We start from the raw sequence: 283890 nt of genomic DNA, 5'->3' as shown, positions 1-283890 counted from the left end.
GCCTTAGATTCCCTTCTCTCTACAGATGCGGTCTGACCCACTGAGTTCCTCCACCGCTTTAGAGGGAATGGACAGACATTTTGTGTGGGGACCCTTCTTCAGACTGATTGGAGAGGGGGGGGGAGGAAGCTGGAAAAGAGAGATGGGGGCTGGACAAAGCCTGGCAGGTGATCGATGGACACAAAATGCTGGAGTAACTCAGCGGGACAGGCAGCATCTCGAGAGAAGGAATGGGTGACGTTTCTGGTTGAGACCATTCAGAAGTGATAGTGGCTTTAGGTGAGGGAAACACAAGAAACTGCAGATGCTGGAATCATGCAGAGGACACTATTTAGTTAGATGCACAGAATCTCTTGGCCAGAGTGGGGGAATCGAGGACCAGAGGACATAGGTTCAAGGCAAAGAGGAAAAGATTTAATAGGAATCTGAGGGGTAACTTTTTCACACAAAGGGTGGTGGGTATATGGAATGAGCTGCCAGGGGAGGTAGTTGAGGCTGGGACGAACCCAACATTTAAGAAACAGTTATAGACAGGTAGATGGATAGGAAAGTTTGGAGGGATATGGACCAAATGCGGGCAGGTGAGACAAATATAGCTGGGATATGTTGGACAGTGTGGGCAAGGTGGGCCGAAGGCCAGTTTCCACGTTGTATCACTTTGACTCTAACACAAAGTGCTGCAGTAACTCGGCGGGATCAGCAGCATCTGTGGAGAACATGGATAGGTAACGTTTCAGAGTGCTGGAGTAATTCAGCGGGACAGGCAGCATCTCTGGAGAGAAGGAATGGTAACGTTTTGGGTCGAGACTGAAGAGGGTCCCGAACCGAAACGTTACCCATTCCAGCATTTTGTGTCTACCTATCCACGGAGCGCTGTGCCAGCAGGCTGGACGAGCGGGCAAAGGCCTTGCCACACCAGTCCAGAACCAGCATCTAACCTGTCCAATCCCTTAATAATTTTATATGTTTCTGCAACATCCCCTCTCATCCTAAATTCCAATGAATACAAGACCAGTCAATATCATATGTCAGTCCCACCATCCCAGGAATTAATCTGGTGAACCTACGCTGCACTGCCTCAATAGCAAGAATGTCCTACCTAAAATTAGAACAAAACTGCACACAATTGTATTGATTGTATTTATGAATGTATTTTTTAACAGCGACCCGCTAGCCTAATACGGAGCAAGGGCCGTTCCGAACGGGACAAACCAATATAGCCCATAGTACGGGATGACCCGGCTAATATGGACAGTTGGTAACCTTATTCCCAATATTGGGGGAGTCCAGAACCAGGGGTCACAGTTTAAGAATAAGGGGTCAGTCATTTAGGAATGAAATGAGGAAAAACGTCTTCACCCAGAGAGTTGTGAATCTGTGGAATTCTCTGCCGTAGAAGGCAGTGGAGGCCAATTCACTGGATGTTTCCAAAGGGTTTGATTTAGCTTTTAGGGCTAACGGAATCAAGGGATATGGGGAGAAAGCAGGAACGGGGGTATTGACTGTGGATGTACAATAAGATCAGCCATGGGCGTGGCTGTGTTCTGCAGCTGCGGCTCACCGGCAGTCTCTCCGTTTTTTGTGTGTGTTTTTTTTGTCATTGTTGATGTTAAATGTACGTTTTGTTTTATTTTTAATTCTGTGTATGTAGGGGGGTGGTGGGGGGATTGGGGGAAACCTTTTTTTAAATCTCCTCCTCAACGGAGATGCGACCTTTACCGTGTCGTATCTCCGTTCGCGCAACGGCCTAACATCGTGGAGTCGGCGGCCTCCAGCTGGGATCGACCTTGAAGACTCCGGTCGCAGGGCCTGGACTTACCAGCTCGGAGGCTTCGGCCGTGGGCCCTGCAGACCGCAACATCGGGAGTTCGCAGGTCCCTGGCTGGCGACCGGCTTTTGGGAGCTCCAGCCGTAGCAGCTTCGACCGCCCCGAAGCACGAGGCACGATCAACCTGCCCGCAGGCCCTTCATCGCCCTGCGTGGCCTGGCCGCGGCACTTTACATCGCCCGGTGGGGGCTCAGGACTCTCATCGCCCTGCGTGGCTCGGCCGCGGCATTTTCCATCGCCCGGTGGGGGCTCAGGACTTTCTTCGGCCTGCTCGGCTCGACCCTGGGACTTTCCATCGCCCGGTGGGGGCTTCAAGGGGTTGGGAGCCTCGATCGCCTCGTGGCGCCACGGGAGAAGAACGAGGAGGAGATAAGACTTTGCCTTCCATCACAGTGAGGGTATGCCTAGAGCAATCACTGTGATGGCTGTTTTGTGTAAAAAATTGTATCTGTGTGTCTTGTGTTCTTTAATGTCTACTGCTGGACCCTGACGTGAGAGGACGCTGGCGTTGATTATTCGCCGCTTTTCCGTCAGGATAGTTTGTCTGTTTGTCTGTTTGTTTCTATGTTAATTGTATTTGTAAAGCGCTTTGTGCATGTGTTAAGGCGCTATATAAAATAAATATATTATTATTATATTGAATGGCGGTGCTGGTTCGAAGGTCCGAATGTCTGACTCCTGCACCTGTTTCTCCTAAGTAAAAGCTTTTCACTCCACGTCACCGTCTATATCTCTCGTTTCCCTTTCTAGCGACTCTCAGTGTGAGGGAGGGTCTCAACCCGAAATGTCGCCCATTGCTTCTCTCCAGAGATGCTGCCTTTCCCTCTGCAGCTTCTGGGGGCCCGGGGGCGGGACGTGGCCCCTTGGCCGGCCGCGCCCAGGCAAATATTGCTAAGGAGGGATGGGCGGCTCCGATTGGCGGAGGGCGCTGTCTGACCGAGGGGTGGGGCTGCGGCTAGATCCATAGGCCGCGTTCACCTGCGCCGTGGGGGGGCACGCGGTTCTGATTGGTCGGACGCCAGGGGCGGTACCAGGCGCTTTGTGACGTGGCAGGCGGGACACGCTGCCATTGGACGCAGGCGGTGCCCGTCAGTGGGGAGGAGGTGGGGCTTGATCCCATTGGCCGATGGCGCTGCCCGTCAGTGAGGAGGGGCGTTACCTGGCCTCAAGTGGGAAACAGCCACTGCCTTCGCGTCCTTTCCCCCACACCTTCCTTCCTTCCCGACGACGCTCTTGCGGCCGCCGACCAGTGGAGCCGGAGCCCGAGGCGTGCGGTGGGGGTGGAGATGTGAGGGAGTAAGGGAGGGAGGGAAGGAGGTCTGGACGCTCTGGTCCTCCGACTGCAGCGCCGCCTTGCGGTGGGAGGTCGCGGTTCAGCGCCTCTGGCCCTTCGATTGCAGCGACCGCTGTCGGGAGGGAGGTAAGGAGAGATGGTGAGGAGGCAAGGGGGGGGAAGTGGTGAAGGGGGATGAGGGCGGTGGAAGTGAGTGAGAGGGGGGTAGTGGGGGGCACACGGACCTGGCAGCGCCGAGCATCCGGGCACCGCGTCGAGCCGCCCACACGTCCGCCAGCCAGCCGCCCAGTACCATGACAGGGGGCGGTGACGTCATGACGCCATACGTGTGGATGACGTCACGGCACAGGGCGGCAGGGGCTACTGCGGCACCGGCGGGTGCACAGCGTGAGAGTCACTTAACCTGCTCCGACTGCGGCAAGGACTTCACACGCTACAAGTTTTCGTCTTTTTTGTTATTTGTTAGTGTGTTTTAAAGTTTACGTTAATGTTATCGTGTTTGTTTTATGAGGGGTTTGGGGGATATGTTTGTTCAATGTCTCACCTTCCCGGAGATTCAATTGTTTTCCGGATCGTATTTCCGGTGGCTCTGCGGCCTAACATCATGGAGCTGGTGGCCTTGCTCGAGACTGACTTGGAGCCCCACTGTGGGGCCATGGACTTTCTATTGGAGCCTGTGATCCCTTGCCTGGGATCCATGCTACAACTGCGCCCTGTAGATTTCCACACTGAGGGGCTCAGTCTCGGGTAGAGACTGATGTTGGGAAGCTCCAAGTCGCAGGAGGTTCGACTAGCCCCGACCCAGGATCCGATCTCCCGGCGCAGAGCGCTGAGATCCCCCAATGCGAGAACTTGATCTCCCCTACGCAAAGGGCCAGATCACCAACTACAAGAACCAAGATCGCCCCGTCAAGTAGGATGGGAGGATAATGCGGGAGCTTGATCGCCCCGTTGCGAAGGGCTGCGGGAACCAAGGTGGCCCGAAAAACGGAAGGATCAAGTGCCCCGACCGATGGAGGACAAAGAAGGGAAGAAATTGAACTTTTTTTTTGTCTTCCATCACAGCGAGGAATGTGGAGGAATCAATCTGGAGGATGTTTATGTTAAAATGTATTTTGTGTGTCTTGTTTTTTATTGGTATGACTATATGTACGTATGTAGGTTAATTTGACTGGGTAAATGTAAAAAATTGTCCCTAGTGTGTGTAGGATAGTGTTGATGTGCGGGGATCGCTAGGCGGAGCGGACTTGGTGGGCCGAAAAGGCCTGTTTCCGCGCTGTATATATATGATATGATATGGCAAATCAAATTCCTCGTATGTTGCAAAACATACTTGGCTAATAAAGTATGATTATTATTAATATGATGATTAGGCCATTCGACCTATTGAGTCCGCTCCACCATTCAATCATGACTGATCTATCTTTCCCTTCCCCAAACCGAGCTCAGCCTTCCTCCCGCGCATCCTAGCCCCGACGGGTCGAGTGCCGCCGCCATTCCTGCATAAACAACTGGAGAAAAAACACAGAAGAAACCTCGTCCAACCCCCCGAAGCCCCTGACCTACCTTTGAATCAAGCCTTCACAATTGTGCACGATCAGTTAGCATTTTTCTTTTTTTTAATATATACAGATGCGCCTTGACTTACGATGCTTCGACTTACGATATTTCGACTTTACGATGGTGCAAAAGCGATATACATTCGGCACGGTAGAGTTGCTGCCTTACAGCGAATGCAGAGCCAGAGACCCAGGCTCGAACCCGACTACGGGTGCTGTCCGTACGGAGTCTGCACGTTCTCCCCATGACCTCCGTGGGTTTTCTCCGAAATCTTCAGTTTCCTCGCACACTCCAAAAACGTACAGGTTTGTAGGTTAATTGGCTTAGTAAATGTAAAAAGAATTGTCCCTAGTAGGTGTTAATAATAATAATAATAATGCATTACATTTATATAGCGCTTTTCTAAACACTCAAAGACGCTTTACAGGGTTTACTAAAACAGAAAAGAAAATAAATAGATAAATAAGTAAACGAACAGAAAAGGAAAAAGAAGGTGAGGTGACGGTCAGTGGTTGAAGGCAGTGCTGAACAGGTGAGACTTCAGTGATGTTTTGAATGTGGTGAGTGAGGAGGAGTCTCTGACGGTTTGGGGTAGTGAGTTCCAGAGTGTGGGAGCAGCGATGGAGAAAGCCCTGTCCCCCCAGGATCTGGATGGGGGGACGGGACAGGAGGTTAGCAGCAGCAGAGCGGAGGGTACGGGTTGGAGTGTGTCTGTGGAGGTCAGTCAGGTAGGATGGGGCCAGGTTATGGAGGGCTTTGTAGGTCATGAGGAGGATTTTGTACTGGATTCTCTGGGGGATGGGGAGCCAGTGGAGCTTGTAAAGGACGGGGGTGATATGGTCACGGATCGGGGAGTGGGTGCGGGGATCGTTGGTTGGCGCGGACCCGGTGGGCCAAAAGGGCCTGTTTCCGTGCTGCATCTCTAAACTAAACATTCAGTAGAAACCGTAGTGTTGTGGCAACTTCAGTCCTTACAATAAAGTCCTCTCCGCTTGAAGTAGTGATACAAACAGATTTGTATTTATCCAAGCTTTTCTCTCGTCATGGGTTTGGTAAGAACTGTATCTCTCGCCATAGCTTCTCTGCGTCTGACACATCCCATCTCTGCATTCCCAGACTACCCAGTTCTGGCTCCTCCCAGTATGTTATGCCCATATATGTATTCATCTCATGACAACCCCCTAGTGTCCAAGAATGATACAGCAAGATACAAAATAATATAATATGCTAAGACAACTAATAAACACAAATGGCTCCTACACATAGGCTGGGTGGCTCTGATGCTTGGTAGGTTAGGTGTATTAAATGAATTTTCGACTTACGATATTTTCGATTTACGATGGGTTTATCGGAATGTAACCCCCTCCTAAGTCGAGGAGCATCTATATATAGAAGAAAGCTCATCACGGGATAACAGTGATTATTTGGGAGCCCATCTACATTTTTCTCTTGCTCAAAAAAAGACATTTATTTCATTGGAATACAACGTGGCTCCAACGGGTTAACGAGCAAAAGTCCTTGTTTAAGCGGTGACTCCAGATTAATCCCGACGCCTTTCAGCGGTGACTCCGGATTAATCCCGATAGAGGAATGACGAAAAGATGGCGCTCGGGGAGAGGCTGACAATGACTGGTCAGCTCTGACTTTGCATCCCATCCCAAGAATGGACACGGCATTGTCGACAGGGCCAAGGAGGGCTGATATTAGGAACACTTCTCCATCCGGTTCCCACCACGGATGGCTAACCAGCTGAGTTCTACTGGCACTTTGGAGGGGAATAGACAGGCGACATGTCGGGTCGGGACCCTTCTTTGGACTGATGGAGTCGGGGGAGAATGGGGGCTGGACAAAGCCTGGCAAGTGACGCGGGACATACAATGCTGCAGTAACTCAGCGGGACAGGCAGCATCTCCATAGAGAAGGTGACATTTCGGGTAGAGACTGAAGAGGGTCTCGATTCTAAATGTTACCCATTCCGTGTCTACCTAAACAGTGCCTATCCATGGTGCGGTGTGCCAGCAGGCTGGATGAGCGGGCAAAGGCCTTGCCACACAGTGATTTAGATTTAGAGATACAGCGCGGAACAGGCCCTTTGAGTGTGGGAGGAAACCGAAGATCTCGGAGAAAACCCACACAGGTCACGGGGAGAACGTACAACTCCGTACAGACAGCGCCCGTAGTCAGGATCGAACCCGAGTCTCCGGCGCTGCATTCGCTGTAAGGCAACGACTCTACCGCTGCACCACCGTGCCGCTGTGAAGGGGCGCTCGCAGGTGTGGACCCGCCGGTGCTCCAGCAGGTGGTCCAGGCGGGTGAAGCCCTTACCACAGGACGGGCAGGGGAAGGGATGTCACCGGTGTGGGTACGCCAGTGCTGCCACAGGCTGGACATGCGGGTGAAACCCTTGCCACTCGGCGCACACAAAGGGTCTCTCTCCGGTGTGTATCCGTTAGAGCTCCCACAGCCCCCGTGCGCTTTAGACATTAGTGATTCAGTGCGGAAACAGGCTGTTCGGCCCACCAAATCCTCGCCGACCAGTGATCCCCGCACACTAACATTATTCTACACTCACTGGGGACAATTTCCATTAGTACCAAGCCAATTAACCTATAACCCGCATGTCTTTGGAGTGTGGGAGTTAACCCGAGCACCTGTACAAAACCCATGCAGGTCACGCGGAGAACGTGCAAACTACATACAGACAGCAACTGTAGTCAGGATGGAACCTGGGTCTCTGGCGCCGTGAGGCAGCAAATCTACCGCTGCACGACTGGGTGTTTAAGTGGCCTTTAGATAGGCACATGGATATACGGGGAATGGAGAGATATGGATCATTCTTGAAATGCTTGCCGCGGTGGGAAGAGCCGCTCACAGGTGTGGGCCCGCCGGTGCTGCCGCAGCCCCCGCGAGCTGTCAAACGCCTCACCGCAATACTGGCAGTCGTAGGGCTGGCCACTGGTGTGCAGGCGCTGGTGAGACAGAGTGTGGGAGGCCACGGCAAAGCTCTCTCCACTGGGGATGGGACAGTCGCCGGCGTGGACCCGCTGGTGCCTCAGCAGGTTGGAGGAGTAAGTGTAGCCCTTGCCACATTGGGCACAGGTGAAGGGGCGCTCGCCGGTGTGGGTGTGCTGGTGCACCAGCAGGTTTTTGGAACATGTGAAGCCCTTGCCACAGTCGCTGCAGGTGTATGGCCGCTGGTGCTTCAGCAGGTTGGAGGAGTGGGCAAAGGCCTTGCCACACTGGGCACAGGTGTATGGCCTCTCCCCAGTGTGCTGCCGTTGGTGCACTTTCAGTTCCGCCGATGACTTGAAGCCTTTGCCGCAGTCGGAGCAGGCGAAGGGCCGCTCACCGCTGTGCACGCGCTGGTGCGTCCGCACCCCCGACGACTGGGTAAAGCTCTTGCCGCAGGTGGAGCAAACAAAGGGCTTCTCGCCCGTGTGCACCCGCCGGTGGATCTTCAGGTCATTCATCCTCTTGAAGCACTTGCTGCAGTCGGAGCAGCCAAAGGGCCTCTCGTCGGAGTGCACGCGGTTGTGCCGCAGCAGGGTCCTGTAGCAGATGAAGCTCTTGCCGCACTCCGAGCAGTCGAAGGGTCGTTCTCCCGTGTGTACCCGCTGGTGGATCTCCAACAGGCACGGATGCTGCCAGGCCTTGCCACATACGTCGCACACATAACGCTTCTTCTTTTTGTGCCCCGTCATGTGGCCCTCCACCGAAGCTCAGCCCGCACACCGAGCAGATGCGGGGTGGGGGGGGGGCTCACCGGCACCCTGGCCGCCCTCAATGGCCGCTCGCGTCCCCGTCTCTCCGTCCACAGCAACGGCTCCTAACCCCTGCAGAAGGGGAACACAGAGGGTCAACAAGCTGGCAAACAGGACATTACTAACATGTGAACATTAGTGCTTGAAGAGGGGGTGAGGGGGAAGTGAGCGGGGGGAGAAGGGGGTAGTGAGGGGGGAGAAAAGGGAGGGGGGGAAGGGGGAGAAAGGGGAGGGGGTGGTATTGTTTCCAACTTCCTCCTTCTAAATACGGGACAAGGTGACGTCATCGCCCCGCGCCCTCAACCAGCGGCCACGTGCTCCTGCTCCACCAATGGCGGGTCTTTGGGCCGACACTATCCGGAACAGGTAGGCACAGATTTTAACCAGTATCTGCAGGGTTTTTTTCCCGTCAACGGCCGAGCCCACAGCGCCCCCCCCCGGCCCAATACAGGACAAGGGCGGTCCCTTCTGGAGGTGAGGAGGAAAGTGGGGGTCGAAGGGTTTGGTGTTCGAGGGTGAGGGAGTGGGGAAAGAGGGGGGAGGTGGAGTGGCGGAGGGAGGGAAGGGTGAGGGTTGTGGGGATGTGTGAGGGTGGAGGACCGCACGGACCTGGGGGCGCCGAGCATCCGGGCATCCCGCCGAACTGCCGCTTCCGGGGCCGGGTGCGCGGCCGTGCCGTAGCGACCGGTGCAGTGCGGTTTAGGCGGCGGCGATTGACGGAGGGCGCTGTCTGTCTGAGGGGCGGCGCTGCGGCTCGACCTATAAGACGCGCTCACCTGTGCAGGGAGGCGGGGACGCGGCTTTGATTGGTCGGACGCCGGGAAGGGGCGGTATCTCATCCTTTGTGACATCGGAGGCGGGGCGCACTTCGATTGGCCGCTGGCACTGCCCGTCAGTGGGGGTGGACCTGGTGTCGGTCACGTGACACCTCCGCTCGCATAGCGCCGGAATCGGGGGGAGGGGGGGGGTCGGGAGCGAAGAGGTGGCGAGGAGGGAGGGGGAGGGTGACGTCGAGCCGTCTCCCCGGCAGCTGCTCGAAGGTGATGTGTATTCCCCCCCCCCCCAGCACTTTGTGCCCATCTTCGGCAGACTCAAGGAACTGCAGATGCTTTTCATGCACAAAAAGATACAGAGTGCTGGAGTAACACGGGTCAGGCAGCATCTCTGGTCAACGTGGATAGGCGACGTTTCAGGTCTGCAGAAGGGTCATGACCCAAAAAACGTCCCCTATCCGTGTTCTCCACAGATGCTGCCCGACCCGCTGAGTGACTCCAGCAATCCGTGACCTTCTTCCCATGATGCATGCCGCCAGCGCCCCCATGTCACTTCCCCCTCCCCCACTTCTCCCCACTCCCTCATCCTCCCCCCTTATACTCCCTCCTCTCCCACCCTCCCCTGACCCCTTACGCCCCCTTCAAGCACTAGTGATGTTCATGTGTTAGTAATGTCCTGTTTGCCAGCTTGTTGACTCTCTGTTCCCCTCCTGCAGGGTTTAGGAGCCGTTGCTGTGGATGGAGAGACAGGGTCGTGAGTGGCCAGGGTGCAGGTGAGCCCCCCCCCCCCCCCTCCGGTGTGCGGGCTTCGCTTCGCTGGAGGACCACATGACGGGACACGTCAAAGAGAAGCGTTATGTGTGCGACATGTGTGGCAAAGCCTGGCAGCAGCCAGGCCTGCTGGAGATCCACCTGCGGACGCACACTGGAGAACGCCCCTTTGACTGCTCAGAATGCGGCAAGAATTTCACCTGCTACAGGGCCCTGCTGCGGCACAACCGCGTACACACGGGGGAGAAGCCCTTTGGCTGCTCCACCTGCAGCAAGAGCTTTGCCCGCTCGTCGGGGCTGCGGATGCATCAGCGGGTGCACAGCACTGAGCGGCCCTTCACCTGCTCCGACTGCGGCAGAGGGTTCAAGGCGTCATCGGAGTTGAAGGTGCACCGGCGCCTGCACACCGGGGAGCGGCCCTACACGTGCAGCGACTGCGGCAAGGGCTTCACCCGTTCCAGCAACCTTCTGGAGCACCGGCACACCCACACCGGCGAGCGCCCCTTCACCTGCGCCCAGTGCGGCAAGGGCTTCCACCAGTCCTCCACGCTGCGGGAGCACCAACGCACCCACACTGGCGAGCGCCCTTTCACCTGCATCCAGTGTGGCAAGGACTTCACCAGCTCCTCCAACCTGCTGAGGCACCAGCGGGTGCACGCCGGCGTCCCATCCCCAGCCCAGTGAGTGGCGAGCGCTTTGCCGTGGCCTCCCACGGCCTGTCTCACCAGCGCGTGCACACCAGTGGCCAGCCCTACGATTGCCAGTACTGCGGTGAGGCGTTTGACAGCTCACAGGGTGAGTGATCCATATCCCTCCATTCCATGTATATCCATGTGCATGTCTAAAAGCTTCTTAAATGCCCAGTGGCTCAGCGGTAGAGTAGCTGCCTCACGGCGCCAGAGATCCGGGTTCCATCTTGACTACGGGTGCTGTCTTTATAGAGTTTGCACGTTCTCCCCGTGATCTGCGTGGGTTTTCTCCGGGTGTTCTGGTTTCCTTCCACACTCCAAAGATATGCAGGTTTGTAGGCTAATTGGCTTGGTATAAATGTAAATTGTCCCCAGTGTGTGTAGGATAGTGTTAGTGTGCGGAGATCGCTGGTCTGCGTGGACCCGGTGGGCCGAAGTGCCTGTTTCCGCGCTGTATCACTAAAGTCTAAAACGTACAGGGGTTGCGGGAGCGCCAGCGGATACACACCGGAGAGAGACCCTTTTTGTGCGCCAAGTGTGGCAAGGGTTTCACCCGCATGTCCAGCCTGTGGCAGCACCAGCATACCCACAGCGGTAAACGTCCCTTCCCCTGCCCGTCCTGTGGTAAGGGCTTCACCCGCCTGGACCATCTGCTAGGCTTTGTCCAGCCCCCATCTCTTTGATCCAGCTTTCTCCCCCGACTCCATCAGTCCAAAGAAGGGTCCCGACCCGACACATCGCCTGTCCATTGCCCTCCAACGTGCCGGTAGAACTCAGCAGGTCAGCCAAGTGTTCCTAATAACAGCCCTCCTTGGCCCTGTTGACAATGCGGTGTCCATTGTTGGGATGGGATGCAAGGTCTGAGGAAGGAGTGAGGACGTTGACAACCCTAATTGACAGAGGGGTTCAAGCACAGTCAACTGGGAGAATTTGGAGTGTAGTAGCTCTGGCACAATGGTGTTAAATGCAGACCTAAAGTCTACAAACAAAATCCTTGCATAGTCCCCTTGCGGTCTAGGTGCTGGAGGATGAAGTGCAGGCCGAGGTTGATTGCATCATCCACCGATCTATTCGCCTGGTAAACGGTAGAGGGTCCAGCAGGGGGTTTGTGATGTTTTACAGCTGGGCCAGCTCAATTCTTTCAAAAGTCTTCATGACTACAGAGGTCTGTGCGACAGGCCTGTAGTCATTAAGACCAGTAATCCTTGTCTTTTTGGATACAGGGACAATAGTGGAGACTTTGAAGCAGGCAGGGACAGTACAGGTTTGCAGGGATGGGTTGAAAATGTCTGTGTAGACCAGTGCCAGTTGCTCGGCACAGAGCTTAAGGGTGGAGGGGGAAACATGGTCTGGTCCTGGAGATTTCCGGCATTTAGTAATGTCCTGTTTGCCAGCTTGTTGACCCTCTGTGTTCCCTTCCTGCAGGGTTTAGGAGCCGTTGCTGTGGATGGAGAGACGGGGATGTGAGCGGCCATTGAGGGCGGCCAGGGTGCCGGTGAGCCCCCTCATCTGCTCGGTGTGCGGGCCGAACTTTGGTAGAGGACCACATGACGGGGCTCAAAAAGGAAAAGCATTATAAGTGCGACGTGTGTGGCAAGGCCTGGCAGCACCCGTGCCTGCTGGAGACCCACCGGCGGGTGCGCACGGGAGAACTGTACCGACTGCATCCAGACCTTCAAGACGACACGGGACCTGAAGATCCACCGGCGGGCGCACACAGGCGAGAAGCCCTTTGGCTGTTCCACCTGCGGCAAGAGCTTTGCCCAGTTGTTGTGGCTACAACGGCACCGTCAGGTGCACACGGGCGAGAAGCCCTTTGGTTGCTCCACCTGCCACAAGAGATTTGCCCAGTCATCGGGGCTGAGGCGGCACCAGCTGGTGCACAGCAGTGAACGGCCCTTCACCTGCTCCGACTGCGGCAAAGACTTCAAGCTGTCGTCAGAACTGAAAGTGCACCGACGCCTGCACACCGGGGAGCGGCGCTACACCTGCAGTGACTGCGGTAAGGGCTTCAGCCCCCCACGAGCGCCATCTCTTTGTCATTCCTCTGTCTTCTACTCGCTGGCGAAAGGATTAATCCGGAAACACTGCTTCCTGTCCCCTGGCCGTTCCCCCTCAACTCCAAACGGTGGCATCTCGCTCTCCGCCCTTGGAGGGCCACAAGACTCTGACGTCGGTAAACAAGGACTTTTGCTCGTTAACCCTTTGAAGCCAAGTTGTATTCTAATGAAATGTCTTTTTTTTAAGCAAAAAAAACTGTAGATAGGCCCCCAAATACTCAGTGTTATCCCGTGATAAGCTTTCTTCTATATATAGATGCTCCTCGACTTACGATGGGGTTACGTTCCGGTAATCCCATCGTAAATCAAAAATATCGTATGTCGAAAATGCATTTAATACACCAAACCTACTAAACATCATAGCCATCCAATCTATGGTTTCTACTGAATGTTTAGTTTAGTTTAGTTTAGAGATACAGCGCAAAAACAGGCCCTTTTGGCCCACCAGCGATCAGCCCGCACATTAACACTATCCTATATGCACTAGGGTCAATTTTTAATTTACCAAGCCAATTAACCTACAATTAACCTACCTGTACTTCTTTGGAGGGAGGAAACCGAAGATCTCGGAGAAAACCCACGCAAGTCACGGGGAGAACGTGCAAACTCCGTACAGACAGCACCCGTAGTCGGGATTGAACCCCAGTCTCCAGCGCTGCATTCGCTGTAAGGCAACAACTCTACCGTGCCGAATGTGTATCGCTTTTGCACCATCGTAATGTTGAAATATAGTAAGTCGAAGCATCGTAAGTCAAGGAGCATCTATTTATATTAAAAAAAATTAAAATGCTAACTGATCGTACACAATTGTGAAGGCTTGATTTCAAAGGCAGGGCAGGGGCATTCCCTGAGGGGTTCGGGATGTTGGAAGAGGTTTCTTCTGTGTTTTTCCCCTCAGTTGTCTGGGGAGGAATGGCGGCAGCATTCGGCCCGTCAGGGCTAGGATGTGCAAAAGGCTGAGCTTGGATTGAGGCTTGGAAGGCTGAGCTTGCCTCCCCTGTCCCAACCCGCATCCAGTCCAACACGGGGGGGGGGGTGCCTGCAAACTCCACACGGACTGCATTGGTGGTCACCCTGGCTGGAGACAGGCCCTTTGGCCCCTCTCGTCCGTGCTACTCTGGGCTTTGTGCAACACAATCTTGCACTGTTCTGCACTGGATATTGCATTTGTCACCGTATGTACACTGTTTGCTCTGGTGGCTGCGTGTGAACGGGCGATTTCATCGCCTCCCGGTCGGTGTGCAGGACAACAAACTAATGAAGCATCTGGAGCGCAGTTCTCCTGGGTCGCTGCAGGCTGAAGCATCAAACTACTACCCTGTTGAGCCCCGTCAGTCCCACAGCACAGAAACACACAGCCATGCCTATCGAAGCTAGTCCCACATGCCCGCATCTGGGCCGAACCCTCTGCCTTTCCCACCCATGCCTTTAGAAAGATGAGGAGGAATTTCTTTAGTCGGAGGGCGGTGAATCTGTGGAATTCATTGCCACAGACAGCGGTGGATCCAAGTCATCGGGTATTTAGATTTTAGAGCTGCTGCGCGGAAACAGACCCTTCGGCCCACCTAGTCCTTGCCAACCAGTGATCACTCGCGCCATCCTACACACATTAGGGACGATTTCAGAATTTTGCAGATTAACCTACAAACCAGCACATCTTTGTAGTGTGGGAGGAAACTAGAGCACCCGGAGAAAAAATCAGTCATGATTGAATGGTGGAGCAGATTCGATGGGCCGCACAGCCTAATCATAATAATAATAATCATAATCATACTTTATTAGCCAAGTATGTGTTGCAACATATGAGGAATTTGATTTGCCATACAGTCATACCAATAAAAAGCAACAAGATACATTTTAACATAAACATTCACCAGTGACTCCTTCACATTCCTCACTGTGATGGAAGGCAAAAAAAAAGTTCAATCTCTTCCCTTCTTTCTGCTCCCACTGCCGGGGCACTTGATCCTTCCGTTGTTGGGGCAATCTTGGCTCCCGTAGCTGCCGGTCGGGGCCTCCGCGTCGGGGCGATCAAGCTCCCGCATCGGGGGATCTGAGTTCCCTGCGCTTGCCGATCGGACCCCGGGTCGGGGCTCGTCGAACCTCCTGCGGCTTGGAGCTTCCCGGCATTAGTATCTACCCGGGACTGCGAGCTCCTCAGGTTGCTGTTGGAGCTTTGATCCCAGGCAAGCGATCGCAGGCTCCGACGGTAAGTTCATGGCGCCACGGTGGGGCTCCAAGTCAGTCCCAATCAAGGCCACCAACTCCATGATGTTAGGCCGCAGAGCGACCGGCAATATGATCCGGAAAACAATCATATCTCCGGCAAGGTAAGAGATTGAAAAAACGTTTCCCCCGACAGCACATAAAACAAACCAGAGAACATTAAGACAAATTTTTAGAAAAGCACAACAAAAATAACAAAAAAGACGAAAAGTTGCGGCGGGTGAAGCCTTTGCCGCAGTCGGAGCAGGTGAAGGGCCTCTCACCGCTGTGCACCCACCGGTGCCACTGTAGTCCCGACGACCGGGCACAGCCCTTGCCGCAGGTGGTGCAGCCAAAGGGGATTTCCTGTCCGTGTGCAACCGCTAGTGCTGCCTCAGCCCCGACGAATTCAAAAAGCTCTTGCCGCAGTCGGAGTGGTCGAAGGGCCGTTCTCCCGTGTGCGCCCGCCGGTGAACCACCAGCAGGCACAGCTGATGCCAGGCTTTGCCACACGTCGCACTCATAACGTTTCTCCTTGTTGTGCCCCGTCACTCACCGTGTTGGGGAAGGGACGGTCGCAACCGTGCACCTGCTGGTGCTTCAGCAGGTTGGAGGACTGGGTGAAGCCCTTGCCGCATTGGGCGCAGGTGACCAGTGCTCGCCGTTGTGGATGCGCTGGTGCTTCCGCACACTGTAGGAGCGGGTGAAGCCCTTGCCGCACTTGGCGCAGGTGTAGGGGCGTTCGCCGGTGTGGGTGCGCTGGTGCTCCAGCAGCTTGGAGGAGCAGGTGAAGCCTTTGCCGCAGTCACAGGTGAAGGGCCGCTCAGTGCTGTGAAATCGTTGGTGCTGCTTCAGCCCCGACAACTGGGCAAAGGTCTTGCCGCAGGTGGAGCAGCCAAAGGGCTTCTCGCCCGTGTGCACCTGCCGGTGGATCGTCAGTTCCTTCGTTGTCTTGAAGCGCTTGCTGCAGTCGGGGCAGCCAAAGGGCCTCTCGTCGGAGTGCACGCGGTTGTGCCGCAGCAGGGACTTGTAGCAGGTGAAGTTCTTGCCGCACTCCGAGCAGTCAAAGGGGCGTTCTCCCGTGTGCTCCCGCCGGTGGATCTCCAGCAGGCACGGGTACAGCAAGGCCTTGCCACACACGTCGCACTCATAACGTTTCTCCTTGTTGCGCCCTGTCATGAGGTCCTCCACCGAAGCTCAGCCCACACACCGAGCAGATGGAGGGGGGGCTCACCGGCACCCTGGCCGCCCTCGTCCCCGTCTCTCCGTCCACAGCAATGGCTCCTAAACCCTGCAGGAGGGGAACACAGAGGGTCAACACGCTGGCAAACAGGACATTACTAACACGTGAACATCACATCTGCTGGAAGGGGGTGGGGAGGGCAGGGGGGTGGGGGGAGGGGGAGTAGAGTGGGGGGAGGAGGGTGTGAAGGGGGAGTGACGGGGGAGGAGGGGGTGAGGGGGAGGGTGAGGGGGTGGAGTGAGGGGGGAGAGGACGCGGTGAGGTGGGGGACGAACTCCCCCAACATCGGGAACATTTTCCATTCCTTTCATAATTTTATATGTTTCTATAAGGTCCACTCTCATCCTTCTAAATTCCAGCGAATACAAGCCCAGAGCTTGTATTCTGCAGTTGTACAGGGCCCTAGTGAGACCTCACCTGGAGTACTGTGTGCAATTTTGGTTTCCAAATTTGAGGAAGGATATTCTTGCTATTGAGGGCGTGCAACGTAGGTTTACTAGGTTAATTCCCGGAATGGCGGGACTGTCATATGTTGAAAGACTGGAGCGACTAGGCTTGTATACACTGGAATTTAGAAGGATGAGAGGAGATCTTATCGAAAAGTATAAGATTATTAAGGGGTTGGACACGTTAGAGGCAGGAAACATGTTCCCAATGTTGGGGGAGTCCAGAACAAGGGGCCACAGTTTAGGAATAAGGGGTAGGCCATTTAGAACTGAGATGAGGAAAAACGTTTTCAGTCAGAGTTGTGAATCTGTGGAATTCTCTGCCTCAGAAGGCAGTGGAGGCCTATTCTCTGAAAGCATTCAAGAGAGAGCTAGATAGAGATCTTAAGGATAGCGGAGTCAGAGGGTATGGGGAGAAGGCAGGAACGGGGTACTGATTGAGAATGATCAGCCATGATCACATTGAATGGCGGTGCTGGCTCGAAGGGCCGAATGGCCTCCTCCTGCACCTATTATCTAACATGATTGCAAAAACTCTGGCAGTTATGCTGTCTGGGCCACAGGCTTTAGAAGGGGTTTGGGAGTGGGGGAAGGTGTAGGGGAAGGGGGGAGGGTGGTGGGAGATGGGATGTGTGAGGGGGGGGCGCACCGACCTGGGGGCGCCAAGCATCCGGGTACGGCGCCGGGTTCCCGCTTCTGGGCCCGCGGGGTGGGGGGGGGGGGGCGCCGTCGCGCCGTGGCGATCGGTGCAAGTCCGGGATGGGCGACTGCGATTGGCACAGGGCGCTGTCTGTCCGAGGGGCAGGGCTGCGGCTAGACCTATAGGACGCGCTCAACTGCGCTGAGAGGCGGGGACACGGCTCTGATTGGTCGGACGCTGGGAAGGAGCGGTACCTAGTCCTTTGTGAGTTCGACGGCGGGCAGGCGGGTACTGCTCCCATTGGTCGCTGGCGCTGCCCGTCAGTGGGGGGGACGGGACGAGACGAGGCCTCCGCTCGCTCAGCGCCGGGAGCTCAGGTGGGGAACAGCCGCCGCGTCCCATCCCTCCTCCCTTCCCGAGGGCGATCCTGCGGCCGGCGACCGGAGCAGTGGTATGTGAGTGAATGAGGGATGGAAGGAGGTCTGGGCACCCTCTGGTCCTCCGTCGGCAGCGCCCCCTGGCGGCGGGAGACCGCAGTGCAGCGTCTCTGGTCGGCCGACCGCAGCGTCCCCTGGCTGCGGGAGAGTTGAATTTAATTTATTAAAATGTGTGCCGAGGTGCAGTGAATTTTTTGTTGCATGCTAACCAGTCATTGGAAAGGCAACACACGATAACAATCGATCCGTCCGCAGTATATGAATACGGGATAAAGAGAATTACGCTGAGTAGAAGACGTGTGTGACTCCAGCGTGGAGACAAGGTTTCTCCCTGTACAAGGTCATAAGAGACAGGAGCAGAATTATGCCATTCGGCCCATCAAGATTATTCCGCCATTCAATCATGGACAATCTATCCCTCCTAACCCCATTTTCCTGCCTTCTCCCCATAATCCCTGACACCTGTATCTCGCTTCATGGAATGGTAATGAGACACATTTAGGGGAAAGGGGAGGTGCAATGAGACCTGGGTGTGCTTGTACATCAGTCACTGAAAGTAAGCATGCAGGTACAGCGGGCAGTGAAGAAAGCTAATGGCATGTTGGCCTTCCATTGCGAGAAGATTTGAGTTTAGGAGCAAGGAGGTCCTACTGCAGTTGTACAGGGCCCTGGTGAGACTGCACTTGGAATATTGTGTGCAATTTTGGTCTCCGAATTTGAGGAAGGACATTCTTGCTATTGAGGGAGTGCAGCGCAGGTTCATCAGGTTAATTCCCGGGATGGCGGGACTGACATGAAAGAATGGGTCGACTTGGCTTCGCTAGAATTTAGAAGGATGAAAGGATTTTGAAAGGATTGAACAGGGTAGATGCAAGAAAAATGTTCCCGATGTTGGGGGAGTCCAGAACCAGGGGTCACAGTTTAAGAATAGGGTCTGCCATTTAGGACTGAGATGAGGAAAAACATCACCCAGAGAGTTGTGAATCTGTGGAATTCTCTGCCACAGAAGGCAGTGGAGGCCTATTCACTGGACGTTTTCAAGAGAGAGTTAGATTTAGCCCGAAGGACTAATAGAATCAAGGAATATGGGGAGAAAGCAGGAACAGGGTACTGATTGTGGATGATCAGCCATGATCGTATTGAATGGCGGTGCTAACACGTGAACATCACTAGTGCTTGAAGGGGGGTGGGAGGGCAGAGGGGTGAGAATGGGGGGAGGGGGAGGGGAGCTGGGGGGTAAGGGGAGGGGAGTGGGGATAGGAGGGGGTGAAGGCAGGAGTGAGGGGAGGGAAGCGGGGGGGGGAGGGGGCACTGCGTCGAGCCGCACGTGCGCCAGCCAGCCGATCTGCGCCGTGACGTATTTTTTTATCAGCGCTTTGTGCCCATCTTTGGCAGACAGAAGGAATTGCAGATACTGGGTCATGCACAAAAAGTGCCGGAGTAACATAGCAGGTCAGGCAGCATCTCTGGTCAATGTGGATAGGCCACGTTTCAGGTCTGCAGAAGGGTTGTGATCCAAAAAAAGTCCCCTATCCGTGTTCTCCAAAGACGCTGCCCGACCCGCTGAGTGACTCCAACACTCTGTGATCTTCTTCCCATGATGCATGCCACCCCACACATGACTTCCCCCCTCCCCCACTTCCCCCCATCTCCCCCTCACCCCCACACGCCTGACTCCCCACTCCCTCATGCCCTCCTCACTTACCCCCTCATCCCCCCCACTCCTTTACCCTCTCCTTCAAGCACTGGTGATATGGTTCATATGTGAGTAATGTCCTGTTTGCCAGTTTGTTGACCCTCTGTGTTCCCCTCCTGCAGGGTTTAGGAGCCGTTGCTGTGGACAGAGAGACGGGGACGTGAGCGGCCATTGAGGGCGGCCAGGGTGCCAGTGAGTTCGCCCTCCCCATCTGCTCGGTGTGCGGCCTGAGCTTCGGTGGAGGACCTCATGACGGGGCCCAACAAGGAGAAGCGTTATAAGTGTGACGTGTGTGGCAAGGCCTGGCAGCACCTGTACATGCTGGAGACCCACCAGCGTTTGCACACGGGAGAACGCCCCTTCGACTGCTCTGACTGCGGCAAGAGCTTCAAAACGTCGCATTACCTGAATATCCACCGGAGGGTGCACACGGGCGAGAAGCCCTTCACCTGCTCCACCTGCGGCAAGAGCTTTGCCCAGTTTTCAGGGCTGTGGCAGCACCGGCAGGTGCACAGCGGTGAGCGGCCCTTCACCTGCTCTGACTGCGGCAAGGGCTTCAAGTCGGCGGCGACGCTGTTGATACACCAGCGCCTGCACACCGGGGAGCGGCCATTCACCTGCAGCGACTGCGGCAAGGGCTTCACCTGCTCCAGCCACCTGCATGAGCACCAGCACACCCACACCGGGGAGCGCCCCTTCACCTGCGCCCAGTGCGGCAAGGGCTACACCCGCTATGCCTCCCTGCTGCAGCACCAACGTGTGCACTCCAGCGAGAGGCCCTTCGGCTGCTCCGACTGCGGCAAGAGCTTTGCCTGGTTGTCAGGGCTGAAGCAGCACCAGCGGGTGCACAGCGATGAACGGCCCTTCACCTGCTCCGACTGCGGCAAGGGCTTCAAGTCGATGCCGGAGTTGAAGGTGCACCGGCGCCTGCACACTGGGGAGCGGCCGTACACCTGCAGCGACTGCGGCAAGGGCTTCATCCACTACAACAGCCTACTAAATCACCGGCACACCCACACCGGCGAGCGACCCTTCACCTGCGCCCAGTGTGGCAAGACCTTCACCTGCTCCTCCAAGCTGCTGAGCCACCAGCGGGTGCACGCTGGCGACCGTCCCTTCACCTGCTCCGACTGCGGCAAGGGCTTTAAGTGGTCGCGGGACCTGTTGATGCACCAGCGTATGCACACCGGGGAGCGGCCGTATACCTGCAGCGTCTGCGGCAAGGGCTTCACCCGCTCCTACAACCTGCTGGAGCACCGGCGCACCCACACCAGCGAGCGCCCCTTCTCCTGCGCCCAGTGCGGCAAGGGCTTCACCTGCTCCACGAGGCTGCTAAGCCACCAGCGGGTGCACGCCGACGACCGTCCCATCCCCAGCCCGGTGAGTAGCGAGCACTTTGCCGTGGCCTCCCACGCCCTGTCTCACCAGCCCGTGCACACCAGTGGCCAGCCCTACGACTGCCAGTACTGCGGTGAGGCGTTTGACAGCTCGCGGGGGCTGCGGCAGCACCGGCGGGCCCATGCTGCCGAGCGGCTCGTCCCACCGCAGCAAGTGTTTCAAGAGTGATTCATTTCCTCCATATCCATGTGCCTGTCTAAAAGCCTCTCAAACACCCAGTGGCGCAGCGGTAAAGTTGCTGCCTCACGGCGCCAGAGACCCGGGTTCCATCCTGACTACGGGTGCTGTCTGTACGGAGTTTGCACGTTCTCCCCATGGCATGCGTGGGTTTTCTCCGGGTACTCCGGTTTCCTCCCACACTCCAAAGACGTGCAGGTTTGTAGGTTAATTGGCTTGGAAAAATGTAAATTGTCCCCAGTGTGTGTAGGACAGTGTTAGTGTGCGGGGATCATTGGTCGGTGTGGACTCGGTGGGCCGAAGGGCCTGTTTCTGCGCTGTATCACTAAAATCTAAAGCGTACGGGGCTGCGGGAGCATCAGCGGATACACACCGAAGAGAGGCCCTTTGTGTGCGCTGAGTGTGGCAAGGGTTTCACCCGCATGTCCAGCCTGTGGCTGCACCGGCGTACCCACAGCGGTGAGCGTCCCTTCCCCTGCCCGTCCTGTGGTAAGGGCTTCACCCGCCTGGACCACCTGCTAGAGCACCAGCGGGTGCTCTCCGGCGAGTGCCCCTTCACCTGCTCGCTCTGTGGCAAGGCCTTTGCCCGCTCCTCCAGCCTGCTGGCACACCACGCTGTGGATAGGCGCTGTGTTGGTAGACACAAAATGCTGGAAGCAATGGGTAACGTTACGGGTGGAGACCCTCATCAGTCTTGACCGGAAACCTCACCCATTCCTTAACTCCAGAGATGCTGCCTGTCCCGCTGAGTTATTCCAACATTTTGTGTCCACCTATCACTTGCCAGGCTTTGTCCAGCCCCCATCTCTTTTTTCCAGCTTTCTCCCCCGACTCCATCAGTCCAATGAAGGGTCCTCACCCAACAAGTCGCCTGTCCATTCCCTTCCAAAGTGCCGGTAGAACTCAGCAGGTCAGCCATCCGTGGTGGGAAAAAGATGGAGAAGTGTTCCCAATATCAGCCCTCCTTGGCCTTATCGGCAATGCGGTGTCCATTCTTGTGATGGGATGTAAGGTCCGAGCTGACCAGTCATCGACAGCCTCCCCCCTCAAGTGCCATCTCTTCGTCATTCCTCTGTCTTCTTCTCGCTGGCAAAAGGCGTCAGGATTAATCCAGAGTCACCGCTTCCCGTCCCCCGGCCGTTCCCCCTCAACTCCGAATGGTGGCATCTGCTCTCCGCCCTTGGACGGCCGCAAGACTCCGGCGGCGATAAACAAGGACTTTTGCTCGTTAACCACTTGGAGCCAAGTTGTATTCCAATGAAATAAATGTCTTTTTTTACACAAAAAAAATGTAGATAGGCCCCCAAATAATCAGTGTTATCCTGTGATAAGCTTTCTTCTATATACAGATGCTCCTCAACTTACGATGGGGTGATGTTGTGATAAACCCATCGTAAATTGAAAGTATCATAAGTTGAAAATGCATTTAATACACCTAACCTACCAAACATCAGAGCCACTAACCTACGTTTTCTACTGAATGTTTAGTTTAGAGATGCAGATACTGTCTTGGGGGAACAGTATGTGTGATGAAACCATTAAAATGCATTAAAATCTCAATACAATACAATACAATATATCTTTATTGTCATTGTACAGGGGTAGAACGAGATTGGGAATGCGCCTTCCATACAATGCAATAAATTAATTAGCTAATTAGTATACATTTCTACAACCCAGTGAAACAAAATTAGAAAGAGCTTAAAACAGTATAAAGTTCAAGTAGGTCTGTGCCGGTTCACTGTGCGATGTGACCATCCGGCTCAGCAGGACTGGTTCATAGCAGCTATGGCCCTGGGGATGAAGCTGTTCCTGAGTCTGGAGGTGAGGGTGTAGAAGGCCTTGTAGCGTTTGCCCGATGGTAGAATCTATCAATTCAGATTTTTGTTATTTTTCTTTTAAAATGTTTCTGCAAGTTTCTGCCTACTAAAATGGCATCATGACACACTATAGTTTTTAGGGTCGATTGCTCTACCGTATATCAATGACATTCCAAATGCAGTTTCGTCCAGAGTTCGACTCTTCGCAGATGATGCCATAATTTATAGAGAGATTAAAACACCAGAAGACAGCTTGTCCTTACAGAAGGATCTGGATGCCCTCTGTGAGTGGGGGAAACACCTGGCAGATGTCATTCAATACAACCAAATGTCACACCATGCATGTCTCACACAAGACTAAACCACTTTTATTGGAATACAACATGGGTAGCCATACATTGCTTGCTGTCGACCTACACCCATATCTAGGAGTCGAATTAATCAAAGATTTAAATTAGGCGGCGCATATTAGTCAAGTAACTTACAAAGCAAATAGAACTCTCGGCCTTCTTAAAAGAAATTTCCACGCATGTAATACATCCGTCAAAGAGAACGCCTACAAGTCTTTGGTCAGGCCCAAACTGGAGTATTGTGGAGCTGTATGGGATCCTTTCAAGAACAACAACAAGATCACCCTGGAGAAAGTCAAGTCAAGTTTATTTGTCACATACACATACACGATGTGCAGTGAAATGAAAGTGGCAATGCCTGCGGATTGTGCACAAAAAAGAATTACAGTTACAGCATATAAATAAAGTTAATATAGAGAAGACAAAATTTAGTCCCTGGAGTTATAAAAGTTAACAGTCCTGATGGCCTGTGGGAAGAAACTCCGTCTCATCCTCTCCGTTTTCACAGCGTGACAGCGGAGGCGTTTGCCTGACCGTAGCATCTGGAACAGTCCGTTGCTGGGGTGGCAGGGGTCCCTCATGATCTTGCTTGCTCTGGATCTGCACCTCCTGATGTATAGTTGCTGCAGGGGGACGAGTGTAGTTCCCATGGTGCGTTCTGCCGAATGCACTACTCTCTGCAGGGCCATCCTGTCCTGGCTGTTCCCAAACCAGACTGTAATGTTGCCGGACAATCGCTATTGTTGGCTGCAACCTTCCCCCCATTAACGAACTGTGCACTGCAAGGGCCAGGAAGCGAGCGGGCAAGATCATCTGACCTCTCTCACCCTGGCCACAAACTCTTTGAAGCACTTCCCTCTGGAAGGCGCCTCCGGAATGACAAAGAAGCCACAGCCAGACATAAAAACAGCTTTTTTTCCGCGAGTAGTAGCTCTACTCAATAACCAAAAGTCTGGAGTCTCTTTTTGCTCTGGTTTATTTCACTCACATGTTTAAACCACAAGGTATTCTTAATGTTTTATGCTTTATTCTTAATTCTTTACTGTATGTTTGTGTTGTTACTTGCGAGCAGAGCACCAAGGCACATTCCTTGTTTGTTTACATACTTGGCCAATACACTTATTCATTATATTGTTACGTTTACCAAGGTATGGTGAAAAGCTTTTTTGTTGCATGCTAATCAGTCAGGAGAATGTGGTTGAGAGGGAAAGATAGATCAGTCATGATTGAATGGTGGAGCAGACTCCATGGGCCGAATGGCCAACTCACGATCATAATCATACTTTATTAGGCAAGTATGTTTTGCAACATATTTAGAATTTGATTTGCCATACAGCTATACCAATAAAAAGCAACAAGACACACAAAATACATTTTAACATAAACATCCACCACAGTGATTCCCCCACATTCCTCAGTGATGGAAGACAAAAAAAAAGTTAAATTTCTTCCTTTCTTTGTCCTCCCGCTGTTGGGGCACTTGAACCTTCCGTTGTCGGGGCGATCTTGGCTCCCTTAGCTGGCAGTCAGGCCCTCTGCGTCGGGGGATCTCAGCTCCCTGCGCCGGGCGATCGGACCCTGGGTCGAACCTCCTGCTACTTGAAGCTTCCCGACATCAGTCTCTACCCGAGACTGCGAGCTCCTCGGTGTTGAAATCCACAGGCTGGAATTGGAGCGTCGATCCCAGGCATGGTAAGTCCACGGCCCCACGGTGAGGCTCCAAGTCACTCAAGCAAGGCCACGAGAATGAAGGGATACGGATCACTCTTGAAACACTTGCTGCGGTGGGAAGAGCCGCTCGCCGGCGTGGGCCCGCCGGTGCTGCCGCAGCCCCCGCGAGCTGTCAAACGCCTCACCGCAGTACTGGCAGTCATAGGGCTGGCCACTGGTGTGCATGCGCTGGTGAGACAGGGCGCGGGAGGCCACAGCAAAGCACTCGCCACTCACCGGGCTGGGGATGGGACGGTCGCCGGCGTGCACACGCTGGTGCCTCAGCAGGTTGGAGGAGTGGGCGAAGTCCTTGCCGCACTGGGCGCAGGTGAAGGGGCGCACACTGGTGTGGGTGCGCTGGTGTTCCAGCAGGTTTTTGGAGTGGGTGAAGCCCTTGCCGCAGTCGCTGCAGGTGTAAGGGCGCTCACAGGTGTGCAGGCGCCGGTGTATGTTCAACTCCGGCATCGATTTGAAGGCCTTGCTGCAGTTGGAGCAGGTGAAGGGACGGTCGCTGTCGTGCACCCGCTGGTGCTCCAACAGCTTGGAGGAGCAGGTGAAGCCCTTGCCACACTGGGTGCAGGTGAATGGACGCTCCCCGGTGTGGGTGTGGCGGTGCTCCAGCAGCTTGGAAGAGCGGGTGAAGCCCTTGCCGCACTGGGCGCAGGTGAATGGGCGCTCCCCGGTGTGGGTGTGGCGGTGCTCCAGCAGGCTGTAGGCGTGGGTGAATGCCTTGCCGCAGTCACTGCAGGTGTACGGCCGCTCCCCGGTGTGCAGGCGCCGGTGCACCTTCAGTTCCGGTGATGACTTGAAGCCTTTGCCGCAGTCTGAGCAGGTGAAGGGCCGCTCACCGCTGTGCACCCGCTGGTGCGCCCGCAGCCCCGACGACTGGGCAAATCTCTTGCCGCAGGTGGAACAGCCAAAGGGCCTCTCGCCCGTGTGCACCCGCCGATGATCCCTCAGCGCCGACAACTGGGCAAAGCACTTGCCGCAGGTGGAGCAGGTGAAGGGCCTCTCGCCCGTGTGCACCCGCCGGTGGTTCTTCAAGTCATTTGTCGTCTTGAAGCACTTGCTGCAGTCGGAGCAGCCAAAGGGCCTCTCGTCGGAGTGCACAAGGTTGTGCCGTAGCAGGGTCTCGTAGCGAGTGAAGTTCTTGCCACACTCCGAGCAGTCGAAGGGGCGTTCTCCCGTGTGCGCCCGCCGGTGGATCTTCAGCAGGCACGGGTGCTGCCAGGCCTTGCCACACTCGCCGCACACATAGCGCTTCTCCCTGTTGAGCCCCATCATGTGTTCCTGCACCGAAGCTCAGCCGCACACCAAGCAGATGAGGGAGGGCTCACTGGCCCCCTGGCCGCCTACAATGGCCGCTCGTCCCCATCTCTCCGTCCATGGCAACAGCTCCTAAACCCTGCAGGAGAGGAGCACAGAGGGTCAACAAGCTGGCAAACAGGACATTATTAACACGTGAACATCACTAGTGCTTGAAGGGGGAGGTAAGGGGTGGAAGTGGGTGAGGGGATCAGGGGGGGTGGGGGAAGGAGCGGGTGAAGGGGAGAGTAAGGGAGTAGGGAGGGGAAAAGTGAGGGGTCAGGGTGAGGGGGGAAGTGGGAGAGGGGGGAAGTGGGGGAGGGGGCGCCGAGCATCCGGGCACCGCACCGAGCCTCCCTCCTGCTCCGACTTCACCCGCTATGACTTTTTGTCTTTTTTGTTATTTTTAGTGTGTTTTTTAAAGTTCGTGTTAATGTTCTCTGGTTTCTTTTATGTAGGGAGTGGGGTTGAGGGAATCTTTTTTTCAATCACTTACCTTGTCAGAGATGTGATTGTTTTCTGGATCGTATCTCCGGTCGCACTGTGGCCTAACATCATGGGGCTAGTGGCCCTGCTCGAGACTGACTTGGAGCCCCACCGTGGTGCTGTGGACTTACCATCGGACCCTGCGATCCCTTGCCTGGGATCGACGCTCCAACTGCGGCCTGTGGATTTCAACACCGAGGAGCTCGCAGTCTCAGGTTGACTGATGTAGGAGGCTCGCATTCTGGGGGAGAGACTGATGTCGGGAAGCTCCAAGTCGCAGGAGGTTCGACCAGCCCAGACCCGGGGTCCGATCGCCCGGCGCAGGGAGCTGAGATCTACCCTGTCCATTTCCTGCATCTACCATGTCCAATCCTTTCATAATTTTATATGTTTCTATAAGGTCCCCTCTCATCCTTCTAAATTCCAGCGAATACAAGCCCAGTCGACCCATTCTTTCATCATATGTCAGTCCCGCCATCCCGGGAATTAACCTGGTGAACCAATGCTGCACTCCCTCAAGAGCAAGAATGTTCTTCCTCAAATTAGGAGACCAAAACTGCACACACTATTCCAAGTGCAGTCTCACCAGGGCCCTGTACAACTGCAGTAGGACCTCCTTGCTCCTAAACTCAAATCCTCTCGCAATGAAGGCCAACATGCCATTAGCTTTCTTAACTGCCTGCTGAACCTGCATGCTTACTTTCAGTGACTGATGTACAAGCACAACCAGGATTTGTTGCACCTCCCCTTCTCCTAATATTGGCTCATTACCGTTCCGTGAACCAAGATAGGGGTGCAGGGGTTATGAGAAGGCAGGAGAATGGGGTTAGGAGGGAGAGATAGATCATCCATGATTGAATGGCGGAGTAGACTTGATGGACTGAATGGCCTAATTCAACTCAATAGTCAATAGTCGTTTATTTGTCACATACACATAAATGTGTAGTGAAATGAAACATTACCCGCAGTTGAACAATAAGACCAATAAGAATAATCAATAAAAATGCAATAACACATATAATCACAAACTAACACCAAACAAAAAGAAACATCCATCACAGTGAGTCTCCTCCAGTCCCCCCTCACTGTGATGGAAGGCCAGAATGTCTTTTCTCTTCCCCTGCCGTCTTCTCCCGCAATCAGGCTGTTGGAGTTGCCACGTTAGGGTTAGGGTTAGCTCCTGTCACTTATGTCCTTATACAGGGACAAACCTTGTCTCCGCGCTGGAGTCACACAGGTCTTGCACTCAGCGTAATTCCCTTTATCCCGTATCCGTACACTGCGGACGGATCGATTGTAATCGTGCGTTGCCTTTCTGCTGATGGTTCGCATGTACCTCAGACGTGTACCTCAGACGTGTACCTCAGCCTCCCGCCGCCAGGGGCGCTGCAGTCGAAGGACCAGAAGACGCCCAGCCTTCTTCCCATCTTCATTCACATCACATGCCACTCCTCGGGTCTGCGACCGCAGGATCGCCCTCGGGAAGGGAGGAGGGGGACGGGGAAAGGACGCAGGGCCAAACGACGTCGGCAGTTGTTCCCCACCTGAGCTCCCGGCGCTGAGCGAGCGGAGGCCTCGTCCCGCTTCACGTGACTGGCGAACAGGTGCCGCCCATCCCCGCTGACGGGCAGCGCCAACGGCCAATGGGATCGAGTCCCGCCTACAACGTCATATAGGATGAGGTTCCGCCCCCTTTCTGCGGCTGACCAATCATATCCCCGTCCCCCGGCGCAGGTAAGTGTATCCTATAGGTCGAGCCGCAGCCCCGCTCCTCAGACAGACTGCGCCTCCGCCAATCGGAGCCGCCTATCCCGCCCGACAACGATTGGCGCAGCCGGCCAATCAGGGGCCACGTCCCGCTCCCGGCCCCCCAGATGCTCGGGACCCCCAGGTGCCCGGATGCTCGGCGGCCCCTGGTCGATGCCTCCCCCCTTCTCCCAATTGCCTCCTCACCACCTCTCCCCTCCCATCTTTCCTTCCCCCCACTTCCACTGACTCCATCCCCCTTCCCAACCCCCCCTTCCCTCCTCACCGCTCCCTTCCTCCCCCCCTCCCTCACCCCTCTCACTCTCCCCTTCAAGCACTAGTGATGTTCATGTGTTGGTAATGTCCTGTTTGCCAACTCGTTGACGCTCTGTGTTCCCCTCCTGCAGGGTTTAGGAGCCGTTGCTGTGGACGAACACCCCCCATCTGCTGAGTGCGCGGGCTGAGCTTCGGTGCAGGACCACATGATGGGCCCCGACAAGGAGAAGCGTTATAAGTGCGACATGTGTGGCAAGGCCTGGCAGCACCCCTGCCTGCTGGAGACCCACCGGCGGGCGCACACGGGAGAACGCCCCTTTGACTGCTCCGACTGCAGCAAGACCTTCAAGACGGCGTGGGACCTGAAGATCCACCGGCGGGCGCACACGGGCGAGAAGCCCTTCACCTGCTCCACCTGCGGCAAGAGCTTCGCACAGTTGTTGGGGATACAGCGGCACCAGCAGGTGCACACGGGCGAGAAGCCCTTTGGCTGCTCCACCTGCGGCAAGAGCTTTGCCCGGTTGTCGGTGCTGAGGCGGCACCAGCGGGTGCACAGCGATGAGCGGCCCTTCACCTGCTCCGACTGCGGCAAGGGCTTCAAGTCGATGCCAGAGCAGCTGATGCACGGGCTGGTACACATCGGGGAGCGCCCCAACACCTGCAGCGACTGCGGCAAGGGCTTCACCCAGTCCTCCAGCCTGCTGGCACACCGGCACACCCACACCGGTGAGCTTCCCTTCAACTGCGCCCAGTGTGGCAAAGGCTTCACTCTGTCCTCAAAGCTGCTGAGGCACCAGCGCACCCATACCGGCGAGCGCCCCTTCACCTGCACCCAGTGCGGCAAGAGCTTCACCCGCTCCGACAGCCTGCTGCAGCATCAGCGTATCCACACCGGCAAGCTCCCCTGCATCTGCGCCCAGTGCGGCAGGGGCTTCACCCAGTCCGCCAACCTGCTGAGGCACCAACGGGTGCACGCCGGCGACCGGGCCATCCCCAGCCCAGTGAGTGGCGAGCACTTTGCCGTGTCCTCCCACGCCCTGTCTCACCAGCTCGTGCACACCAGTGGGCAGCCCTATGATTGCCAGTACTGCGGTGAGACGTTTGACAGCTCGCGGGGACTGCGGCAGCACCGGCGGGCCCACACCGCCGAGTGGCTCTTCCCACCACGGCAAGAGTTTCAAGAGTGATCCATATCCCTCCATTCCCTGTATATCCATGTACCTGTCTTAAAGCCTCCTAAACACCCAGTGGCGCAGCGGTAGAGTTGCTGCCTCACAGTGCCAGAGACCCAGGTTCCATCCTGACTGCGGGTGCTGTCTGTATGGAGTTTGCACGTTCTCCCCGTGACCTGTGTGGGTCTTCGCTGGGTGCTCCGGTTTCCTCCCAAACATCAAAGACGTGCAGGTTAGTAGCCTAATTGGCTTGGTATAAATGTAAATTGTTCCCGATGTGTGTAGGATAGTGTTAGTGTGCGGGAATCGCTAGTCGGCACAGGCTCGGTGGGGCCAAAGGGCCTGTTTCGTGCTGTATCACTAAAGTCTAAAGTGCACGGTAGGTGGGAGCATCAGCAGATGCACACCGTGTGCACTGAGTGTGGCAAGGGTTTCACCCGCATGTCCAGCCTGTGGCAGCACCGGCATACCCACTGCGGTGAGCATCCCTTCCCCTGTCCGTCCTGTGGTAAGGGCTTCACCAGTCACATCTATGGAGTCATTTAAGTTCCTTGGAACCATCATCCCCAAGGACCTTAAATGGGGGGCTGAGAATCTATGCTATTAGTTGATATAGTTAATTAGAGATATTGATATTTTGTTGTCCTCTGTAATACTCCTCTGTCTACTCCCTATCATTCATAAAAGGACAAACACATTCCATCCCAATGATAACATTTCTGCCACAAGCATCCATCTTACTGCTTTCTACTGAAAATAAGCATTCATTTTATATTAGCTAAGACAACAAAATATCAATATCTCTAATTAACTATATCAACTAATAGCATAGATTCTCAGAGCCACCATCGACTCCACAGTCAAAAAGGCCCAACAGAAAATGTAGGAGCCATTTATGCTTTAATTTAATTGCTGTCGTTGTATTATGGCTTTGTTTAATATTTCTAGTTTCTGTCTTTTTTGCATGCTTGTGGGTGTGGTTTGATACGTAACGGGATGTGTCCACATGGGAGGAGGCTAGCGTAGCAACAGAGATTGTGGGTCAGTTTAGTCTCGGAGGATGGAGAGAATACAGTTTTTTACCATACTCACGACTGTCACACTCGCGCCAGCTACTCACAAGAACCACACGGTAACGACTACACGGTTTTTACTGTGTTTGAAGAAGAAACAGTTGATAAGAACAAAAAGTTATGAATTACTCTTTTGATTTGTGCTACTTTAATAAAGACCAATTAATCAAGAAACAGCATTTGGAAGATTCGTTTTTGTTATCTCAGAGTGCGGTGTGTGTGTAAGCTATACCTCCATTCCATCCCCGAGCAGTATTGGCTATCGAAGTTGGACTTTGAGAAGGTATAGAAACTGCCATTACATTAGAGTAAAAAACTTCTCTGAATGGATTAGGGTAAAAAACTTTTCTCTGAATGGAGCTAGTGTAAAAAACCTTTCTCCGAATGGAATATTGAGCAACAAAAAAAAATTCGAACAGAAGAATCTAAGAAAGACTTGTTCTACGAGCAAAATCCGATTCAACAGTGGAATTGAAAGAGAAGCTGAATCGCTGCCAGAGATTAGAGCTGAAATCAAAGGAACAAAAATCTGCCGGTCGAAGGCAAATTGACACGGTCTACACTTGGATCATTAGAAGATTGAAGACTTCATTGACCGGGTACCATGAGTAGACAACTGTTTAGTCGTAATTTTAAGTTAAGAAGTCTAAAAACTTAAAAGCCTGTGGGAAATATCTGCACAGGTACTATTTGATACAAGAAGCTTGTTTATGCTACGAGGAGATAAAACCAAACTCGCAGAGCACCAACTTGAAAATTAACAATGTTCTGAACTTCTACAAGATAAGGTGCTCAGCTAGCGATTGTTTACCATAGGTACTGGCCGAAGACTCTCAGCCTTGGAAATTAACGATGTGTTTTGAAAAAATACTCATTCTGTTTTGAGTTCTTCTGGTGTTTCTGGAACGTAGCGATAAGCACCAATTCATCATGGATCTTCCATCAGGTAAGTATGAAGAACCGCCACAGGAGGGAGATGCGGAGCAAAAATCAAGAAGATATGAGAAAAGAGATGTTCAACTTTTGGAAAAAGGAGAGGCAGCCTATCTGGAAAGATGCCAGAAGGAGAGAGACAAGTTGTGGAAGCAGGTCATCAAATTAATTGAATATCAGAAGGAACTAATGGAATCAGATGAGAATGCGAACATTGTACAATCCAATCTTGATCGACTACTTAACCTTTGCATGATTTATTCACAAAATGCTGGAGTAATTCAGCAGGTCAGGCAGCATCTCGGGAGAGAAGGAATGGGTGACGTTTCGGGTCGATACCCTTCTTCAGACTGATGTCGGGGGTGGGACAAAGGAAGGATATAGGTGGAGACAGGAAGATAGAGGGAGATCTGGGAAGGAGGAGGGGAAGGGAGGGACAGAGGAGCGATCTGAAGTTGGAAAAGTCGACGTTCATACCACCGGGCTGCAAACTGCCCAGGCGAAATATGAGGTGCTGCTCCTCCAATTTCCGGCGGGCCTCACTATGGCACTGGAGGAGGCCCATGACAGAGAGGTCAGACTTGGAATGGGAGGGGGAGTTAAAGTGCTGGGCACCGGGAGATCAGTTGCGTTAATGCGGACCGAGCGCAGGTGTTCAGCGAAGCGATCGCCGAGCCTGCGCTTGGTTTCGCCGATATAAATAAGTTGACATCTAGAGCAGCGGATGCAATAGATGAGGTTGGAGGAGGTGCAGGTGAACCTCTGTCTCACCTGGAAAGACTGTTTGGGTCCTTTGATGGAGTTGAGGGGGGAGGTAAAGGGACAGGTGTTGCATCTCGTGCGGTTGCAAGGGAAAGTGCCCGGGGTTGGGGTGGTTTGGGTAGGAAGGGACGAGTGGACCTGGGAGTTATGGAGGGAACGGTCTCTGCGGAACGCAGAGAGGGGAGGGGATGGGAAGATATGGCCAGTGGTGGGGTCCCGTTGTAGGTGACGGAAATGTTGGTGGATGATATGTTGGATCCGCTGGCTGGTGGGGTGGAAGGTGAGAACGAGGGGGATCCTGTCCTTGTTGCGAGTGGGGGGAGGGGGAGCAAGAGCGGAGCTGCGGGATGTAGAAGAGACCCTAGTGAGAGCCTCATCTATAATGGAGGAGGGGAAGCCCCATTTTCTGAAGAACGAGGACATCTCGGAAGCCCTAGTCTGAAACACCTCATCCCGGGCGCAGATGCGGCGTAGACGGAGGAATTGGGAGTAGGGGATAGACTTTTTGCAGGGGACCGGGTGGGAAGAAGTGTAGTCCAGATAGCTGTGCGAGTCGGTGGGCTTGTAGTAAGGTTGCATGAGGTTGGAGAAAAACAACACTTAACACTGTGTTTACAACTACCAAAGCAGCAACTCGAATGGCACACTCAGTGGTTGAAAAAGAGGGCAGAATTTTTTGATGGTTTCATGGCTAATGCGGAAAAGTGGTTGTCAGAAACCATAGCTCAAACATTGCACTCTGCAGTAGAAGGTGCGATGCAACAAGGTGTTGAAGTGGAAGAAGAAATTACACCTCAGGATAGTGTCTCAAACGTTTTAACGTGCAGATCCAGACGTAAATCTGATTCTGTAGCCAGTTCAACTACGAGGGACTCTGCTCAAATGGAAGCTGAAGCTGAGATGGCTGCTCTCTCGCTAGAAGCTGCCGCCTTAGAGAAAAAATATGAGATTGAGGAACAAGAAGCCAAGCTGAAGAGAGAGAAGGAACGGTTGGAAATAGCCACAAAGCTGGCAGCTGCTGGGGCAAGGAGGGACATACTGGAAGGCCAAAGATCAAAATGCGGCTCGAGAGTATCTCAGAAGAAGAGTTCCTTAATCCAAGAAGGAGCTACTAAGATGAAAACAACAGCTAAAGTCAACCCACAGCCAGAGCCAGTCTGGTCTCGTGACGCCAACCTGGCACTGAGTAAGTGGATGGCCGACAAAACTTCACCAAAGCAACCAGGTGCTAGACCGAAGCAACCTACCTTTGGGATGTCTGTTATGGCTCGAAATGAGCCAACATCTGCACTAAGCCAGAGATCTCAAAATGAATTCTATGAATTGGTAAGGAATCAAACGAGACTCAGCGAGCTCATTGTTCAACAAAATCTTTCTGCCACCTTACCCCCAATGGAAATTCCTAAATATGATGGTGATCCTTTACAATATGAAACTTTCATAGTAGCGTTTGAAGAAGGAGTGGAAATGAAAACTACAAGTCACAGAGATCGCTTACGATTTCTGGAGCAATACACAAGCGGATATTCAAACCAGCTTGTTAAAAGTTGTCGACATTTGCCTGCAGATGAGGGCTATCAAATGGCAAGAGCGTTGCTTGAAGAGCATTTTGGTAACAAACAGAAGATTGCTAACACATACATGAAAAAGGGCTTTGCTTGGTCAGTGTGAGAGACAGGATGATTAAACCACCAGGGACAGGAGGATTAAATTACTACCGTTCTTGTTAAGGCACTGATAACATGGTACAAGGACAGAGATAAGCTACACAAACAGCTGTAATCTTAATAAAATGCCTAGGCAGCAGGAAATAGGGGAAAGGGTTAGGATGAGTCATGTGGATAACTACTGCGCTTGCTTAATGAGGTAAATGAATATTACATATACGCCCCTGATCGGGAAACTGCTAATTACCATGCACATGCGATGTATGATCTGGGAGGTACCCGAGGCGGTACCGAAGATTGTGCACCTCAGCGCTCTGATTGGAAGGAGCCCGAAGGGGAGGGGGATTCAACGAAATTGTATTGTATAAAGAGAAGGCACTGTCTTTATCTCGCTGTGTCTTGGTTTGGAGAGGCACCCGGCTCTGCAGACTCGTGAATAAACAGATTTCTTGTTTCCACGACTTTGTCTCTGGCATCGTGATTGTGGGCACCAAATTACATCTCACAAGCTTGGGGGCTCGTCCGGGATCGCCACTTCGACCGCTTGGCGGAGGCGCGGAAGGATGGGAAGGCGCACCCTGCTGATTTCAGCAGTCTCTGATCTCCTTTATTTACATCAGCGGTTTGAGCGAGTGATATCCGGACAAGAGACTCGTGGAAACAAGAGGGAATCCGGAGTAAGGAAGGGATCAATCGAGCAATTTCTGTGCACAGGACCCGGGTAAGAAAAGTGACTATTAAGTATTACTCGGGCGATTGGGTTCTGTCGGACGGGAGAGGTCGGACAGGGAGGATGGGTAATCAATGTGTTAAGAATAATGACCCAGGAGATACACAATGTGCCAAGGAAAAGGGACCAAGGGAAGAGGGTCCTCACATTCCGCCCGATAGTCCGTTGGGGCGAATGTTGCAACTCTGGGGAGAAGGTGGCACTGGGGGTAAAAATAAGGAGACTATGATTAAGTTCTGTTATTTTGATTGGCCAAAGGAACCAATAAAAGGGAGTTCAGTCTGGTGGCCAGGGGGTATGGGGAGAAAGCAGGAACGGGGTACTGATTGAGAATGATCAGCCATGATCACATTGAATGGCGGTGCTGGCTCGAAGGGCCAAATGGCCTACTCCTGCACCTATTGTCTATTGTCTATTGCCACGACTGGGCTCCGATGAGGATTGGGTATGGCAGGCATTAAATGTGTTTGTTAATTCAAAAGCTTCCCCTAATCTGGAGGAAAGTTGTTATGCTTGTAAGGGGAAAGCGAAGAATAAATCCTGAAAGAATCGCAGGAATCACAAGCTTGCCGATGCCTCGGAATAAATATTAAAGGAATATAGTAGAACTATAGAAGATAGAAATAGCGTAATAGGTAGCATAGTGACTATAGGGACGGAACGGAGTGAGAACAAGGACTGCATTTAAACTGACTGACCAAGTGCACTAACATAAGACGAATACAATGAATAAAATAACTGCAGTTGAACTACTATAGACAATAGACAATAGACAATAGGTGCAGGAGTAGGCCATTCAGCCCTTCGAGCCAGCACCGCCATTCAATGCGATCATGGCTGATCACTCTCAATCAGTACCCCGTTCCTGCCTTCTCCCCATACCCCCTCACTCCGCTATCCTTAAGATCTCTATCCAGCTCTCTCTTGAAAGCATCCAACGAACTGGCCTCCACTGCCTTCTGAGGCAGAGAATTCCACACCTTCACCACTCTCTGATTGAAAAAGTTCTTCCTCATCTCCGTTCTAAATGACCTACCCCTTATTCTTAAACTGTGGCCCCTTGTTCTGGACTCCCCCAACATTGGGAACATGTTTCCTGCCTCTAATGTGTCCAATCCCCTAATTATCTTATATGTTTCAATAAGATCCCCCCTCATCCTTCTAAATTCCAGTGTATACAAGCCCAATCGCTCCAGCCTTTCAACATACGACAGTCCCGCCATTCCGGGAATTAACCTAGTGAACCTACGCTGCACGCCCTCCATAGCAAGAATATCCTTCCTCAAATTTGGAGACCAAAACTGCACACAGTACTCCAGGTGCGGTCTCACCAGGGCCCGGTACAACTGTAGAAGGACCTCTTTGCTCCTATACTCAACTCCTCTTGTTACGAAGGCCAACATTCCATTGGCTTTCTTCACTGCCTGCTGTACCTGCATGCTTCCTTTCATTGACTGATGCACTAGGACACCCAGATCTCGTTGAACTCCCCCTCCTCCTAACTTGACACCATTCAGATAATAATCTGCCTTTCTATTCTTACTTCCAAAGTGAATAACCTCACACTTATCTACATTAAACTGCATCTGCCATGTATCCGCCCACTCACACAACCTGTCCAAGTCACCCTGCAGCCTTATTGCATCTTTCTCACAATTCACACTACCCCCCAACTTAGTATCATCTGCAAATTTGCTAATGGTACTTTTAATCCCTTCGTCTAAGTCATTAATGTATATCGTAAATAGCTGGGGTCCCAGCACCGAACCTTGCGGTACCCCACTGGTCACTGCCTGCCATTCCGAAAGGGACCCATTTATCCCCACTCTTTGCTTTCTGTCTGTCAACCAATTTTCTATCCATGTCAGTACCCTACCCCCAATACCATGTGCCCTAATTTTGCCCACTAATCTCCTATGTGGGACTTTGTTGAAGGCTTTGTGAAGTAGGAAGTTCCCCGTATCCAAAGCGGATATTAAAAAACACTGAGAAATGGAAAAAAAGGACGAAAAAATTGGTTACGAAATGGCCCACGGAATGATATAAATATGATATAAATTTTGATATAAATTTTGATATAAATTTTGATATATTTATATTTTGATATAAATATGTGTGATGAAATGGGAGTGTTAATTAAGAACTATAAGCCTAAGGATAAATCAGAAACCCGAGTAACGAAAAAGGAAAAAGAACTAGACGTACATAAATTGTTTAGAATAGAAGGAGAAAGGCTGAGGAAAGCATACCAGGAAAAGAATACCACCCTAAACAAGGGTGAAAACCCCCCAAAACAGCATGAAGGTCAGGAGCTTCAGGAGAAAAAATCAACTCTGTACCCCAGCCTATGGGACCCTGGGTATCCCCCTCCCTATTCCGGCCAGGACGGAACAAAGCAGTGCCCTTTGGTAAAAGGGAATAGTGGAGATAGAGGGAGAAGTCACAACTTGGAACGATGAGCAAGACATAAAGGAATATAGACAGAGAAGGGGGCAGCGAGAAAAGGAAAGGATGAAGCAAGAAGCACGGGAACTGGAAGCAGACATCAAAAGGCTGCAGGGCCTCAGGGACCTCAGGGACAGAAAGATTTATGAGACCCATCAGGCAGCAAATGAGGAGTATGAGGGAGGCAGCAACGCAGAATCACAGGCAAGTAATCAACAGGCATCAGAGAGAGGGCAAAACTGAGAATGAAGCAGAATTAGAAAGTGATGAGGGCAACGCCGGGAGGTCAACAGTTAGCCGTCAGACCATTCCAGAGAGTACAGGTAGATTTTACTGAACTCCCCAGGATACAGAAATGGAAATACCTCCTAGTGGTGGTGGATCACTTTACCCGTTGGGTGGAAGCATTTCCCACAGTAAATGCCACTTCTCAGGTGGTAGCCAAAATTCTATTGGAACAAATAATCCCGCGTTATGGAATCATCGAATCTCTCGATTCAGATCGAGGAACCCATTTCGCATCAAAGGCACATTCGCTCATCTGTGATGCCCTAGGGATAAAATGGAAGTTGTATACTCCCTGGCACCCGCAAAGTTCGGGAATGGTGGAGAGGATGAATGACACCCTAAAGACACAAATTACCAAACTAATGGCGGAGACTAGACTACCTTGGACTAAGTGCTTGCCAATAGCCTTGCTTAGAATTCGAACCGCCCCACGAAAGGATATAGCAGTATCTCCCTACGAAATGTTGTTTGGGTTACCTTATTTGGGAAAGATAGAAGGAATACCCACCCTAGAGGGTAGTGATGTTTTCTTAAGGAACTATCTACTGGCAGTATCTCGTTCTATTTCAGAATTAAAAACCAAGGGGCTGCTGGAACAGAGTCCCCCTCTCGACTTTCCAATCCATTCTGTGAAGGCGGGAGACTGGGTTCTTGTGAAATCGTGGAAGGAAGAAAAGTTGCAACCCCGTTGGACTGGTCCGTATTTGGTACTGTTGACCACGGAGACGGCAGTGCGGACGGAAGAGAAAGGGTGGACACACGCAGCGCGAATAAAGGGACCAGTGGAACCTCCGGCTGAGGAGGACTGGACAGTAAGGCAAGGGAAGAAACCACTGACTCTGATCTTTGAGAAAGAACGATTGAACTAGAAGATTACAATGCAGTGCGTGGCACTGGTGCTTATGATGGTCGCCACTGTAAGTAAATGCATGGACGGCTGTGTTAAATGTTACCACCCCATCAGGTATGGCGGACAAATCATAAGGTCTTTTACCTATAATTCCTATGCGCATGACTCATGTTATACCCTAAGGACGTTTAGGAGCAAAAGTCCTTGTTTACCGCCACCGGAGTCTTGCGGCCGTCTAAGGGCAGGGAGCGAGATGCCACCGTTCGGAGTTGAGGGGGAACAGCCGGGGGACGGGAAGCGGTGACTCCGGATTAATCTTGATTAGGGTGATGCTGCCCTTCCTCATAGAGTCTGACATGCTACCAGCTAGAAGTATGTCATTGTACACTTCCAGCAGGTCCGGGCCCACCCAGTCCCACAGAGCCGAGTACAACTCTGCCGGTAAGCCATCGCCTCCGGGAGTCTTACTCGAGTCAAAGGAACGGATGGAGCCAGTCAGCTTCTCCAGGGTCAGTGGTTGGTCCAGACTCTCCCGCTTGCTGTCGTCCAAGACTTCCGTGATGGAGGACAGGAAGTTCTGGGAGGCGGTGCTGTCTGTGGTCTTTTTATCGTACAGATCAACTGATCTCCCGGTGGCCGAGCACTTCAACTCCCCCTCCCATTCCCAGTCTGACCTTTCTGTCATGGGCCTCCTCCAGTGCCATAGTGAGGCCCACCGGAAATTGGAGGAACAGCACCTCATATTTCGCCTGGGCAGTTTGCAGCCCAGTGGCATGAACATCGACTTCTCCAACTTTAGATAGTTCCTCTGTCCCTCCCTTCCCCTCCTCCTTCCCAGATCTCCCTCTATCTTCCTGTCTCCACCTATATCCTTCCTTTGTCCTGCCCCCCTGACATCAGTCTGAAGAAGGGTCTCGACCCAAAACGTCACCCATTCCTTCTCTCCCGAGATGCTGCCTGACCTGCTGAGTTACTCCAGCATTTTGTGAATAAATCGATTTGTACCAGCATCTGCAGTTATTTTCTTAACAAACGAACGATGTCAGCGACTCCAGTCCTACCTAAATCCTGGACTGGATTACAAACAGGAATGTGTACCCTGCATAGGATATGTGGTGAAGGTTATATAGACAGAGATAAATATGATTGATCTACACCCCCATCCCACTTCCTCACCGCTCGACCCCCAACCCTCCCCCCCCCCCCCCCCATTTCCCTCCTCACCCCCCACACCCCTCGACTCCCATAAGAGACCGCCCTTGTCCTGTATTAGGTCCGGGGGGAGGTGGGCGTGGTGGGCCCGGAGACTGACAAAAAAACCTGCAGACCCAAAGGCCCAGGCGCCGCTTAGCGGAGGTTGCATAGCAACCCGCCTCCCGGCCCGGGCGGCCGCCATTGGAGACTGGGCAGAGTTCATAAATCTGCGATTTCTTTGTATGTAAAATGTTTGCAAACAATTTTTTTTGTTCATTTTCTTGGATGAGTTGATAGTTGACATTTATAACTTTCTTGAAGAGTTGCTGCTATGTGATCTTTAAACTTTGGATGCTACTGATTGAATATTTGCACTAGAGATCCACTCTGTATCTGGCCAATTGATCATATTTAATGAACTGTTCTTTGCTCTCTCTGTTAATTTTAATTTCACCTCCACGAGCTGTATCCCTTTTTGTTTTATTTTAAAAAGTCATGGAAGCAGAGATTAGGCATTTGCAAATAAAACTCTCCTTTATCCACAATATAATTGAAAAGACATTTAAATTAATACTTGGAGCCAAGAAAAGAGCTGGTATAAATCAGGACCTCATCTTTTCATTGGTTAGCTCATATGCAAAACAGTGCAACCCTGTATATCTTGCACACAAAATGATGTAAATCTTACCATGACAGAAATAAAGTTTTCTCCTTGTTTAATGAAGTTCATTTTTGAATAATGTAAAATTGAAGGGGATTGGTTCAATATACTGCTTACCCACAAATGTGTCGTTATGAAATGTTCACATTTGAAATATCTATAAATCACAAAAAAACAAGAAGGTGCCTACGTTATTTGACCAACTTATCAGTTGAATTTAAATATGAAATTTTTACAGGTTGTAGCGTTGTGGATAAGTATCGTGTTAATGCATGTAACTAATTTTTCACAAAAGTGAGGGTTAGCACTATATTGCACCAATTATATGTTAAATTCAAAACTACACTACGGCAGTAATGTACATTATTCATGTCTAAAGGTAGCACCTCTGTATCAGTGTGGGTATGTATGCATTACATTTTATTACACTAATATAGAATGAAAAAATATCTTGACATGTCAGTTATTTTATTCACAATATTTAGATTTCTGGAAATAAGGTTGATGTCACTGATTGCGAATGTGTATGGGGGGGAGGCTCTAATGAAATGTATGTGAGAGAACAATGATCATGATAGGGAGAACCATGTGCTGAGAAGTGTGTGCATGACTGATTTTTTATATATATATATATATATAATTGCCTTTATGGTTTATGTAAATCATGTGAAAAATAAGACAAAGAGAGAAATAGAGCGTTGCTTTACATCAAAGTTGCTTCTGATCCATGAGAAGGAACATTGAGATCTATTTATCTCTGTCTTGCCTCACACACACATATGCAGTGTGTGTTTCAGCAATACAAGGGAAACTGACAAATCCATATACATATAAACACACATATATGTATGTGTGTATATATATGTATATGAATTTGTGCAGTTTCCCTTGTATTGCTCAAACACACACGCTGCACAAATGTAACACACACACATATATATATGAATGTGTGTGTGTGAATGTGTGTGTGTTAAATTTGTGCAGAGTGTGTGTTTGAGCAATACAAGGGAAACTGTACAAATGAGGGGGTTGGGGAGGAAGGATGGGAGGGAAATGGGCAGAAACAGTAAGAAATAATAAATTCAGAGAAATTAGGCAGGGGGAAAACATTTATAAATAAAAATAACGACAAAATGAGTTGATAGATGAGTTATATTCTGCATTTTAATGGTTTCATCACACATACTGTACCCACACATCACTGATTACACTGCGAGGCATGGTGAACGTCGGGTTCTGCCTACTAAAATGGCAGCTGTTTCGCTTCTTTGCGTACCACACTTCAGGATAGGCGATATCAATGGAGTGGGCCATCTTGTTCCTCTAGTATCTTTAATTGTGCGCCCTGCACTTTGACGTCACCACCAATCCGTGGAAAGAAAGCTGAGTTTAACAAAGATACAAGACGTGGCCCCTGATTGATTGGCCAGCCATGCCCAGGCAACCGTTGCTTGGGCGGGATGGGCGGAGTCTGATCGAGGGACGGGGCTGGGGTTCAACCCATATCAGCGCAGAGAGAGAAAAAACGGCCTGTCTCCGGGCAGGGCAACCACCGACTCTGTCCATGTGGAGTTTGCACGCTCGCCCGATGGTGGACCGGATGCAGGTCGGGGCAGAGGAGGCAAGCTCAGCCTTCCAAGCCTCAATCCGAGCTCAGCCTTCCTCCCGCGCATCCTAGCCCCAACGGGCCGAGTGCTGCCGCCATTCCTCCCCAGGCAACAACTGAGGGGAAAAACGCTTCTCCATCCATTTTCAACCCAAGGATGGCTGACCTGCTGAGTTCTCTACCGGCACTTTGGAGGGGAATGGACAGGCAACGTGTCAGGTCTGGATTCTTCTTTGGACTGATGGAGGTGGGGGAGAAAGCTGGAACAAAGCGATGGGGGCTGGACAAAGTCTGGCAAGTGATAGTGGACACAAAATGCTGGAATAACTCAGTGGGATAGGCAGCACCTCTAGAGAAGGAATGGGTGAGGTTTCCGGTTGAGATTGAAGACGGTCACGACCCGAAATGTTACCCTTGTAGCATTTTGTGTCTACCTAAACCGCCTATCCACGAGTGCGCAGACCAGCGATCCCCACACACTAATATGATCCGACAACACACTGGGGACAGCTTACATTTTTCCAAGCCAATTAACCTACAAACCCACACGTCTTTGGAGTGTGGGAAGAAACTGAAGCACCTGGAGAAAACACAGGCAGGTCACGGTGAGAACATGCAAACTCCGAACTGACAGCACCAGTAGTCAGGATGTAACCCAGCTTCCGGCGCCGTGAGGCAGCAACTCTACAGCTGTGCCATTGGGTGTTTAAGAGGCTTTTAGACAGGCACACGGATATACAGGGAATGGAGGGATATGGATTACTCTTGAAACGCTTGCTGCGGTGGGAAGAGCCGCTCGCCGGCGTGGGCACGCCGGTGTTGCCGCAGCCTCCATGAGCTGTCAAATGTCTCACCGTAGTACTGGCAGTCGTAGGGCTGGCCCCTGGTGTGCACGCGCTGGTGAGACAGGGCGTGGGAGGCCACAGCAATGAGCTCTCTACTCACTGGGCTGGGGATGGGACGGTCGCCGGCGTGCACCCGCTGGAGGAGCTGGTGAAGCCCTTGCCCCACTTGGCGCAGATGAAGGGGCGCTCGCCAGTGTGGATGCGCTGGTGCTCCCACAGCTGGGAGGAGCAGGTGAAGCCCTTGCTGCAGGTGTGGGGCGCTCCCCAGTGTGCAGGCTCTGGTGCGCCTTTAACTTCAGCATCGACTTGAAGCCCTCGCCGCAGTCGGAGCAGGTGAAGGGCCGCTCATCACTGTGCACCTGCCGGTGTCGCTTCAGCCCCAACGGCTGGGCAAAGCTCTTGCCGCAGGTGGAGCAGCCGAAGGGCCTTTCGCCCGTGTGCACCTGCTGGTGCCGCCTCAGCCCTGATGGCTGGGAAAAGCCCTTGCCGCAGGTGGAGCAAGTGTAGGGCTTCTCATCTGTGTGCACCAGCCGGTGCAGCTGTAGCCCATACATCCGGGAAAAGGTCTTGCCGCAAGTGGAGCAGCTAAAGGGCTTTTCGCTCATGTGCACCTGCTGGTGCCGCCGCAGCCCCGTCCCCTGGGCAAAGGTCTTGCCGCAGGTGGAGCAAGTGAAGGGCCTCTCGCCCGTGTGCACCGCCCAGTGGTTCTTCAGCAACTCCACCGTCCTGAAGCTCTTGTCGCATTCATAGCAGCTGAAGGGGCGTTCTCCCGTGTGCACCCGCCGGTGGGTCTCCAGCTTGTACGGCTTATGCCAGGCCATGCCACATATGTCGCACTTATAACGCTTCTCCTTTTTGTGCCCCGTCATGTCGTCCTCCACCAAAGCTCAGCCCGCACACCGAGCAGATGGGGGGGGCTCACCTGGCCGCGTCTCTCCTTCCACAGCAACCTGCAGGAGGGGAACACAGAGGGTCAACAAGGTGGCAAACAGGACATTACTAACACCTGAACATCACTCATGCTTGAAGGGGGTGATGAGAGAGTGGGGACGTCACGTGGGGGGGGGGCAGCATGCATCATGGGAAGGAGGTCACAGAGTGCTGGAGTCACTCAGCGGGTCGGGCAGCGTCTGTGGAGAACACAGATAGGGGACGTTTTTTGGGTCACGACCCTTCTGCAGACCTGAAACGTCGCAGATCCACGTTGACCAGAAATGCTGCCTGACCTGCTATGTTACTCCAGCACGTTGTGTCTTTTTATGTATGAACCAGCACCTGCAGTTTCCTGTGTGAGAGGACGCTGGCGCTATTTGTTCGCCGCTTCTCCGTTAGGGGTACGTCACGGCGCAGGGCGGCTGGCAGACGTGCGGCTCGACGCGGTGCCCGGATGCTTAGCGCCCCCAGGTGAGTGCAGTCCCACCCCCCACCCCTTCTCCCACTTGCCTCCTCCTCGCCCCCTCGCCCCCTCCCCCACCCCCACCCCCCTTCAAGTACTGGTTCCGGCTTGTTGACCTCGGCTCTGCGTTCCGCTCCTGCAGGGTTTCGGAGCCGCGGACGGTGCGCCGCGGCCTTCAACAGTCAGCGGTCGCTGCAGGCAGAGGATCAAAGACTGTGCGTCGCGACCTCCTTCCCTCACATCCCCCTCCTCCCGCACGCCTCGGGCTCCGGCCCCCTCGGGTCGGCGGCCGCAAACGCGCCCTCAGAAAGGAGGGGGTGGGGGAAAGGACGCGTGGCGGAGCGGCGACGGCAGAGGTTCCCCACCTGAGCTCCCGGCGCTGAACGAGCGGAGACCTCGGCCCGCCTCACGTGACCGGCGACCAGGTCCCCCCTCCCCGCTGACGGGCAGCGCCATAAACGTCGAGGTACCGCCCCCTCCCGGCGTCCGGCCAATCAGAGCCACCCCCCCACAGAAGCGGGAGCTCGGCGCGGTGCCCGGATACTATGTATGTATCAAATACACTTGGTCTGAAGAAGGGGATGTTGCCTGACCCGCTCGGTTACTCCAGCATTGTGTGATACCTTCGATTTGTACCAGCATCCGCAGTTATTTTGTGAACTACACTCGCCCCTGCAGAAACTTTACATCAGGAGGTGCAGATCCAGAGCCAGCAACATTATGGGGTACCCCTACCACCCCAGCAACGGACTGTTCCAACTGGTACGGTCAGGCAAACGCCTCAGCTGTCACGATGTGAAAACAGAGAGGACGAGACGGAGTTTCTTCCCACAGGCCATCAGGACTGTTAACTCTCATATCACCAGGGACTAATTTAATTTACTGTTTTAATTTATTTTTTGTGTTTTAGCACAATCCGCAGGCGTGGCCACTTTCATTTCACTGCACATCTTGTATATGTATGTGACAAATAAAGTTGACTTGACTTGATACATCTGAACATAGAAAATAGGTGCAGGAGTAGGCTATTCGGCCCTTCGAGCCTGCACCGCCATTCAATATGATCATGGCTGATCATCCAACTCAGTATCCTGTACCTGCCTTCTCTCCATATCCCCTGATCCCTTTACCCACAAGGGCCACATCTAACCCTTAAATATAGCCAGTGAACTGGCCTCAACTACCTTCTGTGGCAGAGAATTCCACAGATTCACCACTCTCTGTGTGAAAAAAAACTTTCTCATCTCGGTCCCAAAAGACTTCCCCCTTATCCTTAAACTGTGACCCCTTGTTCTGGACTTCCCCAACATCGGGAACAATCTTCCTGCATCTAGCCTGTCCAACCCCTTAAGAATTTTGTACGTTTCTATAAGATCCCCCCTCAATCTTCTAAATTCCAGCGAGTTCAAGCCGAGTCTATCCAGTCTTTCTTCATATGAAAGTCCTGCCATCCCAGGAATCAATCTGGTGAACCTTCTCTGTACTCCCTATATGGCAAGAATGTCTTTCCTCAGATTAGGAGACCAAAGCTGTACGCAATACTCCAGGTGTGGTCTCACCAATGCCCTGTACAACTGCAGCAGAACCTCCCTGCTCCTATACTCAAATCCCCTCGCTATGAACGCCAACATACCATTCGCTTTCTTCACTGCCTGCTGCACCTGCATGCCTACTTTCAATGACTGGTGTACCACGACACCCAGGTCTCGTTGCATCTCCCCTTTTCCTAATCGGCCACCATTCAGATAATAGTCTGCTTTCCTGTTCTTGCCACCAAAGTGGATAACCTCACATTTATCCACATTATACTGCATCTGCCATGCATTTGCCCACTCACCTAACCTATCCAAGTCACCTTGCAGCCCGGGGTAGCACGGACGAGAGGGGCCGAAGGGCCTGTCTCAGGCGAGGGTGACCACCAATGCAGTCTGTGTGGAGTTTGCACGCTTCCCCCCCCCCCCCCCATGTTGGACTGGATGCGGGTCGGGGCAGGGATGGCAAGCTCAGCCTTCCAAGCCACAATCCAAGCTCAGCCTTCCTCCCGCGTATCCTAGCCCCGACGGGCCGAGTGCCGCCGCCATTCCTCCCCAGACAACAACTAAGGGGAAAAACACAGAAGAAACCTTTTCCAACCTCCCGAACCCCTCAGGGAATGCCCCTGCCCTGCCTTTCAAATCAAGCCTTCACAATTGTGCACAATCAGTTAGCATTTTTATTTGCCCGACCCACTCCAGCACTCTGTGAAACATCACCTACCCACGCTCTCCAGGGAGGCTGCCTGACCCGCTGAGTTACTCCAGCACTCTGTGAAACTAAGTAGTGGGGGGGAGAGGTTGACAAACTGGGAATATGAAGATGGAGTTAAAGGGGAAGCGAATAGAGGAGAAATTGCAAAGGACTCTCGAATGAATGGGAAGGGAAGTTCTAGAAGGGATAAGAGAGTAAGGTCAGGTCCAATTGTGACAGGTGTGAGAGGGGAGGTGAATACGGAAATTAAAGTGTTGTATTTAAATGCGCGAAGTATAACAAATAAAGTGGATGAGCTTGAAGCTCAGTTAGACATTGGCAAGTATGATGTTGTGGGAATCACTGAGACGTGGCTACAAGAGGACCAGGGCTGGGAACTGAATATTCAGGGGTACACAACATATAGAAAAGACAGACAGGTGGGAAGAGGGGGTGGGGTCGCTCTGTTGGTGAGGAATGATATTCACTCCCTTGCAAGGGGTGACATAGAATCAGGAGATATAGAATCAGTATGGATAGAAATGAGGAATTGTAAGGGTAAAAAGACCCTAATGGGAGTTATCTACAGGCCCCCGAACAGTAGCCTCGACATAGGGTGCAAGTTGAATCAGGAGCTAAAATTGGCATGTCGCAAATGTAATACTACGGTGGTTATGGGAGATTTCAACATGCAGGTAGACTGGGAAAATCAGGTTGGTAATGGACCCCAGGAAAGAGAGTTTGTGGAGTATCTCCGAGATGGATTCTTAGAACAGCTTGTACTGGAGCCTAAGAAAATAACTGCAGATGCTGGTACAAATCGATTTATTCACAAAATGCTGGAGTAACTCAGCAGGTCAGGCAGCATCTCGGGAGAGAAGGAATGGGTGACGTTTCGGGTCGAGACCCTTCTTCACACTGAGCGACTGTACTGGAGCCTACTAGGGAGAAGGCAATTCTGGATTTAGTGTGGTGTAATGAACCAGATCTGATAAGGGGACTCGAGGTAAAAGAGCCATTAGGAGTTAGTGATCACAATATGATACGTTTTACTCTACAAATTGAGAGGGAGAAGGGAAAATCGGAAGTGTCAGTATTACAGTATAGCAAAGGGGATTACAGAGGCATGAGCTGGCCAGAATTGACTGGAAGGAGGCCCTAGCAGGGAAGACGGTGGAACAGCAATGGCAGGTATTCCTGGGAATAATGCAGAAGTTGCAGGATCAATTTATCCCAAAGAGGAGGAAAGATTCTAAGGGGAGTAAGAGGCACCCGTGGCTGACAAGGGAAGTCAAGGACAGCATAAAAATAAAAGAAAAGAAGTACAACAAAGCAAAGAAGAGTGGGAAGCCAGAGGAATGGGACTCTTTTAAAGAGCAACAGAAGATGACTAAGAAGGCAATACGGGGAGAAAAGATGAGGTACGAGGGTAAACTAGCCAATAATATAAAGGAGGATAGTAAAAGTTTTTTTAGGTTTGTAAAGAGGAAAAAAATAGTCAAGGCAAATGTGGGTCCCTTGAAGACAGAAGCAGGGGAATTTATTATGGGGAACAAGGAAATGGCAGACGAGTTGAACCAGTACTTTGGATCTGTCTTCACTAAGGAAGATACAAGCAATCTCCGAGATGTTCTAGTGGCAAGAGATCCTAGGGTGACGGAGGAACTGAAGGAAATCCACATTAGGCAGGAAATGGTGTTGGGTAGACTGATGGGACTGAAAGCTGATAAATCCCCAGGGCCTGATGGTCTGCATCCCAGAGTACTTAAGGAGGTGGCGCTAGAAATTGTGGACGCATTGGTGATCATTTTCCAATGTTCTATAGATTCAGGATCAGTTCCTGTGGATTGGAGGGTAGCTAATGTTGTTCCACTTTTTAAGAAAGGAGGGAGAGAAAACGGGAAATTATAGTCCAGTTAGTCTTACATCATCGGTGGGGAAGTTGCTGGAGTCAATTATAAAAGACGAAATTGCGGAGCATTTGGATAGTAGTAACAGGATCGTTCCGAGTCAGCATGGATTTACGAAGGGGAAATCATGCTTGACTAATCTTCTGGAATTCTTTGAGGATGTAACTAGGAAAATTGATGGGAGAGCCGGTGAACGTGGTGTACCTTGACTTTCAGAAAGCCTTCGACAAGGTTCCACATAGATTAGTGGGAAAAATTAGAGCACATGGTATTGGAGGTAGGGTACTGACATGAATAGAAAATTGGTTGACAGACAGAAAGCAAAGAGTGGGGATAAATGGGTCCCTTTCAGAATGGTAGGCAGTAACTAGTGGGGTACCACAAGGCTTGGTGCTGGGACCGCAGCTATTTACAATATGCCTTAATGACTTGGATGAAGGGATTAAAAGTACCATTAGCAAATTTGCAGATGATACAAAGCTGGGTGGTAGTGTGAACTGTGAGGAAGATGTTATGAGGTTGCTGGGTGACTTGGACAGGTTGTGTGAGTGGGCGGATGCATGGCAGATGCAGTTTAATGTGGATAAGTGAGAGGTTATCCACTTTGGTGGTAAGAATAGGAAGGCAGAGTATTATCTGAATGGTGTCAAGTTAGGAAAAGGGGACATACAACGAGATCTGGGTGTCCTAGTGCATCAGTCACTGAAAGGAAGCATGCAGGTACAGCAGGCAGTGAAGAAAGCCAATGGAATGTTGGCCTTCATAACAAGTGAAGTTGAGTATAGGAGCAAAGAGGTCCTTCTGCAGTTGTACAGGGCCCTTGTGAGATCGCACCTGGAGTACTGTGTGCAGTTTTGGTCTCCAAATTTGAGGAAGGATATTCTTGCTATTGAGGGCATGCAGCGTAGGTTTACTAGGTTAATTCCCGGAATGGCGGGACTGTCATATGTTGAAAGACTGGAGCGACTAGGCTTGTATACACTGGAATTTAGAAGGATGAGAGGGGATCTTATCGAAACGTATAAGATTATTAAGGGGTTGGACACGTTAGAGACAGGAAACATGTTCCCAATGTTGGGGGAGTCCAGAACAAGGGGCCACAGTTTAAGAATAAGGGGTAGGCCATTTAAAACTGAGATGAGGAAAAACATTTTCAGTCAGAGAGTTGTGAATCTTTGGAATTCTCTGCCTCAGAAGGCAGTGGAGGCCAATTCTCTGAATGCATTCAAGAGAGAGCTAGATAGAGCTCTTAAGGATAGCGGAGTCAGGGGGTGTGGGGAGAAGGCAGGAACGGGATACTGATTGAGAATGATCAGCCATGATCATTGAATGGTGGTGCTGGCTCGTAGGGCCAAATGGCCTCCTCCTGCACCTATTGTCTATAAACATCACCTATCCATGTCTCCAGAGATGATGCCTGACCCACTGAGTTACTCCAGCACTCTGTGAAACGTCATCTATCCATGTTGATACATGGTCCCCCCATTTCAGGGCACTATAATGTTTGGGACACATGATTTCACAGGCATTTGTAATTGCTCAGGTGTGTTTAATTGCCTCCTTAATGCAGGTATTAGAGAGCGCTCAGCACCTAGTCTTTCCTCCAGTCTTTCCATCACCTTTGGAAACTTTTATTGCTGTTTAACAACATGAGGACCAAAGTTGTGCCAATGAAATTTGCCTTTACTTACAAACGAAGCCAAAGATACAATGAATTGCAACATATGTTTTTCTTACGTAATGCATGTCGCCGTGGCTACTCGGATTCAGTATTCCACTACATGATCAGGTGAAAGTGGAAACGGTGTTTGCAATTTTATTGTTCCATGTGGTATTCATAAACATAGAAAGGAATAAGAAATACGTGCACTTACTGTGCCAACCAGGTCACTGATGGACACCACTCCACAACTGTTACACAAAATGTATTTGTGTACTTTGATGCAATTTTCTGAAATGTGCCATCAAGATGCTATCTTTTCTTATATTTTTTGTTGATACTATGCTAGTCATGAACCCAATAAAGTGCTTGTTAACTTTGTTGAAGGAATTTGATATTTGACTCCCTATGTCATATTATTGTAAAAATACACATATACAGATGCTAGGGTATTTAGCGGCCCTGGGGACTGGAGAATGGTCTCGACCCGAAACGTCAGTCTGAAGAAGGGTCTCGACCCGAAACGTCACCCATTCCTTCTCTCCTGAGATGCTGCCTGACCTGCTGAGTTACTCCAGCATTTTGTGATACCATATACCGATGCTCCATGACTTACAATGGGGTTATGATCCGATAAACCCATCGTAAATCAAAAGTATCGTAAGTCGAAAATGCATTTAATACACCTAACCTACCAAACATCATAGCCACCAAACCTACGGTTTCCACTGAATGTTTAATTTAGTTTAGTGCTACAGCACGGAATCAGGCCCTTTCGGCCCACCGGATCTGCGCCAACTAGCGATCATCCCTGCACACAACACTATCCTATACCCACTAGGGACAATTTTTTCATTTACCAAGCCAATTAACCTACAAACATGCACGTCTTTGGAGTGTGGGAAGAAACCGAAGATCTCGTTGGTCATGAGGGGAACGTGCAGACTCCATACAGAGAGCACCCTTTGTCGGGATCCAACCCGGGTCTCCGGCACTGCTTTCGCTTTAAGGCAGCAACTCTACCGTGCGGAATGTGTATCGCTTTTGCACCATCGTAAAGATGAAATATCGTACGCCGAGGAGCATCTGTATATATTTAAAAAAATAAAAATGCTAACTGATCGTGCACAATTGTGAAGGGCGTGATTTCAAAGGCAGGGCAGGGGCCTGCCTTTAAATTCTATTTTTTTAAATTATATTTATATATTCTATTATAATATTTATATAAATTCTATTTATTAAATTTAAATTCTATAATTCCCCGTTTTCTATCTCGCTCCTTGAAAAGTGGGATAACATTAGCTACCCTCCAATCCACAGGAACTGATCCTGAACCTATTGAACATTGAAAAATCGAAGGTATTTATTCACAAAATGCTGGAGTAACTCAGCAGGTCAGGCAGCATCTCAGGAGAAAAGGAATGGGTGACGTTTCGGGTCGAGACCCTTCTTCAGACTGAAGAAGAGATCCAAAGTGAAGAGAGATCCAAAGTACTCGTTCGACTCTTCCGCCATTTCCTTGTTACCCATAATAATTTCACCCGTTTCCGCCTTCAAGGTACCCACATTTGTCTTTACTAATCTTTTTGTCTTAACATATGTAAAGAAGCTTTTACTGTCCTTTATATTCTTCGTTTCGTACCTCATCTTTTCAGCCCGTATTGCCCTTTTTGCTACCTTCTGTTGTCCTTTGAAAGTTGCCCAATCCACTGGCTTCCCGCTACTCTTTGCTATGTTATACATCTTTTCTTTTAGTTTTATTCCATCTCTAACTTCACTTGTCAGCCATGGTTGCCTTTTACTCCCTTTAGAATCTTTAACTCCTGCTGCAACTTGCACCCCATATCCAGGCTACTGTTTGGGGGTCTGTAGATAACTCCCATTAGTGTCTTCTTACCTTTACAATTCCTCAACTCCATGCACAGTGACTCTACATCAGTCCCTATGTCAACCCTCACAAGGGACTGAATTTCATCCCTCACCAACAGAGCTGCCCCAGCTCCTCTGCCCACCTGCCTGTCCTTTTTCATAGGACGTATAACCCTGAATATTCAGTTCCCAGTCCTGATCCTTATGCAGCCACATCTCTGTAATCCCCACAATATCACATCTTCTCGCCTGTGTGCACCCAAGGGTGCTGCCTCAGCCCCGACGAATTAAAAAGGCAAAACACTTGCCGCAGGTGGAACTGACAAAGGGCTTCTCGCCCGTGTGCACCTGCTGGTGGTTCATCAGGGCATTTGTCCTCTTGAAGCACTTGCTGCAGTCAGAGCAGCCAGAGGGTCTCTCGTCGGAGTGCACGCGGTTGTGCCGCAGAAGGTTCCCGTGGCAGGTGAAGTTCTTGCCGCACTCTGAGCAGTCGAAGGGGCGTTCTCCCTTGTGCGCCCGCCGGTGGGTCTCCAGCAGGCACAGGTGCTGACAGGCCTTGCCACACACGTCACACTCATAACGCTACTTGTTGGGCCCCGTCATGTCGTCCTCCACCGAAGCTCAGCCCGCACACCGAGCAGATGAGGGGGGCTCACAGGCACTCTGGCCGCCCTTAAAGGCCCCTCACGTCCCCACCTCCCCGTCCACAGCAACGGCTCCTAAACCCTGCAGGAGGGGAACACAGAGGGTCAACAAGCCAGCAAACAGGACATTACTAACACGTGAACATCACTCGTGCTTGAAGGGGGGGGGGGGGGGTAGGAGATGGAGGGGGTCAGGGGGAGAGTGGGGGAATTCCACAGGTTCACAACTCTCTGGGTGAAAGTTTTTTCCTCATTTCAGTCCTAAATGGCAGATCCCTTTTTCTTAAATTGTAACCACTCGTTCTGGACTTCCCAAAAATTGGGAAATTTTTTACTGCATCTATCCTGTCCAATCCTTTCATACTTTTATGTTTCTATACGGTCCCCTCTCATCCTACTAAATTCTAGCGACATATGTCAGTCCTGCCATCCTGGGAATTAACCTGGTGAACTTATGCTGCACTCCCTCAAGAACAAGAATGTCCTTCCTCAAATTAGGAGACCAAAATTGCACACAATATCCCAAGTGCAGTCTCACCAAGGCCCTGTACAACTGCAGTAGGACCTCCTTGCTCCTAAACTTCAATCCTCTCGCAATGAAGGCCAACATGCCAATAGCTTTCTTCACTGCCCGCTGTACCTGCATGCTTACTTTTGGTGACCGATGTACAAGCACACCCAGGTCTCATTGCACCTCCTCTTCTCCTAATATTGGCTCATTACCATTCCGTGAACCGAGATACAAGTGTCAGGGGTTATTGGGAGAAAGCAGGAGAATGGGGTTAGGAGGGAGAGATAGATCGTCCATGATTGAATGGCAGAGTAGACTTGATGGGCTGAATGGCCTAATTCTGCTCCTGTCACTTATGACCTTATACAGCAGGGATGTCAAACTCATTTCAGGTCACGGGCCAGAATGGGCAAAATGCGGCATCATGCGGGCTGGATCAGTTGTGCGCGCGCAAACGCACACGCGTGTGCTTCCACAGCTTTCGTTGCCTTCGCTTTTTCAACCTGCTCTCATGTGTCCCAGTCTCTGCTATAACTACAAAGTGTTTCACTTTACGAAAATCGTTTCTTATGAAGGTGATTGCCTAGCAAGCATTACTTTTATGATTAGTACTTAGGCCCTAGAGAGAGTGGATGTGGAAATAATATTTCCAGTAATAGGAGAGTCTCGGACCAGAGGTCACAGCATCAGAATAAAAGGTCATACGTTCAAAATGGAGATGAGGAGGAATGGGTGGTGAATCTGTGGAATTCATTGCTACAGACAGCGGTGGAGGCCGACATTGGATATTTTTGAGTCAGAGATTGATAGGTCTTGATTTGGTTACAGGGAGAAAGACAATAGAATGTAGTTGAGAGAGAAAATAGATCAGCCATGGTTGAATGACAAAGTAGACTTGATGGGTTAAATGGCCTAATTCTGTTCCCTTGTCTTATTGTCGTAGTTCGTGACCTATTAACAGAATAGTCAGACAACCAAAATCGTTTAACCTCTATTCTACTCACCCAGGTGGGAGAGAGCCTAGATACCGGAGCGTTCTCGGAAACGCTCAGGCAGCCAGTGTAGCCTCTCTCTCTGAAAGCTTACATTTACACACTTTTTATACCCTAAATACACGTGCCAGTATTTTTCCATCACTGCCTTATATGGCAAGTTTACAAATAAATCTTTATGTGTCTTTCGGGACCTCCATGTCCGTCGTGTCCATCGTGACCTCTTCTTTCTTGGGAACAAAGGGCAGTCCATGTGGCAAGATGTTCTTCTTAACACTTCAAAGCTTTGAGGCCGGTTGCTGATATCAGAAGATGGATCAGCCATAAACCGCACTTCCATGCTGACAACAGGATGCCCCAGGAATAATCCGAGCTGGAGCTTTTACACTCCTGCAATAAAACCCACATAGCTGCATTCGTAATGTTAGCCCTCACATTATACTCTTCCTACAGTGTTTATGTTTTGCCCACAATGGGCTGGCTGGGTGGTGAACAGCCAAACAACACCTACCTGGCATGGTGAAAGATGGTCTGTCCATCATCTCACCTGAAGATCCCGCTCCCCATCCTTCTCCTTATGTCTTTCTTCCTTCCCCTCACATCCTCTCCCCTCGCCTCATGTCCTTCTCTACCCTTACCTTCTCCCTCACCTGTCCTCTCCTTTAGAAGCTATCCCATCTCTCATCCCACTTCCTTCCTTCCAACTACCCCACTCCCCTCCCTTCATCCTCTTTCCTCACCTCGTCCCTCAATCCTCTCCCTTCCCTCATCCCTAAACATCATTCCTTCTCTCATCTGCTCCCTTCCTCACCGCCTCCCTACTTCCTTTCCTTACCACCTATTCCCCTACTCCCTCCCTCATCCTTAAAAACCCTCCCTTCCCTCATCTGCTTCCCCTCCCCTTCCTTTACCACCACGTTCTCCCTTCTCTTCCCTATTCCCGCTTAACTACCAGCACGTCTTCACATCCAACCTAACAAACCAAACCCAGAGCCCCCACCCTGGAGAGCAGTGCAGATTTTGGATCGCTGGCTGAGGGCCCGCTCACAGCGCGGTGACATCTCACAAGCCTCGATCCACCGCACTCACCTGGGTCGCAGTACATGGTGGCGGTCTCTGTGGCAGCAGCCCAGGCACTGGTGTCCACAACAACGAGAATTTAGAAGGATGAGGGGGGATCTTATTGAAACATATAAGATAATTAGGGGATTGGACACATTAGAGGCAGATAACATGTTCCCAATGTTGGGGGAGTCCAGAACAAGGGGCCACAGTTTGAGAATAAGGGGTAGGCCATTTAGAACGGAGATGAGGAAGAACTTTTTCAGTCAGAGGGTGGTGAAGGTGTGGAATTCTCTGCCTCAGAAGGCAGTGGAGGCCAGTTCGTTGGATGCTTTCAAGAGAGAGCTGGATAGAGCTCTTAAGGATAGCGGAGTGAGGGGGTATGGGGAGAAGGCAGGAACGGGGTACTGATTGATAGTGATCAGCCATGATCGCATTGAATGGCGGTGCTGGCTCGAAGGGCTGAATGGCCTACTCCTGCACCTATTGTCTATTGTCTATTGTCTATTGAGACTCCCCACCTTCCCCAGCGCCGGGCCCTTCCCGTCCGCGACACCACATGCCCGGATTCATCAGTGACTTAAAGTTAGCATGCAGGTGCAGCAGACAGTGAAGAAAGCTTATGGCATGTTGGCCTTTATGACAAGAGGAGTTGAGTACGGGAGAAAAGAGGACCTTCTGCAGTTGTGCAGGGTCCTAGAGAGACTGCACCTGGAGTACTTTGTGCAGTTTTGGTCTCCAAATTTGAGGAAGGATATTCTTGCTATTGAGGGCGTGCAGCGTAGGTTCACTTGGTTAATTCCCGGAATAGCAGGACTGTCGTATGTTGAAAGACTGGAGCGACTAGGCTTGTATACCCTGGAATTCAGAAGGATGAAGGGGGTTCTTATTGAAACATATAAGATTATTAAGGGATTGGACACATTAGAGTGTTAAAGTTAGGGTTAGCCCATCAAGCCTACTCCGCCATTCAATCATGGACGATCTATCTCTAACCCTAACCTTGTAATAAATAGACAACCACGCTAATCAATTAAAAACACGATAAGCTTACCCACTAATGCCCAGGCGGGAAGTGGCAGAGCCGGCTACAAATACGTTGCTACACTTGCCAGATCTGACCACCCACCAGCAATAGTAGGATGCAGCTTCTTTTTATTATGGAGGTGACATGCAAAATCCACAAACAGATGGCTTTACCATATATAGAATAAACCTGCTCCAAGTTAGCTATCTGAGCTAAACTTTCTGCACAAGTTCCAGTGCTCAAGGTACATAATAGAGGTGCACAATAAAGACAATTATCACATTGGGGTAACCAGACATGAAGGTAGTTTCGGCCATTAACATTTTCCACACAGTCTGAAGAAGGGTCTCGACCCGAAACGTCACCCATTCCTTCTCTCCCGAGATGCTGCCTGACCTGCTGAGTTACTCCAGCATTTTGTGAATAAATCGATTTGTACCAGCATCTGCAGTTATTTTCTTAAACATCTTCCACACAACTGACCATATACACAATAGTTAAGTATCTCTGCAGCCAAATTAGCTGTCTGGGCATGACTTCTGCAGTACACACATTTTTTTTAAGCATCCCATCAACCTCTGCAAGGCAAGGCTAATTAGCCAACTTTATCAAGAGGCAGGAAACATGTTCCCAATGTTGGGGGAGTCCTGAACCAGGGGGCACAGTTTAGGAATAAGGGGTAGGCCATTTAGAACAGAGATGAGGAAACCCTTTTCAGTCAGAGAGTTGTAAATCTGTGGAATTCTCTGCCTCAGAAGGCAGTGGAGGCCAATTCTCTGGATGCTTTTATGAGAGAGCTAGATAGAGCTCTTAAAGATTGCGGAGTCCCAGAAAACTGCAGGTCTGCTGAAACTCTCAGTTCTTTTAAATCGAGGCTGAAAGACTTTTCTGTTTGACGCTGCCTTTTATTAAATCAAACAATTATTAATTTCTTAAACTGCATTATAACTTTTAATCTCGTATTTTATACCTGTCTTATTCTATTTTAGCTTGTTTTTATTTTCTATTCTCTTTAATGACTGTTTTTAATTGCTCTTTAATGTTTTATGTGAAGCACCTTGAATTACCTTGTTGCTGAAATGTGTGAAATAAATAAACTTGCCTTGCCTTGCCTTTAACGCCGTTGTGGATGCGCTGGTGCTCCAGCAGGTTGTTGGAGCGGGTGAAGCCTTTGCCGCAGTCGCTGCAGGTGTACGGGCGCTCCCCCGTGTGCAGACGCCGGTGCACCTTCAACTGCTGCATCAACTTAAAGCCCTTGCCACAGTCGGAGCAGGTGAAGGGCCTCTCCTCAATGTGCACCCACTGATGGCTCAGCAGCTTGGAGGAGTGGGTGAAGCCCTTGCCGCACTGGGCGCAGGTGAAGGGGCGCTCGCCAGTGTGGGTGAGTTGGTGCTCCCACAGGCTGTTGCAGCGGGTGAACCCCTTGCCACACTGGGCACAGGTGAAGGGGCGCTCACCACTGTGGACCCGCTGGTGCCTCAGCAGCTGGGAGGAGCTGGTGTAGCCCTTGCCGCACTGGGTGCAGGGAAAGGGGCGCTCACCCGTGTGGGTGCGCTGGTGCTCCAGCATGCTGTTGTTGCGGGTGAAGCCTTTGCCGCAGTCGCTGCAGGTGTACGGCCGCTCCCCAGTGTGCAGGCGCCAGTGCACCTTCAACTCCGGCATCGACTTGAAGCACTTTTCGCAGTCGGAGCAGGTGAAGGGCCGCTCGCCGCTGTGCATCCGCTGGTGCCGCCTCAGCCCCGACAAATTCAAAAAGCTCTTGCCGCAGTGGGAGCAGCCGAAGCTCTTCTCACCCATGTGCGCCTGCTGGTGGATCTTCAGGTCATGCGCCATCTTGAAGGTCTGGCTGTAGTCTGAGCAGTCAAAGGGGCGTTCTCCCTTGTGCGCCCGCTGGTGGGTCTCCAGCTGGCCCGGCTGATGACTGGCCTTGTCACACACTTCGCACTTATAATTCTTCTCCTTATTATTGTGCCCCTTCATGGGTTCCTCCACCGTAGCTCAGCCCACACTCTGGCCGCCCTCAACGGCCGCTCACGTCCCCGTCTCTCCGTCTACATCAACGGCTCCTAAGCCCTGCAGGAGGGGAACACAGAGGGTCAACAAGCTGGCAAACGGACATTACTAACACGTGAACATCACTAGTGCTTGAAGGGTGGGGTAGTGGGGGTGAGGGTTGGGGAGGAGGGTGGGGGTGAGGGTTGCCAACTTCCTCACTCACAAATACGGGACAAGGTGACGTCACCGCCCCGCGCCCCACGTGACCTCGCCCAGCCAGTGGCCACCTGCTCCCGCTCCTCCACTCGCGGCGGCGCCCGGGCCTTTGCACCGACACGGTCCGGAACAGGTAGCCACTTGTTTTAACCAGCATTTGCCGGGTTTTTTCCGTCAGCGTCCGGGCCCACAGCCCCCGGACCTAATACGGGTCAAGGGCGGTCCCTTCTGAGGGTGGAGGGGTGAGGAGGGAAGTGGGGGTCGAGCGGTGAGGGAGTGGGAAGGGGGTGTGAGGAGGGGGTGAGGGGATGGGGGCGCCCCGACCTGGGGGCGCCGAGCATCCGGGCACCGCACCGAGCTCCCGCTTCTGGGGCCGGGGGGGGGGGGGATGGGGACGCGGTCGCGCCGTGGCGACCGGTGCAAGTGCGAGTTGGGCGGCTGCAATTGGCAGAGGGTGCTGTCTGTCCGAGAGGCGGGGCTGCGAGTCGACCTATAGGCCGCGCTCACATGCGCCGGGGGGGAGGGGAGGCATCTCTGATTGGTCGGACGCCGGTAGGGAGCGTATTGGGTTCTTTGTGACGTTGGGGTCGGGGAGGCGGGACACGCTCCCATTGGCCGCTGACGCTGTCCGTTAACGGGAAGGGGGCCGACGGGACGAGGCCGCCGCTCGCTCAGCGCCGGCACCTCAGGTGGGGAACAACCTACGTCGTCGCCGCCGCCGATTGGCCCCGCGATCTTTCCCCCACCCCCTCCTCCCTCCCCGAGGGCGATCCTGCGGCCGGCGACCCGAGGAGTGGGATGTGAATGAATGAGGGAAGGAGGTCTGGGCATCTCTGGTCCTCCGATGGCAAAGCCCACTGGCGGCGAGATGTCGCGGTGCAGCGTCAGCGCCCCTGGTGGCTGGAGGGTTGGGTTTAATTTATTGTCACGTGTACCGGGTTGCAGTGCAAAGCTTTTTTTGTTGCGTGCTAACCAGTCAGCAGAAAGGCAACACACGATTACAATCGATCTGTCTGCAGTGTACGGATACGGGATAAAGGGAATCACGCTGAGTGCAAGACTTGTGTGACTCCACCGCGGAGACAAGGTTTCTCCCTGTACAAGGTCATAAGTGACAGGAGCAGAATTAGGCCATTTGGCCCATCAAGACTACTTCGCCATTCAATCATGGACGATCTATCTCCCCCTCCTAACCCCATTCTCCTGCCTTCTCCCCATAACCCCTGACACCCGTATCTCGGTTCACAGAACGGGAATGAGCCTACTCATAATCATACTTTATTAGCCAAGTATGTTTTGCAACATACGAGGAATTTGATTTGCCATACAGTCACACCAATAAAAAGCAACAAGACACCAAAATACATTTTAACATAAACATCCACCACAGTGACTCCTCCATATTTCTCACTGTGATGGAAGACGAAAAAGAAAGTTCGATCTCTTCCCTTCTTTGTCCTCCGGTGGTCGGGGCACTTGAACCTTCTGTTCTCGGGGCGATCTTGGCCTCCGTAGCTGGCAGTCGTGTCGGGGCGATCAAGCTCCCGCATTGGGGGATCTCAGCGCCCAGTGGCGGGCGATCGGACCCCAAGTCGGGGCTAGTCGAAGACTACCACTAGTGATTTTCACATGTTAGTAATGTACTGTTTGCCAGCTTGTTGACCCTCTGTGTTCCCCCTCCTGCAGGATTTAGAAGCCGGTGCTGTGGACGGAGATACGGGGACGTGAGCGGCCATTGAGGGCGGCCAGGGTGCCGGTGAGCCACCCCCATCTGCTCGGTGTGTGAGCTTCGGTGGAGGACCACATGACGGGGCACAAGAAGAAGCGTTATGAGTGCGACGTGTGTGGCAAGGCCTGGCTGTACCCGAGCCTGCTGAAGATCCACCAACGGGCGCACACTGGAGAATGCCCCTTTGCCTGCTCGGAGTGTGGCAAAGGCTTCACTCGCTACGACAGCCTGCTGCGGCACTACCGCGTGCACTCCGGCGAAAGGCCCTTCACCTGCCCCACCTGCGGCAACAGCTTTGCCTGGTCGTCGGGGCTGAGGAGGCACCGGCAGGTGCACAGCGGTGTGTGCCCCTTCACCTGATTCGACCGCAGCAAAGATTTCAAGACGTCGCCGGAATTGAAGGTGCACCGGCGCTTGCACACCGGCGTGCGCCCCTTCACCTGCACCCAGTGCGGCAAGGGCTTCACCCGCTCCTCCAAGCTGTGGGAGCACCAGCGGGTGACCGTCCCATCCGCAGCCGGGGAGTGGCGAGCACTTTGCCGTGGCTTCCCACGCCTTGTCTCACCAGTGCGTGCACACCAGTGGCCAGCCCTACGACTGCCAGTACTGTGGTGAGGCGTTTGACAGCTCGCGGGGGCTGCTGTAGCACCGGCGGGCCCACGCCGGCGAGCAGCTCTTCCTTACCGCGGCATGCGTTTCAAGAGCGCAAGGCAGCTGTGGGAGCACCAGCGGTTCCACACCGGTGAGAGACCCTTTGTGTGCGCCGAGTGTGGCAAGGGTTTCACCCGTATGTCCAGCCCGTGGCAGCACCGGCGTACCCACAGCAGTGAGCATCCCTTCTCCGGCCGTCCTGTGGTAAGGGCTTCACCCGCCTGGACCACCTGCTGGAGCACCGGCAGATCCTCACCGGTGAGCGCCCCTTCCCCTGCCCGCTCTGTGACAAGGCCTTTGCTCGATCCTCCAGCCTGCTGGCACACCATGCCGTGGATAGGTGCTGTTTAGGTAGACACAAAATGCTGGAAGGAATGGGTATCATTTCAGGTCGAGACCCTCTTCAGTCTGGACCCGAAACGTCACCCATTCCTTCTCTCCAGAGATGCTGCTTGTCCTGCTGAGTTACTCCAGCATTTTATGTCCTTTTTTGTAAACAGGCATCTGCAGTTCCTTGTTTTTAAACCATTCTGGTAAACCCTCTCTGCACCCTCCCCAAAGCCTCCACATCAGTCCTGTAATGCAGTGACCCGAAATGTGCGCAATACTCCAAATGCTACCTGACCAATGTCCCTTAAAGCTGCACGTTTACATTCCCCTCTCCTTATCTCACACCCTTTTATCTGCTTATTTTCTCTCGCTTCACTCCACTAACCTGCCGATCACCCCCCTCATCTGTTAACATAGTGTCAGTCTGAAGAAGGGTACCGACCCGAAACGTCACCTCTCCATGTTCTCCACAGATGCTGCCTGTCCCGCCGAGTTATTGCAGCACTTTGTATTAGTCATAGAGCGATACAGCGTGGAAACAGGCCCTTCGGCCCAACTTGCCAACATGTCCCAGCTACACTAGTCCCACCTGCCCACGCTTGGTCCATATCCCTCCAAATTTGTCCTATCCATGTACCTGTCTATAATTGTTTCTTAAACATTGGGATAGTCCTAGCCTCAACTACCTCCCCTGGAAGCTCGTTGCATACACCCACCACCCTTTGTGTGAAAAAGTTACCCCTCAGATTCCTATTCATTCTTTTCCCTTTCACCTTGAACCTATGTCCTCTGGTCCTCGATTCCCCCACTCTGGGCAAGAAATTCTGTGCATCAAACTAAATTGTGTTCTCTGCCAGATTCCAGCATCTGCAGTTTCTTGTGTCTCCCTCGCCTAGATCCACCCATCACTTCTGAAGAAGGGTCTCGACCTGAAATGTCACCCATTCCCTCTCTCCAGAGATGCTGCCTGTCCCGCTGAGTTACTCCAGCATTTTGTGTCTTCCGATCACTTGCCAGGTTTTGTCCAGCCCCCATCTCTCTTTTCCAGCTTCCACCCCCCACCCTCTCCGATCAGTCTGAAGAAGGGTCCTGACTCAAAACACCATCTGTCCATTCCCTCTAAAGCGGTGGAGGAACTCAGTGGGTCAGGCCGCATCTGTGGAGAAAGGGAATCTGAGGCGACCACTCCCACCTCTCCTTCCCAACTTTCTCCACCCCCCCACACCAAGCAGTCTGAAGAAGGGTCCTGACCTAGAATGTTGCCTGTCCGTGCTCTCCAGAGGTGCAAGTTACTCCAGGAGATTGTGTCTCTTTGTAAACCAGCATCTGCTGTTCCTTGTACCTAGACTAGGCATGCATTTCACCCGCCACTTGCTCTCGGTCTGCCAAGGCCTGCTGGATCCCCCGGTTGCCAACCATTTTAACTCCCTTTCCCACTCCCACACTAATCTTTTTGTCCTGGGCCTCCTCCATTGCCAGAGTGAGGTGACACGCAAACTGGAGGAACAGCACCTCATAGCTCACAGCCCAATGACATGAACATTGAATTCTCCAAATTAAGGAGACCCCCCCCCCCCTCTTAATCAAGTCCTGGAGTCTGTCCCGACCCCATCTCTTTGTTCCAACTTTCTCCCCCAACTCCATCAGTTCAAAGAAGGGTCCCGACCCGACACATCCCTTGACAATTCCCCTCCAAAGTGCCTGGAGAAGTGTTCCCAATATCAGCCCTCCTTGGCCCTGTCGACAATGCGGTGTTCCATTCTTGGGATGGGATGTAAGGTCCAAGCAGACCAGTCATCGACAGCCTCCCCTCGAGCGCCATCTCTTCGTCATTCCTCTGTCTTCTTGCTGGCGAAAGGCGTCTGGATTAATCCGGAGTCACCGCTTCCCTTCCCCTGCACTTCCCCCCCCTCAACTCTGAACGGTGGCATCTCGCTCTCCGCCCTTGGACGGCCGCCAGACTCCGGCGGTGGTAAACAAGGACTATTGCTCGTTAACCCGTTGGAGCCAAGTCGTATTCCAATGAAATGAATGTCTTTTTTTACACAAAAAAAAAAGGGAGGGAGGCCCCCAAATAATCAGTGTTATCCCGTGATAAGCTTTCTTCTATAAACAGATGCTCCTCGACTTACGATGGGGTGACGTTCCGATAAACCCATCATAAATCCAAAGTATTGGAAGTTGAAAATGCATTTAATACACCTAACGTACCAAATGTCATAGCCACCTAACACATTTGTGTTTATTAGCTGTCTTAGCATATTATGTTACTTTGTATCTTGCTGTATTATTTTTGGACACTTGTGGGTTGTCGTGAGATGAAAGCATATTGTCTACAATATGTGCAAGAGTAGGCCATTCGGCCCTTCGAGCCAGCACCGCCATTCAATGTGATCATTGGCTGATCATTCACAATCAGTACCCCGTTCCTGCCTTCTCCCCATACCCCTTGACTCTGCGTTGGCGTTGATGGCACTGCCCTAAGCTGGTTCGTTTCCTACCTCAAAAATAGGAGTTTCTCCATCAACATAGGCAATTATTCCTCTTCCCCAGCTAGCCTCTCCTGCGGGGTTCCACAGGGCTCCATCCTAGGCCCCATTCTCTTCTCTCTACACATGCTCCCCCTCGGCCAAATCATTCAAAGGCACGGCATTTCTTTCCACTGCTATGCGGATGACACACAGCTTTATCTCCCCTGAAACCCAACAACCGGTCAAATTTAATCAGCCTCATACACTGCCTTGAGGACATAAAATGTTGGATGGCACAGAACTTCCTTCAACTAAACGAGAGCAAGTCTGAGGTCATCCTATTCGCCCCCCCCCCCGACTCCATCAAAACGATAACAGGCAGCCTTGGAAGCCTATCCTCCCTAGTCAAACCACATGTCAAAAACCTTGGCGTGATATTTGACTCTGCATTAAAGTTTGACAAGCAAGTCAACGCTGTGATAAAAGCCAGCTTCTTCCAGCTTCGTACCATAGCTAAAATCAAACCATTCCACCAATTTGACGACATTGAAAAAATCATTCACGCATTCATTTCCTCCCGCCTAGACTACTACAACTCCCTTTACACTGGGATCAACCAATCATCCCTGTCCCGCCTGCAATTGGTCCAAAACGCCGCAGCGAGACTCCTGACGGGTACCCGTAAAAGGGACCACATCACCCCGATTCTGGCCTCTCTCCACTTCCAGTACGGTACAGAATCAACTTCAAGCTCCTCCACATACAAAGCCCTAAACGGGCTTGCCCCCCCCCCCCCCATATCAAAAATCTTCTAACCCACTACTCTATCTCCAGGTCCCTCAGGTCGGCCGACGGGGCTACTCACTATTATGTGCTATCAGCTGTTATGTTTGTGTACCATTGTATGTTCGTTTCTTAGTACCTGAACTGATGTACAGCACTTTGGTCAATGTGGGTTGCTTTTAAATGTGCTATACAAATAAAATTGACTTGACTTGACCTCTTTGCTCCTATACTCAACTCCTCTTGTCATAAAGGCCAACATGCCATTAGCTTTCTTCACTGCCTGCTGTACCTGCATGCTAACTTTAAGTGACTGATGAACAAGGACACCCAGATCTCTTTGTACTTCCCCATTTCCTAACTTGACACCATTCAGATAATAATCTGCCTTCCTGTTCTTACCACCAAAGTGGATAACCTCACATCTATCCACATTTAACTGCATCTGCCATGCATTTGCCCACTCACACAACCTGTCCAAGTCACCCTGCATACTCATAGCATCCTCCTTGCAGTTCACACTGTCACCCAGCTTTGTGTCATCTGCAAATTTGCTAATATTACTTTTAATCCCTTCATCCAAGTAATTAATGTACATTGTAAATAGCTGCGGTCCCAGCACCGAGCCTTGCAGTACCCCACTAGTCACTGCCTGCCATTCTGAAAGGGACCCGTTAATCCCTACTCTTTGTTTTCTGTCTGCCAACCAATTTTCTATCCATGTCAGCACCTTACCCCCAATACCATGTGCTCTAATCTTGCCCACTAATCTCCTATGTGGGACCTTATCAAAGGCTTTCTGAAAGTCCAGGTACACTACATCCACTGGCTCTCCCATGTCCATTTTCCTAGTTACATCCTCAAAAAATTCCAGAAGATTAGTCAATCATGATTTCCCCTTCGTAAATCCATGCTGACTCGGAAAGATCCTGTTACTGCTATCCAAATTCCGCAATTTCTTCTTTTATAAATGACTCCAGCATCTTCCCCACAACTGATGTCAGGCTAACTGGTCTATAATTTCCCGTTTTCTCGCTCCCTCCTTTCTTAAAAAGTGGGATTACATTAGCTACCCTCCAATCCACGGGAACTGATCCTGAATCTATGGAACATTGGAAAATGATTACCAATGCGTCCACGATTTCTAGAGTCACCTCCTTAAGTACCCTGGAATGCAGACCATCAGGCCCTGGGGATTTATCAGCCTTCAATCCCATCAGTCTACCCAACACCATTTCCTGCCTAATGTGAATTTCCTTCAGTTCCTCCGTTACCCTAGGACCTCTGTCCAATAGAACATCTGGGAGATTGTTTCTGCCTTCCTTAGCGAAGACAGATCCAAAGTACCTGTTCAACTCATCTGCCATTTCCTTGTTCCCCATAATAAATTCACCTGCTTCTGTCTTCAAGGGACCCACATTTGTCTTAACTATTTTTTACCTCTTCACATACCTAAAGAAGCTTTTACTATGCTCCCTCATATTATTGGCTAGCTTACCTTCGTACCTCATCTTTTTTCCCTGTATTGCCTTTTTAGTTATCTTCTGTTGCTCTTTAAGAGTCCCAATCCTTTGGCTTCCCGCTCATCTTTGTTATGTTAGAAGTATAACTATCCTTGACTTCCCTTGTCAGCCACCGTCACCTCTTCCTCCCCATAGAATCTTTCTTCCTCTTTGGAATGAACTGATCCTGCACCTTCTGTATTATTTATTCACAAAATGCTGGAGTAACTCAGCAGGTCAGGCAGCATCTCGGGAGAGAAGGAATGGGTTACTGACCTGACCTGACGAGTTACTCCAGCATTTTGTGAATAAATCGATTTGTACCAGCATCTGCAGTTATTTTCTTATCCTGTATTATTCCCAGAAATACCTGCCATTGTTGTTCCACTGTCTTCCCTGCCAGGGTCTCTTTCCAGTCAACTCTGGCCAGCTCCTCTCTCATGCCTCCATAGTGCCCCTTGCTCAACTGCAATACCGACACTTCCGATTTTCCCTTCTCCCTCTCAATTTGTAATTAAAACATCATATTATGATCACTAACCACCTAATGGCTCTTTTACCTTGAGTTCCCTTATCAAATCCGGTTCATTACACAACACTAAATCCAGAATTGCCTTATCTCTAAGAATCCATCTCAGAGGCACTCCACAAGCTCCCTTTCTTGGGGTCCATTACCAAACTGATTTCCCCAGTCTACCTGCATGTTGAAATCTCCCATAACCACTGTAGCATTACCTTTGTGACATGCCAATTTTAACTCGATTCAACTTACACCCTATGTCCTGGCTACTGTTTGGGGGCCTGTAGATAACTCCCTTTAGGGTCTTTTTACCCTTACAATTCCTCAGTTCTGTCCATACTGATTCTACATCTCCTGATTCTATGTCACCCCTTGCAAGGGACTGAATATCATCCCTTACCAACAGAGCGATCCCATCCCCTCTGCCCACCTGTCTGCCTTTTCTATAGGTCGTATACCCCTGAATATTCAGCTCCCAGCCCTGGTCCTCTTGCAGCCATGTCTCTGTAATTCCCACAACATCCTACTTGCCAATATCTAGCTGAGCCTCAAGCTCATCCACTTTATTTTTTATACTTCGCGCATTCAACACTTTAACATCTGTATTCATCTCTCTTCTCACACTGGTCACTATTGACCCTGACCTTACTCTCTTATCCTTCTTATCGAACTTCCCTTCCCATTAATTCGAGAGTCTTTTGCAACTTTTCCTATAATCACTTCCCCTTTAACTCCATCTTTATATTCCCAATTTGTCAACCCCTCCCTCCCACTATTTAGTTTAAACCCACACGTGTAGTAGCACTAGCAAACCTGCCTGCCAGAACGTTGGTCCCTCTCAGTTAAGGTGTAACCCGTCCCTTTTGTACAGGTCACCCCTACCCCAGAAGAGATCCCAATGGTCTATAAATCTAAATCCCTGCTCCCTGCACCAGTCTCTCAACCATAAATTCATATCCCCTATCTCCCTGTTCCTGCCCTCACCAGCATGAGGCACAGGAAGCAATCCAGAGATAACCACCCTAGAAATCCTGCTCTTCAGTCTTCTTCCTAACTCCGTAAACTCGCGTTGCAGAACCTCCTTCCTCTTCCTCCCGATGTCGTTTGTGCCCACGTGCACAACTACCTTTGGCTGTTCACCTTCCCTCTCGAGGATGTTCTGAAGGCGGTCCGTGACATCTTTAACCCTGGCACCAGGGAGGCAACAGACCACAACAACCTGACCGTGGGAGAAGACGGCAGGGGAAGGGAAAAGACATTGTGGTCTTCCATCACAGTGAGGAGAGGACTGTGATGGATGTTTCTTTTTTTTGTGTGTTGGTTGGGGTTGTGTAATTTGCCTATTTTAATGCTTTTATTGTGTAATTTGCCTATTTTAATGCTTTTATTGTTGGACTGTGGGTGACTGAATTTCGTCCCAAATTATCTTGAATCTTGACCATCCTCGGGTCACCCACCACAATGGCTCTGCCCGACGTCGGTCTCACCGTTGGTATTGGAGCCACCGACCTGTCCGCCGTTTGGACTGGAAGCATCTTCTGCCCCGACAGCTCCCGACAGGGCGTACCTGTTTTAATTTGGCACAGCCACCGGGATATCCTGCACTCCACTTGTTCTGCCCTTTCTCACAGTCAGACGCCTTTGCTCTTCCCGTATCCGTGGCGTGACAACCTCACTGTAGGTCCTGCCCAGGAAACTCTCACCTTCCTGGATGGCTCTGAGGTCAACCAACTGCTTCTCCAGTTGCCCAACACGTTCACTCGGGAGCTGCACCTGGACACAATTCCTGCAGGTGTAGTTCCCAGAGGCTCTTGCGGTGTCCCTGCCTTCCTACATTCTGCAGGAAACACACTGCACCAACATGCCTGCCATTTCTTCAGTGACACAAATCACAAGTCAAAGTTCAAACAAGCCTAGCCTCCTTGCCGAACTCTCGAGCCAAAGACTCACACTTTACCTCCCAAGTCACTTCACCTCCAAGGTGGCGCCCAACAAGGTCGCTCTGCTACAGCTGTACCATCTTTTATCTGCTACCTAATCAACTACTTTAGGGCTGATTAGTAAATTGATTAGTAAATTACCTGAACCTGGGTCTTGGCGCTCTTTTTAAACTCCCTCTACCTGTGAGTCACCCACTTTTGTCACAAACTTTACGGCCAATTAACTGTTTACTCTGTTTTTCAACTGCCTGCTTCTCTGTGCTCCACGCAAGTGTAATGAGCATATAAGGGCATAACGTACTGGGAGGAGCCGGAACTAGGTACTATCTGGGAATGCAGAGACGGGATGCGTCAGACACGGAGAAGCTATGGCGAGATACAGTTCTTACCACACCAATGACGAGAGAAAAGCTTGGTTAAATACAAATCAGTTTGTATCACTACTTTAATAAACAACTAATTAAACTGAAACATCGTGAAATATCTGTGTTCCTTCTCTCCTGAGATGCTGCCTGACCTGCTGATTTACTCCAGCATTTTGTGAAATAAATACCTTCGATTTGTACCAGCATCTACAGTTATTTTCTTACACTGAAATATCTGTGTTGTCAGTTTGGGTCAAGATCGATCACTCCAGCCTCCCTGAAATGGTGGTAAGCCTAGAGGACTTTATTGTAAGGACTGAAGTTGCCACCACACCACGGTTTCTATTTAATGTTTAGTTTAGTTCAGAGATACTGTGCAGAAACAGGACCTTTCAGCCCACCGGGTCCATGCCGACCAGCGACTACCCCACACACTAACACTATCCCATACCCACTAGGAACAATTTTTACATTTACCAAACCAATTAACCTACAAACCTGTACGTCTTTGGAGTGTGGGAGGAAACCGAAGATCTCGTAGAAAACCTACACAGGTCACGGGGAGAACGTGCAGATTCCGTACAGACAGCACCTATAGTCGGGATCGAACCCGCGTCTCCGGCGGTGCGTTCGCTGTAAGGCAGCAACTCTACCGTGCGAATGTGTATCACTTCCGCACCATTATAAAGTCGAAATATCGTGAGTTGAAGCATCGTAGGTTGAGGAGTCTCAGTATATATTAAAAAAAAGAAAAATGCAAACTGATCGTGCACAATTCGGGGGGTTGGAAGAGTTTTCTACTGTGTATTTCCCCTCTGTTGTTGGGGGGGAATGGCGGCGGCACTCGGCCCGTCGGGGCTAGGATGCGCGGGAGGAAGGCTGAGCTTGGATTGAGGCTTGGAAGGCTGAGCTTGCCTCCCCTGTCCTGACCCGCATCCAGTCCACCACGGGGGGGGGGGGGGGGAGGAGGTGAGGTAAAAACTCCACACAGGGCCCTTTGGCCCCTCTCATCTGTGTTACCTTGGGCTTTGTGCAACACAGAGATAAGGAAATATAATGTGTTACTCCAGCACTCTGTATTATCTGAATGGTGTCAGGTTAGGAAAAGGGGAAGTAGAACGAGACCTGGATGTCCTTGTGCATCAGACACTGAAAGTAAGCATGCAGGTAGAGCAGGCAGTGAAGAAAGCTCATGGCATGTTGGCTTTCATAATGAGAAGAGTTTAGTAGAGGAGCAAATAGATCCTTCTGCATTATACAGAGACCTGGTGAGACCGCACCTGGAGTATTGTGTGCAGTTTTGGTCTCCTAATTTGATGAAGGACATTATTGCTATTGAGTGAGTGCAGCGAAGGATCACCAAGTGAATTCCTGGGATTTTGGGACTGTCATATGATGTCGACTGGGCTTGTATTCACTGGAATTTAGAAGGGTGAGAGGGGACGTTATAGAAACATATAAAATTATTGAGGGATTCGACAGGGCAGATGCAGGTAAAATATTCCCGATGTTGGGGGAGTCCACAACCAGGTGTCACAGTTTAAGAATAAGGGGTCGGCCATTTAGGACTGAGATGAGGAAAAACGTCTTCACCCAGAGAGTTGTGAATCTGTGGAATTCTCTGCCACCGAAGGCAGTGGAGGCTGATTCACTGGATGTTTTCAAGAGAGAGTTAGATTTAGCTCTTGGTGCTAATGGAATCAAGGGATATGGGGAGAAAGCAGGAACGGGGTACTGATTGTGGATGATTGTGGATTTTTGTGCACAACCCGCAGGCATTGCCACTTTCATTTCACTGCACATCGTGTATGTGTATGTGACAAATAAATTTGACTTGACTTGACTTGATCATATTGAATGGCGGTGCTGGCTTGAAGGGCCGAATAGCTGACTCCTGCACCTGTTTTTTTGTGTTTCTATGTAAAAGCTTTTCACTCCACATCAATGTCTATACCTCTCTTTCACTTTCCTGCGACTCTCACCTGAGAGAGGGTCTTGACACGAAACGCCGCCCATTGCTTCTCTCCCGAGATGCTGCCTGTCCCTCTGCAGCTTCTGGGGGCCCGGGGGCGGGACGTGGCCCGTTTGACCAGCCACGCCCAGGCAACGGTTGCTAGGACGGTATGAGCTGCCCCGATTGGCGGAGGGCGTTGTCTGTCCGAGAGGCGGGGCTGCAGCTCGACCTATTATAAGACGAGCTCATCTGTGCGGTGGAGGAAGGGGGGGTGCGGGGACGCGGCTCTGATTGGCCGGACGTCCGGAGGGGGCGGTACCTGGTCCTTTGTGACGTCGAGGCCGTGGGGCGGGACTCGCTCCCATTGGCCGCTGGCGCTGCCCGTCAATGGGGTAGCGGAGCCTGGTAACCGGTCACGTGAGGCGGGCCGCGGTCAACGGGATTCGCCTTCCCCTCGCTCACCGCAGGTCACTCAGATACAGGAATACATACAGAGCTTTATTTGTCATTCGGTACCGAGGTACCGAACGAAATTATATTGCAGTCACACACAAAAAAAAAGAACACAAGACACATGACCCCAACACAAACATCCATCACAGTGACTCCAAACACCCCCTCACTGTGATGGAGGCAACAAAACTTCCACTCTCTTCCCCACGCCCACGGACAGACAGCTCGTCCCCGACCGACACGCACAGTCCCCGCAAGGGGATGGAAGTCCCCGCGGCCAAGCCGCACCGGGCGCTGAAAAGTCCCGCGGCCGAGCCGGGCGATTGAAGGCCCCGCGGCCGAGCCGCACCGGGTGCTGAAACGTCCCGTGACCGAGCCGGGCGATGTCAAGTCAAGACAAGTCAATTTTATTTGTATAGCACATTTAAAACCAACCCACGTTGACCAAAGTGCTGTACATCTGATTATGTACTAAAGAAAAAAATGAAACATACAGTAGCACACAAACATAACAGCACATACAAAACAGTTCACAGCGCCTCCTCAATGAGCCTCAAATGCTAGGGAGTAGAAATAGGTTTTGAGCCTGGACTTAAAGGAGTCGATGGAGGGGGGCAGTTCTGATGGGGAGAGGGATGCTGTTCCACAGTCTAGGAGCTGCAACCGCAGAAGCGCGGTCACCCCTGAGCTTAAGCCTAGACCGCGGGATAGTGAGTAGCCCCAAGTCAGCCGACCTAAGGGACCTGGAGTTAGAGAGGTAGGTTAGAAGATTTTTGATGTGGGGGGGGAATGTCCATTTAGGGCTTTATATGTGAATAGGAGGAGCTTGAAGTTGATTCTGTACCGTACAGGGAGCCAGTGGAGAGAGGCCAGAATCGGCATGATGTGGTCCCTTTTACGGGTACCCGTCAGGAGTCTCGCTCTGGCGTTTTGGACCAGTTGCAGGCGGGACAGGGATGATTGGCTGATCCCAGTGTATAGGGAGTTGCAGTAGTCTAGGCGGGAGGAAATGAAAGCGTGAATGATTTTTTCAGTGTCGTCGAATTGGAGGAAAGGTTTGATTTTAGCTATGGTACGAAGTTGGAAGAAGCTGGCTTTTACCACAGCGTTGACTTGCTTGTCAAATTTTAATGCAGAGTCAAATATCACGCCGAGGTTTTTGACATGCGGTTTGACTAGGCAGGATAGGCTTCCAAGACTGCCTGTTATCGATTTGATGGAGTCGGGAGGGCCGAATAGGATGATCTCAGACTTGCTCTCGTTTAATTGGAGGAAGTTCTGTGCCATCCAACATTTTATGTCCTCAAGGCAGTGTAAGAGGCTGTTTAAATTTGACTGGTTGTTGGGTTTCAGGGGGAGGTAAAGCTGAGTGTTATCGGCATAGCAGTGGAAAGAAATGCCGTGCCTTTGAATGATTTGGCCAAGGGGGAGCATGTATAGAGAGAAGAGAATGGGGCCTAGGATGGAGCCTTGTGGAACTCCGCAGGAGAGGCTAGCTGGAGAAGAGGAATAACTGCCTATGTTGATGGCGAAACTCCTATCTTTGAGGTAGGAAATGAACCAGCTCAGGGCAGTGCCATCAATGCCAACCGCGTACCGGAGACGGTCAATGAGGATGGTGTGGTCCACTGTATCGAACGCTGCGCTGAGGTCGAGAAGGAGCAGGATTGCACAGTCGCCGGTGTCGATGGCGAGAAGCAGGTCATTGTGTACCTTCAACAAGGCAGACTCTGTGCTGTGGTGGGCTCTGAAACCTGACTGGAAACTTTCCAGGATGCTATTTTGGTGTAGGTAGGGCACTAATTGGTTTAGAATTGCCTTTTATAGACAATAGACAATAGACAATAGGTGCAGGAGTAGGCCATTCAGCCCTTCGAGCCAGCACCGCCATTCAATGCGATCATGGCTGATCACTATCAATCAGTACCCCGTTCCTGCCTTCTCCCCATACCCCCTCACTCCGCTATCCTTAAGAGCTCTATCCAGCTCTCTCTTGAAAGCATCCAACGAACTGGCCTCCACTGCCTTCTGAGGCAGAGAATTCCACACCTTCACCACCCTCTGACTGAAAAAGTTCTTCCTCATCTCCGTTCTAAATGGCCTACCCCTTATTCTCAAACTGTGGCCCCTTGTTCTGGACTCCCCCAACATTGGGAACATGTTATCTGCCTCTAATGTGTCCAATCCCCTAATTATCTTATATGTTTCAATAAGATCCCCCAGTGTAAGGACTGAAGTTGCCACCACACCACGGTTTCTATTTAATGTTTAGTTTAGTTCAGAGATACTGTGCAGAAACAGGACCTTTCAGCCCACCGGGTCCATGCCGACCAGCGACTACCCCACACACTAACACTATCCCATACCCACTAGGAACAATTTTTACATTTACCAAACCAATTAACCTACAAACCTGTACGTCTTTGGAGTGTGGGAGGAAACCGAAGATCTCGTAGAAAACCTACACAGGTCACGGGGAGAACGTGCAGATTCCGTACAGACAGCACCTATAGTCGGGATCGAACCCGCGTCTCCGGCGGTGCGTTCGCTGTAAGGCAGCAACTCTACCGTGCGAATGTGTATCACTTCCGCACCATTATAAAGTCGAAATATCGTGAGTTGAAGCATCGTAGGTTGAGGAGTCTCAGTATATATTAAAAAAAAGAAAAATGCAAACTGATCGTGCACAATTCGGGGGGTTGGAAGAGTTTTCTACTGTGTATTTCCCCTCTGTTGTTGGGGGGGAATGGCGGCGGCACTCGGCCCGTCGGGGCTAGGATGCGCGGGAGGAAGGCTGAGCTTGGATTGAGGCTTGGAAGGCTGAGCTTGCCTCCCCTGTCCTGACCCGCATCCAGTCCACCACGGGGGGGGGGGGGGGAGGAGGTGAGGTAAAAACTCCACACAGGGCCCTTTGGCCCCTCTCATCTGTGTTACCTTGGGCTTTGTGCAACACAGAGATAAGGAAATATAATGTGTTACTCCAGCACTCTGTATTATCTGAATGGTGTCAGGTTAGGAAAAGGGGAAGTAGAACGAGACCTGGATGTCCTTGTGCATCAGACACTGAAAGTAAGCATGCAGGTAGAGCAGGCAGTGAAGAAAGCTCATGGCATGTTGGCTTTCATAATGAGAAGAGTTTAGTAGAGGAGCAAATAGATCCTTCTGCATTATACAGAGACCTGGTGAGACCGCACCTGGAGTATTGTGTGCAGTTTTGGTCTCCTAATTTGATGAAGGACATTATTGCTATTGAGTGAGTGCAGCGAAGGATCACCAAGTGAATTCCTGGGATTTTGGGACTGTCATATGATGTCGACTGGGCTTGTATTCACTGGAATTTAGAAGGGTGAGAGGGGACGTTATAGAAACATATAAAATTATTGAGGGATTCGACAGGGCAGATGCAGGTAAAATATTCCCGATGTTGGGGGAGTCCACAACCAGGTGTCACAGTTTAAGAATAAGGGGTCGGCCATTTAGGACTGAGATGAGGAAAAACGTCTTCACCCAGAGAGTTGTGAATCTGTGGAATTCTCTGCCACCGAAGGCAGTGGAGGCTGATTCACTGGATGTTTTCAAGAGAGAGTTAGATTTAGCTCTTGGTGCTAATGGAATCAAGGGATATGGGGAGAAAGCAGGAACGGGGTACTGATTGTGGATGATTGTGGATTTTTGTGCACAACCCGCAGGCATTGCCACTTTCATTTCACTGCACATCGTGTATGTGTATGTGACAAATAAATTTGACTTGACTTGACTTGATCATATTGAATGGCGGTGCTGGCTTGAAGGGCCGAATAGCTGACTCCTGCACCTGTTTTTTTGTGTTTCTATGTAAAAGCTTTTCACTCCACATCAATGTCTATACCTCTCTTTCACTTTCCTGCGACTCTCACCTGAGAGAGGGTCTTGACACGAAACGCCGCCCATTGCTTCTCTCCCGAGATGCTGCCTGTCCCTCTGCAGCTTCTGGGGGCCCGGGGGCGGGACGTGGCCCGTTTGACCAGCCACGCCCAGGCAACGGTTGCTAGGACGGTATGAGCTGCCCCGATTGGCGGAGGGCGTTGTCTGTCCGAGAGGCGGGGCTGCAGCTCGACCTATTATAAGACGAGCTCATCTGTGCGGTGGAGGAAGGGGGGGTGCGGGGACGCGGCTCTGATTGGCCGGACGTCCGGAGGGGGCGGTACCTGGTCCTTTGTGACGTCGAGGCCGTGGGGCGGGACTCGCTCCCATTGGCCGCTGGCGCTGCCCGTCAATGGGGTAGCGGAGCCTGGTAACCGGTCACGTGAGGCGGGCCGCGGTCAACGGGATTCGCCTTCCCCTCGCTCACCGCAGGTCACTCAGATACAGGAATACATACAGAGCTTTATTTGTCATTCGGTACCGAGGTACCGAACGAAATTATATTGCAGTCACACACAAAAAAAAAGAACACAAGACACATGACCCCAACACAAACATCCATCACAGTGACTCCAAACACCCCCTCACTGTGATGGAGGCAACAAAACTTCCACTCTCTTCCCCACGCCCACGGACAGACAGCTCGTCCCCGACCGACACGCACAGTCCCCGCAAGGGGATGGAAGTCCCCGCGGCCAAGCCGCACCGGGCGCTGAAAAGTCCCGCGGCCGAGCCGGGCGATTGAAGGCCCCGCGGCCGAGCCGCACCGGGTGCTGAAACGTCCCGTGACCGAGCCGGGCGATGTCAAGTCAAGTCAAGTCAATTTTATTTGTATAGCACATTTAAAACCAACCCACGTTGACCAAAGTGCTGTACATCTGATTATGTACTAAAGAAAAAAATGAAACATACAGTAGCACACAAACATAACAGCACATACAAAACAGTTCACAGCGCCTCCTCAATGAGCCTCAAATGCTAGGGAGTAGAAATAGGTTTTGAGCCTGGACTTAAAGGAGTCGATGGAGGGGGGCAGTTCTGATGGGGAGAGGGATGCTGTTCCACAGTCTAGGAGCTGCAACCGCAGAAGCGCGGTCACCCCTGAGCTTAAGCCTAGACCGCGGGATAGTGAGTAGCCCCAAGTCAGCCGACCTAAGGGACCTGGAGTTAGAGAGGTAGGTTAGAAGATTTTTGATGTGGGGGGGGAATGTCCATTTAGGGCTTTATATGTGAATAGGAGGAGCTTGAAGTTGATTCTGTACCGTACAGGGAGCCAGTGGAGAGAGGCCAGAATCGGCATGATGTGGTCCCTTTTACGGGTACCCGTCAGGAGTCTCGCTCTGGCGTTTTGGACCAGTTGCAGGCGGGACAGGGATGATTGGCTGATCCCAGTGTATAGGGAGTTGCAGTAGTCTAGGCGGGAGGAAATGAAAGCGTGAATGATTTTTTCAGTGTCGTCGAATTGGAGGAAAGGTTTGATTTTAGCTATGGTACGAAGTTGGAAGAAGCTGGCTTTTACCACAGCGTTGACTTGCTTGTCAAATTTTAATGCAGAGTCAAATATCACGCCGAGGTTTTTGACATGCGGTTTGACTAGGCAGGATAGGCTTCCAAGACTGCCTGTTATCGATTTGATGGAGTCGGGAGGGCCGAATAGGATGATCTCAGACTTGCTCTCGTTTAATTGGAGGAAGTTCTGTGCCATCCAACATTTTATGTCCTCAAGGCAGTGTAAGAGGCTGTTTAAATTTGACTGGTTGTTGGGTTTCAGGGGGAGGTAAAGCTGAGTGTTATCGGCATAGCAGTGGAAAGAAATGCCGTGCCTTTGAATGATTTGGCCAAGGGGGAGCATGTATAGAGAGAAGAGAATGGGGCCTAGGATGGAGCCTTGTGGAACTCCGCAGGAGAGGCTAGCTGGAGAAGAGGAATAACTGCCTATGTTGATGGCGAAACTCCTATCTTTGAGGTAGGAAATGAACCAGCTCAGGGCAGTGCCATCAATGCCAACCGCGTACCGGAGACGGTCAATGAGGATGGTGTGGTCCACTGTATCGAACGCTGCGCTGAGGTCGAGAAGGAGCAGGATTGCACAGTCGCCGGTGTCGATGGCGAGAAGCAGGTCATTGTGTACCTTCAACAAGGCAGACTCTGTGCTGTGGTGGGCTCTGAAACCTGACTGGAAACTTTCCAGGATGCTATTTTGGTGTAGGTAGGGCACTAATTGGTTTAGAATTGCCTTTTATAGACAATAGACAATAGACAATAGGTGCAGGAGTAGGCCATTCAGCCCTTCGAGCCAGCACCGCCATTCAATGCGATCATGGCTGATCACTATCAATCAGTACCCCGTTCCTGCCTTCTCCCCATACCCCCTCACTCCGCTATCCTTAAGAGCTCTATCCAGCTCTCTCTTGAAAGCATCCAACGAACTGGCCTCCACTGCCTTCTGAGGCAGAGAATTCCACACCTTCACCACCCTCTGACTGAAAAAGTTCTTCCTCATCTCCGTTCTAAATGGCCTACCCCTTATTCTCAAACTGTGGCCCCTTGTTCTGGACTCCCCCAACATTGGGAACATGTTATCTGCCTCTAATGTGTCCAATCCCCTAATTATCTTATATGTTTCAATAAGATCCCCCCTCATCCTTCTAAATTCCAGTGTATACAAGCCCAATCGCTCCAGCCTTTCAACATACGACAGTCCCGCCATTCCGGGAATTAATCTAGTGAACCTACGCTGCACGCCCTCCATAGCAAGAATATCCTTCCTCAAATTTTCAAGGACTTTTGACAGGAATGGCAGTTTGGAAATGGGTCTGTAGTTGCTAGGCAAGGTGGGGTCTAGGTTAGGTTTTTTCAGTAGGGGCTGGACCACCGCGTGCTTGAAACAGGTTGGAACAGTGCCAGTGGCCAGAGAACTGTTGCTAATAGAGAGGATGCTGGGACCGGCTATTGCAATGACATCCTTCAGAAGGGCAGTGGGGGCAGGATCAAGGGGGCAGGTTGCAGGTTTCATAGCAGAGACAAGCTTTGCAAGGGAGGATAGAGTGACGGGTTGAAAACAGTCCAATTTAGATGAACAGACTAGTGAGACAGCTAGGTCACGGGTGGGAGGGGAAATGTTCATTCTAATGTTCTCAACTTTGCTGGTGAAAAATTTAGCGAATTCTTCGCACTTAGCAGGGGACCCAACTAAGCTGGTACTGGGGGCGGGACATATGACAGAGGTAATTGTGTTAAATAGGACCTTGGAGTTATGAGAGTTTTTGGAGATAAGGTCGGTGAAGTATTGTGCTCTAGCAGACTTTACTGCTTCCTGGTATTTGAGAAGATTGTTTCTCAGAATTTCGAAGGAAATTTGAAGCTTGTCACATTTCCACCTCCGTTCTGATTTTCTGCACTCCCTTCTTAGGGCTTTGGTGGTGTCATTGAGCCAAGGCCGACCTTTGGGCTTAGGCTTTTTCATTTTAAGGGGAGCGATAGAATCCAGGATGGAAGAGCAAGTGATATTAAATAAAGAGGTGAGATCCTCAGTGCTGAGATGGGGGGGAGAAGCCTCAATAGTGCAGATGTTGGGGGCAGCTGTGAGAGCCTCAGAGAATTTACTGGCAGTCAATGAATTTATGTCGCGGGAGTAACGAACAGGGAGATGAAATTTTGCGGGAGATAAAGGCAGAGATGCGTCAAAAATGATAGCGCTGTGGTCCGATAGACAGGCCTCAGTAGTTTCAATGTTGTAGATTGGGAATCCGGACGATAACACTAGGTCGAGAGTATGGCCTAACTCCTGCAGCTATTTTGGGGAACAGCTGTCGCCGCTATTGGCCCCGTGTCCTTTCCTCCACCCCCTCCCCCATTACCGAGGGCGATCCTGCGGCCGGCGACCTGAGCAGAGGGATGTGAGTGAGTGAATGAGGGAAGGAGGCCTCTGTTCCTCTGACTGCAGCGCCTCCTGCCAGTGGGAGGACGCTGTGCAGCGCCTCTGGTCCTCCGGCTGTAGCGCCCCCTGGAGGCGGGATGGTTGAGTTTAGTTTGCCACAATCTGCCACAGGCAATGATGATCCAATTCTATATTGCAAGAAAATAACTGTAGATGCTGGTACAAATCGAAGGAATTTATTCACAAAATGCTGGAATAACTCAGCAGGTCAGGCAGCATCTCAGGAGAGAAGGAATGGGTGACGTTTCTGGTCGAGACCCTTCTTCAGACTGATGATTCTATATTGCCATTGTTGAATCCGTCTTCACCTTCTCCATCGTGGTCTGGTTTGGCTCAGCCACCAAGCACGACATCCAGAGGCTGCAACGAATCGGTCGATCAGCTGAGATGGTTGTTGGCTGCAACCTTCCCCCATCGACGAACTACACTGCAAGGGCTAGGAAGTGAGCGGGCAAGATCATCTCTGACCCCTCTCACCACAAACTCTTTGAAGCACTTTGCTCTGGAAGGTGACTCTGAACTGTCAAAGCAGCCACAGCGAGACATAAAAACAGCTATTTTTCTGCGAGTAGTAGCTCTACTCAATAACCAAAAGTCTGTAGTCTCTTTCGCTCTGGTTTAAACCCTAATGTTGTATTCTTAATGTTTTATGCTGTATTCTCAATTGTTTAAAGTATGTTCGTGTTGTTACTTGCGAGCGGAGCACCAAGGCAGATTCCTTGTCTGTGTACATACTTGACCAATAAACTTATTCATTCATTCATTCAATTAAACCAAATAAAATACAACAGCACCCAAACGATATTCCCAACTGCAGGAACTATCTTTGAAGTAGTGGGGAGGTGTCCGACTGCCCTATGGCTACAGATATGCATGGAGGCGAGAATCATTCTACATCATTTCTGGAGATGGCTGGCATTTTCTTTCATTGTTGTTAGCACAACATGAATCCTGAAGAATTCCGAAGAACACAGCGAGTTCAGGAGAAACTTGCTTTATTTGTTACGTAAGGCACAAATGTGTCAAGACTTTCTTTAAAACAAAATCTTTAAAATGCCCTTAAGTTTTGGGGCCAGTCGCAGCCAGCTAGTACTGTGAGCAGTCGGCTGTGGGCAGCTTGGCCCAGTTTTTGCATTTTCGCTTGGGTACAGTATGAATGAGATGATGCCGGTACTGTTGGTTGTCTGCTCCTCAACAGGGCCAAGGAGAGCAGATATTAGGAACACTTCTCCATCCGTTTCCCACCATGGATGGCTGACCGACTGAGTTCTACTGGCACTTTGGAGGGGAATGGACAGGTGACGTATCGGGTCTGGACCCTTCTTTGGACTGATGGAGTCGGGGGAGAAAGCTGGAACAAAGAGATGGAGTTGGGACAGACTCCAGGACGTGATTAATTTGGAGAATTCAATGTTCATGTCATTGGGCTGCGAGTTGTGAGGTGCTGTTCCTCCAGTTTGCGTGTCACCTCAGTCTGGCAATGGAGGAGGCCCAGGACATAGAAACATAGAAAATAGGTGCAGGAGTAGGCCAATCGGCCCTTCGAGCCTGCACCGCAATTCAATATGATCATGGGTAATCATCCAGCTCAGTAACCTGTACCTGCCTTCTCTCCATACCCCCTGATCCCTTTAGCCACAAGGGCCACATCTAACTGCCTCTTAAATATAGCCAATGAACTGGCCTCAACTACCTTCTGTGGCAGAGAATTCCACAGACTCACCACTCTCTGTGTGAAGAAATGTTTTCTCATCTCGGTCCTAAAAGACTTCCCCCTTATCCTTAAGCTGTGACCCCTGGTTCTGGACTCCCCCAACATCGGGAACAATCTTCCCGCATCTAGCCTCTCCAACCCCGTAAGAATTTTATATGTTTCTATAAGATCCCCCCTCAGTCTTCTAAATTCCAGCGAGTACAAGCCTAGTCTATCCAGTCTTTCTTCATATGAAAGTCCCGCCATCCCAGGGATCAATCTGGTGAACCTTCTCTGTACTCCCTCTCAGGCAAGAACGTCTTTCCTCAGATTAGGAGACCAAAACTGCACACAATACTCCAGGTGCGGTCTCACCCTGTACAACTGCGGTAGAACCTCCCTGCTCCTAAACTCAAATCCTCTTGCTATGAATGCCAACATACCATTCGCTTTCTTCACTGCCTGCTGCACCTGTACGCTTGCTTTCAATGACTGGTGCACCATGACACCCAGGTCACGTTGCATCTCCCCTTCTCCTAATCGGTCACCATTCAGGTAATACTCTGCTTTCCTGTTCTTGCCACCAAAGTGGATAACCTCACATTTATCCACATTATATTGCATCTGCCATGCATTTGCCCACTCGCCTAATCTATCCAAGTCACTCTGCAGCCTCCTAGCATCCTCCTCGCAGCTAACACTGCCACCCAGCTTCGTGTCATCCGCAAACTTAGAGATGTTGCATTCAATTCCCTCGTCCAAATCATTAATATACACTGTAAATAACTGGGGTCCCAGCACTTAAGCTGTGACCCCTGGTTCTGGACTTCCCCAACATCGGGAACAATCTTCCCGCATCTAGCCTCTCCAACCCCTTAAGAATTTTATATGTTTCAATAAGATCCCCCCTCAGTCTTCTAAATTCTAGACTATCCAGTCTTTCTTCATATGAAAGTCCTGCCATCCCAGGACAGAAAGATCAGTGTGGGAGTGGGAAGGGGAGTTAAAATGGTTGGCAACTGGGAGATCCAGCAGGTGTCGGGTGAAATGCAAGCCTATTCTAGGTACAGGCAGCAGGTTTAGGCAGAAGCCAAAGCTTATTATGCCTACCCTATATCACTTAACAAAATATAATTTTTTTTAAAAAACATCATAGGTTAGAGGCAGATAAACAAATTATGGAAACACAAATATAGTCGAGAACCATCATTTCTATCATGTCAGTCATTTCTCAGTGCCGATCACATATTTTGTATCTTTCAAACATAATATTTCTGAAAATTTTCTTGAATTTACACCTATTACTACATTCTTTTAATTCATTGTTGCAACTATTCCATAAATGGACCCCTTTAACAGTCACACTTCTATTTGCATAATAGACTTGTATATCAGTTAGCTGTTGCAAATACTGCTTAAGTTTTACCTCTAATTGTTCCGAACTTGGTCCGTTGTAGGGATCTCTCCATTTGGGCACTGGCATGGGTCTGCCAGTGAGCATCTCATGTGGTGTCAAGTGAGTTATTCGATTAGTTTGTATGCAACAGCTCATCAACGCCAGTGGCAGGGCATCAATCCAGTTTAATTTTGTGGTTGCACAAATCTTATTCAGCTTAGCCTTCAACGTTCCATTAATTCTTTCCACCATGCCATGAGACTGAGGGTGGTATACGCCCCAGGGCCTGCATCACCAACTTGACTACTTTCTGGATAAAGGCTGCTCCATTGTCAGAGCTAATTTCTGTAGGTATTCCAAACCGTAGGATTACTTCATTCGTCAGAAACTTTACTACAGTCCCTGCATCTAAATCCTTGGGAAGGTACTGCCTCCACCCATCTGCTAAATCTATCAATTACTACCCGCATGTACCTTTTCCCTCTTACCGTCTTTATCATGTCCACATTGTCGATCACCAAGTGCCTAAATGGTCCCTTGGGCACAAGTATGTGACCTATAGGTGTTGTTATTCCCTTTTTGACATTGTTTTGAGCACATATCTCACATTGTGACAAAATGTGATCTACCGAAGCCTGTAGATACGGTGTGTAAGAAAATAACTGCAGATGCTGGTACAAATCAACGGTATTTATTTCACAAAATGCTGGAGTAACTCAGCAGGTCAGGCAGCATCTCAGGAGAGAAGGAATGGGTGACGTTTCGGGTCGAGACCCTTCTTCAGACTCACTGTAGATAGGGTAACCTTTTTTTACCCTTATAACCTCCCCTTGCGCAATAGTGTAATCCATGCGCTTCTGAGATGAGAATGGTCAGCAAAGGTGTGGATGCTACCAACAAACCTTCAGTTGTCCACAGGCCCTCCAAGTTTTGCTTAGCTCCCCTCTGCCTCCACATTGTTTGCTCAGCTAAGGTTGCCTTACCTTGCATCTCGATGATATCTTCCTTTGTGGGTTCTAAATCCAGGCTTACCTAAGGTACAATGACGTCTGCTTCATCCGCGGCATGATTTCCCTTGGTTATCATTGTCATTTCCCTTCTTATGTGCCTGGCATTTAACGATAGCTAGTGCCCAAGGCTTCGTCAATGCCCTTATCAGGCCTGAGATTTGCTGATAATGTTGTATTGGGTCCCCATTGCTTTTCCTTGAAACCCCTTTGTTTCCAGATTGCCTCAAACAAATGACAGACCCCATGTGCATATGCTGAATCTGTGTAAATATCAACTTTCTGACCTTCCATCATTTCACATGCTGCTGTTAAAGCCTTAATTTCTGCCAACTGGGCTGATCATGGTTGCAGACAAGCCTCCAATTTGATTGTTTGAAAACCTGATTGGTCCTGTTCCACCACTGCAAACCCTGCATGATTGCCATTGTGATCTCTATAACAAGAACCATCCACAAACAAAACTTGTTTGACCTCGTCGTTCAATGGTTCTGACTGTAAATCCGCTCTTAACTTAGAAAATACCATAGTTTCTCCTACACAGTCATGGGGCTCTCCCTCATGATCAAGCGGGACATAATCAGCTATGTTACTTGTGGTACATCTTTGGATAGTAATATCTGAAAATGTTAACATCTGAAACGCGGCGATCCTGGCCGGCGTCAACACAAATGTTCCCTTTTCCAATAGTTCTACTACTTTGTGGTGTGTGTATATGATCACGGGATAAGCCATGATCACAGATGATGCTTTTTCATATGCATAGTGTAACGCGGCCAGTCCTTAATAGCAGGGCGGGTATCCCTGAGCCACCTCATCCAATTTTGTACTGTAATATGCTATAGGCCGCTTTGCATTACAAATGCCCGTTTCCTGTGTCGGTACTGCTGCAGCGTAGCCCTCCTGCCTGTTGGAAACATACAGGTGAAAGGCCTTCTCATAGTTTGGCAGGGCTAGTGCTGGAGCTGACTGTAATTCCTGCTTAATGGTGTTATACGCTGCTTCCGCCTCATCATTCCATTGCAGAACATTTCTTAGGCTTGTGTGCCCTGCCTCCTTCATTATTTTCCTTAATGGCATCACAATTTCAGCATACTCTCCAATCCAATCTGAACTGTATCCTGGCCATTCCCAAAAATGTCATCACCTGTCTTACTGTTTGAGGTTTGGGAGCTTTGATTATTGCCTCAATTTGATCCGGTGCTATAGGCTTTACTCCTTTGGAGATTGATCGTCCTAAATATTCCACCTGTTGCTCACAGAACTGCAACTTCTTCCTGGACACACTATGGCCTCCGCACGCCAGCCTTTCCAAGAGTGTCAGGGTGTCTCGCTCACATTACTCCTTACTTTTGGGAAAAAACCAACAAATCATCCACTTATTGTATTAATGTACTTTCTAAGGGTATGCCTTCCAAATCTGCCTTTAATACTGGGTTGAAGACATGGGGCAAGTGCTTGAATCCCTGCAGATCCTAGTATAAGTGTATTGAATACCCCTATAGATAAAAGCAAACAAATACTGACGGGCGGACGGGCGGCACGGTGGCGCAGCGGTAGAGTTGCTGCTTTACAGCGAATGCAGCACCGGAGACTCAGGTTCGATCCTGACTACGGGCGCTGCACTGTAAGGAGTTTGTACGTTCTCCCCGTGACCTGCGTGGGTTTTCTCCGAGATCTTCGGTTTCCTCCCACACTCCAAAGACGTACAGGTATGTAGGTTAATTGGCTGGGTAAATGTTAAAAAAAAATTGTCCCTAGTGGGTGTAGGATAGTGTTAATGTACGGGGATCGCTGGGCGGCACGGACTTGGTGGGCCGAAAAGGCCTGTTTCCGGCTGTATATATATGATGATGATGATGATGATCTGCTAAGGGCACATTGAAAAAGGCCGAACAAAGATCTATAACTGAGAAGCAATTTGCCTCTGGTGGAACATTAGGCAGCAGTGAGTGTGGATTGGGGCCCAGCGCTGGCCATATCTCTCACCACCTCCTTGACCGCTCACAGATCATGTACTAGTCTCCACCTGGACTTGTCCGCTTTCAAAACCGGTAGCAGCAGGGTGTTGCAGGGGTTACTTGTTTTAACAAGGACTCCCACCTCCAGCAGGCCCTGTATAGTTGGTGCTATACGTTCCTCTGCCTCTGGTTTCAGGAGGTACTAGAAACATAGAAAATAGGTGCAGGAGTAGGCCAATCGGCCCTTCGAGCCTGCACCGCAATTCAATATGATCATGGGTAATCATCCAGCTCAGTAACCTGTACCTGCCTTCTCTCCATACCCCCTGATCCCTTTAGCCACAAGGGCCACATCTAACTGCCTCTTAAATATAGCCAATGAACTGGCCTCAACTACCTTCTGTGGCAGAGAATTCCACAGACTCACCACTCTCTGTGTGAAGAAATTTTTTCTCATCTCGGTCCTAAAAGACTTCCCCCTTATCCTTAAGCTGTGACCCCTGGTTCTGGACTCCCCCAACATTGGGAACAATCTTCCCGCATCTAGCCTCTCCAACCCCTTAAGAATTTTATATGTTTCTATAAGATCCCCCCTCAGTCTTCTAAATTCCAGCATACAAGCCTAGTCTATCCAGTCTTTCTTCATATGAAAGTCCCGCCATCCCAGGGATCAATCTGGTGAACCTTCTCTGTACTCTCTCTAAGGCAAGAACGTCTTTCCTCAGATTAGGAGACCAAAACTGCACACAATACTCCAGGTGCGGTCTCACCAATGCCCTGTACAACTGCAGAACCTCCCTGCTCCTAAACTCAAATCCTCTTGCTATGAATGCCAACATACCATTCGCTTTCTTCACTGCCTGCTGCACCTGTATGCTTGCTTTCAATGACTGGTGCACCATGACACCCAGGTCACGTTGCATCTCCCCTTCTCCTAATCGGTCACCATTCAGGTAATACTTTGCTTTCCTGTTCTTGCCGCCAAAGTGGATAACGTCACATTTATCCACATTATATTGCATCTGCCATACATTTGCCCACTCGCCTAATCTATCCAAGTCAAGTCAACTTTACTGCGGTCTCCTTGGCGGAATCGCTCCCTGCTTCAGTCCTATTTCTACCGGATTTGCGGACTTTACCTTTCCAACATCTGTGTCATGTCGCGACCACAGACTAGGTGGCAACCTATTTAACCCTTCCTCCTTTGTCCGACCTTATCCTTTCTTCAAGTCAAGTCAAGTCAACTTTATTTGTCACATACATATACAAGATGTGCAGTGAAATGAAAGTGGCAACGCCTGCGGATTGTGCTAAAACTACAAAACAGAATAGAAAAGAGAAATTTTAACACAAAAAATAAATTAATACAGTAAATTAAATTAGTCCCTGGTGATATGAGAGTTAACAGTCCTGATGGCCTGTGGGAAGAAACTCCGTCTCATCCTCTCTGTTTTCACAGCGTGACAGCGGAGGTGTTTGCCTGACTGTAGCAGCTGGAACAATCCGTTGCTGGGGTGGTAGGGGTCCCCCATAATGTTGCTGGCTCTGGATCTGCACCTCTTGATGTATAGGTCCTGCAGGGGGGCGAGTGTAGTTCCCATAGTGCGTTCAGCCGAACGCACTACTCTCCGCAGAGCCTTCCTGTCCTGGGCAGAGCTATTCCCAAACTAGATTGTGATGTTTCTGGACAAGATGCTTTCTACAGCCCCAGAGTAGATAACAAAGGGGATCTTGCTGGGGGTTAATTTTGACCTCTTTTGTTGATCCCACCTTATCTATATTCACTAATATCTTGATGTGATTATTGTTTTCAGATTTCCATAGATTTTTTTTTTAGATTTAGAGATACAGCACAGAAACAGGCCCTTCGGCCCACCGGGTCTGCGCCGCCCAGCGATCCCTGCACACTAACACTATCCTACACCGACTATTCTTTTTACATTTGCCCAGCCAATTAACCTACATACCTGTACGTCTTTGGAGTGTGGGAGGAAACCGAAGGGGAAAACCCACGCAGGTCACGGGGAAAACCCACGCAGGTCACGGGGAGAACGTACAAACTCTGTACAGACGGCGCCCGTAGTCAGGATCGAACCCGAGTCTCCGGCGCTGCATTCGCTGCAAGGCAGCAACTCTACCGCTGCGCCACCGTGCCGAAATTACTTTTGGTGTAATCATTTCCCAGTTAGTGACAGTGTCTGCTTGTTTCACCAGGAGCCCCCAAGTCTTTAGACTGGTGTCCCTCGTTCACAAGCAATGTCACATGAGGTGCAGCTCCTGGCACCCTGTACCACTTCTCCAAAAAGGCATTCCATTTAATCTGCAAGGCTGCCCCTTGTTTTCCAATTATTATTGCTTCTGCCTTCAGGTGGTGCTGGCCACGTGTCCCAGCACGCCTGTCTCTCCTGTGCTGCATCCTGACTTTCGTCAAATGGCTGCTTCGGGCAATATGGCCAGCACGCCCCCTTCCCACTTTTTCCACGTTTCCCAAATTTGATCCTCTATATCTCCTATCAAAAAGACGTTGGTTTTTCTAACTTCCTGTTCTACCAATTGGGCATTTGTCCTTTCCACACTCAAACCATTTCTGGTACAGTCCAGTTATAATTCCAGTTTCAACAGGGCATTTCTGCCTAGCAGATTAATAATAATAATACATTTCATTTGTATAGCGCATTTCTGGAAACTCAAAGACGCTTTACAGAGTAAGTAAAACATAAAAATAAATAAATAAACGAACAAAAAAGGAAGGATAAGGAGAAGCAACGGTCAGTGGTTGAAGGCAGTGTTGAACAGGTGAGTCTTAAGTGATGTTTTGAATGTGGTGAGTGAGGAGGAGTCTCTGATGGTTTGAGGTAGTGAGTTCCAGAGGGTGGGAGCAGCGATGGAGAAAGCCCTGTCCCCCCAGGATCTGAATTTGATCCGGATGGGGGGGGACAGGAGGTTAGCAGCAGCAGAGCGGAGGGTGCGGGTGGGAGTGTGTCTGTGGAGGAGGTCAGTCAGGTAGGATGGGGCCAGGTTATGGAGGGCTTTGTAGGTCATGAGGAGGATTTTGTACTGGATTCTCTAGGGGATGGGGAGCCAATGGAGCTTGTAAAGGACGGGGGTGATGTGGTCACGGGTCGAGGAGTGGGTGAGTAGACGGGCAGCGGAGTTCTGGATGTATTGGAGTTTATTAATGAATTTTGAGGGTGAACCATAGAGGAGGCTGTTACGGTAGTCCAGACGGGAGGTGATGAAGCCGTGGATGAGGGTTTCTGCAACTGTGGAGAGGGATGGACGGAGACGGGCGATGTTTTTGAGGTGGAAGAAGGCTGTCTTGGTGATGTGTTTAGTGTGTTTGTCGAAGGAGAGGGTTTGATCAAAGATGATGCCAAGATTCCGGATGTGAGGGGAGGTGGATACTGAGAAACCGTCGATGAAGTTGTGGGTGGATTTGGTGAGTGTTTTTGGTCCAATGATGATGATTTTGGATTTGTCACAGTTTAGTTTGAGGAAATTGGTTTGAAGCCAAGATTTTATTTCAGTGATGCAGTTTGTCAGGATAGAGTGTGTAGCGGTGGAGATTGACTTGGTGGAGATGAGGAGCTGGATATCATCGGCGAAGCAGTGGAATTGGAGACCATGACGGCGGATTAAGTGACCAAGGGGGAACAGGTACAGGATGAAGAGGAGGGGGCTGAGAACTGAACCTTGGGGGACACCTTGGGGGAGGGGAGCGGTGGGTGATTTGCAGTTATTAATGGAGATGAACTGGTGCCTGTCGGAGAGGTATGATTTGATCCAAGAGAGGGCAGTGCCGGTGATGTTAAAGGTGGTTTCAAGTCGGGTGAGGAGGATGGAGTGATTGATGGTGTCAAAGGCGGCGCTGAGGTCGAGGAGGATGAGAATGTTGAGGTTACCGGCGTCAGAGGAGAGGAGAAGGTCGTTGGTGATTTTGAGGAGTGCAGTTTCAGTACTGTGGTTGGAACGGAATCCGGATTGGAATGTTTCATACAGGTTATTGGCAGAGAGGTGATGTTTGAGTTGAGAGTCTACAGCGCGTTCCAAAACTTTGGACAGAAAGGGTAGGTTGGAGATTGGTCTGAAGTTGTTTGGGGTGTCAGGGTTGTCCAGGTTTTTTCAGAATAGGGGTGACAGCAGCGATTTTGAGGGATGGTGGGACGATGCCAGTAGACAGGGAGGAGTTTATTGTTGCAGTGATAAGTGGAGAGCAGGAAGGCAGGCCTTGACAAAGCTGGAGGGGATGGGGTCCAGAGAGCAGGTGGCAGTTTTCATTCCTGTGAGGCTGGTCACGTGTGGCTGGGCTGGTCACGTGTGGCTGGGCCTAACGGCTGCGGCTCACTGGCAGTCTGCTTGTCTTTTTTCCTTTTTTTTTGTTTGTGTGTCGGTGTTGGGATGGTTTTTGTTTCTGTTTTTGGCTGTGTATGTGTGCGGGGGTGGGGTGGGGTGGGGGGTGGGGGAAACCTTTCTTTTTTTAGGTCTCTTCCCCGGGGCGCGGCTCGGCCGAGGGGCCTTCCATCGCCCGCGGGGCCTTCCATTGCCCGGCGCGGCTCTGCCGCTGGACTTAACATCGCCGGCGCGGCTCGGCCGCGGGACCTAACAGTGCCCGGCGCGGCTCGGCTGCGGGACTTAACAGTGCCTGGTACGGCACGGCCGCGGGGCCTTCCATCGCCCGGTACGGCCGCGGCACTTTTTCAGCGCTCGGTGCGGCTCGGACGCGGGGCCTTCCATCGTCCGACGCGGCTCGGCCGCGGAACGGTTTAGCGCCCGGCGCGGCCTTCCATCGCTCGGTGCGGCTCGGCCGCAGAACGGTTCAGCGCTCGGTGCGGCTCAGCCGCGGGGCCTTCCATCGCCCGCGGGGCCTTCCATCGCCCGTCGCGCGGCTCGGCCGCTGGATTTAACATCGCCGGCGCGGCTCGGCCGCGGGACGTTTCAGTGCCCGGTGCGGCTCGGCCGCGGGGGCTTCCATCCCTTTGCGGGGGCTGTGCGTGTCGGTCGCCTCGGTTGGGGTCGAGCTGCCTGTCCGTGGGCGTGGGGGGGAAAGAGAGTGGAAGTTTTGTTGCCTTCCATCACAGTGAGGGGGTGTTTAGAGTCACTGTGATGGATGTTTGTGTTGGGGTCGTGTGTCCTGTGTTCTTTCCTTTTTTGTTCTGTTCTGTGACTGCTGTAATTTCGTTCGGTATCTGTACCGAATGACAATTGAGTTCAGAGAGGTTGGTAGGGGAGAACTGAGACAGGGGTTGGCAGGATAAGGGGCGGCAGGTGGTTTGAGGGGGAGCAGGTGCGGTGGTGGTTAAGCTGCTGTAGATGTTGTCTATTTTGCTTTGGAAGAATGAGAGGAAAGAGGTGCAGTTGTCGACTGTGAATGACTAGGAGGTGGTGTCCAGGGGGCTGAGGAGTTTGTTTATTGTAGAGAAGAGTGCTTTTGTGTTTCCGGAGCCAGAGTGAATTATTTGAGAGTAGTAGGTGGAGTGGGCGCGGGAGAGTGCTGCAGGTGGTCTTTGCAGGCTTGGGAGTGAATTGTGAGACCTGTTTTGTTGCGGAGTCTTTCAAGTTGGCGGGCACGGGTTTTCATCAGGCGGAGTTCGGGGGTAAACCAGGGAGCAGAGTGGGTGAAGGAAACTGTTTTGGTTTTTATAGGTGCAAGCTGGTGGAGGCAGGAGGAGAGAGTGTGGTTGTAGTAGTCAGTGAGGGTAGAGGGGCTGTGGAGGTCAACAAAGGGAGAGGTGGACATTTTTTCGGAGATGGAGGATGAGAGCGACGTAGGTGAAAGAGTTTAGCTTACGGAAGTTGATTATGCGTTTTTGCCTTGGTGCTGGAGTGGGAATGTTGACGGTCATGGTGATGGCTAAGTGGTCGGAGAGGGTGAGGTCGGAGCCAGAGAGGTGATGTAGATTTAGTCCAGTAGTCCATTATTGGCATGGGATATTCCAGCCCCTATCTGGATCTGCCATAGGATTCACTGTGTGTCGGTGCATTACTTATTTCAGTTGTCTCAACCAGGTCTGTTGTTACTGCCAACATTTTCTTTCCTTTTTTCCCTTTTTTCAGAGTTCTTTTTAATGTCCTCTTTGGATACAGGGAACTTTCTACTTAGTAATTCAATTAGTTACCTTGTTCATTGTATTTATTATGTTCAATGCACCTTGTCAATGAGTCCAGTCGCAGTCCTTATTCTTACTCCGTCTCGTTTCTATAGTCACTATACTACCTCTTACATTACTTTTATTGTTTTCCCCAATTCTACTTTGTCCCTTACAATTTGCAATTTTTATGTTATCTAAGTACCATTAGCAAATTTGCAGATGATACTAAGTTGGGGGGTAGTGTGAATTGTGAGGAAGATGCAATAAGGCTGCAGGGTGACCTGGACAGGTTGTGTGAGTGGGCGGATACATGGCAGATGCAGTTTAATGTAGATAAGTGTGAGGTTATTCACTTTGGAAGTAAGAATAGAAAGGCAGATTATTATCTGAATGGTGTCAAGTTAGGAGGAGGGGGAGTTCAACGAGATCTGGGTGTCCTAGTGCATCAGTCAATGAAAGGAAGCATGCAGGTTCAGCAGGCAGTGAAGAAAGCCAATGGAATGTTGGCCTTCGTAACAAGAGGAGTTGAGTATAGGAGCAAAGAGGTCCTTCTACAGTTGTACCGGGCCCTGGTGAGACCGCACCTGGAGTACTGTGTGCAGTTTTGGTCTCCAAATTTGAGGAAGGATATTCTTGCTATGGAGGGCGTGCAGCGTAGGTTCACTAGATTAATTCCCGGAATGGCGGGACTGTCGTATGTTGAAAGGCTGGAGCGATTGGGCTTGTATACACTGGAATTTAGAAGGATGAGGGGGGATCTTATTGAAACATATAAGATAATTAGGGGATTGGACACATTAGAGGCAGATAACATGTTCCCAATGTTGGGGGAGTCCAGAACAAGGGGCCACAGTTTGAGAATAAGGGGTAGGCCATTTAGAACGGAGATGAGGAAGAACTTTTTCAGTCAGAGGGTGGTGAAGGTGTGGAATTATCTGCCTCAGAAGGCAGTGGAGGCCAGTTCGTTGGATGCTTTCAAGAGAGAGCTGGATAGAGCTCTTAAGGATAGCGGAGTGAGGGGGTATGGGGAGAAGGCAGGAACGGGGTACTGATTGATAGTGATCAGCCATGATCGCATTGAATGGCGGTGCTGGCTCGAAGGGCTGAATGGCCTACTCCTGCACCTATTGTCTATTGTCTATTGTCTAATTGTCTCGATTCTTCCTATCCTTACCTATTCTGCCCATACCTAGAGTGCTATCCACAGATCATCTCATCCTGCCCGTACAGACCCCTAGCTAACTAGAGCAGTATCCACAGAATGTCTCATCCTGCCCGTACAGACCCCTAGCTAACTAGAGCGCTATCCACAAGACGTCTTATTCACATCACACAAAATCTACTTTCTTGACTTAACCATTTTCTACTTACCCCACTGCGCAGCCTTCTTGAGCAATCCTCCGGGTCTCCTTTCGGAATAATTTAGTGGCAGCTTCTTTGGATCGGAGAGGCCCTCTGGCTGTCCAGACGCTGCTGTGTCACCAGTGGCTTCCCGTCTCCAACAGGTTATTAGTCCAAATAAAGCGGAAAACCGCCTATCTTTTTGTGGGTGGCCACCCTTATCCTGTTGTCCCGGAAGCCCCTGTGGGGCCAGGAAGTGCCCTTGGCTGGTCGTCTTTTACCGAACGGACCTCTTTCCGATCCTGCCGACTGCGCCAATTTTGTCGTGGTAACCGAAACCTGAGAGTGAATCATATGACACGGAGAATTCTTCAAGAAGTTTAAACCTTTATTTGCAAACAACGGCTGGAACAATCAAGGAGCAAATTGCCTGACTGTTCACCGAGTACAATGAATAGCTTCCTATTGTAGCATGCTTTCATTTTGAATGCCTTTTCGTACCTGAAGTGTGCGCATGTGCGGGACTCTCGGGCGGACTCTCGGAATAAGCGATAATTTCCAGACGCTTTGAAGATGTGTATTACAGAAATGAGTTGCTTAAAGCTTAAATAAAGTTAAGTAAATTGGAATTCTCATTTGCTTCACAACAATTTAAGCAACTCAATCTCAGAAGTTAAGCAGTGTGACATCGAGATGGAGAAACTATTGAAACCACAACGCTTGGATCTGGATCCCAACTCACCTACCGCAGCAAAGGAATGGAAGCACTGGCTTCATACACTCAATAACTTCCTTGATGAGTGTGGCGACAATGCACCAGACAAATTCAGGACATTAATAAACTCTGTCTCTTATGATGTACATGATTACATAGAGGAATGTACAACTTATGATTCTGCTATTGATGTACTAAGCAGACTCTTCATTAAAACATCCAATGTAATATTTGCTCGACACCTCCTTGCTACTCGTAAACAAAAACCTGATGAGTCACTTGATGAGTTTTTACAAGACCATCAAAGACTTAGTAAAGACTGTGCCTTCAAAGCAGTTACAGCTGATCAATATTGACAGGAACACCTTTAATACGACAGACTATTAGAAAACAAAACCTTGGATTTACAGTCAGCTTACAATCAAGCTTACAATCAAGCTTACTCATTAGACTTGGCTCAGAGAAACTCAGATGCTTATTGCTCATCTAATGTGTATTCTGCTGCAACTATTGCAAAAGAATCTTACCCAAGTACTATCAAATCATATCATATCATATATATACAGGCGGAAACAGGCCTTTTCGGCCCTCCAAGTCCGTGCCGCCCAGTGATCCCCGTACATTAACACTATCCTACACCCACTAGGGACAATTTTTACATTTACCCAGCCAATTAACCTACATACCTGTACGTCTTTGGAGTGTGGGAGGAAACCGAAGATCTCGGAGAAAACCCACGCAGGTCACGGGGAGAACGTACAAACTCCTTACAGTGCAGCACCCGTAGTCAGGATCGAACCTGAGTCTCCGGCGCTGCATTCGCTGTAAAGCAGCAACTCTACCGCTGCGCTACCGTGCCGCCCTAATATGGAGCAAGCTGAAACAATTTCTACTGATAAATGTGCCCTTGCTGCAGCATATACTTATCCAAAGAGGACGTGTTACTTTTGCGGGGGTAATATTCATAATAGAGAGATATGTCCTGTTCGAGAGGCAACTTGTAATAGTTGTGGCAAGAAGGAACATTATTCTAGAGTATGCAAGTCCAAAGCAACTACTAAAAGTGTGACTGCTGCCATGTATATGCCTTCTTTATGTGCAATTACAGCTGCATTTCCTCAGAGCACATCTCCTGCAGTTACAACGGTATCCATCAATGGCCATACACTTAATGTACTGCTTGATTCTGGCAGTTCAGAAAGTTTTATAAGTGAACAAGTTGTCTCTCGACTAAATCTAACCATAATTCCTTCAAATAGAGAAACCTTGATGGATCTGACATCTCTCAATACTCAAATTATTGGATCTTGTATTGTAGACTTTATTCTGAACAAAACTAGTTATAAATCTGTATGTCTTGGTATTTTGGAAAATTTGTGTAGCGATATAATTCTAGGTCAGGATTTTCAGAAACAGCACAGATCACTTCAAATAATGTATGAACTATGCCTGATCTTGTATTGTCAAAGCCACCGGTATTGTGTGTTTTTTCTGCTGCATCTGTTGAATGTCCTTCATTATTCACTAATTTATCCTAAGTGCAAGCCAATTGCTACACAATCAAGACATTTTAGTAAAGATGACAAAAACTTTATCAACACAGAAGTAACTAATCTTTTACGAGAAGGTACCATAGAGCCCAGCCCCTTGGAGGGCACAAGTTGTCGTGGTTACGGACCGCTTGGAGAGACATAGAAAGAGACTCTGCATTGATTACTCTCAAACTATAAACCAGTTCACGGAGCTTGATGCATACCCATTACCTCGTATAGAAGATATTATCAATACATTAGCTAAGTATAAGGTATTCTCTATTTTTGACCTAAAACGTGCTTACTACCAAATTCCTTTGAAAGAATCAGAAAAGAAATACACTGCGTTTGAAGCAAATGGAAAATTATACCACTACTGCAGAGTTCCTTTTGGTGTAACTAATGGTGTGGCAGTTGATGAATATTCGAGGTTTCCATTTGCCTTTCCTTGTCCAAATATGTCAGCCGCTAAGGTTTTCAAATGTTTAGATCAACTGTTTTCAATCTGTAGATTTCCAAATTACATACATTCTAATAGGGGCACCTCATTCATGTCAAAAGATTTAAAGGATTACCTTTCTAATAGAGGAAAATTGCAACGTCGCTACGAGGTTGCTGACCGGCGCTGTGGGCGCGATAGAGCGCAAGGAGATCTTCTCACAAGTTGACGCGTGGACGAGACGTTGGCCCCTCACGTCCACGAGGAGCGGCTGCGCCCCCCAAGAAATCTGCGCCCAGCAGCGGCGTTCCCAGTCATACAGTCGATGGATCCTGCCGGCCATCACGGTGACTAACGGCGGCCGGTGCTGGTTCCCAGGAACTAACATGGCTGGCGGCATTGGCGTATTGCTGAACCCCTAGCGTTGGTGGTAAAAATACCACATCCTTTTCCTTGGATCTCTTGGGTCCTGCTCAGCCATCCTCCTCTCCTGTGCCACATGTCTGGTCTGTGGCTCTCGTGGGCATGGCCCTCTTGTGGGCGTGGTCCTGGGTCGCTGGGCCTGCCAGGGCGTGGAATCAATCCGGTCCAGCGATGCCGGGGATTCCAGCGGTTCCAGGTATTCCAGCGCACCCACCTACTGCTGGTCGGACAGCCATACCTCATCAGCGCGGGCCGCTAGCCGGATGGGATCCTCGAAGCTCTCCCCCGTGAGCTGCCGGTGGATGTCTCGCGGCAACTGCTGCAGGTAGGTAAATTCAAAGAGCGGGCAGGGCTGGTGGTCGCCCATGAGCATCTCGCTCATGAAGGCCGAGGGCATCCAGTCACCGAGCCCGCCCATGTTAAGGACCCGACAGGCGCGTTGCATTTGGCTCGGCCTGTAGATCCGGAGCAGCAGCTTCTTGAGGCCTGTGTATTTATTCGCCGCCGGCGGATTATCCAGGTAAGGAGCGACCCAACCGGCCATCTGCTGGTCAAGGGCGCCTACCACATAGTGACAGCCGGTCTCCTCGGTTGTAACGCTGCGGACGTAAAATTGGGATTCGGCCTGTCGAAACCAAACCCCCGGCTGCGAGTTCCAAAATGTAGGGAGCTTCAGCCTACCCAAACCACCCCAACCCTGGGCACTTTCCCTTGCAACCGCACGAGATGCAACACCTGTCCCTTTACCTCCCCCCTCAACTCCATCAAAGGACCCAAACAATCTTTCCAGGTGAGACAGAGGTTCACCTGCACCTCCTCCAACCTCATCTATTGCATCCGCTGCTCTAGATGTCAACTTATTTATATCGGCGAAACCAAGCGCAGGCTCGGCGATCGCTTCGCTGAACACCTGCGCTCGGTCCGCATTAACGCAACTGATCTCCCGGTGGCCCAGCACTTTAACTCCCCCTCCCATTCCCAGTCTGACCTCTCTGTCATGGGCCTCCTCCAGTGCCATAGTGAGGCCCGCCGGAAATTGGAGGAGCAGCACCTCATATTTCGCCTGGGCAGTTTGCAGCCCGGTGGTATGAACGTCGACTTCTCCAACTTCAGATAGCTCCTCTGTCCCTCCCTTCCCCTCCTCCTTCCCAGATCTCCCTCCAGCTTCCTGTCTCCACCTATATCCTTCCTTTGTCCCACCCCCGACATCAGTCTGAAGAAGGGTCTCGACCCGAAACGTCACCCTTTCCTTCTCTCCCGAGATGCTGCCTGACCTGCTGAGTTACTCCAGCATTTTGTGAATAATTCAGCGATACCACGTTGAGTTTGGCCTCGTCGGCCCCGTGGGCGACAGCGGCAGAAGGCATTTTCTTTTCAAACTTACCCTCCAGGATTACCCTTCCTGGGCGTCGGGGTCACCAATGTAGCGGGACGAGAAGGAGTCCCGCCAAAAACTAATCGGACATGAGTTGCGTGCACTAGATGTGTTTATTCTCTCCAATACAGCTCCCTACTCCTCACTCATCATGAGCGTTGCCCGGCCTTCAATACCAACTCAGGTACCGACCCCGTGGCTAGCGCCTCCCACACCGAGACGCCGCCCTCTCGCGCTGATGGTCAGTTTTACCCTTGGGTTGCCACCAGGTGTCACCACACCACCAGCTAAGCTCCAGTGCTGCGATAGTCATCAAGACACACTAAACCTCCTGACCGTCTCAACTTATAAACAGGAGGGGAGAATGAAGTGTGTGCATGTGTGGGACTCTCGGGCGGGCGATGCCTGCGGAATCAGCAATAATTTCCAGAAACTTTGAAGATGTGTATTACTGAAATGAGTTGCTTAAAGCTTAAATAAAGTTTAAGTAATTTGGAATTCTCATTTGCCTCACACTACCCAATCACGTTCACACATTTCCTTTACAACCAATTACTTGCAAGTGCATCTTAGCAACCTAACACTTGCAACTGTGCTCCCCCTTAGCAAACAATTACTTGCCTTCTCATATGTCGCCACCCTTATTTCTTACTCATTCAGCCGTGATATGTCACAAAGTTGCAAAGGTCATAAATTACAAAAACGGTTAAAGATTATAAAAGGCACAAAACAAATTGCAAAGAATAAAAAGTTGCAGAACAAAAATGTGATTATACAATGAGTAACTTAAGTAAATAACTTATCAAAGAGTACAAAGTTCAACACAAAAGGGTGGTGCTTAATAAATGACGCAAGTAACCGACTTGTTACTTATGTGTGGCCGTTTGCACTTCCATACCAGCAGGCTGGAGGAGCGGGCAAAGGCATTGCCACACAGCGAGCAGGTGAAGGGGCGCTCGCCAGTGTGGGTACGCCGGTGCTGCCACAGGCTGGAAATGCGGGTGAAACCAATGGCACACTCAGCACTCTCAAAGGGTCTCTCTCTGGTGAGTATCCGCTGGTGCTCCCACAGCGCTCATGAAACGCTTGCCGCGGTGGGAAGAGCCGCTCGCCGGCGTGGGCCCGCCGGAGCTGCTGCAGCCCCTGCGAGCTGTCAAACGCCTCACCGCAGTAGTGGCAGTCGTAATGCTGGCCACTGGGGTGCACGCACTAGTGAGACAGGGCGTGGGAGGCCACGGCAAAGCGCTCGCCACTCACCGGGCTGGGGATGGGACGGTCGTCGGTGTGCACCCGCTGGTGTGCACCCGTTGGTGCCTCAGCAGGTTGGAGTAGTACGTGAAGCCCATCCCGCACTGGGGGCAGGTGAAGGGGCGCTCGCCGGTGTGGGTGTGCCGGTGCTCCAGCAAGCTGTTGGAGCGGGTGAAGCCCTTGCCACAGTCGGAGCAGGTGAAGGGCCGCTCACCGCTGTGCACCCGCCGGTGCTGCCCCAGGGCCGACGACCGGGCAAAGCTCTTGCCGCAGTTGGAGCAGCCAAAGGGCTTCTCGCCCGTGTGCACCCGTCGGTGTTTCGTCAGTGCATTCTTTGTCTTGAAGATCTTGCTGCAGTCGGAGCAGCCAAAGGACCTCTTGACGGTGTGCACCTGCTGGTGCCTCAGCAGGTTGGAGTAGTAGGTGAAGCCCTTGCCGCACTGAGCGCAGGTGAAGGGGCGCTCGCCGGTGTGGGTGTTCCGGTGCTCCAGCAGGCTGTTGGAGCGGCTGAAGCCCTTGCCGCAGTCGCTGCAGGTGTAGTGGCGCTCCCCGGTGTGCTGGGTCCGGTGCATCAACAGATCCGGCGACGACTTGAAGCCCTTGCCGCAGTCGGAGCAGGTGAAGGACTGCTCACCGCTGTGCACCCGCCGGTGGATCTTCAGTTCCTGCGCCATCTTGAAGGTCTCGCTGCAGTCGGAGCAGCCGAAGGGCCTCTCGCCGGAGTGCACGCGGTTGTGCCGCCGTAGCCCTGACAAATGGAAAAAGCTCTTGCCTCAGTCGGAGCAGCCAAAGGGGCGTTCTCCCGTGTGCGCCCGCCGGTGGGTCTCCAGCAGGCACGGCTGTCAGACCTTGCCACACATGTCACACTCATAACGCTTCTCCTTTTTGTGGTCCTCCACCGAAGCTCAGCCCGCACACCGAGCAGATGGGGGGTGGTGGGGGGGGGGGGAGCTCACCGGCACCTTGGCTGCCCTCAATGGCCACTCACGTCCCCGTCTCTCCGCCCACAGCAAAGGCTCCTAAACCCTGCAGGAATGGAACACAGAGGGTCAACTGGCTGACAAACAGGTCATTACCAACACGTGAACTTCACTAATGCTTGAAGGGGTGGGGGTGGGGGGTGAGGGTGAGGGGGTGGTGACCGGGGGGGGGGGGGTGAGGGTGGGGGGATGAGGGTTGCCAACTTCCTTACTCCCAAATACGGGACAAGGTGACGTCACCGCCCCACGCCACCTCACCCAGCTAGCGGCCACATGCTCCCGCTCCACCAATGGTGGCCGCCCGGGTCGTGCTATGTCATGAGAATAACCCACAAGAAGAATTGTCATCATTATCAGTACTTCATGGGAAACTCTGCACTCCAGGAGGTAAAACATCACCCCTATTTGGGTATCAAACTGTCAGACAACCTCAGCTGGGCAAAACATAGTAACCAAACTATCTCAAGCTCAAACAAAATCCTTGGTCTCCTGTGACAAAATTTCTGGAACTGTACAAAATCCACAAAGGACATTGCTTACAAAACGCTAATACGTCCAAGACTGGAACACTGTAGTGCCATCTGGGATCCCTACCAAGTGACCCACATTAACAATCTTGAGAAGGTTCAGAGAAGAGCTGCCACGTTTGCAACCAGTGACTATAGAAAGACCAGTAGTGTCACAGAAATGCTTCATGAACTCAAATGGGACACCCTCCAATGAGGCCGTATAATAACCAGGCTTTCTGCAGTCTACAAAGAAACCCACTCATTAGCTCCATCCAACATTGCCCATCTTTCATACAGTCGGAACAACAGACCAGGAACTCAACTAAACCATTCCTTGAATTATATAACCATCAAGACCAACAAAAGACTGTTTCCACTGCTCGCTGTACCTCAGAACCATCCCTGTTTGGAATCCTTTGCCACCGCATATAAAATCTGCTGCTGATAGTAAATCTTTTAAACCGTTGCTTGCAAACACTATTTAAAAATATATATATTAAAAAAAAACTAATTCCATAAATAAATATTTACAAAACATTTTCTTTTCAAAAACTCCATCTGACATTCCTGGAGGTTATACATTCAATACAGATATTCATTGCCAAATTTATACAGAATCCCTTCCTTTATTTGGAGGGACGTCTCCACCACACCCTGGCCCCCATGTCCAGCAGCGGGGGTCCCCCCCCCCCCCCCCCCCCCCCCACCCCCCCCCCCCCCCCCCCCCCCCCCCCACACACACAGAGCCTTGGGCCGGTGTTGGCTGCACCAAGCTTCAGTGCATCCCTCAGCACGTACTCCTGCAGTTTGCAGAGGCCCGACGGACAGCTCGCTCCGCTGGGAGGTCAACAAAGCTCGGGCAGACTAAAGGGCGTCTTTCCAAAGGGCGTTGATGACCTTCCAGCAGACTCAATGTCAGTCTCTGAGTGCGGTCCCTGGGAGCAGTCCATAGATCATAGAGTCCTCTGTGACGGAGCTGCTTGGAATAAATCGTGACGGGGACCCCTGCAGACTCTCTCCAGACTCTCTTGGTAAATCCACACTCTGTGAAGAGGTGAGCAACCGTCTCCTCTCCATATAGCAGCCGTCCCGAGGGCGGCGGCAGTGTGCGCTGGTAGTGAGGCTCCGGCCACTAAATTTTAAATCTGCAATTGCATGCATGAGGGACTGCACGTTTATGGCCCAACAGCGGCGGTTGGTGCAGTATCAACAAGACAAGAGGCGTCCACACCCTCCTACGGAAAGCCCAAGCCAGATGGGCAGGCCATGTCGTCAGAATGCCCGAGAGTCGACTGCCAAAACAGCTTCTGTATGGAGAACTGTGTCAGGGCAAGCGCTCAGTAGGAGGACAGAAGAAACGGTTTAAGGACAGCCTCAAAGTGTCCCTTAAAGACATATATATATATATAGTGAGGCCCACCGGACAATTGGAGGGACAGCACCTCATATTTCGCCTGGACAGTTTGCAACCCAGTGGTATGAACATCGACTTCTCCAGCTTTAGATAGTACCTCTGTCCCTCTCTTCCCCTCCCCCTTCCCAGATCGCCCTCTGTCTTCCTGTCTTCACCTATATCCTTCCTTTGTCCCGCCCCCCTGACATCAGTCTGAAGAAGGGTCTCGACCCGAAACGTCGCCCGTTCCTTCCATCCCCCCCCCCCTCTAATGCAGGACAAGAGCGGTCCCTTAAAGGGGTCGAGGGGAGGTGGAGGGAGGGGGAAAGGGTCTGGGGGGGGGGGGGGTGAGGGGATATGTGTGTGGGGTGGGCCTGCACCAACCTGGGGGCGCCGAGCATCCGGGCACCGCGCCGTGCGCCCGCTTCTGGGCGGGGTGGGGGGGGGGGCAGGAACGAGGGTCTGTTTGGCCGGACGTTGGGAGGGGGCAGTACCTGGTCCTTTGTGACGTTGGGGCCGGGGAGACGAGACATCCCCCCATTGGCCGCTGGCGCTGCCCGTCAGTGGCGAGGGTGCGGGACCTGATCACGTGAGGCGGGACGAGGTCTGTGCTCGATCAGCGCCGGGAGCTCAGGTGGGGAACCGCCGCCGCCGCTCGGCCCCGCGTCCCTTCCCCCACCCCACCTTCCCGAGGGCGATCCTGCGGCCGAGGAGCCGGAGCCCGAGGCGTGCGGGCGCGGATGTGAGTGTGTATGAAAATAACTGCAGATGCTGGTACAAATCGATTTATTCACAAAAAGCTGGAGTAACTCAGCAGGTCAGGCAACATCTCGGGAGAGAAAGGAATGGGTGACGTTTCGGGTCGAGACCCTTCAGATGGAGATCTGGGCGTCCCCTGGTCCTCCGGTTGCAGCGCCCTCTGGAGGCGGGAGGTCGCCACGCACCGTCCACAGCAACGGCTCCTAAACCCTGCAGGAGAGGAACACAGAGGGACAACAAGCTGACAAACAGGACATTACCAACACGTCAACATTACTTGTGCTTGAAGGGAGGGAGGGAGGGAGGGCAGGGGGGAGAAGGGTGAGTGGGGCTGCACCGACCCAGGAATCGCCCCCACACCTGCAGCGATGGCGAGCGCCCCTTCACCTGCGCCCAGTGCGGCAAGGACTTCTCCCACTCACATCTTCTGCTGAGCCACCAGCGGGTGCACGTCCGCGACCGTCCCATCCTCAGCCCGGTGAGTAGCGAGCGCTTTGCCGTGACCTCCCACTCACTCCCTGTCTCACCAGCGCCTGCCCACCAGTGGCCAGCCCTACCACTGCCAGTACTGCGGTGAGACGTTTGACAGCTCGCGGGGGCTGCGGCAGCACCGGTGGGCCCACGCCGGCGAGCGGCTCTTCCCACCGTGGCAAGTGTTTTAAGAATGATCCATATCCCACCATTCCCTGTATGGGTAGAGCAGCTGCCTCACAGCACCAGAGACCCAGGTTCCATCCTGACTACTGGTGCTGTCTGTTCCGAGTTTGCACGTTCTCACAGTGGCCTGCGTGGGTTTTCTCCGGGTGCTCCGGTTTCCTCCCACACTACAAAGACGTACAGGTTTGTAGTTAATTGGCCTAGAAAAATGTAAGTTGTCCACAGTGCGTATAGGATGTGTGGGGATCGCTGGTCAACGCGGACTCGGTTGGCCAGATGCAGATGCTGGTTCTTACACAAAAAGACACAATGTGCTGGAGGCAGGGTCTGTAGAGAACATGGATAGGTGACGTTTCACAGAGTAATTCAGCGGGCCAGGCAGCATCTGTGGTCAACATGGATAGGCGATGATTCAGGTCTGAAAAAGGGTCATGACCCAAAAAAACGTCTCCTATCCATGTTCTCAAAATGCTGGAGTAACTCAGCGGGACGGACAGTATCTTTGGAGAGAAGGAACTTTCAAACTGAGAGTCAGAGGGGAGGGAGACACAGAGATAAGGAAATGTAAGGTGTTACTCCAGCACTCTGTATAATCTGAATGGTTTCACTGAAAGTAAGCATGCAGGTCAATGTAGATAAATGTGAGGTTATCCACTTTGGCGGCAAAAACAAGGAGGCAGATTATTATCTCAATGGTGTCAGGTTAGGTAAGGGGGAAGTGCAGCAAGACCTGGGTGTCCTTGTACAGCAGTCACTGAAAGTTGGCGTGCAGGCATTGAAGAAAGCTAATGGAATGTTGGCCTTCATAACGAGAGGATTTCAGTATAGGAGTAAAGAGGTTCAGCAGTTGTATAGGGCCCTGGTAAGACCACATCTGGAGTATTGTGTACAGTTTTGTCTCCCAATTTGAGGAAGGACATCCTTGAAATTGAGGCAGTGCACTGTTGGTTCAGGATATTGATCCCTGGGATGGCGGGACTGTCATATGAGGAAAGATTGAAAAGTCTAGGTTTGTATTCATTGGAGTTTAGAAGGATGAGAGGGGATTTTATAGAAACACATAAAATTATAAAAGGACTGGACAAGCTAGATGCAGGAAAAATGTTCCCAATGTTGGGCGAGTCCAGAACCAGTGGCCACAGTCTTAGAATAAAGGGGAGGCCATTTAAAACTGAGGTGAGAAGGAACTTTTTCATCCAGAGAGTTGTGAATTTGTGGCATTCTCTGCCACAGAGGGCAGTGGAGGCCAATTCACTGGATGAATTTAAAAGAGAGTTAGATGGAGCTCTAGGGGCTAGTGGAATCAAGGGATATGGGAAGAAGGCAGGCATGGGTTATTGATTGTGGACGATCAGCCATGATCACAATGAATGGTGGTGCTGGCTCGAAGGGCCGAATGACCGCCTGCACCTATTTTCTATGTTTATATATATATATATCTTCTTAGGCCCCCTCGGTCATGGCAGACCATGGGTGGTGCATCCTAGTTGGCTGCTTGCTCCACACCTCGGCTAGAGCAGCGTCGCTTGTGGCTGAAGAGACCAATGCCGGAGTGACAGTCTCCGTCGCAAAGGTCACATTTGTGTGTGGTGTCTGGTTTGTTGAAGTTGCAGCGCTACTTTCTGCGTGCCCGCTTTTCTGCCGCTGCGTTCATCAGTTTCTCTTCCCCCGTTTTGAGATATTGGTTCAGGGTACCTCTCCACCTTGTACGGTCAGCTGCAAGGCTCTCCCAGGACTCCACATCGATGTCGAGCACCTTCAAATCTCTCTTGCAGACATCCTTGTAACGTAGCTGGGGGCGGCCGATGGTTCTCCTCCCAGATGTTAGCTCTCCATAGAGGATGTCTTTTGGAATATGGCCATCCTCCATGCGGTGGACATGGCCCAGCCACCGCAGCCTGAGTAGAGTGTACATACTCGGAAGGCCAGCGCTAGACAGAATCTCGGCGTTGGACACTCTGTCTTGCCAGGATATACCCAGGATACGGCGGATGCTTCTAAGGTGGAAGGTATTGAGTCTTCTCTCCAGTCTGGCATAAAATATATATATATAAAATATATGTGTGTGTGTGTGTATATCTATCTATCTAATCTTACTAAAACTCTGACTTGTATGTATATCTGTAACAGTGATTTCGGCTGATTTCTGCAAAACGGTGAGGCGTAGCGCCACAATTTTTGCACCGCCTTAATCACACCGCTGGACGTTTGCCGAAAATGATATTGTTATTTAATTCGGTCGTATATTTTTTAAGTTACAGAGGTTTAAAAGTCTTTTTTTAAATCTCTCATTTTTTCGGCTGATTTTCGGCAAAAACGGTGAACCGTAGCGCCACGATGTTTGCACCGCCTTAATCACCACGCTGAACGCTGCTGGAAAATGATATTTTTATTTGATTCGGTCGTATATTTTTTAAGTTACAGAGGTTTTAGTTTTTTTTTTTAAATTCCAGCCGTCTTTTCCATGGCCTTCAGCGTGTGACGTCAAAATGCCCATGCACCCCCCTCCTACTGATTTATTGAAGGCTTTCAGCGTGGCGCTGCTGTGCGTCTGTGCCCCTCTCTCCCCTTGCTTCTCTCCTCTCTCCCACACCCGGGAGATCCTCTCCCCGCTATCCCCCCCCCCCCCCCCGGATCTTTCACTGATGCTCTCTCCCCCCCCACCCCCCCCCCCCCCCGGACCTTTCACTGATGCGCATCCCCCCCCCCCCCCCGCTATCCCCCCCCCCCTCCACCCCCCCCCCCCCCCCCCCCCCCCCCCCCGGGCCTTTGAATGATGCGATCTCCTGCACCCCCCCCCCCCCCCCCCCCCCCCCCCCCCCCCGGACTTTTCACTGATCCGATCCCCCGCACCCCCCCCCCCCCCCCCCACCGGGCCTTTAACTGATGCTAAGAGTGTGTCTGGGGGAGAGAAGATGGGGGGGGGGGTCTGAGAATGGGGAATGGGACAACAGGGGTAGTGCGGAGGGGAATTGGTGGTGGGGGAAAGAGGGGTACTGGGAAAAGGGGAGGTCCATATCCCTCCCCTCTCCCCCATCCCTCCCTCCTCCCCTCCCCCTCCCCCCTCACTCTCTCCCCCCTCCACAAATACCGCCCCATCTCTCATCACCCTCCCCCCCCTCCATCCTCAAACACCTCCCTCCCTCCACCACTCCCCTCCCCGCCCAAGGGGAGGGTGTGGGGAGAGTAAGAGTGGGGCTGGGGAGGAGAAAAATGGGGGGTGTGGGGACGGGCCCAACGGGCCCGCTTTGAACGGGCACACTTGTTCTAGTATATATATAAAATGCTGGAGTAACTCAGCAGGTCAGGCAGCATCTCAGGAGAGAAGGAAGGGGCGACGTTTCAGGTCGAGACCCTTCAGTCTGAAGAAGGGTCTCGACCCGAAACGTCGCCCCTTCCTTCTCTCCTGAGATGCTGCCTAACCTGCTGAGTTACTCCAGCATTTTGTGAACAAATACCTTCGATTTGTACCAGCATCTGCAGTTATTTTCTTACACTATATATATATATATATATAATCAGTCATGCACACACTTCTCAGCACATGGTTCTCCCTATGATGGCACTGTTCTCTCACAACATTTCATTAGAGCCTACCCATACACATTCGCAATCAGTGTCATCAAACGTATTTCCAGAAATCCTAATATTGTGGATAAAATAACTATGAACACATGTCAAGATATGCTTTCATTCTTTTCATTCTATATCAGTGTAATAAAATGTAATGCATACATACCCACACTGATACCGAGGTGCTAGCTTTAGACATGATTAAAGTACATTATTACCATAGTGTAGTTTTGAATTTAACATATAATTGAGGGGTCGGTGCAATATAGTGCTAATCCTCATTTTTGTGCAAAATGAGTTACATGCATTACATATAACATATATAACATATAACAACTACAGCATGGAAACAGGCCTGTCCGGCCCTACCAGTCCACGCCGACCATTCTCCCTGACCTAGTCTCATCTACCTGCACTCAGACCATAACCCTCCAATCCCCTCCTATCCATATACCTATCCAATTTACTCTTAAATAATAAAATCGAGCCAGCCTCCACCACTTCCACCGGAAGCCCATTCCATACAGCCACAACCCTCTGAGTAAAGAAGTTCCCCCTCATGTTACCCCTAAACCTTTGTCCCTCAATTCTGAAGCTATGTCCCCTTGTTGGAATCTTCCCCACTCTCAAAGGGAAAAGCCTACCCACGTCAACTGTCCGTCCCTCTCAAAATTTTAAAAACCTCTATCAAGTCCCCCCTCAACCTTCTACGCTCCAAAGAATAAAGACCCAACCTATTCAACCTCTCTCTGTAGCCTAAGTGCTGAAACCCAGGCAACATTCTAGTAAATCTCCTCTGTACCCTCTCCATTTTGTCGACATCCTTCCTATAATTTGGCGACCAGAACTGCACACCATACTCCAGATTCGGCCTCACCAATGCCCTGTACAATTTCAACATTACATCCCAACTTCTATACTCGATGCTCTGATTTATAAAGGCAAGCATACCAAACGCCTTCTTCACCACCCTATCCACATGAGATTCCACCTTCAGGGAACAATGCACAGTTATTCCCAGATCCCTCTGTTCCACTGCATTCCTCAATTCCCTACCATTTACCCTGTACGTCCTATTTTGATTTGTCCTACCAAAATGCAGCACCTCACACTTATCAGCATTAAACTCCATCTGCCATCTTTCAGCCCACCCTTCCAAAAGGCCCAAGTCTCTCTGTAGACTTTGAAAATCTACCTCACTATCAACTACTCCACCTATCTTAGTATCATCTGCAAATTTACTAATCCAATTTGCCACACCATCATCCAGATCATTAATGTAAATGACAAACAACAGTGGACCCAACACAGATCCTTGGGGCACTCCACTAGACACTGGCCTCCAACCTGACATACAATTGTCAACCATTACCCTCTGGTATCTCCCATTCAGCCATTGTTGAATCCATCTTGCAACCTCACTATTAATACCCAACGATTTAACCTTCTTAATCAACCTTCCATGTGGAACCTTGTCAAATGCCTTACTGAAGTCCATATAGACAACATCCACAGCCTTGCCCTTATCAATTTCCCTGGTAACCTCTTCAAAAAATTCAAGAAGATTAGTCAAACATGACCTTCCAGGCACAAATCCATGTTGACTGTTTCTAATCAGGCCTTGATTATCCAAATAATTATATATATTGTCCCTAAGTATCTTTTCCATTAATTTTCCCACCACAGACGTCAAACTAATAGGTCTATAATTGCTAGGTTTACTTTTAGAACCTTTTTTAAACAAAGGCACAACATGCGCAATGCGCCAATCTTCCGGCACCATCCCTGTTTCTAATGACGTTTGAAATATTTCCGTCATAGCCCCTGCTATTTCTGCACTAACTTCCCTCAATGTCCTAGGGAATATCCTATCAGGACCTGGAGACTTATCCACTTTTATATTCTTCAAAAGTGTCCGTACCTCCTCTTCTTTAATCCTCCTAATTTCCATCACTACTCTACTTGTTTCGCTTACCTCACATAATTCAATATCCTTCTCCTCGGTAAATACCGAAGAAAAGAAATTGTTTAATATCTCCCCCATTTCTTCCGGCTCAGCACATAGCTGTCCACTCTGACTCTCTAATGGACCAATTTTATCCCTCACTATCCTTTTGCTATTGACATATCTGTAGAACCCCTTGGGGTTTACTTTTACATTACTTGCCAAAGCAGCCTCATATCTTTTTTTCGCTTTTCTAATTTCCTTTTTAAGATTCCTTTTACATTCTTTATATTCCTCAAAAACCTCATTTACTCCCTGCCGCTTATATTTATTGTATATCTCCCTCTTTTTCCGAACCAAGTGTCCAATTTCCCTGGAAAACCACGGCTCTTTCAAATTATTATTCTTTCCTTTCCACCGAACAGGGACATAAAGACTCTGTACTCTCAAAATTTCACCTTTAAATATCCTCCATTTCTCTATTATATCCTTTTCATAAAACAACAATTTCCATTTCACTCCTTTTAAATCCCTTCTCATCTCCTCAAAATTAGCCTTTCTCCAATCCAAAATCTCAACCCTTGGTCCAGATTTGACCTTCTCCATAATGATATTGAAACTAATGGCATTATGATCACTAGACCCAAAGTGCTCCTCAACACATACCTCCGTCACCTGACCCATCTCATTTCCTAACAGGAGGTCCAACACTGCCCCTTCTCTGGTAGGCACCTCTACGTATTGCTGCAAAAACCTATCCTGCACACATTTTACAAACTCCAAACCATCCAGCCCTTTAACAGAATGTGATTCCCAGTCTATATACGGAAAATTGAAATCACCCACAATCACCACTCTGTGCTTACTACTAATATCTGCTATCTCCTTACATATTTGCTCTTCCAATTCTCGTTCCCTATTTGGCGGTCTATAATACACCCCTATAAGTGTTGCTAAACCTTTCTCATTTCTGAGTTCCACCCAAACAGCCTCCTTAATCGAGCCTTCTAGTCTGTCCTGCCAAAGCACTGCTGTGATATCCTCCCTGACAAGCAATGCAACACCCCCACCTCTTGCCCCTCCGATTCTATCACATCTGAAACAATAAAATCCTGGAATATTTAATTGCCAATCGCAACCCTCCTGCAACCATGTTTCACTGATCGCCACAACATCATACTTCCAGATGTCAATCCAGGCTCTAAGCTCATCCACCTTTCTTACAATGCTCCTAGCATTAAAATATACACATTTAAGGGACCCATCATTTCTTATTCTCAGTTTATTTCTTTTCCCTTCTTTCTCTCCTACATATTGGGTCTGAGTGTTTCCCTTTTCTGCCTCCTGCCTCACACACTGCCTATTAGCTATCTGTGTTTGAGTCCCTCCCCCCAACCGTACTAGTTTAAAGTCTCCGCAGTTATTTTAGCAAATCTCCCCGCCAGGATATTGGTTCCCCTCGGGTTCAGATGCAACCCGTCCCTTTTGTACAGGTCATACTTCCCCCAGAAGAGGTCCCAATGATCCAGAAACTTGAAACCCTGCTCCCTGCACCAGTTCCTCAGCCACGTATTTATCCTCCACCTCACTCCATTCCTATTCTCACTATCGCGTGGCACAGGCAGTAAGCCTGAGATTATTACTTTGGAAGTCCTTTTTTTTAACTCTCTTCCTAGCCCCCTGAATTCTCCTTTCAGGACCTCTTCCGTTATCCTACCTATATTGTTGGTACCTATATGTACCACGACCTCTGGCTCCTCTCCCTCCCCTTTCAGGATATCCTGGACACGCTCAGACACATCCCGGACACCGGCACCAGGGAGGCAAACCACCATCCGGGTCTCCCGACTGCGTCCACAGAAACGCCTATCTGACCCCCTCACTATAGAGTCCCCTATTACCACTGCTCTCCTCTTCCTTTCCCTACCCTTCTGAGCAACAGGATCTTTATCCACTACCCTACAACCTGTAAAAATTTCATATTTAAATTCAACCGATAAGTTGGTCAAATAATAGTTCTTGTTTTTTTCTGTGATTTAAGGATTTTTCAAATGTGAATATTTCATAACGACACATTTGTGGGTAAGTAGTATATTGCACCAATCCCCTTCAATTTTACATCATTCACAAATGAACATCATAAACAAGGATAACACTTTTTATTTCTGTCATTCATGGCAAGATTTACATCATTTTGTGTGCGAGATATACAGGGTTGTACTGTTTCGCATATCAGCTGACCAATGAAAAGACCAGGTCCTGATTTATACCAGCTCTTCACCGCCCCTCTCCCACCCTTGTCTGAAGAAGGGTCCCAATCTGAAACATCACCCATCTTTTTTCTCCAGAGATGCTGCCTGACCCGGTGATTTACTCCAACACTGTGTCTATTTGAATTGGATTCATGCTTCTGTACCATGTCAGGCAGCATTGGTCATTTTAGTGGTTGTCAAGGGTTTTTAACTAATCAATTCACCAATTGAAATTTTCTTGGCTGTAAGTATTAAGTTAAATGTCTTCTCAATTATATTGTGGATGCATTAGTGTTCTATTGTTTGCAATTGCCTAATCTCTGCTTCCATGACTTTTTAAAATAAAACAAAAAGAGATACAGCTCATGGAGGTGAAATTAAAATTAACAGAGAAAGCAAAGAAGAACAGTTCATTAAATATGATCAATTGGCCAGATACAGAGTGGATCTCTCGTGCAAATATTCAATCAGTAACATCCAAAGTTTAAAGATCACGAAGCAGCAACTCTTCAAGAAATAGTTATAAATGTCAACTATCAACTTGTCCAAGAAGTTGAACAAAAATAATTGTTTGCAAACATTTTTTCTACGAAGAAATCGCAGTGAGTTATGAACACTGCCCAGTCGAACACACAGCACTTCCCTCGGGAAGGCGACTCCAGACTGTCAAAGCAGCCACAGCCAGACATAAAAATAGCCTTTTTCCACGAGTGATAGTTCTATTCAATAACCAAGGTCTGTAGATTCTTTTTTGCTCTGGTTTATTTTCACCCACATGTTTAGACCGTAATGTTGAATCCTTACTGTTTTGATGTGTTTATGCTTTATTCTTAATTGTTAACTGTATGTTTGTGTTGTCATTTGTGAGTGGGGCACCAAGGCACATTCCTTGTATATACACATACTTGGCCAATAAACATATTCATTCGTTCATTCAGAATCTGCCTACTAAAATGGCGCTGAGATTTACAAAGACCCTGTGGTCTAGTGTCTGGGCGCCCGGGTGCTGGACATTGTCCCTGATTGGACGGCCATGCCCAGGCAACCATTGTTAAGGCGGCTGCGATTGGACAGGGCACTGTCTGTGCAAGAGATGGGGCTGCGGCTCGACCTATAGGACGCACTCACCTACGCGGCAAGCGGCACTGATTGGTCAACGCAGGGGGGTCGGTACTAGATGCATAGAATCTCTTGCCCAGAGTGGGGGAATCGAGGACCAGAGGACAGAGGTTCAAGGTAAAGGTAAAGGGGAAAAGATTTAATAGGAATCTGAGGGGTAAATTTTTCATACAAAGGGTGGTGGGTGTATGGAACGAGCTGCCAGGAGAGGTAGTTGAGGCTGGGACTATCCCAATGTTTAAGTAGTATAAGAAGATAACTGCAGATGCTGATACAAATCGAAGGTATTTATTCACAAAATGCTGGAGTAACTCAGCAGGTCAGGCAGCATCTTTCTCTCCCGAGATGCTGCCTGACCTGCTGAGTTACTCGAGCATTTTGTGAATAAATACCAATGTTTAAGTAACAGTTATAGACAGGTACATGGATAGGACAAGTTTGGGGGGGATATGGACCAAAGGCAGGCAGGTGGGACTAGTGTAACTGGGGCATGTTGGCCAGTGTGGGCAAATTGGGCCGAAGGGCCTTTCTCCACGCTGTATCACTCTGACTCTAACACGAAGTGCTGCAGTAACTTGGCAGGTCAGGCAGCAACTGTGGAGAGTATGGAGAGGTGACGTTTCGGGTCGGGACCTTTCTTCAGACTGACACTATGTTACCAGATGAGGGGCGATCGGCAGATGGGTGGAGTGAGTGACAGAGGCGAGAAAAAACAAGCAGATGAAAAGGTGTGAGATAAGGACAGAGGAATGTATATGTGCAGCTTTAAGAGACATTGGTCAGGGAGCATTTGGAGTTTTGCATACAGTTCTGGTCACTCCATTACAGGACTGATGTGGAGGCTTTGGGGAAGGTGCAGAGAGGGTTTACCAGAATGGTTTAAAAACAAGGAACTGCAGATGTTGGTTTACGAAAAAGGACACAAAATGCTGGAGTAACTCAGCGGGACAGGCAGCATCACTGGTGAGAAGGAATGGGTGACGTTTCAGGTCGAGACTGAAGAGGGTCTTCAGTCTCGACCTGGCTCGAAACGTTACCCTTTCCTTTCACCACTTTGTGTTGACCTAAACAGCGCCCATCAATGGAGCTGTGCGCCAGCAGGCTGGAGGAGCGGGCAAAGGCTTTGCCACACAGTGGGCAGGTGAAGGGGCGCTCTCCAGTGTGCAGCCGCAGGTGCTCCTTCAGCCCTGACATCCGGGCAAATCTCCTGCCGCAGGTGGAGCAGCCATGGGGCCTCTCGCCCGTGTGCACCCGCTGGTGGTTCTTCAGGTCCCGCGCTGTGTAGAAGCACTTGCTGCAGTGAGAGCAGCTGAAGGGCCTCTCATTGGAGTGCACGTGGTAGTGCTGCAGTAGGCAGGCGTAGCGGGTGAAGCCCTTGCCACACTGGGAGCAGGTGAAGGGTCGCTCGTCGGTGTGGATGCGCTTGTGCTCCAGCAGGCTGTAGGAGCGGGTGAAGCCCTTGCCGCAGTCGCTGCAGGTGTACGGTCGCTCCCCGGTGTGCAGACGCTGGTGCAGCAACAGGTCCGCTGACGACTTGAAGCCCTTGCCGCAGTTGGAGCAGGTGAAGGGCCTCTCATCACTGTGCACCCGCCGGTGCACCCGCAGCCCCGACGACTCGGCAAAGGTCTTGCCGCAGGTGGAGCAGCTGAAGGGCTTCTCGCCCGTGTGCGCCCGCCCGTGGACCCTCAGATCTTGCGCCGTCTTGAAGGTCTTGGTGCAGTCGGAGCACTTGAAGGGGCGTTCTCCCGTGTGCACCCGCCGGTGGGTCTCCAGCAGACTCGGGTACAGCCAGGTCTTGCCACACACGTCACACTTATAAGGTTTTTTCTTCTTGTGTCCCATCATGTGGTCCTCCACTGAAGCTCAGCCTGCACACCGAGCAGATTGGGGGGGGGGGGGGGGGGGGGGGGGTGCTCACCGGCACCCTGGCCGCCCTCAATGGCCACTCACATCCCCGTCTGTCCGTGCACAGCAACGGCTCCTAAACCCTGCAGGAGGGGAACACAGAGGGTCAACAAGATGGCAAACAGGACATTACTAACACATGAACATCACTAGTGCTTGAAGTGGGGGGGAGGGGGTGACAGGGTTAAGGGGGAAGTGAGGGGGGGGTTGGGGGAGGGGGGAATAGGTGGTCAGGTGTTTGGGGGTCGGGCTGAGGTGTGTGGTGGTGATGGGGAAGGGGTGGAGGGTGGGATGGGGGTGGATGTGGGTGAGAGTGGTGAGGATTGAGTGGGGGAGGGGTGAGGGGTGGGCGAGTGCGTGAGGGGGTGAGCGTGGGTGTGAGTGAGTGAGGGGGATGAGTGGGGTGATGGGGGAAGGGGGTGAGGGAAAGAGTGGAGGTGTGAGTGGGGGAGGGGGTGACGTTGAGTGGGGGGAGGGGGTGAGGATGAGTGGGGGGGTGAGGATGGGTGGGGGGTGTAGTCGGTGGGGGGGTGAGTCGGTGGGGGTGGTGAATCGGTGGTGGGGTGAGGATGAGTGGGTGGGGGTGAGTGGGTGGCGGGGATGAGGATGAGTGGGTAGGGGGGTGAGTGGGTGGGGGGGTGAGTGGGTTGGGCGGGGGTGAGTCGGTGGGGGGGGGGAAGTGATGGGGTGGGTGGTGAGGATGAGTGGGGGGTGTGAGTGGGTTGGGGGTGGGTTGGGGAGGGGGTGAGTCGGTGTGGGGTGTGAGTGAGTCGGTGGAGGGGTGAGTGGGTGAGTACGTTGAGTGGGTGGGAGGGGTGAGTGGGTTGGGGGGTGAGTCGGTGTGGGGTGTGAGTGAGTCGGTGGAGGGGTGAGTAGGTTGAGTGGGTGGGAGGGGTGAGTGGGTTGGGGGGTGAGTGGGGTGGGGGGGTGAGTAGGTGGGGTGAGTCGGTGGGGGGGTGAGTGAGTTGAGTCGGTGGGGGGGTGTATGGGTTGGGGGGGTGAGTGGGTGGGGGTGAGTGGGTTGGGGGGGTGAGTGGGTTGGGGGGGTGAGTGGGTTGGGGGGGTGAGTGGGTTGGGGGGGTGAGTGGGTTGGGGGGGTGAGTGGGTTGGGGGGGTGAGTCGGTGTGGGGGGTGAGTCGGTGGGGGGGGTGTGGGTTGGGGGGGTGAGTCGGTGGTGGGGGTGTGCGTTGGGGGGTGAGTCGGTGGGGGGTGAGTCGGTGGGGGGAGTGAGTGGGTTGTGGGGGTGAATGGATGGGGGGGTGAGTGGGTTGGGGGGGTGAGTGGGTGGGGGGGTGAGTGGGTGGGTGAGTCGGTGTGGGGAGTGAGTGGGTTGGGGGGTGAGTGGATGGGGGGAGGTGAGTGGATGAGTGGGTGTGGGGAGTGAGTGGGTTGCGGGGTGAGTCGGTGTTGGGGGGTGAGTGGATGCGGAGGTGAGTGGGTGGGGGTGAGTGGATGGGGAGGTGAGTGGGTGTGGGGAGTGAGTGGGTTGGGGGGTGAGTGGGTTGGGGGTTGAGTGGGTTGGGGGTTGAGTGGGTGGGGGGGGTGAGTGGGTTGGGGGGTGAGTGGGTTGGGGGTTGAGTGGGTGGGGGGGGTGAGTGGGTTGGGGGGGGTGAGTGGGTGGGGGGGGTGAGTAGGTGGGGGGGGTGGGTGAGTCGGTGTGGGGAGTGAGTGGGTTGGGGGGGGTGAGTCGGTGTGGGGGGGTGAGTGGGTTGGGAGAGGGGGTGAGTCGGTGCGGGATGTGAGTGAGTCGGTGGGGGGCCACACCGACCTGGGGGCGCCGAGTTTCGGGGAACCGCGTCGAGCCGCGCGCACATCCGCCCGCCCTGCGCCGTGACATCATCCGCGCGTTCGACCGGCGCCCTGACGTCATCGCCAATCCGAGGGGGACTGCCGGCCCCGCCCCCTTCCATTGGGCAGTCACGTGGGGGCGCATCATGGGTCCGCGCCATTATCTTTGCTCTGCAGCATCCGGGGCGGTAGGCAGAACGTGGTCGCTGATTGGCTGGCCGCTGCGTGGTAACAGTTGCTGGGGCGGGATAGGCAGCTGCGATTGGCGCAGGGCGCTGTCTGTCCGAGGGGCGTGACTGTGCTGGAAGGGGGGGGCGGGGGCGGCGGCGGCTCTGATTGGTCAGACGCAGGAAAGGGGGCGGACTTGGTCCGAGGGGACGTCGGGGCCGGGGAGAGGGACTCGCTTCCATTGGCCGCTGGCGCTGATTAGAAAATATTCTCGCCTCCATGCAGTGTAGGAAAATAACTGCAGATGCTGGTACAAATCGAAGGTATCACAAAATGCTGGAGTAACTCAGCAGGTCAGGCAGCATCTAGGACCTGCTGAGTTACTCCAGCATTTTGTGATACCTTCGATTTGTACCAGCATCTGCAGTTATTTTCCTACACTGCATGGAGGCGAGAATAATTTCTAATCATCGCTGGAGATGGCTGGCATTTTCTTTCATTTGATAGCACAACATGAATTCTGAAGAATTCCAAAGAACATAGTGAGGTCAGGAGAAACTTGCTTTATTTGTTACGTAAGGCTCAAATGCTCCAAGACTTTCTTTTTTAAAAAACCACTTTAAAATGCCTTTAGGTTTTGGGGCCAGTCACAGAGAGCTGGTACTATGGGCTGTGGGCAACTTGGCCCACATTTTGCATTTTCACTAGGGTACAGTATAATTGAGAAGATGGTGGTACTGTTGATTGTCTGCTCCTCGACAGGGCCAAGGATCACCCCGTACACGAGCACCATCCCACACACATTAAGGACAAATGAACAATTTTGCAGAGGCCGATTAATTCCCTCTCTCCTAGATGCTGCCTGACCTGCTGAATGACTCCAGCATTCTGTGATACCTCGCCTCCATGCACATCTGTAGCCGTAGGGCAGTCGGACACCTCCCCACTACTTCAAAGATAGTTCCTGCAGTTGGGAATATCGTTTGGCCTCTGTTGTATTTTATTTGTTTAATGGAATGAATGAATGAATGAGTTTATTGGCCAAGTATGTACACAAACAAGGAATGTGCATTGGTGCTCCACTCGCAAGTAACAACAATTAAGAATATAGCATAAAACATTAAGAATACAACATTAGTGCTGCCAATGTTAGTTTTTGTTTGGTTTTGTGTGATGTTTTCTGTTTTCTCAATTTCCTCAATAATATTTAAAATAAAAAGGAAACCTTTTATTTTTTCTTTGCTGTTTGTTCCATTATACTTTGTTTAATGAGAGAAGCTCTCATCAGAGACATGTTGTTCGCTGATGACGCAGCAGTTGTGTCCCACACTCCGCAGGAACAAGTCACTAATGGACCGCTTCTATCGGGCTTGCAAGGACTTTGGGCTGACCATCAGCCTGAAGAAGACGAACGTCCTGGGGCAGGATACCGAGGCACCGCCTGTCATCATCATCGACGACTAAGAACTTGATGCCGTCCATCAGTTCACGTACCTCGGCGTCACTATCACCGACAACCTCACAGAGATTGACAAGAGGATCGGGAAGGCAGCTACAACTCTCGCTCGCCTCACAACTCGAGTGTGGACCAATCCAAAGCTGACAGTGAAGACAAAGATAGCAGTCTACAACGCCTGTGTCAACAGCACGCTGCTGACCGGCAGTGAGACATAGACTACATAGGCCAGACTGGAGAGAAGACTCAACACCTTCCACCTTAGAAGCATCCGCCGTATCCTGGATATATCCTGGCAAGACAGAGTGTCCAAGGCCGAGATTCTGTCTCGCGCTGGCCTTCCGAGTATGTACACTCTACTCAGGCTGCGGTGGCTGGGCCATGTCCACCGCATGGAGGATGGCCATATTCGAAAAGACATCCTCTATGGAGAGCTAACATCTGGGACTAGAACCATCGGCCGCCCCCAGCTACGTTACAAGCATGTCTGCAAGAGAGATTTTAAGGCGCCTGACATCGATGTGGAATCCTGGGAGAGCCTTGCAGCTGACCGTACGAGGTGGAGAGGTACCCTGAACCAACATCTCAAAACGGGGGAAGAGAAACTGATGAATGCAGCGGCAGAAAAGCGGCCACGCAGAAAATTCCACAGATTCACAACTCTCTGACTGAAAAAGTTTTTCCTCATCTCAGTTCTAAATGGCCTACTCCTTATTCTTAAACTGCGGCCCCTTGTTCTGGACTCCCCCAACATTGGAAGAGCCGCTCGCAGGCGTGGGTCCGCTGGTGATGCCGCTGCCCCCGCGAGCTGTAAAACGCCTCGCCACAGTACTGTTAGTCGTAGGTCTGGCTACTGGTGTGCACGCGCTGGTGAGACAGGGCGTGGGAGGCCACGGCAAAGCGCTCGCCACTCACTGGGCTGGGGATTGGACGGTCGTTGGCGTGCACCCGCTGGTGGCTCAGCAGCCTCGTGGAGCAGGTGAAGCCCTTGCCGCACTGGGCGCAGATGAAGGGGCGATCGCCGGTGTGGGTGCGCTGGTGCTCCAGCAGGTTGTTGGAGCGGGTGAAGCCCTTGCCGCAGTGGGCGCAGGTGTACGGCTGCTCCCCGGTGTGCATGCGCCGGTGCATCAACAGGCCACTTGAAGCCCTTGCCATAGTCGGAGTAGGTGAAGGGACGGTCACCGGCTTGCACCCGCTGGTGGCTCACCAGGTTGGAGGGATAGATGAACCCCTTGCCACACTGGGCGCAGGTGAAGGGGCCGGTGTGCAGGCGCCGGTGCACCTTCAAATCCATCATCGACTTGAAGTTGTTTCCGCAGTCGGAGCAGGCGAAAGGCCGCTCATCGCTGTGCACCCGCTGGTGCTGCTTCAGCCCCGACAACAAGGCAAAGCTCTTGCCACAGTCGGTGCAGCCGATGGGCCTCTCGTTGGAGTGCATGCACTGGTGCTGCAGCAGGGAGGCGTAGCGGGTGTAGCCCTTGCCGCACTGGGCGCAGGTAAAGGGGCGCTCGACGGTGTGGGTGCGCTGATGAGTATGCACGATGTTGGAGCAGGTGATGCCCTTGTCGCAATCGCTGCAGGAGAATGGCCGCTCCCCGGTGTGCAAGCGCTCGTGTTTCAACAGCGCCACCGACGACTTGAAGCTCTTGCCGCAGTCAGAGCAGGTGAAGGGCCGTTCATTGCTATGCACCGACCGGTGCTGCCACAGCCCCGAAAACCGGGCAAAGGTCTTGCCGCAGGTGGAGCAGGTGAAGGGCTTCTCGCCCGTGTGCACCTGCCGGTGTATATTCAGATACTGCGCAGTCTTGAAGCTCTTGCCGCAGTCGGAGCAGTCGAAGGGGCATTCTCCCATGTGCACCTGCTGGTGGATCTCCAGCTGGTACAGGTGCTGTCATGCCTTGCCACACACGTCGCACTTATAACGCTTCTTCTTGTTGTGCCCGCACACTGAGCAGATTGGGGGGGGGGGGGGCTCACCAGCACCGTGGCCGCCCTCAATGGCCGCTCACATCCCCGTCTCTCCGTCCACAGCAACGGCTCCTCAACCCTGCAGGAGGGGAACACAGAAGGTCAACAAGCTGACAAACTGGATATTACTAGTGCTTGAAAGGGGGGGAGGGGAGAAGAGGGTCGGGGGGTTAGGGGAATGAGGAGGTAAAGGGGGCAGTGAGGGGAGCAGTGGGGGTAAGTGGGGCAATTCACGTGGGGGGGCACATGCACATGCATCATGGGAAGAAGGTCACAGTGCTGGAGTCACTCAGCGGATCGGGCAGTGTTTGTGGAGAACATGGAGAGGGGACGATTTTTGTGTCATGATCCTTGTCAGACCTGAAACGTCGCTGATCCACATTGATCAGCGATGCTGCCTAACCTGCTATGTTACTCCAGCACTCTTTTTGTGCATGAACCAGCACCTGCAGTTCCTTGTGTCTGCCAAAGATGGGCACAAAGTGCTGGGGGAAAAGACGTCACGGCGCAGGGCAGCTGGCAGACGTGCGGCTCGACGCAGTGACAATAGACAATAAGTGCAGGAGGAGGCCATTCGGCCCTTCGAGCCAGCACTGCCATTCAATGTGATCATGGCTGATCATACCCCGTTCCTGCCTTCTCCCCATACCCCCTGACTCCGCTATCCTTAAGAGCTCTATCTAGCTCTCTCTTGAATGCATTCAGAGAATTGGCCTCCACTGTCTTCTGAGGCAGAGAATTCCAGATTCACAACTCTATGACTGAAAAAGGTTTTTCCTCATCTCAGTTCTAAATGGCCTACCCCTTATTCTTAAACTGTGGCCCCTTGTTCTGGACTCTCCCAACATTTGGAACATGTTTCCTGCCTCTAACGTGTCCAACCCCTTAATAATCTTATACGTTTCGATAAGATCTCCTCTCATCCTTCTAAATTCCAGTGTATACAAGCCTAGTCGATCCAGTTTTCAACATATGAAATGCCCGGATGCTCAGCGCCCCCAGGTCGGTGCGGTCCTCCCCTCTCTCACTTGCCTCCTCACCCCCACCTCCACCCCACCTCACCCCCGCCCCTCCACCTCACCCCCGCCCTTCCACCTCACCCTTCTCCCTCTCCCGCCCTCACTCCACGCTCCCTCTCTCTCACCCCCTTTCAAGCCCTAATGATGTTCACGTGTTAGTAATGCCCTGTTTGTCAGCTTGTTGACTCTCTGTGTTCCCCTCCTGCAGGGTTTAGGAGCCGTTGCTGTGGACGGTGCGCCGTGGCGTTCAACCGACAGCGGTCGCTGCAGACAGAGGAACTGCGACCTCCAGTTGACAGGGGGCGCTGCTATCGGAGGACCAGAGGGCGCCCAGGCCTCCTTCCCTCACTCAACACCGCGCCCGCGCACCTCTGGTAGGCGGCCGCAGGTGCGCCCTAGGGAAGGAAGGAGTGGGTGGGGGAAAGGACGCGGGGCCAAGCTGCGTCGGCGGCCACTATTCCCCGCCTGAGCTCCCGGCGCTGTGCGAGCGGAGGCCTGGTCCGTCGCGCCTCACGTGACCAGTAACCAGGTCCCGCCTCCTCCCCACTGACGGGCAGCGGTAGCAGCCAGTGGGAGATGGTCCCGCCCACGATTGCATAAAGGACCAGGTACCGCCCCCCCTGCCTCGACCAATGAGAGCCGCGTGCCCGCGTAGGTGAGCGTGTCCTATAGGTCGATCCGCAGCCCCATCTCTTGGACAATACTGTACGCTCCCCAATCGCAGCCGCCTTAGCAATGGTTGCTTGGGCGCGGCCGTCCAATCAGGAACTGCGTCCGGCACCCGGGCCCCCAAGCACAAGACCACTCGACCCTGAAAACCGCAGGAGGGTCTGGGTAAAGGTCAGCGCCATTTTAGTAGGCAGATTCTGAATGAACGAATTAATATATCATATATATATATATACAGCCGGAAACAGGCCTTTTCGGCCCTCCAAGTCCGTGCCGCCCAGCGATCCCCGTACATTAACACTATCGTACACCCACTAGGGACAATTTTTACATTTACCCAGCCAATTAACCTACATACCTGTACGTCTTTATGAAAAAGATCTTACTTATATTTTACAGTTCCTTTTCCTTGCTTTGGTACACAGGAGACCAATTGCAGTGGCTCTGGTGACATTTCAATAGATATTCCTGCAAAGCCTTTAAGGTTATGGATACCAATGGTGGAGGGATTTAACTCAGCTCACTTAAATGCTAGAATGGGAAGACAACAATGGAGACAGGGAGTGTAGCCAGGCTGGATGAAGATAAGGAGAAAAAGATGGCCAGGGGTTTGACCTGACAAAATAATATAGCGGAATCACAGAGGGGAAGCAGTGAGAGAGGATGCAGCTGCGTCGGAGAGAGGAGAGAAGTAGACATATATTGAGGAGATTTTGCAGTGGAACAGACAAAATGTGTAGGAAAGAAGTGCGGATGCTGGTTTAAATCGAAGCTAGACAAAATGCTGGAGTAACTCAGCGGGACATGCAACACAAAAAATCATCATTTTGACAGTATTTTCCTGTTAAGAATGTACGGTTTGCTTGTACGGCGCGTGTAAGGCGGAAACTTCAGTTCCCCAGAACACTTGAGCGAATCTGTGCGTCACACCCTTTGACCTTATGACCTTACGTGCAAGGGCTCTATAGACGGCGATGTTGAGTGGAAAGCTTTTACATAGAAACACACACAAAGTAGGTACAGGAGTAGGCCATTCGTCCCTTCAAGCCAACACCGCCATTCAATATGATCGTGACTGATCATCCACAAGCAGTACCCTCTTCCTGCTTTCTCCCCAGATCCCTTGATTCCGTTAACCCTAAGAGTTCATTCTAACTCTCTCTTGAAAACATCTAGTGAATTGGCTTCTGTGGCAGAGAATTCCACACGTTCACAACTCTCTGGGTGAAGACGTTTTTCCTCATCTCAGTCCTAAATGGCCTACCCCTTATTCTTAAACTGTGACCCCTGGTTCTGGACTCGCCCAACATCGGGAACATTTAGAGTTCCTGCCTCACGGCGCCAGAGACCCGGGTTCCATCCTGACTACGGATTCTGTCTGTGCAGAGTTTGCGCGTTCTCCCCGTGACCTGCGTGGGTTTTCTCCGGGTGCTCCGGATTCCTCCCACACTCCAAAGACATGCAGGTTTGTAGGTTAAATGGCTTGGGTGTAAATGTAAATTGTCCCCAGTGTGTGTAGAATAGTGTTAGTGTGCGGGGAATGCTGGTCGGCGCGGACTCGGTGGGCCAAAGGACCTGTTTCCTTGCTGTATAACTAAAGTCTAAAGGGCACGGGGGCTGCGGCAAGAGTTTCACCCGCATGTCCAGCCTGTGGCAGCACCGGCATACCCACAGCGGTAAGCGTCCCTTCCCTGTCCGTCCTGTTGTAAGGGCTTCACCCGCCAGGACCACCTGCTGTAGCATCGGCGGGTCCACACCGGCGAGCGCCCCTTCTTCACCTGCCCGCTATGTTGCAAGGCCATTGCCCGCTCCTCCAGCCTGCTGGCACACCGCACTGTGGAGCAGAGGTCCTTCTGCAGTTGTACAGGGCCCTAGTGAGACCTCACCCGGAGTACTGTGTGCAGTTTTGGTCTCCAAATTTGAGGAAGGATATTCTTGCTATTGAGGGCGTGCAGCGTAGGTTTACGAGGTTAATTCCCGGAATGGCAGGACTGTCATATGTTGAAAGACTGGAGCGACTAGGCTTGAAGACACTGGAATTTAGAAGGATGAGAGGAGATCTTATCGAAACGTATAAGATTATTAAGGGTAGTGGACACGTTAGAGGCAGGAAACATGTTCCCAATGTTGGGAGAGTCATGAACAAGGGGCCACAGTTTAAGAAAAGGGGTAGGCCAACTGAGATGAGGAAAAAAAAATTCAGTCAGAGAGTTGTGAATCTGTGGAATTCTCTACTTCAGAAGGCAGTGGAGGCCAATTCTCTGAATGCATTCAAGAGAGAGCTAGATAGAGCTCTTAAGGATATCGGAGTCAGGGGGTATGGGGAGAAGGCAGGAACAGGGTACTGATTGAGAATGATCAGCCATGATCACATTGAATGGCGGTGCTGGCTCGAAGGGCCAAATGGCCTGCTCCTGCACCTATTGTCTATTGTGGATAGGCACTGTTTAGGTAGACACAAAATGCTGCATGGAATGGGTAATATTTCGGGTCGAGACCCTCTTCAGTCTTCAGCCGGAGATGCTGCCTGTCCCGCTCCAGCATTTTGTGCCCACCTATCACTTGCCAGAGTTTGTTCAGCCCCCATCTCTTTGTTCCAGCTTCCTCCCCCGACTCCATCAGTCCAAAGAAGGGATCAGTCCCGACACATTGCCTGTCTATTCCCCTCCAAATAGCAGGTCAGCCATCCGTGGTTGGAGATGGATGGAGACGTTCCCAATGTAAGCCCTCCTTGGCCCTGTCGATAATGCGGTGTCCATTCTTGGGATGGGATGCAAGATCTGAGCTGACCAGTCATCGACAGCCCCCCTCCCCCCCTCGAGCGCCATCTCTTCGTCATTCCTCCGTCTTCTCGCTGGCGAAAGGCGTCGGGATTAATCCGGAGTCACCGCTTCCCGTCCCCCGGCCATTCCCCCTCAACTCCGAATGGTGGTATCTCACTCTCCGCCCTTGGACGGCTGCAAGACTCCGGTGGCGGTAAACAAGGACTTTTGCTCGTGAACCCGTTGGAGCCAAGTTGCATCCCAATTAAATAAATGTCTTTTTTTTTTGCAAAAAATATGTAGATAGCCCCAAATAATCAGTTATCCTGTGATAAGCTCTCTTCTATATACATATGCTCCTCGACTTACGATGGGGTTACGTTCCGATAAACCCATCGAAAATATTGTAAGTCAATAATGCATTTAATATACCTAACCTCCCAAACATCATGGTCTGGTTTGGCTCAGCCACCAAGCACGACATCCGGAGGCTGCAACGGATCGTTCGCACAGCTGAGAAGGTTGTTGGCTGCAACCTTCCCCCCATTGACGAACTACACTGCAAAGGCCAAGAAGCGAGCAGGCAAGATCATCTCTGACCCATGTCATCCTGGCCACAAACTCTTCGCAGCACTTACGTCTGGAAGGCGACTCCGAACTGTCAAAGCAGCCACAGCAAGACATAAAAATAGCTTTTTTTCCACGAGTGATAGTTCTACTCAATAACCAAAGTCTGTAGTCTCTTTTTTGCTCTGGTTTATTTTCACCCACATATTTAGACCGTAATGTTGTATCCTTATTGTTTCGATGTGGTTATGCTTTATTCTTAATTGTTAACTGTATGTTTGTGTTGTTATTTGTGAGCGGAGCACCAAGGCACATTCCTTGTATATGCATACTTGGCCAATAACCTTATTCATGCATTCATCATAGTCTACGGTTTATAATGAATATTTAGTTTAGTGTTGTTTCAAGATACAGCGCGGAAACAGGCGCTTTCGCTCCATCGCCGACCAGTGATGACCCCGCACATTAACACTATCCTACACACACTCGGGACAATTTTTAATTAACCTACCAACCTGCACGTCTTTGGAGTGTGGGAGGAAACCGAAGATCTGGGATAAAATCCACGCAGGTCACAGGGAGACTCCGTACAGACAGCACCCGTAGTCGGGATCGAACCCGAGTCTCCAGCGATGCATTCAAGAGAGATAGACGGTGATGTGGAGTGAAATGCTTTTCTGAAGAAGGGACATTCTTTGGAAAGTGAACCAAATTTGAAAAAAATGAAGTTTTTTTCTTTTTATTTCTTGGTTGTATATTCATAAAGAGCATTGTCCAAAGTTATGTGACTAATATTTTTTTTCAAATTAAGACCCCATGTTCACTTGCATACATTTACATAGGTGTATATTACAATGAATATAACATACATTTCCCCCCTTGATTAGACAACTGTAAAATTGTATCCGATATCTAATATCTTCCTTTCTGTATTTTAACACACTGCTGGTCCATGCCCATTTTAAAATATTTCACTTAAAAGGAATAGCTTTCATTCAATTATAATGAACTAATTAACATAGAAGTTTAATTAACTTTAAATGTCACACATGTGGCCGAAAAACATGAAAAGTTTATGCCATCTGAAAACCACAGCTTTGACAATATTCATTTTTCATGTCAAAAGCTGGCTTTATTGTGCCTTGCTTTTCACCAAATATGAATTCACTAAACTGTAATTTTTAATTAATAAAGAACTAATTAATTGGCCAGTAGTGTAGGAAAATAACTGCAGATGCTGGTACAAATCGAAGGTATCACAAAATGCTGGAGTAACTCAGCAGGTCAGGCAGCATCTAGGAGAGAGGGAATGGGTGACGTTTCAGGTCGAGACCCACATCATGGCCATGACATTCATGGTCACGTGTGTGACAGGGCAATCCATGTATGCACTCTGTTTATACCCATAAATGTAATAATGTAGCCCACTCAGTCATTGCAGGACTGTGATCTTAGACAAGATCCTGACCTTTCTTCCAAGGAGAGTCAACGAGTGGAAGCACGACGCAAGAAGCGCTTACAAGGAATGACAAAGAGGCAGATGACTGCATATCACAAAGCTGCTGCTGCAAGAAAGCAAAAGTCACGTGAAAACAAACTCAAAACAGAATTATCAGGAGCTGCACAGAAAGCCGACAAGAGTCCACAGAGTCTAGGAAGAGCAACCAAGGAAACTGAAAAGCTTCTACCCAGGAAAAAGGAGGTAATCAGCAACCTGGCAAAGAAAGTTGTTGCAAACTTCATGTTGAACTCGGTATGAAAGTCATACATTTTCTTTCTTGTTATGATTAAAGTTTGAAACAATAACAACACCTTTCTTCTTTTGTCTTAATCAGTTAAAATCATGAACAGCTTCTTCTTCTGTCGTATGTCTTTTAGACCTGCAGCTCCGTTGAGGCGAGCCAGGCCAACGTGTCATCGTCCAGGTCAATCAGACCTCGTTCACCATTCGGTGGCCGGTATTTGGGGCAACTGGTGACTGTGTGCTCCACTGTCTGTGTTGGGTCCCCACACTCGCAGGAGGCACTGTCCACGAGACCCCACCTCTTCATCGCTACTCCATAGTGTCCGACGCCTGTCCTCAAGCGATTGAGGGTTATCCACTGCTTTTGGGGCAGGTCCTGGCCAGGGACGTCCATGGGTTCACCGATGTAGCGGTGTAGCCTAGATGGTTCCGCTGATTTCCACTGGTCTCTCCATCTCGTCTTGACCTAGGTGGCCTTGGAAGTGTCAACCGGTGTTGTACAGAGCAGCTCGTGGGCTTGCATGGCAAAGGGGCGCCGTGACTTGAGGCACACATGCCGTGGTGTCTCTGTGACGATCTGATGGAGAAGGTGGAAATCACTAGTCTGTGCTTTTCGAGAAAGGTCCAGCGTGGCTGCTTCTCGTCGGATGTTGGCCGGGGCGATGCTGGCAAGGACGGGCAGTTGGTTTACTGGGGTAGCTTGTATGCATCTGGAGACAGTCTGTAGGGCGCTGTTGAGGGCAGCATCCAGCTTCTTAGCGTGAGGGCTATGGCACCAGACCGGGGCGCAGTACTCAGCGGCTGAGAACACCAGGGCCACTGTGGACATCATGAACAGCAATAACTAAAGATAATTATGTCCCGTTTAGTACCAGGTGTCCACTACCCACACGCTGCCATATCTGTACATATTTCCTTCATGCTTGTCATGTCACACACGTGACCACCCAAAACATCATCACATAAAGTAATACATTAAAAAATTATTGTAAGAGATTAACCTTATTCATTGCAATTTTCCCACCTACAGAACTATAATGCATGTCTGCTAAGATATGAACATTCTAGCTTTTTAAAATTCAGACATGGTAAGATAAAACAAACTTCTGAAATAAATGCTTCTGTGTGAGGTCACACACGTGACCAGTCATACTTGACCTCTGACCCTAAGCAAACATTGTCAGTATAACATAAAAATTTCACTTGATAAACCGACCGATGTAAGTCATATATACAGGACAAAACAATATACCTGTAATGTTTTCAGAATTAGAAGAGATGTATTCCACAATTTTTTATATTTTTGGTCACACGCGTGACTAAGAATGGCCCCATCACAGGACTGATGTGGAGGATTTGGGGATAGTGCCGAGAGGGTTTACCAGAATTGTTTAAAAACAAGGAACTGTAGATGCTGGTTTACAAAAAAGGACACAAATTGCTGGATTAACACAGCGGGATAGGCAGCATCACCGGAGAGAAGGAATGGGTGATGTTTCGGGTCGAGACTGAACAGGGTCTTGACCCGAAACGTTACCCGTTCCTTGCAGCATTTTGTGTCTACCTACACAGCGCTTATCCATGGCGCGGTGTGCCAGCAGGCAAGAAGAGTGGGCAAAGGCCTTGCCACAGAGCAGGCAGGTGAAGGGGCGCTCAACGGTGCTCCAGCAGGTGGTCCAGGTGGGTGAAGCCCTTACCACAGGACGGGCAGGAAAGGGACACTCACCGCTGTGGGTACGCCGGTGCTGCCACAGGCGGGTGAAACCCTTGCCACACTCGGTGCTCCCTCAGCCCCCGTGTGCTTTAGACGTTAATGATACAGTGCGGAAACAGGCCTTTCGGCCCATCGAGTCCGCACTGACGAGCGATCCCCGCACACTAACACTGTCCTACTCACACTAGGGACCATTCACGTTTACACTCAAACCAATCAGCCTACAAACTTGCACGTCTTTGGAGTGTGGAAGGAAACCGGAGCACCCGGAGAAGACCCACGCAGGTCATGGGGAGAACGTGCAATCTCCGTGCAGACAGCACCCGTAGTCAGGATGGAACCAGGGCCTCTGGCGCCCTGAGGCAGCAACTCTACCGCTGCGCCATTGGGTGTTTAAGAGGCTTGTAGACAGGCACCTGGATATACAGGGAATGGAGGGATATGAATCACTCTTGAAAAGCTTGCCGTGGTGGGAAGAGCCGCTCGCCGGCGTGGGCCCGCCGGTGCTGCCACAGCCCCTGCGAGCTGTCAAACGCCTCACCGCAGTACTGGCAATCATAGGGCTGGCCACTGGTGTGCACGAGCTGATGAGACAGGGCGTGGGAGGCCACGGCAAAGAACTCGCCAGTCACTGGGCTGGGGATGGGATGGTCAACGGCGTGCACCCGCTGGTGCCTCAGCAGGTTGGAGGAGCGGGTGAAGCCCTTGCCGCACTGAGCGCAGGGGAAGGGGCGCTCACTGGTGTGGGTGTGCTGGTGCTCCAGCAGTCTGTCGGAGCGGGTGAAACTCTTGCCACAGTCGCTGCAGGTGTACAGCCGCTCCCCGGTGTGCAGGCGCCGGTGCACCTTCAACTCTGCCATCAACTTGAAGCCCTTCCCGCAATCGGAGCAGGTGAAGGGCCGCTCACCGTTGTGCACCCGCTGGTGCCTCAACAACTTGGAGGACTGGGAGAAGCTCTTGCCACACTGAGCGCAGGTGAAGGGGCGCTCGCCGGTGTGGATACGCCGGTGCTCCAACAGGTGGTTTGAGCGGGTGAAGCCCTTGCCGCAATCGCTGCAGGTGTACGGCCGCTCCCCGGTGTGCAGGCGTCGGTGCACCTTCAGTTCCGGCGACGACTTGAAGCCCTTGCCGCAGTCAGAGCAAATGAAGGGACTCACACCGCTGTGCACCCACCGGTGCCGCCTCAGCCCTGATGACCGGGCAAAGCTCTTGCCACAGTCGGAGCAGACGAAGGGGCGTTCTCCCGTGTGTGCCCGCCAGTGGGACTCCAGCCGGCACGGGTGCTGCCAGGCCTTGCCACACACATCACACTCATAACGCTTCTCCTTGTTGGTCCCCGTCATGTGGTCCTCCACCGAAGCTCAGCACGCACACCGAGTAGATGGGGGGGGCTCACCGGCACCCTGACCACCCTCAATGGCCGCTCACGTCCCCGTTTCTCCGTCCACAGTAACGGCTCCTAAACCCTGCAGGAGGGGAACACAGGGTCAACAAGCTGGCAAACAGGACAATACTTACAAGTGAACATCACTGGTGCTTGAAGGGGGGGAAGGGGAGAGGGGGTGTGAGGGGTCTGAGGGGGAGGCGTAAGGGGTGGGGGAGTGAGGTTGAGGGGAAGGTTGAAGGAGTGGGTGAGGATGGGGGTCGAAGGGTGGGGGGCTCTCGGGGTTGAAAGGGGAGTGGGGGAAGGTAGAGGGAAGGGGGAAGGGTGTGAGGGTGAAGGGGGGTGTAAGGGTGAGGTGAGGGGGTGTGAGGGGTGAGGGGGGTGTGAGCTTGTGAGGGGGGTATGAGGGTGAGGGGGGTGTGTGATGGTGAGGCGGGTGTGAGGGTGAGATGAGGGGTGAGTTCAGTGAGTGGGTGGGATGGGGGTGTGGGGGAAGTGTGTGGCGGGGTGCGGGGGGAGGGTGGGGGTCAGGGGACTGGAAGGAGTGGGGTGAGGGGATGTGTGAGTGGGGGTGTGATGGAGTGAGGGGATGTATGTGTGGGGGGTGAGGGGATGTGTGTGTGGTGGGGGGGTGAGGGGACGTGTGTGTGTGTGGGGGGGATGTGTGTGTGTGGGGGATGAGGGGATGTGTGTGTGGTGGGGGGGTGAGGGGATGTGTGTGTGGTGGGGGGGGTGAGGGGATGAGGGGATGTGTGTGTGGTGGGGGGGTGAGGGGACGTGTGTGTGTGGGGGGGATGTTTGTGTGGGGGGTGAGGGGATGTGTGTGTGTGGTGGGGGGGGGGGTGAGGGGACGTGTGTGTGGGGGGGATGTTTGTGTGGGGGGGTGGGTGTGTGTGGGGGGTGAGGGGATGTGTGTGGGGGTGAGGGGATGTGTGTGTGTGTGGTGGGGGGGTGAGGGGACGTGTGTGGTGGGGGGGTGAGGGGATGTGTGTGTGGTGGGGGGGTGAGGGGATGAGGGGATGTGTGTGTGGTGGGGGGGGTGAGGGGACGTGTGTGTGTGGGGGGGATGTTTGTGTGGGGGGTGAGGGGATGTGTGTGTGTGGTGGGGGGGGGGGTGAGGGGACGTGTGTGTGGGGGGGATGTTTGTGTGGGGGGGTGGGTGTGTGTGGGGGGTGAGGGGATGTGTGTGTGGGGAGTGAGGGGATGTGTGTGGGGGTGAGGGGATGTGTGTGTGTGTGGTGGGGGGGTGAGGGGACGTGTGTGTGTGGGGGGGATGTTTGTGTGGGGGGATGTGTGTATGGGGGGTGAGGGGATGTGTGTGTGGGGGGTGAGGGGGTGTGTGTGTGGAGGGTCACCGACCTGGGGGCGCCGAGCATCCGGGAACCGCATCGAACCACCCGCACGACGGCAGCCCCCGGCAGGGGGGGGGGAAGTGGCCCCTGATTGGCCGACCGCGCCGTGACAACCGTCGCCAGGGCGGGATGGGCGGCAGCGATTGGCGGAGGGGCGGGGCTGCGCTTCCACCTATAGGACGCGTTCACCGGAGCCGGGGAGCGTGGGCGCGTGGGCGCGGCTCTGATTGGTCGGACGCCGGGAGGGGGCGGTACCTGCACCTTTGAGACGTCGACGGCGGGGGAGGCGGGGCCTGCTCCGCTGGCGCTGTCCGTCAGTGAGGGGGGGGGCGGGTGCTGGTCCCCGGTCACCGGTGGCTGCGCAGCGGTGAAACGGCCCTTCACCCGCGCCCACTGCGGCAAGACCAAGGTCCTTCACCCGCGCCCACTGCGGCAAGACCAAGGCCCTTCACCCGCGCCCACTGTGGCAAGACCAAGGCCCTTCACCCTCGCCCACTGCGGCAAGACCAAGGCCCTTCACCCGTGCCCACTGTGGCAAGACCAAGGCCCTTCACCCTTGCCCACTGCGGCAAGACCAAGGCCCTTCACCCGTGCCCACTGCGGCAAGACCAAGGCCCTTCACCCTCGCCCACTGTGGCAAGACCAAGGCCCTTCACCCTCGCCCACAGCGGCAAGACCAAGGCCCTTCACCCTCGCCCACAGCGGCAAGACCAAGGCCCTTCACCCTCGCCCACTGTGGCAAGGCCAAGGCCCTTCACCCACGCCCACTGCGGCAAGGCCAAGGGCTTCACCCGCTATAACTTTTCGTATTTTTTGTTATTTTTAGTGTGTTTTTAAAAGTTTGTGTTAATGTTCTCTGGGTTGTTTATGTGGGGGGTGGGGTTGGGGAAAAAGTTTTTTCACTCTCTTACCTTGCCGGAGATGCGGTTGTTTTCCGGATCGTATCTCCGGTCGCTCTGCGGCCTAACATCATTACCATCGGAGCCTGGGATCCCTTGTCTGGGATCGGCGCTCCAACTGCGGCCTGCAGATTTCAACACCGAGGAGCTCGCAGTCTCGGGTAGAGACTGATGTCGGGAAGCTCCAAGTCGCAGGAGGTTCGACTAGCCCCAACCCGGGGTCCGATCGCCCGGTGCAGGGAGTTGAGATCCCCCAATGCGGGAGCTTGATCGGCCCGCACGGAGGGCCCGACCGCCAGCTACGGGAGCCAAGATCGCCCCGACAACGGAAGGATCAAGTGCCCCGACCGCGGCACGACAAAGAAGGGAAGAGATTGAACTTTTTTTTTCGACTTCCATCAGTAAGGAATGTGGAGGAGTCACTGTGGTGAATGTTTATGTTACAATGTATGTTGTGTGTCTTATTGCTTTTTATTGGCATGACTGTATGGCAAATCAAATTCCTCATATGTTGCAAAACACACTTGGCTAATAAAGTATGATTATGATTATGCCATGCGGCCCAACGAGTCTGCTCCACCATTCAATCATGACAAATCTATCTTTCCCTCTCAACCCCATCCTCCTGCCTTCTCCCCATAACCCAACACCCGTACCAATCAAGATTCTGTCAATCTCCGCTTAAAAGGTGCAGTGGTCGAGTTGCTACCTCACAGCGCCAGAGACCCGGGTTTGATCCTGACTATGGGTGCTGTCTGTATGGCATTAATATGCTCTCCCCGTGACCTGTGTGGGTTTTCTCCGGGTGCTCCGGTTTCCTCCCACACTCAAAAGATATGCAGGTTTGTAGGTTAATTGGCTTCAGCAAAATTGGAAAACCGTCCCCAATGTGTGTGGGATGGAGCTAGTGTACGGGGTGATCAGTGGCGGGCGAGGACAAGGTGGGCCGAACGGCCTGTTTGCTCGCAGTATCTCTAAAATCTAAATACCCGGTGACTTGGCCTCCACCGTCGTCTTTGGCAATGAATTCCACAGATTCACCACCCTCCAGCTAAAGAAATTCCTCCTCATCTCCTTTCTAAAGGCATGGGTGGGAAAGGCAGAGAGGGTTAGGGCCAGACGCGGGCATGTGGGACTAGCTTTGATAGGCATGGTTGTGTGTTTCTGTGCTGTGGGACTGACGGGGCTCAACAGGGTAGTTTGATGCTTCAGCCTGCAGCGACCCAGGAGAACTGCGCTCCAGATGCTTCATTAGTTTGTTGTCCTGCACACCGACCGGGAGGCGATGAAATCGCCCGTTCACACGCAACCGCCTCAGCAAACTACATATGGTGATGACAAACGCAATATGCAGTTCAGAACAGTGCAAGATTGTGTTGCACAAAGCCCAGGGTAGCATGGATGAGAGGGGCCGATAGGCCTGTCTTTGGGCAGGACGACCACCACTGCTGTGCGTGTGGAGTTTGCACCCCCCCCCCCCCCCCCCATGGTGGACTTGGATGCGGGTCGGGGCAGGGGAGGCAAGCTCAGCCTTCCAAACCTCAATCCGAGCTCAGGCTTCCTCCCGCGCATCCTAGCCCCGACAGGCCGAGTGCTGCCATCATTCCTTCCCAGACAACTGATGGCAAAAAGTACAGAGGAAATCTCTTCCGACCTCCCGAACCCATCAGGGAATGCCCCTGCCCTGCCTTTGAAACCAAGCCTTTCACAATTGTGCAGTTAGCATTATCTTTTTTTTTAATATACACAGATGCGCCTCGACTTACGATGCTTTGAATTACGATATTTCAACTTTACGATGGTACAAAAGCGATGCACATTCGGCACGGTAGAGTTGCTGCCTTACAGCGAATGCAGGGGTGGAGACCTAGGTTCGATTCCGACAACTGGTGCTGTCTGTGCGGAGTCTGCACGTTCTCCCTGTGACCTGCGTGGGTTTTCTCCGAGATCTTCAGTTCCCTCCCACAGTCCAAAGACGGACAGGTTTGTAGGTTAATTGGCTTGGTAAACGTAAAAAATGACCCTCGTGTGTGTAGGAAAGTATTAACGTGTGGGGATCGCTGATCTGCGCTGACCCGGTGGGCCCAAAAAGGCCGGTTTCTGCACTATATCTCTAAACTAAGCTAAACTAAACATTCAGTAGACACCGTAGGTTAGGTGGCTATGATGTTTGGTAAGTTACGTGTATTAAATGCACTTTCGACTTCCGATACTTTCAATTTACGATGGGTTTATCGGAACGTAACCCCATCATAATTCGAGGAGCATCTGTAGATAGAAGAAAGCTTATCACGGGATAACATAGATTATTTGGGGACCTATCTACATTTCTTTTGCTTAAAAAAAGACATGTATTTCATTGGAATTCAACTTGGTTCCAACGGGGTTAACGAGCAAAAGTTCTTGTTTACCATCGCCGGAATCTTGCAGCCGTCCAAGGGCGGGGACCGAGATGCCACCGTTGACGGGGAATGGCCGGGGATGGAAAGCGGTGAGTCCGCGTTAATCCCAGTGAAAAGAAGACTGAGGAATGACGAAGAGGTGGCGCTCGGGGGGGGGGGGGGGGGGGGCTGGTGGGGGCTGTCGATGACTGGTCAGCTCGGACCTTGCATCCCATCCCAAGAATGGACACCGCATTGTCGACAGGACCAAGGAGGGCTGATATTGGGAAAACTTCTCCATCCGTTTCCCAGCACGGATGGCTGACGTGCTGAGTTCTACCGGCACTTTGGAGGGGAATGGACAGGCAACGTGTCGGGCCGGGATCCTTCTTTGGACTTATGGAGTTGGGGGGGGGGGGGAAGAGAGCTGGAACAAGGAGATGGGATCGGGACAGACTCCAGGACTTGATTAGGAGGTGGAGGGGGGGGGGGTCTCCTTAATTTGGAGAATTCAATGTTCATGTCATTGGGCTGTGAGCTATGAGGTGCTGTTCCTCCAGTTTGCGTGTCACCTCACTCTGGCAATGGAGGAGGCCCAGGACAGAAAGATCAGTGTGGGAGAGGGAAAGGGAGTTAAAATGGTTGGCAACCGGGAGATCCAGCAGGCTTTGGCGGACCAAGCACAAGTGTCGGGTGAAATGCACGCCTAGTCTAGGTACAAGGAACAGCAAATGCTGATTTACAAAGAGACACAATCTCCTGGAGTAACTTGCACCTCTGGAGAGCATGGACAGGCAACATTCTAGGTCAGGACCCTTCTTCAGACTACTTGGTGTAACTCAGCGGGACAGGCAGCATCTCTGGAGAGGAATGGGTGACGTTTCAGGTTGAGACCCTTCTTCAGAAGTGATAGGGGGATATAGGTGAGGGAGGCACAAGAAACTGCAGATGCTGGAATCTTGCAGAGAACACAATTTAGTTAGATGCACAGAATCTCTTGCCCAGAGCGGGGGAATAGAGGACCAGAGGACAGAGGTTCAAGGTGAAGGGGAAAAGATTTAATAGGAATCTGAGGGGTAACCTTTTCACACAAAGGGTGGTGGGTGTACGGAACGAGCTTCCAGGGGAGGTAGTTGAGCCTGGGACTATCCCAATGTTTAAGAAACAGTTATAGACAGGTACATGGATACCTGTTTGGAGGAATATGGAGCACAGGCAGGTGGGACTAGTGTAGCTGGGGCATGTTGGCAAGTGTGGGCAAGTTGGGCCGAAGGGCCTGTTTCCACGCTGTATCACTCTGTGACTCTAACACAAAGTGCTGCAGTAACTTGGCAGGTCAGGCAGCATCTATGGAGCATATGGAGAGGTGACGTTTCGGGTCGGGACCTTTCTTCAGACTGACACTATGTTACCAGATGAGGGGGTGATCGGCAGATGGGTGGAGTGAGTGACAGAGGCGAGAGAAAACAAGCAGATGAAAAGGTGTGAGATAAGGAGAGAGGAATGTATACGGGCAGCTTTAAGGGAAATTGGTCAGGGAGCATTTGGAGTATTGCACACAGTTCACTCCAATACAGGACTGGAGCAGCTAGGCTTGTATACACTGGAATTTAGAAGGATAAGAGGGGATCTTATCGAAACATATAAGATTATTAAGGGGTTGGACACGTTAGAGGCAGGAAACTTGTTCCCAATGTTGGGGGAGTCCAGAACCAGGGGCCACAGTTTAAGAATAAGGAGTAGGCCATTTAGAACGGAGATGAGGAAAAACTTTTTCAGTCAGAGTTGTAAATCTGTGGAATTCACTGCGTTCAAGAGAGAACTAGATAGAGCTCTTAAGGATTGCGGAGTCAGGCGTATGGGGAGAAGGCAGGAACAGGGTGCTGATTGAGAATGATCAGCCATGATCACATTGAATGGTGGTGCTGGCTCGAAGGGCCGAATGGCCTACTGCTGCACCTATTGTCTGTTGCCTATTGACTGATGTGGAGGCTTTGGGGAAGGTGCAGAGAGGGTTTACCAGAATGGTTTAAAAACAAGGAACTGCAGATGCTGATTTACAAAAAAGTTCACAAAATGCTGGAGTAACTCAGCGGGCCAGGCAGCATCACTGGAGAGAAAGATAGGGTGACGTTTCAGGTCGAGACGGAAGAGGGTCTCGACCCGAAATGTTTCCCATTCCTTCCAGCATTTTGTGTTGACCTAAACAGCGCCTATCCATGGCGCGGTGTGCCAGCAGGCTGGAGGAGCGGGCAAAGGCCTTGCCACACAGTGGGCAGGTGAAGCGCTCACCGCTGTGCAGCCGCTGGTGCTCCCTCAGCACCGACAACTGGGCAAAGCTCTTGCCGCAGGTGGAGCAGCCATGGGGCTTTTCGCCTGTGTGCACCCGCCGGTGGATCTTCAGGTCCCGCGATGTGTAGAAGCCCTTGCCGCAGTCGGAGCAGCCGAAGGGCCTCTCGCTGGAGTGCACGAGGTAGTGCTGCAGCAGGCAGATGTAGCGGGTGAAGCCCTTGCCACACTGGGAGCAGGTGAAGGGGCGCTCGCCGGTGTGGATGCGCTGGTGCTCCAGCAGGCTGGAGGACTGGGTGAAGCCCTTGCCACAGTCGCTGCAGGAGTACGGCCGCTCCCCGGTGTGCAGGCGCTGGTGCATCAACAGGTCCGGCGACGACTTGAAGCCCTTGCCGCAGTCGGAGCAGGTGAAGGGCCGCTCGCCACTGTGCACCCGCCGGTGCCGCCTCAGCCCCGACGACTGGGCAAAGCTCTTGCCGCAGGTGGAGCAGCCAAAGGGCTTCTCGCCCGTGTGCACCCGCCGGTGGATCTCCGCCTCATACGCCGTCTTGAAGGACTTGCTGCAGTTGGAGCAGCTGAAGGGGCGTTCTCCCGTATGCATCCGCCGGTGGGTCTCCAGCAGGCTCGGGTACAGCCAGGTCTTGCCACACACGTCGCACTTATAACGTTTTTCCTTGTTGCTCCCCATCATGTGGTCCTCCACCGAAGCTCAGCCCGCACACCGAGTAGATGGGTGGCTCACCGGCACCCTTGCCGCCCTCAATGGCCGTTCACGTCCCCGTCTCTCCGTCCACAGCATCAGCTCCTAAACCCTGCAGGAGGGGAACACGGAGGGTCATCAAGATGGCAAACAGGACATTAGTAACATGTGAAGTTCACTAGTGCTTGAAGGGGGGGAAGGGGGTGACGGGGTCAGGGGGTGAAGGGGAAGTAAGGGGGGGTTGGGGGTCAGGGGTTTGGGTCGAGGTGTGTGGTGGGGATGGGGAAGGGGTGGAGGGTGGGGAGGGGTTGAGTGGGCTTGGGTGAGTGGGGGGATTTGGAAGTGGGTGAGTGTTGTGGGGGTGAGTGGGGGAGCGGGGTGAGTGCGTGAGAGGGTGAGCGAGTGAGGAGGGTGAGTGGGTGAGGGGAGTGACGGGGGAATGGGCGAGTGAATGAGTGGGGGGGAGAGTGGGGGTGAGGGATGAGGGGGTGGGTGGGGGAGAGTGGGGGTTGAGTGTGGGGGGTGAGGATGAATGTGGGGGTGAGGATGAGGGGGAGGTGAGGATGAGTGGGGGGGTGTGAGCGGGGGGTGAGGATGAGTGGGGTGTGTGAGTGGGGGTGAGGGAATGAGTGGGTGGGTGAGGGGTGACGAGGATGAGGGGGTGGGTGGGCGGTTGAGTGTGGGGGGTGAGTGGGGAGGGGGTGAGTGAGGATGAGTGGAGGTGTGTGAGTGGGGCGAGGGTGTGAGTGGGGGGTGAGTGTGGGGAGGGTGAGGATGAGTGGGGGTGTGTGAGTGGGGGGCGAGGGGGTGAGTAGGTGTGGGTGTGAGTCGGTGGGGTGGGGGTGAGGATGAGTGAGGGGGTGAGGATGAGTGGGGGGCGAGGATGAGTGGGGGGGTGAGGATGAGTGGGGGGTGAGTGGGAGTGGGGGCGAGTGTGAGTGGGGGGTGAGTCGGTGGGGTGGGGGGGTAAGGATGAGTGAGGAGGTGTGGATGAGTAGGGGGGTGAGTGGGTGTGGGGGGTGTCGGTGGGGTGAGGATGAGTGGGTGCGGGGGGTGAGTCGGTGGCGTGAGGATAAGTGGGGGGTGAGGGAATGAGTGGGGGGGTGGGGTGGGGGTGAGGATGAGTGGTGGGGGGTGAGTGGGGGTGTGAGTGAGGATGAGTGGGAGGTGAGTCGGTGGGGTGAGTGAGGATGAGTGGAACGGTGGGGTCCGCACTGACCTGGGGGCGCCGAGCATCGGGAAACCGCGTCGAGCCGCGCGCACATCACCCCGTCCTGCGCCGTGACGTCACCCGCGCGTACGACCGGCGCCCTGACGTCTCCCCAAACCCGAGGGGGACTAGCGGCCCCGCCCCCTTCCACCGGGCAGTCACGTGGGGGGCGCATCAAGGATCCGCTCCGTCGGTGGAGTGAGGGATGTGGGGGGTGAGGGAATGAGTGGGGGGGTGAGAGTGAGTGGGGGGGAGGTGAGTGGGGGGGTGGTGAGTAAGGGGCTGGGGTGGGGGATGAGGATGCTCCGTTGTCTTTGCTCTGCAGCTTCCGGGGCCGGTGGAGGGGTGGGGGTCGTGGCCTCTGATTGGCTGGTCGCGCCGTGGCAACCGTTGCTAGAGCGGGAGATGCGATTGGTGCAGTGCGCTGTCTGTCCGAGGGGCGTTACTGCGTGTGGGGAAGGGGGGCGGGGACGTAGCTCTGATTGGTCAGACGCAGGGAGGGGGCGGACCTCGTCGGACGTGACGTTAGAGCCGGGGAGGGGCTCGCTCCCATTGGCCGCTGGCGCTGCCCGTCAGTGGCGGGGAGGGCGGTGTCACATCTCCGCCTCAGATGTGAAATAATGATGCAGACACAATCTGTACAAGTCATATTACTTAGTTTCTATTCACAAAATGCTGGAGTAACTCACCAGGCCAGGCAGCATCTCACCTGACCTGCTGAGTTACTCCAGCATTCTGTGAAATAAATAGCTTTGATTTGTACCAGCATCTGCAGTTATTTTCTTACATTACTTAGTTTCTATGTTTATTGTCTCTCCTGACTGCAACCTTCCACCTTGCAGTACACAGCAAGCACACCTTCCCACTCTCCAGTCACCTGATACACAGGTCACGATATTTGCAGGACCCTGAAGCCTGCGATTCCTGTGAAAATTCCACAGATTCACAACTCTCTGGGTGAAAAGGTTTCTCCTCATCTCAGTCCTAAATGGTTTACACCTTATTCTTAAACTGTGACCTCTGGTTCTGGATTCCCCCAATATCGGGAACATTTTTCCTGCATCTACCCTGTCCAATCCCTTAACAATTTTATATGTTCCTATAAGATCCCCTTTCATCCTTCTAAATTCCAGTGAGTACAAGCCCAGTCGATCCATTCGTTCATCATATCTCAGTCCGCCATCCTGTTAATTAACCTGGTGAACCTATACTGCACTCCCTCAATAGCAAGAATGTCCTTCCTCAAATTAGGAGACCAAAACTGCACACAATACTCCAGGTGCTGTCTCACCAGGGCCCTGTCCAACTGCAGAAAGACCTCTTTGCTCCTAAACCTAACTCTTCTCGTTATGAAGGCCAACATGCCATTAGCTTTCTTCACTGCCTGTTGTACCTGTATGCTTACAGTGACTGATGTACAAGGACACCCAGGTCTTGTACTTCCCCTTTTCCTAACCTGACACCATTCAGTTAATAGAGTGTTGGAGTAACACCTTACATTGCTGTGCTCCCCTCTCCAGTGACTCTCGGTATAAAGAAAAGTTCCTTCTCTCCAGAGATGCTGCCTGTCCCGCTGAGTTACTCCAGCCTTTTGTGTCTGTCTGTGGAGAACATTGATAGGGGATGTTTTTTGGGTCATGACCCATCAGACCTGAAACATTGCCTCTCCACATTGACCACAGATGCTGTCTGACCCGCTGAGTTACTCCAGCACTCTGTGAAACGTCACCTATCCACATTCTCCACAGATCCTGCCTCCGGCACTTGTTAATGTCTGAAGCAGCATCTGCAGCCCCTGGTGTCTGCCAAATATAGGCACAAAGTGCTGGTGAAAAAATATAGGCAACATTTCAGGTCAGGACACTTGGCTACTTGTCAAACTTTGTTCGAGTTGAGAAATGTCATTCTCTGATTTAAGTTAACTATCCAACAATCTACCTCCCTTTTATTGAAAGCGGTATGAATATTGATTCCTCTAACTTCAAGTAACACTTATATCCCCTCTCCATTCCTCCCCAACCCAAGTCATACCAGCCTCAAAGGCCTCTTGTTGAGTCTCATTGTCTGTAACTCGATTTCACCTAGCCCACAGCTAACAATGGCCTTTAACATCATTATTTTTTTGCATATCCTTGGCATCTGCCTAGTTCTGTCATTTTCACACCTCACCCTCCCATATCTCTAGTCTCCCTCTTCGCTGATTCAGTCTGAAAAAGGGTCTCGACCCAAAATGTCACCAATTACTTTCCAGAGATTCTGTCTGACTTATTCCAGCTTTTTATGTCTATCCCCTTTTTTGTCCTCTCTCTTCCCTGTGCCCCACCTGAATGGGACCCCTTTCCCCCATCCCCTTTCACCAATATCCCTTCCTCTGGCTTCACATTCTGCTCATCTTCACTTGAGAATCTATGCTATTAGCTGGTATAGTCAATTAGAGATATTATATTTGTTAAATCAAATTCTTTACCTTCAGTCTGAATAATCACACGTGATACTGGATTAGCACATCAGATTTATTCCACCATGGGGTTCTTCCCGAGAAGATCTCCAGACACAACACTAGTGTCTGAAGAGACCTCAACTCAGGGGAGGGGAAGAACCCCATGGTGGAATAAATCTGATGTGCTAATCCAGTATCACGTGTGATTATTCAGACTGAAGGTAAAGAATTTGATTTAACATTTGGTGGCAGCGGTGGGATTTCAAAAGACAATTACCACGAGTTCGCGGCCAAGGAGCTGAGAAGTCTCGGAGGCAGAGAGAGGAATTGGGCCCCCGATGCAAGTGGTTTGTTTTACTGCATCGGTTTCCTCTGATCTGTCGTCTGATGACGAATTGGCCATTCGCTAACTCTTGTGTGATATCTTGACGAAATCAGGTCAGTCTGGTGAATACTGGAAGCGGCAGATATTTTGTTCAGTGATTGGTATCACTGGGAGTCGACTATAATTAAATGATATCGATATCAATACCACTGGGTCAGGTTTCAGTCCTGAGAGAGTGGGGCACAGGTCAGGTTTCAGTCCTGAAAGTGCGGACGTTGTTCAGGTTTCAGTCCTGAAAGCGTGGGTTACAGTCGCTGTAAGATTGGGTCCGATTGTGTGTATGAAAGTGTTGTGAGGTGTGTGAACTTGTGTGAAGTGTTGTGGGGGGTATTAAGATGTGTGACGTTTGGAATGCGACTGTGTAATTTGTGTCATTTGCAACGCACTGTGTTGAATTATCAGTCAGCAAGATGGGTAATCGTTTGGATACTACAACTGAATCAAACAGTGCTTTGCAAATCTTATGTGAACGGTATTGACAAATCGGAGCAATTCAGACAATTGTCGGGGGAGTCAAACAAGAAATTAGGGGATGACTTTTGGCCATTAGGAGGAATAAAGGCTCTGGATGATGTTAAGAAGGTTCAGGAGATAATTTGGAAGAGTAATAGGGGTACTCTGGCAAAGGAACTTATTGCCCTGTGGAAACAGTATTGTCAAGAATTAAGGGAAGCTTCTGTGTTGGCAAGTTGGCAGGATAATGTTTTGAAATTGGGAATAGGAATTACAGGAGGGGGAGTGGCTAAATCAGTCGGAGTGTTAAAGAAGGAATGTGCTCATGAGAAACGTTTGAGTCAGAAGTCTGGTAAGACCCTGATGGGGTCTGGGGATATGGATGTAAGGGATTACGTAGTCCAATGGCTGGCTTTCCCCGAACGAAGGGAGACTGTTTGTTTCCTGATTTGGATGAATGGAATCACAGAATTGCCTGAAGTCCCTAAATCCCCCATATGTTGTCAGGATGGCAAACTGGAGTCAGCAGCTTTGAGCATTCTGCTCAGCCAGCTGAACTAGTTGTCCTAATACAACAGAGCAGATTTCCGTTATGAAATGATCTGCCCACACAACAGGTCAAACACCGGTTTTGTGCACAACCCGCAGGCATTGCCACTTTCATTTCTCTGCACATCGAGTATGTGTATGTGACAAATAAATTTGACTTGACTTGACTTGACTTGATGTAGGGAACCGTTTGGGCCAGACTGAAAGCTCAAATAAAAGCAAGTCTCCCTCGGAAAGGAATGCCAACCATCCAAGACGTCACTAAATTACAGGAGGACGCTCCTGACCGGGATAAGGTACTGTGGAAACAGCTCGGGTGCACAGTTGATTGTGAATCTAAACTGTGGATCACCCCTGCTGGACAGGCTTGTATGTCAGATGATTTAGCAATGTGGGTTATTGAATATATACACTTTGCAACTCATTGTGGTGGTAAAGCAACCAGTGATATGCTCCTAGCCACATGCTGGCATTCACGGTTACAATCTCTGGCTCAAGGTATTAGCAATCGTTGCCTGATTTGTCAGCAACATAATCCTGGAAAGGGTGTACCTTATGAGATGGGTAAAACACCATTGTCCGTGGATCCCTTTGAGACCCTCCAGATGGACTACAGTGAGCTGGAGAGATGTCAGTGTTATAAATATGTATTAGTTATTGTAGATGAGTTTAGTAAATGGATTGAGGCTCACCTGACAAGGGATAACAAAGCCTCTACTGTTGTGAAGTGTTAATGAGATTATTCCCAGGTATGGAATTCCAAGCCGATTAAGTTCAGACAACGGCTCTTATTTCATGGGTCAGATAAACTACGAATTCTGTACCCAGATGGGCATCCAGTAATAGTTGCATTGTGCCCACAGACCTCAGGCTGTCGGACTAGTTGAAAGGGTTAATCAGACCTTAAAAGTAAATTGGCCAACTACAGGGTGAAATGGGAATTACATGGGTCAAATTACTTCACGTAGCCCTGTTCCAGATACGTACTACCCCGGCTGGGGAAGCACGGCTGAGTCCTGCTGAAATTATATCCAACAATCTGACCTGGACCTTGAAGGGAGTAAAAGTGCACTATCAGATCCTTTGTGTCTGGACTCCTGAAAAAGGTTCCTGGGAACACAGTGGTCACATAGAAGCCAATAAGCCAGTAAGAAAGTTTTATGAATTGGAGACTTTAAATTGAGTAACCCGTCCCAGGGAGGATGGGGTCTGTAGAAATACTTTATAAATTGGTCAGTGTGTTAACCGAGTTTCCCTCCTGGAGGGGAAGGGGGGATATGTGTTACTTAGACCCTGGAAAACGTACATATTGCACACAGTTATCAGCTTGTAACCAAGAGATTAGGAGACGAAGGATGGTCAGCGTGGGGGAAGCATGGAATGTAAAAGCCGAAGGCAAAGCAAGTTTATTTATATGGCACATTCCAGCAACAAGGCAATTTAAAGTGTTTTACATAAAACATTAAAGAGCAGGAAGCTGAAATAGAATAAGACAGGTATAAAATACCAGAATAAAGGTTACAGTGCAATGTTAGAATGAATAATTATTTGATTTAATAAGAGGCAGCGTCAAACAGAAGACTTCAGCCTCGATTTAAAGGAACTGAGTGTTGCAGCGAACCTGCAGTTTTCTGGGAGTTTGTTTCATATATGTGGTGCATAAAAAATTAAACGCTGCTTCTCCAGGTTTATTTCTGACTCTGGGACAGAGAGCAGATCTGTCCCAGAACACCTGGGAGGTCTGGATGGTTTATAGTGTAGCAGAAGATCAGAAATGTATTTTGGCCCTAAACCATTCAGTGCTTTATGAATCAACAGTAGTATTTTGAAATTAATTCTTTGATAGATTGGATGCGAGTGTGAGACCTCAGAACTGGAATGATGTGATTCACTTTCTTGGCCTAAGTGAAACTTGAGTGGCTGCTTCTGAAACCGCTGCAGCTATCCTGCTGAGCCATACGTCCTTTAACCCTTGAGATATTCTTAAGGTGATAGTAGACTGACTGAAGTCAGTAAGCAGGCGGAGTAGGTGCTATGAGAGAGAGAGAGAGAGAGAGAGAGAGAGAGAGAGAGAGAGAGAGAGAGAGAGAGAGAGAGAGAGAGAGAGAGAGAGAGAGAGAGAGAGAGAGAGGCAAGAAATGGAAGAAATAGATTGAGGAATGGAAATATGAAGAAAGAGGTGTGGGAGGAGTTTCAGCATATTGGATGGATAATCTAAGTTGTAGAGGGATAGAGTTACATACGAAGGAAGGCATATTGAAAGGTTGGGATGTATTATTGGCAGAGTGCCAATGGCATGATGATCAGGAGGAAAAATGCAGTTGGCCAACAGGATTGTAAACAATTGGTAATGCAAAAATGGAAACCTAAGCGAAATAACCCCGAGGACTCCTTGTCTGGCATGGCGACCCTGTTTACAGAAGGGGAGGATGAGGAGTAAATTGGGAAAGTCGGGAATGGTGTAGAACACCTCCCCCATATGCCCCTAGCCACCTGTCCCCAAGAGCAGGAACTGCCCCACTAAGATCCCATCGGGGGGGGGGGCATCGGCACCCCCACAGGGAAGGGCATCCCCAGAGGAAGATGATACCGATAGCGACCGGGAAACTGAAAAGGAGGATGAAAGGAGGGGAAGAGCTGAGGCAGAAGAGGAAGGAGCAGCAGTAATTGAATTCATCAGTGAGAGAGTGCAACGAAGAACAAAGGAAACGCGAGGTTGAGAACCAGCAGGAAATTAAAAAGACTAAAAAGATAATGCTACTGAGAGCAATGCCAAATCCATTAGCAGGACAGAATGGGGCGCAGGTAGTGATGCATGTATACACCCCATGGAAGTTGCAGGAAATGATGAAAATTTCTAGGAATGCCCCAGACTGTGTTTGGATTTGTGAATTGTATAAGATCAACATTAACCATGTACGAAACAGTCGCAAGAGATGTGTTCACCCTAACGTCCGCTATCCTGAATCCAACCGAGGGGGTACGATGGAAAACCCTTTGGGAACCATACCAGCCCGACCACCCCTAGACGGATGAGGGGTTTTTCTGGGCTTGGTGAATTTCTGCCGGAGTGGATCCCCAACGTGGCAGTGTACACTAAATTACTGTCACCCTTGCCTCCGCCAAGGCACCACAGCAATTCACTCTCTCACCCCAACAAGAAGAAGCGTGCCGCAATCTAAAACAGTGCTAGTCACTGCACCAGACATTGGACGTCCTTTATAAGATTGCCCATTTTCAGTTTTATGTGATCAACCTATTGCAAGCCCCAGCCCTCCCAACACAACTGGCCATTATCAAGTGCAATGCCCATCCGGGTGGCCGCGAATAAAATTGCCAGGGAAATGCCCTTTGCTGACATCACTGCCCGCACCGTAGCTTGCGAATCCTGCACTATGGTCCCCACAGAACCAAAGATTCTAATGGGCAGAACGGCCTTGCCAGACATGGGTGATGTAGGGTTAATGCAGGGGGATGCCTCTGCTGGGCAACGTGATCTTGGAAATGAGAGGATTGTGCCATTGACTCCTTGACTGGGCTCTGGCTTACCCCTCTTGGGCAAATTTGTGTACCTGATGTTTTTCTGCCCGTTCCTTTCAACTATGTACACTTCCTTACGCATGCTAGTAAGGAGGGTATGGTCAGGATGGCAAAGGAAACCTGGTGGCATCTGGAAATTCACCAGGAGGCGTTAAAACAAGCCTCAGATTTTGAAATTTGCAGATGAAATAATCCCGGAAAGACAAAGGGAATGACACTCATATTGGACTGACTATCAGTCACTGAAAGAAAGTATGCAGGTACAGCAGATAGTGAAGAAAGCCAATAGAATGTTGGCCATCATAACAAGAGGAGTTGAGTATAGGAGCAAAGAGGTCCTTCTGCAGTTGGAGAACTGCACCTGGAGTGAGACCACACCTGGAGTATTGTGTGCAGTTCTGGTCTCCGAATTTGAGGAAGGATATTCTTGTTATTGAGGGCGTGCAGCGTAGGTTTACGAGGTTAATTCCCGGAATGGTGGGACTGTCGTATGTTGAAAGACTGGAGCAACTGGGCTTGTATACGCTGGAATTTAGAAGGATGAGAGGGGATCTTATTGAAACATAGGATTATTAAGGGATTGAACACGTTAGAGGCAGGAACGGGGTACTGATTTTGAATGATCAGCCATGATCACATTGAATGGCGGTGCTGGCTCGAAGGGCCGAGTGGCCTACTCCTGCACCTATTGTCTATTGACCCTTTGAGTGTATATAAGTAGATCTTATAGAGTTGTCAGGGGCACATTATGATTAAGTGTGTGTAAGTTATTCTGACCCACACGCCCTCAGCGATGAATTAATTATTTATGCACAGCAATTAACCCCTGCTTTACCAGTCCTGCATTCCCAGGTACAAGAGGCACCAAAGCCACTACCAGTTACATAAGGGGACGAGTCCATAATACCAGGAGACTACGTGCTGAAATCTCTCCTCGGAGTACACGAGGTTAACGTATAATGAAAATGCCCCTGGTGATCATCTGTCTTAAAGCCTTGCAGATTCCAGGTATGATGGAGGAAAGAAGTGCAGGCCGAACCAACCTAACCACGATCACCACCTGTGCCAAGGAGATGTACTCTAATGCGATGATGATAACCCGGAGGGATTTGGAAAATGGAACGTCAGCCGACTGAAGGCCTGTATTGGACTTTTGAGGCATCTTCACTTTTCGTGACTGTTGAAGGACTGTCATCATAAAATGTTACCTTGTTATTGGACTAAATGTAAAATTTGATGATGTATGTCGAAGTGCGGTAGGTTGGATTCTCACAGAACTATGTCTGGTCTCTCCACTACAGAGATGTAAACGTGATCTCAAGTTTCTCGGAGAAGTCCCAAGAGGTAACTTATTTCTCCGAGCTCACTCAGCTATGTACTCCCCACAGTCAGTTGTTTGCTACCCACCCATGACCTCAGTACAGGCATTATTCAGCATGACCAGAATGGGACCCCCTAAAGTACCTTATATGTGATAATTGGAGGGAGAAAGCAAAAATAAAGGCGTCTAAACCCACCTTATTTATGAACCCTTTACTGCCCCGCCTGCTATTGGTCTTCCGTTACAAAAGGATAATTCACATTCACAGGACGTATATACGTTCCCTTTTACCCAGATGATGAAAGAAAGAGGTGGCAGAAATGCACAATGGTTCTCTGAGCAGTTTAGGATCTTGATAGAGGGAGGTGAGTTAAACATGTATTCGATATGTCATGGCACTTTGTTTTTAACGTATTCAAACCTTTTCTTTTTCTTTAATGGTACAGCCACTAATGTCCTGAATCCACCAGTCCTGAGGTGGCAATAAGAACCCTGATTCCTATGACAATAACCTGTCCCTCCCAGTGGGTGTCTCGTCAAAGGTTGGTGACAAAATGGCGGCACTGCCCTAGCAGCTGCCGCTCACCTGCGGTCCATTTGTCTTTGTGTTTTTGTTGGTTTTTTTGGTCTTAATTGTAGTTGTGATGTGGTGTTTTTGTGTTTGTGTACTATGTGTGTATGTGGGGGGGAGGGGGGGAACTGTAACACTATAAATATGTATCCCTTCAGAACGGAGACCCGACCTTTGTTTTCTGGGCCGTGTCTCCGTTCCTGCTGCGGCCTACCATCGGCCCAACTCCTGGAGCTGTCGGCCTCCAGGGCTCTGGTTTGCAGAGCCCGCGGATCGGACTTACCACCACCGGAGCCGGCCGTCTTCGGAGGCTGCGGGAGCGGCTGCGACTCGCCTTAAGTTCGGGCCGCGTGGATGCCGACATCGGGAGCTCCGGCAGCGGCAGCGGGTTCGCCCGCCCCGGATCGTGGGGCTTGAGGCGCGGACATTTCACCATCCGGCGCGGCCTAAGATAGGCCGCGGGATATTTCTCTGCTGGGCGGGGGCTTCAATGTCGGGAGCCACGACCGCCCCGACGTGCAACAACAGCGGCAGCGACAGCATGTTCGCCCGCCCCGGATCGGACTTATCATCGGCGGAGCCGGCCGTCTTCGGAGGCTGCGGGAGCGGCTGCGACGCGACGCGCCTTGGGCTTGGCCCGCTGTGGACCGTCCGGTGCGGCCTGCAACCACAACAACCTGACTGCGGGCGAGGACAGCGGGAGAAGGGAAAGACATTGTGGCCTTCCATCACAGTGAGGAGAGGACTGGAGGAGACTCACTGTGATGGATGTTTCTTTGATGGATGTTTCTTTTTTGTGTGTTTTTTTTGGGGTTGGGTGGTTTGAGTGCCTGTTTGATGTTTTTATTGTTGGACTGTGTTTTTGGGGGTTTTGGGGTGTGTGATTTGAATGCCTATTTAATGCTTCTATTGTTGGACTGTGTTTTGGGGGGTTTTTGGGGTTGGGTAATTTGGGTGCCTGTTTAGTGCCTTTATTGTTGGACTGTGGGTGATTGAATTAACATTTTGTTAAAGATGGCCGCGCCGTTGTGTTTGGCTGCCTGCCACTGTATGTTTCTTTTTTTCCTAGTCAGATGTGCAGCACTTTGGTCAACGTGGGTTGTTTTTAAATGTGCTATACAAATAAATTGACTTGACTTGACTTGACTAAAGCTGTTTCAGAAGAATTTTGTTCAAAGTGGAAAGATCCCACATCTCTAGGAACACATGGGAGCTCTGTGGGATAGGGATGGGCGAGCTTCTTTAGTCTAGGCTTCACTGGAGGTTATTTGGCTGCCAATAATCGCAATTACCTCATTTGTGGTCTCACTATCTTGGGTAATGCAACCACGGGGGCCCTCGACATGATTACCCAGGGACTTACTGATCTTAGGCTCTTTACTATGCAGAACAGATATGCCCTAGATTATTTGTTGGCTCTGGAAGGAGGTGTCTGTGCTATAGTAAAAGGTAGTTGTATGATGGGAGTTAGGGATCAGACAGAGAATATTACTAGTTTTATTACAAAGATAAGAGAGTAAATGGATAACATGAAGGAGTCGAATAGTTGGGGTGATTAGGATTTCGGGGGCTGGTCGGACAAGTTGATTAATATAGCATTGTATGTGGGAATTTTAATTGTTTGTATTTTTGTCGGGTTGGCTATTCTGAAATGCGTATTGAGAAGAATGGAGATGGTGTTAGAGAGTATTGGTACTTCAAGAATGTTAGTGGTAAGACAAACTGAATTATATGATAAGGAGGCTGAGGATGTTGATAGTGTGAAGGAAGAGTTTTGATTTGATTAGAAGTTGATTTGATTAGAAGTTGAAGTTGATTTGATTAGAAGTTTGAAGTTTGATTTGATTAGAAGTTGAAGTTCGATTTGATTAGAAGTTGAAGTTTGAAGTTTGATTTGATTAGAAGTTTGAAGTTCGATTTGATTAGAAGTTTGATTAGAAGTTTGATTTGATTAGAAGTTGAAGTTTGAAGTTGATTTGATTAGAAGTTTGAAGTTTGATTTGATTAGAAGTTGAAGTTTGATTTGATTAGAAGTTGAAGTTTGATTTGATTAGAAGTTTGAAGTTTGATTTGATTAGAAGTTGAAGTTTGATTTGATTAGAAGTTGAAGTTTGAAGTTTGATTTGATTAGAAGTTGAAGTTTGAAGTATGATTTGATTAGAAGTTGAAGTTCGATTTGATTAAAAGTTTGATTAGAAGTTTGATTTGATTAGAAGTTGAAGTTTGAAGTTTAATTTGATTAGAAGTTGAAGTTTGATTTGATTTGATTAGAAGTTTGAAGTTTGATTTGATTAGAAGTTGAAGTTCGATTTGATTAGAAGTTGAAGTTTGAAGTTTGATTTGATTAGAAGTTGAAGTTCGATTTGATTAGAAGTTGAAGTTTGATTTGATTAGAAGTTTGAAGTTTGATTTGATTAGAAGTTGAAGTTCGATTTGATTAGAAGTTGAAGTTTGAAGTTTGATTTGATTAGAAGTTGAAGTTTGAAGTTTGATTTGATTAGAAGTTGAAGTTTGAAGTTTGATTTGATTAGAAGTTGAAGTTTGATTTGATTAGAAGTTGAAGTTTGAAGTTTGATTTGATTAGAAGTTGAAGTTTGAAGTTTGATTTGATTAGAAGTTTGAAGTTTGATTTGATTAGAAGTTGAAGTTTGATTTGATTAGAAGTTCGATTTGATTAGAAGTTTGAAGTTAGAAGTTTGATTTGATTAGAAGTTTGAAGTTAGAAGTTCGATTTGATTAGAAGTTGAAGTTTGATTTGATTAGAAGTTGAAGTTTGAAGTTTGATTTGATTAGAAGTTGAAGTTTGATTTGATTAGAAGTTGAAGTTTGAAGTTTGATTTGATTAGAAGTTGAAGTTTGAAGTTTGATTTGATTAGAAGTTTGAAGTTTGATTTGATTAGAAGTTGAAGTTTGATTTGATTAGAAGTTCGATTTGATTAGAAGTTTGAAGTTAGAAGTTTGATTTGATTAGAAGTTTGAAGTTAGAAGTTCGATTTGATTAGAAGTTTGAAGTTTGATTTGATTAGAAGTTGATTAGAAGTTTGAAGTTTGATTTGATTAGAAGTTGAAGTTTGAAGTTTGATTTGATTAGAAGTTTGAAGTTTGATTTGATTAGAGATTTGAAGTTAGAAGTTCGATTTGATTAGAAGTTTGAAGTTTGATATTTAGAAGTTTGATTTGATTATATTTAGAAGTTTGATTTGATTAGAAGTTTGATTTGATTATATTTAGATGTTTGATTTGATTAGAAGTTTGATTTGATTATATTTAGAGGGTTGGTTGTACTTAGTTTGTTTTCTATCCACCTGAGGTAATATGAAGGCGTTGTTTTACTCTTGAAGTGTTTAAGGTGATTTATTGTTTTAAGCTTTGATAGTTATCATAGAATGATAAAAGGAGGGAATGAGAATCTATGCTATTAGCTGGTATAGTCAATTAGAGATATTATATTTTGTTGTAGTAAAGATGGTTTCTTTTGTTGTTTTAGCTAATATAAAATGGATGCTTATTTTAGTGGAAAGCAGTAAGATGGATGCTTGTGGCAGAAATGTTATCCTTGGGAACAGAATGTGTTTGTCCCTTTACGAGTGATAAGGAGTGTACAGAAGAGATGGGCTATTGTCCTCTCCCACTCTGTCTGACTGCGAGTACAGTGTATTGAAACAGTAAAGCAAGGTCATGCAGCTGCGAGATTGCTCGTCTATAGAGATAAGAAAGTTTATTTCTTATTAGCAACTCCTTATTTGGGTGCGTGTGAAAATAGGAAAAGTTTGAATCCACGCTAGGTAAATTGATGCGTTTCTCTAAATACATGTGACTTATATTAATGGTTTGGTTTTTGAGCATGTGACCTGTATCAATGATTTTGTCTTCTCTGTAACCATGGAAATTGTATTAGATGTGTAATTGGTCATTGTATTAGATGTGTAATTGGTCCTTGATTTCTTTTTGTCACACCTCTCTTTTTCTGTATAAAAAAGTAAACAATCGTGGAGAAGTTGTTCTTCCCCTCCCCTGAGTTGAGGTCTCTTCAGACACTAGTGTTGTGTCTGGAGATCTTCTCGGGAAGAACCCCATGGTGGAATAAATCTGATGTGCTAATCCAGTATCACGTGTGATTATTCAGACTGAAGGGAAAGAATTTGATTTAACACACTCACAGCCTTTTCTGTTCTTCCCATCTCTGGCCATTGTCTACCCATCTGCCAATCACCCCCTCCCCCTCATCTGTGTCCATTTATTACTTAAAGATAGACACAAAAAAGCTGGAGGAACTCAGCGGGACAGGCAGCATCTCTGGAGAGAAGGAATAGGTAATGGTTCGGGTCGAGACCCTTCAGACTGGTTTGGGATAAGGGAAACGAGAGATATAGATGGCGATGTGGAGAGATAAAGAGCAATGAATGAACGATACGCAAAAAAGTAACAATGATAAAGGAAACAGGCCATTGTAAGCTGTTTGTAGGGTGAGAATGATAAGCTGGTGTGACTTGGGTGGGGGAGGGATGGAGAGAGGGAATGCATGAAGATGAGGAAAACCTTTTTCAGTCAGTGAGTTGTAAATCTGTGGAATTCACTGCCTCAGAGGCCAAGTCTCTGAATCCATTCAAGAGAGAACTAGATGGAGCTCTTAAGGATAGCAGAGTCAGGGGGTATGGGGAGAAGGCAGGAACGGGGTACTGATTGAGAATGATCAGCCATGATCACATTGAATGGTGGTGCTGGCTCGAAGGGCCGAATGGACTACTCCTGCACCTATTGTCTATGAAATCTGGTCACACGTGTGACATGTTGGCTGCAGGGTGACCTGGACAGGTTGTGTGAGTGGGCGGATACATGGCAGATGCAGTTTAATGTAGATAAGTGTGAGGTTATTCACTTTGGAAGTAAGAATAGAAAGGCAGATTATTATCTGAATGGTGTCAAGTTAGGAGGAGGGGGAGTTCAACGAGATCTGGGTGTCCTAGTGCATCAGTCAATGAAAGGAAGCATGCAGGTTCAGCAGGCAGTGAAGAAAGCCAATGGAATGTTGGCCTTCGTAACAAGAGGAGTTGAGTATAGGAGCAAAGAGGTCCTTCTACAGTTGTACCGGGCCCTGGTGAGACCGCACCTGGAGTACTGTGTGCAGTTTTGGTCTCCAAATTTGAGGAAGGATATTCTTGCTATGGAGGGCGTGCAGCGTAGGTTCACTAGATTAATTCCCGGAATGGCGGGACTGTCGTATGTTGAAAGGCTGGAGCGATTGGGCTTGTATACACTGGAATTTAGAAGGATGAGGGGGGATCTTATTGAAACATATAAGATAATTAGGGGATTGGACACATTAGAGGCAGATAACATGTTCCCAATGTTGGGGGAGTCCAGAACAAGGGGCCACAGTTTGAGAATAAGGGGTAGGCCATTTAGAACGGAGATGAGGAAGAACTTTTTCAGTCAGAGGGTGGTGAAGGTGTGGAATTCTCTGCCTCAGAAGGCAGTGGAGGCCAGTTCGTTGGATGCTTTCAAGAGAGAGCTGGATAGAGCTCTTAAGGATAGCGGAGTGAGGGGGTATGGGGAGAAGGCAGGAACGGGGTACTGATTGATAGTGATCAGCCATGATCGCATTGAATGGCGGTGCTGGCTCGAAGGGCTGAATGGCCTACTCCTGCACCTATTGTCTATTGTCTATTGTCTATTGTCTATTGTCACGTGTGTGACATGACAAGCATGGAGGAAATATGTACAGATATGGCAGCATGTGGATAGTGGACACCAGGTACTAAACAAGACATAACTATCTTTAGTTATTGCTGTTCATGATTTTAACTGATTAAGACAAAAGAAGAAAGATGTTGTTATTGTTTCAAACTTTATTCATAACAAGAAAGGAAATGTATGGCTTTCATAGGAGATTAGGAGAAGGGGAGATGCAACGAGACCTGGGTGTCGTGGTACACCAGTCATTGAAAGTAGGCATGCAGGTGCAGCAGGCAGTGAAGAAAGCGAATGGTATAGAAACATAGAAACATAGAAAATTGGTGCAGGAGTAGGCCATTCGGCCCTTCGAGCCTGCACCGCCATTCAATATGATCATGGCTGATCATCCAGCTCAGTAGCCTGTACCTGCCTTCTCTCCATACCCCCTGATCCCTTTAGCAAAAAGGGCCACATCTAACTCCCTCTTAAATATAGCCAATGAACTGGCCTCAACTACCTTCTGTGGCAGAGAATTCCACAGACTCACCACTCTCTGTGTGAAGAAATGTTTTCTCATCTCGGTCCTAAAAGACTTCCCCCTTATCCTTAAGCTGTGACCCCTGGTTCTGGACTCCCCCAACATCGGGAACAATCTTCCCGCATCTAGCCTCTCCAACCCCTTAAGAATTTTATATGTTTCTATAAGATCCCCCCTCAGTCTTCTAAATTCCAGCGAGTACAAGCCCAGTCTATCCAGTCTTTCCTCATATGCAAGTCCCGCCATCCCAGGCATTAATCTGGTGAACCTTCTCTGTACTCCCTCTAAGGCAAGAACGTCTTTCCTCAGGTTAGGAGACCAAAACTGCACACAATACTCCAGGTGCGGTCTCACCAAGGCCCTGTACAACTGCAGCAGAACCTCCCTGCTCCTAAACTCAAATCCTCCTGCTATGAATGCCAACATACCATTCGCTTTCTTCACTGCCTGCTGCATCTGCATGCTTGCTTTCAATGACTGGTGCACCATGACACCCAGGTCACGTTGCATCTCCCCTTCTCCCAATCGGTCACCATTCAGATAATACTCTGCTTTCCTGTTCTTGCCGCCAAAGTGGATAACCTCACATTTATCCACATTATATTGCATCTGCCATGCATTTGCCCACTCGCCTAATCTATCCAAGTCACTCTGCAGCCTCCTAGCATCCTCCTCGCAGCTAACACTGCCACCCAGCTTCGTGTCATCCGCAAACTTAGAGATGTTGCATTCAATTCCCTCGTCCAAATCATTAATATACACTGTAAATAACTGGGGTCCCAGCACTGAGCATTGCGGTACCCCACTAGTCACTGCCTGCCATTCCGAAAAGGACCCGTTTATTCCTACTCTTTGCTTCCTGTCCGCCAACCAATTTTCTATCCACCTCAAAACTGAACCCTCAATACCGTGTGCTTTAAGTTTGTACACCAATCTCCTATGTGGGACCTTGTCGAAGGCCTTCTGAAAGTCCAGATATAACACATCGACTGGTTCTCCCTTATCCACTCTACTAGTTACATCCTCGAAAAATTCTATAAGATTCGTCAGACATGATTTGCCTTTGGTAAATCCATGCTGACTTTGTCCGATGATTTCACCACTTTCCAAATGTGATGCTATCACATCTTTAATAAATGACTCTAGCATTTTCCCCACTACCGATGTTAGGCTAACTGATCTATAATTCCCCGTTTTCTCTCTCCCTCCCTTTTTAAAAAGTGGGGTTACATTAGCTACCCTCCAGTCCTCAGGAACTACTCCAGAATCTAAAGTTTTGAAAAATTATCACTAATGCATCCACTATTTCTGAGGCTACTTCCTTAAGCACTCTGGGATGCAGCCTATCTAACCCTGGGGATTTATCATCATATCATATCATATATATACAGCCGGAAACAGGCCTTTTCGGCCCACCAAGTCCGTGCCGCCCAGCGATCCCCGTACATTAACACTATCCTACACCCACTAGGGACAATTTTTACATTTTACCCAGCCAATTAACCTACATACCTGCCTTTAATCCATTTAATTTACCTAACACCACTTCCCGACTAACCTGGATTTCCCTCAGTTCCTCCATCTCATTAGACCACCGGTCCCCCGCTATTTCCGGCAGACGGTTTATGTCTTCCTTAGTGAAGACAGAACCAAAGTATTTGTTCAATTGGTCTGCCATCTCCTTGTTCCCTATGATCAATTCACCTGTTTCCGACTGCAAGGGACCTACATTTGCCTTAACTAATCTTTTTCTCTTGACATATCTATAAAAGCTTTTGCAGTCTGTTTTTATGTTCCTTGCCAGTTTTCCCTCATAATCTATTTTCCCTTTCCTAATTAAGCCCTTTGTCCTCCTCTGCTGGACTCTGAATTTCTCCCAGTCCTCTGGTATGCTACTTTTTCTGGCTAATCTGTATGCTTCATCTTTTGTTTTAATACTATCCTTGATTTCCCTTGTTAGCCACGGATGCACTACCTTTCTTGGTTTGTTCTTTTGCCAAACTGGGATGAACACTTGTTGTAGTTCATCCATGCGACCTTTAAATGCCTTCCATTGCATGTCCACCATCAACCCTTTCAGCATCAATCGCCAGTCTATCTTGGACAATTCACGCCTCATACCCTCAAAGTTACCTTTCTTTAAGTTCAGAACACTTGTTTCTGTATCGACTTTGTCACTCTCCATCCTAATGAAGAACTCTACCATATTATGATCACTCTTGCCCAAGGGGCCTCGCACAACAAGACTGCTAACTAACCCTTCCTCATTACTCAATACCCAGTCTAGAATGGCCTGTTCTCTCGTTGGTTCCTCGACATGTTGGTTTAGAAAACCATCTCTCAAACATTCCAAGAAATCCTCTTCCTCAGCACCCCTGCCAGTTTGGTTCACCCAATCTATATGTAGATTGAAGTCACCCATTATAACTGCTGCACCTTTAGTGCATGCATTTCTAATTTCCTGCTTGATGCCATCCCCAACCTCACTACTGCTGTTAGGTGGCCTGTACACAACTCCCACTAGCGTTTTCTGCCCCTTAGTGTTTTGTAGCTCTACCCATATCGATTCCACTTCCTCTAAGCTAATGTCCTTCCTTTCCACTGCTTTAATTTCCTCTCTAACCAGTAACGCTACCCCACCTCCTTTTCCTTTCTGTCTATCCCGCCTGAATATAGAATATCCCTGGATGTTGAGCTCCCAGCCTTGGTCACCCTGGAGCCATGTCTCCGTAATCCCAACTATATCATAATCATTAATAACTATCTCCACATTTAATTCATCCACCTTATTACGTACACTCCTTGCATTGAGACACAAAGCCTTCAGGCTTGTTTTTACAACTCTCTTACCCTTTATACAATTATGTTGAAAAGTGGCCCTTTTTGATTTTTGCCCTGGATTTGTCTGCCTACCACTTTTACTTTTCACCTTGCTACCTGTTGCTTCTACCCTCATTTTACACCCCTCTGTCTCTTTGTTCCTGCTCCCATCCCCCTGCCACATTAGTTTAAATCCTCCCTGACAGCACTAGCAAACACTCCCCCTAGGACATTGGTTCCATTCCAGCTCAGGTGCAGACCCGTCCTGTTTGTACTGGTCCCACCTCTCCCAGAACTGGTTCCAATGTCCTAAAAATTTGAATCCCTCCCCCTTGCACCATTTTTCAAGCCACGTATGCATCTGAAATATCCTCCTATTCCTACTCTGACTAGCACGTGGCACTGGTAGTAATCCAGAGATTATTACCTTTGAGGTCCTACTTTTTAGTTTATCTCCTAGCTCTCTAAATTCACCTTGTAGGACCTCATCCCGTTTTTTACCTAAATCGTTGGTGCCAACGTGCACCACGACAACTGGCTGCTCACCCTCCCCCTTCAGAATGTCCTGCAGCCGCTCAGAGATATCCCTGACCCTTGCACCAGGGAGGCAACATACCATCCTGGAGTCTCGTTTGCGGCCGCAGAAACGCCTATCTATTCCCCTTACAATTGAATCCACTATCACTATAGCCCTTCCACTCTTTTTCCTCCCCTCTTTTGCCGCAGAGCCACCCACGGTGCCATGAACTTGGCTGCTGCTGCCTTCCCCTGATGAGCCATCTCCCCCAACAGTATCCAAAATGGCATATCTGTTTAGGAGGGAGATGACCGCAGGGGACTCCTGCACTACGTGCCTACTGCTACGCTGGCTAGTGGCCACCCGTTTCCTTTTCTGTCCGCTTATCTTTTACCTGTGGTGTGGCCAACTCACTATACGTGCTATCCACGACCTTCTCAGCATCGTGGATGCTCCGGAATGAGTCCAACCGCAGCTCCAACCGTTCAATGCGGTTTGCCAGGAGCTGCAGCTGGACACACTTCCTGCACACGTAGTCATCAGGGACACCGACAATATCCCTGATCTCCCACATGTTGCAGGATGAGCACTCCATGGGGCCGATCTCATCTGACATGTCTTACCCCCAAATTAAATCAAATCCCTCTTAATCCTTTAAACTGTACCTTTACTAAAAAGCACTGAACCCTTAACTCACTGAACCCTTAACTCACTGAACCCTGAACTCACTGAACCCTTAACTAAAAGTACGAACAAAAAGCAGAATTACAACCCCGGGGTTACGCCCAATCAGCTGCTTCCTCTAGTCCACTTCCACCAATCAGCGGCCTCCTCCAGAACACTTCTTTTAAAGTGTGTGGGAACGTTTTTACACCGCTCCAACCGCCTCTGGGCCTTTGTGTGAACAAGCCCCGCGCTGGGTTTTTAAACCTACCGCCCGGACGCTGCTCCAACCGCCTCTGGGCCTTTGTGTGAACAAGCCCCGCGCTGGGTTTTTAAACCTACCGCCCGGACGCTGCTCCAACCGCCTCCAACCGCTTCTGGGCCTCTGTGTGAACAAGCCCCGCGCTGGGTTTTTAAACCTACCACCCGGACGCTGCTCCAACCGTTTCTGGGCCTCTGTGTGAACAAGCCCCGCGCTGGGTTTTTAAACCTACCACCCGGACGCTGCTCCAACCGCCTCCAACCGCTTCTGGGCCTCTGTGTGAACAAACCCCGCGCTGGGTTTTTAAACCTACCGCCCGGACGCTGCTCCAACCGCCTCCAACCGCTCCTGGGCCTCTGTGTGAACAAGCCCCGCGCTGGGTTTTTAAACCTACCGCCCGGACGCTGCTCCAACCGCCTCCAACCGCTCCTGGGCCTCTGTGTGAACAAGCCCCGCGCTGGGTTTTTAAACCTACCGCCCGGACGCTGCTCCAACCGCTTCTGGGCCTCTGTGTGAACAAGCCCCGCGCTGGGTTTTTAAACCTACCGCCCGGACGCTGCTCCAACCGCCTCCAACCGCTTCTGGGCCTCTGTGTGAACAAGCCCCGCGCTGGGTTTTTAAACCTACCGCCCGGACGCTGCTCCAACTGCCTCCAACCGCTTCTGGGCCTCTGTGTATGTTGGCATTCATAGCGAGGGGATTTGAGTATAGGAGCAGGGAGGTTCTGCTGCAGTTGTACAGGGCATTGGTGAGACCACACCTGGAGTATTGCGTACAGTTCTGGTCTCCTAATCTGAGGAAAGACATTCTTGCCATAGAGGGAGTACAGAGTAGGTTCACCAGATTGATTCCTGGGATGGCAGGACTTTCATATGAAGAAAGACTGGATAGACTCGGCTTGTACTCGCTGGAATTTAGAAGATTGAGGGGGGATCTTATAGAAACTTACAAAATTCTTAGGGAGTTGGACAGGCTAGATGCAGGAAGATTGTTCCCGATGTTCGGGAAGTCCAGAACAAGGGGTCACAGTTTAAGGATAAGGGGGAAGTCTTTTAGGACCGAGATGAGAACGTTTTTTTTCACACAGAGAGTGGTGAATCTGTGGAATTCTCTGCCACAGAAGGTAGTTGAGGCCAGTTCATTGGCTATATTTAAGAGGGAGTTAGATGTGGCCCTTGTGGCTAAAAGGATCAGGGGGTATGGAGAGAAGGCAGGTACGGGATACTGAGTTGGATGATCAGCCATGATCATATTGAATGGCGGTGCAGGCTCGAATGGCCGAATGACCTACTCCTGCACCTATTTTCTATGTTTCTATACCGAGTTCGACATGAAGTTTGCAACAACTTTCTTTGCCTTGTTGCTGATTACCTCCTTTTTCCTGGGTAGAAGCTTTTCAGTTTCCTTAGTTGCTCTTCCTAGACTCTGTGGACTTTTGTCGGCTTTCTGCACAGCTTCTGATAATTCTGTTTTGAGTTTGTTTTCACATGAAGCTGCAGAAGCAGCTTTGCGATATGCAGTCATATGCCTCTTTGTCATTCCTTGTAAGCGCATCTTGCGTCGTGCTTCCACTCGTTGACTCTCCTTGGAAGAAAGGTCAGGATCTTGTCTAAGATCACAGTCCTGCAATGAGTGAGTGGGCTACATTATTACATTTATGGGTAATCTGGCCAGGATGAGGAGAATGATGGGTATAAACAGAGTGCATTCATGGATTGCCCTGTCACACACGTGACCATGAATGTCATGACCATGATGTGGGTCTCGACCTGAAACGTCACCCATTCCCTCTCTCCTAGATGCTGCTTGACCTGCTGAGTTACTCCAGCATTTTGTGATACCTTCGATTTGTACCAGCATCTGCAGTTATTTTCCTACACTACTGGCCAATGAATTAGTTCTTTATTAATTATAAATTGCAGTTTAGTGAATTCATATTTGGTGAAAAGCAAGGCACAATAAAGCCAGCTTTTGACATGAACAATGATTATTGCCAAAGCAATGAATATTGTCAGGGCATTACTAACACGTGAACATCATTAGTGCTTGAAGGGGGGAGGGAGGAGGTGATGGTGGGGGGAAGGTGTTGAAGGTTGCCAACTTCCTCACTCCGAAATACGGGACAAGGTGACGTCAGCGCCCCGCGTGATCTCACCCACAAAGGCCACGTGCTCCCGCTCCACCAATGGCGGCAGCCCGGGCCGGAAGGCTGGTTGCTAAGCAACCTCCGTTCGGCGACGCCCGGACCTTTGGGCCGACACTGTCCAGAACAGGTAGGCACAGGTTTTAACCAGCATCTGCAGGGTTTTGTCCTTCAGCGCCCAGGCCGACAGCGCCCCCGGGCCTAATACAGGACAAGGGCGGTCTCTTATGGGGGTCGAGGGGTGTGAGGGAGGGGATGGGAGGAAGGGTGAGGGATCTGGGGGGTGAGGAGGGGGATGTGTGAGGGGGCAGGGGGGGGGGGGGGGCGAGCATCCGGGCGCCGCGCCGAGCTCCTGCTTCCGGGTGGGTTGGTGACGCGCCGTGCCGACCGTTGCTAGGGGCGACTGCGATTGGCGGAGGGCGCTGTCTGTCTGAGGGGCGGGGCTGCGGCTCAACATATAGGACGCACTCACCTGCTCCGGGGGCGCAGTGACGCGGTTCTCATTGGTCGGACGCTGTGAGGGGGCGCTACTTTGTCCTGTGTGTCACGCCAATAAAAAGCAACAGGACATAACATACATTTTGACATAAACATCCACCACACTGACTACTCCACATTCCTCACTGTGATGGAAGGCGAAAAAAAAAGTTCAATCTCTTCCCTTCTTTGTGCTCCCACGGTCGGGTCACTTGAACTTTCCGTTGTCGGGGCGATCTTGGCTCCCGTAGCTGGTTATCTCAACCTCCTGCGACTTGGAGCTTGCCGACATCAGTCACGACCTGAGACTGCGAGCTCCTCGGTGTTGAAATCCGCAGGCTGCAGTTGGAGCGTCGATTCCAGACGAGGGATCGCAGGCACCGATGGGAACTCCACAGCCCCACCATGTGGGGCTCCAATTCAGTCTCGAGCAAAGCCACCAACTCCACGATGTTAGGCCGCAGAGTGACCGGAGATACGATCCGGAAAACAATCGCATCTCCGGCAAGGTCAGAGATTGAAAAAACGTTTCCCCCGACCCCATCCCCCGCCCCCCACATAAAACAAACCAGAGAACATTAACATAAACTTTTTAAAACACACAAAAAATAACGAAAGAGACAAAAAGTCGTCACGGGTGAAGTCCTTGCCGCAGTCGGAGCAGGAGGGCGGTTCGACCCGCCGAGTTACTCCAGCATGATCATGGTCAATAGACAATAAGTGCAGGAGGAGGCCATTCGGCCCTTCGAGCCAGCTCCGCCATTCAATGTGATCATGGCTGATCATTCTCAATCAGTACCCCGTTCTTGCCTTCTCCCCATAGCCCCTGACTCTGCTATCTAGCTATATCTAGCTCTCTCTTGAATGCATTCAGAGAATTGGCCTCCACTGCCTTCTGAGGCAGTGAATTCCACAGATTTACAACTCTCTGACTGAAAAAGATTTTCCTCATCTCCGTTCTAAATGGCCTACCCCTTATTCTTAAACTATGGCCCCAGGTTCAGGACTCCCCCAACATTGGGAACGTTTCCTGCCTCGAACGTGTCCAACCCCTTAATAATCTTATATGTTTCGGTAAGATCCCCTCTCATCCTTCTAAATTCCAGTGTATACAAGCCTAGCTGCTCCAGTCTTTCAACATAGGGCAGTCCCGCCATTCCGGGAATTAACCTAGTAAACCTACGCTGCACACCCTCAATAGCAAGAATATCCTACCTCAAATTTGGAGACCAAAACAGCACACAGTACTCCAGGTGCGGTCTCACTAGGGCCCTGTACAACTGCAGAAGGACCTCTTTGCTCCTATACTCAACTCCTGTTATGAAGGCCAACATTCCATTGGTTTTCTTCACTGTCTGCTGTTCCTGCATGCTTCCTTTCAGTGACTGATGCACTGGGACACCCAGATCTCGTTGTATGTCCCCTAGTGTTTTACATTACCATTAGCAACGGTTCCTAAACCCTGCAGGGGGGGAACACAGAGGGTCAACAAGCTGGCAAACAGGACATGACTAACTGGACAGTTAGTCATGTTAACAGGACAGACTGTGACCAGTCTGAGGAAGGGTCTCGACCCGAAACGTCACCCATTCCTTCTCTCCCGAGATGCTGCCTGACCTGCTGAGTTACTCCAGCATTTTGTGAATAACATGACTAACATGTGAACATTAGTGCTTGAAGGGGAGAGAGCGGGTGAGGGGTAAGTTTGCCAAATTCCTCCAACACCCCCCTCCCCCCTCAACCCCCCCCCAACACACCCCCCTTCTGGGGGGAGGCCGTGGCGACCGGTGCAAGTGCGGGTGACTCGACCTATAGGACGCGCTCACCTGCGCCGGTGGGGGAGACGCGTTCTGATTGGTCGGACACCGGGATGGGGCGGTACCTGGGTTTTGTGACGTAATAATCGGGGAGGCGAAACCTGCTCCCGTTGACTACAGGCGCAGCTCGTCAATGTGGGGGCGGGATACCTGATCGCCGGTCACGTGGGGTGGGGCGGGCCGGTACGTCGCCACGACTGATAGGACGAGGCTTCCGCTCGCTCAGAGCCAGGAGCTCAGGTGTGGAACAGCCGTCGTTGTCGGCGCGCCGCATCTCCCAAACCCCCTCCTCCCTTCCCGAGGGTGATCCTGCGGCCGGCGATCCGAGGAGTGGGATGTGAGTGAATCTGGGAGACCTCTAGCCTCCGAGGGCCGCGCCCCCTGGCGGCGGGAGGCCGCGGTGCAGCGTCTCTGGTCATCCGGCCCTCGCGCCCCCAGGCGGCGGGAGGGTTGGGTTTAGTTTATTGTCACGTGTACCGAGGTGCTTTTTTGTTGCATGCTAACCAGGCAGCAGAAAGGCAGCACACGATTACAATCGATCCGGCTGTAGTGTACAGATACGGGATAAAGGGAATTACGCTGAGCACAAGACCTATGTGAGTCCAGCGCGGAGACAAGGTTTCTCCCTGTATAAGGTCATAAGGACAGGAGCAGAATTGGGCCATTCGGCCCATCAGTTTTTCTCCGCTATTCAATCGACGATCTATCTCTCCTTACTAACCCCATTCTCCTGCCTTCTCCCCATAACCCCGGCACCTGTATCTTGGTTCACGGAACGGTAATGAGCCAATATTAGGAGAAGGGTAGGCGCAACGCGACCTGGGTGTGCTTGTACATCAGTCCCTGAAAGTAAGCATGCAGGTACAGCGGGCAGTGAAAAACATTAATGGCATGTTGGCCATCATTGCAAGAGGATTTGAGTTTCAGGGCAAGGAAGTCCTACTGCAGTTGTACAGGGCCCTGGTGAGACTGCACTTGGAATTGATTAGTAGGACTAATCATAGGACATCATAAGTGGCTCTGATAATAAAGCTGAACATACTTGACTCCATGTTCCACAGCTCACTCCATGTGAACTTCCTCCTCTCAATGCCATCCCACCTCATCCAGCGGCCTTGCTTGGCTTGAGATATGGCTTTGGCACACCTGGCTGCTTCTTCTTGGCGGCGCACCTCCTCCACTACCAGGTGCCGATGTTCAGCTGGAGTAGCCTTTTGCCAGGTAGGTTTCATTGCTCCCAGGCCAAAGCCCCCTCGGCCTTGTTGGACATGGCCCACTATGTCCTGGTGTCGGAGGGCAGATTTTGCATCCTGTACCACTGCTGCTGGAGTCCATTTCTTCCCTGTTGCTAGGGTTGGAGCGACACCTCTAACTATTGGGTCCCGGGATTCTGTTAGTGTCATGTCCAGCCTTGCTTTGGCGCATTTGAATTCCTCCACCAGGCTTGAGACTGGCAGTGAGAGGGCTCCATTCCCATAGAGTCCTATGCTGCTAAGGCATCTCGGTAGCCCAAGCCACTTCCTCACTTGTGAGTTCACAAGTCTCTCCAGCTGTTTGATATGGGATAAAGTGACCTCGTAGATGGTAATTGGCCACATGAGTCGGGGCAGCAGACCGAATTGAAGGCACCAAAGCTTCAGCTTCCCTGGGAGAGCAGTGTTGTTGATTTGCTTGAGGCCACTGATTGTATCCTGCCTGAGTTGTTCCACCGGCTCTGCGTCCTTGAGGTGTGCGGTGTACCATCGCTCGAGGCTTTTGACAGGCTTCTCCAGGACAGTTGGTATTGTCTTGTTGTTGATGCGGAACCTTTCGTCAGTCAGCCGGCCTTTGACAATGGATATACTGCAGGATTTGCTGGGTTTAATCTCCATTCGTGCCCATCTGATGTTTTCCTGGAGTTTATCCAGCAGGCGTTTGGTGCATGCTTTTGTTGTTGTTATAGTAGTCATGTCATCCATGTACGCCCCGATTGGGGGAAGACGCAGCCCACTCTTCAAGCGTTCCCCTCCGACTACCCATCGTGATGCTCGAATGATTAGCTCCATTGCCATGGTAAACATCAGAGGAGAGATGGTACAGCCCGCCATTATGCCTATCTCAAGGTGCTGCCAGGCGGTGGTGTTGTCCTGTGTGCAATATTGTGGCAATTTTGGTCTCCAAATTTGAGGGAACTACATTCTTGCTATTGTGGTAGGTTCACCAGGTTAATTCCCGGGATGAAGGGACTGAAAGAACGGGTCAACTGGGCTTGTATTCGCTGGAATTTAGAAGGAGAGGGGACCTAGAAACATTTAAAATTATGAAAGGATTGGACAGGGTAGATGCAGGATAAATGTTCCCAATGTTTGGTGGTCCAGAACCAGGGATCACAGTTTAGGAATAAGGGGTCTGCCATTTAGGATTGAGATGAGCAAAAACTTTTTCACCCAGAGATGTGAACCTGTGGAATTCTCTGCCAAAGAAGGCAGTGGAGGCTGATGCACTGGATGTTTTCAAAAGAGACTTAGATTTAGCTCTCAGGGCTAACGGAAACCAAGGGATATGGAGAGAAAGCAGGAACGGGGTACTGATTGTGGATGATTAGCCATGATCATAATGAATGGTGCTGCTAGCTAAAAGGGCTGAATGGCCTACTCGTAATCATACTTTATTAGCCATGTATGTTTTGCAACATACGATGAATTTAATTCCTCCACATTCCACACTGTGATGGAAGGCGAAAAAGAATGTTCAATCTCTTCCCTTCTTTATCGTCCCATGGTCGGGGCACTTGAACCTTCCGTCGGGCCTTCTGCATCGGGGCGATCAAGCTCCTGCATCGGGGGAGCTCAGTCCCTGGGAACCTCCTGCGACTTGGAGCTTCCCGACATCAGTCCCTACCAGAGACTGCGAGCTCCTCGGTGTTGAAATCCGCAGGCCGCAGTTGGAGCTTCGATCCCAGGTAAGGGATTGCAGGCTCTGATGGTAAGTCCAGGGCCCCACAGTGGGGCTCCAATTCAGTCTCGAGGAAGGCGACCAGCTCCATGACGTTAGGCCGCAGTGCGACCGGGGATCCGATCCGGAAAACAATCGCATCTCCGGCAAGGTAAGAGATTGAAAAAACGTTTCCCCCGACCTCACCCCCACATAAAACAAACCAGAGAACATTAACACAAACTATTTAAAACACAGTAAAAATAATGATAGGACGAAAAGTCTGAGCGGGTGAAGTCCTTGCTGCAGTCGGGGCAGGAGGGCGGTTCGGCACTGTGCCCGGATGCTCGGCACCCCTCGGTCAGTGCGGCGCCCCCTCACCCCCTTCGGCCCCTCCATCCCCCACTTACCCCCTCACCTCTCGACCCCCACCCTCCCCCCCTCATCCCACCCCTCACTTCCCCCTCACCTCTGACCCTCCCTCCCCATCTCTCATCCCCCCCACACCCCCTTCTCCCCCACTCTCCCTGTGACCCCCTCACCCCCTTAAACCCCTTCAAGCACTAGTGATGTTCACGTGTTTGTAATGTCCTGTTTGCCAGCTTGTTGACCCTCTGTGTTCCCCTCCTGCAGGGTTTAGGAGCCGTTGCTGTGGACGGAGAGACGGTGACGTGAGTGGCCATTGAGGGCACCACGGTGCAGGTGAGCCCCCTCCCATCTGCTCGGTGTGCGGGCTGAGCTTCAGTGGTGGACCACATGGAGGGGCCCAACAAGGAGAAGCATTATGAATGCGACGTGTGTGGCAAGGCCTGGCAGCACCCGTGCCTGCTGGAGACCCACCGGCGGGCGCACACGGGAGAACGCCCCTTTGATTGCTCGGAATGCGGCAAAAACTTCATCTGCTACGGGAACCTGCTGGAGCACAACCGCGTGCACTCTGACGAGAGGCCCTTTGGCTGCTCCGACTGCATCAAGCGCTTCAAGACGACAAATGCCCTGAAAATCCACCGGCAGGTGCACACAGGCGAGAAGCCCTTTGGCTGCTCCAACTGCGGCAAGTGCTTTGCCAGGTCGTCGGCACTGAGAGAACACCGGCGGGTGCACACGGGCGAGAAGCCCTTTGACTGCACCACCTGTGGCAAGAGCTTTGCCCAGTCGTCGGGGCTGAGGCAGCACCGGCAGGTGCACACGGGCGAGAAGCCCTTCACCTGCTCCACCTGCGGCAAGAGCTTTGCCCAGTTGACGGCGCTGAGGCGGCACCGGCGGGTGCACAGCGGTGAGCGGCCCTTCGTCTGCTCCGACTGCGGCAAGGGCTTCACACGCTCCGACAGCCTACTGGAGCACCGGCACACCCACACCGGCGAGCGCCCCTTCACCTGCGCCCAGTGTGGCAAGGGCTTCACCCGCTCCAACAGCCTGCTGCAGCACCAGAGCACCCACACCGGCGAGTGCCCCGCCACCTGCGCCCAGTGCGGCAAGGGCTTCACCCGCAACAAAGATCTGCTGAGGCACCAGCGCATCCACACCGGCGAGCGCCCCTTCACCTGCGCCCAGTGCGGCAAGAGCTTCACCCAGTCCTCCAACCTGCTGAAACACCAGCGGGTGCACGCCGGCGACCGTTCCATCCCCAGCCCGCTGAGTGGAGCGGCCCGACAAGGGGAATCGTTATGAGTGCGACGTGTGTGGCAAGGCCTGGCATCGGCCATGCCCGCTGGAACCCCACCAGCGGGCGCACACGGGAGAACGCCCCTTTGGCTGCTCCACCTGTGGCAAGAGCTTTTTGAATTTGCAGCGGGCTGAGGCAGCACCGGTGGGTGCACACGGGTGAGAAGATATGACATTGTGGGGACTACAGAGACGTGGCTGCACAAGGATCAGGATGGGAACTGAATATTCAGGCCTATTCGTTCTATAGAAAGGACAGGCAGGTGGGTAGAGGAGGTGGGGTAGCTCTGTTGGTGAGGGATGAAATTCAGTCCCTTGCGAGGGGTGACAAAAGGGACTGACGATGTAGAGTCACTGTGGATCGAGTTGAGGAATTGTAAAGGTAAGAAGGCACTAATGGGAGTTATCTACAGACCCCCAAACAGTAGCCTGGATATAGGGTGTAAGTTGCAGCAGGAGTTAAAATTGGCATGTAACAAAGGTAATGCCACTGTGGTTATGGGGGATTTCAATATGCTGGTAGACTGCGAAAATCAGGTTGGTTCTGGACCCCGAGAAAGGGAGTTTGTAGAGTGCCTCCGAGATGGATTCTTAGAGCAGCTAATACCAGAGCCTACAAGGAAGATGGCAATTCTGGATTTAGTGTTGTTCAATTAACCAGATTTAATAAGGGAGCTCAAGGTAGAGGAACTTTTGGAGGTAGTGACCATAATATGATTCGTTTTAATCTGCAATTTGAGAGGGAGAAGGTTAAACCAGGAATGTCAGTGTTGCAGTTGAACAAAGGGGACTATGAAGGCATGAGAGAGGAGCTGGCCAAGGTCAAATGGAAAAGGATCCTAGCAGGAATGACGGTGGAATAGCAATGGCAGGAATTTCTGGGCATAATCCAGAAGATGCAGGATTATTTCATTCCAAAGAAGAAGAAAGATTCTAAGTGGAGTAAGATGCAACCATGGCTGACAAGGGAAGTTAGAGATAGAATAAAATTAAAAGAAAAGATGTATAAGATAGCAAAGAGTAGTGGGAACCCAGAAGATTGGGCGTTGTGTCTCAATGCAAGGAGTATTCGGAATAAGGTGGATGAATTAAATGTGGAGATAGTTATTAATGATTATGATATAGTTGGGATTACGGAGACATGGCTCCAGCGTGACCAAGGCTCGGAGCTCAACATCCAGGGATATTCTATATTCAGGCGGGATAGACAGAAAGGAAAAGGAGGTGGGGTAGCGTTGCTGGTTAGAGAGGAGATTAACGCAATGGAAAGGAAGGACATTAGCTCGGAGGATGTGGAATCGATATGGGTAGAGCTGCGAAACATTAAGGGGCAGAAAACGCTAGTGGGAGTTGTGTACTGGCCACCTAACAGCAGTAGTGAGGTTGGGGATGGCATCAAGCAGGAAATTAGAAATGCATGCACCAAAGGTGCAGAAGTTATAATGGGTGACTTCAATCTACATATAGATTGGGTGAACTAAACTGGCAGGGGTGCTGAGGAAGAGGATTTCTTGGAATGTTTGCGAGATGATTTTCTAAACCAACATGTCGAGGAACCAACGAGAGAGCAGGCCATTCTAGACTGGGTATTGAGTAATGAGGAAAGGTTAGTTAGCAGTCTTGTTGTGCGAGGCCCCTTGGGCAAGAGTGATCATAATATGGTGGAGTTCTTCATTAGGATGGAGAGTGACAAAGTCAATACAGAAACAAGTGTTCTGAACTTAAAGAAAGGTAACTTTGAGAGTATGAGGCGTGAATTGTCCAAGATAGACTGGCGATTGATGCTGAAAGGGTTGACGGTGAACATGCAATGGAAGGCATTTAAAGGTCGCATGGATGAACTACAGCAAGTGTTCAGCCCAGTTTGGCAAAAGAACAAACCAGGAAAGGTAGTGCATCCGTGGCTAACAAGGGAAATCAAGGATAGTATTAAAACAAAAGATGAAGCATACAGATTAGCCAAAAAAAGTAGCATACCAGAGGACTGGGAGAAATTCAGAGTCCAGCAGAGGAGGACAAAGGGCTTAATTAGGAAAGGGAAAATAGATTATGAGGGAAAACTGGCAAGGAACATAAAAACAGACTGCAAAAACTTTTATAGATATGTCAAGAGAAAAAGATTAGTTAAGGCAAATGTAGGTCCCTTGCAGTCGGAAACAGGTGAATTGATCATAGGGAACAAGGAGATGGCAGACCAATTGAACAAATACTTTGGTTCTGTCTTCACTAAACCGTCTGCCGGAAATAGCGGGGGACCGGTGGTCTAATGAGATGGAGGAACTGAGGGGAAATCCAGGTTAGTCGGGAAGTGGTGTTAGGTAAATTAAATGGATTAAAGGCAGATAAATCCCCAGGGCCAGATAGGCTGCATCCCAGAGTGCTTAAGGAAGTAGCCTCAGAAATAGTGGATGCATTAGTGATAATTTTTCAAAACTCTTTAGATTCTGGCGTAGTTCCTGAGGACTGGAGGGTAGCTAATGTAACCCCACTTTTTAAAAAGGGAGGGAGAGAGAAAACGGGGAATTATAGACCAGTTAGCCTAACATCGGTAGTGGGGAAAATGCTAGAGTCAGTTATTAAAGATGTGATAGCATCACATTTGGAGAGTGGTGAAATCGGACAAAGTCAGCATGGATTTACAAAAGGCAAATCATGTCTGACGAATCTTATAGAATTTTTTGAGGATGTAACAAGTAGAGTGGATAAGGGAGAACCAGTCGATGTGTTGTATCTGGACTTTCAGAAGGCCTTCGACAAGGTCCCACATAGGAGATTGGTGTACAAACTTAAAGCACACGGTATTGAGGGTTCAGTGTTGAGGTGGATAGAAAATTGGTTGGCGGACAGGAAGCAAAGAGTAGGAATAAACGGGTCCTTTTCGGAATGGCAGGTAGATACATAGAAAATAGGTGGAGGAGTAGGCCATTCGGCCCTTTGAGCCTGCACCGCCATTCAATATGATCATGGCTGATCATCCAGCTCAGTAGCCTGTACCTGCCTTCTCTCTATACCCCCTGATCCCTTTAGCAAAAAGGGCCACATCTAACTCCCTCTTAAATATAGCCAATGAACTGGCCTCAACTACCTTCTGTGGCAGAGAATTCCACAGACTCACCACTCTCTGTGTGAAGAAATGTTTTCTCATCTCCATCCTAAAAGACTTCACTACTAAAAGTAGTGACTAGTGGGGTACTGCAAGGCTCAGTGCTGGGACCCCAGTTATTTAGTGTATATTAATGATTTGGACGAGGGAATTGAATGCAACATCTCTAAGTTTGCGGATGACACGAAGCTGGGTGGCAGGAGGATGGGTGCGAGGAGGATGCTAGGAGGCTGCAGAGTGACTTGGATAGATTAGGCGAGTGGGCAAATGCATGGCAGATGCAATATAATGTGGATAAATGTGAGGTTATCCACTTTGGCGGCAAGAACAGGAAAGCAGAGTATTACCTGAATGGTGACCGATTAGGAGAAGGGGAGATGCAACGTGACCTGGGTGTCATGGTGCACCAGTCATTGAAAGGAAGCGTACAGGTGCAGCAGGCAGTGAAGAAAACGAATGGTATGTTGGCATTCATAGCAAGAGGATTTGAGTTTAGGAGCAGGGAGGTTCTACTGGAGTTGTACAGGGCATTGGTGAGACCGCACCTGGAGTATTGTGTGCAGTTTTGGTCTCCTAATCTGAGGAATGACGTTCTTGCCTTAGAGGGAGTACAGAGAAGGTTCACCAGATTTATCCCTGGGATGGAGGGACTTTCAAATGAAGAAAGACTGGATAGACTAGGCTTGTACTCGCTGGAATTTAGAAGACTGAGGGGGGATCTTATAGAAACATATAAAATTCTTAAGGGGTTGGAGAGGCTAGATGCGGGAAGATTGTTCCCCATGTTGGGGGAGTCCAGAACCAGGGGTCACAGCTTAAGGATAAGGGGGAAGTCTTTTAGGACCGAGATGAGAAAACATTTCTTCACACAGAGTGGCGAGTCTGTGGAATTCTCTGCCACAGAAGGTAGTTGAGGCCAGTTCATTGGTTATATTTAAGAGGGTGTTAGATGTGGCCCTTGTGGCTAAAGGGATCAGGGGGTATGGAGAGAAGGCAGGTACAGGTTACTGAGCTGGATGATCAGCCGTGATCATATTGAATGGCGGTGCAGGCTCGAAAGGCCTACTCCTGCACCTATTTTCTATGTTTCTAATTCATTGGTCACACACGTGACCAAGTGGTGGCATTCGTGGTCACGTGTGTGGCAAGGCAATGAATGTGTGGCATTCGTGGTCACGTGTGTGGCAAGGCAATCCATGAATGCACTCTGTTTATACCCATCCTTGCTCCTCTTCCTGACCAGATTACCCATAAATGTAATGGTATCGTCCACTCAGTCATTGCAGGAATGTGATCTTTGAAACAATGAAGTCATTGTACGTTATGCCAGTGTCTAGTACTTGGCCCACATGTGGTTACCACACATTACCAAAATACCACACAAAGTACACTGTATGAGCTGGTCATGTGTCTGCTGGGCAATTGGATGCACCTGTACAAACTCTTCACGACTGCTGGACATTTCTGACCTGTTTAGAGCTGAAAAATGAAGGTGAGCATTTTACACATGCAGTTGATTTTAAATGTTAAAAGATTTAATTATATGGAATTTGTTCAATGATTATATGTAAATCATGTGCAATGTGATGAATATGTATTTTTATAAGCGAGCATTCTCATACAAGAAACTATTGAATTAGATATTTAAAGACATCAGAGATGTCAAGATAAATTAATTTACACAGTTCAAATAGATACTCAGTAATTAGCTAAGATTAGGGCGGCACGGTGGCGCAACGGTAGAGTTGCTGCTTTACAGCGAATGCAGCGCCGGAGACTCAGGTTCGATCCTGACTACGGGTGCTGTACTGTAAGGAGTTTGTACGTTCTCCCCGTGACCTGCGTGGGTTTTCTCCGAGATCTTCGGTTTCCTCCCACACTCCAAAGACGTACAGGTATGTAGGTTAAATGACTGGGTAAATGTAAAAATTGTCCCTATTGTGTGTAGGATAGTGTTAGTATGCGGGGATCGCTGGGCGGCGCGGACTTGGTGGGCCAAAAAGGCCTGTTTCCGCGCTGTATCTGAAATATGAAATAATAAATAAATAAATATTAGAATGTATGTGTACATGTAGGTACCTTAATTTCTTTTAAGGGTAACACATTAATTGAACCAACATAAAAATAAACAGTACATCTACATCATTTGATGTTCATGGTAGTCAAAAATGACTATGACTACACTGCATGATGTTGTGTTAATATAATATTCTGGAGTATTTTAGGAACTGTTTTACTTTAATACTGCTTTTACATGAATGTGATTGAATTACAAACACCATGGATGGATGATAGGCTCCCGTAACCAAAAGACCAATGACTTCAGCAGAGAAAATGAGGAGACTTCGAGCAAAACGGAAACAACAAGATCCTGACTTTTCTTCCAAGGAGAGTCAACGAGTGGAAGCACGACGCAAGAAATGCTTATAAAAAACAACAAAGTGGCAGATGACTGCATATCGCAAAGCTGCTGCTGTAAAAAAGCTAAAGTCATGTGAAAACAAACTCAAAACAAAATTACCAGAAGCTGCACAGAAAGCCAATAAGAGTCCACAGACTCCGGGAAGAGCAACTAAGAAAACTGAAAAGCTTCTACCCAGGTCACCCAGGAAAAAGGAGGTAATCAGCAACCTGGCAAAGAAATTTATTGCAAACTTCATGTCAAACTCGGTATGAAAGTCATACATTTTCTTTCTTGTTATGTATAAACTTTGAAACAATAACACCTTTCTTCTTTTGTCTTAATTAGTTAAAATCATGAATAGCAATAACTATTATGTCTTGTTTATGTCTTGTTTAGTTATGTCTTGTTTAGTACCTGGTATCCACTACCCAGATGCTGCCATAGCTGTACATATTTCCACCATGCATGTCATGTCACACACGTGACAACCAAAATGTCACACACGTGACCAGGCATCATCGCATAAAGTAATACATTAAAAAATTATTGTAAGAGATTAATCTTATTCATTGCAATTTTCCTTCCTGCAGAACTATAATGCATGTCTGATAAAGATATGAACATTCTAGCTTTTTAAAATTCAGTTTGTCAGGTAAAACTAACTTATGAAAAAAATGCTTCTGTGTGAGGTCACACACGTGACCAGTCATACTCTGACCCCAAACATTGTCAGCATAATAAAAATTTCACTTGATAAACTTCGACATATACAAGTCATATATACAGTACAAAACAATATACCTGTAATGTTTTCAGAATTAGAAGAGACGTATTCCATAATTTTTTATATTTTTGGTCACGCACATGACTAAGAATGGCCCCGTCACAGGACTGATGTGGAGGCTTGGGGGCAGGTGCAGAGTTTACCAGAATGGTTTAAAAACAAGGAACTGCAGATGTTGGTTTACAAAATGGACACAAATTGCTGGAGTAACTCAGCAGGACAGGCAGCATCTCCGGAGTGAAGGAATGGGTGATGTTTCGGGTCAAGATTCAAGAGTCGACCCGAAACGTTACCCATTCCTTGCAGCATTTTGTGTCTACCTAAACAGCACCTATTCAAGGCACGGTGTGCCAGCAGGCTGGAGGTGCGGCCAAAGGCCTTGCCACACAGCGGGCAGGTGAAGGGGCGCTCACCAGTAGTGCAGCAGGTGGTCCAGGCGGGTGAAGCCCTTACCACAGGACGGGCAGGGGAAGGGACGCTCACCGCTGTGGGTACACCGGTGCTGCCACAGGTTGGACATGCGGGTGAACCCTTGCCACACTCAGCGCACACAAAGAGTCTCTCTCTGGTGTGTATCTGCTGGTGCTCCCGCAGCTCCCGTGCACTTTAGACTTTAGTGATACAGCGTGGAAACAGGCCCTTCGGCCCACCGAGTCCGCGCAGACCAGCGATCCCCACACTAACACTATCCTACACACATTTTGGAACGTGCTGTAGCTTCCCAACTCAAATACCACCTCTACCAATAACCTGTATGAAACTTTCCAATCCGGATTCCGCTCCAAACACTGTACTGAAACTGCGCTCCTCAAAATCACAAACGACCTTTTCCTCCCCTCCGACGCTGGCAACCTCAACATCCTCATCCTACTTGACCTCAGCGCCGCCTTTGACACCATAAATCACTCCATTCTCCTCACCCGACTTGAAACCTCCTTTAACATCACCGGCACAGCCCTATCCTTGTTCAAATCTTACCTCTCTGACAGGCACCAGTTCATCTCCATTAACAACTGTAAATCCCACACCGCTCCCCTCCCCCAAGGTGTCCCCCAAGGCTCAGTCCTTGGCCCCCTCCTCTTCATCCTCTACCTGTTCCCCCTTGGTCAATTAATCCGCCGTCATGGTCTCAACTTCCACTGCTTCGCCGATGATATCCAGCTCCTCATCTCCACCAAGTCAATCTCCACCACCACACACTCTACACTGACAAACTGCATCACTGAAATAAAATCTTGGCTTCAATCAAATTTCCTCAAACTCAACTGCAACAAATCTGAAATCATCATCATTGGTCCAAAAACGCTCACCAAATCCACCCAAAACTTCATCCTCAATATTGATGGTCTCCCAGTATCCACCTCCCCTCACATCCGGAATCATCTTTGATCAAACCCTCTCCTTCGACAAACACATCACAAAGACAGCCTTCTTCCACCTCAAAAACATTGCCCGTCTCCGTCCATCCCTCTCCTCCACAGCTGCAGAAACCCTCATCCACGCCTTCATCACCTCCCGTCTGGACTACTGCAACAGCCTCCTCTATGGCGCACCCTCAAAAATCATCAGTAAACTTCAATACATTCAAAACTCCGCTGCCCGTCTACTCACCCACACCCCGATCCGTGACCATATCACCCCCGTCCTTTACAAACTCCACTGGCTCCCCATCCCCCAGAGAATCCAGTACAAAATCCTCCTCATGACCTACAAAGCCCTCCATAACCTGGCCCCATCCTACCTGACTGACCTCCTCCACAGGCACACTCCCACCTGCACCCTCCGCTCTGCTGCTGCCAATCTCCTATCCCCCCCCCATCCGGACCAAACTCAGATCCTGGGGGGACAGGGCTTTCTCCATCGCTGCTCCCACCCTATGGAACTCACTACCCCAAACCGTCAGAGACTCCTCCTCACTCACCACATTCAAAACATCACTGAAGTCTCACCTGTTCAGTACTGCCTTCAACCACTGAAGGTCACCTCACCCTCTGTCTCCTTTCTCTGTTCGTTTACTTATTTATCTATTTATTCACTTCCCTATGTTCTTTAAATCCCTGTAAAGCGTCTTTGAGTGTATGAAAAGCGCTATATAAATGTAATGCATTATTATTATCACTGGGTACAATTTACATTTATACCAAGCCAATAAGCCGACAAACCTGCACGTCTTTGGAGTGTGGAAGGAAACCGGAGCACCCGGAGAAAACCCCAGCAGGTCATAGGGAGAATGGGCAAACTCCGTACATTCAGCACCTGCAGTCAGCGAATGCAGCGCCGGAGACTCAGGTTCGATCCTGACTACGGGTGCTGTACTGTAAGGAGTTTGTACGTTCTCCCCGTGACCTGCGTGGGTTTTCTCCGAGATCTTCGGTTTCCTCCCACACTCCAAAGACGTACAGGTATGTAGGTTAAATGACTGGGTAAATGTAAAAATTGTCCCTATTGTGTGTAGGATAGTGTTAGTATGCGGGGATCGCTGGGCGGCGCGGACTTGGTGGGCCAAAAAGGCCTGTTTCCGCGCTGTATCTGAAATATGAAATAATAAATAAATAAATATTAGAATGTATGTGTACATGTAGGTACCTTAATTTCTTTTAAGGGTAACACATTAATTGAACCAACATAAAAATAAACAGTACATCTACATCATTTGATGTTCATGGTAGTCAAAAATGACTATGACTACACTGCATGATGTTGTGTTAATATAATATTCTGGAGTATTTTAGGAACTGTTTTACTTTAATACTGCTTTTACATGAATGTGATTGAATTACAAACACCATGGATGGATGATAGGCTCCCGTAACCAAAAGACCAATGACTTCAGCAGAGAAAATGAGGAGACTTCGAGCAAAACGGAAACAACAAGATCCTGACTTTTCTTCCAAGGAGAGTCAACGAGTGGAAGCACGACGCAAGAAATGCTTATAAAAAACAACAAAGTGGCAGATGACTGCATATCGCAAAGCTGCTGCTGTAAAAAAGCTAAAGTCATGTGAAAACAAACTCAAAACAAAATTACCAGAAGCTGCACAGAAAGCCAATAAGAGTCCACAGACTCCGGGAAGAGCAACTAAGAAAACTGAAAAGCTTCTACCCAGGTCACCCAGGAAAAAGGAGGTAATCAGCAACCTGGCAAAGAAATTTATTGCAAACTTCATGTCAAACTCGGTATGAAAGTCATACATTTTCTTTCTTGTTATGTATAAACTTTGAAACAATAACACCTTTCTTCTTTTGTCTTAATTAGTTAAAATCATGAATAGCAATAACTATTATGTCTTGTTTATGTCTTGTTTAGTTATGTCTTGTTTAGTACCTGGTATCCACTACCCAGATGCTGCCATAGCTGTACATATTTCCACCATGCATGTCATGTCACACACGTGACAACCAAAATGTCACACACGTGACCAGGCATCATCGCATAAAGTAATACATTAAAAAATTATTGTAAGAGATTAATCTTATTCATTGCAATTTTCCTTCCTGCAGAACTATAATGCATGTCTGATAAAGATATGAACATTCTAGCTTTTTAAAATTCAGTTTGTCAGGTAAAACTAACTTATGAAAAAAATGCTTCTGTGTGAGGTCACACACGTGACCAGTCATACTCTGACCCCAAACATTGTCAGCATAATAAAAATTTCACTTGATAAACTTCGACATATACAAGTCATATATACAGTACAAAACAATATACCTGTAATGTTTTCAGAATTAGAAGAGACGTATTCCATAATTTTTTATATTTTTGGTCACGCACATGACTAAGAATGGCCCCGTCACAGGACTGATGTGGAGGCTTGGGGGCAGGTGCAGAGTTTACCAGAATGGTTTAAAAACAAGGAACTGCAGATGTTGGTTTACAAAATGGACACAAATTGCTGGAGTAACTCAGCAGGACAGGCAGCATCTCCGGAGTGAAGGAATGGGTGATGTTTCGGGTCAAGATTCAAGAGTCGACCCGAAACGTTACCCATTCCTTGCAGCATTTTGTGTCTACCTAAACAGCACCTATTCAAGGCACGGTGTGCCAGCAGGCTGGAGGTGCGGCCAAAGGCCTTGCCACACAGCGGGCAGGTGAAGGGGCGCTCACCAGTAGTGCAGCAGGTGGTCCAGGCGGGTGAAGCCCTTACCACAGGACGGGCAGGGGAAGGGACGCTCACCGCTGTGGGTACACCGGTGCTGCCACAGGTTGGACATGCGGGTGAACCCTTGCCACACTCAGCGCACACAAAGAGTCTCTCTCTGGTGTGTATCTGCTGGTGCTCCCGCAGCTCCCGTGCACTTTAGACTTTAGTGATACAGCGTGGAAACAGGCCCTTCGGCCCACCGAGTCCGCGCAGACCAGCGATCCCCACACTAACACTATCCTACACACATTTTGGAACGTGCTGTAGCTTCCCAACTCAAATACCACCTCTACCAATAACCTGTATGAAACTTTCCAATCCGGATTCCGCTCCAAACACTGTACTGAAACTGCGCTCCTCAAAATCACAAACGACCTTTTCCTCCCCTCCGACGCTGGCAACCTCAACATCCTCATCCTACTTGACCTCAGCGCCGCCTTTGACACCATAAATCACTCCATTCTCCTCACCCGACTTGAAACCTCCTTTAACATCACCGGCACAGCCCTATCCTTGTTCAAATCTTACCTCTCTGACAGGCACCAGTTCATCTCCATTAACAACTGTAAATCCCACACCGCTCCCCTCCCCCAAGGTGTCCCCCAAGGCTCAGTCCTTGGCCCCCTCCTCTTCATCCTCTACCTGTTCCCCCTTGGTCAATTAATCCGCCGTCATGGTCTCAACTTCCACTGCTTCGCCGATGATATCCAGCTCCTCATCTCCACCAAGTCAATCTCCACCACCACACACTCTACACTGACAAACTGCATCACTGAAATAAAATCTTGGCTTCAATCAAATTTCCTCAAACTCAACTGCAACAAATCTGAAATCATCATCATTGGTCCAAAAACGCTCACCAAATCCACCCAAAACTTCATCCTCAATATTGATGGTCTCCCAGTATCCACCTCCCCTCACATCCGGAATCATCTTTGATCAAACCCTCTCCTTCGACAAACACATCACAAAGACAGCCTTCTTCCACCTCAAAAACATTGCCCGTCTCCGTCCATCCCTCTCCTCCACAGCTGCAGAAACCCTCATCCACGCCTTCATCACCTCCCGTCTGGACTACTGCAACAGCCTCCTCTATGGCGCACCCTCAAAAATCATCAGTAAACTTCAATACATTCAAAACTCCGCTGCCCGTCTACTCACCCACACCCCGATCCGTGACCATATCACCCCCGTCCTTTACAAACTCCACTGGCTCCCCATCCCCCAGAGAATCCAGTACAAAATCCTCCTCATGACCTACAAAGCCCTCCATAACCTGGCCCCATCCTACCTGACTGACCTCCTCCACAGGCACACTCCCACCTGCACCCTCCGCTCTGCTGCTGCCAATCTCCTATCCCCCCCCCATCCGGACCAAACTCAGATCCTGGGGGGACAGGGCTTTCTCCATCGCTGCTCCCACCCTATGGAACTCACTACCCCAAACCGTCAGAGACTCCTCCTCACTCACCACATTCAAAACATCACTGAAGTCTCACCTGTTCAGTACTGCCTTCAACCACTGAAGGTCACCTCACCCTCTGTCTCCTTTCTCTGTTCGTTTACTTATTTATCTATTTATTCACTTCCCTATGTTCTTTAAATCCCTGTAAAGCGTCTTTGAGTGTATGAAAAGCGCTATATAAATGTAATGCATTATTATTATCACTGGGTACAATTTACATTTATACCAAGCCAATAAGCCGACAAACCTGCACGTCTTTGGAGTGTGGAAGGAAACCGGAGCACCCGGAGAAAACCCCAGCAGGTCATAGGGAGAATGGGCAAACTCCGTACATTCAGCACCTGCAGTCAGCACCGTGAGACAGCAACTCTACCCCGTGCCACTGGGTGTTTAAGAGGCTTTTTGACAGGCTCATTGATATACAGGGAATGGAGGGATATGGATCACTCTTGAAACGCTTGCCGCGGTGGAAAGAGCTGCTCGCTGGCGTGGGCCTGTCTGTACTACCGCAGCTGTCAAACGCCTCACCGCAGTACTAGCAGTCGTGGGGCTGGCCACTCGTGTGCAAGTGCTGGTGAGACAGGGTGTGGGAGGCCATGGCAAAGCGCTCTCCACTCACCAGGCTGGGGATAGGTCGCTTGCCGGCGTGCACCCGCTGGTGCCTCAGCAGCTTGGAGGAGCGGGTGAAGCCCTTGCCACACTGGGCGCAGGTGTAGGGGCGCTCGCCGGTGTGAATGGGCAGGTGCTGCAGTAGGGTGTATGAGCGAGTGAATCCCTTGCCACACTGGGCACAGGTGTAAGGGCGCTCGCCGGTGTGGATACGCTGGTGCGCCCGCAGCCCCGACGACTGGGAAAAGCTCTTGCCGCAGGTGGAGCAGCCAAAGGGCTTCTCGCCCGTGTGCACCTGCCGGTGATCCCTCAGTGCCGACAACTGGGCAAAGCTCTTGCCGCAGGTGGAGCAGCCAAAGGGCTTCTCGCCCGTGTGCACCCGCCGGTGGATCTTCAGCTCATTTGTCGTCTTGAAGCACTTGCTGCAGTGGGAGCAGCCAAAGGGCCTCTCGTCGGAGTGTACGCGGTTGTGCCGCTGCAGGGTCTGGTAGCAAGTGAAGTTCTTGCCGCACTCCGAGCAGTCAAAGGGGCGTTCTCCCGTGTGCACCCGCCGGTGGGTCTCCAGTAGGCATGGGTACAGCCAGGCTTTCCCACACACGTCACACACATAACGCTTCTCCTTGTTTTGCCCTGTCATGTGGTCTTCCACCGAAGCTCAGCCCACACACCGAGCAGATGGGGGGGGCTCACCGGCACCCTGGCCGCCCGCAATGGTCGCTAACGTCCCCGTCTCTCCGTCCACAGCAACGGCTCCTAAAACCTGCAGGATGGGAACACAGAGGGTCAACAAGCTGGCAAACAGGAGATTACTGACACGTGAACATCACCAGTGCATGAAGGGGAGGGAATGGGGCTCAGGGTGGTGTGGGGGGGAGGACAGAGTGAAGCGGGGGGATGAGGGAGTGGGGAAGTGGGATGTCAGTGTAGTGGGGGGGAGGGGGAAGTCACCTGGGGCGAGGCAGCATGCATCATGGGAAGAGGGTCACAGAGAGCTGGAGTCACTCAGCGGTTCGGGCAGTATCTGTGGAGAACACGGATCAGAGTTTTTTAGGTCACGACCTTCCTGCAGACCTGAAACGTCGGTGATCCACGCTAATCAGAGATGCTGCCTGACGTGCTATGTTACTCCAGCACTCTGTGTCTTTTTGTGCATGAACCAGCATCTGCAGTTCCTTGTGTCTGCCAAAGATGGGCACAATGTGCTGGGGAAAAATACGTCACGGCGCAGGGCGGCTGGCGGGCGGACAGGCGGCTTGACGCGGTGCCCGGATGCTCGGCGCGCCCAGGTCGGGGCGGGCACCCCCTCCCCTCCCTCTCCCACTTGCTTCCTCACCCCACTGTCACCTCCCCTCATTTTCCCCTTACCACCTCACCTCTCCCCTCCTTCCCCTCGCACCCGGCGCTGAGCGGGCGGAGGGCTCACGTGACCGGCGACCAGATTTCCCCCATATCCCCCCCACTGAATGGCAGCGTCAGCGACCAATGGGATGCGACTCCCGTCTACGACGTCACAAAGGACTAGGTACCGCCCCTCCCTGCGTCCAACCAATCAAAGCCTCGTCCCCGCCCCCCAGGCGCAGAAGCGCGCGTCCGATAGCCCCGCCTCTCGGACAGACAGCACCCTCCACCAATCGCAGCAGTTTAACCCGCACTTGCCCCCAGGTTGGTGCGCTCCCACACCCCACATCCCCGTAGACCCCGCACCCTTCTCCACCTTCCCTCCACCCCCTCACAACTCGACCCCCTTAAGGTACCGCTCTTGTCCTGTATTGGGCCCTGGGGGGGGGGGGGGGTTGCTGTGCGCCCGGACATTTACAGAAAAAACCTGCTGGTTAAACCTGTGCCTACCTGTTCCGGACAGCGTCGGCCCCAAAGGTCCGGGCGCCGCCTGCCGGAGGTTGCGTAGCAACCCGCCTCCCGGCCCGGGCGGCTGCCATTAGTGCAGCGGGAGCACGTGGCCGCTGGCTGAGTGAGGTCACGTGGGGCGCGGGGCGGTGACCTTGTCCCGGATGTGGGAGACAATAGACGCAGGAGGAGGCCATTCGGCCCTTCGAGCCAGCACCGCCATTCAATGTGATCATGGCTGATCATTCTCAATCAGTACCCCGTTCCTGCCCTCTCCCCATACCCCCTGACTCTGCTATCCTTAAGAGCTCTATCTAGCTCTCTCTTGAATGCATTCAGAGAATTGGCCTCCACTGCCTTCTGAGGCAGTGAATTCCACAGATTCACAACTCTCTGACTGAAAACACATCCCCGAAAACAGGGCAAACCTCTTGCCGCAGGTGGAGCAGGTGAAGGGCTTCTCGCCCGTGTGTGCCCGCCGGTGGAGATTCAGATAATGCGGTCTTGAAGCTCGTACCGCAGTCTGAGCAGTCGAAGGGGCGTCCTCTTAATTCTTTGTTGACAGTTGCAATAAAATGTGGACCATTATCAGAACTTATAACAGTAGGCAGCCCGAATCTCGGAATAATTTCTCTTAACAACAATGTCGCAGTAGTTTCAGCAGTATTATTACTGGTTGGTGGAGCTTCAATCTACCTGCTAAACAAATCCAATATCACTAAGCAATACTTATAGCAATGGGCCCGTGGCATTTCAATAAATCAATCTGAATACATTCAAACGGTCGTGCTGGCATCGGTGTCACCCCGGAGGGTGCTTCAATAGGTTTGCCTGGGTTGGATTTCTGGCAAATCCTGCATTTAGAGGCTTACTTTAGGGTCCCTGCCAAATTTTTGGATGCCACCACGTTTCCTTCATCGTCCTAATCATTCCCTCCTTTCCAGCATGTGTAAGGGAGTGGATATAGGTTAGAAGGGTGGGTAAGAATGCATCAGGTACACAAACTTGTGCGAGGGGTGAGCCAAAGTCCCGTGGTGGAGTCAATGGCGCATCCCTCTTGTTTCCAGAGTTGTTTCTCAAGTGCAGAGGCGTCCCTCTGTAATTCCTGAACCTCCCTCATGTCTGGCAAGACCGTTCTATTTACTAGTTCTGTATGTCCTGGGGGTACCAGGTTATTTGATCTACAGGCTGCATCCTTGGCTACCCGATCTGCATAGGCATTTCCCTTGGAGACGGGATCGTCTCCCCCTGTATGGGCATCACATTTTAGAATGGCCAATTGTTTCGGCAAGAGAAGAGCCTTGAGGAGGTTACTGATGAATAGGGCATTCTAAATTGGTGTTCCCACAGAAGTGAGAAATCCTCTGTGTTGCCATAGCGCTCCAAAATCATGGGCTACTCCGAATGCATACCTGGAGTCTATATAGATGTTGATACATTTGTCCTTGGGTAGAATGCATATACGAGTTAGCACAAAGAGTTCAGTTTGTTGTGCTGAGAGGGGGTTTTGAAATCGTCAATACTCCGGTGGCTGTGTCAAAAATACTAATGGATAAATTATAAATGTCAGGTTAGGATTATTTAAAAGTGTAAACTCATACCTTCCCAATCGTGCCTGGGTGACGTGTTTGGTTTGGCCCGCATTCATTAATGCAGCTACACAAGCATGTAATCCAGGCAAGGTCTGGGTGCATGGGGGGTATCTGTGAGCTACTGCATCTAACCTGTCCGAAAAGTATGCCACCGGTCGTTTGATATCGCTGCCTCCGCTTTCCCCCTGTCTTTCCTAACCTCCTTTTCTTCGGATTCTGTTCCCGCACCTGCATCTTCTTGGTCTCGTGCCCTTACTTCTCCCCTGGCTTCCCTGTTGGAATTTTGGGGTATAAGGGAGCCACTAATGGTGCCTGTATTTCAATAAGGGCACTAGCGCCTACTGGTGGGGTATATGGAGGAGGTCTCCTCCATGTGGGACCCTCCTCATCTTCACTAGCAAAAAGGCTTGTCATGCCAGACATAGGGTCTCCGGAGGATTTACTGGTACCAGGTTTGTTCTTAACTACTAATTGTTTTGGTTCTGAGCTCTTTTTATCAATGTTCCGAGCGCGCTCTTTTTTAGTTCTTTTTTTTCCTGCCACGGCCACTATCTGGAGCACCTTCCATTCTTTCATAGTTCCATCCTGATTTCTCAACTCAATCCCCTTCTCACATGCATTATCCATCCAACTCCTCTCTCACATCTCCGCCCTCTTCTTTTCTGCCTCACTTTCCATTCTTTAATTCTTTTTTTCCATTTCTTTCCTGCATCTTTTTCCAAAATTGACATTTCTGCCTTTTTAACAGTTCCTTCAACTGGCCCAGACTCTTCACCCAAACGTTTGGTTAACATAACTTAATATTCTAGAATCTTTATTATAACACATGTGTTGCCCGGGTGCTCCCCCGTGACTCATATCCAAATTATTCCTCATCTTAATTAACGACAAACCTTTTGAGTTTGCTGTAGCCAATTGCCGACTACTTTCTCAGTAGCAAAACCATTCACCATCTTAATTTACGATAAACCTTTGGAGGTTTCTCTACCCCATTGCCGACTACTTTCTCAGTAGCAAAAACATTCACAATCTTAACTTACGATAAACCTTCAGAGTTTCCTCTACCCCATTGCCGACTACTTTCTCAGTAGCAAAACCATTCACAATCTTAACTTACAATAGGTCTTACCTTCGTTGCCTGTTTCTAAGGATCTCGGCTGAAACCAGATCACGCTCCTGACGAGGGACCACAGTGTTCCCGGGAGCTTCTTTGGGAGGTCGGTCTCAAGGGGTCCGACTAGAGCTCAATTTTCTCCCTGTCCGGTCCCGGTTACTCTGCAGCCTCTTACTCAGTCATCTGTTGTTGGTCCCAGCGAGATCCTGCCGACTACGCCAATGTTAAAGTTTAACATATAACATATAACAACTACAGCATGGAAACAGGCCTGTCCGGCCCTACCAGTCCACGCCGACCATTCTCCCTGACCTAGTCTCATCTACCTGCACTCAGACGATAACCCTCTAATCCCCTCTTATCCATATACCTATCCAATTTACTCTTAAATAATAAAATCGAGCCAGCCTCCACCACTTCCACCGGAAGCCCATTCCATACAGCCACAACCCTCTGAGTAAAGAAGTTCCCCCTCATGTTACCCCTAAACCTTTGTCCCTCAATTCTGAAGCTATGTCCCCTTGTTGGAATCTTCCCCACTCTCAAAGGGAAAAGCCTACCCACGTCAACTCTGTCCGTCCCTCTCAAAATTTAAAAAACCTCTATCAAGTCCCCCCTCAACCTTCTACGCTCCAAAGAATAAAGACCCAACCTGTTCAACCTCTCTCTGTAGCCTTAGTGCTGAAACCCAGGCAACATTCTAGTAAATCTCCTCTGTACCCTCTCCATTTGTTTCTTAAAACAGACAACAACATAAACAGTTATAGGTAAACCAAGCAAAGTTTTAATTATCGTCAGACGGGAGTGGGGGGGATCAGTGCTAAGGGTATATGACCATACTCAGCACTCCCCTTGCTTCCACTCAAAAATACAGCATTTTCGCAGCATTTTTATACAGAATTTGCAGCAAGAATGTTTAACACAACATTTCCTTCAAATCAATCACATTGTATTAGAACACAATATACTTGTCACCCTAAAGTCATAAACTATTATACAATAAGTTATTAGTGAAGGTAAGGACCCTTATCATAACACAGAAGGTCCTGTTTTCACACTCCCACAGTCAACAGTTAACCACATCCTAATCTTAACAAGAGCATTGTCCATCGTCTTTCTCGTACATCTTTCCCAGGGATAACAGGATGTACCACTCTAGAGACTTTAAGAATTGCATAGTCTTATCTTGCCTGGTGCAATTTTGCAAACATCAGCTATTCAGGACACAAAGTTCAGGCTCATCCTGTTCATTCATTCTACCATTTTATTATTTCTGTGGTTTCCAGGGATTGTAACTTTCAGCTACCAGACACATCCTTTCACGTACGGTCACGTGTGGCGGCGCCTAATGGCTGTGGCTCGCCAGCAATCTGTTTGTCCTTTGTCCTTTTTTTGTTTGTGTGTTGGGGTGTTTTGTTTTTGGTTGTGTATGTGTGGGGGGGGGGGGGGAAATCTTTCTTTTTTTAGGTCTCTTCCTCGGGGCGAGGCTCGGTCGCGGGGCCTTCCATCGCCCGGTGCGGCTCGGCTGTGGGACTGCACAGCGCCCGGTGCGGCTCGGCCGCGGGGCCTTCCATCGCCTGGTGCGGCTCGGCCGCGGGGCCTTCCATCGCCCGGCGCGGCTCGGCCGCGGGACCTAACAGCGCCCGGTGCAGCTCGGCCGCGGGGCCTTCCATCGCCCGGTGCGGCTCGGCCGTGGGACTGAACAGTGCCCGGCGCGGCTCAGCCGCGGGACTTAACAGCGCCCGGTGCGGCTCGGCCGCAGTGCCTTCCATCCACCGGTGCGGCTCGGCCGCAGCTCCTTCCATCGCCCGGTACGGCCGCGGGACTTTCCAGCGCCCGGTGCGGCTCAGACACGGGGGCTTTCCATCTCCTTGCGGGGGCTGTGCAGGTCGGTCGCCTCGGTAGGGGTCGAGCTGTCTGTCCGTGGGAGGGGTATGGGGGAAGAGAGAGGACGTTTTTTTTGCCTCCATCACAGTGAGGGGGTGTTTGGAGTCACTGTGATGGATGTTTGTGTTGGGGTTGTGTGCCTTGTATTTTTTGTTTTTTGTACTGCTGGCAAAATAATCTCGTCCGGGAAAACGAATGACAAATAAAGCTATTCTGTATTCTTATGCGCAATTAGCATTCCTTCACTTTCAACAATATAGAAGCTCCACAAGCATACAACCAGGTTTGCATTCCATCATACAAAGTTAATAGCCATTAACTCTTTCAACTCCATTATAGGGCTGATGTGGAGGCTTTGGGGAGGGTGCAGCGAGGGTTTACCAAATGGTTTAAAAACAAGGAACTGCAGATGCTGATTTACCAAAAAGGACACAAATTGTTGAAGTAACTCAGCGGGACAGGCAGCATCTGGCGGGACTGTCATATGTTGAAAGACTGGAGCGACTAGGTTTGTATACACTGGAATTTAGAAGGATGAGAGAGGATCTTATCGAAACGTATAAAATTATTAAGGGGTTGGACACGTTAGAGGCAGGAAACATGTTCCCAATGTTGGGGGAGTCCAGAACCAGGGGCCACAGTTTAAGAATAAGGGGTAGGCCATTTAGAACAGAGATGAGGAAAAACTTTTTTAGTCAGAGAGTTGTGAATCTGTGGAATTCTCTGCCTCAGAGGGCCGTGGAGGCCAATTCTCTGAATACATTCAAGAGAGAGCTAGATAGAGCTCTTAAGGATAGCGGAGTCAGGGGGTATGGGGAGAAAGCAGGAACGGGGTACTGATTGAGAATGATCAGCCATGATCACTTTGAATGGCGGTGCTGGCTCGAAGGGCCGAATGGCCTACTCCTGCCCCTATTGTCTATTGTCTATCTCCGGCGAGACGGAATGGGTGACGTTTCGGGACTGAAGAGGGTCGCAACCCAAAAAGTTACCCATACCTTCCAGCATTTTGCGTCTACCTAAACAGTGCCTATCCACGGCGCGGTGTGCCAGCAGGCTGGAGGAGCGGGCAAAGGCCTTGCCACACAGCGGGCAGGTGAATGGGCGCTCGCCGGTGCTGCCACAGGCTGGTCATGTGGATGAAACCCTCGCCACACTCAGCGCACTCAAAGGGTCTCTCTCTGGTGTGTATCCGCTGGTGCTCCCCCAGCCCCCGTGCGCTCTTGAAACGGTTGCCGCGGTGGGAAAAGTCACTCGCCGGCATGGGCCCGCCGGTGCTGCCGCAGCCCCCGCGAGCTGTCAAAAGCCTCACCGCAGTACTGGCAGTTGTACGGCTGGCCACTGGTGTGTACGCGCTGGTGAGACAGGACGTGGGAGGCCACGGCAAAGCACTCGCCACTCTCCGGGCTGGGGCTGGGACAGTCGCCGGTGTGCACCTGCTGGTGCTTCAGCAGCTTGGAGGAGGTGATGTAGCCCTTGCCACACTGGGTGCAGGTGAAGGGGCGCTCGCCGGTATGGATGTACTGGTGCTGCAGCAGGCTGCCGGAGCAGGTGAAGCCCTTGCCGCACTGGGCACAGGTGAAGGGGCGCTCGCCGGTGTGGATGCGCTGGTGTTTCCGCAGACTGGCGGACTGGGTGAAGCCCTGGCCACACTGGGCGCAGGTGAAGGGGGGCTCGGCTGTGTGGGTGCGCTGGTGCTGCACCAGGTTGGAGGAGCTGGTATAGCTCTGGCCGCACTGGGCGCAGGTGAAGGGGCGCTCGCCTGTGTGGGTGCGCCAGTGCTCCTGCAGGCTGGCGGACTGGATGAAGCCCTTGCCGCAGTCGCTGCAAGTGTAGGGCCGCTCTCCGGTGTGCAGGCGCCTGTGCCCTTTTACCTCTGTCAACGATTTGAAGCCTTTGCCGCAGTCAGAGCAAGTGAAGGGCCGCTCACTGGTGTGCACCCGGCGGTGCCGCTGTAGTCTAGACAACTGGGCAAAGCTCTTGCTGCAGTCGGAGCAGCTGAAGGGCCTCCCGCTGGAGTGCTCGCGATAGTGTTGCACCAGGGTGTCATTGCGGGTGTAGCCCTTGCCGCACTGGGCGCAGGTGAAGGGGCGCTCGCCGGTGTGGATGCGCTGGTGCTCCTGCAGTCTGATGGATCTGCTGAAGCCCTTGCCGCAGTCGCTACAGGTGTACGGCCGCTCCGCGGTGTGCAGCCACCGGTGTGCCTTCAGTACCGTCGACGACTTGAAGCCCTTGCCGCAGTCGGAGCAGGTGAAGGGCCGCTCGCCGCTGTGCACCCGCTGGTGCTTCCACATCCCCGAAAACAGGGCAAACCTCTTGCTGCAGGTGGAGCAGGTGAAGGGCTTCTCGCCCGTGTGCGCCCGCCGGTGGCGATTCAGGTATTGCGACGTCTTAAAGCTCTTACCGCAGTCTGAGCAGTCGAAGGGGCGTTCTCCTGTGTGTACCCGCCGGTGGGTCTCCAGCTGGCTCGGCTGCTGCCAGGCCTTGCCACACACGTCGCAAACATAACGCTTCTTCTTTTTGTGCCCCGTCATGTGGTCCTCCACCGAAGCTCAGTCCGCACACCGAGCAGATGGGGGGGGGGGCTCACCGGCACCCTGACCGCCCTCAATAGCCGCTCACGTCCCCGTCTCTCCGTCCACAGCAATGGCTCCTAAAACCTGCAGGAGGGGAACACAGAGGGTCAACAAGCTGGCAAACAGGACATTACTAACATGTGAACATCACTAGTTCTGGAAGGAAAGGGATTTAACATGGAAACAGAAAATAGGTGCAGGGGGAGGCCATTCGGCCCTTCAAGCCAGCACCGCCATTCATTGTGATCATGGCTGATTGTCCCCTATCAATAACCCGTGCCTGCCTTCTCCCCATATCCCTTGATTCCGCTAGCCCCTAGAGCTCTATCTAACTCTGTCTTAAATCCATCCAGTGAATTGGCTTCCACTGACCTCTGTGGCAGAGAATTCCACAAATTCACAACTCTCTGGGTGAAAAAGTTTCTTCTCACCTCAGTTTTAAATGGCCTCCCCTTTATTCTTAGACTGTGGCTACCCCAACATTGGGAACATTTTTCCTGCATCTAGCTTGTCCAGTCCTTTTATAATTTTATATGTTTCTATAAGATCCCCTCTCATCCTTCTAAACTCCAGTCAATACAAGCCTCGACTTTTCAATCTTTCCTCATAGAAGAGGGGGGAAGGATAAAAGGAGGGAGGGTTGTGAGGGTGGAGTGAGGGGGGAGAGGGGGTGAGGTGGAGAAAGGTGATGAGGAGGCAAGGAGGGATGGGGACGGTGGAAGTGAGGGGATGGGGAGAAAGGAGGGGGGTGGGAGAGTGGAGTGAGGGGGTGAAGGGGAAGGAGGAGGAGGGAGAGGGTGGAGTGAGGGGGAGAAGGGGAAGGGAGAGGGTGGAGTGAAGGGGGAGAAGGGGAGGGGGGAGTGAGGGGGAGAAGGGAAGGGGGAGAGTAGAGTGAGGGGGAAAGGGGAGGGTGGAGTGAGGGGGGAGAAGGGGAGGGGGGAGTGAGGGGGAGAAGGGAAGGGGAGAGGGGAGGGTAGAGTGAGGGGGAGAAGGGGAAGGGAGAGTGGAGTGAGGGGGGAGAAGGGAGTGAAGGGGAGGAGTGAGGGGGAGAAGGGAAGGGGAGGAGGGAGTGGAGCAGTGAAGAGGAGAAGGGGGCCGCATCGACCTGGGGCTGCCGAGCATCCGGGCACCGCGACGTGCCGGACGTCCGTGGTGTGGGGAGGGGGACGACGGGACGTAGACCCTGATTGGCCGGCCGTGCCTACCGTTACTAGGGCGAGTTGGGCGGCTGCGATTGGCGAGGGTCGCTGTCTGTCCAAGGGGCGGGACTGCGGCTTGACCTATAGGACGCGTTCACCTGCAACGGGGGCGCGGGAGGGGGCGGTACCTGGGCCTGTGTGACGTCATGGCGGGGAGGCGGGGCCTTCTGTGATTGGCCGATTGTGGATACAGCTTACTATTGTTTGCAAATACCCAATCTCTGCTTCCATTACTTTTTAAAATAAAACAAAAAGAGATACAGCTCGTGGAGGTGAAATTAAAATGAACAGAGGAAGCAAAGATGAACAGTTCATTAAATATGATGAATTGGCCAAATACAGAGTGGCTCTCTAGTGCAAATATTCAATCGGTAGCATCCAAACTTCGGCGCGGACTCGATAGGCCGAAAGGCCTGTTTACGAGCTGTGTCACTAAAGTCTAGAGCACAGGGGGGCTGCGGGAGCACCAGCGGATACACACTGGAGAGAGAACCTTTGTGTGCACCGAATGTGGCAAGGGTTTCAATAGACAATAGGTGCAGGAGTAGGCCATTCGGCCCTTCGAGCCAGCACCACCATTCAATGTGATCATGGCTGAGGGGAAGAGGGGATGTTCAACGAGATCTGGGTGTCCTAGTGCATCAGTCACTGAAAGGAAGCATGCAGGTACAGCAGGCAGTGAAGAAAGCCAATGGAATGTTGGCCTTCGTAATTGTTAATTGGCTGGGTAAATGTAAAAATTGTCCCTAGTGGGTGTAGGATAGTGTTAATGTACGGGGATCGTTGGGCGGCACGGACTTGGTGGGCCGAAAAGGCCTGTTTCCGGCTGTATATATATGATATGATATGATATGATAAGAGGAGTTGAGTATAGGAGCAAAGAGGTCCTTCTACAGTTGTACCGGGCCCTGGTGAGACCGCACCTGGAGTACTGTGTGCAGTTTTGGTCTCCAAATTTGAGGAAGGATATTCTTGCTATTGAGGGCGTGCAGCGTAGGTTCACTAGGTTAATTCCCGAAATGGCGGGACTGTCGTATGTTGAAAGGCTGGAGCAATTAGGCTTGTATACACTGGAATTTAGGATGAGGGGGGATCTTATTGAAACATATAAGATAATTAGGGGATTGGACACATTAGAGGCAGGAAACATGTTCCCAATGTTGGGGGAGTCCAGAACAAGGGGCCACAGTTTAAGAATAAGGGGTAAGCCATTTAGAACGGAGATGAGGAAGAACTTTTTCAGTCAGAGAGTGGTGAAGGTGTGGAATTCTCTGCCTCAGAAGGCAGAGGAGGCCAGTTCGTTGGATGCTTTCAAGAGAGAGCTGGATAGAGCTCTTAAGGATAGCGGAGTGAGGGGGTATGGGAGAAGGCAGGAACGGGGTACTGATTGAGAGTGATCAGCCATGATCGCATTGAATGGCGGTGCTGGCTCGAAGGGCTGAATGGCCTACTCCTGCACCTATTGTCTATTGTCATTCTCAATCAGTACCCTGTTCCTGCCTTCTCCCCATACCCCTTGACTCCGCTATCCTCAAGAGCTCTATCTAGCTCTCTCTTGAATGCATTCAGAGGCAGAGAATTCCACAGATTTACAACTCTCTGACTGAAAAAGTTTCACCAGCATGTCCAGCCTGTGGCAGCACCTGCGTACCCATAGCGGTGAGCTACAACCTTCCTCCCCATTGATGAACTGTACACTGCAAGGGCCAGGAAGCAAGCGGGTAAGATCATCTCTGACCCCTCTCACCCTGGCCACAAACTCTTTGAAGCACATCCCTCTGGAAGACGACTCCAGACTGTTAAAGCAGCCACAGCCAGGCATAAAAACAGCTTTGTTTCCACGAGTTGTAGCTCTACTCAATAATCAAAAGTCTGTAGTCTATTTCCGCTCTGGTTTATTTTACTCACACGTTTAACCGTAATGTTGTATTCTTAATATTTTATGCTTTGTTCTTAATTGTTTACTATATGTTCATGTTATGACAAAGGCACATTCCTTGTGTGTGTACATACTTGGCCAATAAACTTAATTAATTAATTAATTCCATTAAACAAATAAAAAACAACGTGGCCAAATGATATTCCCAACTACAGGAACTATCTTTGAAGTAGTGGGGAGGTGTCTGACTGCCCTGCGGCTACAGATATGCATGGAGGCGCGAATAATTTCTGATCATTTCTGGAGATGGTTGGCATCTTCTTTCATTATTGACAGCACGACATGAATTCTGAAGAATTCCAAAGAACACAGTGAGGTCAGGAGAAACTAGCTTTATTTATTACGTAAGGCACACATGCATCAAGACTTTCTTTTACAAAAAACACTTTAAAATGTCTTAACGTTTTCGGCCCAGTCACAGCCAGCTGGTACTGTGAGCAGTCGGCTGTGTGCAGCTTGGCCCAGTTTTTGCATTTTCACTTGGATACAGTATGAATGAGAAGATGCCAGTACTGTTGATTGTCTGTTCCTTGACAGGGTCAAGGAGGGCTGATATTAGAAAAAACTTCTCCATCCATCTCCCACCACAGTTATAGACAGGTACATGGATAGGACAAGTTTGGAGGGATACGGACCAAACGCAGGCAGGTGGCACTTGTGTAGCTGGGACATGTTGGCCGGTGTGAGCAAGTTGGGCCAAAGGTCTTGTTTCCTCAATGTATCACTCAATGACTCTAACACGAAGTGCTGGAGTAACTCAGCGGAACAGGCAGCATCTGTGGAGAACATGGATAGGTGACGTTTCGGGTAGGGACCCTTCTACAGACTGACACTTTGTTGCTAGATGAGGGGGTGATCGGCAGATGGGTGGAGTGAGTGACAGAGGCGAGAGAAAACATGCAGATAAAAGGGTGTGAGATAAGAGTAGAATGTATACGTGTAGCATTTGGAGTATTGCATACAGTTCTGGTCATTACAGGGCTGATGTGGAGGCTTTGGGGAAGGTGCAGAGAGGGTTTACCAAATGGTTTAAAAACAAGGAACTGCAGATGCTGATTTACCAAAAAGGACACGAATTGCTGAAGTAACTCAGCAGGACAGGCAGCCTCTCCGGAGAGACGGAAGGTGACGTTTCGGGTCTGAAGAGGGTCGCAACCCAAAAAGTTACCCATTCCTTCCAGCATTTTGCGTCTACCTAAACAGTGCCTATCCAGCAGGCTGGAGGAGCGGGCAAAGGCCTTGCCACACAGCGGGCAGGTGAATGGGCGATCGCCGGTGTGGGTACGTCGGTGCTGCCACAGGCTGGTCATGCAGGTGAAACCCTCGCCACACTCAGCGCACTCAAAGGGTCTCTCTCCGGTGTGTATCCGCTGGTGCTCCCCCAGCCCCTGTGCGCTCTTGAAACGGTTGCCGCGGTGGGAAGAGTCGGTCGCCAGCGTGGGCCCGCCGGTGCTGCCGCAGTCCCCGCGAGCTGTCAAAAGCCTCGCCGCAGTACTGGCAGTTGTGGGGCTGGCCACTGGTGTGTACGCGCTGGTGAGACAGGGCGTGGGAGGCCACGGCAAAGCGCTTGCCACTCAACGGGCTGGGGATGGGATGGTCGCCAGCATGCACCTGCTGGTGCTTCAGCAGCTTGGAGGAGGTGGTGTAGCCCTTGCCACACTGGGTGCAGGTGAAGGGGCGCTCACCGGTGTGGATGTACTGGTGCTGCAGCAGGCTGCCGGAGCAGGTGAAGCCCTTGCCGCACTGGGCGCAGGTGAAGGGGCGCTCGCCAGTGTGGATGCGCTTGTGTTTCTGCAGACTGGCAGACTGGGTGAAGCCCTGGCCACACTGGGCGCAGGTGAAGGGGCGCTCACCTGTGTGGATGCGCTGGTGTTTCCGCAGACTGGTGGACTGGGTGAAGCCCTGGCCGCACTGGGCGCAGGTGAAGGGGCGCTCATCTGTGTGGGTGTGCCGGTGCTCCAGCAGTCTGGCGGACTGGATGAAGCCCTTGCCGCAGTCGCTGCAGGTGTACGGCCGCTCCCCGGTGTGCAGCCGCCGGTGCACCTTCAGTACCGTCGACGTCTTGAAGCCCTTGCCGCAGTCGGAGCAGGTGTAGGGCCGCTCACCGCTGTGCACCCGCTGGTGGTGCCACATCCCCGAAATCTGGGCAAACCTCTGGCCGCAGGTGGAGCAGGTGAAGGGCTTCTCGCCCGTGTGCACCCGCCGGTGGGTCTCCAGCTGGCTCGGCTGCTGCCAGGCCTTGCCACACACGTCGCAAACATAACGCTTCTTCTCTTTGTGCCCCATCATATGGTCCACCACCGAAGCTCAGCCTGCACAACGAGGCTGGGGGGGGGGGGGGGGGGGCTCACCGGCACCCTGGCCGCCCTCAATGGCCGCTCACGTCCCCATCTCTCCGTCCACAGCAACGGCTCCTAAAACCTGCAGGAGGGGAACACAGAGGGTCAACAAGTTGGCAAACAGGACATTACTAACACATGAACATCACTAGTGCTTGAAGGGGGGGGGGGGGGGTTGAGAGGTAGGGGAAAGGGGTGAAGAGGAAGAGTGGGTGAGGGGGTAGGGATGAAGGGAGGGTTGTGAGGGAAGAACGGGTGGAGTGAGGGGGAGAGGGCGTGAGGTGGCGGAAGGTGGTGAGGAGGCAAGGGGGATGAGGACGGTGGAAGTGAGGGGATGGGGAGAAAGCAGGGGGGGTGGGAGAGAGGAGGGGGGGAAGGTAGGGCGAGGGGGAGAAGGGGGACGCATCAACCTGGGGGTGCCGAGCATCCGGGCACTGCGTCGAGCCGCACGTCTGTTGTCGAGGGAAGGGGGGGGGTGGTAGGGAACGCGGACCCTGATTGGCCAGCTGCACCGCGGCAACCGTTGCTAGGGCGGGATGTGCGGCTGCGATTGGCGCAGGGTGCTGTCTGTCCGAGGGGCGTACACGCGGCTGTGATTGGTCGGACGCCGGGAGGGGACGGTGCCTGGTCCTGTATGACGTCGTGATCGGGGAGGCGGGATCTGCCCTGATTCGCGGCTGGAGCTGCTCGTCAGTGGAGGGGGGGCGAACAAGGTCGCCGGTCACGTGAGGCGCGACGAGGCCTTCGCCAAAGATACTAGAGGAACAAGATAGACCACTCGACTCTGAAAACCGTAGTAGGGCAAGAGTAAATTTCAGCGCCATTTTAGTAGGCAAATTCTGTGTGTTAGACTGGGCAGTGTTCATAACTCTCTGCGATTTCTTTGTGTATAAAATGTTTGCAAACATTTATTTTTGGATAAGTTGATAGTTGACATCAACATAAGTTGATAGTTCACTTTGCACAGTGAACCGGCACAGACGTACTTGAACTTTAAAACTGTCTCTAATTTTGTTTCATTGGGTTGTATACATTTATACTGATTAGCTAATTAATTTATTGCATCGTATGGAAGGCGCATTCCCAATCTCGTTGTACCCCTGTACAATGACAATAAAGATATATTGTATTGTATTATAAGAAAATAACTGCAGATGCTGGTACAAATCGAAGGTATTTATTCACAAAATGCTGGAGTAACTCAGCAGGTCAGGCAGCATCTCGGGAGAGAAGAAATGGGTGACGTTTCGGGTTGAGACCCTTCTTCAGACTGATGTCAGGGGGGCGGGACAAAGGAAGGATATAGGTGGAGACAGGAAGATAGAGGGAGATCTGGGAAGGAGGAGGGGAAGAGAGGGACAGAGGAACTATCTAAAGTTGGAGAAGTCGATGTTCATACCACTGGGCTGCAAGCTGCCCAGGCGAAATATGAGGTGCTGTTCCACCAATTTCCGGTGGGCCTCACTATGGCACTGGAGGAGGCCCATGACAGAAAGGTCAGACTGGGAATGGGAGGGGGAGTTGAAGTGCTCGGCCACCGGGAGATCAGTTGGTCAATGCGGACCGAGCGCAGGTGTTGAGTGAAGCGATCGCCGAGCCTGCACTTGGTTTCGCCGATGTAAATGAGTTGACATCTAGAGCAGCGGATGCAATAGATGAGGTTGGAGGAGGTGCAGGTGAACCTTTGTCTCACCTGGAAAGACTGTTTGGGTCCTTGGATGGAGTTGAGAGGGGAGGTAAAGGGACAGGTGTTGCATCTCGTGCAGTTGCTGGGGAAAGTGACCGGGGATGGGGTGGTTTGGGTAGGAAGGGACGAGTGGACCAGGGAGTTACGGAGGGAACGGTCTCTGCGGAACGCAGAGAGGGGATGGGAAGATATGGCCAGTGGTGGGGTCCCGTTGTAGGTGACGGAAATGTTGGCGGATAATTTGTTGGATCCGCTGGCTGGTGGGGTGGAAGGTGAGAACGAGGGGAATCTGTCCTTGTTGCGAGTGGGGGGAGGGGGAGCAAGAGCGGAGCTGCGGTATGTAGAAGAGACCCTAGTGAGAGCCTCATCTATAATGGAAGAGGGGAAGCACCGTTACCTGAAGAATGAGGACATCTCTGACGCCCTAGTGTGAAACACCTCATCCCGGGCGCAGATGCGGCATAGACAGAGGAATTGGGAGTATGGGATAGACTTTTTGCAGGGGACCGGGTGGGAAGAAATGTAGTCCAGATAGCTGTGCGAGTCAGTGGGTTTATAGTAAATGTCCGTCACTAGTCTGTCTCCTGTGATGGAGATGGTGAGGTCCAGAAACGGGAGGGAGATGTCGGAGATAGTCCAGGTATATTTAAGGGCAGGATGGAAATTGGAAGTGAAGTGTATGAAGTCAGTGAGTTCCGCATGGGTACAAGAGGTAGCACCAATGCAGTCGTTGATGTAGCAGAGGTAGAGTTCGGGGATGGAGCCGGTGTACGCCCGGAACAGGGATTGTTCGACGTACCCGACAAAGAGGCAGGCGTAGCTGGGGCCCATGCGAGTGCCCATAGCTACGCCTCTGGTTTGAAGGAAGTGGGAGGAGTCAAAGGAGAAGTTGTTGAGGGTAAAAACCAGCTCTGCTAGGCGGAGGAGAGTGTTGGTAGATGGGGATTGGCTGGTTCTACGGTCGAGGAAGAAATGGAGGGCTTCGAGGCCATCCTTGTGGGGGATGGAAGTGCACAATACAATACAATTGTATTGTGTATTGTATTGTTATGACTATTTCTAGAAGAGTTGCTGCTTTGTGATCTTTAAACTTTGGATGTTACTGATTGAATATTTGCACGAGAGATCCACTCTGTATCTGGCCAATTGATCATATTTAATGAACTGTTCTTCTTTGCTTTCTCTGTTAATTTTAATTTCACCTCCATGAGCTGTATCTCTTTTTGTTTTATTTTAAAAAGTCATGGAAGCAGGGATTAGGCAATTGCAAACAATAGAACACTAATGCATCCACAATATAATTGAGAAGACATTTAACTTAATACTTACAGCCAAGAAAATTTCAATTGGTGAATTGATTAGTTAAAAACCCTTGACAGCCACTAAAATGACCAATGCTGCCTGACGTGGTACAGAAGCATGAATCCAATTCAAATAGACACAGTGTTGGAGTAAATCACCAGGTCAGGCAGCATGAGAAAAGGGATGGGTGATGTTTCAGGTTGGGCCCCTTCTTCAGACAAGGGGGGAGGTGAAGAGCTGGTATAAATCAGGACTTGATCTTTTCTTAGGTTAGCTGATATGCGAAACAGTGCAACCCTGTATATCTCACACACAAAATGATGTAAATCGTACCATGAATGACAGAAATAAAAAGTGTTATTCTTGTTTATGAAGTTCATTTTTGAATGATGTAAAATTGAAGGGGGTTGGTGCAACATACTGCTTACCCACAAATGTGTCGTTATGAGATATTCACATTTGAAAAAAATCACAAAACAAAACAAGGTGCCTATGTTATTTGACCTACTTATCGGTTGAATTTAAATATGAAAATTTTACAGGTTGTAGGGTAGTGGGTAAGGATCATGTTAATGCATTTAACTCATTTTTCACAAAAGTGAATAGAGAGGAAACCGGAGCACCTGGAGTAAAAACCCACGCAGGTCAAGGGGAGAATGCACAAACTCCGTACAGACTCCACCCATAGTTAGAATTGAACCCGGGTCTGTGGCGGTGAGGCAGCAGCTGTACCACTGCGACACTGCTGCCCAGAATTATATAACGGTTTCCTCCATAAACGCACCCATTCACGTGTTAGTAATGTCCTGTTTGCCAGCTTGTTGACCCTCTGTATATAAGAAAATAACTGCAGATGCTGGTACAAATTGATTTATTCACAAAATGCTGGAGTAACTCAGCAGGTCAGGCAGCATCTCGGGAGAGAAGGAATGGGTGACGTTTCGGGTCGAGACCCTTCTTCAGACTGATGTCGGGGGTGGGACAAATGAAGGATATAGGTGGAGACAGGAAGATAGAGGGAGATCTGGGAAGGAGGAGGGGAAGGGAGGGACAGAGGAGCTATCTGAAGTTGGAGAACCCTCTGTGTTCTCTTCCTGCAGGGTTTAGGAACCGTTGCTGTGGACGGAGACAGGGATGTGAGCGACCATTGAGGGCGGCCAGGGTGCAGATGAGCCACCCCCCCATCTGCTCGGTGTGCGGGCTGAGCTTCGGTGGAGGACCACATGACGGGGCCCAACAAGCAGAAGTGTTATGAGTGCGGTGCCCGAATGCTCGGCGCCCCCAGGTCAGTGAGCCCCCCACACTTACCCATCACCCGCGTCCCCCCCTCCCCTCACTTCCACCGCTCTCATCCCCCCTTGCCTCCTCACCACCTCTCCCCTCCTTCCTCCTCCCCTCACCCTCAGCCTCTCACTCCTTCCTTCACCCCCACCCTCCCCTGCCCCTTCCACCCCCTTCTACTGCTCCGACTGTGGCAAGAGCTTTTTGAATTAGTCAGGGCTGAGGCTTCAAGTCGATGCCAGAGTTGAAAGTACACTGGCGAGCGCCCCTTCCCCTGCGCCCAGTGCAGCAAGGCCTTCACCCGCTCCTCCAACCTGCTGAAGCACCAGCAAAGATACTAGAGGACCAAGATGGACCACTTTGTTGAAATCGCCTATACTGAAGTGTAGTACGAAGTGTACGAAGGAGCGGAACGGCCGCCATTTTAGTAGCCAAAACTACCCGTTCGCTATGCCTCTCGCAGTGTGATCAGTGTAGTGGGGGCACAGTAAGTGTGATAAAACCATTAAAGTACAGAATATATCTCATCTATCAACTCACATTTTGTTGTTATTTTTATTTTAAAATGTTTTTCCCCATACTTAATTTCTCTGAATTTATTATTTCTTACTGTTTCTGCCCATTTCCCTCCCATCCTTCCTCCCCAGCCCCCTCATTTGTGCAGTTTCCCATGAATTGCTCAAACACACACTGCACAAATTTAACACACACATTCATATATATGAATTTCGACCACATTGTGGCGGTGCCCAGGGGCTAGGCCACTCCCTTGGTCATTCCCCTCGGCACTGAGTGGTCTGGTGCTACGGGGTTTGCTGGAAGGGGTTATTGTTTTGACTCGTGGGGATGACTGAGTGAGTGTATGTTCGTTACTGCATTAAAGTTATTATTACTTCTTACCTGGCGTCTGGCCTGATTCCTATCGCGTCCAGACCCACTACACTGGTGACCCCGACATTTCCTCGCAAGTCGCGATGGACCCGAACGCTCCTCAACCCGAGCTACCCGGCCCTGCCGGTCAGCAGCCTCTGGACACAGTAAGTGAGGACAAAGGACTATGTTTCAGACATGGTGGTCTGCAGCACAGAGGTTCCACAGGGAACAGTGCTAGCTCCTTTCCTGTTCACCCTGTGCACTGCGGACTTCAGGCACAGCTCAGCAAACTGCTATCTACAGAAGTTCTCTGACGACTCTGGCATCGTCGGCCTCATCACAGACGACAATGACAGGGCATACAGAGAACTGACCAGGGACTTTGTGGACTGCCGCCAGCAGAACCACCTCCGGATCAACGCGGGGAAAACCAGGGAGATAGTGGTGGATTTCCGCAGGCACAACTACATCCCCCCGACACCGGTGAACATCCAGGGAATGAACATCGGGAGAGTGGACTCTTATAAGTACCTGGGTGTTTACCTTAACAATAAACTTGACTGGACCGAAAATATCAATGCACTGTACAAAAAGGGCCAGAGCAGACTTTACCTGCTGAGGAGACTCGGGTCCTTTGGAGTGCAGGGGGCACTCCTAAGGACCTTCTACAACACTGTGGTGGCATTACCCATTTTCTATGGAGTGGTCTGCTGGAGCAGCAGCATCTCAGCAGCGGAGAGGAAGAAACTTGACAAGCTGATCAGGAAGACCAGCTCTGTCCTGGATTGCCCCTTTGACTCAGTACAGGTGGTGGGAGAGAGGAGGATGATGGCAAAGATAACATCGCTGCTGGACAACGACTCCCACCCCATGCAGGACACTGTCACTGCACTTAGCTCCTTCAGTGACAGACCAAGTGTGTGAAGGAGAGATATCGGAGGTCCTTCCTTCCCGCTGCTGTGAGACTGCACAACCAGCGCTACTCCCAGCAGACCAGTCAACAGACCAGTTAACAGTAACAGTTAAAAATAAACACATTAAATTATGACAATTATCCTTCTCTATTCTTATTTATAATGAATGTCTCTTGCTATCCACTTTGCTGCTGTAACACTACAAATTTCCCCGGTGTGGGACAAATAAAGGAATATTATACATATGAATGTGTGTGTGCGCGAGGCAAGATAGCGATAAATAGATCTCAAAGCTCCTTCTCATGGATCAGAAGCAACTTTGATTTAAAGCAACGCTCTATTTCTCTCTTCATTTTATTTTTCACATGATGGGCCTATGAACATTTTCGATAGATTAATCTCGATGCCTTTTGCCAGCGAGAAGACAGAAGGATGACGAAGAGATGGCGCTCGGGGGGGTGTCGATGACTGGTCAGCTCGGACCTTGCACCCCGTCCCAAGAATGGACACCAAATTGACAGGGCCAAGGAGGGCTAATATTAGGTACATTTCTCCATCCGGTTCCACCACGGATGGCTGACCTGCTGAGTTCTACCGGCACTTTGGAGGGGAATGGATAGTGTCGGGTCGGGTCTGGACCCTTCTTTGGACTGATGGAGTCGGGGAAGAAAGCTGGAAAAAAGAGATGGGGGCTGGACAAAGCCTGGCAAGTGATAGATGGACACAAAATGCTGGAGTAACTCAGCGGGACAAGCAACATCTCCGGAGAGAAGGAATGGGTGTGGGGAGAAAGTACAAACTCCGCACACATAGCACCGTCAGGATGGAACCCAGATGTCTGACGCCGTGAGGCACATGGATATACAGGGAAGGAGGGATCTGCATCACTCTTGAAACGCTTGCCGTGGTGGGAAGAGCGGCTTGCCGTGGTGGGAAGAGCGGCTCGCCGGCGTGGGCCCGCCGGTGTGAGTTATCAAACGCCTCACCGCAGTACTAGCAATCGTAGGGCTGGCCACTGGTGTACACGTGCTGGTGAGACAGGGCATGGGACGCCATGGCAAAACGCGCACCACACACTGGGCTGGGGATGGGATGGTCATTGGCGTGAACCCGCTGGTGCCTCAGCAGCTTGGTAGAGCAGGTGTAGCCCTTACCGCACTGGGCACAGGTGAAGGGACGCTTGCCGGTGTGGGTGTGCTGATGCTCCAGCAGGCTGTTGGAGCGGGTGAAGCCCTTGCCACACTGGGCGCAGATGAAGGGGTGCTCGCCGGTGTGGGTGCGCTGGTGCTCCAGCAGGTTGTAGGAGCGGGTGAAGCCCTTGCCGCAGTCGCTGCAGGTGTACGGCCGCTCCCCGGTGTGCAGGCGTCGGTGCACCTTCAGGTCCGACGATTTCTTGAAGCCCTTGTCACAGTCGGAGCAGTTGAAGGGACGGTCGCCGGTGTGCACCCGCTGGTGCTCCAGCAGCTTGGCAGAGCTGGTGAAGCCCTTGCCGCATTGGGCGCAGATGTAGGGGCGCTCGCCGGTGCTCCAGCAGCCTGGAGGAGCGAGTGAAGCCCTTGCCACACTGGGCGCAGGTGAAGGGGCACTCGCCGGTGTGAGTGTGCCGGTGCTCCAGCAGCTGGTAGGAGTGGGTGAAGCCCTTACTGCAGTCGCTGCAGGTGTACGGCCGCTCCCCGGTGTGCAGGCGCCGGTGCACCAACAGGTCCGGCGTCGACTTAAAGCCTTTGCCGCAGTCGGAGCATGTGAAGGGCCTCTCACTGCTGTGCACCCGCTGGTGCGCCCATAGACCCGACGACTGGGCAAAGCTCTTACCGCAGGTGGAGCAACCAAAGGGTTTCTCGCCCGTGTGCACGCGCCAATGGATCTTCAAGTCCCGCGCCGTCTTGAAGGACTTGCTGCAGTCGGAGCAGTCGAAGGGGCGTTCTCCCGTGTGCACCCGCCAGTAGGTCTCCAGCAGGCATGGCTGATGCCAGGCCTTGCCACACACCTCGCAATCAATACGCTTCTCCTTGTTGGGCCCCGCCATGTGGTCCTCCACCAAAGCTCAGCCAGCACACCGAGCAAATGGGGGGGGCTCACCGGCACCCTGGCCGCCCTCAATGGCCGTTCACGTCACCGTCTCTCCGTCCACAGCAACGGCTACTAAACCCTGCAGCAGGGGAACACAGAGGGTCTACAAGCTGGTAAACAGGACATTACTAACACGTGAATAGGGGGAGGGAATGTTTTTTTTTCGCCTTCCGGCACCGTTCCTCCTCACGTGTCCGACGACTAGGTCCCGCCTCCTCCCCGCTGACGGTCAGCGCCAGCGGCCAATGGGAGCAGGTCCCGCTTAAGACGTTGGGGGTGCTGCAGACGGAGAACCTCCTTCCCTCCCTCATTCACTCACATCCCACTCCTCGGGTCGTCGGCCGCAGGATCGCCCTCGGGAAGGGAGGAGGGGGTGGGGGAAAGGACGCGGGGCTGAGAGGCGGCCATTCCCCACCTGAGCTCCCGTCGGTCGCGGCGACACACCGGTCCGCCTCACGTGACCAGTGATAAGGTGCCGCCCCCCTCACTGACGGGCAGCGCCAGCTGCCAATGAGAGCAGATCCCGCCCTCCCGGCCTTCACGTCACACAGCACCAAGTACCGCCCCCCTCTCGGTGTCCGACGACTCAGAGCCACATCCCCCTCCTCTCCCCCGCCACAGGTGAGCGCATCCTATAGGTCGAGACGCAGCCCCGCCCCTCGGACAGACAGCGCGCTCCGCCAATCGCAGCCGCCTAACCCGCACTTGCACTGGTCCCCACGGCGCGACCGCGTACCCCCCCTCCAGAAGCGGGAGCTCGGCGTGGTGCCCGGATGCTTGGGGCCCCCAGGTCGGTCCGCCCCCTTCTCAGACCCCTCATCATTCCTCTCCCATTCCTTCGACCCCCACTTCCCTCACACCCTCCACCCGCAGAAGGGACCGCCCTTGTCCTGTATCAGGCCGGGGAGGGGGCGCTGTGGGCCCGGACGCTGACGGAAAAAAACCTGCAGATGCTGGTTAAAACCTGTGCTACCTGTTCCGGACAGTGTCCACCCAAAGCCCCGGGCGCCGCCTAACGGAGGTTGCGTAGCAACGCGCCCCCAGGCCCGGGCGGTCACCATTGGCGGAGCGTGGGCACGTGGCCGCTGGCTGGGCGAGGTCACGTGGGGCGGTGACGTCGCCTTGTCCCGTATTTGGGAGTGAGGAAGTTGGCAACCCACCCTCACCGCCCCCACCCTCCCTCCCCCCTTCTCCCCACACTCCCCGCCTTCTCCCCACACTCCCCCCCCACCCTCACCCCCCCCCTTCAAGCACTAGTGATGTTCACGTGCTAGTAATGTCCTGTTTACCAGCTTGTTGACCGTCTGTGTTCCCCTCCTGCAGGGTTTAGGAGCTGTTGCTGTGGATGGAGAGACAGGGACATGAGTGGCCATTGAGGACGGCCAGGATGCCCCCATCTGCACAGTGGGCTGAGCATCGATGGAGGACCAAATGACGGGGCCCAACAATGAGAAGCGTTATGAGGACGACGTGTGTGGCAAGGCCTGGCAGCAGCCGGGCCTGCTGGAGACCCACTGGCGGGCGCACACGGAAGAACGCCCCTTCGACTGCTCCGACTGCGGCAAGAGCTTTGCCCAGTCGTCAGGGCTACAGCGGCACCGGCGGGTGCACACGGGCGAGAAGCCCTTTGACTGTTCCACCTGCGGCATGGGCTTTGCCCAGTCGTCGGGGCTGCAGCGGCACCGGCGCGTGCACAGCGGTGAGAGGCCCTTCACCTGCTCCAACTGCGGCAAAGGCTTCAAATCGTCGCTGGACCTGTTGATTCACCGGCGCCTGCACACCGGGGAGCGTCCCTACACCTGCAGGGACTGCGGCAAGGGCTTCACCCGCTCCAACAACCTGCTGGAGCACCAGCGCACCCACACCGGTGAGCGCCGCTTCACCTGCACCCAGTGTGGCAAGACATTTTCCCAATCCTCCAACCTGCTGGATCACCAGCACATCCACACCGGTGAGCGCCCCTTCACCTGTGCCCAGTGTGGTAAGGGGTTCTCCCATTCCTCTAACCTGCTGGAGCACCAGCGCATCCACACCGGTGAGCGCCCCTTCACCTGCGCCCAGTGTGGCAAGGGATTCTTCCAGTCCTCCAAGTTGCTGAGCCACCAACGGGTGCACGCCGGTGACCGCTCTGCCATGGCCTCCAACGCCCGGTCTCACCGGCGGGTGCACACGGGCGAGAAGCCCTTTGGCTGTTCCACCTGTGGCAAGAGCTTTGCCTGGCCGTCGAGGCTGAGGCAGCACCGGCAGGTGCACAGCGGTGAGAGGCCCTTCAACTGCTCTTACTGCAGCAAGGGCTTCAAGTCGTCGCAGTACCTGAAGGTTCACCAGCGTCTGCACACTGGGGAGAGCCCCTACACCTGCAGTGACTGCGGCAAGGGCTTCACCCACTCCTTCAAGCTGCAGGAGCACCAGCGCACCCACACCGGCGAGCGCCCCTACACCTGCGCCCAGTGCGGCAAGAGCTTCACCCGCTCTGACAACCTGCTGGAGCACCAGCGCATCCACACCGGCGAGCGCCCCTTCACCTGCGCCCAGTGCGGCAAGAGCTTCACCCAGTCCGCCAACCTGCTGAGCCACCAGCGGGTGCACAGTGGTGAGAGGCCCTTCACCTGCTCTGAGTGCGGCAAGGGCTTCAAGTCGTCGTCGTACCTGTTGGTGCACCGGCGCCTGCACACCGGGGAGCGGCCGTTCACCTGCAGTGACTGCGGCAAGGGCTTCACCCGCTCCAACAACCTGCTGAGGCACAGGCGGGGGCACGCCACTGACCGTCCCATCCCCAGCCCGGTGAGAGGCGAGTGCTTTGCCGAGGCCTCCCACACCCTGTCTCACCAGCGCGTGCACACCAGTGGCCAGCCCTTCGACTGCCAGTACTGCGGTGAGGCGTTTGACAGCTCCCGGGGGCTGCGGCAACACCGGCGGGCCCATGCCGGCGAGCGGCTCTTCCCATCGCGGCAAGCTTTTCAAGAGTGATCCATATCCCTCCATTCATGTGCCTGTCTAAAAGCCTCTTAAACACCCAGTGGTGCAGCGGTAGAGTTGTGCCTCACAGACACCCGGGTTCCATCCTGACTACGGGTGCTGTCTGTATGGAGTTTGCATGTTCTCCCCGTGACCTGCGTGGTTTTTCTCTGGGTGCTCCGGTTTCACCCGAATATCCAGTCTGACAGCACCGGCAAACCCACAGCGGTAAGCGTCTCTTGCCCGTCCCATGCTAAGGGCTTTACCCGCCTGGAACACCGACGGGTCCTCACCGGTGAGTGCCCCTTCACCTGCCCGCTCACTGGCAGGACATTTGCCCGCTCCTCCAGCCTGTTGGCACACAGCGCAGTGGATAGGCGCTGTTTAGGTAGACACAAAATGCTGCAAGAAATGGGTGATGTTTCGGGTCGAGACCCTCTCAGTCTCGACCCGAAACGTCACCCATTCCCTCTCTCCGGAGATGCTGCCTATCCCGCTGAGTTACTCCAGCATTTTGTGTCCACCTATCACTTTCCAGGCTTTGTCCAGCTCCCATCTCTTTGTTTCAGCTTTCCAGGTTTGAGTTAGATAGAGCTCTAGGGGCTAGTGGAATCAAGAGATATGGGGAGAAAGCAGGCACAGGTTATTGATTGGGGACGATCAGCCATGATCACAATGAATGGCGGTGCTTGCTGGAAGGGCCAAATGGCCTCCTCCTGCACCTATTTTCTATGTTTCCCCCCGACTCCATCAGTCCAAAGAAGGGTCCTGACCCGACACATTGCCGTAGAACTCTGCAGGTCGGCCATCCTTGTGGGAAACGGATGGGGAAGTGTTCCAAATATAAGCCCTCCTTGGCCCTGTCGACATTGCGGTGTCCATTCTTGGGATGGGATAAACAATAGGTGCAGGGGTAGGTCCTGACCTGACCTGCTGAATTATTCTGGCATACGTGTCTTTCTCTGGTATAAACCAGCTTCTGCAGTTCTTAGTTATTACAAACCCCAAGGAACAGTGATTTGTGTGTTCTGCAGTTAGTATCTGGCTTATCATCTGTCATCAAAAGAGCATCTTAAACTTAAAGTATAAGAAAATAACTGCAGATGCTGGTACAAATCGAAGGTATTTATTCACAAAATGCTGGAGTAACTCAGCAGGTCAGGCAGCATCTCGGGAGAGAAGGAATGGGTGACGTTTCGGGTCGAGACCCTTCTTAAACTTAAATATCATCTTCGCCACAGAAAGAGGTCCCAAAGAACGCTATGACAAATGGCACAAAATAACACAAGGACAAATTAGTCCATCCAATCAATAAGGGTAGGGAAAATGTAGGAAAGAAGTTGCTGGGGGTTGTGGAGAAAATACCAGAGCTCAGAACCAGAGCAGAGAGAACCATGTTCCATAAGTCATTCCAGAAAGGTGGAAAGAAAATAGAAAAATGGAATAAAAAAAGGTCTGTTTCACAAGGAGAGAAATATTGAGGTATATATCCTGTTTATTTTCAGCTATGAGATGAATTATTTACTTTGATACGAAGAATTAAAACAAAAACAGATTTATTTAGAAAAATGTTAACATTCTGCTAAATATCACTGTAAAGAGTTACAAGAGTGTTGATGCATAAAACATAGAAAATTAAAATGCTGCATGACAAACGGTGTTTTGGCCTTTATTTCGTTTTCATGTTGTTGTATGCAGTGTGAGGTTTGCGGCTGTACTAGGTTTATTGGGATGAAGTTGAGAAGCCTGATGTGATTAAGCACTGTAATTACCTGCTGAGTGCCCCCCATGATCTGTCTCTGCCCCCATGGTCATCTGGCACAACTGACCCTCCATGAACCTTTTTTGCCTTTACCTGGTTTCCTTTTTTTTCCCCTCCTTTTTTTGTTTTTGCCGTGTTTTATTTACTTTATAGCATCGATATGGAAGTGGCATTCTTAATCTCGTTGTACTTGCACAATGACAATAAAGATATTGTATTGTAATTATGTGGTGCCATTCATAAAGATTTTTGGTTGGGACTGAGGTGTTGCAAGTTTACTGGCGATTTTGGCTTCAGAGTCTCTGGCAGAATTCTGGCAAAAAATGGGACAATTCAACGGCTGCTGAGACGGAAGATGGTTCAGCCATAGACAATAGGTGCAGGAGTAGGCCATTCGGCCCTTCGAGCCAGCACCACCGTTCAATGTGATCATGGCTGATCATTCCCAATCACTTTGAGATTAAGCATTGAGACTCAAAAAATCTTCCATCCTCTGTTGGGCCTTTTTGGCTGTGGAATCGATGGTGGCCTCCCATTTAAGGTCCTTGGAGATGATGGGTCCTTAAAATGACTCCACAGATGTGACCTTGGTGTTGTTGATGGTGAGTGGGGGGGGGGGGGGGGGGGTGGGAGGGGAAGCTCTCCTAAAGTCTATAATCAGTTCCACTGCCTTAAGAGCATTGAGCTCCAGGTTGTTGCGATGATACCAGGACGCCAGCTGTGTCACCTCCTGTCTGAAGGCAGATTCCTCCCCATCCTGGATTAGTCCAATCAGGGTTGTGTCATCCGCAAACTTGAGAAACTTGACAGAGGAGTCTGTGGAGGTGCAGTCGTTGGTGTCTAAAGAGTAAAGGAGAGGGAAGAGCACGCAGCCTTACGGTGCTCCTATGCTGAGGGTCTGCGGGCCCGAGATGTGCTTTCCCAGCCTCACATGCTGCTTCCTGTCTTTCAGGAAGTTGATGATCCACTGATAGAGGGGTTCAGGCACAGTCAACTGATACAGTTTGGAGTGTTGTAGCTCTGGCACAATGGTGTTAAATGCAGAGCTAAAGTCAACAAACAAAATCCTGGCATAGGTTCCCTTGCAGTCTAGGTGCTGGAGGATGAAGTGCAGGCCTAGGTTGACTGCGACATACATCGATCTATTGGCCCGGTATGCAATCTGCAGAGGGTCCAGCAGGGGGTTTGTGATGTTTTGCAGCTGGGCCAGCACGTCTTTCAAAGGTCTTCATGACTACAGAGGTCAGTGCAGAGCCCTGTAGTCATTAAGACCAGTGACCCTTGTCTTTTTGGGTACAGGGACAATAGTGGAGACTTTGAAGCAAGCAGGGACAGTACAGATTTGCAGGGACTGGTTGAAAATATCTGTGTAAACCGGTGCCAGTTGTTTGGTACAGAGCTTGAGGGTAGAGGGGGGAAACACTGTCTGGTTCTGGAGATTTCCGGCTTTTCTGTCTCCTGAATAGCCTCAAAACCTCAATTTCTATCGTTGGAGAAGGAGAATTGGCCAGACTGATGTTGGGCAGCAGGATGGGATGGGCAGTGGACGAGGGCCCAGTCTTTGCAGACTGGAGTCACGCTGTAAGTGGGTGTGAGGGGGCGTGGCTAGGCACACAATGGAGTAGATGCACCATTAGACAGCTCCGCATATAACCGATTTAAAACACTGTTTTTTTCACTTTCCGACCTAAATTCTTTACACAATGGCTCCTAAATGTATAACCAAAAAGACTGCGAAAACTGCCAGGCTACACTATCCACAATCCCGGGACCTCATCTTGAGACTGGCCAGCAAGAACCATCCCATCTACCACGACAACAAAAAGATCTCCTTCTTTCCGGACCTGACCCAAGAAACTAGGCGCCAACATAAACTATTCGACTCAGTTCGGGAGAAATTTAAGGCAGCTAAAATCCGCGACGGATTTTTCCATCCAGCTCGCTTCAGGATGACAGTGAATGGCTCGTCCCGCACATTCACCGACCCTACTGAGGCCGAACGTTTCCTTGCCTCCCAGCGTGAGTCTCCACTCCAGTAATAGACTGCGTCTATGTGCTTTCTGTCAGATTTACATTCTATGTTATTCCCATGTGCGGGAAGTCGAAGTACTAATACGTTCGCTTTTGTGAAAGTTAGAAATACAATCTGTTATCACTTTCTGGGAACAACACAACACATATCTGTTGTTATACTTACCAAAATACTCCTGAAAGAGTTTAAAAAGAAACAGGTCACAAAATGGTTGCCTGCTTCTTCTTGCACATTCTAAATTGCTTAGCTAAGCAGAAAGAGGTAAGCTGTGTCCAACCTTGAGAAGTACAACATGTACTACAAAAAAAACAACTGACCCTTAGTTGGCTTTGCTAAAAAAAATAATAAGAATAAGCTGAGATTGCTTTATTTCGAAAAAAACAACTGACCTATAGATAACTTCTTAATCCCTTATATGGACATGGTCTTATTTCTTTCACTACCTTGTGTGGGCATGATGTGAGTGGTGCCACCTCATTCACTGATAAGAAAAAGATATAACTATACCGTTTTGTCCTTTGTTTCGGTAAGTGGGACACGAGGTGAGCTAGGGTGTCTGAATTCAGACACCCGGTCGGTGCTGATCTCCCCACTCCCGCCTGGCGTAATAAAGACTTTACAGTTTTACCATAGTGAAGGAAAATAACTCCAGATACTGGTACAAATCGAAGGTTTCACAAAATGCTGGAGAAACTCAGCAGGTCAGGCAGCATCTAGGAGAGAGAGAATGGGTGTCATTTTGGGTCGAGACCCTTCTTCAGTCTGAAGAAGGGTCTCGACCCAAAACGACACCCATTCTCTCTCTCCTAGATGCTGCCTGACCTGCTGAGTTACTCCAGCATTTTGTGATACCTTCTTACTGTTTTACCACTAACTTTGTTGCATTGTTGTCTGTCTAGAGAAAACGAACTTTAACACTCCCTGGGACTGAAAGTTATCTGTGTAGCTACGGTGGTCATGGGAGATTTCAACATGCAGGTAGACTGGGAAAATCAGGTTGGTAATGGACCCCAGGAAAGAGAGTTTGTGGAGTGCCTCCGAGATGGATTCTTAGAACAGCTTGTGCTGGAGCCTGCCAGGGAGAAGGCAATTCTGGATTTAGTGTTATGTAATGAACCTGACCTGATAAGGGGACTCGAGGTAAATGAGCCATTAGGAGGCAGTGACCACAATATGATAAGTTTTACTCTACAAATTGAGAGGGAGAAGGGAAAGTACTGACAAGGGAAGTCAAGGACAGCATAAAAATAAAAGGGAAGAAGTATAACATAGCAAAGAAGAGTGGGAAGCCAGAGGATTGGGACTCTTTTAAAGAGCAACAGAAGATAACTAAAAAGGCAATACGGGGAGAAAAGATGAGGTACGAGGGTAAACTAGCCAATAATATAAAGGAGGATAGTAAAAGCTTTTTTAGGTATGTGAAGAGGAAAAAAATAGTCAAGGCAAATGTGGGTCCCTTGAAGACTGAGGCAGGGGAATTTATTATGGGGAACAAGGAAATAGCAGACGAGTTGAACCGGTACTTTGGATCTGTCTTCACTAAGGAGGATACAAACAATCTCCCAGATGTTCTAGTGGCCAGAGATCCTAGGGTGACAGAGGAACTGGAGGAAATCCACATTAGGCAGGAAAAAGTTTTGGGTAGACTGATGGGACTCAAGGCTGATAACTCCCCAGGGCCTGATGGTCTGCATCCCAGGGTGCTTAAGGAGGTGGCTCTAGAAATTGTGGACGCATTAGTGATTATTTTGCAATGTTCTATAGATTCCGGGTCAGTTCCTGTGGATTGGAGGGTAGCTAATGTTATCCCACTTTTCAAGAAAGGAGGGAGAGAGAAAACGGGAAATTATAGACCAGTTAGTCAGACATCAGTGGTGGGGAAGATGCTGGAGTCAATAATAATAAAAGACGAAATTGCGGAGCATTTGGATAGCATTAAACAGGATCGTTCCGAGTCAGCATGGATTTACGAAGGGGAAATCGTGCTTGACTAATCTACTGGAATTTTTTGAGGATGTAACTAGGAAAATTGACAGGGGAGAGCCGGTGGATGTGGTGTACCTCGACTTTCAGAAAGCCTTCGACAAGGTCCCACATAGGAGATTGGTGGGCAAAATTAGAGCATATGGTATTGGAGGTAGGGTACTGACATGGATAGAAAGTTGGTGACAGACAGAAAGGAAAGAGTGGGGATAAATGGGTCCCTTTCAGAATGGCAGGCAGTGACTAGTGGGGTACCGCAAGGCTCGGTGTTGGGACCGCAGCTATTTACAATATACAGCAATGACTTGGATGAAGGGATTAAAAGTACCATTAGCAAATTTGCAGATGATACAAAGCTGGGTGGCAGTGTGAACTGTAAGGAAGATGCTATGAGGTTGCAGGGTCAAGTCAAGTCAATTTTATTTGTATAGCACATTTAAAAACAACCCACGTTGACCAAAGTGCTGCACATCTGATTAGGAAAAAAAAAAAAAAACATACAGTGGGGTGACTTGGACAGGTTGTGTGAGTGGGCGGATGCATGACAGATGCAGTTTAATGTGGATAAGTGCGAGGTTATCCACTTTGGTGGTAAGAATAGGAAGGCAGATTATTATCTGAATGGTGTCAAGTTAGGAAAAGGGGACGTACAACGTGATCTGGGTGTCCTAGTGCATCAGTCACTGAAAGGAAGCATGCAGGTACAGCAGGCAGTGAAGAAAGCCAATGGAATGTTGGCCTTCATAACAAGAGGTGTTGAGTATAGGAGTAAAGAGGTCCTTCTGCAGTTGTACAGGGCCCTAGTGAGACCGCACCTGGAGTACTGTGTGCAGTTGTACAGGGCCCTAGTGAGACCGCACCTGGAGTACTGTGTGCAGTTTTGGTCTCCAAATTTGAGGAAGGATATTCTTGCTATTGAGGGCGTGCGGCGTAGGTTAACTAGGTTAATTCCCGGAATGGCGGGACTGTCATATGTTGAAAGACTGGAGCGACTAGGCTTGCATACACTGGAATTTAGAAGGATGAGAGGGGATCTTATCGAAACGTATAAGATTATTAAGGGGTTGGACATGTTAGAGGCAGGAAACATGTTCCCAATGTTGGGGGAGTCCAGAACCAGGGGCCACAGTTTAAGAATAAGGGGTAGGCCATTTAGAACAGAGATGAGGAAAAACATTTTCAGTCAGAGTTGTGAATCTGTGGAATTCTCTGCCTCAGAAGGCAGTGGAGGCCAATTCTCTGAATACATTCAAGAGAAAGCTAGATAGAGCTCTTAAGGATAGCGGAGAAAGCAGGAACGGGGTCCTGATTGAGAATGATCAGCCATGATCACATTGAATGGCGGTACTGGCTCAAAGGGCCAAATGGCCTACTCCTGCACCTATTGTCTATTGTAGCCACCTAATGGTGTACTGATTTGCAAAGCTGGCATATTTTGGAATTGGTCTCTCTGAATTTCTAGTGTATTAGTCAACCTAAGATTGTGAGTGTGGTGAAGTACTACATCTGGGGTAGTTACCTGGTCATGCTGGGGCCGTTATTTTTTGTTTGTTTTTTGATTGATCTCTTTTTCTTTGGCAACCTGTTTTTCTATACAACATGCTTTGTGATGTCACATAAGATGCCAGCAAGTCAAGCACATTGGGAGGGGTATAAAATGGTGAGCTGGAATGTGAGAGGTCTAGGGCATATTTAGTCACATTTAGTCACATTGTCAGCAGACATACTGTTTCTACAAGAAACACATGTGAAGCATAAATTTAAGGATAAATTAAAGGTCAACTGGACCTTTCAAAAGGTTTTCAATGCAATACCAAACATTTCTGATAATATTGTGATTGGTGGAGATTTTAATTGTACAATGGATCCTCTCTTAGATAAACAATTTTCAAAAATGCTTTGTGGTGGTCCCTGGGTATCAGGCTACTCCTAGGGTCAGACCCCTCGGCACTTGACGGACAGGCTACGGGGCTTATACTCAGGCTGTTTGGAGGAGTGGTTCATCCCTGCGGTGGAACTCGTTGTGAGTGGATGCTCACAACCGGAATAAAGAACTTTCTAAATGTGCCTGGCATCCAGCCTTTTTATGGCCTCGTCCAGGCCACTACACTGGTGACCCCGACGTTCATCGCGCGTCGTGATGAACCAACAATACACAACCCGGTCCTGCCGACCTCGAAGCCGTCGCGCTAAAACTTCCAACTTTGTGGACCGAAGAGCCTGATGTCTGGGTTCAGCAGGCAGAGGCACAGTTTGTTGTGCGGGGCGTGACGGTGGATGAAACCAAGTATTTCTACATCGTCGGCGCTCTGGACCAGGCGACTGCGAGGCGAGTAGAACCTTACCTCCGCGCCCTCCCGGCAGGTAACAAATATGCGGGCCTCAAGGCCCTGCTTATCAGGAGGTTTGGCCTTAGCGAGTCCGAGCGGGCAGCTCGGGTTATGAGCACGGAGGGCCTCGGGGACCGACGGCCGTCGGCCCTCCTGGAGGACATGCTCGCCCTTAGGGGGGACCACGAGCCCTGTTTCCGGTTCAAGCAATCCTAACTTCGGCAGCTCCCAGCCGACCTCCGCCTGCTGCTCGCCGGTGATCAGTTCACTGACACGCAGGCGCTGGGCGAGCGCGCTGACCAGCTTTGGATGGCCCATCGGGAGGAGCTGGATGCGCTGGCTGTCTTTTCCACGGCGTGGGGAGGCGCACAGCAGGTTGGGGCCTCCGTCGGCCGCTTCTCAGGGCGACCTCCGTGGCGAAATCCGGCTGCAAAAGGGTACCCTGGCGCAGGCAGTTCCTTCCGACACCACCAGAGGTCGCTGGTGGTCGGCCCAGTCAGCACCATCGCCTATACCACCGGACACCAGCAGAGGGGGCTGGTACTATTACCACCGTCGCTGGGGACCATCAGCCAAACAATGTCGCCCACCTTGTGCCTTCCCGGGAAATGTATGGGCCTGCCGTCAGTGATTCCTTCGGTGGCCAGCCAGATCCATCGCGTGTTCGCTGGGATTGCCGCACCGGGGGTCAGCGGAGATGAGCGTCCTGCCTCCTTCCACCGCCGACATCCATGCGGGCAAATGCGGCCCCCTCCTCACTGTGGCGAACGGGAGCCCTATCAGTACTTACGGGGTCTGCACGCTCGCCATTAACTTCAGCCAGAGCTGATTTTCGTGGGGGTTTGTCGTCGCCGGCGTCTCCCAGCCGCTGCTGGGCGGCGACTTCCTGCGAGCGCATTCAATGCTCCATGATGTCAGGCGGCAGCGCCTGGTGCACTCGAGCATGCTGGGGCCGGTCTCCCTCAATGTTGGACCCCTGTCGTCCGTGGATGCGACTTACGCGCGCATCCTGGCGGATTTCCCGGACATTACTGGACCCCAAGGCGGACGGGGGCCGGCGCCCTTGTGGGGACTACCGTCGCCTGAATGATGTGACCGTCACCGACAGGTACCCGGACCTGCACATCCAGGACTTCAATGCCCACCTGGCCGGAGCATCGGTGTTCTCCAAGGTGGAGCTTGTGAGCGGGTACAATCAAATTCCGGTCCACCCCGACGACATCCCTAAGATGGCCATTATTACACGGCCATTATTTGGGCTGTTCGAATTCTTGAGGATGCCGTTCGGGTTGAAGAACACCGCACAGGCCTTCCAACAGCTTATGGACTGTGTGTGCCGTGGCCTGGACTTTGTTTTTGTGTACTTGGGCGACGTATTCGTGGCTAGCCGCTCGAGGCAGGAGCACTACACCCACCTCAGTCAGCTGTGTCAGCGCCTCAGCAATTACGGGTTGGCTGTTAACGTGTCCAAGCGGCGTTTCGGGGTGATGGCCATCGACTTCCTCGGCCATCGCGTGACCCCACAAGGGGTGGTACCTATGGACGCTGTCCGCCGGTTCCCCTGTACGACCACCGTTAAGGGCCTGCAGGAATTTGTGGGGATTGTCGCATTTTATCACCGCTTCCTGTCGGAGGTAGCCGGAATCATGCGCCCACTTTTCCACCTCATGACTGGTCGTTGCAAAGAGGTTGAGTGGTCCGACGAAGCAGGAGCGGCGTTCGAGCATGCCAAGGAGGCCCTGGCCGGGGCCACGATGCCAGCGGCGCCCAACGGCGTTACAGCGCTTTTGATCGTGAGCTCCTCGCCCTGTACCTCGCCATATGCCGCTTTCGGTACTTCCTGGAGGGGAGGCCCTTCACTCCCTTCACGGATCACAAGCCGCTCACCTTCGCGTTTGCCAAGGTCTCAGACCCGTGGTCTGCGCGGCAGCAGAGGCAGTTGGCATACGTGTCGGAATACACCACCTCAATCTGCTTCGTGGAGGGCAAGTTTAACAGGGTGGCCGACACCATATCTAGACCCGTGGTCCACGGCCTTCTGCAGTTCAGCGTCCCTCGGCAGCGGTTCGACCACATTCATGTGGACATCGTGGGGCCGCTGCCGCCGTCCCGGGGCATGACCCACCTCTTCACCGTGTTCGACCGCTTCACGCGGTGACCGGAAGCCATTCCGTTGGCGGACACCTCGACGGCCACCTGCGCTCGGACCTTGGCAGCGCACTGGATCGCCCGGTTCGGGGTACCGCTGGACATAACATCCGACCGGGGGCCTCAGTTTACGTCGGCCATGGCATACCTAAACTCTTAATTTGCGTATCCACAATCTTAAAGGGCACTGTGTGTAGAAACTCTAGGTCTACCTTATCCGACATTGGAAGCAATTCGCTCTTTTCCCAATTAATAGTGTATCCCGAAAGGCAACCAAAAGTTTCAATTAAACGCAAAAAAGAGGGAAGAGACATTTTAGGGTGCGATAAATACAATCTTATGTCTTCTGCAAAAAGTGACGGCTGGTGGTTTGCTTCATGTATTTGAATAGGCTTATAATCTGGGTTTACTCTAATTGGACTGGCAAGCACTTCGATACATAAATTAAATAAATGCGGTGAACAAGGGCAGCCTTGTCGAACGCCTCTATGGAGATAGAATGGCTGTGATATCTCCCTATTAGTAATAATGGAGGCTTGGGGTTGAGTGTAAAATGATATTAATCCAATTTATAAACGTATTACCAAATTATTAAGGTGGCTAACATGAATTTCCATTGTATCTGGTCAAACGCCTTCTCTGCGTCTACAGCAATGACCACACATTCCTCTTTGTGATTGTGACACATTATATTGAAAAGACGGCATAGATTGGAGTAGATATGGTGGGCAGGTACAAACCCTGATTGGTCAGGATGTATTAATTTATGAATGTGATTATTCAACCTGTAGGACAGCACTTTGCTCAGAATCTTCATTTCCATCTGGAGCAAGGATATGGGGCGGTAAAAAGACACATTTAAAGGGTCGCTGTCTTTTTTCAGCATAATGGCTATATTTGCCTGGTAGAGCAAGATTTTGGCAGGACCGAGGTTTCTTTCGAATGTTTTGGCATCCATAGGAGTAGTGGGGCAATATTAGACAGATATGATTTATAAAATTCAATGCAAAACCCGTCTGGGCCTGGGGCTTTGTTATTTGGCAGATGCATAATAGCAGTCTTGATCCCTTCTAGGGTTATCTCAGAGTCTAGAGCCTGTACTGCCTCAGCATCCAGCCTAGGAAGCTTACTGTGTGCTAGAAATTCAATGAGTTTCTGAGTCGACAGTACATTTCGATTGATATAATTCTTGGTAGAATTTAGCAAAGCATTCATTAATCTCACCTTGGGGATATTGTAGACTTGTCATTCTTATTTCTAATTGTGTGGATGTCGCGGGAGGCTTGTTTATGTCTTGGTTGTCATGCTAACAGATTGTGTGATTTATCTCCAAACTCAAAAGTACTTTTGTGTCTTGTGGAGCGTAGAGCCAACATGTTTTGTCGAGATGGTATTGTGTTCAAATTTCAATTTGGTAATTGCCTCTAAAGTTGCATCAGCAGGGTTTGCTTTACATGAATTTTTGAGATTTGTTAGATCCAGGTTTATTTCTTTAAGGCGATTATTCTCTTCTTTATTTTTATTAGCTGTGTATGATATTATATGACCTCTAGTAACGACCTTCAGTGATTCCCATAGGATTGAGTCATTAACATCTCCAGTGTCATTCTCAGAAAAGTGGGAAATGCGTTTGTCTAGGTAAGTTTTAACTCCATATCTTTTAACAACATTGCATCAAACCGCCCGCCCTTGACTATTCTTACATCTCTGTTCACCTAACTTTAGCATCATGGATGGTGGGGCATGGTCTGATATTAGAATGGTGGTACACTATTTTATCAACTATCGAAATCAGTTTGGAATCTAGCAGAAAGTAATCTATACGGGAATATGTTTTGTGGACTGGAGAGAAAAATTAATAATCTCTGTCAGTCGGATGTGAGAGCCTCCATATGTCTACTAAGTTTAGTTTCCAAATGTATTTAGGCGAATGCTGGAGTTTGATCGTTGATGCTGAAGTGGCCTGGACGAGGCCAGAAAAAGGCTAGACGCCAGGCTTAGAAAGTTCTTTATTCCGGTTGTGAGCATCCACTCACAACGAGTTCCACCGCAGGGATGAACCACTCCCCCAAACAGCCCGAGTATAAACCCCATAGCCTGTCCGTCAAGTGCCGAGGGGACTGACCCTAGGAGTGGCTTGATACCCAGGGACCGCCACAGAACCCCCCCCCCCAAAGAACCGGAGGTACGAAGCGGATAGGGCACACGAGGCGACCAGCCCGGGTGCGCACCACGTCCGGCGCAGGGACCGGCGACCGACCGATAGATGGAGGGGACGGAGTAGACACTGGAGGGGGTAACGTGGACGGAGGGTGACCTCACGGGTGGGGCTGCGCAACCGGCACCGGCCGATCAATGCCCACATGCGCCGGCTTCAGCCGTGCAACCGAAACGGTCTCACTGCGACCTCCCCATGTCCAGGACAAATGTGGACGAGCCGCGTTGCAGGAGCCGGAAGGGGCCCTCGTACGGCCGCAGGAGAGGTGTCCGGTGAGCGTCCCTGTGCAGTCCTCCAGAGCATGAGGAGCGTGCAGATGGAAGGACCCATGATGAGACGTGGGCACAGGCGCCAGCTTGCCCACCATCTGCTGGCGACGTTGCAGAGCGTCCGAAGGCTGCTCCACTTGACCCTGTGCCGGTGGGATGAACTCCCCGGGAACGGTCAACGGGGCCCCATACACCAACTCGGCGGAGGAGGAGGCCAAGTCCTCTTTGGGTGCGGTGCGGATCCCTAGTAAAACCCACGGCAGGGCGTCCACCCAGTCTGGGTCTGTGAGCCGTACCTTCAGGGCAGCCTTCAGCTGGCGGTGAAACCGTTCCACCAACCCGTTCGCCTGTGGATGGTACGCCGTAGTGTGGTGTAATTGGATTCCATCATCTCAACATTTATTTGGAACAATAAAGTGGCCAGAATATCAAAAGAAATAGACAATAGACAATAGCTGCAGGAGTAGGCCATTCGGCCCCTCGAGCCAGCACCACTATTCAATGTGATCATGGCTGATCATTCTCAATCAGTACCCCGTTCCTGCCTTCTCCCCATACCCCCTGACTCCACTATCCTTAAGAGCTCTATCCAGCTCTCTCTTGAATGCATTCAGAGAATTGGCCTCCGCCGCCTTCTGAGGCAGAGAATTCCACAGATTCACAACTCTCTGACTGAAAAAGTTTTTCCTCATCTCCATTCTACATGGCCTACCCCTTATTCTTAAACTGTGGCCCCTTGTTCTGGACTCCCCCAACATTGGGAACATGTTTCCTGCCTCTAACGTGTCCAACCCCTTAATAATCTTATACGTTTCGATAAGATCCTCTCTCATCCTTCCAAATTCCAGTGTATACAAGCCTAGTCGCTCCAGTCTTTCAACGTATGACAGTCCCACCATTCCGGGAATTAACCTAGTGAACCTACGCTGCACGCCCTCAATAGCAAAATCTATATAAGGACAAGTTAAAAGGTGGTTTTGGCCTCCCTCGATTTCAATTTTATTACTGGGCTGCAAACTTTAAAATGTTGTCCCGCTGGCGCATAAGCCTATCAGCAGACCCCACTACAATAACCACGGCTTCTTGGCTTCAGATTGCAAAGGGGAACTGCAGGTATACATCTCTTCCTGCTCTTTTGAATAATCCCGTCAAGGTAAAAATTCCATCACACGTAACCCGCCCTGTTATTTTAAACTCGTTAAGAACATGGAGGCAAATTCAATCTTTCCTGAATTTGCCTAAAGTGTACATGGATAGTCCTTTCTGCAAAAACCATGCTTTCCCTCCAGGTTTAGATTATTCCATTTTGTCTGTCTGGAAAAATAAAAACAGTCACAATCGGAGACTTATATATTGAGGATAACCTGTCATCCTTCCAACAATCATATAGTCTACCATCAACACTCTTTTTTAGATACCTCCAAATAAGGAACTAAGTTAAGACTCACTTACCACATCATGAAAATATTCCTGAACATACCATACTTGATAGCCTTATTCGCCATGATCCTAACAGTAAGGGGTCAATCTCTTTTCTGTATTCATCCTTGCAAGCTCATGTTGTACTGTCTGATGCCAAATTAAGGAACACGTGGGTACAAGAGCTGGGTACTGAAATCACTGACGATACATGGAAGGTAATTCTTATTAAGATGTACAGCAGTTCTATAAACGTTAAGACATAGACTTATACAATTCAAGATTGTACACAGACTCCACTACACAAAATCGAGGCTCCATGCTATATACCCTAACGTCTCTTCCCTCTGTGATAAATGTAAACAGGACAGGTACGCTTGCCCACCAGCTGTGGCTTTGCCGCAACAGACAATAGGTGCAGTAGGAGGCCATTCGGCCCTTCGAGCCAGTACCACCATTCAATGTGATCATGGCTGATCATTCTCAATCAGTACCCCGTTCCTGCCTTCTCCCCATACCCCCTGACTCCGCTATCCTTAAGAGCTCTATCCAGCTCTCTTGAATGCATTGAGAATTGGCCTCCACTGCCTTCTGAGGCAGAGAATTCCACAGATTCACAACTCTCTGACTGAAAAGGTTTTTCCTCATCTCAGTTCAAAATGGCCTACCCCTTATTCTTAAACTGTGGCCCCTTCTTCTGGACTCCCCCAACATTGGGAACATGTTTCCTGCCCCTAACGTGTCCAACCCCTTAATAATCTTATACGTTTCGATAAGATCTCCTCTCATCCTTCTAAATTCCAGTGTATAAAAGTGATTATAAACATAGCACAAAAAGTAAGGAAATTTGTGTTTGGTAGATTATTTCTTTGTTGTAACAATGCTTCTTGGCAATAAATCTTATACCGTTGGAAAGCCTGTTTATTTCCCTTTTAAATGGTACCACATTTGTAAGGAACATGCATTTGTGGGATGAGCAGCAGAGCTGAGTGTATGGGTTGCGCCCATGAAAAATCTGCCAAATCTTCTCTGTCAATGCCAAACAGCTTATTCTGCTGTTGCTATTGACTCTTGTTTTGAGCTTCTGGTACCCCCAGGTGCTGACAATCAGGTGCCTGATTGGCACCTGATTGGCAGCATCTGTGAGCATGGGCCCTGCTACAGTGGTCAGTAGGTGTCTGCTCCAAGAATCGGCATGTCACGTTTGACTGATCTGGATAGGGCCCGTGCGATAGGGCAACTTCAAGCTGGTGTTCCGCAAAACCAAGTTGCCCAGACAATTCGGAACAGACTGCACGCAGCCGATCTCCGGTCTCATAGGGCTGCCAGGAGGCCTGCCATGACTGCCCTTCACCGTCAGGCCCGTTTGCGCTGGTGTCGGCAACACGTGCACTGGAACCTGAACATGTGGAGGAACGTTATGTTCAGCGATGAGTCCAGATTCTGCCTACGGCAGTTGGATCATAGGGTCAAAGTGTGGAGAAGACGCGGAGAACGCTATGCTGATTGCTGCACCGATAGAGTAACATCTTTTGGTGGAGGCAGTGTGATGGTGTGGAGCGGCATCTCCCTCACTGGAAAAACGAGGCTTGTCATCATTGGAGGCAATCTCAATGCAGAGAGATATCGAGATGAGATTCTGCAACCAGTGGCAATCCCATATCTCCAGAGTCTGGGACCGAACTCTATCCTCCAAGATGACAATGCTCGCCCCCACAGAGCAGGGTTTTTCAGAGACTACCTCCAGAATTTGGGAGTGGAGAGGATGGAATGGCCTGCCAGCAGTCCTGACCTCAACCCCATTGAACACTTGTGGGATCAGCTTGGGCGTGCTGTTCGTGCCAGAGTGACCAACACAACCACGTTGGCTGACTTGCGACAAATGCTGGTTGAAGAATGGGATGCCATCCCACAACAGTGTGTGACCAGGCTGGTGACCAGCATGAGGAGGAGGTGCCAGGAGACCCCTGCCACCCCAGTAACGGACTGTTCCAGATGCTACGATCAGGCAAACGCCTCCGCTGTCACGCTGTGAAAACAGAGAGGATGAGACGGAGCTTCTTCCCACAGGCCATCAGGACTGTCAACTTTTATAACCCCAGAGACTAAATTTTTGTCGACACTAATAGTAACTTATTAACTTTATTTATATGCTGTAACTGTAATTCTTTTTGTGCACAACCCGCAGGCATTGCCACTTTCATTTCACTGTACATCGTGTATGTGTATGTGACAAATAAATTTGACTTGACTTGACTTGTTGTGGCTGTGTATGGTTCTTCCACACGCTACTGAGGCTCCTGTTTATTAAATGAATAAATTGTTAAATTGCCAATATGTCTTGTTTCTTCAGACTTCAATCATCCAATCCACCAAACAACACCGAACAAGAGCCAATGGCAGAATAAGCTGTTTGGCATTGGCAGAGAAGATTTGGCAGATTTTTCATGGGCGCAACCCACATACTCAGCTCTGCTGCTCATCCCACAAATGCATGTTCCTTACAAATGTGGCACCATTTAAAAGGGAAATAAACAGGCTTTCCAACGGTATAAGATTTATTGCCAAGAAGCATTGTTACAACAAAGAAATAATCTACCAAACACAAATTTCCTTACTTTTTGTGCTATGTTTATATCAAAGGCTTATAGTACAACAACAACACCAGACCCTTTTCTCGCAATATTTGGGTTACCTGTGAACTCTGTCTTAGATAATCTTACTGCTCAGGCCATCTCACTCCGCTCGCGAAACGTCTCATTCTACAACAATGGAAATCTGAGTCGAGCCCCACCAATGGCTGAGGGAACTGGGAAATGTGATTCACATGGAAGGCCTCTGATATAAACTTGCTAACAAGGAAAGTTGTTATCTGAAAATCTGAAAACGCTTCTCGACAAATGGTCAATAACCCAGCAGAAATGAACTGACTCATATACGTCATGTGCTTGACAGGATGGGATAAGGTCCTATTCATGGTGAATCACATCCACATGCCTTTGCACCCACACGTTGCCAATGTCAGTTTTTGTTTTGTATTCTGTTTTTATTCCTCCATTTCCTGAATAATATTTATTATTTTAAAAAAGGAAACTGTTTTATTGTTTTATTTTTTCTTCTTTGTTTGCTGTATGTTCTACTATACTTTGTTTCAATCCTTATGCTTTGTTTTAACTGGACATTGCTTTACCTTGCCTCTATGTTTAACACTGAGTGCTGCCATTGTAATGTACACACTACCTGTCCTTAAAAAAATCACTTTAAAAAAGAAGTGGGTGTGAAGTGGTGATTGCGGGGGGGGGGCAGTCTTTGCAGAACAGAGACATTTCACAGTGCTGGAGTTACTCGGCAGGTCAGGCAGCATCTGTGGAGAACATGGATAGGTGACGTTTTGGGTCGGGACCCTTCTTCATACTGACACGACGTTAACAGATGAGGGGGCCAGACAAGTCAAGTCAATTTTATTTGTATAGCACATTTAAAAACAACCCACGTTGACCAAAGTGCTGTACACCTGTTTAGGTACTAAGGAAAAAAATGAAACATACAGTAGCACACAAACATAACAGCACAAACAAAACAGTTCACAGCGCCTCCTCAATGGGCCTCAAACACTAGGGAGTAGAAATAGGTTTTGAGCCTGGACTTAAAGGAGTCGATGGAGGGGGCAGTTCTGATGGGGAGAGGGATGCTGTTCCACAGTCTAGGAGCTGCAACCGCAAAAGCGCGGTCACCCCTGAGCTTAAGCCTAGACCACGGGATAGTGAGTAGCCCCAAGTCGGCCGACCTGAGGGACCTGGAGTTAGAGAGGTGGGTTAGAAGATTTTTGATGTGGGGGGGGGATGTCCATTTAGAGCTTTATATGTGAATAGGAGGAGCTTGAAGTTGATTCTGTACCGTTCAGGGAGCCAGTGGAGAGAGGCCAGAATCGGCGTGATGTGGTCCTTTTTACGGGTACCCGTCAGGAGTCTCGCTGCGGCGTTTTGGACCAGTTGCAGGCGGGACAGGGATGATTGGCTGATCCCAGTGTATAGGGAGTTGCAGTAGTCTAGGCGGGAGCAAATGAAAGAGTGAATGATTTTATCAGTGTCGTCGAATTGGAGGAAAGGTTTGATTTTAGCTATGGTACGAAGTTGGAAGAAGCTGGCTTTTACCACAGCGTTGACTTGCTTGTCAAACTTTAATGCAGAGTCAAATATCACGCCGAGGTTTTTGACATGCGGTTTGACTAGGCAGGATAGGCTTCCTAGACTGCCTGTTATCGATTTGATGGAGTCGGGGGGGGGGGGGGGGGGGGGGCGAATAGGATGACCTCAGACTTGCTCTCATTTAATTGGAGGAAGTTCTGTGCCATCCAACATTTGATGTCCTCAAGGCAGTGTAAGAGGCTGTTTAAATTTGACCGGTTGTTGGGTTTCAGGGGGAGGTAAAGCTGTGTGTCATCGGCAGAGCAGTGGAAAGAAATGCCGTGCCTTTGAATGATTTGGCCAAGGGGGAGCATGTATAGAGAGAAGAGAATGGGGCCTAGGATGGAGCCTTGTAGAACTCCGCAGGAGAGGCTAGCTGGAGAAGAGGAATAACTGCCTATGTTGATGGCGAAACTCCTATCTTTGAGGTAGGAAACGAACCAGCTCAGGGCAGTGCCATCAATGCCAACCGCATACCGGAGACGGTCAATAAGGATGTGGTCCACTGTATCGAATGCTGCGCTGAGGTCGAGAAGGAGCAGGATTGCACAGTCGCCGGTGTCAATGGCGAGAAGCAGGTCGTTGTGTACCAACAAGGCAGACTCTGTGCTGTGGTGGGCTCTGAAACCTGACTGGAAACTTTCCAGGATGGTGTTTTGGTGTAGGTAGGGCACTAATTGGTTTAGAATTGCCTTTTCAGGGACTTTTGACAGGAATGGCAGTTTGGAAATGGGTCTGTAGTTGCTAGGCAAGGTGTGGTCTAGGTTAGGTTTTTTCAGTAGGGGCTGGACCACTGCGTGTTGAAACAGGTTGGAACAGTGCCAGTGGCCAGAGAACTGTTGATAATAGAGAGGATGCTGGGACCGGCTATTGCAATGACATTCTTCAGAAGGGCAGTGGGGGCAGGATCAAGAGGGCAGGTTGCAGGTTTCATAGCGGAGACAAGCTTTGCAAGGGAGGATAGAGTGACGGGTTGGAAACAGTCCAATTTAGATGAACAGGGGTCATCAGCAGATGGGTGGAGTGAGTGACAGAGGAAAAAAGCAGATAAAAGTGTGTGAGATAAGGAGAGAGGAATGTATACCTGCAGCTTTAAGGGACATTGGTCAGTTGGCATTTGGAGTATTGCACACAGTTCTGGTGACTCCATTCCAGGACTGATGTGGAGGCTTTGGGGAAGGAGCAGAGAGGGTTGACCAGAATGGTTTTAAAAAAAGGAACTACAGGTGCTGGTTTACATAAAAGGACACAAAATGCTGGAGTAACTCAGCGGGACAGTCAGCATCTTTGGAGAGAAGGAATGGGTGACATTTCGGGTCGAGACGGAACAGGGTCTCGACCTGAAACATTACCCGTTCCTTGTGTCTACCTAAACAGCATCTATCCACGGCACGGTGTACCAGCAGGCTGGAGGAGCGGGCAAAGGCCTTGCCACACAGCGGGCAGGTGAAGGGGCGCTCGCTGGTGTGGGTATGCCGGTGCTGCCATAGGTGCTGGACATGCAGGTGAAACCCTCGCCACACTCAGTGCACTCAAATGGTCTCTCTCTGGTGTGTATCCGCTGGTGCGCCCGCAGCCCCCATGCGCTCCTGAAACGCTTGCCGCGGTGGGGAGAGCCGCTCGCCCACGTGGGCCCGCCGGTGCTGCCGCAGCTCCCGCGAGCTGTCAAACGCCTCACCGCAGTACTGGCAGTCGTAGGGCTGGCCACTGGTGTGCACGCGCTGGTGAGACAGGGCGCGGGAGGCCACGACAAAGCACTCGTCACTCACTGGGCTGGGGATGGGACGGTCGCCGGCGTGCACCCGCTGGTGCCTCAGCAGGTTGGAGGAGCAGATGAAGCCCTTGCCGCAGTCACTGCAGGTGTACGGCCGCTCCCCGGTATGCAGGCGACGGTGCACCTTTAGTCCCGGCGACGACTTGAAGTCCTTGCCGCAGTCGGAGCAGGTGAAGGGCCGCTCACCGCTGTGCACCCGCTGATGGCTCAGCAGCTTGGAGGAGCTGGTGTAGCCCTTCCCGCACTGGGCGCAAATGAAGGGGCGCTCGCCGGTGTGGATGCGCTGGTGCTCCAGCAGTCTGTTGGAGCGGGTGAAGCCCTTGCCGCACTGGGCGCAGGTGAAGGGGCGCTCACCGGTGTGGGTGCGCTGGTGCTGCAGCAGGCTGTAGGAGCGGGTGAAGCCCTTGCCGCAGTCACTGCAGGTGTAGGGCCGCTCCCCGGTGTGCAGGCGCTGGTGCATCAACAGCTCCGACGACGACTTGAAGCCTTTGCCGCAGTCGGAGCAGGTGAAGGGTCGCTCACCGCTGTGCACCTGCCAGTGCCGCTTCAGCCCCGACAACTGGGCAAAGCCTTTGCCGCAGGTGGAACAGGCAAAGGGCTTCTCGCCCGTGTGCACCCGCCGGTGGATCTTCAGGTACAGCGCTGTCTTGAAGGTCTTGCTACAGTCGGAGCAGTCAAAGGGACGTTCTCCCAAATGTGCCCTCCGGTGTGTCTCCAGGAGGCACGGGTACAGCCAGGCTTTGCCACACACATCGCATTCATAACGCTTCTCCTTGTTGCGCCCCGCCATGTGGTCCTCCACCGAAGGTCAGTCTGCGCACCGAGCAGATGGGGGGGGGGGCTCACCGGCACCCTGTCCGCCCTCGTCCCTGTCTCTCCATCCACAGCAACGGCTCCTAAATCCTGTAGGAGGGGAACACAGGGGGTCAAAAGGCTGGCAAACAGGACATTACTAACACGTGAACATCACCGCTCCGCGCCCCACGTGACACCCAGCCAGCGGCCACGTGCTCCAGCTGCACCAATGGCGGCCGCCCGGGGCGGGAGGCTGGCTGCTACGCAACCTCCATTAGGCGGCGCCCGGGCCTTTGGGCCGTCACTGTCCGGAACAGGTAGGTACAGATTTTAACCAGCATCTGCAGGTTTTTATCTGTCAGTGTCCGGACCCACAGCACCCCCCACCGGGCTTAATACAGGACAAGGGCGGTCCCCTCCAGAGCACAAACTGCCATGAAACAAGACAAAATTCCGGTCCCTACATCATCAACTCACTAAATTTCAATAAACTTTGCAATCAATATTCCCTTTATCGTAGGACGATAAGGGAATGGAATATGTCTGAAGAAGGGTCTCGACCCGAAACGTCACCCATTCCTTCTCTCCTGAGATGCTGCCTGACCTGCTGAGTTACTCCAGCATTTTGTGAAATAAATACTAGGGAATAGAATATGTTACCACCCAACATACAATGTCAGTCATTTAAAAAGGGGATTAAAAATAATATCAAGTTAAGTTTATTTGTCACAAGATGTGCAGTGAAATGAAAGTGGCATCACCTGCGGCTTGTGCTAAACTACACCTGCGGCTTGTGCTAAACCTGTGTGCTAAACTACAAAACAGAATAGAAAAAAATACAGTAAATTAAATTAGTCCCTGGTGATCTGAGTTAACAGTCCTGATGGGCTGTGGGAAGAAACTCCGTCTCATCCTCTCTGTTTTCACAGCGTGACAGCTGAGGCGTTTGCCTGACCGTAGCAGCTGGAACAGTCCGTTGCTGGGTTGGTAGGGGTCCCCCACAATGTTTTTTGGCTCGGATTGGATCTATATTCCTTTATTCGTCCCTCACTGGGGAAATTTACAGTGTTACAGCAGCAAAGTGGATAGCAAGAGATCATTGATTATAAATAAAAGTAAAGACAAGGATAAATTGTCACCAGTTTACTGTGTATTCCTTAACTGTTACCGTTGACTCGATTGTGCAACTTAGATCTCCTCAACTTGGTCAAAAAGGCCCACTTCAAAATTTAATCACTGCACTACTCACTCCGACCTGCGCGAGATAACCACTTATGAGGGTGTTTGCGCAGTAATCAACCAGAACCATGGGGGTCGAGGGGGGGAAAGTGGGGGAGGGTGGGGGTCGAAGAGTTTGGGCGGTGAGGAGGGAAGTGGGGGAGGGTCGAAGGGTTTGGGGGTCGAGGAGTGAGGGAGAGAGGAAAGGTGGAGGGGAGTGGGTTATTGATGGGATGTGTGTGGGGGGGTTGTACCGACCTGGGGGCGCCGAGCATCCGTGCACCGCGCTGAGCTCCCGCTTCGGGGGTGGGGTGGGGGACGCGGCCGCGCGCCGTGTCGAACGGGGCTGTGGCTCGACCTATAGGACCCGCTCACATCCGCCGGGGACGTGGCTCTGATTGGTCGGACGTCGGGAGAGGGAGGTACCTAGTCCTTTGTGACGTCAGATCCGGGACGGCGGAACTCGCTCCCATTGGCCGCTGACGCTGCCCGTCAGTAGAGGGCGGAACTCGCTCCCATTGGCCGCTGGCGCTGCCTGTCAGTGGGGAGGGGGGAGCGGGACCTGGTCTCCGGTCACGTCAGACCGGTGCGTCGCCACCGCCGATGGGACGAGGCCACCGACTGATCAGCGCCGGAGCTCAGGTGGGGAACAGCCGCGGCCGCCGCCGTTTGGCCCCGCGTAATTTCCTCCACCCCCTCCTCCCTTCTCGAGGGCGATCCTGCCACCGGGGACCCGAGGAGTGGGATGTGAGTGAATGAGTGAAGGAAGGAGGTCTGGGCGATCTCTAATCCTCCGATTGCAGCGCCCCCTAGCAGCGGGAGGCCGCCGTGCAGCATATTTGGACAGCCGGTCACAGTGCCCCCTGGCGGCAGGAGGGTTGAGTTTAATTTATTGTGCAGTGAAAAGCTTTTTTGTTGCGTGCTAATCAGTCGTCAGATACGGGATTTACGTTGGGTGCATGACTTGTGTGACTCCAGCACGGAGACATGGTTTCCCCCTGTCGAAGGTGATAAGTGACAGGAGCAGAATTAGGCCATTCGGCCCATCAAGTATACTCCGCCATTCAATCATGGACAATCTATCTCTCCCTCCTAACCCCATTCTCCTGCCTTCTCCCCATAACTCCTAACACCCGTATCTCAGTTCACGGAACGGTAATGAGCCAATATTGGGAGAAAGGGAGGTGCAACAAGACCTGGGTGTGCTTGTACGTCACTGAAAGTAAGCATGCGGCTACAGCGGGAAGAAAGCAAATAGCATGTTGGCCTTCATTGCGAGAAGTTTGAGTTTAGGAGCAAGGAGGTCCTACTGCAATTGTACAGGGCCCTGGTGAGACTGGACTTGGAATATTATGTGCAATTTTGGTCTCCTAATTTGAGGAAGGACATTCTTGCTATTGAGGGAGTACAGAGTTCGTTCACCAGGTTAATTCCCGGGATGGCGGGACTGACAAATGATGAAAGAATGGGTTGACTGGGCTTCTATTCACTGGAATTTAGAAAGATAAGAGGAGACCTCATAGAAACATATAACATTATGAAAGGATTGGACAGGGTAGATGCAGGAAAAATGTTCTGGATGTTGGGGGAGCCCAGAACCAGGGGTCACAGTTTAAGACTAAGTGGTGGGGCATTTCGGGCTCAGATGAGGAAAATCCTTTTCACCTAGAGAGTTGTGAATCTGGAATTCTCTGCCACAGAGGGCAGTGGAGGCCGATTCACTGGATGTTTTAATGGGAAAGATAGATTTAGCTCTTAGAGCTAACGAAATCAAGGGATATGGGGAGAAAGCAGGAACGGGGTACTGATTGTGGATGATCAGCCACGACCATATTGATTGGTGGTGCTAGCTCGAAGGGCTGAATGGTCCTTCATAATCATAATCATACTTTATTAGGCAAGTATGTTTTGCAACAAACGAGGAATTTGATTTGCCATATAGTCATACCAATAAAAAGCAAAAGACACACAAAATACATTATAGACAATAGACAATACGTGCAGGAGGAGGCCATTCGGCCCTTAGAGCCAGCACCGCCATTCAATGTGATCATGGCTGATCATTCTCAATCAGTACCCCGTTCCTGCCTTCTCCCCATACCCCCAGACTCCGTGATCCTTAAGAGCTCTATCTAGCTCTCTCTTGAATGCATTCAGAGAATTGGCCTCCACTGCCTTCTGAGGCAGAGAATTCCACAGATTCACAACTCTGACTGAAAAAGTTTTTCCTCATCTCAGTTCTAAATGGCCTACCCCTTATTCTTAAACTGTGGCCCCTTGTTCTGGACTCCCCCAACACTGGGAACATGTTTCCTGCCTCTAACGTGTCCAACCCCTTAATAATCTTATACGTTTCGATAAGATCTCCTCTCATCCTTCTAAATTCCAATGTATACAAGCCTATTGCAGTGTATACAAGCCATTGTAACATAAACATCCACCACATTCCTCACTGTGATGGAAGGTGCAAAAAAAAGTTAAATCTCTCCCCTTCTTTGTCCTCCCGTGGTCGGGGCACTTGAACCTTCCATTGTCGAGGCAATCTTGGCTCCCGTAGCTGGCGGTTGGGCCCTCTGCACCGGGGCGATCAAGCTCCTGCATCGGAAGATGTCAGCTCCCTGCGCCGGCTGTTCGGACCCCAGGTCAGGGCTAATCGAACCTCCTGCAACTTGGAGCTTCCCGACATCAGTCTCTACCCGAGACTGCGAGCTCCTCAGTGTTGAAATCCGCAGGCCGCAGTTGGAGCTTCGATCCCAGGCAAGGGATCGCAGGTAAGTCCACGGCCCCACGGTGGGGCTCCAAGTCAGTCTCGAGCAAGGCCATCAGCTCCGCGATGTTAGGCCGCAGAGTGACCGGAGATACGATCCAGAAAACAATCGCAACTCTGGCAAGGTAAGAGATTGAAAAAACGTTTCCCCCGACCCCACCCCCCAAATAAATCAAACCAGAGAACATTAACACAAACTTTTAAAACACACTAAAAATAACAAAAAAGACGAAAAGTGGTAGCGGGTGAAGTCGTTGCCGCAGTCGGAGCAGAATGGCGGTTCGGCACGGTGGCCAGATGCTCGGTGTCCCCAGGTGGTGCTGGCTCGAAGGGCTGAATGGCCTACTCCTGCACCTATTGTCTATTGTCTATTGTCTATTGTGAGTGCAACGCCACCTCACCCCCTTCCCCCTACACCCCCCATCCCCCACTTGACCCCTTCATTCCCACCCCACACTTCCACCTTTACCCCTGATCCTCCTCCCCACACCCTCACTCCCCCTTTCACCCCCTCCTCCCCGCACCTTCCCCCCCCTCCCTTCAAGCAATGGTGATGTTCACGTGTTAGTAATGTCCTGTTTGGATTTAGGGTTTAAGAGCCGTTGCTGTGGACGTAGAGACGGGGACGTGAGCGGCCATTGAGGGCTGCCAGCATGATGGGATGTGTGACCACATGACGGGGCCCAACAAGGAGAAGTGTTATGAGTGCGACGTGTGTGGCAAGGCCTGGCAGCACCCGTGCCTGCTGGAGACCCACCGGCGGGCGCACACGAGGGAACGCCCCTTCGACTGCTCGGAGTGCGGCAAGAACTTCACCAGCTACGGGACCCTGCTGCGGCACAACCGTGTGCACTCCGACGAGAGGCCCTTTGACTGCTCCTACTGCGGCAAGTGCTTCAAGACAACGAATGCCCTGAAGAACCACCGGCGGGTGCACACGGGCGAGAAGCCCTTTGGCTGCTCCACCTGCGGCAAGTGCTTTGCCCAGTTGTCGGCGCTGAGGCAGCACCGGCGGGTGCACAGCGGTGAGCGGCCCTTCACCTGCTCCAACTGTGGCAAAGGCTTTAAGTCGTCGCCGGACCTAACGGTGCACCGGCGCCTGCACAGCGGTGAGCGTCCCTACACCTGCGCCCAGTGTGGCAAGGCCTTCACCCACTCCTCCAACCTGCTGAGGCACCAGCGGGTGCACAGCGGTGAGCGGCCCTTCACCTGCTCCGACTGTGGCAAAGGCTTCAAGTCGTCGTCGGAGCTGTTGATGCACCAGCGCCTGCACACCGGGGAGCGGCCGTACACCTGCAGCAACTGCGGCAAGGGCTTCACTTGCTCCAAAAACCTGCTTGTGCACCAACGCATCCACACCGGCGGGCGCCCCTTCGCCTGCACCCAGTGCGACAAGGACTTCACCCGCTCCTCCAAGCTACGGGAACACCAGCGCATGCACGACGATGAGGGGCCATTCACCTGCGCCCAGTGCGGCAAAGGCTTCACCTGCTCCTCCAAGCTTCTGGTGCACCAGCACATCCACACCAGCGAGCGCCCCTTCACCTGCGCCCAGTGTGGGAAGAGCTACACCCGCTCCTCCAACCTGCTTAGGCACCAGCGAGTGCACGCCGTAGACCATCCCATCCCCAGCCCGGTGAGTGGAGAACGCTTTGCCGTGGCCTCCCACGTCCTTTTTCACCCAGAGAGTTGTAAATTTGTGGAATTCCCTGCCACAGAAGGCAGTGGAGGCCAGTTCATTGAATGAATTTAAAAGAGAGTTAGATAGAGCTCAAGGAGCTAGTGGAATCAAGGGATATGGGGAGAAGGCAAGCACAGGTTACTGATTGTGGATGATCAGCCATGTTCACAATGAATGGCGGTGCGAGCTTGAAGGGCCGAATGGCCTCCTCCTGCACCTATTTTCTATGTTCCTATGTTAAGTGAAATGTGGGAAAGATTCTTGCTAAGATTGAAAATAAAAGGCTCTCTGGAAGTGATCTTGGCTTCGTCTCACTTTGAGATTAAGCATTGAGGCCCAGAAAATCATCCATCCACCCCCACACCTTTCCCTACCTCACACTCTGTAACAAGCTAAAGGTTTTGTAGGAAAGAAAACTGCAGATGCTGGTCTTCAGTCTGAAGAAGGGTCTCAACCCGAAATGTCACCCATTCCTTCTCTCCAGAGATGCTGCCTGACCCGCTGTTACTCCAGCATTTTGTGTCTACCTTTAAGCAAAAAGTTTCTATCAGCAGAGAGAAGCAATGTTCATCATTGAAGGCAGAAATGGCTTCAAATAGTGAGAATTGGTGGGGAACAGCCTGAAACAAAATGTAACATTGTTTGCTGTCAAAAACGTATTATGTGCACAGTGTAATAATTGCCCTTTTTCTTCTGCAACATTGGTGACGGCTGCATTAGAAAAAGGTGACTAGAATGTCCTTCTAGTTCTGGCCACTAGAACATCTGGGAGATTGTTTGTATCTTCCTTGGTGAAGACAGATCCAAAGTACCTGTTCAACTCATCTGCCATTTCCTTGTTCCCCATAATAAATTCCCCTGCTTCTGTCTTCAAGGGACCCACATTTGCCTTATCTATTTTTTCATCTTCACATACCTAAGAAAGCTTTTACTATCCTCTTTTATATTATTGGCTAGCTTACCCTCGTACCTCATCTTTTCTCCTGTATTGTCTTTCTAGTTATCTTCTGTTGCTCTTTAAAAGAGTCCCAATCCTCTGGCTTCCCGCTCTTCTTTGCTATGTTATACTTCTTCTCTTTTATTTTTATGCTGTCCTTGACTTCCCTTGTCAGCCACGGGTGCCTCTTACACCCCTTAGAATCTTTCCTCCTCTTTTGGATGAATTGATCCTGCAACTTCTGCACTATTCCCAGGAACACTTACTTCCAGCGGCAGCTGAGGAAACACAATCTACCACAGGCAATTATGGTCCAATTCTACACTGCCATCGTTGAGTACGTCCTCACCTTCTCCATCATGGTCTCGTTTGGCTCAGCCACCAAGCACGACATCCGGAGGCTGCAACGAATCGTTCGATCAGCTGAGGTTGTTGGCTGCAACCTTGCCCCCCATTGACGAACTGTGCACTGCAAGGGCCAGGAAGCGTGCGGGTAAGATCATCTCTGAGCCCTCTCACCCTGGCCACAAACTCTGAAGCATTTCCCTCTGGAAGGTGACTCCGGACTGTCAAAGCAGCCACAGCTAGACTTAAAAGCAGCTTTTTTTCCTGCAAATAGTTGCTCTACTCAATAACCAAAAGTCTGGAGTCTCTTTTTGCTCTGGTTTATTTCACTCACATGTTTAAACCGTAATGTTGTATTCTTCATGTTTCAATGTTTTATGCTTTATTCTTAATGGTTTACTGTATGTTCGTGTTGTTATTTGCGAGCGGAGCACAAAGGCACATACATTCCTTGTATATGTACACACTTGGCCAATAAACTTATTCATTCATTAAACAAATAAAATACAACAGCAGCCAAACGATATTCCCAACTGCAGGTAGTATAAGAAAATAACTGCAGATGCTGGTACAAATCAAAGGTATTTATTCACAAAATGCTGGAGTAACTCAGCAGGTCAGGCAGCATCTCAGGAGAGAAGGAATAGGTGACGTTTTGTGTCGAGACCCTTCTTCAGACAACTGCAGGAACTATCTTTGAAGTAGTGGGGAGGTGTCCGACTGCCCTACGGCTACAGATATGCATGGAGGCGAGAATAATTTCTTATCGTTTCTGGAGATGGTTGGCATTTTTCTTATTATTATTAATAGCACAACATGAATTCTGAAGAATTCCAAAGAACACAGTAAGGTCAGGAGAAACTTGCTTTATTTCTTACGTAAGGCACAAATGCATCAAGACTTTCTTATGAAAAAAACCCACTTTAAAATGCCTTTGAGTTTTGGGGCCAGTTGCAGACAGCTGGTACTGTGAGCAGTCGGCTGTGGGCAGCTTGGCCCACATTTTGCATTTTCACTTGGGTACAGTATGAATGAGAAGACGCTGATACTGTTGATTGTCTGCTCCTCGACAGGGCCAAGGAGGGCTGACAGTTGGAGATGACAGTTGACAGTTGGGGATTTGAAGCTCTGCTCAAGCCCCTTGAGTGAACAGTCGTGTGGTGCTCCTCTCAACAGCAACTAGCATCAACTGTTCTAACTAAGCTCGCGTGTGTTCATCCACTGTTTTCGTTAATAAAACCTGTTTGATTCACAACGCTTGGTTTACTACACCATATTTTTTGGTTCACCAGATAATGGCTGTGATGTATGCGTCAAACGTGATGTCTTATTCTGACTGTTACTGGCCTATTTTGGAAATATTGTATATAATTAAAGGAACATGCATGTTTGGATAGAAGCTGCTGAAAACATTTTGAATAAAGGACTTGATGCAAATGTAAAAAAAACCTCCGTTTGGCCGACATCAAGTCCTTAATTCACGAGGGCGCTGCACCGCGGCCTCCCGCCGAGAGGGGGCGCTGCGACCTTCTTTCCCTCATTCACACACATCCCACTCCTCGGGTTGGCGGCCGCAGGATCGCCCTCGGGAGGGGGGTGGGGGAAAGGACGCGGGGCCGAGCGGCGGCGGCGTCGGCTGTTCCCCCACCTGAGCGAGCGGAGGCCGCCTCACGTGACCGGCGACCAGGTCCCGCCCCCTCCCCATTGACCGGAAGCGACAGCGGCCAATGCGAGAGAGTCCCGCCTCCCCGATCACAAAGGACCAGGTACCGCCCCCTCTCGGCGTCCGTACAATCAAAGCCGCGTCCCCGGCGCAGGTGAGCTATGGGTCCAGCTGGGGGGTGAGGGTGGCGGACAGCGCTCTCCGCAAATCACAGCCGCCCATCCCGCCCTAGCAACGGTTGCCACGGCGTGGCCAACCAATCAAGGGCCACGTCATTGGCCCCGCGTCCTTCCCCTTGCCCCTTCCCGAAGGCGATCCTGCGGCCGGCGACCCGAGGAGTGTGAGTGAGTGAGTGAATGAGGGAGGGAGAGAAGGAGGTCTGGGCGCCCTCTAGTCCCCCGACCGCAGTTGGAGCAGCCGAAGGGACGTTCTCCCGTCTGCGCCCGTCGGTGGGTCTCCAGCAGGCACGGCTGCTGCCAGGCCTTGCCACACACGTCCCTCCTTGTTGGGCCCCGTCATGTGGTCCTCCACCGAAGCTCGGCCCACACACCGAGCAGATGTGGGGGTGGGGGGGGGGGGAGACTCACCGGCACTCTTGCCCCCGCCCTGAATGGCCACTCACGTTCGCGTCTCTCCGTCCACGGCAACGGCTCCTAAACCCTGCAGGAGGGGAACATAGCCTAGGGTCAACAAGCTGGCAAATAGGACATTACTTACACGTGAACATCACTAGTGCTTGAAGTGGGGGGAGCGGAGTGAAAGAGGGAGGGGGGTGGTGGGAGGGGTGAAGCGGGGAGTGGGAAGAGAAGAAGGGGAGAGGTGGTGAGAAGACGAGAGGGGGGGAGGGGGGATGAGGACCGTGGAAGTGAAGGGGGGTGAGTGAGGTTTCAATGTTCAAAAACACTTTATTTGTCCCCGTGGCGCAATTTACAAAGGCACGTAGAGTAGTAGAAAAACTACTGGGGGGGCATTAGCAGGGTGAGCAGCGGGACAGGGAGTGGTTGGTTGGGAGTTGAGGAGCTGAACAGCCTTGGGGACAAAGGTTGCCCTTCTCAATAGACAATAGGTGCAGGAGTAGGCCATTCGGCCCTTCGAGCCAGCACCGCCATTCAATGTGATCATGGCTGATCATTCTCAATCAGTACCCCGTTCCTGCCTTCTCCCTATACCCCCTGATTCCGCTATCCTTAAGAGCTCTATCTAGTTATCTTTTGAATGCATTCAGAGAATTGGCCTCCACTGCCTTCTGAGGCAGAATTCCACAGATTCACAACTCTCTGACTAAAAAAGTTTTTCCTCATCTCCGTTCTAAATGGCCTACCCCTTATTCTTAAACTGTGGCCTCTTGTTCTGGACTCCCCCAACATTGGGAACATCTTTCCTGCCTCTAACATGTCCAACCCCTTAATAATCTTATACGTTTTGATAAGATCCCCTCTCATCCTTCTAAATACCAGTGCATACAAGCCTAGTCGCTCCAGTCTTTCAACATATGACAGTCCCGCCATGCCAGGAATTAACCTAGTAAACCTACCTCAATAGCAAGAAATATCCTTCCTCAAATTTGGAGACCAAAACTGCACACAGCACTCCAGGTGCGGTCTCACTAGGGTCCTGTATAACTGCAGAAGGACCTCTTTGTTCCTATACTCAACTCCTCTTGTTATGAAGGCCAACATTCCATTGGCTTTCTTCACTGCCTGCTGTACATGCATGCTTCCTTTCAGTGACTGATGCACTAGGGCACCCAGATCTCGTTGTACGTCCCGTTTTCCTAACTTGACACCATTCAGATAATACTCTGCCTTCCTATTCTTACCACCAAAGTGTATAACCTCACACTTATCCACATTAAACTGCATCTCCTCAGTGTCCTACAGCCTGGGCAGCGAAGCCGGCATCCTGAGGGGGGGGGGGGGGGGGGGGCATTCAAACAGAGAACAGGACGTGTGAGGGGTCCTGTAAAATCCTGCCAGCTGACCTTAGCATCTGCTGGTCGCATAGGGTGGAGAGGGCTCTGACAGGGAGTCCAATAATTTATAACAGACTTTGACTGTGCTCTACAGGCAGTTTCTGTTCTGAAGACTGATGGAGTGGAACCAGCTGGTGAAGGAGAACATGATGATGCTCTCAATGAAGGAGAAGTAAAAAGTCATGAGGATGTCCTTGCTGACCCCAAAGGAGTTGAGCTCCCTCAGGAGATACTGCCGCTGCTGGCATTTCCTGAGGATATCCTCTGTGTTGGAGGCAAATTTCAGCAGGTTGTCGAAGACTGTGCCCTGGTACTTGTTTTCCTCAACAATTTCCACAGGCTTCCCGTGGATAGTGGTGATGACTGCCGCAGCCAGTTCCCTCTGCTTGTTGGAGAAGATCACTACCATTTCCTTGGTCTTGTTTGCATTTAGTTCAAGACAGGAGTTGTTGCACCACTCCTCGAACTCACTAAGAGCTGAGCTGTGGTGATGTGAGGGGCCCGAGAGCAGAGATAGGAGAACGCATCAGCGAGTGAGACAGAGGGAGTGAGGGGAGAAGGGGGTTGTGGAGCCAAGTTGGAGAATGGGAGGCCGCATCATCCTGGGGGCTCCGTGTCGAGCTGCCCGCACGTCCGCCAGCCCACCGCCCTGCGCCGTGACGTATTTTTTCCCCCGCACTTTGTGCTGATCTTTGGTAGACGCAAGGAACTGCAGATGCTTCATACACTAAAAGACCCTCTATTCCCCTCTTGCAGTGTTTAGGAGCCGTTGCTGTGGACAGAGAGACGGGGACGTGAGAGGCCATTAAGGGCGGCCAGGGTGCCGGTGAACGCCCCTCCATCAACTCGGTGTGCGGGCTGAGCATCAGTGGAGGACCACGTGAGGGGGAACAACAAGAAGAAACGTTATAAGTGCGACGTGTGCCAAGGCCTGGCAGCAGCCGTGCCTGCTGGAGACCCACCGGTGGGCGGGAGAACGCCCCTTCGACTGCTCCGACTGCAGCAAGACCTTCAAGACGGCGCGGGACCTGAAGATCCATGGGCGGGTGCACACGGGCGAGAAGCCCTTTGGCTGCTCCACCTGCGGCAAGAGCTTTGCCCGGTCGTCGGGTCTGAGGCGGCACCAGCGGGTGCACAGCGGTGAGCGGCCCTTCACCTGCTCCGACTGCAGCAAAGGCTTCAAGTCGTCGTCGGAACTGTGGATACACCGGCTGGTGCACACCGGGGAGCGGCCCTACACCTGTAGTGACTGCGGCAAGGGGTTCACCCAGTCCTCCAGCCTGCTGGCGCACCGGCACACCCACACCGGCGAGCTCCCCTTCATCTGTGCTCAGTGCGGCAAGGGCTTCACCCAATCCTCCAAGCTGTTGAGGCACCAGCGCACCCACACTGGCGAGCGCCCCTTCACCTGTGCCCAGTGCGGCAAGGGCTTCACCCAGTCCTCCAGCCTGCGGGTGCACCAGCGTGCCCACACTGGCGAGCGCCCCTTCAACTGCGCCGAGTGCGGCAAGGGCTTCACCCGCTCCGACAGCCTGCTGCTGCACCAGCGCACCCACACCGGCGAGTGCCCCTTCACCTGCGCCCAGTGCGGCAAGGGCTACAACCGCTCCTTCCAGCTGCTGAAGCACCAGCGGGTGCACGCCGGCGACCGTCCCATCCCCAGCCCGGTGAGTGGCGACAACTTTGCCGTGGCCTCCCACGCCATGTCTCACCAGCACGTGCACACCAGTGGCCAGCCCTACGACTGCCAGTACTGCGGTGAGGCGTTTGACAGCTCGCGGGGGCTGCGGCAGCACCGGCGGGCCCACGCCGGCGAGCGGCTCTTCCCACCGCGGCAAGCGTTTCAAGAGCGCACGGGTGCTGCGGGAGCACCAACAGATACACACCAGAGAGAGGCCCTTTGAGTGCACTGAGTGTGGCAAGAATTTCACCTGCAAGTCCAGCCTCTGGCAGCACCGGCGTACCCACACCGACGAGCGCCCCTTCACCTGCCCGTTCTGTGGCAAGGCCTTTGCCCTCTCCTCCAGCCTGCTGGCACAACGCGCTGTGGATGGGCGCTGTTTAGGTAGACACAAAATGCTGCCAGGAATGGGTAATGTTCCGGGTCGAGCCCCTCTTCCGTTTCGACCCGAAACGTCACCCATGCCTTCTCTCCAGAGGTGCTGCCTGTCCCGCTGAGTTACTCCAGCATTTTGTCCTTTTTTGCAAACCAGCATCTGCAGTTCCTTGTTTTTAAACCATTCTGGTAAACCCCCTCTGCACCTTCCCCAAAGCCTCCACATCAGTACGGTAATGGAGTGCCCTGAACTGTATGCAATACTCCAAATGCGACCTGACTAATGTCCCTAAAAGCTGCATGGAAACATTCCTCTCTCATCTCACACCCTATTATCTGTTTGTTTTCTTTCGCCTGTCACTCACTCCACCCATCTGCCGATCACCCCCTCATCTGTTAACATAGTGTCAGTCTGAAGAAGGGTCCCAACCCGAAATATCACCGATCCATGTTCTCCACAGTGCTGTCTGACCCGAGTTATTCCAGCACTCTGTGAAACATCACCTATCCATGTTCTCCACAGACGCTGCCTGCCCCTTTGAGTTACCTAGAGCCTGACTCCAGTCTGCAAAGACATAGAAAATAGGTGCAGGAGTAGGCCATTCGGCCCTTCGAGCCTGCACCGCCATTCAATATGATCATGGCTGATCATCCAGCTCAGTAACCTGTACCTGCCTTCTCTCCATACCCCCTGATCACTCTAGCCACAAGGGCCACATCTAACTCCCTCTTAAATATAGCCAATGAACTGGCCTCAACTACCTTCTGTGGCAGAGAATTCCACAGACTCACCACTCTCTGTGTAAGACTGGGCCCTCGTCCACTACCCACCCCATCCTTGCTGCCCAACATCAGTCTGGCCACTTCTCCATCTCCAACAATAGAAATTAAGGAGGTGGGGAGGCTATTCAGGAGACAAAAAAGGCGGAAATCTCTAGGACCGGACAATATTTCCCCCTCTACCCTCAACCTCTGTGCCGAACAACTGGCACCAGTCTACACACATTTTCAACCAGTCCCTGCAAACCTGTACTGTCCCTGCCTGCTTTAAAGTCTCCACTATTGTCCCTGTACCCAAAAAGTCGTTCACTGGTCTTAATGACTGCAGGCCTGTCGCACTGACCTCTGTAGTCATGAAAACCTTTGAAAGACTTGTACTGGCCCAGGTGAAAAACATCACAAACCCCCTGCTAGACCCTCTGCATTTTGCATACCGGGCCAATAGATCAGTGGATGACGCAGTCAACCTAAGCCTGCACTTCATCCTCCAGCACCTAGACCGCAAGGGGGCCTATGCCAGGATTTTGTTTGTGGATTTTACCTCAGCATTTAACACCATTGTGCCAGAGCTACTACACTCCAAACTCTCCAAGTTGACTGTGCCTGAACCCCTCTGTCCCCCTCCCCTCCCCCCACTCACCATCAACAACACCACAGTCGCATATGTGGAGTCATTTAAGTTCCTTGGAACCATCATCTCTAAGGACCTTAAATGGGGGGCCACCATCGACTCCACAGTCATAAAGGCCCAACAGAGGATGATGGTCCAATTCTGGTCCAATTCTATACTGCCATTGTAGAGTCTGTCCTCACCTTCTCCATCACAGTCTGGTTTGGCTCAGCCACCAAGCACGACATCCGGAGGCTGCAACGAATCGTTCGATCAGCTGAGAGGTTTGTTGGCTGCAACCTACCCCCCCATTGACGAACTGTACATTGCAACGGCCTGGAAGCAAGTGGGTAGGATCAGCACTGACCCCTCTCACACTGGCCACAAACTCTTTGAAACACTTCCCTCTGGAAATCAACTCCGGACAGTCAAAGCTGCCACAGCCGGACGTAAAAACAGCTTTTTTTCCCGCGAATAGTAGCTCTACTGAATAACCAAACATCTAGTCTCTTTGCTCTGGTTTATTTCACTCACTCGTTTAAACCGCAATGATGTATTCTTAATGTTTTATGCTTTATTCTTAATTGTTTACTGTATGTTCGTGTTATTTGTGAATGGAGCACCAAGTTCCTTGTGGAGTTCCTTGTATATGTACATACCTGGCCAATAAAATTATTCATTCATTCATTCAATTTGGTAGGTCGGGAATGTTCTAGGTGTAGGTTTGCAGTGATGTGTGGTCAGATGCAAGCCTGGGCAATGTCATATGAAGGACAAATTGTTGCCCATGCAGCATTTCCCACCTCTCCACATCGCTGATTGGTCCAAAGGAACAGCAGAGCCATTAGTTTGGCACCAATGCCGTCACAGGAACTGCCAGAACGAGGTTGCAGACAATGACAAACTGCCTTAGGGGCTCTGGATTTTTCTTGAGGTTTACTCCTGGAGCCTTTTCCGTGACTGGATATGGCCACAAGGCAGTGGAGGTTTTAGATCAGAGTTTTACCTCTCCTAGATGGACCGCCTTCCAAGGCTGACGAGCCTCATCTGCCCGATGTTGTAGACCCAGCATTTAATGTGACTTTTGAGTTTTCCAATGGGTTTTCTGGATTTAGTAGTAAACTGTCACCAGAATGATAGACTTGGAGGACAGAACCAATGCAAGTAAAATAAAGAGAGTTGTAAATCTGTGAAATTCATTGCCTCAGAAAGCAGTGGAGGCCAATTCTCTGAATGCATTCAAGAGAGAGCTAAATAGAGCTCTTAAGGATAGCGGAGTCAGGGGGTATGGGGAGAAGGCAGGAACGGGGTACTGATTGAGAATGATTAGCCATGATCACATTGAATGGTGGTGCTGGCTCAAAGGGCCGAATGGCCTACTCTTGCACCTATTGTCTATTGATAGTTCTGAGCCAGCATCTACCATAGGTGGAAACCTGCTCACATTCATTGAAATCGGGAATAGGATCCTTGCAGCCATACAAGACGCCTTTCATCACCTTGGTCTGGTATGTATTTATATGCTTGAACTGAAAGACCTTGTGGCATTAAGATATGCGTCCCTTCCTGAGAATATACTCCTGCACCTATTTTCTAACTGTTTGAATGTGGCAGAATGGCATGATGGATTAATTACTATGTGCTCCTAATGGTCACCTGTGTATTTAGCATTGGTGTGACATCATTGTTTAAATGGGAGTCACCTTGCTGGAATGTTTGATTGTAATCTAACAGAGATAAGGATAATGTTCTTAAAACAGGCCCGACTCTTTAAAATTGTTTATGTAGAAACGGCACAAAAAAAGGGGACAGACCAAATCGCTCTTAAAATTCCAAGGAGTTAAGTGAAATGTGGGAAAGATTCTTGCTAACGTTGGAAATAAAAGGCTCTGGAAGTCTGTCTCACTTTGAGGCCCCAAAATGTCATCCATTCACCCCCACACCTTTCCCTACCTCACACTCTGTAACAAGCTAAAAGTTTCTATCAGCAGTGATAAACAATTGAATTTAATTAAAAATAGCTGCAGGAGGAGGCCATTCGGCCCTTCGAGCCAGCACCGCCATTCATTGTGGTCATGGCTGATCATGGATCGTGAAAATTCTCTGCCACAGAGGGCAGTGGAGGCCAAATCACTGGATGGATTTAAGAGAGAGTTAGATCGAGCTCTAGGGGCTAGTGGAATCAAGGGATATGGGGAGATTGGCTCAGTTTCTTAGTTTTGATGACCAATTTATGCCCCCAATTTTTTTTTAATTGACTTTAAAATATCAGAAAATATATCATAAACGGTCGTAGTATTTTTGACACCACAATGTTTTTGATATATTAAATTTGAATATAAGAAAAAAATAATTAACACCCCAAAATCAATACTACCATAGGATATACAAAATGCTGGAGTAACTCAGCGGGTCAGGCAGCATCTCAGGAGAGAAGGAATGGGTGACGTTTCAGGTCGAGACCCTTCAGACTGAACTACCATCGGATACCTCGTTGGGGTTTGTAAAATGCTTTAGAGGTTTGGAGCCTCCGTGGTTTAACTTACAGAGGTACCGACCCCGATAACGGTCGTTGTGACAATGGACACCAAGCACAACGCCCGTTACCAGATCTATGCTAGGAGGAATACCAGACATGTTACTGTATTTTTCTCCTGGTATTGATGAAGATAGTTCCCTAGATCATCATCAAAACATATATATATATATGAGGGGGCCATATGAATTTTATTATGAATTAAATACTCCCGACTAAATGTGGCAGTTTTTAATGTCACACGTTTGGTGTCCAAAATGGAGGTAAAACGATGAAAATTTGTATGTTATGAAAAAGGTTTTTGACTTTCGGTCTTGAAGTTATCTAATTTATATATGTTATTAATAAGGTTTCACATGATGGGTAGATTTTTGTTAAGAACAGTTTAAAAACCTGAATATTAATCTTGTTCCTCAAAATCTCGCCAGTATTGTAAAAATACACATTTAGAAGAAAGCTTATCACGGGATAACACTGATTATTTGGGGGCCTATCTACGTTTTTATTTTGCTTAAAAAAAGGTATTTATTTCATTGGAATACAACTTGGCTCCAACGGGTTAACGAGCAAAAGTCCTTGTTTACCGTCGCCGGAGTCTTGTGGCCGTCCAAGGACGGAGAGCGAGATGCCACCGTTCGGAGTTGAGGGGGAACGGCCAAGGGAAGGGAAGCGGTGACTCCGGATTAATCCTGACGCCTTTCACTAGCGAGAAGAAGACAGAGGAATGCGAAGAGATGGCGCACGGGGGGGGGGGGGGGGGGGGGGGTCAGCTCGGACCTTGCGTCTCGTCCTAAAAATGGACACCGCATTGTCGACAGGGCCAAGGAGGGCTGATATTGGGAACACTTCTCCATCCAGTTCCCACCAAGGATGGCTGAACCGCTGAGTTCGACCAGCACTTTGGAGGGGAATAGACAGGCGACGTGTCGGGTCGGGACCCTTCTTTGGACTGAAGGGGAGAAAGCTGGAAAAAACAGATGGGGGTTTGTTCAAAGCCTGGCAAGTCATAGGTGGACATAAAATGCTGGAGTAACTCAGCGAGGCAGGCAGCATCTCCGGAGAGAAGGGATGGGTGATGTTTCGGGTCGAGGCTGAAAAGGGTCACGACCCGAAATGTTACCCATTCCTTGCAGCATTTTGTGTCTACCTAAACAGCGCCCATCCACGGCGCGGTGTGCGGGAAAGGACCTGCCACAGAGCGGCCAGGTGAAGGGGTGTGGACCCCTTACCACAGGACATGTAGGTGAAGGGACGCTCACCGCTGTGGGTATGCCGGTGCTGCTACAGGCTGGACACACAGGTGAAACCCTTGCCACAGTCGGCGCACTCAAAGGGTCTTTCTCCGGTGTGTATCCGCTGGTGCTCCCGCAGCCCCCGTGCGCTTTGGACTTTAGTGATACAGCGCGGAAACAGGCCCTTCAGCCCACCGAGTCCGCGCCGACCAATGATCCCCGCACACTCACACTATCCGACACACACTGGGGACAGTTTACATTTATACCACTCCAATTAACCTACAAACCCGCACGTCTTTGGAGTGTGGGAGGAAACCGGAGCACCCGGAGAAAACCCACGCAGGTCAGGCGGAGAACGTGCAAAATCCGTACAGACAGCACCCGTAGTCAGGATGGAACCCGGGTCTCTGGCGCCGTGAGGCAGCAACTACCGCTGTGCCACTGGGTGTTTAAGAGGCTTTTAGACAGGCACATGAATATACGGGAATGGAGGGATATGGATCACTCTTGAAACACTTGCCGCGATGGGAAGAGCCGCTCGCTGGCGTGGGCCCGCCGGTGCTGCCGCAGCCCCCGCGAGCTGTCAAACGCCTCACCGCAGTACTGGCAGTCGAAGGACTGGCCACTGGTGTGCACGCTCTGGTGAGCCAGAGCATTGGAGGCCACGGCAAAGCGCTCACCATTCACCGGGCTGGGACGGTCGCCGGCGTGAACCCGCTGGTGCCTCAGCAGGTTGGAGGAGTGAGTGAAGCCATTGCCGCACTGGGTGCAGGTGAAGGGGCGCTCGCCGGTGTGGGTGCACTGGTGCTCCAGCAGATTGGAGGAGTTGGTGTAGCTCTTGCCGCACTGGGCGCAGGTGTAGGGGCGTTCCCCGCTGTGGGAGCGCTGGTGCCTCAGCAAGTTTTTGTTGAGGGTGAAGCCCTTGCTGCACTGGGTGCAGGTGAAGGGGCGCTCGCCGGTGTGGGTGCGCCGGTGTTCCAGCAGGCTGTTGGAGCGGGTGAAGCCCTTGCCACAGTCAGAGCAGGTGAAGGGCCGCTCACTGCTGTGCACCCGGCGGTGCTGCCTCAGCCCCGACAACTGGGCAAAGCTCTTGCCGCAGGTGGAGCAGCCAAAGGGCTTCTCGCCCGTGTGCACCTGCAGGTGGTTCGTCAGTTCATTTGTCGTTTTGAAGCCCTTGCTGCAGGTGGAGCAGGTGAAGGGCTTCTCGCCCGTGTGCACCCGCTGGTGGTTCTTCAGGGCATTCGTCGTCTTGAAGCACTTGCTGCAGTCGGAGCAGCTGAAAGGCCTCTCGTCACGGTGCACGCCGTAGTGCCGCAGCAGGTTCCCGTAGCAGGCGAAGCTCTTGTCGCACTCCGAACAGCCGAAGGGGCGTTCTCCTGTGTGCGCCCGCCGGTGGGTCTCCAGCAGGCACGGGTGCTGCCAGGCCTTGCCACACTCGTCGCACTCATAACGCTTCTCCTTGTTGGGCCCCGTCATGTGGTCCTCCAACGAAGCTCAGCCACCACACCGCGGAGATGGGGAGGGGGGGGGGGGGGGGAGGTGCTCACCGGCACCCTGGACGCCCTGAATGGCCGCTCACGTCCCCGTCTCCTAAACCCTGCAGGAGGGGAACACAGAGGGTCAACAAGCTGGCAAACAGAACATTACTAACACGTGATCACTACTGGTGCTTGAACGGGGGGAAGGGGAGGAGTGGGGGTCAGGGGGGGTGGGTGGAGGAGGGGGTGAAGGGGGGGTCATGGGGGGTGGGTGGAGGAGGGGGTGAAGGGGGGAGTCAAGAGTGTGGGAGGGAGTGGGACGCCGAGCATTCGGACGCCGCGCTGAGCCTCCTGCCCGCACGTGAGTCGCCCGGCGCCGTGACGTCATCCGCACGTACGGCGCCCCTGTCATGGCGCAGAGTCACGTGGGGGGGGCGGCCTGCATCATGAGAAGGAGGTCACATAGTGCTGGAGTCACTCAGCGGGTCGAGCAGCGTCTGTAGAGAACACAGTAGATAGGGGACATTTTTTGGGGTCACGACCCTTCTGCAGACCTGAAACCTCGTCTATCCACGTTGACCAGAGATGCTGCCTGACCTGCTTTAATACTCCAGCACTCTGTATCTTTTTGTGTATGAACCAGCATCTGCAGTTCCTTATGTCACGGCGCAGAACGGCTGACCAGAGGCGCTGCACAACGGCCTCCCGCCGCCAGGGGGAGCTGTGCAGTCGGAGGATCAGAGGGCGCCGAGACCTCCTTCCCTCCCTCATTCACTCACATCCCACTCCTCGGGTCGCCGGCCGCAGGATCGCCCTCGGGAAGGGAGGAGGGGGTGGGGGAATGGACGCGAGGTCAAGCGGCGGTGGCGACGACGGCTGTTCCCCACCTGAGCTCCCGGCTCTGAGCGAGCGGAGGCCTCGTCCCGTCGGCCCCTCCCACCACTGACGGGCAGCGCGTCACAAAGGACCAGGTACTGCCCCCTCCCGGCGGCAGACCAATGAGAGCTGCGTTGCCGCCCCCGGCGCAGGTGAGGGCATCCTATTGGTTGAGCCGCAGCTCCACTCCTCGGACAGACAACGCCCTCCGCCAATCGCAGCAGCCCATCACGCCCCAGCAACGGTTGCCTGGGCGTTGCCGGCCAATCAACCCTCGTCTCCACCCCCCCAAACTCACCCCTCACACCCTCTCCCCCTCACCCCCCAACTCACGCTTCCATCGTCCTCCCCCTTCCCCCTCCAGGGAGAACCGGACCCGCCTCACGGGGGGGGGGGGGGGGGGGGGGAGGGGAGGGGTCAGGCAGCATCTGTGGAGAAGATAGACTCAAAGGACTAGATGGTGTGAGCTACAGGGAGAGGTTGAGCAGGCTGTGTCTCTATTCCATGGAGCGCAGAAGGATGAGGGTTGATAACATAACATAACATAACATAACAGAACTTTATTGTCATTCGGTATAAATACCGAACGAAATTTCAGCAGTCACAAGACACAGCAAAAAAGAAAAGAACACAGGACACACGACCCCAACACAAACATCCATCACAGTGACTCCAAACACCCCCTCACTGTGATGGACTCTCTTCCACTCTCTTCCCCCCGCGCCCACGGACAGGCAGCTCGACCCCTACCGAGGCGACCGACACGCACAGCCCCCGCAACGGGATGGAAGGCCCCGCGGCCGAGCCGCACCGGGCACCGAAACATCACGCGGCCGAGCCGCGCCGGCGATGTTAATTCCAGCGGCCGAGCCGCGCCGGGCGATGGAAGGCCCCGCGGCCGCTGCTAAGTCCCGCGGCCGAGCCGCACTGGGCACTGAAACGTCCTGCGGCCGAGCCGCGCCGGCGATGGAAGGCCCCGCGGCCGCTGCTAAGTCCCGCGGCCGAGCCGCACCGGGCACTGAAACGTCCCGCGGCCGAGCCGCGCCGGCGATGTTAAGTCCCGCAGCCGAGCCGCGCCGGGCGATGAAAGGCCCCGCGGCCGCGCCGGGCGCTGAACCGTTCCGCGGCCGAGCCGCACCGGGCGATGGAAGGCCCCGCGGCCGAGCCGCACCGAGCGCTGAAACGTGCCGCAGCTGTACCGGGCGATGGAAGGCTCCGCGACCGAGCCGCGCCGGGCACTGTTAGGTCCCGCGGCCGAGCCGCGCCGGCGATGTTAAGTCCAGCGGCCGAGCCGCGCCGGGCGATGGAAGGCCCCGCGGGCGATGGAGGGCCCCGCGGCCGAGCTGTGCCCCGGGGAAGAAGGTTCCCCCACCCCCCGCCCCACCCCACCCCACCCCCCACACATACAGAGCCAAAAACAGAAACAAAAACCATCCCAACACCGACACAAACAACAACAAAAAAGGAAAAAAAGACAAACAGACTGCCAGAGAGCCGCAGCCGTTACAAAATCATGAGAGGAATATATCGGTTAGATGCACAGAGTATCTTACCCTGAGTAGGCGGAAGTGGCGGCGCCTAATGGCTGCGGCTCGCTAGCAGTCTGTTCGTCTTTTTTCCTTTTTTTTTTGTTGTGTGTCGGTGTTGGGATGGTTTTTGGTTTTTTTTGGTTGTGTATGTGTGGGGGGTGGTGGTGTGGGTAGGTGGGTGGTGGTGTGGGTGGGGGGGTGGGGGAAACCTTTCTCTTTTAGGTCTCTTCCTCACGGCGCGGGGTGCTGCTCGGCCGCGGGGCCTTCCATCGCCCGGTGCGGCTCGGCCACTGGACTTAACAGTGCCCGGTGCGGTTCGGCCGCGGGGCCTAACATCGCCCGGCGCGGCTCAGCCGCGGGGCCTAACATCGCTGGTGCGGCTCGGCCGCTGGACTTAACATCGCCCGGTGCGGCTTGGCCGCGGGGCCTAACATCGCCCGGTGCGGCTCGGCCGCGGGGACTTCCATCCTCTTGCGGGGACTGTGCGGGTCGGTCGGGTACGAGCTGTCTGTCCGTGGGCGTGGGGAAGAGAGTGGAAGTTTTGTTGCCTCCATCACAGTGAGGGGGTGTTTGGAGTCACTGTGATGGACGTTTGTGTTGGGGTCATGTGTCTTGTGTTCTTTTTTTTTTGTGTGTGACTGCTATGTAGTTTCGTTCGGTACCTTGGTACCGAATGACAAATAAAGCTCTGTCTGTTGAACTCTGTCTGTTGAATCGAGGACGAGGGGACATGTGTTCAAGGTGAAGGGGAAAAGATTTAATAGGAATCTGAGGGGTAACTTTTTTACACAAAAGGTGGTGGGTGTATGGAATGGGCTGCCAGATGATGCAGTTGAGGCTGGGACTATCCCATCGTTTAAGAAACAGTTGACAGGTACATGGATAGGGCAGGTTTGGAGGGATATGGACCAAACGTGGGCAAGTGGGACTAGTGTACAGGGGACATGTTGGTCGGTGTGGGCGAGTTAGGCCAAAGGGCCCGTTTCCACACTGTAATGCTCTATGACAAAGTGCTGGAGTAACTCAGTGGGTCAGGCAGCATCTGTGGAGAAGATAGACACAAAAGTGCTGGAGTAATCTGGTCAGGAAGAGGAGCAATGATGGGTATAAACAGTGCATTCATGGATTGCCTTGTCACACATTTGACCATGAATGTCAAGATGGCGGCAAGATGGCGGCGCGCACGGACGCAGCGGCTCACAGCTCTCCCTTTCGGTGCGTTTTATGTGTGTTATCTGTGTTATGTCTGTTAGTCAATTTTAGTCATGCAAATCAGGCAAATCCTACTTACAACCGCAAGGATCTTCTGATCATAGGATTCCAGTGCAATCGGGACCTTATGCGCGAATTTCCACACCCGCGAAATATACCGGAAGAGATAGCCAGGACACCGGGCTCTCCGTGGATAGTCGTCGGAGCGAACAGGCGTCGCAGGCGGAGGAGAAACAGGAAGCAAAAGCGAGGACGCCGGTCCGGTATACTTGCCAAGCTAAAGAGACATCCACACAAACCACCGCTACCCAGCATGTTTCTCACCAACGCCAGATCCATCATCAACAAAATGGACGAACTAAAACTACAGATATCAGCAAACAAACTCGTGGAGGACTGTTGCATTCTCTTAGTAACAGAGACATGGCTTCATCCACTTATCCCAGACGGAGCCATTGAGCTAGCCGGGCGTACAGCGTTTCGTTGGGACAGAAACATCGACTCCGGTAAGAGCAAGGGGGGGGGGGGGGGGGGTTATGCATTTACGTGCACAACAACTGGTGCACTAACATCCAAATCATGGATAGCCATTGTTCTCCTGATCTGGAGTTCCTAACAGTTAAATGCAAGCCTTTTTACCTTCCTCGTGAATTTACAGGGGTTATAGTAACAGCAGTTTACATCCCACCGAATGCTAACGCTAGCACAGCTTTAGGCTACCTGCTCGGTGCAATAAACTCACAACAGAGCACATATCCAGCAGCAGCCCACATCATAGCCGGGGACTTCAATCATGCAGACCTAAAGTCAGTTCTCCCGAAACTTGAACAACACATAAGATGTGCTACCAGGGGGAAAAACACACTAGACAAGGTTTATTCAAATATTAAGAAGGGTTTCAGGTCAGCACCACTACCACACCTGGGGCAGTCAGATCACCTGTCCATATTCTTAACTCCAGCATACACCCCACTCAGGAGGAAAGCTCCAGTCACCATCTGCCAATGGATCAAGGACTTCCTGACCAACCGCCCCCAGACCGTCAAAATAGGCCCTCACCTCTCCTCCACCATTACACTGAGCACCGGCTCACCACAGGGCTGTGTGTTGAGCCCCATCCTTTACTCCCTCTACACTCACGACTGCGCCCCCACCCATCCCACCAACACCATCATCAAGTTCGCGGATGACACGACTGTGGTTGGACTCATCTCAGGAGGAGATGAGACAGCCTATAGGGATGAAATCCAAAGGCTGGCAGCATGGTGTTCAGTGAACAATCTTGTCCTGAACTCCTCCAAAACAAAGGAACTTATAATTGACTTCAGGAAAACCAGTGTAGAATACGACCCACTCTACATCAATGGGGTCTGTGTGGAAAGGGTACCCGCTTTCAGGTTCCTGGGTACGCACATCGCAGAGGATCTTACCTGGTCTACCAACACCATCACCATCACCACAGTAAAGAAGGCACAGCAGAGACTCCACTTCCTGAGGATCCTCAGGAAAACCAACCTGCAGGAGAAGCTCATGATGTCCTTCTATCGCTGCTCCATCGAGAGTGTGCTGGCATACTGTATAACCACATGGTATGCCAGCTGCTCAGAAAAGGACAGGAAGGCCCTTCAGAGGGTCATCACGACGGCCCAGAAGATCATCGGCTGCTCACTGCCCTCCCTGGAGCACCTGTTCAGCCTACGCTGCCTCAGTAGAGCAGGCAAAATAATAAAAGATCCATCCCACCCCGGCCACCGTCTGTTTGTTCATCTGCCCTCTGGTCGACGTTTCAGGTCGATCAAATCCCAAACAAACAGACTTAAGAACAGTTTTTACCCCAGGGCCATACGAGAACTGAACACTACCTTCTGCACTAGGCAACACTGTTTAAAAAAATCTTTTGTACTTAATATAATTGTATTTATTTGTTTTTGCATTTATTGCATATATGTTTTTACGCACCGTCAGGATTGGCTATTTTTTAATTTCGTTGTACTCGTTGCAATGACAATAAATGAATATTATATTTATTATATTACATGTAACCACCTGGTCACGTGTGTGGCCAATTAATTCGTTCTTTATTCATTAAAAATTACAGTTTAGTGAATTCATATTTGGTGAAAAGCAAGGTACAATAAAGCTAGCTTTTGACATGAAAATGAATATAATCAAAGCAGTGGTTTTCAGATGGCATAAACTTTTCATGTTTTTCGGCCACGTGTGTGGCATTTAAATTTAATTAAACTTATTCATTAATTATTTTTTATAATTGAATGAAAGCTGTTCTTTTTATATTTAAAAAATGGGCGTGGACCAGACAATGCTCTTTATGAATATACAACAACAAAAAAAAAGAAAAATGTTTCTCTCCAGAGATGCTGTCTGTCCCATTGAGTCACTCCAGCATTGTGTGGTCTGGGCCCCTGAGGTTTTGTCTCAGGTTTGCAGCCTCTGCAGCTTCTGTGGCCTGGGGGGGACGGGACACACGTGGACCCTGAATGGCCGGCCGCGCCGTGGCAACCGTTGCTAAAGCGGGATTGGCGGATGCGATTGGCAGGAACAAGTATACACGCAGCAGATTAACAGACAGACATTACTGAGTGCTTTTTAAAATTGATGTCGGATCAAATTAATTTCGTTTCCCAGGACACGCATTCTGTTTGATTTATAAGAAAATAACTGCAGATGCTGGTACAAATCGATTTATTCACAAAATGCTGGAGTAACTCAGCAGGTCAGGCAGCATCTCGGGAGAGAAGGAATGGGTGACGTTTCGGGTCGAGATTTACTTGCGTCCCCGTCAACATTTCACTCCTTGTCCCTGTGCCCCTATCACTGCATTTCCTCGCCAAGCTTCTTTCTTGAACTAAGGAAGCATCTCATGGGTTGTCAAGAATTCCCCGAATCTCCCGAGAATTAAAGATCAGTTTTCAGGGGCTCGCTGCACCTATCCAAATGAAAAATCCAGTGGGAGCCCAAAATAAACACCAGCACATTATTTCTCCATTGAATTTGAAATAGTCTGTGTTCATTGCAGTGGTACAAGAGGTAAGAGGACAAAAGCTGTTTTACTGGGTTAGGTAGCTGGAGTCACAAGATCATTTGATGGACCTCACGAAATACCTCCAGAGATGCAGACTTTAAATATTAAATTATTATTTGCGCCTAATTTACAAAAAAAAAATTGTGCATTTAATCATTTTATTAACAACACATCCAGCACAAGATAACCTCCTCCAAATTGCTTCAAAGCCGCTGCATGGTGCAGGTAGGCTCTGGGATGTGAATCCTCGCCAACAACTCCTCTGATGGCCACTGAAGATAGAACTAAAGGTGACAACCCTTCCAATAAAGGAGTAGCACTTTATTAGAAGCAAGAAGGCTACTCAACAAAAAATAAAGAAAGGAAATGTTCAATGAAGAGCAGCCGGGTTTGTGTACGGGTACTTCAGACGACAATCCAGTATAACCAAAATGCTCACCGACTTAAACTGGGACTCCCTTGAAACCAGATGCTCAGATTGACTCCCCTTCACAAGGTCAACAAGGACATCGACCTCGACGCTGACTTATATGTGAAAGAGAAAACAACAAGATCCAGAAGAAGCCGCAACAAGCAACTTGTAGTTCAACAACACATATCTACTCCCTACATCAAGTCTTCTTTCCCTGAAGCAATTTCCCTCTGGAATGCCCTCCCACAATCCGCTGTTGACATGCCCACAAGACCTCCATCCCATACAGACGGCAAAGACCCCGCTAGACCAGACCCTCTCTCGTCAACTTCCAGTCCAATTCTATACTGCCATTGTAGTCCGTCCTCACCTTCTCCATCACGGTCTGGTTTGGCTCAGCCACCAAGCACGACATCCGGAGGCTGCAACTAATCGTTCGATCAGCTGAGAAGGTTGTTGGCTGCAACCTTCCCCCCTCCCCATTGACGAACTGTACATTGCAAGGGCCAGGAAGCGAGCAGGTAAGATCATCTCTGACCCCTCTCACCCTGGCCACAAACACTTTGAAGCACATCCCTCTGGAAGGCGACTCCGGACTGGCAAAGCAGCCACAGCCAGACATAAATGCAGCTTTTTTTCCGTGAGTAGTAGCTCTACTCAATAACCAAAAGTCTGTGTCTCTTTTTGCTCTGGTTTATTTCACATGTTTAAACCGCAATGTTGTACTCTTAATGTTTTAAAGTTTTATGCTTTATTCTTAATTGTTTACTGTATGTTCATGTTGTTACTTGCGAGTGGAGCATCAAGGCACATTCCTTGTATGTGTACATACTTGGCCAATAAACTTATTCATTCATAATTAATTCATTCATCCATTAAACAAATAAAATATAACAGCGGCCAAACGATGTTCCCAACTGCAGGAACTATCTTTAAAGTAGTGGGGAGGTGTCCGACTGCCCCATGGCTACAGATATGCATGGAGGCAAGAATTATTTCTTATCATTGCTGGAGATGGCTGGCATCTTCTTTCATTATGATAGCACAACATGAATTCTGTAGCATTCCAAAGAGGTCAGGAGAAACTTGCTTTATTTGTTACGTAATGCACAAATGCATCAAGACTTTCTTTAAAATGCCTTTAAGTTTTGGGGCCAGTCGCAGCCAGCTGGGACTGTGAGCAGTCGGCTGTGGGCAGCTTGACCCACCCACATTTTACATTTTCACTTGGGTACAGAATGAATGAGAAAATGGTGGTACTGTTGATTGTCTGCTCCTCGACAGGGCCAAGGAGGGCTGATATTAGGAAGACCTCTCCATCCGGTTCCCTCCACGGATGGCTGACCTGTCCTTAATTTGGAGAATTCAATGATCTGTGTGCTATGAGCTGCTCCAGTTTGCGTTTCACCTCACTCTGGCAATGGAGGAGGCCAAGGACAGAAAGATCAGCCATGCGGGAGTGGGAAGGGGAGTTAAAATGGTTGGCAACCGGGGGATCCAGCAGGCCTTGGCGGACCGTGTGCAACTGTCGGGTGAAATGCACGCCTAGTCCAGGTACAAGGAACAGCAGATTTATTCACAAAATGATGGAGTAACTCAGCAGGTCAGGCAGCATCCCGGGAGAGAAGGAATGGGTGACGTTTCGGGTCGAGACCCTTCTTCAGACTCATCTCCCGGGATGCTGCCTGACCTGCTGAGTTACTCCAGCATTTTGTGAATAAATCGATTTGTACCAGCATCTGCAGTTATTTTCTTATACAAGGAACATCAGATACTGGTTTACAAAGAGACACAATCTCCGGAGTAACTTGCACATCTGGAAAGCACGGACAGGCAACATTCTAGGTCAGGACCCTTCTTCAGACTGCTTGGTGTGGCGGGTGGAGAAAGTTGGGAAGGAGAGGTGGGAGTGGTCGACTTAGATTCCCTTCCCTCCACAGGTACGGCCTGATCCACTGTGTTCCTCCACAGCTTTAGAGGGAATGGACAGATTACATTTTGAGTCAGGACTTATCGGAGAGGGTGGGGGGAGGAAGCTGGAAAAGAGATGGGGGCTGGACAAAGCCTGGTAAGTGATCGATGGACACAAAATGCTGGAGTAACTCAGCGGGACAGGCAGCATCTCTGGAGAGAAGGAATGGGTGACGTTTCGGGTTGGGACACTTCTTCAGAAGTGATAGGTGGACATAGCTGAGGGAGGTGGGTGTATGGAACGAGCTGCCAGGCGAGGTAGTTGAGGCTGGGATGATCCCAATGTTTAAGAAACAGTTATAGACAGGTACATGGATAGGACAAGCTTGAAGGGATATCTACCAAACGTAGGCAGGTGGGACTAGTGTAGCTGGGACATGACCGGTGTGGGCAAGTTGGGCCGAATGACCTGTTTCCATGCTGTATCACTCTATGACTCTAACACGAAGTGCGGCAGTAACTCGGCGGGTCAGGCAGCATCTGTGGAGAACATGGATAGATGGACGTTTCACAGAGTGCTGGAGTAACTCGGCGGGTCAGGCAGCATCTGTGGAGAACATGGACAATAGACAATAGGTGCAGGAGTAGGCCATTCAGCCCTTCGAGCCAGCACCGCCATTCAATGCGATCATGGCTGATCACTCTCAATCAGTACCCCGTTCCTGCCTTCTCCCCATACCCCCTCACTCCGCTATCCTTAAGAGCTCTATCCAGCTCTCTCTTGAAAGCATCCAACGAACTGGCCTCCACTGCCTTCTGAGGCAGAGAATTCCACACCTTCACCACTCTCTGACTGAAAAAGTTCTTCCTCATCTCCGTTCTAAATGGCCTACCCCTTAGTCTTAAACTGTGGCCCCTTGTTCTGGACTCCCCCAACATTGGGAACATGTTTCCTGCTTCTAATGTGTCCAATACCCTAATTATCTTATATGTTTCAATAAGATCCCCCCTCATCCTTCTAAATTCCAGTGTATACAAGCCCAATCGCTCCAGCCTTTCAACATACGACAGTCCCGCCATTCCGGGAATTAACCTAGTGAACCTACGCTGCACGCCCTCCATAGCAAGAATATCCTTCCTCAAATTTGGAGACCAAAACTGCACACAGTACTCCAGGTGCGGTCTCACCAGGGCCCGCTACAACTGTAGAAGGACCTCTTTGCTCCTATACTCAACTCCTCTTGTTACGAAGGCCAACATTCCATTGGCTTTCTTCACTGCCTGCTGGAGAGGTGATGTTTCGGGTCGGGACCTTTCTTCAGACTGACACTTTGTTACCAGCTGACGGGGTGATTGGCAGATGGGTAGAGTGAGCGACAGAGACGAGAGAAAACAAGCAGATATAAGGGTGTGAGATAAGGAGAGAGGAATGTATACGTGCAGCTTTAAGGGACATTGGTCAGGTAGCATTTGGAGTATTGCATACAGTTCCACAGCGCAGTGTGCCAGCAGGCTGGAGGAGGGGGCAAAGGCCTTGCCATACAGCGGGCAGGTGAAGGGATGCTCACCACTGTGGGTTTTCTGGTGTTGCCACAGGCTGGACATGCGAGGGAAACCCTTGCCACACAGTGCACTCAAAGGATCTCTCTCCGGTGTGTATCCGCTGGTGCTCCCCAAGCCCCCGTGCGCTCTTGAACCGCTTGCCACGGTGGGAGGAGCCGCTCGCCAGCATGGGCCCGCCGGTGCTGCCGCAGCCCCTGCGAGCTATCAAACGCCTCACCGCAGGACTGGCAGTCGTAGGTCTGGCCACCGGACAGAGCGTGGGAGGCCACGGCAAAGTGCTCGCCACTCACGGGCTGGGGATGGGTCGGTCGCCAGCGTGCACCTGCTGGTGCCTCAGCAGGTTGGAGGAGCAGGTGAAGCCCTTGCCACACTGGGTGCAGGTGAAGGGGCGCTCGCTGGTGTGGATGTGCTGGTGCTCCCGCAGCTTGGAGGACTGGGTGAAGCCCTTGCCGCACTGGGCACAGATGTAGGGGCGCTCGCCTGCGTGCACCCGCCGGTGCCTCAGCAGCTTGGAGGAGCGGCTGAAGCCCTTGCCACAGTCGCTGCAGACGTACGGCCGCTCCCCAGTGTGCAGGCGCCAGTGCACCTTCAACTCCTGCTTCGACTTGAAGCTCTTGCCGCAGTCGGAGCAGGTGAAGGGCCGCTCACCGCTGTGCACCCGCTGGTGGCTCAGCATGTTGGAGGATTGGGTGAAGCCCTTGCCGCACTGGGCGCAGGTGAAGGGGCGCTCGCCGGTGTGGATGCGCTGGTGCTCCAGCAGGCCGTCAGAGCGGGTGAAGCCCTTGCCGCACTGGGCGCAGGTGAAGGGGCGCTCGCTGGTGTGGGTGTGCCGGTGCTTCAGCAGGCTGTTGTTGCGGGTGAAGCCCTTGCCGCAGTCACTGCAGGTGTAGGGGAGCTCCCCGGTGTGCAGGCGCCAATGCACCTTCAACCCAGATTGCGACTTGAAGCCCTTGCCGCAGTCGGAGCAGGTGAAGGGCCGGTCACTGCTGTGTACCCGCTGGTGAATCAGCAGCTTGGAGGAGTTGATGAACCCTTTGCCACACTGGGCGCAGGAAAAGGGGCGCTCGCCGGTGTGGATGCGCTGGTGCTCCTGTAGACTGTCAGAGCGGGTGAAACCCTTGCCACACTGGGCACAGATGTAGGGGCGCTCGCCAGTGTGGATGCGCTGGTGCTCCCGCAGCTTGGAGGACTGGATGAAGCCCTTGCCGCAGTCGCTGCAGGTGAAGGGCCTCTCACTGCTGTGCTCTCGCCGATGCCGCTGTAGTACCCACGACCGGGCAAAGCTCTTGCCGCAGGTGATGCAGGTGAAGGGCTTCTCGCCCGTGTGCACCCGCCGGTGGTTCTTCAGGTGATTCGCCGTCTTGAAGCTCTTGCCGCAGTCGGAGCAGCCAAAGGGCCTCTCGTCGGAGTGCACGCGGTTGTGCCGCAGCAGGCTCGCGTAGCGGGTGAAGCTCTTGCCGCACTCCAAGCAGTCGAAAGGGCGTTCTCCCGTGTGCACCCGCTGGTGGGTCTCCAGCAGGCTCGGGCTCTGCCAGGCCTTGCCACACTCGTCGCACTCATAACGCTTCTTGTAGGGGTCCATCATGTGGTCCTCCACCGAAGCTCAGCCCACACACTGAGCAGATGGGGGGGGGGGGGGGCTCACCAGCACCCTGGCCGCCCTCAATGGCCGCTCACGTCCCCGTCTCTCCGTCCACAGCAATCGCTCCTAAACCCTTCAAGAGAGGAATACAGAGGGTCAACAAGCTGGCAAACAAGGCATTACTAATACATGAATGGGGGTGTTTATGGCAGAGGAAACCATTATACAATTCTGGGCAGCAGTGTGGCACAGCAGTACAGGTTCCATCCTAACTACGGATGCTGTCTGTAAGGAGTTTGTATGTTCTTCCCTTGACCTGTGTGGGTTTTCTCCGGGTGCTCTGTTTTCCTCCAACATTTCAAAGACGTTCAGGTTTGTAGATTAAGCGGCCTCTGTAAAATTGTTAAATTGTCCCTAACGTGTGTGGGATAGTGCTAGTATAAGGGGTAATCGCTGGTTGGCGCGGATTCCGTGGACCGAAAGACCTGCCGTATGTTGAAAGGCTGGAGCGATTGGGCTTGTATACACTGGAATTTAGAAGGATGAGGGGGGATCTTATTGAAACATATAAGATAATTAGGGGATTGGACACATTAGAGGCAGGAAACATGTTCCCAATGTTGGGGGAGTCCAGAACAAGGGGCCACAGTTTAAGAATAAGGGGTAGGCCATTTAGAACGGAGATGAGGAAGAACTTTTTCAGTCAGAGTGGTGAAGGTGTGGAATTCTCTGCCTCAGAAGGCAGTGGAGGCCAGTTCGTTGGAAGCTTTCAAGAGAGAGCTGGATAGAGCTCTTAAGGATAGCGGAGTGAGGGGGTATGGGGAGAAGGCAGGAACGGGGTACTGATTGAGAGTGATCAGCCATGATCGCCTTGAATGGCGGTGCTGGCTCGAAGGGCTGAATGGCCTACTCCTGCACCTATTGTCTATTGTCTATTGTCTTCCACGCTGCATCTCTAAACTAAGGCGGAAGATGGCGGCGCGCACAGACGCAGCGGCTCACAGCTCTCCCTTTCGGTGCTTTTTATGTGTGTTATCTGTGTTATGTCTGTTAGTCAATTTTAGTCATGCAAATCAGGCAAATCCTACTTACAACTGCAAGGATCTTTTGATCATAGGATTCCAGTGCAATCGGGACCTTACGAGCGAATTGCTACACCCACGAAATATACCGGAGGAGATAGCCAGGACACCGGGCTCTCCGTGGATAGTTGTCGGCGTGAACAGGCGTCGCAGGCGGAGGAGAAACAGGAAGCAAAAGCGAGGACGCCGGTCCGGTATACTTGCCAAGCTAAAGAGACAGCCACACAAACCACCGCTACCTAGCATGTTTCTCACCAACGCCAGATCCATCATCAACAAAATGGACGAATTAAAACTACAGATATCAGCAAACAAACTCGTGGAGGACTGTTGCATTCTCTTAGTAACAGAGACATGGCTTCATCCACTTATCCCAGACGGAGCCATTGAGCTAGCCGGGCGTACAGCGTTTCGCTGGGACAGAAACATCGACTCCGGTAAGAGCAAGGGGGGGGGGGTTATGCATTTACGTGCACAACAACTGGTGCACTAACATCCAAATCATGGATAGCCATTGTTCTCCTGATCTGGAGTTCCTAACAGTTAAATGCAGGCCTTTTTACCTTCCTCGTGAATTTACAGGGGTTATAGTAACAGCAGTCTACATCCCACCGAATGCTAACACTAGCACAGCTTTAGGCTACCTGCTCGGTGCAATAAACTCACAACAGAGCACATATCCAGAAGCAGCCCACATCATAGCCGGGGACTTCAATCATGCAGACCTAAAGTCAGTTCTCCCGAAACGTGAACAACACATAAGATGTGCTACCAGGGGGAAAAACACACTAGACAAGGTTTATTCAAATATTAAGAAGGGTTTCAGGTCAGCACCACTACCACACCTGGGGCAGTCAGATCACCTGTCCATATTCTTAACTCCAGCATACACCCCACTCAGAAGGAAAGCTCCAGTCACCATAAAGACTGTTAAGACATGGCCTGAAGGAGCTTCCTCACAGCTGCAGGATTGCTTCGAAAGGACCAACTGGGATATTTTTGAGGATCAGGACTTGGAGGAGTATACATCAACTGTACTCTGCCACATCCAAAGCTGTGTTGACAATGTCACCGTCGACAAACGTATCCGGTTGTAACCCAATCAGAAGCCCTGGATGACAAAGGATGTCAGGTCTCTCCTCAAGGACCGTAACACTGCCTTCAGGTCTAGTGATAGAGCTCTATACAGTGCTGCTAGAACCAACCTGAAGAGAGGCATCAAGGATGCCAAAGCGTCCTACAAGAGGAAGATTGAGGACCACTTTACCAACAATGACCCACGGCGGGTATGGCAAGGCATCCAGCACATCACCAACTACAAGACCAGCAACCGCACGACTGCCGACGGCGACGCCTCGCTGGCAGAGGAACTTAACTGTTTCTTTGCTCGTTTCGAGGTGAAAGCTGCAGTGGCAGACATAATACCCTCTCCAGCACCTGACAGCAACACCTTCACTGTGCAGGAGTATGATGTTAAGCGCGTGCTCAGAGCAGTGAATCCCAGGAAAGCTGCAGGCCCCGATGGTGTGACGGGCAGAGTGCTGAGGGAATGTGCAGACCAATTATCTGAGGTCTTCACAAAAATCTTCAACCTGTCCCTTTTAAAATCCACCATCCCTCCCTGCCTGAAGTCCGCCACAATCATCCCACTGCCGAAAAAGTCTGTCATCAGCGGCCTTAACGACTACCATCCGGTAGCACTCACACCGGTCATCACAAAGTGCTTCGAGAGACTGGTCCTGCAGCACATCAAAGCCAGCCTCCCACCCACCTTCGACCCATACCAGTTTGCCTACAGAGCAAATAGGTCTACAGGGGATGCCATCGACACTGCTCTTCACACTGCACTGACCCACCTTGAACACCAGGGGAGCTATGTGAGGATGCTCTTCCTCGACTTCAGCTCTGCCTTTAACACGGTCATCCCGAGCAGACTGGTCACCAAACTTTCTGACCTTGGATTTTCCCAAACCATCTGCCAATGGATCAAGGACTTCCTGACCAACCGCCCCCAGACCGTCAAAATAGGCCCTCACCTCTCCTCCACCATTACACTGAGCACCGGCTCACCACAGGGCTGTGTGTTGAGCCCCATCCTTTACTCCCTCTACACTCACGACTGCGCCTCCACCCATCCCACCAACACCATCATCAAGTTCGCGGATGACACGACTGTGGTTGGACTCATCTCAGGAGGAGATGAGACAGCCTATAGGGATGAAATCCAAAGGCTGGCAGCATGGTGTTCAGTGAACAATCTTGTCCTGAACTCCTCCAAAACAAAGGAACTTATAATTGACTTCAGGAAAACCAGTGCAGAATACGACCCACTCTACATCAATGGGGTCTGTGTGGAAAGGGTACCCGCTTTCAGGTTCCTGGGTACGCACATCGCAGAGGATCTTACCTGGTCTACCAACACCATCACCACAGTGAAGAAGGCACAGGAGAGACTCCACTTCCTCAGGAAAACCAACCTGCAGGAGAAGCTCATGATGTCCTTCTATCGCTGCTCCATCGAGAGTGTGCTGGCATACTGTATAACCACATGGTATGCCAGCTGCTCAGAAAAGGACAGGAAGGCCCTTCAGAGGGTCATCACGACGGCCCAGAAGATCATCGGCTGCTCACTGCCCTCCCTGGAGCACCTGTTCAGCCTACGCTGCCTCAGTAGAGCAGGCAAAATAATAAAAGATCCATCCCACCCCGGCCACCGTCTGTTTGTTCATCTGCCCTCTGGTCGACGTTTCAGGTCGATCAAATCCCAAACAAACAGACTTAAGAACAGTTTTTACCCCAGGGCCATACGAGAACTGAACACTACCTTCTGCACTAGGCAACACTGTTAAAAACTTTTGTACTTAATATAATTGTATTTATTTGTTTTTGCATTTATTGCATATATGTTTTTACGCACCGTCAGGATTGACTATTTTTTAATTTCGTTGTACTCGTTGCAATGACAATAAATGAATATTATTATTATTAAACTAAACTGCAGAAGGGTCTAGACCCAAAAAGTTACCCATTCCTTTTCTCCGCAGATGCTGCATGTTGCGCTGAGTTACTCCAGCACTTGTGTCTATCTTCTCCACAGATGCTGCCTGTCCCCCTCCCGCTGAATTACCCCAGCACTTTGTGCGTAAATCTTCTCCACAGATGCTGCCTGACCCGCTGAGTTACTCCAGCACTTTGTCATAGTGTCATAGAGTGATACAGCGTGGAAACAGGCCCTTTGGCCCAACTCGCCCACACTGGCCAATATGTCCCAGCTACACTCGAACCACTTGCCTGCGCTTGGTCCATATCCTCCAAACCTGTCCTATCCATGTCCAATCTTTTCCCCTTCACCTTAAACCCATGTCCGTTGGTCCTCGATTCTCCTACTCCGGGCAAGAGACTCCGTGCGTCCACCCGATCAATTCCTCTCATGATTTTATACACCTCTATAAGATCACCCCTCATCCTCCTGCGCTTCATGGAATAGAGACCCAGCCTGCTCAACCTCTCCCTGCAGCTTACACCCTATAGTCCTTTGTGTCTTTCTTCTCCACAGATGCTGTCTGACGACCCCCCCCCCCCCCCCCCCCCCCCGTGAGGCGAGGCCGGTACTCCCTGAGGGGGTAAGGGGGAGGACGGTAGAAGCGTGGGGGGGGGAGAGGGAGGGGGGTTGAGGGGTGGGGTAGGAGAGGGAGGGGGGTAGAGGGAGTGGGAGTAGAGGGGAGGGGGAATAGAGGGGAGGGGGTAGAGGGAGGGGAGGTGAGTGGGTGAGGGGGGGGACCGCACCGACCTGGGGTCGCCGATCATCCAGGAACCACGTCAAGCCCCACGCACGACTGCAGCTTCTGGGTCCTTGGGAGGGGGGGTGGTGGTGGCGAGGGGGGGACGTGGCCCCTGATTGGTCGGCCGTGCCGCGGCAACCGTTGCTGAGGCGGGATTGACGGCAGCGATTGGCGGACGGCGCTGTCTGTCCGAGGGGCGGGGCTGCGGCTCAACCTATAGAACGTGCTTTTCTACGGCAGGGACGCGGCTCTGATTGTCGGACGCAGGGAGGGGTCCTGGTCCTTTGTGACGTCCGAGCCGGGGAGGCTGGACTCGCTCCCATTGGCCGGTGGCGCTGTCCATCAGTGGGTAGGGGTGGGACCTGGTCCCCGGTCACGTGAGGCGGGCCAGTGCGTCAGTGAGGCCGACGGGGCCAGGCCCTCTGCTCCCTCAGCGCCGGGAGTTCAGGTGGGGAACAGTGGCCGCCGCCGCTGCTGCTTGGCCCCGCGTCCTTTACGCCACTCCCTACGTCCTTTCCCGAGGGTGATCCTGCGGCCGAGGAGTGGGATGTGAGTGAATGGGGGAGGGAAGGTCTGGGCGCCCTCTGGTCTTACGAGTGCAGCGCCCCCTGGTGGCGGGAGGCCGCAGTGCAGCGTATCTGGTCAGTCGGCCGCAGCGCCCCTGGCGGCGGGAGGGTTGAGTTTAGTTTATTGTCACGTGTACCGAGGTGCAGTGAAAACGTCACCCATTCCTTCTCTCCCGAGATGCTGCCTGACCTGCTGAGTTACTCCAGCATTTTGTGAATAAATCGAATTGCAGTGAAAAGCTTTTTTGTTGCGTGCTAATCCAGTCAGCAGAAAGGCAACACACGATTACAATTGATCCGTCCGCTGTGTACGGATACGGGATAAAGGGAATTGCTGAGCGCAAGACTTGTGACTCCAGCGCGAAGACAAGGTTTCTCACTGTATAAGGCCATAAGTGACAGGAGCTGAATTATGCCATTCGGCCCATCAAGTCTACTCCGCCATTCAATCATGGACAATCTATCTCTCCCTTCTAACCCCATTCTCCTGCCTTCTCCCCATAACCCCTGACATGGGTATCTCGGTTCACGGAACAGTAATCCCTACCCCACTCCCCCCCTCACTCCTGACCCCCACTCCCCCCTACACCCCTAGTGATGTTCACATGTTAGTAATGTCCTGTTTGCCAGCTTGTTGACCCTCTGTGTTCCCCTCCTGCAGGGTTTAGGCGCCGTTGCCGTGAATGGAGAGACCCCGTTACTGGCTTCTCCCCATATCCCCTGACTCCGCTATCATTAAGAGCTCTACCTAACTCTCTCTTGAAAACACCCAGAGAATTGGCCACCTCGGGAACATAGTTCCTGCCTCTAATGTGTCCAATCCCTTAAGGATCTTTCAATAAGATCCCCTCTCATCCTTCTAAATTCCAGAGTATACAAGCCCAGTTGCTCCAGTCTTTGAATGTATGACAGTCCCGCCGTTCCGGGAATTAACCTTGTGAACCTATGCTGCACTCCTTCAACAGTAAGAATGTCCTTCAAGTTTAGAGACCAAAACTGCACACAATACTCCAGGTGTGGTCTCATTAGGGCCCTGTACAACTGCAGAAGGACCTCTTTGCTCCTATACTCAACTCTTGTTATGAAGGTCAACATTCCATTGGCTTTCTTCACTGCCTGCTGTACCTGCAGATTCCTTTCAGTGACTGATGCACTAGGACACCCAGATCTCGTTGTACTTCCCCTTTTCCTAACTTGACACCATTCAGATAATAATTCTCCTTCCTGTTCTTACCACCAAAGTGGATAACCTCACATTTATCCACATTAAACTGCATCTGCCATGCATCCGCCTATTCACACAACCTGTCCAAGTCACCCTGCAACCTCAGCATCTTCCTCACAGTTCACACTGCCACCCAGCTTTGTATCAGCTGCAAATTTAATCCCTTCATCCAAGTAATTAATGTATATTGTAAATAGCTGCAGTCCCAGCACCGAGCCTTGCGGTACCCCACTAGTCACTGCCTGCCATTCTGAAAGGGACCCATTTATCCCCACTCTTTGCTTTCTGTCTGCCAACCAATTTTCTATCCATGTCAGTACCCTACCCCCAATACCATGTGCTATAATTTTGCCCACTAATCTCCTATGTGGGACCTTGTCGAAGGCTTTCTGAAAATCAAGGTACACTACATTCATCGGCTCTCCTCTGTCAATTTTCCTAGTTATATTCTCAAAAATTTCCCGAAGATTAGTCAAGCATGATTTCCCCTTCGTAAATCCATGCTGACCATAATCCATAAAACCAGGGGCCAGTTTAAGAATAAGAGGTAGGCCATTTAGAACGGAGATGAGGAAAAACTTTTCCAGTCAGAGAGTTGTGAATCTGTGGAATTCTCTGCCTCAGAAGGCAGTGGAGGCCAATTCTCTGAATGCATTCAAGAGAGAGCTAGATAGAGCTCTTAAGGATAGTGGAGTCAGGGGGTATGAGGAGAAGGTAGAACGGGGTACTGATTGAGAATGATCAGCCATGATCACATTGAATGGCGATGCTGGCTCGGAGGGACGAATGGCCTACTCCTGCACCTAGTGTCTATTGTCTGACTCGGACCGATCCTCTTACTGCTATCTAAATGCTTCTCAATTTCGTCTTTTATAATTGACTCCCCATCACCAATGTCAGACTAACTGGTCTATAATTTCCTGTTTTCTCTCTCCCTCCTTTATTAAAAAGTGGGATAACATTAGCTACCCTCCAATCCACAGGCACTGATCCTGAATCTATAGAACATTGGAAAATGATCACCAATGCGTCCAAGATTTCTAGTGTCACCTCCTTAAGTACCTTGGGATGCAGACCTTCAGGCCCTGGGGATTTATCAGCCTTCAGTCCCATCAGTCTAGCCAACACTATTTCCTGCCTAATGAGAATTTCCTTCAGTTCCTCCATCACCCTAGGATCTCTGGCCACTAGAACATTTGGGAGATTGTTTGTGTCTTCCTTAGTGAAGACAGATCCAAAGTACCGGTTCAACCCGTCTGCCATTTCCTTGTTCCCCATAATAAATTCATCTGCTTCTGTCTTCAAGGGACCCACATTTGCCTTAACTCTTTTTTTCCTCTTCATGTATCTAAAGAAGCTTTTGCTATCCTCCTTTATATTATTGGCTAGCTTACTTTCGTACCTCACCTTTTCTCCCCGTATTGCCTTTTTAGTTATGTAAGAAAATAACTGAAGATGCTGGTACAAATCAAAGGTATTTATTTAACAAAATGCTGGAGTAACTCTGCAGATCAGGCAGCATCTCAGGAGAGAAGAAATGGGTGACGTTTTGGGTCGAGACCCTTCTTCAGCCTTTTTAGTTATCTTCTGTTGCTCTTTAAGTGTCCCAATCCTCTGGCTTCCCGCTCTTCTTTGCTACGTTATACTTCTCTTTCATTTTTATGCTGTCCTTGACTTCCCTTGTTAGCCACGAGCGCCTCTGACTCCCCTTAGAATCTTTCCTTCTCTTGGGGATGAATTGATCCTGCACCTTCTGCATTATTCACGGGAATACCTGCCATTGCTGTTCCACTGTCTTCCCTTGCTAGGATCTCCTTGCAGTCAAATCTGGCCAGCTCCTCCCTCATGCCTCTATAATCCCCTTTGCTATATTGTAATACTGACACTTCCGATTTTCCCTTCTCCCTCTCAAATTGTAGATTAAAACTTATCATATTATGATCACTGCCTCCTAATGGCTCTTTTACCTTGAGTTCCCTTATCAAATCATGTTCATTACACAACACTAAATCCAGTGATAGATTTTCCACGAGTGATAGCTCCACTCAATAACCAAAAGTCTGTAGCGTCTTTTTGCTCTGGTTTATTGCACTCGCATGTTAAACCGTAATGTTTTATGGTTTATTCTTAATTGTTCGTGTTGTTACTTGAGAGCGGAGCACCAAGGCACATTCCTTGTGTGTGCACATGTTTGGCCAATAAACTTATTCATTCATTCATTCCTTTAAATAAATAAAATACAACAGCAGCCTAACGATATTCCCAACTGCAGGAACTATCTTTGAAGTAGTGGGGAGGTGTCCAACTGCCTTACGGCTAGATATGCATGGAGGCGAGAATCATTTCCTATCATTTCTGGAGATGGCTGACATTTTTCTTTCATTATTGATAGCACAACATGAATTCTGAAGAACAGAGTGAGGCCAGGAGATACTTGCTTCATTTGTTACATAAGGCACAAATGCGTCAAGACTTTCTTTAAAAAAAACTTTTAAATGCCTTTAAGTTTTCCGGCCAGTTGCAGTCAGCTGGTACTGTGAGCAGTCGGCTGTAGGCAGCTTGGTCCATTTTTTGCATTTCCACTTGGGTACAGTATGAATGAGAAGATGCTGGTACTGTTGATAGTCTGCTCCTCAGCAGGGCCAAGGAGGGCTGATATTAGGAAGACTTCTCCATCTGGTTCCCTCCACGGATGGCTGACCTGCTGAGTTCTACCGGCAGTTTAGAGGAGAATGGACAGGTGACGTGTCGGGTCGGGACCCTTCTTTGGACTTATGGAGTTGGGGAGAAAGCTGGAACAAAGAGATGAGGTCGGGACAGACTCCAGGACTTGATTAGGAGGTGGGGGGGGGTCTCCTTAATTTGGAAAGTTAATGTCATTGGCTGTGAGCTATGAGGTGCTGTTCCTCCAGTTTGCGTGTCACCTCACTCTGGCAATGGAGGAGGCCCAAGACAGAAAGATCAGTGTGGGAGTGGGAAGGGGAGTTAAAATGGTTGGCAACCGGGAGATCCAGCAGGCCTTGCCGGACCCCGAGCGCAAGTGTCGGGTGAAATGCACGCCTAGTCTAGGTACAAGGAACAGCAGATGCTGGTTTACAAAGAGACACAATCTCCTGGAGTAACTTGCACCTCTGGAGAGCACAGACAGGCAACATTCTAGGTCAGGACCCTTCTTCAGACTGCTTGTTGTGGGTGGTGGAGAAAGTTGGGAAGGAGAGGTGGGAGTGGTCACCTTAGATTCCCTTCCCTCCACAGATGCGGCCTGACCCACTGAGTTCATCCACCGCTTTAGAGGTAATGGCAGACAATGTTTTGAGTCAAGACCCTTCTTCAGACTGATCAGAGAGGGTGGGGGGGGGGGGGGGAGCTGGAAAAGGGAGATGGAGGCTGGAGAAAGCCTGGCGGGTGATCGATGGACACAAAATGGTGGAGTAACTCAGCGGGACAGGCAGCATCTCTGGAGAGAAGGAATGGGTGACGTTTCAGGTTGAGACCCTTCTTCAGAAGTGATAGGTGGATATAGGTGAGGGTGACACAAGAAACTGCAGATGCTGGAATCTTGCAGAAAACACAATTTAGTTAGAGGCACAGAACCTGTTGCCCAGAGTAGGGTAATCGAGGACCAGAGGACATAGGTTCAAGGTGAAGAGGAAAAGATTTAATAGGGATCTGAGGGGTAACTTTTCACACAAAGGGTGGAATGGAACGAGCTGCCAGGGGAGGTAGTTGAGGCTGGGACTATCCCAATGTTTAAGAAACAGTTATAGACAGGTACACGGATAGGACAAGTTTGGAGGGATGTGGATCAAACGCAGGCAGGTGCGACTAGTGTAGCTGGGACATGTTGGCCGGTGTGGGCAAATTGGGCTGAAGGGTCTGTTTTCACGCTGTATCACTCTGTGACTCTAACACGAAGAGCTGGAGTAACTCGGCGGGTTAGGCAGCATCCGTAGAGAACATGGATAGGTGATGTTTCAGAGTGCTGGAGTAACTCAGTGGGTCAGGCAGCATCTGGGGAGAACATGGATAGGTGACGTTTCACAGACTGCTGGAGCAACTCTGCAGGTCAGGCAGCATCTTTGGAGAACATGGATGGGTGATGTTTTGGGTCGGGACCCTTCTTCAGATTGACACTATGTTACCAGATGAGGGGGTGATCGGCAGAGGCGAGAGAAAATAAGCAGATAAAAGGGTGTGAGATAAGGAGAGGGGAATATATACGTGCAGCTTTAAGAGACATTGGTCAGGTAGCATTTGAAGTATTGCATTCAGTTCTGGTGACTCCATTGCAGGGCTGATGTGGAGGCTTTGGGGAAGGCAAAGAGAGGGTTTACCAGAATGGTTTAAAAGCGAGGAACTGCAGATGCTGGTTTTTAAAAAAGAACACAAAATGGTGGAGTAACTCTGTGGGACAGGCAGCATCACTGGAGAGAAGGAAAGGGTGACGTTTCGGGTCGAGACTGAAGAGGGTCTTGACTCAAAACATTGCCCATTCCTTCCAACATTTCGTGTCTACCTAAACAGCGTCTATCCATGGCGCGGTGTGCCAGCAGGCTGGAGGTGCGGGCAAAGGCCTTGCCACACAGCGGGCAAGGTGAAGGGGCGCTCGCTGGTGTGGGTACGCTGGTGCTTCCACAGGCTAGACATGTGGGTGAAACCCTTGCCACACTCAGCGTACTCAAAGGGTCTCTCTCCGGTGTGTATCCGCTGGTGCTCCCGCAGCCCCCGTGCGCTCTTGAAACGCTTGCTGCGGTGGGAAGAGCCGCTCGCCGGCGTGGGCCCGCCGGTGCTGACGCAGCCCCCGCGAGCTGTCAAACGCCTCACCGCAGTACTGGCAGTCGTAGGGCTGGCCACTGGTGTGCACACGCTGGTGAGACAGGACGTGGGAGGCCACAGCAAAGCGCTTGCCACTCTCCAGGCTGGGGATGGGACGGTCGCCAGCGTGGACTTGCTGGTGCCTCAGCAGTTTGGACGAGCAGGTGAAGCCCTTGCTGCACTGGGCGCAGGTGAATGGGCGCTCACTGGTGTGGGTGCGCCGGTGCTCCAGCAGGCTGTCAGAGCGGGTGAAGCCCTTGCCGCAGTCACTGCAGATGTACGGGCGCTCCCCGGTGTGCAGGCGCCAGTGCACCTTCAACTCCGGCATCGACTTGAAGCCCTTGCCGCAGTCAGAGCAGGTGAAGGGCCGCTCACTGCTGTGCACCCGCTGGTGGCTCAGCAGCTTGGAGGAGCTGGTGAAGCCCTTGCCACACTGGGAGCAGGTGAAGGGGCGCTCACCGGTGTGCACCCGCTGGTGCTTCAGCAAGTTGGAGGAGCTGGTGTAGCCCTTGCCACACTGGGCGCAGGTGAAGGGGCGCTCGCCGGTGTGGATGCGCTGGTGCTCCAGCAGGCTGTTATGGCAGGTGAAGCCCTTGCCGCAGTCGCTGCAGGTGTAGGGGCGCTCCCCGGTGTGCACCCGCCGGTGCTGCCACAGCCCCCATGACCGGGCAAAGCTCTTGCCGCAGGTGGAGCAGGTGAAGGGCTTCTCACCCGTGTGCACCCGCCGGTGGATCTTGAGCTCCTGCATCGTCTTGAAGCACTTGCCGCAGTCGGAGCAGCCAAAGGGCCTCTCGTCGGAGTGCACGCGGTTGTGCCGCAGCAGGGTCCAGTAGCAGGTGAAGCTCTTGCTGCACTCCGAGCAGTCGAAGGGGCGTTCTCCCGTGTGCTCCCGCCGGTGAATCTCCAGCCGGCTCGAGCTCTGCCAGGCCTTGCCACACTCGTTGCACTCATAACGCTTCTCCTTTTTGGGCCCTGTCATGAGGCCCTCCATCGAAGCTCAGCCCGCACACGGGGCAGATGAGGGGGGGGGGTGCTCATAGGCACCCTGAACGCCCTCAATGGCCACTCACGTGCCCGTCTCTCCGTTCACAGCAACGGCTCCTAAACCCTGCAGGAGGGGAACATAGAGGGTCAACAAGCTGGCAAACAGGACATTACTAAAATGCGAATGGGGGCGTTTATGGCGAAGGAAACCGTTATATAATTCTGGGCAGCACAGTGGGGCATTGCGACAGCTGCTGCTTCACCTGCACAGACCCGGGTTCGATCCTGACTGCTGGTGCTGTCTGTGCGTTCTCACCTTGACCTGCATGTGTTTTTACTCCAGGTGCCCCGGTTTCCTCTATCATTTCAAAGACGTTCAGGTGTGTAGATTAATCGGCCTCTGCAAAATTGTCCTTAATGCGCATGGGATAGTGCTGGGACCGAGCATGAGGTGAGGTGGGCTCTGACGCGTGTGAACAGGAGGAAAGCTGGAGGCCCAGATGGTATATCTGGGCGAGTGCTAAAGTCTTGTGCTACTCAGCTTGCTCCAGTGCTCACCACAATATTCAACCTCTCCTTGACCAAGTCCGTGGTCCCTGCATGCTTCAAAAGATCCATCATTGTACCGGTCCCAAAGAATGCCTCTCCAGCGTGTTTAAATGACTACCGACCGGTGGCCCTGACCTCGGTTGTCATGAAATGCATTGAGAGGCTAGTCAAGAAGCATATCTGTGCCCTCCTTCCTCGCAACATGGACCCACTACAGTTCGCATACCGTCCGAACAGGTCCACGGATGATGCGGTCTCCCAGGTTCTGCACACCGCTCTCTCTCATCTGGACAACCAGGGGGGCTATGTGAGGATGCTGTTCATTGACTTTAGTTCAGCATTCAGCAGACTGGTTGAGAAGCTGCTGAAACTGGGGCTTAGCACCCCTCTGTGTCCCTGGGTCCTGGACTTTCTCACCGCCAGGCCCCAAGTGGTCAGGATGGGGGAACACACATCCAGCTCCCTCACCCTGAACATAGGATCCCCCCAGGGCTGCGTCCTTAGCCCCCTACTGTACTCCCTGTACACACATGATTGTGGGGCCAGGTTCAGCTCAAACTCCATCATCAAGTTTGCTGATGACACTGTCACCCACTGTGGTGGTGGGCCGGATCTCCAACAACGATGAGAAGGCCTACCGGGAGGAGGTGGCTGATCTGGCACTCTGGTGTCAGGACAATAGCCTCCTCTTGAATGTCACTAAAACGAAGGAGCTGATTGTGGACTTCAGAAGGGCTAAACATCCAAGGACGTACACACCACTGGAAATAAATGGGTCTACTGTGGATAGGGTGAGCAGTTTTAAATACTTGGGAGTCCGCATCACAGAGGATCTGACGTGGGCAACGCACATTGCCGCACTGGTGGGTAAGGCAAAGCAGCGCTTTTACCACCTTAGACAACTGAGGAAATTCAGAGTGTCTCTGAGGATCCTTCATTGCTTCTACTCTGGGGCTGTAGAGAGCATCCTGTCCGGCAACATTACAGTCTGGTTTGGGAACAGCTCTGCCCAGGACAGGATGGCCCTGCAGAGAGTAGTGCGTTCGGCAGAACGCACCATGGGAACTACACTCGTCCCCCTGCAAGACCTATACATCAGGAGGTGCAGATCCAGAGCAAGCAAGATCATGAGGGACCCCTGCCACCCCAGTAACGGACTGTTCCAGATGCTACGATCAGGCAAACGCCTCCGCTGTCACGCTGTAAAAACGATGAGACGGAGTTTCTTCCCACAGGCCATCAGGACTGTCAACTTTTATAACCCCAGAGACTAAATTTTTGTCTACACTATAGTAACTTATTAACTTTATTTATATGCTGTAACTGTAATTCTTTTTTGTGCACAATCCGCAGGCATTGCCACTTTCATTTCACTGCACATCGTGTATGTGTATGTGACAAATAAATTTGACTTGACTTGGTGTACGGGGCGATCGCTGGTTGGCGCGGATTCTGTGGCTGAAAGACCTGTTTCCGAGCGGCATCTCTAAACCACAGAAGGGTCTCGACCCAAAGCTTCACAATAGACAATAGGTGCAGGAGGAGGACATTCGGCCCTTCGAGCCAGCACCGCCATTCAATGTGATCATGGCTGATCATTCTCAATCAGTACCCCGTTCCTGCCTTCTCCCCATACCCCCTGACTCTGCTATCCTTAAGAGCTCTATCTAGCTCTCTCTTGAATGCATTCAGAGAATTGGCCTCCACTGCCTTCTGAGGCAGAGAATTCCACAGATTCAAACTCTCTGACTGAAAAAGTTTTTCCTCATCTCAGTTCTAAATAGCCTACCCCTTATTCTTAAACTGTGGCCCCTTGTTCTGGACTCCCCCAACATTGGGAACATGTTTCCTGCCTCTAACGTGTCCAACCCCTTAATAATCTTATACGTTTCGATAAGATCTCCTCTCATCCTTCTAAATTCCAGTGTATACAAGCCTAGTCGCTCCAGTCTTTCAACATATGATAGTCCCGCCATTCCGGGAATTAACCTAGTAAACCTATGCTGCACACCCTCAATAACAAGAATATCCTTCCTCAAATTTGGAGACCAAAACTGCACACAGTACTCCAGGTGCGGTCTCACTAGGGCCCTGTACAACTGCAGAAGGACCTCTTTGCTCCCAGTCCTTTTCTCCGCAGATGCTGCCTGTCCCGCTGAATTACTCCAGCACTTTGTCATAGTCATAGTGATACAGCATGGAAACAGGCCCTTTGGTCCAATTTGCCCACACCGACCAACACGTCCCATCTACACTAGTCCCACTTGCCTGCGTTTGCTCCATATCCCTCCAAACCTCTCCTATGCATGTACCTGTCTAACTTTCTTAAACGATGGGATAGTCCCAGCCTCAACTACCTCATCTGGCAGCTTGTTCCATACACCCACCAACCTTTGTGTAAAAAAGTTACCCCTCAGATTCCTATTAAATCTTGTTACTCTAGTATCTTTGGGCACAAAGTGCTGGGGAAAAAATGCATCACGGCGCAGGGTGGCTGGCTGGTGGACGTGCGGCCGGGCGGCTCGACGTGGTGCCCGGCTGCTAGGCGCCCCCACCCCCTCCACTCGCCCCCCCCTCCACTCTCACCCCCCTCCACTCTCACCCCCCTGCCCACCCCCCCTCCACTCTCACCCCCCTGCCCCCCCTTCCTGCAGACGGAGGAACAACGACGGTGCTTTGAGGCCTCCCGCCGCCAGTGGGCGCTAAAATCGGAGGACCAGCGGGCGCCCAGACCTCCTTCCCCTCCCTCACTCACATCCTCGCGCTCCGGCTCCTTCCTCGGGTCGGCGGCTGCAGGAGAGCCCTCGAGAAGGAAGATGTTGGTGGGAGGGAGGACGCGGGGCCGAGCGGCAGCGGGGGCGTCTGTTTCCCACCTGAGCTCCCGGCGCCGAGCAAACAGAGACCTCATCCCGTCGCCCCGGCCAGCCTCACGTGACCGGCGACTAGGTCCCGCCTCCAGCGCCCTGACGGGCAGCGCCAGCCGCCAATGGCAGTAGGACCCGCCTCCACGGCTCGAACGTTACAAAGGACCAGGTGCCGCCTGCGTCCGACCAATCAGAGCCACGTCCCCCACGCAGGCCTATAGGTTGAACTGACGTCCCGCCCCTCGGACAGACAGCGCCCTCCGCCAATCGGAGCCGCCGATCCAACCTTCGCAACGGTTGGCTGGGCACGGCCGGCCAATCAGGGGCCACGCCACGCCCCCGGGCCCCTAGAAGCTGCAGAGGGACAGGCACCATCTCTGGAGGGTCGAGACGTGGAGTGAAAAGCTTTTACATAGAAACACACAAAGAACAGGTGCAGGGGTCGGCCATTCGGCCCTTTGAGCCAGCACCGCCATTCAATATGATCATCCACAATCAGTACCTTTAGCAGATGTTACCCAACAGTACCCTATAGAAGTTCTCTGACGACTCTGCCATCGTCGACCTCATCATGGGTGACGATGACAGGGCATATAGAGAACTGATCAAGCAGTTTGTGGAATGGCGCCAGTGGAACTGCCTCCGGATCAACGCGGGGAAAACCAGGAAGATGGTGGTAGATTTCTGCAGGCGCAGCCAGGTTCCCCCCGACACCGGTGAACATCCAGGGAATGGACATCGAGAGGGTGGATTCTTATAAGTACCTGGGTGTCTACCTCAACAATAAACTGGACTGGACTGAAAACACCAATGCACTATACAGAAAGGGCCAGAGCTAACCTTATCTGCTAAGGAGACTCAGGTCCTTTGGAGTGCAGGGGGCACTCCTAAGGACCTTCTACAATACAGTGGTTGCATCAGCCATTTTCTATGGAGTGGTCTGCTGGAGCAGCAGCTTCTCAGCGGCGGAAGGGAAGAGACTCGACAACCTGGTCAGGCAGGCCAGCTCTGTCCTGGGTTGCCCCCTTGACTCAGTGCAGGTGGTGGGAGAGAGGATGATGGCAAAGCTAACATCGCTGCTGGACAACGACTCCCACCCCATGCAGGACACTGTCACTGCACTGAGTAGCTCCTTCAGTGACAGACTCCTTCACCCCAAGTGCGTGAAGGTGAGATATAGGAGGTCCTTCCTTCCCGCTGTTGTGAGACTGCACAACCAGCACTGCTCCCAGCAAACGAGTCAACAATAACAGCTAAGAACACACAGAAAACTGATGACAATTTATGTATCTTTTATTTATAATGGATGATCTCTTGGTCTCTTGCTATCCACTTTGCTGCTGTAACACTATAAATTTCCCCGGTGTGGGACGAATAAAGGAATATAGATACCCGTTCCTGCTTTCTCCCCCTATCCCTTGATTCCGTTAGTCCATAGAGCTGAACAGAGTCCAGCAGAGGAGGACAAAGGGCTTAATTTGAAAGGGAAAATAGATTCTGAAAGAAAACTGGCAGGGAACATAAAAACTGACTGCAAAAGCTTTTATAGATATGTGAAGAGAAAAAGATTAGTTAAAACAAATGTAGGTCCCTTGCAGTCAGAAACAGGTGAATTGATCATGGGGAACAAGGACATGGCAGACCAATTGAATAACTACTTTGGTTCTGTCTTCACAGAGGAAGACATAAATAATCTGCCGGAAGTAGCAGGGGACCGGGGGTCAAATGAGATGGAGGAACTGAGTGAAATCCAGGTTAGTCGGGAAGTGGTGTTAGGTAAATTGAATGGATTAAAGGCCGATAAATCCCCAGGGCCAGATAGGCTGCATCCCAGAATGCTTAAGGAGGCAGCCCCAGAAATAGTGGATGCATTAGTTATAATTTTTCAAAACTCTTTAGATTCTGGAGTAGTTCCTGAGGATTGGAGGGTAGCTAATGTAACCCCACTTTTCAAAAAGGGAGGGAGTGAGAAAACGGGGAATTACAGACCAGTTAGTCTAACATCGGTAGTGGGGAAAATGCTAGAGTCAGTTATTAAAGATGGGATAGCAGCACATTTGGAAAGTGGTGAAATCATTGGACAAAGTCAGCATGGATAGAGAACTGGCTGGTAGACAGGAAGCAAAGAGTAGGAATAAACGGGTCCTTTTCAGAATGGCAGGCAGTGACTAGTGGGGTACCGCAAGGCTCAGTGCTGGGACCCCAGCTATTTACAATATATATTAATGATTTGGACGAGGGAATTGAATGCGACATCTCCAAGTTTGCGGATGACACGAAGCTGGGGGGCAGTGTTAGCTGTGAGGAGGATGCTAGGAGGCTGCAACGTGACTTGGATAGGTTAGGTGAGTGGGCAAATGCATGGCAGATGCAGTATAATGTGGATAAATGTGAGGTTATCCACTTTGGTGGCAAGAATAGGAAAGCAGACTATTATCTGAATGGTGGCCGATTAGGAGAAGGGGAGATGCAGCGAGACCTGGGTGTCATGGTGCACCAGTCATTGAAAGTAGGCATGCAGGTGCAGCAGGCAGTGAAGAAAGCGAATGGTATGTTGACATTCATAGCGAGGGGATTTGAGTATAGGAGATGGGAGGTTCTGCTGCAGTTGTACAGGGCATTGGTGAGACCACACCTGGAGTATTGGGTACAGTTTTTGTCTCCTAATCTGAGGAAAGACATTCTTGCCATAGAGGGAGTACAGAGAAGGTTCACCAGATTGATTCCTGGGATGGCAGGACTTTCATATGAAGAAAGACTGGATAGACTCGGCTTGTACTCGCTGGAATTTAGAAGATTGAGGGGGGCTCTTATAGAAACTTACAAAATTCTTAAGGGGTTGGACAGGCTAGATGCAGGAAGATTGTTCCCGATGTTGGGGAAGTCCAGAACAAGGGGTCACAGTTTAAGGATAAGGGGGAAGTCTTTTAGGACCGAGATGAGAAAGGTTTTTTTCACACAGAGTGTGGTGAATCTGTGGAATTCTCTGCCACAAAAGGTAGTTGAGGCCAGTTCATTGGCTATATTTAAGAGGGAGTTAGATCTGGCCCTTGTGGCAAAGGGATCAGGGGGTATGGAGAGAAGGCAGGTACGGGTTACTGAGTTGGATGATCAGCCATGATCATATTGAATGGCGGTGCAGCCTCGAAGGGCCGAATCGCCTACTCCTGCACCTATTTTCTATGTTTCTATGAATCTAACTCTCTCTTGAAAACATCCAGTGAATAGGGCCCTTGCACGGCAGGCGAGGTCACGACTGTTGCCTTTCTGCTGACTGGTTAGCACGCAACAAAAACAGCTTTTCACTGCACCTCGGTAAACTAAACTCAACCCTCCCGTCGCTAGGGGCGCTGCGGACGGCTAACCAGTAATGTTGCACCGCGACCTCCTGCCGCCAGGGGGCGCTGCAGCTGGACGACCAGAGGGCGCCCAGACCTTCCCTCCCGCATTCACTCACATCCCACACCCAATGCGCCCGCACCCCTCAGGTCGGTGGCCCTCGGGAAGGAAGGATCGCCCTCGGGAAGGAAGCAGGTAGGGGTAGGGGAAAGGACGCGGAGCCAAGGGGGGCGGCGACGATGGCGGCAGCTATTCCCCGCGCTGAGCGAGCGGAGGCCTCGTCCTGTCGCGCCTCACGTGACCAAACAACCAGGTCCTACCTCCTCCACTGACGGGCAGCGGCCAATGAGAGCACGTCTTGCGTCACAGTGTACTAGGTACCGCCCCCTCCCGGCGTCCGACCAATCCGGGTGGCGTACCCGCTCCCCTGTGCATTTGAGCGTGTCCGATAGGTCGAGAACAGCCCCGCCCCTCGGAAAGACCGCGTCCTCCGCCAATCGGAGCCGCCCGTCCAACGGTTGCCGCCCCGGGGCTCCCAGAAGCTACAGCGGGAGCTTCAGCAGGTTGGAGGAGCGGGCGGGCCTTGCCTCAGCCCCGACGAATTCAAAAAGCTCTTGCCGCAGTCGGAGGGGGCGGGGTTGCAATGAGGGGAGTGGTGGTGAGAAGACAAAGGGGGGAAGTGAGGAAGGGTGATGAGGGCGTAGAAGTGAGGGGAGGGGGAGAAGCGGCGGTTGGGGGACCGCACCGACCTTGGGGGTGCTGAGCATTCAGGCACTGCCTCGGCAGGATCAGCGTGGTGCCCAAATGCTTGGCGCCACCCAATGTTGGTGCGGCCTTCCCCCCTCACACATCCCCCCCTCCTCACCCACCCTTCCTCATCCCCTCCCCCACTCCACCCCTCCCCTTTAAGCAATAGTAATGTTGGGCGCAGTGCTGATTTTGAATGATCAGCCACGATCACATTTAATGGCGCTGCTGGCTCGAAGGGCCAAATGACCGACTGCTGCACCTATTGTCAATTGTGCCCTGGTGGTCGGCGCCCCCAGGTCGGTGCGGTGCCCCCTTTCCCCCTCCCCCCACACCCCTCGACCCCTCCCCCACTACCCCCCTTGACACCTCCCCCACTACCCCCCTTGACACCTCCCCTCACCCCCTTACAAGCACTAGTGATGTCCAGGTGTTAGTAATGTCCTGTTTGCCAGCTTGTTGACTCTGTGTTCCCCTCCTGCAGTTTCGGAGCCGTTGCTGTGGACGGAGAGACAGGAACGTGAACGGCCATGGAGGGCGGCCAGGGTGCCGGTGAGCACCCCCCATCTGCTCGGTGTGTGGGCGGAGCATTGGTGGAGGACCACATGATGGGGCCCAACAAGGAGAAGCGTTATAAGTGCGACGTATGTGGCAAGGCCTGGCAGCACCTGTGCCGGCTGGAAACCCACAGGCGGGTGCACACAGGAGAACGCCCCTTCAGCTGCTCCGACTGCGGCAAGAGCTTCAAGACGGTGCCGCATCTGAAGATTCACTGGCAGGTACACACGGGCGAGAAGCCCTTCACCTGCTCAACCTGCGGCAAGAGCTTTGCCCGGTCGTCGGGGCTTAGGCTGCATCGGCGGGTGCACACGGGTGAGATGCCATTTGACTGCACCATCTGCGGCAAGAGCTTTGCCCGTTTGTATGGGCTACAACAGCACCGGCGGGTGCACATTGGCGAGGAGCCTTTTGGAGGCTCCACCTGCAGCAAGTGCTTTGTCCACTCATCGGGGCTGTTGGATCACCATCGGGTGCACACGGACGAGAAGCCCTTTTGCTGCTCCACCTGCGGCAAGCGCTTTGCCCAGTCGTCAGGGCTGCGGAAGCACCAGTGGATGCACAACGGTGAGAGGCCCTTCACCTGCTCCGATTGTGGCAAAGGCTTCAAGTCGAAGCAGGAGCTCAAAGTGCACTGGCGCCTGCACACCGGCGAGCGCCCCTTCACCTGTGTCCAGTGCGGCAAGGCCTTCACCCACTCCTCCAAACTGCTGGAGCACCAACGCACCCACACTGGTGAGCGCCCCTTCACCTGCCTCCAGTGCGGCAAGGCTTTCACCCACTCCTCCAACCTGCTGAAGCACCAGCGCCTGCACACCGGCGAGCGCCCCTTCACCTGCGTCCAGTGCGGCAAGGCTTTCACCCACTCCTCCAACCTGCTGGAGCACCAGCGCATCCACACCGGTGAGCGGCCCTTCACCTGCGTCCAGTGTGGCAAGGCCTTCACCCACTCCTCCAACTTGCTCACCCACCAGCGAGTGCACAGCCGTGAGCGGCGCGTCACCTGCCCCGACAGCGGCAAGGGCTTCATGTCGTCGCAGCACCTGGAGGTTCACCGACGCCTGCCCACTGGGGAGCGCCTCTACACCTGCAGCGACTGCGACAAGGGCTTCACCCGCTCCTACAGCCTGCTGGAGCACCAGCGCATCCACACCAGCGAGCGCCCCTTCACCTGCACCCAGTGCGGCAAGGGCTTCACCAGCTCCTCCAGGCTGCTGAAGCACCAGAGGGTGCACAGCGGCGAGCGGCCCTTCACCTGCTCCGACTGTGGTAAGGGCTATAAGGCAATGGCTGGGTTGAAGGTGCACCGGCGCCAACACACCGGAGAACGCCCCTTCACCTGTGCCCAGTGCGGCAAGGGCTTCACCAGCAACAGCACCCTGCTGCAGCACCAGCACACCCACAACAACGAGCGCCCCTTTACATGCGCCCAGTGCGGCAAGGGATTCACCCGCTCCTATAGCCTGCTGAAGCACCAGCGGGTCCACGCCAGTGCCCGTCCCATCCCCAGCCCGATGAGTGGCGAGCACTTTGCCATGGCCACCCACGCCTTGTCTCACTAGCGTGTGCACACCAGTGGCCAGCCCTATGACTGCCAGTACTGCGGTGAGGCGTTTGCCAGCTCGCGGGGGCTGCGGCAGCACCGGCGGGCTTCAGCCGGTGAGCGGCTCCTCCCACCGTTGCTCAGTGGCGCAGCGGTAGAGTTGCTGCCTCACAGCGCCACCAGAGACCCGGGTTCCATCCTGACTACGGGTGCTGTCTGTTCGGAGTTTGCACGTTCTCCCCGTGACCTGCGTGGGTTTTCTCCGGGTGCTCCGGTTTCCTCCCATACTCCAAATACGTGCAGGTTTGTAGGTTAATTGGCTTGGTATAATTGTAAATTGTCCCCAGTTTGTGTAGGATAGTGTGAGTGTGCGCGGATCGCTGGTCGGCGCGTACTATGTGGGCCGAAGGGCCTGTTTCCGCGCTGTATCAGTAAAGTCTAAAGCGCACCGGGGCTGCGGGAGCACCAGCGGATACACACCGGAGAGAGACCCTTTGTGTGAGCCGAGTGTGGCAAGGGTTCATGAAGACCTTTGAAAGCATGTGCTGGCCCAGCTGAAAAACATCACAAACCCCCTGCTGGACCTTCTGCAGTTTGCAGACCGGGCCAATAGATCGGTAGATGATGCAGTCAACCCAGGCCTGCACTGTATTTAACACCATTGTGCCAGAGCTACTACACTCCAAACTCTCCCAGTTGACTGTGCCTGAACCCCTCTGTCGGTGGATCATCAACTTCCTGACAGACAGGAAGCAGCATGTGAGGCTGGGAAAGCACATCTCGGCTCAGCCACTAAGTCCGACATCCGGAGGCTGCAACGAATCGTTCCATCAGCTGAGAAGGTTGTTGGCTGCAACCTTCCCCCCCTCCCCCCCATTGACGAACTGTACACTGCAAGGGCCAGGAAGCGAGCTGTTTCACCCTGGCCACAAACTCTTTGGAGTACTTCCCCCTGGAAGGCGACTACAGACTGTCAAAGCAGCCACAGCCAGACTTAAAAACAGTTTTTTTCCGCGAGGAGTAGCTTCACTCAATAACCAAAAGTCTGTGGTCTCTTTTTGCTCTGGTTTATTTCACTCGCACGTTTAAACCGTTATGTTGTATTCTTAATGTTTTAATGTTTTATGCTTTATTCTTAAATATTTATTGTATGTTCGTGTTACTTGCGAGCAGAGCACTAAGGCACATTCCTTGTATGTGCACATACTTGGCCAATACTTCGGCAACCCCCCGAACCCCTCAGGGAATGCCCCTGATAATCTGTATGCTATTAGCTGGAATAGTTAATTAGAGATATTGATATTTTGTTTTAGATGGTTGAAGATGGTTACTTTTGTTTTTGTTTTAGCTAATATAAAACAAATGCTTATTTTCAGTAGAAAGCAGTAAAATAGATGCTTGTTACAGAATAGTGTTATCATTGGAAAAGAATGTGCTGATTCGTTTAGGAACAGACAGGCACTAAAGAGTTTCTTTGTTCTTAAATGGGTGCCTTGTTCTGCAGCTGCAAAAGAATAGACAAGGTTTTCCTTATTCCACAATACCAACTCCTTATATGGGCATGTGTGAAAGTAGGAAAAGTTTGTTTCGAATCCACTCTAGGTGATGCGTTTCCCTGAAAGCATATGACCTGTATTAATGGCTTTGTTTTCTCTGTAACCATGTGAATTGTATTTAGATTGTAATTGGTTGTTGATTCCTATGTAACACCCCTTTTCCTTTCTGTATAAAAAGTTGTTAATCTTGGAAAAAGCTGTTCTATCCCCCTCCCTAGTTGAGAGCTTTTCAGACACTATATTGTGTCTGGAGATCCTCACGGGAAGAACACGATTGTGGAATAAAATCTGTTGTACTCATCCAGTATTCGGATTATTATCTTTAGATCTAGACTGCAGGTAAAGAACTCGGATTATCATTTTGGTGGCAGCGGTGGGATTTCAAAAGACAATTACCACGAGTTCGCGGCCAAGGAGCTGAGCCGTCTTGGAGGCAGAGGAATTCGGCCCCCACTTAGTTTTCACTACCTCTGTTTTCCTTTGCCGTCTGATGACGAATTGGCCATTCCCTAACTATTGTGTGATGTCTTGACGAAATCAGGTCAGTCTGGCGAATACTGGAATAGGCAGATATTTTGGTCAGTGACTGATATCACTGCGCGTCGACTAACATTGTAAGATATCGATATCAATACCACAGGTCAGGTTTCAGTCCTGAGAGTGCGGACACTGGTCAGGTTTCGGTCCTTAGAGCGTGGGTTACAGTCGCTGTAAGATTGGATACGGTTGTCCGGAGGTAATGAGATTTGTGACATTTGGAACGCGACTAAAATCTGCGCCATTTGCAATGCACTGTGTTCAATTATCAGTAAGCAAAATGGGTAATCATTTGGATACGACAACTGAATCAAACAGTGCTTTGCAAATCTTATGTGGACGAAATTGGTAAGTGAATTCGGCCAGTGGAAGGAATGGATGTTGTTGAAAAAGGTTCAGGGGATATTTGGATGAATATGGGAAGCCTCCGTGTTGTCAAGTTGGTAAGATAATATTTTAAAGTTGGGAATAAAATTACTGCAGGGGAAGTGGCTGGGGAAGTTGAAAAGGTGGATTACGTAGTCCAATGGCTGGCCTTCCCCTAACAAAGGGAGACTTTTTTTTATTTGGATGAATGGAATCATAGAATTTATGTGGTTCCTAACTCCCCACTGCACCTCCCTGACCTCCTCCATATGTTATCAGGACAGCAAACTGGAGTCAGCAGCTTTGAGCATTCTGCTGGTTTACAAAAATGCTGGAGTAACTCAGCGGGACAGGCAGCATCTCCGGAGAGCACGAAAGGGTGACGTTTCGGGTCATGACTGAAGAGGGTCTCTACTCAAAATATTACCCATTCCTTCCTGCATTTTGTGTCTACCTAAACAGCGCCTATCCACGGTGCGGTGTGCCAGCAGGCTGGAGCAGCGGGCAAAGGCCTTGCCACCGAGCGGGCAGGTAAAGGGGTGCTCACCAGTGTGGACCCGCTGGTGCTCCAGGCGGGTGAAGCCGTTACCACAGAATGGCCAGGGGAAGGGAAGCTCACCGCTGTGGGTACGCCGGTGCTTCCACAGGCTGGACCCTTGCCACACTCAGCACACTCATAGGGTCTCTCTCCGGTGTGTATCCGCTGGTGCGCCCGCAGCCCCCGTGCGCTCTTGAAATGCTTGCCGCGGTGGGCAGAGCCGTACGCCGGCTTGGGCCTGATGGTGCTGCCACAGCCCCCCCGAGCTGTCAAACGCCTCACCGCAATACTGGCAGTCGTAGGGCTGGCCACTGGTGTGCACGCGCTGGTGAGACAGGGCATGGGTGGCCATGGCAAAGTGCTCGCCACTCACCTAGCTGGCGAAGGGATGGTCGCCGGCGTGCACCCGCTGGTGCTACAGCAGCTTGGAGGAGCGGGTGTAGTCCTTGCCACACTGGGCGCAGGTGAAGGGGCGCTCGCCGGTGTGGATGCACTGGTGTTCCAGCAGGCTGTAGGAGCAGGTGCAGCCCTTGCCGCAGTCGCTGCAGGTGTAGGGCTGTTCCCCGGTGTGCAGGTGCCGGTGCACCTTCAGGTCCGGCGATGACTTCAAGCCTTTGCCGCAGGTGAAGGGCCTCTCATCGCTGTGCACTCGCCGGTGCGCCCACAGCCTTGACGACAGGGCAAAGCTCTTCCCGCAGGTGGAGCAGGTGAAGGGCCTCTCGCCCTTGTGCACCCGCCGGTGTATCTTCAAGCCCCATTCCGTCTTGAAGGTTTTGCTGCAGTCAGCAGTCGAAGGGGCGTTCGTCCGTGTGCACCCACTAGTGGGTCTCCAGCTGGCAAGGCTGCTGCCAGGCCTTCCCACACATGTTGCACTCAAAACACTTCTCCTTGTTGGGCCCCATCATGTGGTCCTCCACCGAAGCTCAGCCCGCACACTGAGCAGATGGGGGGGGGGGGGGGAGCTCACTGACACCCTGGCTGCCCTCAATGGCCTCTCATGTCCCCAGCAACTGCTCCTAAGAGGGTCAACAAGCTGGCAAACAGGACATTGTGAACATCAATAGTGCTTGAATGGGGAGGTGGTGGGGGAGAGGGGAGTGGGGGGGAAGGGGATGTATGAGGGGGAAGGCCTCACCGACCTGGGGGCGCCAAGCATCAGGGCACCATGCCAAGCCTCCCACCCGCACGTGGCGGCTCGAAGTGGTGCCCGAATGCTTTGCGGCCCCCACCACTTGCCCCCTCACCCTCCCGCTTCTCCCCCTCACCTCATTTCCACCGCCCTCATCCCCCTTCCCCACTTCCCTCCTCACAACTTCTCTTCTCCCCCTTCCCTTCTCCCCCTCAGTCCCTCTCCCCCCTCCCCTTCACCTGCTCCGACTGAGGCAAAGGCTTCACGTCGTCACCGGAAATGAAGGTGCACAGGACCCTGCACACCGGGGAGTGGCCGTACACCTGCAGCGACTGCAGCAATGGGCTTCAAGTCGTATGACTGTATAGCAAATCAAATTTCTCGTATGTTGCAAAGTACGATTATGAGTAGGCCATTTGGCCCGTCGAGCCAGCACCGCCATTCAATATGATCATGGCTGATCATCCATAATCAGTACCCCTTTCCTGCATTCTCCCCATATCCCTTGATTCCATTTTTTTCTTGTCCAATCAAAAGACAATAGACTATAGGTGCAGGAGGAGGGCATTTGGCCCTTCCAGCCAGCACCGCCATTCAATGTGATCATGACTCATCATTCTCAATCAGTACCCCGTTCCTGCCTTCTCCCCATACCCTCTGACTCCGCTATCCTTAAGATCTCTATCTAGCTCTCTCTTGAATGCTTTCAGAGAATAGGCCTCCACTGCCTTCTGAGGCAGAGAATTCCACAGATTCACAACTCTGACTGAAAACGTTTTTCCTCATCTCAGTTCTAAATGGCCTACCCCTTATTCCTAAACTGTGGCCCCTTGTTCTGGACTCCCCCAACATTGGGAACATGTTTCCTGCCTCTAACGTGTCCAACCCCTTAATAGTCTTATATGTTTCGATAAGATCCCCTCTCATCCGTCTAAATTCCAGTGTATACAAGCCTAGTAGCTCCAGTCTTTCAACACGTGACAGTCCCGCCATTCCGGGAATTATCCTAGTAAACCTACGCTGCACACCCTCAATAGCAAGAATATCCTTCCTCAAATTTGGAGACCAAAACTGCACACAGTACTCCAGGTGCGGTCTCACTAGGGCCCTGTACAACTGCAGAATGACCTCTCTGCTCCTATACTCAACTCCCCTTGTTATGAAGGCCAACATTCCATTGGCTTTCTTCACTGCCTGCTGTACCTGCATGCTTCCTTTCAGTGA

General features: G+C 51.2%; 12 protein-coding genes, 1 long non-coding RNA gene and 4 pseudogenes across 22 annotated transcripts; 8 read left to right on the top strand and 9 right to left on the bottom strand.

The window, feature by feature from the left end:
* Positions 1–4764: 4764 nt before the first annotated feature.
* Positions 4765–17340, bottom strand: LOC144601050 (uncharacterized; annotated as a pseudogene). The gene is made up of 3 exons (XR_013548229.1): positions 17284–17340; positions 15531–16232; positions 4765–8296 (listed from the first exon to the last, which is right to left on the bottom strand). The product of XR_013548229.1 is annotated as an uncharacterized LOC144601050 (transcript).
* On the top strand, positions 10002–22503 carry LOC144601042 (uncharacterized). Its single transcript, XM_078412979.1, has 4 exons — positions 10002–10638; positions 11174–11338; positions 12375–12626; positions 19731–22503. The coding sequence occupies exons 1-4, from the start codon at positions 10045–10047 to the stop codon at positions 20967–20969; spliced, it is 2250 nt and encodes a 749-aa protein (XP_078269105.1). The 5' UTR covers positions 10002–10044; the 3' UTR covers positions 20970–22503.
* Positions 22504–22604: 101 nt separating this feature from the next.
* On the bottom strand, positions 22605–28252 carry LOC144601013 (uncharacterized). 3 transcript variants are annotated; one of them, XM_078412925.1, is made up of 2 exons: positions 27861–28252; positions 22605–26263 (listed from the first exon to the last, which is right to left on the bottom strand). In XM_078412925.1, the coding sequence occupies exon 2, from the start codon at positions 26140–26142 to the stop codon at positions 24910–24912; it is 1233 nt and encodes a 410-aa protein (XP_078269051.1). In that variant the 5' UTR covers positions 26143–26263; positions 27861–28252; the 3' UTR covers positions 22605–24909. The 3 variants fall into 3 exon arrangements, with proteins under 3 accessions (XP_078269051.1, XP_078269052.1, XP_078269053.1); XM_078412926.1 differs by having other exon boundaries at positions 27999–28252; XM_078412927.1 differs by having other exon boundaries at positions 28194–28226.
* A 216-nt stretch (positions 28253–28468) lies between these two features.
* On the top strand, positions 28469–35297 carry LOC144601020 (uncharacterized). 2 transcript variants are annotated; one of them, XR_013548220.1, is made up of 3 exons: positions 28469–28540; positions 28803–30075; positions 34788–35297. XR_013548220.1 is itself a non-coding variant. In XM_078412943.1 (2 exons), exon 2 carries the CDS (start codon positions 28878–28880, stop codon positions 29856–29858), a length of 981 nt encoding a protein of 326 aa, XP_078269069.1. In that variant the 5' UTR covers positions 28469–28540; positions 28803–28877; the 3' UTR covers positions 29859–32230. The 2 variants fall into 2 exon arrangements, 1 of the variants encoding a protein (XP_078269069.1); XM_078412943.1 differs by lacking the exon at positions 34788–35297 and having other exon boundaries at positions 28803–32230.
* A 6113-nt stretch (positions 35298–41410) lies between these two features.
* Positions 41411–58721, bottom strand: LOC144601238 (uncharacterized). Its single transcript, XM_078413243.1, has 5 exons — positions 58413–58721; positions 57302–58267; positions 52283–52504; positions 43820–43847; positions 41411–43786 (listed from the first exon to the last, which is right to left on the bottom strand). Exons 2-5 carry the CDS (start codon positions 58172–58174, stop codon positions 42990–42992), a joined length of 1920 nt encoding a protein of 639 aa, XP_078269369.1. The 5' UTR covers positions 58175–58267; positions 58413–58721; the 3' UTR covers positions 41411–42989.
* A 280-nt stretch (positions 58722–59001) lies between these two features.
* On the top strand, positions 59002–68842 carry LOC144601039 (uncharacterized). The gene is made up of 2 exons (XR_013548225.1): positions 59002–59094; positions 60092–68842. It is a non-coding gene; the product is annotated as an uncharacterized LOC144601039 (long non-coding RNA).
* Positions 68843–96641: 27799 nt separating this feature from the next.
* LOC144601048 (uncharacterized) lies at positions 96642–115096 on the bottom strand (annotated as a pseudogene). The gene is made up of 3 exons (XR_013548228.1): positions 115026–115096; positions 112448–113340; positions 96642–98821 (listed from the first exon to the last, which is right to left on the bottom strand). The product of XR_013548228.1 is annotated as an uncharacterized LOC144601048 (transcript).
* On the top strand, positions 102133–125454 carry LOC144601032 (uncharacterized). Of its 3 annotated transcripts, none has more exons than XM_078412967.1 (4): positions 102133–102284; positions 104239–104472; positions 119865–120030; positions 125135–125454. In XM_078412967.1, exons 2-4 carry the CDS (start codon positions 104305–104307, stop codon positions 125242–125244), a joined length of 444 nt encoding a protein of 147 aa, XP_078269093.1. In that variant the 5' UTR covers positions 102133–102284; positions 104239–104304; the 3' UTR covers positions 125245–125454. The 3 variants fall into 3 exon arrangements, with proteins under 3 accessions (XP_078269093.1, XP_078269092.1, XP_078269091.1); XM_078412966.1 differs by having other exon boundaries at positions 123556–125454; XM_078412965.1 differs by having other exon boundaries at positions 122926–125454.
* LOC144601189 (uncharacterized) lies at positions 116099–118611 on the bottom strand (annotated as a pseudogene).
* LOC144601234 (uncharacterized) lies at positions 124379–180033 on the bottom strand. Its single transcript, XM_078413239.1, has 12 exons — positions 179961–180033; positions 179536–179608; positions 178515–179347; positions 165816–166047; positions 165253–165492; positions 161123–161144; positions 159678–159742; positions 158383–158685; positions 141979–142033; positions 135272–136125; positions 129881–130241; positions 124379–128472 (listed from the first exon to the last, which is right to left on the bottom strand). The coding sequence occupies exons 3-12, from the start codon at positions 179222–179224 to the stop codon at positions 127559–127561; spliced, it is 3756 nt and encodes a 1251-aa protein (XP_078269365.1). The 5' UTR covers positions 179225–179347; positions 179536–179608; positions 179961–180033; the 3' UTR covers positions 124379–127558.
* On the top strand, positions 161684–177630 carry LOC144601024 (uncharacterized). 3 transcript variants are annotated; one of them, XR_013548222.1, is made up of 5 exons: positions 161684–161836; positions 165046–166236; positions 170424–170672; positions 171476–171850; positions 175171–177630. XR_013548222.1 is itself a non-coding variant. In XM_078412950.1 (2 exons), the coding sequence occupies exon 2, from the start codon at positions 165169–165171 to the stop codon at positions 166081–166083; it is 915 nt and encodes a 304-aa protein (XP_078269076.1). In that variant the 5' UTR covers positions 161684–161836; positions 165046–165168; the 3' UTR covers positions 166084–169110. The 3 variants fall into 3 exon arrangements, 1 of the variants encoding a protein (XP_078269076.1); XR_013548221.1 differs by lacking the exon at positions 175171–177630 and having other exon boundaries at positions 171476–173935; XM_078412950.1 differs by lacking the exons at positions 170424–170672; positions 171476–171850; positions 175171–177630 and having other exon boundaries at positions 165046–169110.
* Positions 180034–183916: 3883 nt separating the features above from the next.
* Positions 183917–193542, bottom strand: LOC144601227 (uncharacterized). The gene is given in 5 exon segments (XM_078413203.1): positions 183917–186323; positions 186325–187578; positions 187648–187685; positions 192093–193160; positions 193489–193542. Coding segments are annotated over 4 exon segments (2496 nt in total). The 5' UTR covers positions 193029–193160; positions 193489–193542; the 3' UTR covers positions 183917–186055.
* A 4167-nt stretch (positions 193543–197709) lies between these two features.
* LOC144601049 (uncharacterized) lies at positions 197710–225081 on the bottom strand (annotated as a pseudogene).
* LOC144601057 (uncharacterized) lies at positions 201896–233446 on the top strand. Its single transcript, XM_078412988.1, has 4 exons — positions 201896–201995; positions 202529–203962; positions 217182–217186; positions 229840–233446. The coding sequence occupies exons 2-4, from the start codon at positions 202625–202627 to the stop codon at positions 230810–230812; spliced, it is 2316 nt and encodes a 771-aa protein (XP_078269114.1). The 5' UTR covers positions 201896–201995; positions 202529–202624; the 3' UTR covers positions 230813–233446.
* A 2333-nt stretch (positions 233447–235779) lies between these two features.
* On the top strand, positions 235780–239796 carry LOC144601226 (uncharacterized). Its single transcript, XM_078413202.1, is given in 3 exon segments — positions 235780–235835; positions 236562–237483; positions 237485–239796. Coding segments are annotated over 3 exon segments (1335 nt in total). The 3' UTR covers positions 237842–239796.
* Positions 239797–242454: 2658 nt separating this feature from the next.
* Positions 242455–282442, bottom strand: LOC144601224 (uncharacterized). The gene is given in 8 exon segments (XM_078413201.1): positions 242455–244373; positions 244460–244477; positions 254987–255199; positions 255202–256506; positions 267825–268857; positions 281485–281647; positions 281963–282282; positions 282353–282442. Coding segments are annotated over 8 exon segments (4134 nt in total). The 3' UTR covers positions 242455–243381.
* LOC144601008 (uncharacterized) lies at positions 276246–280388 on the top strand. Its single transcript, XM_078412915.1, has 2 exons — positions 276246–276350; positions 276924–280388. The coding sequence occupies exon 2, from the start codon at positions 276970–276972 to the stop codon at positions 278557–278559; it is 1590 nt and encodes a 529-aa protein (XP_078269041.1). The 5' UTR covers positions 276246–276350; positions 276924–276969; the 3' UTR covers positions 278560–280388.
* Positions 282443–283890: the final 1448 nt, after the last annotated feature.

This window comes from Rhinoraja longicauda, chromosome 16 (assembly GCF_053455715.1).
Source record: "Rhinoraja longicauda isolate Sanriku21f chromosome 16, sRhiLon1.1, whole genome shotgun sequence".
Classification (NCBI taxonomy): domain Eukaryota; kingdom Metazoa; phylum Chordata; class Chondrichthyes; order Rajiformes; family Arhynchobatidae; genus Rhinoraja; species Rhinoraja longicauda.
The sequence above is the reverse complement of the archived record's forward strand: the minus strand, read 5'-3'. Positions and strand labels throughout refer to the sequence as shown.

Excerpts from the sequence above, each read along its gene's own strand:
- LOC144601042 (XM_078412979.1), top strand. The coding sequence starts at position 10,045 with ATGACGGGACACGTCAAAGAGAAGCGTTATGTGTGCGACATGTGTGGC. Across the intron at positions 10,639-11,173 it reads ACCTGCTGAGGCACCAGCGG|CGGATACACACCGGAGAGAG; the intron begins GTGCACGCCGGC and ends CGGGAGCGCCAG. Across the intron at positions 12,627-19,730 it reads AGCTGTCGTCAGAACTGAAA|ACCCACCAGCGTTTGCACAC; the intron begins GTGCACCGACGC and ends TACATGCTGGAG.
- LOC144601013 (XM_078412925.1), bottom strand. The coding sequence starts at position 26,142 with ATGATGGGGCTCAACAGGGAGAAGCGCTATGTGTGCGGCGAGTGTGGC.
- LOC144601020 (XM_078412943.1), top strand. The coding sequence starts at position 28,878 with ATGATGGGCCCCGACAAGGAGAAGCGTTATAAGTGCGACATGTGTGGC.
- LOC144601238 (XM_078413243.1), bottom strand. The coding sequence starts at position 58,174 with ATGAAGGGGCACAATAATAAGGAGAAGAATTATAAGTGCGAAGTGTGT. Across the intron at positions 52,505-57,301 it reads ACAACGGCGTTAAAGGCAAG|CACCTGTGCCTGCTGGAGAC; the intron begins GCAAGGCAAGTT and ends AAGGCCTGTCAG. Across the intron at positions 43,787-43,819 it reads GGAAGGAGAGACGCGGCCAG|GAGCTTTGGTGGAGGACGAC; the intron begins GTGAGCCCCCCC and ends GGTGTGCGGGCT.
- LOC144601032 (XM_078412965.1), top strand. The coding sequence starts at position 104,305 with ATGTCTTTTGGAATATGGCCATCCTCCATGCGGTGGACATGGCCCAGC. Across the intron at positions 104,473-119,864 it reads GGATGCTTCTAAGGTGGAAG|GGTTTAGGAGCCGTTGCTGT; the intron begins GTATTGAGTCTT and ends CCCCTCCTGCAG. Across the intron at positions 120,031-122,925 it reads ACCGCGCCCGCGCACCTCTG|CTTCCTCCCCCGACTCCATC; the intron begins GTAGGCGGCCGC and ends TCTTTGTTCCAG.
- LOC144601024 (XM_078412950.1), top strand. The coding sequence starts at position 165,169 with ATGGAGGGGCCCAACAAGGAGAAGCATTATGAATGCGACGTGTGTGGC.
- LOC144601234 (XM_078413239.1), bottom strand. The coding sequence starts at position 179,224 with ATGACAGGGCAAAACAAGGAGAAGCGTTATGTGTGTGACGTGTGTGGG. Across the intron at positions 166,048-178,514 it reads GGCCAGCCCCACGACTGCTA|CGGGCTGGGGATGGAACGGT; the intron begins GTACTGCGGTGA and ends CGCTCCACTCAG. Across the intron at positions 161,145-165,252 it reads TCTCCCGTGTGCGCCCGCCG|GGTTTAGGAACCGTTGCTAA; the intron begins GTGGGTCTCCAG and ends CCCCCCCTGCAG.
- LOC144601057 (XM_078412988.1), top strand. The coding sequence starts at position 202,625 with ATGGAGGACCAAATGACGGGGCCCAACAATGAGAAGCGTTATGAGGAC.
- LOC144601008 (XM_078412915.1), top strand. The coding sequence starts at position 276,970 with ATGGAGGGCGGCCAGGGTGCCGGTGAGCACCCCCCATCTGCTCGGTGT.